This window comes from Ovis canadensis, chromosome 16 (assembly GCF_042477335.2).
Source record: "Ovis canadensis isolate MfBH-ARS-UI-01 breed Bighorn chromosome 16, ARS-UI_OviCan_v2, whole genome shotgun sequence".
In the NCBI taxonomy this organism is placed as follows: Eukaryota; Metazoa; Chordata; class Mammalia; order Artiodactyla; family Bovidae; genus Ovis; species Ovis canadensis.
In genome coordinates, this window is record NC_091260.1 from 81,076,841 (window position 1) to 81,365,198 (window position 288,358).

At 46.7% G+C, this 288,358-nt stretch overlaps 1 protein-coding gene across 1 annotated transcript; it reads right to left on the reverse strand.

The window, feature by feature from the left end:
• Positions 1-41,720: 41,720 nt before the first annotated feature.
• ADAMTS16 (ADAM metallopeptidase with thrombospondin type 1 motif 16) lies at positions 41,721-223,798 on the reverse strand. The gene is made up of 23 exons (XM_069556383.1): positions 223,336-223,798; positions 223,134-223,236; positions 212,351-212,676; positions 167,876-168,155; positions 162,595-162,794; positions 160,594-160,677; positions 157,972-158,131; positions 156,205-156,310; positions 146,731-146,868; positions 141,195-141,348; positions 130,570-130,665; positions 123,508-123,656; positions 121,998-122,170; positions 120,054-120,184; positions 117,794-117,917; positions 117,150-117,394; positions 114,598-114,736; positions 87,983-88,109; positions 51,313-51,514; positions 50,943-51,137; positions 48,212-48,436; positions 43,841-43,988; positions 41,721-42,795 (listed from the first exon to the last, which is right to left on the reverse strand). The coding sequence occupies exons 1-23, from the start codon at positions 223,453-223,455 to the stop codon at positions 42,680-42,682; spliced, it is 3,741 nt and encodes a 1,246-aa protein (XP_069412484.1). The 5' UTR covers positions 223,456-223,798; the 3' UTR covers positions 41,721-42,679.
• Positions 223,799-288,358: the final 64,560 nt, after the last annotated feature.

Below are 288,358 nucleotides of genomic sequence, written 5' to 3' on the forward strand. Positions count from 1 at the left end.
AATATAGCCATTATTTTGTAATAACTTCACTTTTTACATTTTTTACTGGAATATAATTGATTAACAATGTTATGTGAGTTTCAGGTGTACAGCAAAGTGGTTCAGTCATACATGTACATGTATCTGATATCACTTTGCCAACAAAGGTCCGTGTAGTCAAAACTATGGCTTTTTCCAGTAGTCATGTATGGATGTGAGAGTTGGACCATATAGAAAGCTGAGTGCTGAAGAATTGATGCTTTGAACTGTGGTGTTGGAGAAGGCGCTTGAGAGTCCCTTGGACTGCAAGGAGATCCAACCAGTCCATCCTAAAGGAGATCAGTCCTGAATATTCACTGGAAGGACTGATGCTGAAGCTGACACTCCAATTCTTTGGCCCTCTGATGTGAAGAATTGACTCACTGGAAAAGACCCTGATGCTGGGAAAGATTGAGGGCAGGAGAAGAAGGGGATGACAAAGAACCAGATGGATGGACGGCATCACTGACTTGATGGACATGAGTCTGAGCAAGCTTCTGGATGTGGTCAAGGACAGGGAACCCTGGCGTGCTGCAGTCCATAGGGTCGCAAGGAGTCAGACACGACTGAGTGACTGAACAACAACAACAATTCTTTTAAAAATTCTTTTCCCATTTAAGTTATTACAGAGTACCAAGCAGAGTTTCCTGTGTTATACAGTAGGCCCTTGTTGGTTATCCATTTTAAATATAGCAGTTTTTTCCTATCAATTCCAAACTCCTAATGTATCCCTTCCCAAAACCCTTCCCCCTCTGGTAACCATAAATTCATTCTCTACGTCTGTGAGTCTGTTTCTGTTTCATAAATAAGTTAATTTGTGTAATTTTAAAAATATTGTGCATAGAAGCACTATCATATATATTTCTCTCTGCATTACGTCTCTTAGTACAATAAGCTTTAGGTCCAGCCGTGTTGCTGCAGATGGCATTATGTCATTCTTTTTAGTGGCTGAGTAATATTCTGTCACACATATGTACATCTTCTTCATCAATAACCTTAAATAGAGTGTAGTCTATAAAAATATTGAATTACCATGTTGCACACCTAAAACTAACATACCATTGTAAATTAACTATACTTCAATAATAAAATACTAACAGAAAGCAAGTAGAAGCTGTGAAAGTCTTTGCTCCATTGGCAGGAGGTGAAGAAGCAGTCCCTCCTTATAACTTGTGTTCCTGCCCCTCATTTTCACCATCAAGTTTCTTCCATCCTAAATGTAAGTGGTGTCTCTTTGCGCGGCCTCTGAGCTGGGGTCATGTAAGATTCTCCGCAGGGAGGGACCAGCCCAGTACTGTCCAGAGAGGAGAGCACGTGGGTGGGGAAAGAGAATCCTGCTCTCCTGCAAAAAGCATGGCCAGTTGTTCGATAATCTGCAAAAGACGCTACAAAGAGGTGGAAGAACATGTGGAATTTTTTCTCCAACTGGAGTTAATCTCCAGATATAACCCATGTTTCAGTGCTTAAGTGCTTACTGATGGAAAATTCTTAAAAGAGGAAGCAGCAGGGAAATGAGTTACAGGGCTAAGAAAAGAGGATGCTAGGACCTAAAGAGTTCTGAAACAAGTGGGGTTGGAAGGCCATTGTGTGTATGTGTGAGTGTGCATAAATGTGTATATGTATGTGCATGATATATGTATATGCTTGTGTGTATTCAGTGTGTACAAGCATGTATGTGTGAGTGCATATGTGTATATATATGTACTTGTGTGTGTGCATTTGTTTACATGCTCATGTTTGTTGTGTGTACAAGTGTGTGTGTGTATATGGTGGGTATGTGCGTGTGACTGTGAGAGCGTCCATTTGCAGTGTGTGAGTGTGTGTGTGCACTCTCCTTGTAGCCTTCAGTCAACAACAGTCCTGGTGGTTACGAGAGAGTGGCAAGAAGGAGAAGGAGAGAGACAGGGAGGGGAGGGAAGAAAGAGATGGTGGGACGTGGGTCTCGGGCATGGTGGGGATGGCTGGGGAGGCTCAGCCGCTGAAGCAACTGAAGCGCAGCCTGGAATGCTGCCCAGGCAGGTGGCAAATATTTTACTTTATTTACGGTATTTCATTCTGCTTTTGTAAAGAACCAGCACCTTAGTCTGACAGATATGGTCATGGAAGAAAGAAACATTTATGATTGTTAGGAGGGCACTGGAGGCTTGGAGGCAGCTGTGATCCTGAATTCTAAACCCATTGTCTTGCCAGCAGTACACCTGGGATTACGCCTTCACCTCCCTGACCCAATTCCTTTATCAGTCACTGAGGATTTTAATAAGATTATGGCTTCCCTGGTGGCTCAAGTGGTAAAGAATCTGCCTGCAATGTAGGAGAGCTAGCTGGGTTGGGAAGATCCCCTGGAGGAGGGAAAGGCTACCCACTCCAGGATTCTGGCCTGGAGAATTCTGGCAAAGAGTCAGACACAACTGAGTGACTTTCACTTTCACATAATATATATACATTATACATATACTAATATTATAACACATATGCCTAGACAGTGTATTAAAAAGCAGAGACATCACTTTGCTGACAAAGATCTGTATAGTCAAAGCTATCGTTTTTCCAATAGTCATCAACAGATGTGAGCTGGACCATAAAGAAGGCTGAATGTCAAAGATTTGATGCTTTTGAAATGCGATCCCGGGAAAGACTCTTGAGAGGTCTCTGGACAGCAAGGAGATCAAACCAGTCAATACTAAAGGAAATCAATCCTGAATATTCATTGGAAGGACTGATGCCAAGGCTGAAGCTCCAATACTTTGGCCACCTATGTGAAGAACCGACTTGTTGGAAAAGACCCTGAAGATTGAAGGGTGCCTGAAAGATTGAAGGCAGGAGGAGAAGAGGGTGACAGATGAGATGGCTGGATGACATCACTGACCCAATGGACTTGAGTTTGAGTAGTCTCCGGGAGTTGGTGAAGGACAGGGAGTCCTGGCGTGCTGTAGTCCATGGGATCACAAAGGGTCAGACATGACTGAGCAACTGAACTGAACTGAACTGAGAGATAACGTGGCAAGTGCCAATCTGTATCTGACAGGATGGAAGCTTGTGACCATAGATGTATTCATAGCTGGAGACACCATTTATGTTACAAATATGGATCATTCTTTTCCAGCCCCTTGGTGGCTCAGATGGCAAAGTGTCTGCCTGCAATGCAGGAGACCCAGGTTCTATCCCTGGGTTGGGATGATCCCCTGGAGAAGGAAATGGCAACCCACTCCAGTACTCTTGCCCGGAAAATTTCCATGGACTGAGGAGCCTGGTAGGGTACAGTCCATGGGGTCGCAAAGAGTAGGACATGACTGAGCGACTTCACTTTCCAGCCCCAGGGTCTATGCCCGGGAGTCTTCCACATGGTGTTTCAGAAGAGCATGCAGGCACTGGGGTCCGTTTCCTGGAGCCCTAGTTCAGCAGTCCGGAGCAGGCCTGGCCTGAAGCCCATCACAGGCTTCTTCTCACAGGCTCCCTGCAGCTGCCTGGGTTTCCTTGAAGGCTCTTCTTTGAGCTCATGTAGAGAAACTGTAACCTCAGCTTTGCTATATTTAAAATGGATAACCATCAGGGCCAACGCAGGAGATGCAAAGAGACATAGGTTCAATCCCTGGGTCAGGAAGATCCCCTGAAGTAGCAAATGGCAACCCACTCCAGTATTCTTGCCTGGAGAGTCCCATGGACAGAGGAGCCTGGTGGGCTACAGTCCATGGGGTCGCAAAGAGCCAGACACAACAGAGCACAGAGCAGAGAGAGAAGAGAAACTGTAAACACAGCTTCACTACATTTAAAACGGATAGCCAGCAGGCACGGGCTGCCGTACAGCACGGGGGACTCTGCTCAATGTCATGTGGCAGCCTGGGAGGGAGGGGAGTCTGGGGGAGAATGGACACGTGTGTGCCCATGGCTGAGTCCCTTTGCTGTCCACCTGAAACTATCACAGCATTGCTGATCGGCTACACTCCAATACAAAATAAAACGTTGAAAAAATAATAACATGGCACATCCCTGAAAAAAAAAAACTGCTGCTTTTACAGCAAAATTGTGTCCCTGGAGATGAGCCGCCAAGCCCTTCCATGTGACACAGCACGTGGGTGCGGGTCAGCTCAAGATAAAGGGGAGGCCTCCTGACCCCCCCTCTGTGTGTGGCTCTTTGTCTGCGGCCCATCCGGGGGGGCATCTCCCGCTCCTGGCCGGAGGCGCCGGTCACTCCTGCCCAGAAGCCTCCCCTTTCCCGTCTTCCGGGCTGGGACACCGTCTGCCCTCCCGTCCATCCGGGCCACCGTTTCTTCCTACTTCCCGGAACCGGTTACTCATCTCTGCCGAGAGAACCCCCCTAACTCATGAGAAGCTGGCACAGCTGTCACTGCTCCCCACATGACAATGACCCCTCTTCCTCCTGCAGGAATCCCCTTGATAAAGCCCCTCTTCAATCAGTCCGCACTAGGTATTAATTAGATGCTGGGCTGAAGCGGCCTCAGTGGACCATGAAGGAGCTCAGGAAATGGCCACACTGTGCCTTCCTGAAGCCTGTCACTGCCCAGCAGTCGGCCCCTGGAAGGACAGGGGTGCCCTGCAGGTGGGCCCTGTGGCCCAGAGCTGCCCGACACCAGAGGAACCTCAAGGGCCGTCCCTCAAGGGACGTAGTCACTGGATGCAGTCACGCAGTCACTCTGTAGGACAGAGGTCCTGAGTCACCCTCTGGGGCGGGCAGGGCTGGCATCAAGCCCAGGCAGCCTGGCAGGGAGAGTGTGCCCAGGGTGCAAGCTGCCTTCAGGGGGTCATGGACCCCCAGGCTCACCTCTGTCTCTGGGGCCGAAGCCCAAGGTTGGGGATAACCCCAGTTAAGAGCTGACCCTCTGGGAGACCTTACAGTCTAGACGAGAAGCAGAAAAGATTAGAGGGGCACACTTAGGTCAGTGTGAGCTGAAAGAGATCTCAGAGAAGCAGGAAATCCCTGCATTTTCCCTGCGGAGCAAGGGAGGCCTCAGTTCCTGGTGTCCCAGAAGTTAAAGAATGAGATCAGCGTCCCAACCTCAGCTCTGAAACAGAGCCCTGTTGCCACCCAGCCACATCACCTTGGGAAAGAGAAGAGTCCTCAGGCAGGATTTCAAGAGAATATCCGGAAGACCTGAAAGAAAACGTGACTATTGAAGACACTATTCAGGAATGTTCTCCTCAAGCATAAAGTGTCAGGTAAAACAGTTTCTTTCGTTTGCAGTGGGCAAAACCCTGACTCAAATTCACGTCTGCCAAAAGTGGAGAATAATTTCAAGAGGGAAAAGAGTTGCAAAGCCTTTGTTTTCTCCAAGAACAAAGTCGTTACTGAATCTATGAACCCGTTATGCGAATGAAATGTCAATGAGCTTGTCATTACTGTCCGTCAGTTGTTCAGTTGTGTCTGATTCTTCTGACATCAGGGACTATAGCCGCCAGGCTCCTCTGTCCATGGGAGTCTCCAGATAAGAACACTGGAGTAGCTTGCCATTCCCTTCTCCAGGGGATCTTCTCGACCCAGGAACTGAACCCAAGTCTTCTGCATTAGCAGGTGGATACTTTACCACTGAGCCACCGGGGAAGTCTTCAGTGAGCTAAGGAACATTAATTTATTATAAATTATAATTATACACAACATAATTATTGTTATGAATTATTATAAAATTATTATTATAAGTCACTGAGAAGATTTAAAAGTTGGGAAAAATAAAGGCAGGAATAACAAGTCCCAAGTCTGTGTCTAGGTTCTGATCAGTACAGTTCAGTACAGTTCAGTTCATTTCAGTCACTCAGTCGTGTCTGACTCTTTGTGACTGCATGGACTGCAGTCCGCCAGAGCTCCCTGTCCATCATCAACGCCTGGAGTTTACTCAAACTCATGTCCATTGAGTCGGTGATGCCATCCAACCATCTCATCCTCTGTCATCCCCTTCTCCACCTGCCCTCAATCTTTCCCAGCATCAGGGTCTTTTCAAATGCGTAACTTCTTCACATCAGGTGGTCAAAGTATTGGAGTTTCAGCTTCAACATCAGTCCTTCCAATGAATATTCAGGACTGATTTCTTTTACGATGGACTGGTTGGTTCTCCTTGCAGTCCAAAGGACTCTCAAGAGTCTTCCTCAACACCACAGTTCAAAAGCATCAATTCTTGGGTGCTCAGCCTTCTTCACAGTCCAACTCTCACATCCATACATGACCACAGGAAAAACCATAGCCTTGATTAGATGGACCTTTGTTGGCAAAGTAATGTCTCTGCTCTTCAATAAGCTATCTAGGTTGGTCATAACTTTTCTTCCAAGGAGTAAGCGTCTTTTAATTTCATGGCTGCAGTCACCATCTGTAGTGATTTTGGAGCCCCCTAAAATAAAGTCTGACACTGTTTCCACTGTTTCCCCATCTATTTCCCATGAAGTGATGGGACCGGATGCCATGATCTTCGTTTTCTGAATGTTGAGCTTTAAGCCAACCTTTTCACTTTCCTCTTTCACTTTCATCAAGAGGCTTTTTAGCTCCTCTTCACTTTCTGTCATAAGGGTGGTGTCATCTGCATCTGAGGTTATTGATATTCCTCCCGGCAATCTTGATTCCAGCTTGTGCTTCATCCAGCCCAGCGTTTCTCATGATGTACTCTGCATATGAATTAAATAAGCAGGGTGCCAATATACAGCCTTGATGTACTCCTTTTCCAATTTGGAACCAGTCTGTTTCCATGTCCAGTTCTAACTGTTGCTTCTTGACCTGCATACAGATTTCTCAGGAGACAGGTAAGGTGGTCTGGTAGTCCCATCTCTTTAAGAATTTTCCAGTTTTTTTGTGATCCACACAGTTCTATTTATAAACATCTCTAAAAAAAAATCATTTGCTTTGTTTGTAGAGTGAATGTAAATTATACATCAGGTAAAACCTAACTAGCCTCAATATTACACTTATATATAGCAAACTACGATAAAATGGTCATTTTAATCTCTTTTTAATTTAAAGGAGATTTTAAGATTTTTTTTTTTACTAATGCAAAAGACTGTCATCTGAGACTATTACATAAAACAGTGGCTTCAGAGTCAACCCCAGAACATCAAAAAGAAGGCAGCTCCCCATTTAGCTGGGATGTGGCTATCCATCATTTTTTATGTGAAGTCATGTTACAGGGAAGAACAAAATCTGACTAGATGTTGGATCTGTTTCTTTTTCTTTAACCTTTGCTTCCAGTGACTTTTGTTTACTTAAAGGACACTATCTATACGTAAAGGCCTGCCTCTGGGGGCTCTGCCCCTCTGCCTGAATATTAAACCAAAGTGCTTTTGTTCAGAGAGATATCCTGATCCTGTCCACCTGTGTATGCCTGCAAGAAAAAGGAAATTAAGACACCCCCTCCGCAGGGCTGATCACTTCAGGAGATACCTGGAAGACTTCTGCTTGTTCTACTTTACTTCCTCACCGCCCCCTCTCCCGTTCTCTGAAAGAAGCTGTGAGCCTGCGGGCTCAGTCATGTCCGACTCTTTGTGATCCCGTGGGCTGTGGCCCACCAGGCCCCTCTGTCCATGGGATTTCCCAGGCAAGAATACTGGAGTGGGTTGCCATGCTCTCCTCCAGGGGTTCTTCTTGACCCAGGGATCCAACTCGAGCCTCTTAAGTCTCCTGCATTGACAGGCAGACTTTACCACTAGAGCCCCTTGGGAAGCCCAGAGTAGAATGTTACCCAGTCATAAAAAGGAGTGAAATAATGTTTTCAGCAACATGAATGGATCTGGAGATTATCATAAGTGAAGACGGAGAAAGACAAGTATCGTATGTTACCACTTATACGTGAAAGCTAAAAAAACATGGTGCAAATGAACTTATTTACAAAGCAGAAATAGACTTGAAATGGGGCAGGAACCTATGGTCCTTGCCCCACCTTGTCCTCTGACTGCCTTTCGTCTGTGGAAAACTTTAGTCAAAGAATAAATTTAACCAGAAAAATGAGAAATGTGGAAACAAGGGAAAACAGTCAAAGGAGACTAAATAACAATAATGTGTCATTAAGCACAGTCAAGGACTGTTCTTTCTTGAGGGCTGTAGATAATATTCTGAGCCACATCCTGTGAGCTGTCTTATAGATACTGAAATAGAGAGAAGTTAACTGCACGATGGCCAGACTGTGCCCAGGACTTGAGCTGCCGCGATTCTGAGAACTGACTGCAGAGAAGTGGAGAAAGATGGACCCTGGAACTGAAGATTAGCTGTACCTAAAACAGCCGAGATGATGCTGGCCAGGCCATCTGTGACAACTTGAACACGGCTGTTAGAGATGACTGCGCTGTTGCGGCATGTAGCCCCTCCGCTTCTGTCTATAAAAGCTCTTGCCCACTGGTTGCAGCCTTTGGGAAGATGGCCGTCACCCTCCCCCCTCATTTGCCGGCATCTAAAGTAAAGCATCACTGACTCGATGAACGTGAGTTTGAGTGAACTCCGGGAGATGGTGGTGGACAGGGAGGCCTGGCGTGCTACGATTCATGGGGTCGCAAAGAGTCGGACACGACTGAGTGACTGAACTGAACTGAAAGCAAAGCAAACTTTCCTTTCCACCAACCTGGCCTGTTTATTGGCTTTTAAGTGGCAAGCAGCCGGATCCCACCACATACTTTTGATAACAGACTCACAGACCCAGAGAACAAGCCTATGGTTATCAAACGTGAAAGGTGGGGAGGAATGAATTAGGAGTTTGGGATTAAAAGATACACACTACTATATATAGACTAGATAAGCAATAAGAACCAACTGTATTTCACAGGGAATTATAATCAATATCTTATAATGACCTATATGGAAAAGAATCTGAAACAGAGTATATATATATATATATACACACACACTTGTATATATCAGTTCAGTTCAGTTCAGTCGCTCAATTGTGTCCGACTCTTTGCGACCCCATGAATCGCAGCACGCCAGGCCTCCCTGTCCATCACTAACTCCTGGAGTTCACTCAGAGTTCGTTGATCGAGTCAGTGATGCCATCCAGCCATCTCATCCTCTGTCACCCCCTTCTCCTCCTTCCCCCAATCCCTCCCAGCATCAAAGTCTTCTCCAATGAGTCAACTCTTCACATGAGGTGGCCCAAGTACTGGAGTTTCAGCTTTAGCATCATTCCTTCCAAAGAAATCCCAGGACTGATCTCCTTTAGAATGGACTGGTTGGATCTCCTTGCAGTCCAAGGGACTCTCAAGAGTCTTCTCCAACACCACAGTTCAAAAGCATCAATTCTTCGGTGCTCATCCTTCTTCACAGTCCAACTCTCACATCCATACATGACCACAGGAAAAACCATAGCCTTGACTAGACGGACCTTAGTCGGCAATGTCTCTGGTTTTGAATATGCTATCTAGGTTGCTCATAACTTTTCTTCCAAGGAGTAAGCGTCTTTTGATTTCACATATATATGCCTAACAGAATCACTTTTCTGTACACCTGAAACACTATAATTCAACTATACTTAAAAAAAGAAAAGAACTTGAAAAATAAGTGACCCCATAGAGCTCCCTCAACCCTTCTGCCCTGTGAAGACACAATGAGAAGACAGCCATCCGTGAACCATGGAGGATTCCAGCTTCTAGAACTACAAAGAATGCATGTCTTTAGTTTATAACCTATGGTGGTCTGTTAGAGCAGCCTCAGTGGTCAAGACACATAGGTACCATACTTGTCTCATTTGCCTTCTGGAAATATAGCTACTCAAGAAGCACATTCATATCAGGAAAGAGAGCAGAGTGTATCCGACAGTCATGTGGCCAAGTTTTCTCGCATCTATTATTTTAATGCCTCTTTCTGGCACGACAGGAACCTGCCACCCATGATTATAAGGACATCAGCCCAGGTTGCCTCTGATCCTACAAAGGGACTTCGCTATTGTAACTGAACTGCAGAGTTAAGCCCAAGTTTTTAAGAGGCAGCCCAAAACATCAAAAATCTGAAATACTCATCTCATAGCATTTCCGTCCTTTATTTTCTCCTTGGAACATCAGAGAATGTGCATGGACGTTTCTTCTTGATGTAACTTGAAAAGCATTATCACTTTAGTCAGGATAATCAAAATGCTTTGTATTGATTAGACTTCTTGATTCATTTTTCCAAACCCTCTGTCTTTACATTGACCGGCTGCCTCCCAGGACCCTTCAGCCACACAGATTGCCCTAATTGCAGGTTCTGTGGGCTTTGTTCACTTGACTAATTCTTTCACGGCCTGCAGTGAGATAAGAAGTCGCTTAATGCCTCCTTGATTATACTGTGCTTTATGTTTGTGTGTTTGGGGTTGGTTTATTTTCCTTTTCGGTGTGGGACTATTCTCTGTCCCAAAGTGCGCGTTTGTGTCATTACCAGAGGCTGTTTACATTTGAAAGAATTTCATGGAGTGGAGTTCACTCCAGGTTTTCAGAAATGCCCTCCTTTTTGTAATATTTATGGCCTCATCTTCAGAAAAAATGATGTTTTCTTTGGTTGGCATTCCCAGGAGATGACAAAGTGAGAGAAATTTGCATCTTTCTGAAGATAAATGTCTCAGATCTGTGGTTTTGACATACAAGATGGATGATTATGTTTTGTATTCTATAAAGAACTAAATGTTAGATATTATGATCATAAGTTGTTTCTAAGAAGACACACACAAATATATACAAGTATATTCATAATTACGGTTTCCGACTTCATTGTTGAAGAATTGGGTTTTTACTTTAAAAATGCACATCTAATTCAGAGACTTTACAAACAATTGACAAAGCCTGAGTCCGGAATGGTGTATTGTCTGGGATTCAGTAACACTGGACTTTAATTCGTCATTGCAGGAATGATTGTGGAATTTGGTGAAATAATGTTCATAGAAAAGTAAAATATAATTTGGGGCCTCAAGTTTCTGATAATTGAGTAATTTTAGCCCCTGTGACCTTCACTCCCAGATATTTTGGCCATACTAAACAAAATAAAGTTGATTTGCCAGCAATATCAAGCAATATCAAGTTTATCCACCCATTCACTCATGTATCCATCACTCATGTGTGTATTTATTTTCAAAATGTTATGAGCTGGGTTCTCCTTCTGCTGTGGGAAATAATGCAGAGAATTAGGCAACATTAGACGCATCCCCTTTCTCACAGGTCAGCATTGATTTGTTTCTGAGAGTTAAGAGAATATGGCCGTGTCAGTTGCTCAGTCGTGTCCGGCTCTCTGGGACCCCACGCACTGTAGCCCGCCAGGCTCCTTGGGCACTGAATTCTCCAGGCAAGAACACTGGAGTGGGTTGCCATTCCCTCCTCCAGGGAGTCTTCCCCACCCAGGGATCAAACCCGGGTCTCCCGCATGGCAGGCAGACTCTTTACTGTCTGAGCCACCAGGGAAGCCCCAGAGAGAATACGGAATTAGAAGGATGGTGGGAAGCTTGGAGAGCATCTGAAGTTGGGATTAGGTTTGTGGTCAGAAATGGGGGTGCGATGGGCTGCATGGCTTGCACCCCATGATTTGCACGTTGAAGCCCCACTTGCCCTGTGACAGCATTTGGGGGTGGGGCCTTTGGGAAGTGATTGGCGTCAGATGAGATCACGAGGGCGGGGCCTTCATGAAGGGGTTGGTGCCCTGTAACCTGCCTGTGATGCAGGAGACCAGGGTTCGATCCCTGGGTTGGGAAGTTCCTCTGGAAAAGGGAATGGCAATCCACTCCAGTATTCTTGCCTGGAGAATCCCACAGACAGAGAAGCCTGGTGGGCCACAGTCTGTGGGGTGGCAAAGAGTCAGACACGACTGAGCGACTAACACACACCCACATACACACATAACACACACACATACACACACACACACACACACAGAAGAGGAAAGAAGCTACTGGCTCCCCCTGTGGGGCGTGAAGATACAGGAAGAGGACCGTGCTCTGTAATCCAGGAAGTGTGCTCTCGCCAGAACCCACCATGCTGGGACCCTAATCCCGCACTTCCAGCTTCCAGAACTGTGAGAAATTCCTGTTTGCTGTTGAAGCCACTAATCTCCAGTGGTTTCTTACAGCAGCTCCAGGGACTGAGGCAGGGGTACCCAAGTCGATTATCAGAACAGTGGGTTTTCTAAATTAATTTTTATTGGACAGTTGCTTTACATTGTGTGTTAGTTTCTGCTGCACAGTGCAATGAATCGGCCACATGTACATATCTGTATATCCATATATATACATATGTATATATATCAGCTCTTCCTTGGATTTCCTTCCCATTTAGGTCGCCACAGAGCACTGAGGATAGTTGTATTTGGTGCTGTACAGTAGGTTCTCATTGGTTGTCTGGTTCATACATAGGTCAGTACTGTATATATGCCTATCCTACTCTCCCAATTCATCCTACCCCCTTTTGCCCACTCAGTGTCCATACTTTGGTTCCCTGCATCCTATATCTCTATTTCTGCTCTGCAAAAAGTTTCATCTGTGCTATTTTTCCAGATCCCACCTGTATGTGTCAATCTATGGTTTTGCCTTTCTCCTTCTTACTTCACTCTGTATGACAGTCTGTAGGTCCATCTATGTCTGCGAATAAGACAGTTTCATCCCTGTTTACGGCTGATTGCTTTCCATCGCCTCTATGTGCCTGAACAGCGCTTCTTGACAGTTTGACTCTTGCATGATCTGGAAAGAAGGTGTGTGTCTGGCCCAAATCACTGCTGGTTTCTCATTCCATGTGGGGTGCGGAGGACCACCTCATAGTCGTGAGACCTGCAGTGGGTCAGCAGGAGTGGCTGGTGCCTCTGCTGTAGCCAGAGGAGCCACAGAGGGGCCAGTTCTTGGTGACGATGGTGGCCTTTGAGACAGTTACACAGACCTAGCCACCCCGGGTGATGGTCACAGTCAGAACAGAGATCTGCTGTATAGCAGATGGACTGCCCGGCCAAATCAGTGCCATCGACACTGTAACTAAACGACAGCAATCAGATGAAGCAATTTATTTTTTCAAGAAAAAAAGAACAACTCAGTCTATGGGCTAAGTCCAATGTTAAGTACACACCTTAATCCAACAAGGTGTAGTATTAGTGGTTTATGACAGGTTATATAGTTCCTTTCAATAAATCAAACATCTAAAATTAAAGGGCACAGATATTTCTGGGCTTCACTGGGCAAGCTTTTCTCTTGAGTAATCTAAGAGGAAACATAATTTTTAAAGAGCCGTGTCCATAATTTTCTTAATAATGAATAAAGCAATATCACAAACATGCCCAATTCCATGACCTTTTTAAAGTCAGTGGAGTTTCATTTGCCATCCTATGACTGATGAGACATGTTTGGGACACTAATGTGTCATTCCAGTGGGGGGAACCTTGCCAGACTGTGTTTATTTACTGAAAACTTAAAAGAAGTAAAGACCACTGGGATGGTCACGATTTTACAAAGGATAAGATCACATGGGAACGGGGCTTTAGCAAGCCGTCCAAAACCAATGTTTAGAAAAGGATAAAGGAAGCCCAACAATGCAACAAAGCACAGGCCCCTTGGCTTTTTCATTAAGAGGTTTACACCGGGTGGGATCCCGTTTCCTGTCTTTTGAAGGCAAAGCCTTGGCATTGGAGAAGGCCGCCCCCTTCGGTCTGAGGCAATCAGTGCCTTTTCTGTTGGTGGGCCTGGGGGAGGCGGCCCGTGGCTCCTGCCCAGCACACCTCCCGCTTGCCCAGACAGCGTGCTGTGTGGATGGAGGAAGAGAGCCCCGTGTCAGTCTTGGGGGCTACAGGTGGATGCATTAAACATGCGTCAGCAGGCCCAGCCTTCTTGGCGCCAGGGGCTAGTTCCATGGAAGACAGTTCCTCCACGGAGCAAGGTGGGAGGGGTAGGCAGGAACGGCTTTCGCTGATTCAAGCGCACTTTGTCTCCATCTCGCTGCTTGTGACCTAATGCAGGAACTGTGCGCCTCACCATAACGGGAATCAGCGGGAGGCCGGAGCCTGTTTACTTGCAACGACGTGGTCCCATCTGGGGGTGGTGGGAGGCATGACGCCGAAGGGTGTTGCTTACGTCCAGGCTACGCGATCATTTTGTTTTGGTGGCTGTCACTGCAGAAAACCCAGCATCACAAAGACAGGATGCTGGAAACAGAAGCAGCGCTTTTCAGGGCTTTTGTGGCTCTCTCAGGATATCCCACCCTGACTTTAATCCAGGACGTATGGAGGTTTGAAGTTGTCTCAGACATACTTTTAAGGCCACCGTCGTTTGCAATCCCATGCAGAAATGTGAGGAAAGAGGAGCGGCTGTGAACACAGCTGGAGATTCGTCACTGGCCAGCCACTCACCTCCTGCTGCGTGGTCTGATGGCTAGCAGGTTGGGGACCCCTGGCCTGTGTTGAGACTTTGAGTCACGGTCAGCCCCACAGCCAGCTGACCTCAAGATGTGTCCCCAGGCACCCCTCTCAAAGCCCAGGAAGCGCCTTAGACTGGCCCGCTCTCCCCCTCCCCGAGAGGAGGCCTGGACTGGGGGCCAGCGAGACCTCTTCCAGGTCCAACTCTGCCTTTTACTGTTTGAACCATCCTGGGCAAACATACACTCTCTGCCTTGGTTTCCCTGTTGGTCACAGATGGAGGTGATGGATGGCCCCACCCCCTTTGCTCACAGGATGGTTCTGAAGATTAAATAAAGAGGTTCAGGTAAACGCTCTGTCCAGGGCTGCGTAGCTATAACATGTAATAAGAAAAATAAAAGTTTTCAGTACGTGGTGCTGGAGCCATTGGATATTCTTATGCCAAAAATTGAACATCACACCTTACACAAAAAACATCTCAGAGTAGATCATAGACCCCAAAAGAAAACCTCACTTGGTAAGACTTCTAGAAGAAATAAAAAAGAAAATACCTGTGACCTTGGATTTGGTAAAGACCTCTCAGATGCACCACCAAAAGCACAATCCACAACATGAGAAATTGAACATTTGGACTTCATCAAAATGGCAAAGATGCTAAGACAATGAAAAGGCAGGTTACACGTAGGGAGAAAATATTTGCAAACCCACATCTGATAAAGGACTCCTATGCCAAATAATCAAAACTCAAAAAACAAACAATACAGCAAAAATGTGGAAAAGATATGAAAAGGAGATAAGCAGGTGGCAATGAAGTACACAGAAAAGAGCTCAGCATCATCAGACACCAGGGAGGAACCAAGTAAAACCTTGATGAGCGACAATACATTCCTACACGGAGGGCTCTGACCAGGTACCCTCAGGGCAGGGGACCCTTCAGGCAAGTGGGAAGCAGCAGGGACCTCCCAGGTGGAGAGGAGTCCTCGATGCTGGGTGATAACCTTTGAAAGAAGAGACCCTGGCATCCCCTTGTAGAAGAGAATGTTTCTGGCAGAGGCTCCGAACTGTAACATGACAAATACATTCATCAGAACGGCAGCAGTGAGAGGAGTCAATGGTTCACTACCCAAACAAGCTTTCTCTACATCAGCATATGACAGGCACTTGGAGGATTTCAGCTCAGCTATTGCCAGGAGAAACATCAATAACCTCAGATAGGCAGATGACACCACCCTTGTGGCAGAAAGAGAAGAGGAACTAAAGAGCCTCTTGATGAAGGTGAAAGAGGAGAGGGAAAAAGCTGGCTTAAAACTCAACAGTCAAAAAACGAAGATCATGGCATCCGGTCCCACCTCTTGATGGCAAATAGATGTGAAAACAATGGAAACAGTGATAGACTTTATTTTCTCGGGCTCCAAAATCACTGCAGATGGTGACTGCAGCCATAAAATTAAAAGACGCTTGCTCCTTGGAAGAAAAGCTATGACCAACCTAGAGAGCATTAGTAAAATCAGAGATATTACTTTGCTGACAAAGGTTTGTCTAGTCAAAGCTTTGGTTTTTCCAATAGTCATGTATGGATATGAGACCTGAACCATAAAGAAGGCTGAGCACCGAAGAACTGATGCTTTTGAACTGCGGTGTTGGAGAAGACTCTTGAGAATCCCTTGGACAGCAAGGAGATCAAACCAGTCCATCCTAAAGGAAATCAACCTTGACTATTCAGTGGAAGAACTGATGCTGAAGCTGAAGCTATAATACTTTGGCACTTAATGAGAAGAGCTGACTCATTAGAAAAGACCATGATGCTGGGAAAGATTAAAGGCAGGAGGAGAAGGGGATGACAGAGGAAGAGATGGTTGGATGACATCACTGACTTGATGGACATGAGTTTGAGCAAGCTCTGGGAGGTGGTGAAGGACAGGGAAGCCTGGCGGGCTGCAGTCCATGGGGTCGCAAGGAGTCAGACATGACTGAGTGACTGAGGGCAGCAGTAAGACCCTCCCCAGACAGATCCTGTGGAAGGAAACACCTTTCTGGAGCTGGTGGCCTCCAGCACTATCTTTTTTTTTTTTTTTAATTTGAAGTATCATTGATTTATTGGTTACAATGTTGTGTGAATTTCTGCTGTACAGAAAAGTGATTCACTTATACAATATACATATAATCTTTTTTACCCCTTCACTCTTTCATTGGGAGATTCTGTACACTCAACACCAACTGTGCAAGCTTACATTTGAGTGGAGCAGGAGTCTCAGCTGCACAGAGTTGCAGTCACAGAATTCTTCTCACAAGATTGGAAGGAAACATACAAAACATTTTAACTGTGATTATTTCCAGCTAGTGGGATCAATGAGGCTATTCCGTCCTTCCTTTTTTTCCCCTCAATTACCTTCTAATTGACACAGTGTGTGTGATAACTTCCTAATCAGGGAGAAAGTGGAGTGAGCTGCATTTTGGGCACACTGTCTCGGTGTTGGCGACCAGAGGGAGAGCTGCAGCCACCCCAGGCTGGCGCTGATGGGGAGAGTGAACTCTCAGTGGGATGTGGATTCTCAGTGGGATGCGACCGTTACCAATGGTTCAGCGTTGCTCCAAAGAGGTCAGAATTTTGTATTGAAGAGTCTCCAATGAGTCATTTTCCTAACTGGTAGCCAATGAAACTGCCTTCAAGGAAAGAAGACATTCTTTCTTGCTTTTCTCTTGCGTGAACTGTGAATTCTGCATCCATGTGTAACCACTTCACATCTCACTAACACAATTAAGATGCTCTGGTAACAATCGAAGGTCTGCTTGGACTGTGATGGAAGGAGGACCTTGGGTCTCTGGACTCAGGCACTGGTTGGCTGTCCTGAGGAAGACAGAGGGCCCCACACCACACGAAACATCAGCAGTTCCCGGGCCAGGTCTCCAGAGGGCTCTCCCAGGGCTGGAGCGAGGATTTCAAGACAGCATTGAGAGCGGAATGATTCTAAAGATGCCTCAAAACCGCCCCAAAGTGGACAGGCACTTCTCAGCCCTCTGGGGCGGCTACATTCTTGGAAGGCTCTTCCTTCTGATGAGGCTTCGGGGACATGGGTGTTCCTCCAGGAGGAAGGGATGTGAAGGGCCCTCGGAGGACTCTGATCCCACCCTGCGCTCTTCAGTTACTCAGTGCTGCCAGTGGTACTCTGTGATCTTGAGAGAAGGTTCCAGAGGGAGAGGAGGGAGCCAGTGTTGGCTTCACTGGACTGGAGACAACAGGGTGTATTCAGTGTCTCCAGAAGTGTTGCCTTCCGCTTAGATATGTAAAGGCAGCCTTCTCTACCGTGTCCAGTGGTCTGGTCTAATGTGCCATTTAAGGCCACTGTCTGGGTCGTCTGTCCACTGACATAAGTGGGATAGTGAAGTCCACGACCATTACTGGGCTTCTGTCAATTTTCCCCTTTATGCCTGCTGTGTGGTGCTCTGCTTAATCGCTCAGTTGTGTCCGAGTCTTTGTGACTGTAGTGCCCACCAGACATCACGGTCTATGCAGATTTGCCAGGCAAGAACACTGGAGTGGGTTGTCATGCCCTCCTCCAGAGGATCTTCCCGGCCCAGGGATCGAACACATGTCTCCCATGTTTCAGGCAGATTCTTCACTGTCTGAGCCTGTTAGTATTTCCTTTATATATTTGGGTGCTCCTGTACCAGGAGCTGACTGTGGTTCAGATCATGAACTCCTTATTACCAAATTCAGACTCAAATTGAATTGAAGAAAGTAGGGAAAACTGCTAGACCATTCAGGTATGACCTAAATCAAATCCCTTATGATTATACAGTGGAAGTGAGAAATAGATTTAAGGGCCTAGATCTGATAGATAGAGTGCCTGATGAACTATGGAATGAGGTTCGTGACATTGTACAGGAGACAGGGATCAAGACCATCCCCATGGAAAAGAAATGCAAAAAAGCAAAATGGCTGTCTGGGGAGGCCTTACAAATAGCTGTGAAAAGAAGAGAGGCGAAAACAAAGGAGAAAAGGAAAGATATAAGCATCTGAATGCAGAGTTCCAAAGAATAGCAAGAAGAGATAAGAAAGCCTTCTTCAGCAATCGATGCAAAGAAATAGAGGAAAAGAACAGAATGGGAAAGACTAGAGATATCTTCAAGAAAATTAGAGATACCAAGGAAACATTTCATGCAAAGATGGGCTCAATAAAGGACAGAAATTGTCTGGGCCTAACAGAAGCAGAAGATATTAAGAAGAGGTGGCAAGAATACACAGAAGAACTGTACAAAAAAGAGCTTCACGACCTGGATAATCATGATGGTGTGATCACTCATCTAGAGCCAGACATCCTGGAATGTGAAGTCAAGTGGGCCTTGGAAAGCATCGCTACGAACAAAGCTAGTGGAGGTGATGGAATTCCAGTTGAGCTGTTTCAAATCCTGAAAGATGATGCTGTGAATGTGCTGCCCTCAATATGCCAGCAAATTTGGAAAACTCAGCAGTGGCCACAGGACTGGAAAAGGTCAGTTTTCATTCCAGTCCCAAAGAAAGGCAATGCCAAAGAATGCTCAAACTACCGCACAATTGCACTCATCTCACATGCTAGTAAAGTAATGCTCAAAGTTCTCCAAGCCAGGCTTCAGCAACACGTGAACCGTGAACTTCCTGATGTTCAAGCTGGTTTTAGAAAAGGCAGAGGAACCAGAGATCAAATTGCCAACATCCACTGGATCAGCGAAAAAGCAAGAGAGTTCCAGAAAAACATCTATTTCTGCTTTATTGACTATGCCAAAGCCTTTGACTGTGTGGATCACAATCAACTGTGGAAAATTCTGAAAGAGATGGGAATACCAGACCACCTGACCTGCCTCTTGAGAAATCTGTATGCAGGTCAGGAAGCAACAGTCAGAACTGGACATGGAACAACAGACTGGTTCCAAATAGGAAAAGGAGTATGTCAAGGCTGTATATTGTCACCCTGCTTATTTAACTTATATGCAGAGTACATCATGAGAAATTCTGGACTTGAAGAAACACAAGCTGGAAACAAGATTGCCGGGAGAAATATTAATAACCTCAGATATGCAGATGACACCACCCTTATGGCAGAAAGTAAAGAGGAGCTAAAAAGCCTCTTGATGAAAGTGAAATTGGAGAGCAAAAAAGTTGGCCTAAAGCTCAACATTCAGAAAACGAAGATCATGGCATCTGGTCCCATCACTTCATGGGAAATAGATGGGGAACCAGTGGAAACTGTCAGACTTTATTTTTTGGGGCTCCAAAATCACTGCAGATGGTGACTGCAGCCATGAAATTAAAAGACGCTTACTCCTTGGAAGAAAAGTTATGACCAACCTAGATAGTATATTCAAAAGCAGAGACATTACTTTGCTGACTAAGGTCCGTCTAGTCAAAGCTATGGTTTTTCCAGTAGTCATGTATGGATGTGAGAGTTGGACTATGAAGAAAGCTGAGCGCCGAAGAATTGATGCTTTTGAACTGTGGTGTTGGAGAAGACTCTTGAGAGTCCCTTGGACTGCAAGGAGATCCAACCAGTCCATTCTGAAGGAGATCAGCCCTGGGATTTCTTTGGAAGGAATGATGCTAAAGCTGAAACTCCTATACTTTGGCCACCTCATGTGAAGAGTTGACTCATTGGAAAAGACTCTGATGCTGGGAAGGATTGCGGGCAGGAGGAGAAGGGGACGACCAAGGATGAGATGGCTGGATGGCATCACTGACTTGATGGATGCGAGTCTGAGTGAACTTTGGGAGTTGGTGATGGACAGGGAGGCCTGGTATGCTGCGATTCATGGGGTTGCAGAGAGTCGGACACGACTGAGCGACTGAACTGAACTGTACTGGGTGAATATACCTTAATGAGTATAATATCCTCTTCTGATATTGATCTCCCAGCATTATATAAAACCTTTCTTTATCCTTTATTGTAGACTTTGCTTCAAAATCTGCTTTGTCTGATAGGAGTACTGCTACCCCAGGCTTCTTTTCGAGGGCTCACCAGCTCACGTTGGGGAGCTGCAGTCACTGATGACTGTGGCAGCCTTTCTTTACTGATGTGGGCGGAAGTAGCCCATGTCTCCCTGCCTCCCTGGAGACAGCATGCGATGCTGCCGATTAAGGGCGCTGTCTAAGAAGACTGCCCCCGCCAGCCACATACTTCAGATGCCAAACACGAGCCCAAGTTTTCAACTGTGATTCTGACTGATGGCTGTAGATTGGAGGTTCCAATGACCCCTTCTTTGGGTTCAATTTATTTGAGTGGCTCACAGATCTCAGAGGAACAGTTAGATGACTGGTTTGCCAGATGACTATGGAAGGATAGGCCTCAGGAGGGGCTGGATAGAAGAGATACAGAGGGCGAGGAATAGGGAAGGGCTTGGAGCTCCCGCGCCCTCCCCAGGCACCACTCCCCCCAGTCTCTGTGTGACCCCCACCTGGACGCTGTCTGAGCCCTGGCCTTTTAGGTGTATACGGAGCCTTAATTATGTAGTCCAGGCTGACTTAATCGTTGGCTGTTGGTGACTGATTCAACCTTCAGCCTCTTCCCTTCCTCAGGGACCAGGAAGTGGGGTTGAAAGTTCCAACCTTCCAGTCACATTGTTGGGTCCCCTGACAACCAGCCCCCAACCTCAGGCTACTTAGGGGTTTTCCAAAAGTCATCTCACTGACAAAAGGCACATTTATTGCTCTCATCGCTTAGGAAATTCCAAGGGTTTTAGGAGCTCTGTGCCAGAGTCAGGATGAAGACCAAATACATATTTCTTCTTGTAAATCAAAGTATCACAGTTTTATTTAAAATAAGATTATCCAAGTATTTAAAATTTTAGTCTCAGACTAAAAAAAAAGAAGAATTTGAGGAAGTTTTGAAATGATGTTAATTTCTTAGTCCCACCAGTAAGAGACAATATTAGGTGCAGTGATTACCATTGGGGTTAATATCACATTGGGCCTCCCCAGCAGCTCAGCGGTAAAGAATCTGCCTGCAATGCAGGAGCTACAGGAGACGTGCATTTGGTCCCTGAGTTGAGAAGATCCCCTGGAGGAGGGCATGGCAACCCGCTCCAGGACTCTTGCCTGGAGAATCCCATGGACAGAGGAGCCTGGCGGGTTACATACAGTCCATGGGGTCACAAAGGGCTGGACACAAATGAAGCAACTGAGCGTAACACGCAAAATCAGATTGAGGTTCAAACCTAGGGTGAGTGCATAGAAAAGTCTAAGGGTGTGAGAGTCCCTTCATGAGCAAGGACATGAGATAAATGAAATTAAGTTTCAAAGAAAGCTTCATGAGAGTTTATGAGAGTCACTAAGGTGTGTGGGGAGAAAGCAGTGGCACCCTACTCCAGTACTCTTGCCTGGAAAATCCCATGGACGGAGGAGCCTGGTGGGCTGCAGTCCATGGGGTCGCTAAGAGTTGGACATGACTGAGCGACTTCACTTTCACTTTAATGCACTGGAGAAGGAAATGGCAACCCACTCCAGTGTTCTTGCCTGGAGAATCCCAGGGACAGGGGACCCTGGTGGGCTGCCGTCTATGTGGTTGCACAGAGTCAGACATGACTGAAGCGACTTAGCTGCGGCAGTAGCAAGATGTGTTGTTTGAGAAAAAAAATGCACAACTTAAAATTTGAGAATTATGTTTCGTCTGGTGGATGTACTGAAGACTTGGGGCTTCCCTGGTGGCTCACAGATAAAGAGTCCACCTGCCAAACAGGAGACGTGGGTTTGATCCCTGGGTGGAGAAGATCCCCTGGAGGAGGAAATGGCAATCCACTCCAGTACTCTTCCCTGAAAAATCCCATGGACAGAGGAGCCTGGTGGGCTACAGTCCATGGGGTCGCAAAGAGTCGGACACGACTGAGCGACTGAACAGCAACAACTGAGAACCTAAGACCAGGAGACAGCCTTCCAGGTACCCAGGGATCGAACCCAGGTCTCCCACATTGGAGGCAGATGCTTTAACCTCTGAGCCACCAGGGAAGCCCCTAAGGGACTGCTCCGAAGAGGCAAGGGGGTGGCCAGGGCGAACGGAAGTCGTCCAGTTGTGTGTGACTCTTTGTGACCCCTCCCCACCCCCATGGACTGTAGCCTGCCAGGCTCCTCCATCCATGGGATTCTCCAGGCAAGAATACTGGCATAGATTGCCGTTTCCTTCTTCAGGGGATCTCCCCAACCCAGGGATTGAACCTGGGTCTCTCACCTTGCAGGCAGACTCTTTACCGTCTGAGCCACCAGGGAATTCCAGGATACAGAGGAGCTTTTGCAAAAACAAACAATCAAAAAACAGGTAGTTGATCAAGAGATTACCGATAAAAGGAAATAAGCAAATATCTCAAGTTAACGAATTCAGAGCTTTCCTGCATATGGGTAGGTACAGACTCATTCCTCTGATGGGCACCTTGGCTCTCTAGGGCCAGCGTCCTGCTTTTCTCCATCCTGAATCCCCTCCGGGTGCACAGCTGGGGGCGGCTCAGTGGCTGCCAGCTTGAGTGTCCCACATCCTTTGTTTACTGACATGGCAGGTGGCCTTCGTCCACCCCAAGTGTTAAGGTAATACTGCGGATATGATGGGCTGCTGGCAGGCGGCCAAAGGAGATTTAAAGGCTGCTCACATTTCACATCGTGATTTCTTCCAGAGGAGAGATTTTTGAAGGTGGGACTAAGTTCTGTGTAGAACCCACGCTTCTGGTGTCTCCCCCGCCTTCAGCGTTCCCTTCCTGCTCCTTCTGTTGAATGAACCCTGGCTTCCTTTGGAGAACTCACCCGTTTCCTTGGTGTGCCATTGTGCTTGGGCAGATCTTCATGGACAAAGACCTCCCTATCATCAGGTCCCAGTGATGTGCCTGGATGAAACTCCTGGGTGCTTAACTTAACGTCTGCCCTTGAAAGGGGCCATTGGAGGCTTTGACCTTTCCTGGAACAGCCCTAGTGAGATGGGGACGCCACTGGTGGGGAAGGAGCACTGTCCCACAGCAGGCACAGCCAGCAGCCTCTCGACCTTGCTGGGTGGGCCGTCATGACCACAGGAAGAGAGGGAAACTGAGTCACACCTGGGAGCACAATCGAGGCTGATCTACAGTGACAGATAACTGGTCCGTCACTCCATTTTGGGAGAATGGGAAGAAATGCCATCACCACTCCAGTGTTCTTACCTGGAGAATCTCATGGACGGAGGAGCCTGGCGGGCTACACAGTCCAAGGGGGCTGCAAAGAGACGGACATGACCGAGTGACTAACACTTTTTCACTTTTTCGAAAGGAATGAATGCTTTGCAAATGTGTGGCCAGAACAGTGAAGTGAGCTAGACACAGAGCTGCAGTTTGACCCCCGAGGGGCTCTGGGGGCTGTCACGATGCCCCCGTGTGGCTGGGGTGGAGAGCACTGCTGCACTGGGGGGAGGTCTGCAAGGCTGAGCTGAGTCCTGAGGGAACCAGACTGGACTTCAAGTGAAAAGGGCTTGTTCCTGTGGTTCCTTGGACTTTTCTGTGGTCACAGGAGGTGTGGGCAATGGTGGCCCAGGGCACGGCTCTCACCAGACCCTCCACTACAGCATCCCTGCCCGCCCGGCGGGTGCAGCTCCGGTGTGCAGTGGCCTCGATGGAAGCGTGGGGGGCGCAGCTGTGGGGAGATGGTCTTTCCGCTGAGGTCTCGAGAACAGAGTGGGAATCACCCAGAAGTGTGCTGGCTGGGGTCTTGTTGGCCCAGGTGGGTGGCATCCTGCAGGTGTATGCTCTCCGATACCCTGGGTGTGAGTCCGTGGGGACCTTTATGTCACTTTCCAGATGTTTGAACTGTTTCACAGCCGTTCAGTTACCAAGTTGTGTCTGCCTCTTTGTGACCCCATGGACTGCAGCACGCCAGGCTTCCCTGTCCTTCACTATTTCCTGGAGTTTCCTCAAACTCATGTCCATCGAGTCAGTGATGCCATCCAACCATCTCATCCTCTGTCGCCCCCTTCTCCTCCTGCCTTCAATCCTTCCCAGCATCAGGGTCTTTTTCAACGAGCCAGCTGTTTGCATCAGGTAAACTTTTGAAAAATGAGCTGAGGAGAAAGAAGCAAAAGCAGGAGCAGAGGAAATGGGACTGAGCTCCTCAAACTTTGAGAACCGGCCATGTGTGGCGAGACAAAGACCCCTGGGCCGGGACGGCAGCAGCTGGAACACTGGGAGAGGTCAGCTGAGGACAGAGAGCAGCTGCCCAGGAAGCAGGAAGCCGCAGAGAGAAAGGGGACACTTTCAAAACACCTGATTCTCCTCTATTTGCAAGGCCTCGTACACAATGGCTCAAACTTACGCAAAAAGTCATCAATGAGCATTGAGATGATTTCCTTTCCACTTCACTCTATAAGGAGATTTCTGTAGGAGAGACTCTTATAAGAACAAAGTGAGCTAGCTCATCTTGGTGCCCACAGCGCGGGTTAGAACCAAAGGGTGCCCACCTGATGAATCTGCAGAGAGAGGCCCGGAGGTCTGTCCACCAGGGGCGGAATCCCCAGGACAGAGCAGCTCCCCAGTCAGGTGGTGGGGTCCTCTGTGTGGGATGAGTCACTGCACGTCCCTGGGGGCAGCAGGGAAGGGCAAGCAAAGCATCCGGTGGCCCTGGGGGCCCTGATCCCCGCCTAGGCTCAGCCCCGCCAGACTCAGCTCCCGCCCAGAATCAGCAACAGGGAGGAGGGTTGGACAAGTGCACCAGGACCCTTTCCCTTACCTGGCGTTGTGAACGAGCCCTAAGGCGCTTACAGCCTACACAGAAGCATTCAGTGCTGATCCACACATTTCTTTCAGCCTGGAAAGTCCACTTCTCACTCATTTGACGTGTGCCCTAGCTTGTCACTACCCCACTCCAGTACTCTCGCGTGGAAAATCTCATGGATGGAGGAGCCTGGTGGGCTGCAGTCCATGGGGTCGCTAAGAGTTGGACACGACTGAGTGACTTCACTTTGACTTTTCACTTTCATGCATTGGAGAAGGAAATGGCAACCCACTCCAGTGTTCTTGCCTGGAGAATCCCAGGGACTGGGGAGCCTGGTGGGCTGCCGTCTATGGGGTCGCACAGAGTCGGACATGACTGAAGCGACTTAGCAGCAGCAGCAGCAGCAGCTAGCTTGTCGCTAGGCTGTCAGAAGAAAGCGCCTGAGAAAGTGTACAAGGTTGGGAACTGTGGACACCAATAGGAAAAAAAATAACCCTGCTTTTAAACAACTGTGGGCAACTCTGACACTGTCACTTGGGGCAGTATGTCCCCCTGGAAACTCAAAAAGCCACGATTGAGCAAAGCTTGGGAAAAAATGAATCACTCCTCTGAATCCTCCTCCTCCAGTGCCCTGGAGCCTGCGGGCATTCCTTCCCAGTCGTCTCTCCCCCTCACCCCCAAACTCTAGAGTTAGCGCTGCTGGAGGTGCCCGGGAGTCCAGGAAACAGCCCATGCCGCAGTGAGGCACCAGCTCTCTCCTCCGCCTTCTGGTGAGGTTTTTCCTTGCATCCTTGGCATGTACCGCGGCTGCAGCCAGTTTGCCTGCAGCATCAGCACAGCGTGCGATGAAAGACCTTCTCAGCAGGGCACACGTGGGGCCGGAAAGTCTGAGAGCGAAAGTGTTGCCGCTTACAATGGAATCAAAGGGAAAGATTACTGAAAAAAAGCCCCAAACCGAAAAAAGAAAAAAAGAACAACCAAACAACTCAGAGTCAGGCCTCTGGTTGTGTTCAGATTCTCCTTCCAGGCTTCCCTTGTGGCTCAGCTGGTAAAGAGTCCGCCTACAATGCGGGAAACCCCAGTTCGATCCCTGGGTTGGGAAGACCCCCTGGAAAAGGAAAAGGCTACCCACTCCAGTATTCTGGTCTGGAGAACTCCACAGACTGTATAGTCCATGGGGTCACAAAGAGCTGGACATGACTGAGCGACTTTCACCTCACTTGAGGGCCAACAAAGAGAATCCATTTATGGTTTTCTAAGGTTATATTTTTGTTGTGGTGGTCTTGGGGCTTCCCTGGTGGCAGAGTGGTAGAGAATCTGCCTGCCACTGCAGGAGACACTGGTTCAATCTCTGGGTTGGGAAGATCCCTTGGAACAGGGCATGGCAACCCACCCCAGTGTTCTGGCCTGGAGAAGTCCATGGGGTCGTAAAGAGTCGGACATGACAGAGTGCCTTTCAGTCCAGTAGAGTTTTCTTCCAGCTCTCAGTTCTTTCAAAAGGAAAATCAGGGGCTCACATGCTCACCAAAGTCTCTCCCAACTACAGATAAATGTTTAAGGTCTTAATTGAATCTAGTTTTGTCCCTCATTTTGTCCTCCTCATGCTCATGCTCAGCCGCGTCCAGCTCTCTGCGGCCCCATGGACTGTAGCCCACCAGACTCCTCTGTCCATGGGATTCTCCAGGCAAGAACACCAGAGCGGGTTGCCATTTGCTTCTCCAAGGGATCTTCCCGACCCAGGGGTGGAAGCCCAGTCTCCTGAGTCTCCTGCATTGGCAGGCGAGTTCTTTCCCACTGAGCCACTGGGGCAGCCTCTCTTCATTGTAGATTATTCCATAAACAGAAATTGCCAGATAGAGAACTTTTCAGACAACCTGAAGTTTTTGTTTTCAAGTAAACACATCTAAACTTCAAAACCAAGCAAAAATAAACCTATGTAGTCCTGGGTGTTCTTTGGAAGGAGTGATGCTAAAGCTGAAACTCCAGTACTTTAGCAACCTCATGCAAAGAGTTGACTCATTGGAAAAGACTCCGATGCTGGGAGGGATTGGGGGCAGGAGGAGAAGGGGGTGACAGAGGATGAGATGGCTGGATGGCATCACTGACTCGATGGACATGAATGTGAGTGAACTCCAGGAGTTGGTGATGGACAGGGGGGCCTGGCGTGCTGCAACTCATGGGGTCGCAAAGAGTTGGACACGACTGAGGGACTGAACTGAACTGAACTGATATCTTTAAGAACAGCTGTGCTGTGCTTAGTCACTCAGTCGGGTCTGACTCTTTGTGACCCCGTGGACTGCCAGGCTCCTCTGTCCATGGGATTCTCCAGGCAAGAATACTGGAGGGTGTTGCCATGCCCTCCTCCAGGGCATCTTCCTAACCCAGGGATTGAATCCTGGTCTCCTGCATTGCAGGCGGATTCTTTACCATCTGAGCCACCAGGGAAGCCCTTAAACTTGGCTGGCTCAGATCAAGTTCAACCATTATGTAAAGGTCACCACGATCAGCAAATCATGGGTTGTTCCAACACGGAGGCTCCTGCAGAGGCAGTTCATAAACTCTGCTTGCGTTTATTCTTGCTCCCAGCCTGCTGTAGCAAAAATGGAATCATTCTGGTGTGAACAGACATTGGTGAAACAGGGGCTTCACACTCCAAGCACGTAGGATGCAGGAAGAGCGTCATCCCCAGAGTGGAACAGTCAGGAGCTGGAGGGCCTGGCTGATCAGAGTGCATGGCTTAGAGAAAGGCACTCACACACGTGTCCTGTCAAGAAGACGACTGCGGGCCCAACAGAGACTTGGCCCTGGAGCCAGCACTCTGTGATGTCTGAGATGCAGAAGCAAGCCAGCCACGTGATACGTGTGGACACCAACCAGTGAACAGACTTAAGTTTCAAGCATCAGCCACTGTCCCACTTTGAAAGGCATATGTGGGAATGGCACCCTTTCACGTTGTATGAGCTAATCAAGGAGAAGACATTCTTTTATTTGGTTTCCCTGGTAGCTCAGATGGTAAAGAATCTGCCTGCAGTGGGGGAGACCCAGGTTCCATCCCTGGGTTGGAAGATCTCCTGGAGAAGGAAATGGCACCCCACTCCAGTATTCTTACCTGGAGAATCCCATGGATGGAGGAGCCTGGTGGGTTACAGTCCGAGGGGTCGCAAAGAGTCAGACACGACTGAGCGACTTTACCTCTCACTTCTTCCTAAAATTGAGATGATGCTTTTCAGCGCTAGGATGCTGCCTTTGAGGGAAATGCTTACAGCGCGGTAGATACAGACCCCTGCTCGGTCCCAGCTGGCTCCTCTGTGAGGTGTGTGCTAACGTTCTGCTCTCAACTCCAGGGGCCTCCACGCAGGCTCTCTGAGCCCCCGCTAAGTATCCCAGTCTCTCTGGGAATGGGCACTCAAGGCAAGCAGCTTGGAGCTCCTCGGGGCGTGGGAGGGAGCAACCCAGCACCTCAACTTCATCACCCGTGGAGCCCAGAAACGCAGGAACTGACAGGGCTCCCTGCAGGAGACCACCGGGGAAGCGCCTGGAAAACACCTCTCTTCTGCACAGTGAGGGGGCGCAGGGAAGGGCCTGCTTCTTGGAAAGCAGCCCCTGGGAAAGAACACATTAAAGAACTGAAGGCCCCTCTGGCACTAAGCTTTCTACCAGGAAACGTTTAGGGTTTCTCCTGCTTCCACAAGTGTGTGTCCACCTTTTGCTTATGTTCCCTGTCTGTCACGACTCACACGGATGGATGCTTTAAAACAGGGCATGGCGCTTCCGGCCAGCGGTGCTCAGCCTGCAGTGCTGGGCTCCTGTGTTCTCACGCTGCGACTAGACAGGCCAGGCTGCCAAAGATTCTCAGGAAGTGCCGGCTCATTTGGTTACCTGTCTCTTAGCGGCTGGGAGAAATACCAACAGCCTCAGATATGCAGATGATACCATTCTAATGGCAGAAAGTGAAGGGGAACCAAAGAACTTCATAATGAGGGTGAAAGGGAAGAGTGAAAAAGCTGGCTTGAAAATCAACTTTCAAAAAACGAAGACTGTGGCATCTTGTTCCATCGGTTCATGGGAAATAGAAAAGGAAAAAAGGGGAAGTAGTGACAGATTTATTTTGTTGCACTTCAAAATCTCCTCGGACGGTGACTGCAGCCACGAAATTAAGAGACACTCGCTCCTTGGGAGGAAAGCTATGACAAAACTAGACAGTGTGTTAAAAAGCAGAGACATCACTTTGCCAACAAAGGTCCATATAGTCAAAGCTATGGGTTTTTCTGTAGTCCTGTCTGGATGTGAGCGTTGGACCATAAAGAAGGCTGAGTGTCAAAGAACTGACGCTTTCAAGTGGTGTTGCTAGAGAAGACTCTTCAGAGTCCCTGGGACAGCAAGGAGATCAAACCAGTCAATCCAAAAGGAAATCAACCCTGAATATCCACTGGAAGAACTGATGCTGAAGCTCCAATACTTTGGCCACCTGATGGGAAGAGCTGGCTCATTGGAAAAGACTCTGATGCTGGGAAAGACTGAAGGCAAAAGGAGAAGAAAGTAGCAGAGGATGAGATGGTTAGCATCACCGACTCAGTGGACGTGAGTTTGAGCAAGCTCTGGGAGATGGTGAGGGACAGGGAAGCCTGGCGTGCTGCAGTCCATGGGGTTGCGAAGAGTCGGAGATGACTTAGTGACCGAACACCACCAGAAGGTATGGAAGCAATGGATTCAAAGTGTTCCTCTACCCACTACTTGCAATCTTCTCAGGTCCCTTCCCCTCTTTCAGAAGCCCTGAAAAACGAATAATCTATTTTCTAAAATAAAGAACTGTCTATTTATCTAAGTCTATGTAGATCTGTAAAGACTTTGAAGATTCTTCAAATGGTAAATACAGGATAACAAAGAACAGCTAAGGGCATCTGGGGAAAAGAACATGGAGCACAGAAAGCAGTGAAACCAGGGCTCTGAAAAGAGTGGTCTGCTAGACATAGGTTCCCAATTTTATTCGGTAGAAAAATTAGCAGAACAAACCATGAATGTTTACCAGTTATAGTGCCCATAAAATTAAAAAAAAAAATAGGACTTCCCAGGTGGCTCAGTGGAAAAGAATTTGCCTGCCAATGCAAGAGACAGAAGAGATGGGTTCAGTCCCTGGGTCTGGAAGAGCCCTTGGAGGACGAAATGGCAACCCACTCCAGTGCTCTCGCCTGGGAAGTTCCAAGGACAGAGGAGGCTGGAGGGCTACAGTCCATGGCTGCACAAGCACGCATGTTGCGCCGGGAGCACGGCTGTTCTATTTTAATAAGTTTACTCTTTCTTCAAATATTTTGGAGACTTCTGCCTCTCTCTGTTCACATACTCTAAGTAGACCTCATGATACCATCCACCTTGTAGGATGCTCACCTGGCGCTTTTCACCTGGACTCTACCTGATTCATTGTTATCTTATTTCAGAATGTGGAGAAGGCAGAGGAATACAGGGAGCGGCGGATCATTTGTGTGGTCTCCAGTCTGCTGAGCAAAGCCAGAGAACGTTGGTCAGAAAGAAACAGCAGGGGCAGATGGAGGGCAGTGGCTAAGGAATGTCTAATTCTTAGATATGAAATGAGCAACTTGAAATATACATCGATTACAAATTCACATGCATTACAGTGATAATTTCCGATCCATTGGCTGATCTCGCTACCATCCACCTGAGATATGGCCACCGCTGTGGGGTACGTGTTTGTTTAAAACTAGTTTCTTCTCTTTCCCGTCAAAAGTCAGTTAGTAAAAGGGATGGGAGGAATGGGTGGGTGAACTGTAAAGGGTGATTAAATGCCAACGTTTGGTTTTTAGCTGCCAAGGCCCCCAGCTTGGCCTCAGAAAAGCAAATTAAACCCACTCCAGGAATCACTGCGTATTAAGGAGAAACGGCAGCCTCCGGCGGCCAACGTGATCCAGTCTGTGACAATGCAGGGCTTTAAGGCTCTTGCGTAGGAAAGAACAAGGCTTGGGGTTTTCCAGGGCAGGATGTGTGGGTTGAATGGCTTTTTATTTGATTTTTTCTTAATTTCCTGACTATGCAGGCAACAGTTGTGAGCCCTGAGGGCCGGGGATGGGAGGAGCAGAGCGCAGTTGGGTCCCGATGCACTCAGAGAATTACAGAAAGGGGGAGGGGGCGCGTTGAGGGAGGTCGTTTTGTCGAGCCGAGCTGGATCTGTGTCTAGGAGCGAGGCACGGAAGGGTCAGTTCCACGCTCAGGGCCGAGGCCACTTGACACGTTATGTCCAGGTGGCTGGAAAATGCTTTCCGTTTCCAGGCAGGGCTGGCTCTCCACTGGGAGGCCTTTGTTGTGCAGTTTGTATTAGTCCTGGGAAGGGAGGACCTTGAGGGGCTCAGGCATGGGTGTGGGATGATTTAAGACATTCTGCATGCTGTGTGATCCAGCAATCTCCCTTGTGGACGAGTATTCAGACAAAAGTCTAATTCAACAAGGTGCAGGGACCTTAGTGTGCTTGGCAGCGCTGTTTACAATAGTGAGGACATGGAAACAACGAAAGTGTCCCTCAGCAGATGACCGGACACAGAAGATGTGGTGCGGAAACATGATGGAGTGCTATTCAGCTATACAAAGGATGAGATCATGCCATTCGCAGCAACATGGATAGACCGAGAGGGTAGCATGCCCAGTGAAGCAAGTCAGACAGAGAAAGAGAAACGTATCGTTTCTGTATGGAGTCTGAAGTATGACAGAAATGAATGTGTCTATAAACAGGAGTAGACTCACAGGCACAGAGAACAGCTTCTGAGGGCCAAGGGGGAAGGGCAGAGGAGGAATGGGGTGAGAGGTTGGGATTGGCAGACGCAGACTAGTACACAGAGGGTGGATGAGCAACAAGACCCCAGTGAGCAGCACAGGGAGCTATATAAATATCCTCTGATGAGCCATGATGGAAAGGAACATGAAAAGGATGTACCGACAGGTCTAACGGATCCGCTTTGCTGTACTGCAGAAGTTAACACAATAGTGTCAATCAACCATATCGCAGGTGAGAAAAAAAGATAGACTCCGAGAGGAAGGATCAGTCCCTGTAGGAGGTTTCAACTCTAGAGTGACCCGTATGGCATAGGCCAGTGAGCACTGACCCTGAATCTCACACTCTGTGTCACAGCCCTGCCACAGTCTGGACAAGGCACAGTCATCAGGTCACCTTGCCGTGAGGCGCCAACAGGTGGTGGTGCTGGAAAAGGCGAGAAGGCGGAAGTTCTCTGCGGAAGAGTGACTGGCAGGAGATGGGCACCGAAAGGCTTGGAGCCGCCCCTGCCCTTGACCTACAGCCACACTCGACTACATCACGCACACACACACACCAGCGGACCCTGAGAGGGGAGGTGCTGCGTAGGGAAGAGACGGGAGGAAGGCGCAGGCCTCTCCTGAAATACACAGCGAGACAGTTTCCATTCTGCCTTCAGTACCCGGCTTCTCCATCGTGTCAGGCATCATGAAATGAACTGACTCTTGTTTTCTGTAATGTTTCCCCTCCTTGAGAAGTAGGGATCATCACTGAAGTCATCAGAAGCTAAACTCTCGGAAGAAAACAAAAGCATACATTTTTCATGACCTTGGATTAGGCATTAGTTCCTTAGATAGGACATCAAAAGCACAAACAACAAAATTTAAAAAAAAAACACAGATAAATTGAACTTCATCAAAATTAACTTTTTTCTCTTTCTTTTTATTTTTTAACTTATGAAAGTATGATAGCACATTTATGAGAGACTTGGGAAATATAGAATGAAGTCACATATAGTTCTACTAGATATTACAATTGTTTTTATGTGGATAAATTAAGATTTTTAGTTGGAGTTTAAATATCAAATTCTCAAAAATCAGTAGAATGAATATGCAGGGAAGTAGAAAGATACAGCTGGAGAAGGCAATGGCACCCCACTCCAGTACTCTTGCCTGGAAAATCCCATGGATGGAGGGGCCTGGTGGGCTGCAGTCCATGAGGTTGCGAAGAGTCGGACACGACTGAGAGACTTCACTTTCGCTTTTCACTTTCATGCATTGGAAAATGAAATGGCAACCCACTCCAGTGTTCGCGCCTGGAGAATCCCAGGGATGCGGGAGCCTGGTGGGCTGCCGTCTATGGGGTCGCACAGAGTCGGACACGACTGAAGCGACTTAGCAGCAGCAGCAGCAGCAGAAAGATACAGTAGACCGAAAAAGTGCCAGGAACCAATTCAACACAATTAAGATTTATACAATTTTCACAAGACAGTAGATACAAATTCAAGTTCCCATATACTACTAACTAGGAGACATTAGAACATATCCAGGGACATAAAACGAAGTGCAAACATTCATAGTCTAAAGGTATTTAGATCATAAGAGTCTGCTCTCATCAGGCATGATTTTCTATGTGGAATCTTGTTAGAAACCAATATCAAACAATATTTTAAGATTAAACCATATATTTTCAAGTGCAATGTGACATTTACCGAGAGATGTCTTTGACTTAGCCACTGAAAGCCTCAGTAAAGTTAGAAGGCTGAAAAATCACTGAGGGTGATTGCAGAGAAGAAAGTATTTAAACGGGAAATTAACATCAAAGATTAACTTTTGTTCTGTAAAGGACACCATTGAGAAGGTTAAAGACAAAACTCTCAAAATAGGAGAAGATATGTGTAAATTATGTATCTGATAAGAGGTTTATATCCTTGTACATAAAGAATTCTTATAATTCAAGAATAAAAAAATAAACAAATAGCCAAGTTAAAAATGGGCAAAGGAATTGTAGCCATTTATCCAAATCAAGTACACAAATGTTCCACTGCAGTATTCAAAGATGTAAATATCGTTAGTCATCAGAAAATGCAAGCCAGAAGCAGATCGAGATGGACTGCACATCCATTAGTATGGCTAATAAAAGAGAAAGAAAATAACCTTGGCTGGTGAGGATGTGGCGATGGATCCCTTAGACATTGCTGGTGGGCTTGTTAAAATGGTGCAAGCTCTTTGGACAACTGACTGGCAGTTCCTCAACAGATTAGACAACTGGCAGGTCCTCACCCTAGGAGCTAGCCCTTCTCTTCCTCGCTCCAAACCCGAGAGAAATGGAAACACACGTCCGCACAAAATCTTGTGCGAAGTTGTTCACAGTAGCATTATTCACAATAATAAAAATAAAACCAACCCAAACCTCCATCAATTGCTGAATGAATAACCACGAGGTGGCATTTCTATTCCCTGCAACAAAAGGATAACGCAGTGATGCACGCCGCGATGAGGACGAACCGCGAAAACGAGATGCTGAGGGCACGCAGTCAGACACCACGACCACAGCGCAGGATTCCTCTTATAGGAGGCGGAGTCAAAGTCATAAGGACGGGAAGTAAATGAGTGGCTGCCCGGGCTGAGGACCCGACTGTGACTAGCATGGGATTCCTTTGAGGATGACAAGGGTGTTCTGGAATGAAACATTGGTGGCGGTTGCACAGCTGTGTGACTCTACGAAAAACTGCTAAATTGTACGCTTCAAAAGGATATATTCTATCATATGTAAATTATGTCTTTTTTTTTTTAAGAGCAAAGAGGAAGAAGGCATATGGCACGCACGAGCCGTTTGTAAACAAGACAGTGGGCATATTTAAAAGCCAAAGCTTTGGATTAGCAAACATTTCAGCCCCCAAAGTAAACTTTTTGGGGTGTTATGGGTGATGGGTTGGTGAATAGGGCTCAGTCGCACCGGTGGGTGGATGGACGATCCATCCTGTGAGGCAGGGCGTGGAGTGGGGGATGGGCCTGGCCCGCCTCTTTGAGGGTCCAAGCCCAAGACCGTGAGAGCGTTACCCAGCTGTGAGCCCAGATCCAGCCCAGTCCTGGACCTACTGCTCAGTCCCAGCCTTTGACGCGTCAAGCAGCAAACAAGCGAGCCTCTCCCCACCCTCTTCTCCTCCCGGCTCTTTCCCAGTACGGATCCCACCCATTAGCAGGTCCCTGTGACTGCAGGGGCCTCCTCTTGTATTTTCTTTAATTTCAGTTCAGTTCAGTCGCTCAGTCGTGTCCGACTCTGCGACCCCATGGACCACAACACACAGGCTTCCCTGTCCAGCACCAACTCCCGGAGTTTACTCAAACTCATGTCCATTGAGTCGGTGATGCCATCCAACCATCTCATCCTCTGTCATCTCCTTCTCCTCCCACCTTCAATCTTTCCCAACATCAGGGTCTTTTCAAATGAGTCAGGTCTTCGAATCAGGTGGCCAAAGGACCAGAGTTTCAGCTTCAGCATCAGTCCTTCTGATGAACACCCAGGACTGATGTCCTTCAGGATGGACTGGTTGGATCTCCTTGCAGTCCAAGGGACTCTCAAGAGTCTTCTCCAACACCACAGTTCAAAAGCATCAATTCTTCAGTGCTCAGCTTTCTTTATAGTCCAACTCTCACATCCATACATGACCACTGGAAAACCCGTAGCCTCGACTTTAATTTGCTCACTGTTCTTGGCTGTGCTGGGTCTGCCTTGCTGTCCATGGGCTTTCTCTAGTTTTGGCGAGAGGGGCTCCTCTCTGTGGCATCATGGTGGCTTTCCTCCCTACAGTCCCACGGCTCTAGAGCATAGGCTCAGCAGTTGTGGTGTCCAGGCTTAGTTGCCCTGCGGCATGTGAAATCTTTTGGGATTAGGCAGGGATCGAACCCGTGTCCCCTGCATTGGCAAGCGATTTCTTAACCACTGGACCACCAGGGAGTCCTGGCTCCTCTTTGTATGCGCATGTTGTGGGTGGGTGTCCACACTCCTTTCATTGCAAAGATACTTAGAGTCGCAGGATGACTCTGTGCCCCACAGATTCGTAACGTTGGTCTGGGATATGAACTCCCGTTTCCAGTTCTGCAGAAAGGCTAGCATTCCTCGAAGTAAGTGCTCCAGTCATCGTCAAGGACAGACTGTGCCGATAGAGACGGACGACCTTGTTTCCAAGCACAGCGTGGGACCCCCTTGCCGGCATCTGGGCCTCATGAGCCCCCACCCAGGCTGTGGCGAAGATGGAGTTCCGTCTGCAATGGATTTTGCAGATGCTCGAAGATAAATCAGTTGGAGTCCATTAGGAGAAAAAGAAAGGCAAGGGTGATCCGCTGGTCGTGTGGGGCTGTGGGGGGAGCCCCAGGCCGTGTGGATGTTGAATCATAGTGAGATGAGTAATGCTAAGAGGAAACAAATGTATGGCGGGTTCCGTGAGCAGTGGGGAGGCCAGGCCTGCCCCTGGGACAGAAGGGGCTGGGAGGTCTGGGAAAAGCGCGCGTATGTTTAGCATCTGCTTTCCTGGGATTCCCTCAACACTAATTACAACTGCCTTGCTATGCTGCATCGCAATAAATTTTCGTAAGTGGACTGACTATTTGCCCTTGAGGTCCTGCCCACATCTCTCACCTCCCACGCCAAGAATTTGGTTCTCTGGAGACCGGTGCGTTTTTGTTCTGGCCTCAAGTCCTTCTAGGAGAGAGGAAAGTCCCAGGATGGAGCTGCCAAAGTTAATCCGCTTGACCACTAATGGTCTCAGCACAGAGGAAGAGGCACCGTGAAAGCTGTTTCATGAATTTGAACTGGTTAGACACCCCGCATGAACGTTTGGGGATTAATCATGAAACATAGCAATTAACACAAAAAGAGGCCCTGCCCTTGAAATGGTTTAGTATCTTTGAGAAGGAAAGAAACTGATGTGGTAGTACGTTTGCCCTTGAGTTCTCAACTCTGGGAAGCGGCTTAGAGAAATCTCCCAGGAAAAGTGAAGGGGGAATTTGGACCGCTTCCTTTCAGGTCCTGGGGCTTGCCAAATCAAGGAGGGAACATGGGTGCTCAGCCACCTGTGGGTGGGGAGAGAGCGTCTCTGGTTACTGAGCGCTCAGCCAGGGGGAGCCAAGGCGCTCGGGAACCCAGAGGTGGCGGGAGGGCAGCTACCGGGGTACCACTTGCTGACTGATGCTGCCCGGGATCCTGATGGAGAGGCTGCAGAAGACAGTTCCAGGCTGGCCCCGGTTCCCACAGTCGCTGGCTTTCTCTGCCTAATGAACCTGGTTCTTTCTTGACTTCTTATACAAGGCTGATGAGTATTAGGCTCCTAAATAGATTTCTCCAGGAGGAGAGAACTAAAACTTCCCCTCACGAAGTCTAGTGTGTTGGTGACCCTCCTGTCTGGGCTGGGCCATTATGAACAGGGGTGTACACGTTTCTGTGTGAGCACGTTTCCTCTTAGGCATACACTTTAGGTATACAACTTAGGTATACACCTTAGGTATACACTTTAGGCATACACCTTAGGTATACACCTTAGGCATACACTTTAGGTATACACCTTAGGTATACACTTTAGGTATACACTTTAGGTATACACTTTAGGAGCAGAGCTGCCGGTGTGCATGGTGGTTCTGTGTTCAACATTTTCTAGGAACCGCCAAAGGAGTTTATCTCATCAGCAAGACCCGAGGGTTCTAATTTATGGTTGGATGGCATCACTGGCTCCATGGACACGAGTGTGAGCAAACGCTGGGAAATAGTGGAGGACAGGGAAGCCTGGTGTGCTGCAGCCCATGGGGTCACAAAGAGTCAGACACGACTGAGCGACTGAACGATTCCTCCACTCTTCATCAACACTGGTTTTCTGGTGAGTCATTTGTTCTTCTCTTTTCTCCCGGAGCCATCCTAGTGAGTATGGTGACCTCTCTCGCGCGGTTTTGCTTCTCCTCTCCCTAAAGACTGCTGTCCCACTGGCAGAGCACACATATTCCCTCTCTCCTGGGTGAGTCCCCAGCCCCTGCCCCCACCAAACAAACTTGCAAGAAAACTGGAAATTATTTGGAAGATAGTCTTTGTTCTTCCACTCCGTACGTATTTATTTGTCCATCGACGGTGTTTCTGGTCCTTTCCTTTTTGGCAAAAAAGGGTCTCTTCTGAGGAAGTCTTCATGAAAAATGCCTTCCTCATGAGAAGCGCCTTCCTCGGTAGGAGGGTGCATGTCTGCATCAGCGCGCATCTTGCGTTCACGTTCAGTCATGTCTGACTCTTTGTGACTGTAACCTGAGAGGCTTCTCTGTCCATGGGATTTCCCAGGCAAGAATACTGCAGTGGGTTGCCATTTCCTTCTCCAAACAGAAGACTGGGACTAACATAAAAACAATGCCCGCTGCCACAGGAACGCCCTCCTGTTGTGGAGAGAAGGGCACAGAAGGAGTGATGCCGAGGTGATCCTTTGTGTTCATTGACTGTAGTTTTAACTCTTAAAATGGAAGAAAACCTCACTGGTTACAGGCTGCACCCTCAGAGAGGAGAATAATGGAACAATGTATTTGCTTTCACATTGTTCCTGCAGGCTGCTCCATCCTGATGCAACTTCCAGCAATGAACGTTGTACCAGAACCTTAATGCCTAACTGACCGTGAATCTCTAATAATATCACCCTTTTTTGCCTTCCTGTTGTCTTCTTCTCGTTTAAATTTGCCAAGAGTTGATTTGAGACTAGGTGAATCAATAGCACTCATTTTAAATTATTTTGTACCTGCTTTTTGAGATTAGGGGAAGAGAATAAAAAATAACCAGGTTTTTTTTTTTTTGCAAATCTTACAGTGTTCTCCCATCTTCCCACCCAGACACGCACAGGTAAGTGTGTATATGAGAGAGAAAGAGAGAAAGAAAGAGGGAGAGAGAATGGATGAATCTCTGGTGCCTGTTTGTTTTCTGATGAGGACCCCAGACCTGTGGGACCATGGACCCTTCTGTGACCTCATCTAACCTTAATTATCACCTCCCCCAGCCTGTCCCTCCATCTCCAAATACAGCCACACTGGGGATCAGCATATGAATTTGAGTGGGGACACGATTCAGTCCCTGGCCAGCAGGGAGCTGGAGGAGGGGGTTCCAGGGTGTCCTAGGGTCTAGGAGCAACCCTGAAGGGTATGGAGTGTGACAAAGTGCAGCACTCCCCAGGACTACTGCGCTCGTTCAGAAGCGAGGGGAGAGACTTAAAGCTGCACAGATTTGGCCCGTTTCCCCTGAGGCACTGGGTCCCCATGTCACGGTGGGGCGCGGAGCTGCTCCCGGCTGCAGAAGACAGACAGACCAGAGCAGCCTGTCTGCGGGTGCAGGAAGCGTCCCCTGGGGTGGACGGCTCTGGGACCTTCTGATCCCTGTCGGAAGGTGTGCTTTGCCGCTTGGAGGTGACCTGTGAGTGAGTGGCACGCCGTGGTACTGACTGATACTGTGACATGAACCGGAGGAGGATGTGCTGGGGGAGTCATGGACACGAGGGAGGCACACTCATCTCCTGGTGGACCCCCTGCCCCCGGGAAGCTTGGCACCCTTCCTCGGCTCCTGAGAAGGCGGTGATGGACAGGCGTGTGTGCAAAGCAGCAAAGCACACTCCCCCAACCTTTCATGCTCCTCCCGGCAGGCACATCGCCCCTCTCCGCCGCAGGGCACACGGGTGCCGCTGAGTCTCTCGCCAGACTACGGATTCAAGCTCTTTGGATCTGTATGCCCGAAGCAGACCCCCAGCTGGGACGTCAGCTGCCGGGGTCGGCTATCCAACTCGAAGTCAGAAGAAGAATCCTCAGCCATTGAGCCTCAGGGCTGGATGTGACCCAGGCGGGAGCCTTGGGCGACCGTGCTCAGGCCTGTGACCACAGAGTCAGCCAGCCAGGCGGCTGTCAGGGTGAGCCCGGCAGGCAGGTGGGCCCGGGGACACTCCTGCTGGAGACGCTGGCGGGAGCAGCCTCAGCGTGGCTGTGGGTGTCCTCCTTTGCCAGGTGGGCACGCGGCCCTGGACACTCTGATCTGTAGAGGTGGGTTCTGCTGGGCCCAGCTCTGGAGTCAGTGAGTGCAGAGTGTAGGTGTGAGGATTTCCACGCACGCGTGTCTGCTTGATTGCTTCAGCTGTGTCTGACTCTTTGTGATCCCATGGACTGTAGCCCACCAGGCTCCTCTGTCCGTGGGATTCTCTAGGCAAGAATACTGGAGTGGGTTGCCATTTCCTCCTCCAGGGGATCTTCCCGACCCAGGGATCGAACCCAGGTCTCTTATGTCTCCTGCATGGCAGGTGGGTTCTCTACCACTAGTGCCCCCTGGGAAGCCCCGTATATATGGAGATGTGTGTGTGTCTACATGTATGACTTCTTTTCCAGACTCTTTTACACTACAGTTTATTAACAAAATATTGCATCTAGTTTTCCATGCTATACAGTAGGACTGTGTTGCCTGTCTATTTTGTATATAGTAGTTTGTATCTGGTAATCTCACACTCATAATTTATCCCCCCCCCCCCGCCACCTTTTCCCTCTGGTAACCGTAAGCTGGTTTTCTATGGCTGTGACTGGTTTCTGTTTTCTAAATAAGCTCATTTGTAGCCTTTTTTTTAGATCCCACATATAAGTGATATCATATTTGTTTTTCTCTGTCGGACTCCCTTCATTTAGCAGGACAATCTTTCGGTTTATCCATGGTGCTGCAAATGGCATTATTTCCTTTCTTGTGGCTGAATAAAAGTCCCGTGTGTGTGTGTGTGTGTGTGTGTGTGTGTGTGTTGTTGTTCAGTAGGTAAATCATGTCCAGCTCTTTGCAACCCCATGGACTACAGAACACCAGGCTTCCCTGTCCTTCACCATCTCCAGGAGTTTGCTCAAACTCATGTCCACTGAGTCAGTGACGCCATCCAACCATCTCACACTCTGTTGCCCCCTTCTCCTCCTGCCCTCAGTCTTTCCCAGCATCAGGGTCTTGTCCAAATGAGACCACATCTTCTTTATCCATTCATATGTCAATGGACATTTAGGTTACTTCCATGCCTTGGCTATTATAAATAGTGCTGCTATCAACATTGGGCTGCATGTATAGATGTGATTAACATTTAAATTGGTGGACTTTGAGTAAAGCCAATCACCCTCCATAGTGGGGTGGGCCTCACCCAATCGGTTGAAGGGTCCCAGAGCAACAACCAACGTTTCCCTGAGAAGCAGGAATTTGGCCTCAAGGCTATACTGGAGAGACTGCCTGAGTTTCCAGCCTGCTGCCCTGCAGAACTGAGGCTCGAGGCTGCAGCCTCAACTCTTTCCTGAACTCCTGGGGTGCTCCCTGCCCTATAGATGTGTGAACTTCCACAGTTGTGTGAGTCAGTCCCTTAAAGCAACCGCCCCTCCATGACCTACGGTGCCTATGTCTCCAGAGAACACTGACTAATACAGCAGGCTGAAGTGAAAGTCGCTCAGCTGTGTCTAACTTGTTGCAATCCTGTGGACTGTAGCCCGCCAGTCTGTCCCTGGAAATCTTCAAGCAAGAATACTGGAGTGGGTTGCCATTCCCTTCTCTGGGGGTGTGGGGGTCTTCCCGGTCCAGGGATTGAACCCGGGTTTCCTGCATAGCGGGCAGATTCTTTATCGTCCGAGCCATCAGGGAAGCCCAATGAAGCAGCGAGCACCTTTTAATTGCTTGTGGCGTCTCTAGGGAGGCTGCACCTGCCCATTGCAGATTGCAGGTACAGCTGGAGAAAACCCGGTCCCTGGGCAGGGAGCCCCTGTGGCCCTGTCCCCTGGCACTGGCCACCACCATCCCCAGGTCACCAGCTGTCTTCCCTGCAGCCTCCTCACTCGGGGGCACTGTCCACTCAGACTGCTTCTAGCACTTTCTACCAGATTCTGAGCCCCATTTCTGCCTCTCTGAGGCGAGGTTCCCGGTTCTGTGCTTGTCTTCCGCATTGCCGAGTAAACCTCACAAAGAATCACAGCTGTTCAGAAGCATGCTGCACAATATAAAATTTATTACAGAACTTCAGCAAATATAAATATCCAGGTGCCATTTGGAATGGAGACCACACCGCAGAAAAAGACTGAAATCCAGGGTTGGGTGGGGGAAGGGAGGTTGGAGGCCCCCTGCTGCTTAGCTTTTCACCTGGAAATCTTTGGCCTCCCTTCTGAATGAATGTTAGGAAAACAACCAAAATTTATGGGGGAAAAAAAATCGAAAACCCTGCAGCACACAAAAGCAAACCCAAGTGGGCCAATCTCGGCCCGCAGTGCTTGGTGTAAACCCCACGGAGTCTCTAATTCGGGCCCAGCCTGTCACTCTGCCACTTGAAAGAAAAAAGCATTCAGAAATGCGTTTAAATAGGAACACTCACTTGTAAATAACAGAGAAAAAAGGCAACGTATGAGAATTTTTTCTTGGTTCCAACGGGTCTGAAAGGGACAGAAGCACCATGGCGGGGATTTCATTTCCCATTTCCAGAGGCCAGGCTCCCCACCAGGATGGAGACCAGCTCACCCGGCTGGGGTCCCCGGGGTCCCTGTACAGAGAAACTGCCGCTGGGGCGGGACACGGGCCTCGCTCGGGACGCTGGGGACGCAGCCTGGAGGGGCTGGCCCCGCCTCCGGAAGCGGTGGTCTCCAGGTGGCAGCTGGGCTGGTACTTAGAAGCAGACCTTCTGCAAGCCTTCCTTATTCCGGGCCAGCCTGCTTTGCCAGGGCTCCGCGGTTCAGGGCGAGCAGGTTGGGGAGCTCTGTCCTGACTCCACGCATCCTCCCTGCCAAGCCTGTGCCTGTGTGCCCGGGGATGAACACACACACACACGTGCCTGCACACACAGGCACACAAGTAGTCCGGCCCAAGAGCTCCGCACGGGTTTCTCTTCTTCCTGGGACGCCTGCTGGTGGAGAGACCACACGGCCAGCGGGGGCTGGAGGCGGCCCCCGCACCTGCCGGCTCACAGGCTGGACGTGGAGCAGGCCTTGCAGCACTGCTGGCCGTAGAAGCGGTGGCCGCACACCCCGCGCTGGGGCACCAGCGCGCACCAGTGGAAGCGGTCCCCGCAGGAGGCGCCTGAAAGCCAGCAGCCCCGCGTCAGCCTCCACGCGGCACCCCGCCGAGGGCCGGCCGCCACCCGCGGAAACCCCGGCCAATCAAGGCAAGCCTGCTCTGCAGGGAGGGCTGCTCCGCAGGTCACACAGACCACGTGGGTCGTGCTGTTTTCACAAGCTCTTTCTTGGCAGGTTCCTGCAAAGCTGGCATTTCCTGCTTTTCGTGCCAAACACCCCCCACGGAACCACTCAGCCACCCGAGACAATGGGTCTTCAGTGGACTGGACTCCGGTTCTCGGGTCCCTGATTGAAGCAGACCACTCACTCTCCTCCAGCCCCATTTTCTCCTCCAGGAACCTCGACAGACAGACAGACAGGGCACGGCGCTGCAAATCCCCAAGGCACTTTGGGTATGTGTGCATTTACTGAGCAGCCGAGGAGCAGCGGGAGGAGAAGGGGACGACAGAGGATGAGGTGGTTGGATGGCATCACCGACTCAGTGGACATGAGTTTGAGTAAACTCCGGGAGTTGGTGATGGAGGCCTGGCGTGCTGCAGTCTATGGGGTTGCAGAATCGGACACGACTGACCGACTGAACTGAACTGAAGGAAATCCCACGGACAGAGGAGCCTAGCACGCTGCAGTCCACGGGGTTGCAAAAGAGCGGGACACGACTTGGTGACTGAACGTCAACAATAAATGAATGTGCTGGGATCTCGTTTAGCTTGGGGTGCAGAAGGCTGCTTTACTCAGAATGGCCTTTCCTGAATACAGACAGCAGCACTGAAACAAAAGAGGCAATCGTGCTCGCTGGAAGCCAAATGGATCTCACAGCCGCCTGTGCCGTTTCCGGGGAGGAAGGTGTGAGCAGTGAGCGGTCTGCTCCGTGGGCCCTTTCGGGGGAAAAACTGGTGGAGGTGGAGAGAGAACAGGTGTAGTGGACACAAGACCCTCTAACCCGCGGGGACCCCTCGTGGGTCAGCTTTCTTAGCAACCACTCCAGAAACCCGACAGCCCCAGCTGAAAAGGTTAAACCTAGGCAGGGGAGAGGGGGCTCCGACACTCACCTTTCTTCTCTGCGATGGGGCAGAACCGGGTGTTGCAGGCCTGGGAGACTGCGGGCTTCTGCAGCAAGGAGCAGCCTGCGGCTGGCCGGCCCCCCGCCAGGCACTGCACGGACCGTGTCTGCACGCCGCCCCCGCAGCTGGCCGTGCACTGCGGGAGACACGAGCCACTGTCACGCTGGGCCACCCGGCCGTCCAGCCACCCCTTTCTCAGGGTCCCCTCCACCCAGGCTCCTCAAGGCGGTCTCTCTCTGTTTCTGGACTGGGGTGGGGGGCTGAACACAGCTGCATATTTCCCAGGTACGGACACTGTGAAGACGGGCCCAGAAGTCTGAATATTCTTGAATCATCAAGGGTTCGATGGACATACACACAAAGCAGCACACATCTGGGGATACAGGCTGCAGGTCCGTCACGAGACGCTCTCACAAGCCAGCCTTTCTGGTGCCCTTGACTCAGAAAAGCTTGACAAGCCAGCCCCCAACCGCAGAGGCGTGATGACACTCACCCCTCCTGACCCCAAGTTTTGCAGGGACTCCGGATGCCTGGGCGTGGCCGCCCCCTCTCAGGAACACTGTGTCCCTACGCTGGGGCCCCGCACTCTGAGGCTGAGAGCGCAGCAGAGCCAGGGCAGGGAGAGGCAGCTCAGTCAGACCGGTCCTCACCAGCGGGCTGGGCACATACCCCATAGACCACGGCGGTGGGTCCATCGGAGACCCACTGCCGGCAAGAAACCAGGAGAGACGGGAGCGATCAGAGACGGAGGGACCCAAACCTGCAGCAATGAATCTGCCCAGAAAGAAAGTGGCTCATAGTCTAGACCAAATTCTGACTAGCTCGCGGCACGGCTCACACAAGGCTGCGTGTTCAAGAATGCTAAGAATGTTAAGTGGTAGAGGGGCCCCTGCAGAAAGACGGGGCCAGAAAACGATCTGGAGATCCTGGTGCGCGGTGGGTTACATTAAATAGTCGCATTAACGCGTGAGGATAAAGCTCTGCTGATTTGGAGACACACACACGACTCAGGCTGCTGCCAAGATGTGTGGACAGGACCAATGCCGGGATCCCCCTGGAGCAGCGGCCTGGAGGTGGTCTTCCACGGCAGAAACCGTGGCCAGACGCTGAGGACCTGCTGCAGACAGAGCCCGCGGAGGTGGCTTGTAAACCCCTTGGGAGAGGGATGCAGTGATGGGCTAAGTAGAACATCTGCCCCTCGACGGAGGAGAGAAGCTGGAAACAGAGTCCCCAGAGCTCATAAGCTGAAGGAATCGTTGGTTCTTCTTTTTTCAGTCTTTCAGGACAGGATGTCTCGGCCGCTGGAGAGAAAACCCAGGGCTTTTTGTTGATGAGCCTGTGGGTTTGGAACCCACCCTGTGAGGCTGAGCCCTGCTCTTCAAAGCCAACATTGGCGAACGCTGTGGGCCGCTCCATTTCGGGGTAGGACACCGCTAGCCCGGGTCTTCCTGGGGCTGCGGCGTCTCGGACTCGTGATGCACCTGAGTCGTTCAGGCCCGGCTGGTCACGCCAGCTGTCTTCCTGGGGCTGCGGCGTCTCTGAGCTTCCTGGCAGAGCCACGCTCCTGGCCTGGCGGCCTCTGACTCGGGTCCCAGACGCTCCCTCAGCCCCCGTCCCGGGCTGGGAACTCACTTGGGGATGTGGTTCCTAGTTCTCATCCTCACTTTCTCATCCGTGGTGTTGAGCCTCTCTGCCTCTGAGCTGGATTTCTTTCATCACGAGCAGCAGGGGCAGACTGCCACTCCCTGCGTATATCACATCTGTTTATACTGAACTCAAGCTGTGGGCACAGAGATTGATGTAACTTTATCCACAGAAAACAGTTTTTGCAATTAAAATCCACGTTTTAACATGCTGATACTTTTGATCTACTTAAAACAGGAAATGCTTGAAAAGGATACAGTCCAAATGTCCTGTGGTCCAGTATTTTAAATGAAGCAATTTCTAATACCATTCGGAGAGGAGTTCATGTATTTCTAAATGAAAAAGCGACATCAGATTTGAAGATGTGGGTGCTAAGTCACTTCAGTTGTGTTCAATTCTTTGCCACTCCATGGACCTCAGTCTGCCAGGCTCCTCTGTCCGTGGGATTCTCCAGGCAAGAATACTAGGGTGGGCTGCCATGCTGTCTCTCCAGAGGATCTTCCCCACCCAGGGACTGAACCCGTGTCTCTTGTGTCTCCTGCATTGGCAGCTGGGTTCTTTACCACTAGCACCACCTGGGAAGCCCCAAGTCTGAAGAGAAGCAGAACCAAAGGCAAAAACACAACTAGAGGGCAGGGTGCAGAGTGGGCGGCAAGAAAGAGCAGCCTCCGGCGGGCTTTAAAGATGGTGCTGCCCTACACGGCCTGGCAACAGAGCGCACAGTACCGGTGACTGTGACAGCGACCCCAGACGAGGGTGGGGCTCTGCTGGGGGGGGGGAAAGTCCTCCAGACAAGGACCCGGCAGGGCTGCCCTCAGGCACTCATGGATTCGCTTTCCATCTGAAATTCCACATCCAGCAAACACTCCCTGAGTACTGAGTATGGAGCATGCGCCCTGGTAGACACTGGGGACTGTGTATATAAAATGTGCACGTGGGTACGTGTACACATATGCCAATACGGGGAACACACTGCAGAACAGCAGGACACTCGCCACGGAGTGACCGGTCCGGATGGCTGTCTTGTGACTGCATCCGCTTTCAAGCAGCTCACGTCAGCGGGGTTGGTCTTGACCTCTGACGAGGCCGCAGTACGGACCAGGCACGATTCTGGGACAGGAGGCGCGATTCTCCACTCCAGAGTGTGCTTTCTGTCCTTACTTCTTTTTTAGCACAGGGCGCCTGGGAAGCTCGAGGAGGCGGGACGCGCTTCCTGGGAGGGCAGTCACTACCTGGGCAGGGAAGACGGCCACCTGCAGCTGCTCGGGTCATTCCTGTGGCACCAGGCACGGAGCATGCCTTCTGGGAAGTGATTTGGAGAGAGACGAAGACTCCTGAAAGTTCCTTTGAAAGCGATGGGGAGCAGATGTCTGCCTGTGGTTCCCGAGATCAGCCTCTGGAATCAGCGAAGATCCCGCTTGCTGGCCCTGAGAGGTCTTCTGCGATGGGGGTGTCCTGGTGGCCTGGTGCCCCGTGGATCCCATAAACTTGGTAGGACTTCACCTCGGAGGTCCTGGGGCCAGTGTTGCCTGATATGGTTATGAGAGCTGGCCGAGGTGGGAGCACAGGCGTTCGTGGCCGTGCCCGCCATCGTGCTCATTTGCTTTCTCTGTGTTCTTGACGTGGACCATTTTTAAAGTCCCTACTGAATTTATTACAATACTGCTTCTGCTTTATGTTTTGTTTTTTTTGGCCTCGAGGCATGTGAGATCTTACCTCCAGGGACTGAACCTGCACCTCCTGCACCCGAAGGCCAAGTCCCAACCACCGGACAGCCAGGGATGTCCCTTCCTTTGCTTCTTAAAAACTGACCGTCCAGACCCAAGTGCCCAAGAAGACACTGGGCTCTGAGCTGCTCCGTGCTGCCCTCGCCCACAGACGGCAACAGGCAGAGAGGGCTGTTGGAGCCCAAAGCCAGAAGCAGGGCCAGGAAGGAGGCTGGGTCAACAGTAGTGAGTGCAGAATCTTCCCTTACAGCCGCAGGGAGCATGGGAGGAGGAGGGAGCCAGGGACAGGGGGACCCCAGGACAGATCCTGCAGCCCCTCTGGGCCTGGGCTGGCCGAGGCCGGGGACCAGGTGGGTCACAGCCATTCCGGGGGGTCAACCCCCATCCTCATTTGCTCAGCTTTGTGGTTGACCCAAACAGACTTACAATCACCTGCTTCTTCCAGATCTCGTATTTCTTCCTCATCCATACTCTGGGGAGCTCAGCCCAGCTCTTACCCAAACCATTGCATCCTCTTACCCTCCACAGAGTGAAGGTTTAGAACAACCACGCTGCGCCTGTGTGTTCAGTCGTGTCCGACTCTTTGCGACCCCATGGACGGGAGCCCACCAGGGCCCTCTGTCCGTGGGATTCTCCAGGCAAGAACACTGGAGTGGGCTGCCATTTCCTTCTCCAGAGGATCATCCCAATCCAGAGATGGAACCCACAAATCCTCCGTCTCCTGCGTCAGCAGGCTGGTTCTTCACCACTAGCACTCCCCGGGAAGCCCTAGAACAATCACAAGTGCCCTAAAAGATGGAGTAACCTTTGGAGATCACCCTGTGGAAGCGCCCCCGCAACCCCGACCCCCAGAAACCCAACACCTCACGGGCTCTGGAGGGAAGGGCCTGGAGCTGGCTCCGTGGGCCTACACTCGGCAGAAACCTTCCGGCCCAAGGCAGCTGGCAACACCGAGGAGGGGCTCCGCCCGCCACCCCTTCATCCCTACCTGAGACCAGGGTGAGGCAAACCAGCCGGCCCGCGGGGGTCCTGCAGCAGCGAACGCGGGGCGCTTGGGGCAGGGAAAGCGGGCGCAGGCACGCTGCAGCTCCAGCTGGGGCTGTGGCAGGTGCAGGCACTTCCTAGAGGCCAGCTCACGGTACTTCCCAGACACGTACTTCTCAGCACACTTTAGGAACCTTTTCTGGGTTCCTCTTTCACAGGTAACAGAGCACTGAAAAGAAGACAGCCAAGGACGTGTGTGAAAAGCACGTCTCCCCGCGTGGTGGCCGTCTCTCTCTCGCACATTGTTGAGTGGAGAAGCCTCCTGATTACATCAACCTGAACATTTACAGATGTGTGATCAGTCAATCCACCCTAAAGTTGATCAACCCTGAACACTCATGGGAAGGACTGAAGCTGAAGCTCCAATATTTTGGCCACCTGATTCATCGTTTTGAACTGTGGTGTTGGAGAAGACTCTTGAGAGTCCCTTGGACTGCAAGGAGATCAAATCAGTCCATCCTAAAGGAAATCAACCCTGAATGCTCATTGTAAGGACTGATGATGAAGCTAAAACTCCAATACTTTGGCTACCTGATGCGAAGAACTGACCCATTTGAAAAGACCCTGATGCTGGGAAAGATTGAAGGCAAGAGGAGAAGGGGATGACAGAGAAGGAGATGGCTGGATGGCATCACCAACTCAATGGACATGAGTTTGGGTGAACTCCGGGAGCTGATGATGGACAGGGAGGCCTGGTGTGCTGGGGGTTCCAAAGAGTCGGACACGACTTAGCGACTGAACAACAAACAGTCAGTGAAATTTATGGGACCTCAGCATTTTAAAATGGTGTTAACAGTATCTGCCAAAAAAAAAAAACCCACAAAAAACCAAAGATCTTGAGGTCACAGTGGTCTGGTACTAGAGACATAAGTTGGGGCAGGGCAATTAGAAACCATGAAGGAGTAATTCCGGAGCTATCACTTCTCTGGGGAATGAAGATGCTGGGCTGTAACCGATACCAGAATGCACTGGAATCTAACGAACAAGGATGTCAGGTAAACCCCAGAGCTCCTCAGATTCACACACCCAACAGCAGCGTGATGCTGGCCCCTCACACAGGGACAGGCGGGGGAGACCCAGGGCTTCCATCTTCCCCGGGAAGCTGAGTGCTGTCCTGGACAGAGCACAGGAGGCGCATTCGTTCTGACCAGAGGTACTCTGAGCCCGAGCTGCTGCTGCAGCCGCACCCTCTTGTGTGGACAGCAGGGCCCTGGGCCGACCTGTGGCCAGGTGGGGATGCAGCCACGTGATACACAGGGATGACGTAGAAGGCCAGGCACAGCCTGCACCCCAGGGCTGGCTCGGAGGTCAGAGGGCAGGTCCCGGGGGCTGGCATTGCTGCCCCGGGCTGGCATGTCTGCAAGTCCCATCCACGGAGGAGGCTGGGTACCCGAGGCTCTGGCCTCATGCTCAGGCTCAGGCTTGGTTTTGGGGCGTGCTTGGCATGTCCTGCTGCCAGAACAGAGCTGGAGGGCTCCTCTCGGGGGCTTGTTGGGGCCAAGCCTGAGAGAAGCTCTGGGGTGTGGTGTGTGTGTGTGTGCACGCCCAAATGTGTTACATATTCAGGACAAGGGATTTCCACCTGGACACCTTCCACACACCGTGTGTGTTAGTCGCTCAGTCATGTCTGACCCTTGGTGATCCCAAGGACTGTAACCCACCAGGCTCCTCTGTTCATGGGATTCTCCAGGCAAGAATACTGGAGTGGGCAGCCATTCCCTTCACCAGGGGATCTTCCCAACATAGCAATCAAACGCCCGCTGCAGGCGGGTTCTTTACCGCCGCGCCACTCGGGAAGCTCTTACTAGGCAGACCAAGCTGCTTCCTTCCTAAGGACTCAGCCTCTGGAGACACGCATAGAATGGACTCAGCCTCTGGAGATACGCATAGAATCAAATGTCTCCTAATGACTGATGATTCAGTAGTCTAGACACTGATGCCCCTGGTCCCAGGTGAGAGAGAATCAGGAGTTCTTCCTTAGCAGCAGCAGGCTTCATGCAGTAGTGATGCTGTTCAGGGGCAAACAAGTGCTGTCTCATTCGGGATAAATATCCTGCCTGGCATGCCATCACTTTATAGAGGCCTTCCTCCCTCCTGGACTAGACGCCATTGGTGGCCTAGGTGGGAATGAGGCCCCGAGTCTGTCCCTGAGGGCCAGGGATCAGGGGGCCTTCTTTCCCCAGTTGCTATGGAAACCAGCTATGTGGGCTGAGTACATGCGTGCATCTCAGGACATGCTCTCTCCTCCTGTGGTCACCCCCCTGCCCCACCACCTAGGCACATCCTGGGAAACGGCTGCAGCTGCTCGGGGTGAGGTGGGTCCCCCAGCCCACAGCAGGCGTGATGAACACTCTCCCCGGCCGGCACCTGTTCACCCACCCACCCACTCCACACTGAGGGAGGGATGATTGTGTGGGTGACCTGGGTGGGGTGCTCCACGGATGAGATACGAAAACCAGAGGACACGCCAAGGAGAGGAGGCCAGGTGTGGGGCTGAATACGAGGGGCAGTGGGACCTGAGACAGAGGAAAGGAGCGGAAGCAGAGGAACCCAGCAAGGAGGGGCGGCCCGAGGTGGAAGGTGGCCGACCCAGTTCCACCTGGACCTGGCACACCTACCTGGGACCAATGCGTCTACCTGGGACTTGGCACACCCACCTGGGAAGGTGCACCCACCTGGGACCAGGCGGACACGAGCCATTGCAGCTTCTTGTGCTTGTGGCAGCGCCTGAGCAGACAGGCCTCGTGAGTCCTGGGCTTCGGCTCCGTGGTGCAGACGGCGTCTGGCAGCAGCTGTGCCCTGGCCGAGGGGTTGGTGCTCTTACAGGCCACGGACCTCTTCCGCCAGCCCTTCCCGCAGGTTCGTGAGCACTGCGCGCAGGAAGAGCGAGTGTCGGCTCCCTCGAGGAGGGGATGGGACCGAGCTGGGGCTCCAGCCCTGAGCCCCGAGGCCGGGGAGACTCCAGTTGCCCCCACACCCCGCACTGCACAGGGGGGACCCCATTCACCACCTCACCCATGCCAACCAACCCCCTCCCCCACTTACCTCTGCCCAGGGCCCGGTGCTCCACGCCGGGGGGCAGCTCTGAGGCTGGCAGGCCTGTCGGCTGGAGGGGACGGGCTGTGGACACAGGCTGGCCGAGACCCGCTCCGATCTGTAGTGCGCGCGCCGCGTGCACTGGACCGCCCGGCTTTGCGTGCCCCCTCCGCACGTGCGGCTGCAGGCGCTCCAGTTCCCCACCGACCAGCTGCGGGGACAGGGGACGCGCGGTGAGGGGCGGGGCTGCGTCTCCAGCCGGAGGGGGCCGGTCCGGGGCCGGGGCATCCACAGGCATAACTTCCCACCCGCTGCCTCTGCCTCCGTGTGCGCAGTCCTTCTCAGGCCCCCGTGCGGTCTCCAGGCCCCGGCCCCTTCTAACTTCCTGATGAGTGTTCCTGACGCCAGGCCTCCCCTCCCCTGCCTGCCAGCTCCTCTCGAGCTTGGAAGTAACTCCCCTCAACGCAGTGCGTCTGTTCCCCGCGCCCCCCAACCTTTTCCTAAAAGGAACATTTCAAACGTATACAAAAATAAAGGCCTTCCGTATCCCTGTCCACCCAGCCTCAAAGATTATCAGTTTATGTGCCCAATCCCTATAGCATTTTGAAGCAAATTCTAGACATACTAGCATTTCAATACACATCTCTAAAAGACAAGGAGTCTTAGGTTTTTCAGCCTAATTATAATGCCATGTGACATTTGAAAATTTTAACAATCATACCTTAAAATCATTAAATATTCAACGTTCCATTCCCAATTTTGTTGTCCCTGTCAAAATTTAATGTGCTTGTTGGAGTCAGAATCCAAATAAAGCTCTTGCTTTGGACTGGCTGATGTGTCTTTTTTTTAGTCTATAGGTTCTCCGAAATTTTGTTTAGGTTTTTCTTTGTTACAGAACGACAGAAAGATGGCTCACCTAACTCATCGCTACAGCTTTCTTTCTTTCTTTTTTTTCTTTTTTTTTTTTTTGCTGATTACAGGACTTTACAAGCTACATCTCTGCGGTATCACTTAGAAGGCTCTCTGTCCTCTGCCCTTCTTGCAATTAAGTCATTGATCTGAAGACTGTCATGTTTGGGGTTTTGGTTTGTGTCCACAGACGCCGTGATTTAAATAGTACCAGTTCTAGGTAGGCTGCTGCTGCTGCTAAGTCGCTTCAGTCGTGTCCGACTCTGTGTGGCCCCAAATTGCTGAACAAAACCACCAACATGCATCCTCATACTTGGCAGCGCTGCAGGGGGACTGGGTGCGCTTGGGCTGTACTGTGAAACAGGATAGCGCCTGCTGCATCAATAAACAAGGATGCCATGCCTATCTGTGATTCCGGCCCTCCCATGTGAACTTCCCAGCTGGGCTGACTCCCTACATGAGGAACTTAAGGCTGCTGCAGTCAGCAGTTCCAGCCCTCCAGTGTGAGCCAGAAGGCCCTAAGGGAATTCAAGAGAGAGAAAAATGTCTCCTTAAATGTGCAGGGTGCTGGCCCCAGATAGCCGAGAGGCGTATGACAGGAATGACTTCAATGATCCCAGACTCTCGCATCTTCCCATGCATAGAAGAACACTAAATTCCTTAACTTGGTATCTGATTTTCCTTACTTAATAATCTTTGATGTTCAGACTGCCTGCCCTCCTTGTTGCAGACTGGTGTATAGCCTGACTCCCCCTCCTGCCCCCTTGGAGCAGTTTTCTCAGGGTCACTGAGATGCCTTTTCCCGAGCTTGGAATCCTTAACATTCCCGATAAATAACTCTCTACTTTCAGGTTGCGACTGGATTTTTGTAGTCGACAGAAACATGATATGTTTACTTAGCTTTGTTTGTAGAAGCTTTGAGCTAGATTATGCCAAAATATTTCTCATGAACAGACTCTATTATCTTTCTAAGAAAATTATTTTAAAACTGTAATGAAAAGTTTTGTTTTAAGAACTGTTCTGTACCAACTGCAGAAATGCTTCCACTTCTCAGTGTTAACAAGATTGTTGCTGTTGTTTAGTTGCTCAGTTGTGTCCAGCTCTTTGCGACTCCGAGGACTGGAGCCCACCAGACTCCTCTGTCCATGGGATATTTCAGGCAAGAAATCTGGAGTGGGTTGCCATTCCCTTCTCCAGGGGATCTTCCCAACCCAGGGATCAAACCCTCATGAGCTATTGGGAAGCCTGGTCTTTACCATCATGTTAAACCATGTAAATTATGCAAACTCCTTAGGAAACCCGGGCTTTGGGCTCCTGGCTGTGTTGATTCTTCATCTGGAGGCTCTCCATTGCTTTTCTATTTTTTATGTTTCCTCCCACTCCTTATGTTGCCTCTCAACCATGCAGCCTCATAAACTCTAACTGGTCAACCCCAGGGCTGCAGAGGTGTCTTGGCTGCTCCCAGTCTTTTCACATCCCTGTGTTAAGTCCTCAGTCTCCACCATCTAAAGCTGTTCCAATGGGGTTGGTTCATGCTCTGACCTCCTCTTAGCCGCACACCATTAAGAAAGGGTCCTGTGCAAAAATTGTTCACATGGCATCTGGAGATGCCAAGTATTTGCTTTGTTTCACAGGCAGAGCTCCGGGGAAATGTCTTGACTGCAGCTCAAGAAAGAGTCAAAATCCACGCAAACTTCTGTGCTGGTGTCTGAGGGTCCACTGAGCAGAACGAGGCGTGTTGGGTGGCTGACGAGTAGCCATACCTGTCCTGCTGCAGTCTGGTTTTTCAAGTCCACCAGGTGAAAGAGAGCCGGCGGCTGGTATGACTCATGTCAGTCAGGTGTCCCAGGCAGGGCCTGGAGCACTCAGCTACCCAAACACCACGGTGCTGCCCCAGCCAAGGGGTCACCTGGCAGGACTCACCCTGCAGCTCTCAGAGCTGCCTGGACAAGTGGTGGAAGTTCCAGCAGTTACTCGGCAGTTTGGGCAGGGTTCCCTGGGACCATCTGCTCCACAGTCAATGTCACTAATTGTCAACAGTCAGGAGCTGCTTCTCATAAAATGACTTTTGCCTTCCCACTAAAAAAATAGCAACATTTTGGTTTTGGTTATTTAATGTTTCCTCTGAAAATGCAAAAGGGTATTTGAAAATGCAAATTCTCAACAAGGGTATTTGGTTTAGTGCAGTACGTTGTCATGAAGCACTCCCCAGGCAGGCTCAGGGCTGTGACTGCCTTTCAGACTCAGAGGTCACCCTTGACGGGGACCAGGCCTGTGGCCCACGGCTGAGCCCCACCTATATGGTCAGTTCAGGCCTGTCACAGAGTCAGCATCAGAAACCACTAACTTCACTTTAGAACTGGGTTTCAGTGACTCTTCCGGTTGCCGTCAAAGTTTTCAGACGAAGCACCCTGCTGATCCCATTTTCAGGAGTAACTTCCGGGTCATCGGTGGAGTGGTCTCTCATAACTCAGCAAGCACGTGGGGTAATGGCCGGGCAGAACCCGGTTCACGGGGTGAACCTAGAGAAGGCCGTGCTCACCACTGGGTTTAGTTCCAGGGACAGGACAAAGGACAGCACGTGAACACAGCCCCAGTTACAAGGTGCCCCCACGTCAGTCGGGACCTTCACAGCTGGTGTCCGTCATGGCCTTCAGGAAGGATGCGCTCAGTCACACTGCCCGCTTTGACTTTGCGACATGATCTTTAAAATCCTCTGTGACTACAAACACGGACATTCACATGCCCCATGCTCAGTGGCCTGGACTGGGACAGTTGCCATTGCGGCCCAGAGGTCACTGTGTGGGTTTTGAAGACAGAAGAATCTTGTCTTCATAGGAAACTACAGCCACGTCACACGTGCAGGCGATTTGAGGTTTACCACGCTTTTCGTCTACATGAAATTGTCGACTTAAAAAACATTCACAACCTAAAAAGCTGAGAGTTATGTTTTATTTGGTGGGAATTTTTAGGGCTGAAGCCCAGGAGGCAGAATCTCAAGGAACTCTGCGAGAACTCTCCAAGGAGCTGAGGGGAGGAGTCAGGATACGTAGAAGTTTTGCAACAAAGGGCAGGTAGTCTGAACATCAAAAGAATATTGTTGAAGAAAACCAGTGAAGGAATTTAGCGCTTTTCTGTATATGGGAAGGCGCAAGAGTCTGGGCTCATTAAATTGCTCCTTTCATACGCTGTTGGGGCCAGTAACCTGTGTTTTCACATCCTGAGCTCCCCCGGGACTCACTGTGGGGAGTAGCCGCCGTCAGATCACAGGGATTCTTCTCCTTCCTGAGCGCCCGTAGGACTCACCAGCTCACACTGGAGGGCTGCCATCGCCGGTGACTACGACACCCTTGTTTACTGTTATCGTGGGAAATACTCCACTGCTTTCAAGATGACAATGCACACCCCACAATAAACAGATGCCAGTTTGAAAAACCTGCCTTAGCCACAGGAAGAGAGCGTCTGCGAACACGTTAAATAAAGAGAGCAGACAGTCTGGGAGCTGAAAGCTCGGTAGCTGAGATCACAGGACTCAGGGTGAGGAAGGGGGAGAGAAGCTGATTCCTGAGTCCATCCGGCATCTGGCCACGCATGGGCTGTTCACTGGCCGGGCCCATCTGCTGAGTCGGGAATTACTGGTCTCTGTCAGGGGATGTTTCAACTGTATCAGAGGGTGCCAGCTACGCTCCAGGCCAGTTCCGAGGCAGAAGTCCAGTGCTGAAAGGGCCAATGACCTCGGTAACCGACTGTGCGAGTGGGTGGTGTCAGAGGCCAGAGCTGTTGGACACACAGCTTGCACTCTGCGCTCGTGCCTCGAGGCCTGGAGCAAGTCCTCCTGAAGCGCGGCAGTAAGTACGTTAGAAGCGACAGCAACGGGCCAGACACACAGGCACGTCCTCTGTCGTGTGTTGGCAGGGATGTGCTAGACCCTCCGGCTGTCTACGGGATGCATTCTTCCAGAAGCAATGCCGGGGAAAGGCCTCCACGGTCACCCCAGAACTGAAAGTCCATTACTGACGACTGGATGGCAAGGATGGGAGCCAGACTTCAGGAAGCTGGGCACCTGGATCAAGAAGCCAGGCTCTGGGAAGCTGGCAGCTCAACAGTGACTTCATTTTGTTCAGTCTCAAAAGGCAAACTCCTTTGTTCGATGTGAAAGTGAAGCAGAGATTTATAATGAGTCACGCACAGGACTGAATTGTTTCATCGTTAAAGGCAGCATTTCTTTGCTGACTCACGTGGAGCCAAATTGCAGGACCTCAAAACCTCCCCATAAAGGAGGTTCGGTGGGTGTTAATTTTACGGACTGCGAGAAGCCAAAGATAAGGAGATTTTTTATTATTTGGGGCTGATGTGCTATTTTTACTAAACTTTCCTGTCTCACTCCCCTGTCATCAAATGTTATCTTAAGAAGAATCAGTAAGATCTACAGAGCTTCATTTACATGTGGGAGGCATGGGAAATGGAATTATGAGGGACGCACAGGCCAAGGAAACCTACCTCGCTGTTCCAGACAGCCTTGATAATTCCCTGTTTCAGCACAAACCCTTCATCTGGAGGTTTTTTCTCTGCAGACTGTGGAGGGTGTGTGTATCCCATTAACTCAAATGAAAAACCCCGGCTCATAAAAGGTGAGAGGGAAATGCTTAGATTCCGAGTGACAGTGAAGGGCTGTTCTTTGCAGGGCTGCCCCCCTTTAGCCAGTTTCCACGGGAAACTGGAAGAAAGAGGCTGGGTCTTAGCACTGGGAAGGGCTTCAGAGATGGTCTGCTTTTCCAGTTGCATCTTATGGAGGGGAAGTGGCACCTCAAGAAGCAAAGGGTCACGGAGGGAGTGGATAATGCAAACAGGATGGAGCTCAGGACTCCCCCAGCGCTGCCCTCTGACTCATCCTTGCTCTGCTGGGAAGAGTGAGCATCTTCCCATCATGAGATGTCTACATGGGGAAGGCAGCCACCTCCCGCTCCTTTTCACCCCATTCAGCACCCAACCATCGAGCCAACTCTGTGTCACAAACACCTCTGCTATGGAGTAAAAATGAAAAACTGGGGTGGTAACTACACACAGGTAGCCCAGTGAGCAACCTATACCCAATTGCAACTGAAACTGAGTAATGACTTGGTCGGCAGTAACTCCCTCCAATTTCACAGGGTTTGCACCCCAATTCTTGTGCCCCAGGATGACCCCAGGGGCTGAGAGCACCTGTGGCTCAGCCTGGCGCTAAGACAATGTTTCCCAAACCACGGCTGCCTGGCAGGGCTTTCACACACCCACACACACCTGGTCTCTCCTCCGCTCTGCAGGAATCACAAATCTGCGGTTGAGAGTCAGAAATCTGAATTTTTTCAAAGCCCTCCTTCCCTGGACTGGGAAGGAAGGCTCTGTAAAAGCCCTTGAGAGACCAAGAAGCAGGACGCCTGATCATCAGGGCAGGCCACGGCTCTGGCTCCTGCGGGTGGTAACTGTTCTCGCTCCCAGTTGCATTAACGTGGTCCTGATGCTATTTTTAATGATTATGAGAACTCAGAGGTGCCAATAAAACATCAGGGGCAAAGCTTGGTGAGTGGGTTCCTCTCCAGAAAGCTATCAACCCTCACTCCCCATCACAGGAAATCAGAAAAGCCCACCCAGGCAACCCCATTGCCTGGCAGCTCCCATGCCCCGGCCACTCCAGCTTCAAGCATCATCCCCGGCTGTAAACACTCTTCTCTGGAGCTGGCAGCTGGCCCCAGACTCAGCGACCAAGCCTCTGGGAGGCTTGCATGTCAGGCAGGCTTGGGCTCCTTCTGGAAGAAAGACTTCTCAGAACCAAAGTGGTGGAAGAGCTGGCTTGGAACAGAGCTGCTCCTCCTGTGCGGCCCTTCCAGCCTCAAAACGAAGTGCTCAGAGAAGTGAAGGCAGACACATCCAGTGCTGACGCCCTTCCGATCCCCTCAAACAACCCTGTCTGACAGCTGGGGAGACACGGTTCCGACCCGAGGAAGGTCCCATGGAGCAAGGCCTTTGGAAATGCACGTTTCTCTCGGGCACTGTCCACTTTAAAGTGCGCAACGCGCAACGTGAGGACTAAGGTCCGGGAGACAGCACCTCAGTGGCTCTGAGAAATCGCTCCAGAGAGGTGGGGGGTTGGTGGGGGACAGGAAGGTCAGGACACATACGATTTTGGTGAAGCAGGAGTTCATGCAATTCAGCACATATCTTTCCAGAACATTTCAGCTAATCTCATGAAGCTTTTGCTAATCACGAGAAGCAGTTGTCACCATGAAGGATTTTATTGCTTTTCTAGATACGGGGAGATACAAAAATTGGGCGCATAAAACCGGCTCCTGAAAATAGCTAACAGTCTGAAGACCTTCCTCCAGTGTTGTCCTGGCACAGAGGGCCTCATCTCTGCTCTCCACCCTGAACTCCTTGCGGCTTCCCTGGTGGCTCAGATGGTAAAGGATCTGCCTGCAATGAGGGAGACCTGGGTTCTATCCCTGGGTAGAGAAGATCCCCTGGAGCAGGGAATGGCAACCCACTCCAGTATTCTTGCCTGGAGAATTCCATGGACAGAGGAGCCTGGCAATTACAGCCCATGGGGTCGCCAAGAATGGGACAAGACCGAGTGAGTAACTCACCGAACTTCTTTCCAGGGGTGTTGAAGTTCAGTAGCTGTAGCAGTACATGATTTCATCCTTGTAGAGATACTCAACATTCAGAAAACTAAGATCATGGCATCCGGTCCCATCACTTCATGACAAATAGATGGGGAAACAGTGGAAACAGTGAAAGGCTTTATTTTCTTGGGCTCCAAAATCATTGCAGATGGTGACTGCAGCCATGAAATTAAAAGATGTTTACTCCTTGGAAGGAAAGTTATGACCAACCTAGATAGCATTTAAAAAGCAGAGACATTACTTTGCAAATAAAGGTCCATCTAGTCCAGGCTATGGTTTTCCAGTAGTCATGTATCGATGTGAGAGTTGGACTATAAAGAAAGCTGAGCGCTGAAGAATTGATGCTTTTGAACTGTGGTGTTGGACTGAAAGAATATCCAACCAGTCCATCCTAAAGGAAATCAGTCCTGAATATTCAGTTCTGAATATGATGTTGAAGCTGAAACTCCAATACTTTGGCCACCTGATTTGAAGAAGTGATTCATCTGAAAAGACCCTGATGCTGGGAAAGACTGAGGGCAGGAGGAGAAGGGGACGACAGAGGATGAGACGGTTGGATGGCATCACTGACTCAATGGACGTGAGTTTGAGTGAACTCCGGGAGTTGGTGCTGGACAGGGAGGCCTGGCGTGCTGTGGTCCATGGGGTCACAAAGGGTCAGACATGACTGAGCAACTGAACTGAACTGAACTGAGAGATACCGTGGCAAGTGCCAATCTGTATCTGATAGGATGGAAGCTTGTGACCATAGATGTATTCATAGCTGGAGACACCATTTATGTTACAAATATACTACCACTCCGCCCCCTCAGTAGACAGTTGGTTTTTTTACTGGGCAAGACCAATATAACTTCTGACATGAGACTCCAGCATCATCCCCCAAGAGAACGCAACAGCTGGCGCCTCCTCCATCAGCGTCTGTTCCTGGGGATGCTCGCTGTCGGTTCTGTTCGCCCTCTGGATGGGCGCCTCCCTCTCACTGTTGCATTTCCAGCCTCGGGAGCAGCTCCCCGCTCTGCTCTGAACTGACCTGTCAGATTCTTGGACGTCTTTTCTGTCTTGGCAAAACAGCAGGGCTGCTGCCTAGCCGTGCTGAGCGCCGGGTGGGGTGAAGGGCCAGCCGTGCCCCAGGCTGTCAGCATCCTTCCCTGACACCCAGTGACGCCTGGCCGCACAGGAACCAGTGCAGCCCGCCCTCAGGGCTGCCTCTGCCAGCTGAGCTTGGAATCGGAATTATGTAATATAATGAGGCTTGGTGTCGCTGGATGAAACATGAGCTTGGAAAAGGAGAAGGCTGTTTCTATGAACACTGAGTTGAATCTTTGGAATGACTCAGTCATTAAACGGAACTGCTCTCAGCTTAGGTGTGGCTCAGAGAAAAATAAAGTCTGGAGAAAACATGAAAGATTTAAGATGATTTTGCACCCGGGTGAATGGGACAGGTTTCAAGTTTTTTCCTTCAAGAAACTTACACAGAACATCACAGGTGTGGGCATAGTTTATGCAAATAATCAACTTAGATCTTTAATAGGCAGATTCCTACCCAAATAAGCTTTGGTTATAACTGAAGCAGTTAGCAAATGGATGAACATTTCTGTATTTTAAGTGAAAAGACAGGTTCAAGGCATATGTGTATCTATGTATTTTTAAAGGAGTTTCCCTTAATTTATCATTGTCATCAGTGGACCAAATGAGGGTCACTCTCATCCTCTGTCTGATGAGAGCCCTGACTCCCTGCCCTGTAAGCATCTCACCTGTAGAGACCTCTGCGTCTCCATCACATGGCACTCCCACCTGGTGTGTGATGGGAACTCAGAGCCAGCATTCCCCACTGCCCCACTGTGCCCCCTCTGCCCTGCGTGCCCATTCCAGGGGGTGGAACCCCTCCTGGTTTCTGTCCTCTAGCTCTTCCCATGTCTCCCCCAGTCACAGATTCTATTTCCCGATTCCCCAGCAAAGCCGCCCCTTCCTGAGTGTGCGTGCGTGTGTGCTAAGTTGCTTCGGTCATGTCCAACTCTTTGTGACACCATGGACTGTAGCCAGCCAGGCTCCTCTGTCCATGGGATTCTCCAGGCAAGAATACTGGCATGGGTGGTCATGTCCTCCCTCCAGGGAATCTTCCCGACCCGGGGATCACACCCACATCTCTCACATCTCCTGAACTGGCAGGTGGGTTCTTCACCATTAACACCACATAGGAAGCCCCTCTGACCAAATCTAGGCGGATGGTGGTTCATTTCATGTGTCAACTTGACTGGGTCATGGTACCCAGATATTTGCTCAAATATTAGTCCAGGTGTTTCTGAGGAGGGTTTATTTTTTTTTTTCTTGAAGATGAGGTTAGCATTGAACTCAGGAGGTTCTAAGTGAAGTAGATCGTCCCCCATAACGTGGGTGGGCCTCACTCAATCAGCTGACGTCCTTAATAGAAAAATACTGAGGTTCCCCAGAAGAAAATATTCTACCAGCAGACAACCTTTGAACTTGAACCATGGCACTGACCCTTCCCTGGGTCTCCAGAGTTTGGACCTGCCAGCCTCCACAATTACATGGGTCGATTTCTTAAAATCTCTCCACACACACACACACACACACACACACACAGAGGCACACTGGGCTCCTTGCCTTCCTCCTCAGATACTTACGATTTGGTAAAGTACTAGGTGCAGAGTACCAGGTGCAGAGCACTAGGTGCAGAGTACTAAGCCTCATCCTAGTGCAGGGTAACGCTTCCACTTCGTCCTCCACCTTCCCTCTCCTCCTCCTCCTCAGCCCTCACCTGGCGGGTGAGGTCATTCACATGCAGTCCAGCTGGCTCTATAAATACAGCCTCTCTGTCTATCTACTCAACATACAAGCAAAGAAGGAGAGCCATGTTTCCTTACTGCATCAATTGTATTTCATATGTACTTTTTGACAGTCAATGAAGAGCTGATAAGGACATAACTAGTAAATATAAATCTTTAAAAAGTGAAAAAATCCCACAAACATGTGCCCATTTGTTGCATTACTTCTAAGTGACTTTCTAATTATGGGTGAAGATCATGTGCCCGAGAGAGCATGCTGCTGAAAGCATGTAATTCTCCACTCAGAAAAGAATTACTGAGAAACTTTAGAACTAAGCTCTAAAAATGGTGCTGGGGGAAGAATGTGGGAATATGGAAAACAATGGTGACTTAACATATTTATTTACATCTGCAGAAAGGAAACATGGAAACTATCTCAACTACACCCAGCTGAATTAGAGGCACAGGGAAGGCCCTGGGCAGATTTTCCCATCTGTCCAGGTGTTTCTCACCTGAGCACAGAGCAGACACAGATGGTCGTTGGTGAAGGAACATGGTCTACACTGTGAAGGGTTAGATCCACCTCGAAACCAGTGCAACATCGTAAAGCAATTACCCTCCAAAAAAGTTAAAAAGACCCTGGAAAGAAACCTGATGCTAGGAAAGAACTAAGGTAAACGGAGAAGAAAGAAGATCAGTCCAGAATATCCATTGGAAGGACTCATGCTGAAGCTGAAACTCCAATACTTTGGCCACCTGATGTGAAGAACTGACTCATTTCAAAATATTCTGATGCTGGGAAAGATTGAAGGTGGGAGGAGAAGGGGCTGACAGAGGATGAGATGGTTGGATGGCATCACCGGCTCAATGGACATGAATTTGAGTAAGCCCTGGGAGTTGGTGATGGACAAGGAGGCCTGGCGTGCTGCAGTCCATGGGGTCGCAGGGTCAGACATGACTTAGGGACCAAACAACAACAACAACAGAGAAAAAAGAAATAAAAAAGTCTGTCTTTCAAAAAGAAAAGGGAATGAGATGCTTGAGAACCCCTAAGAGACGCTGCTTTTTGAGTTGTGGGAATAAGAAGACTCTTGCAGTTTCTTGACCTGCTTTCAGGCAACAGCTTATTAAGGAACATTCCTGAAGGACAAAGGCTCCTTCTCCCATCATGTCCAGAGAAAATGGCATTACTATCCACAACACTTATACATTTTAATAGCAGGTGAGGAAATGATACGATTTATGGACAATCCAGTTGTATGAACAAGAGCTTACATGTTATGTAGATTTGTGTATTCCACATGGGATTTCCTTGTTGATTTAGAGAAACTTTCCTATTCTGAAGATAGGCCATTTCCCTAATTGAGAAAGGATGAGGGAATATTTACCCAAATTGCTGAGTGGCCTGTGTGTAAATACAGCCTTTAACTCACTCTAAGAGACACTCACAAGCTCACGACAGAAGGCTGAACCCGTAAGGGTTCAGATTCTCTCAACTACTTGGATTATGCTTGGAGAAGGAAACGGCAACCTACTCCAGCATTCTTGCCTGGAGAATCCCTTGGACAGAGGAGCCTTGTGGGCTACAGTCCACAGGGTGGCAAAGAGTCGACACAATTGAAGCGACTTAGCACACATGCATGGATTATGCTGTTGCAATAACATGAAGACTTATTTTTCCCCCAAAAAAGGCTGACAGATAGTAGAGATGACGTTTCCTATTCAGACACTCTTTTTCTGAAAAGATAAAAAAAAGCTTTCATCTAGCCCAGGAGTTGGCAAGCACCTCCCTAAAGGGCCAGAGAGTAGACAGTAGGTATTTTAGGCCGGTGGCTACACAATTGCAAGTCCTCCATCTCGCTGTGGCAGGGAGAAAGCAGCCAGAGGCAGGATGTGAGAGAACGGGCAGGGAGTGTCCCAATAAAACTTTATTTGCAGAATCAGGAGGTGGGCTGCACGTGGCCCTGGGGCCACAGTGCGCCAGCCCCAGAGTTATCCGTTCCACTTAGGAAGGCGAGGACCGAACACAGTTACAGACACCAGGAAGCGCTGGGTATTTGTACGACAACTGGGATGGCTCTATAAGGTCAGTGTGTCAGGGTTTAGACCCGGCCTGAGTGCAACAAAGCAGATTACTGGGAGGAGGGGGTGGGCACACTGCCTCATCGTGGGGGACAGACGTCAACAACACAGTAGCGACAATAAGAACAGCCAGCCGCATACAATATGTCTTGAAGTTCCAACAAAAGAGAGTCGCAAATAAGAGAATCAAACCCAAAGGATATGGCTTCAGTACACGGGGCCAGGGGGCAGATCGCGGGCTCCTTTTGAAGGGACAGCCAGGCTGGGCTCTGAGAACCCAGACAGCTGAGAGCTCCTGACTGTCCTGTGGTCCTGCGAGCTGGGGGCTGGTCCTCATTCTGGCTCCTGGAGGACATGGGTGAGCTCGGGAAGGCCCCACAGCGGTGTGGGCCAGGGTTTGAGCCCTATCCAGGGTCCAGCCTGCAGGCGAGGCACTCCCTGGCTCCCTTTCTATGCTCACATGTTGCCCACTTTGTGCCCTGTGCGCTTCCAAATGCCTGTGTGGATTAATCCACTCACACACCCATCCGTCTAACAACCCCAGGGAGGTGTCGTCAGAATTCTCATTTTACAGATGAGGAAACTGAGGCCTGGAGACAGTGGAGCCTGGACGCAGCCTCTCAGGCTCTGGACAGTCAAGGTCACACAGCCGGGAAGCAGCAGGGCCAGAGGGAACAGGGGGAGAGCTGCGCTCTCAGCCGCCTTGAGTTCTGCGGCTCAGTGAGTCCAGGCCCCTGCAAGGTGGGCCTTTTATCCCGCCTTTCCACCTTTGCGGAATCAAATGAGGGCATTATTCAGTGTGGCTTAGCTCTAAACCAGCCCAGGATAAATGCATATATCTGGGGGAGGGGCGTTAATCTTAAGCGGGTAGTGAAAATTTTTATGTGCATTTCTTTCACGTACGTGTAAGTGTGGAATTCACTATTCAAGGTAAGCGCTGTGTATTTCTACTTTATGGATCATCACCATACACAGCACCGTTTCCAAAAGTCCATAATGGTTCAGTGTTGAATCAGCGCTACAGCTTCTCCAGCAGTCATGTACAGATGTGAGAGCTGGACCCTGAAGAAGGCTGAGCGCCGAAGAATTGCTGCTTTCGAAATGTGTTGCCAGAGAAGACTCTTGAGAGTCCACTGGACAGTAAGGAGACCACACCAGTCATCCTAGTGGGAATCAACCCTGGATATTCACTGCAGGGACTGCTGCTGAAGCTGAAATCACGTGATGAGAAGAGTCGACTCACTGGAAAAGCCCCTGATGCTGGGAAACATTGAGGGCAGGAGGAGAAGGGGGCGACAGAGGATGAGATGGCTGGATGGCATTGCTGACTCGATGGACATGAGTGTGAGCAAGCTCTGGGAGTTGGTGATGGACAGGGAAGCCTGGCGTGCTGCAGTCCACGGGGTTGCAGAGTCAGACAAGACCGAGGGACTGAGCAACAATGATAACACAAAATACTCAGTTAGGTCCATGCTCTTTCCAAGCAGTTTTCTCCTCAGTCACTACTGCATCCAGATTTTCTGTAACATCTGAAATATCTCTTCCTGCCTCTCAGGAAAACCTGTTTAGTGATGTCCTAGGGGAAAGCCTATGCATCTAAAAGGAATTTAAACATTTCAAAGCTGGCTTAGGTTCAGTTTTCTTTCTTTTAAAATGGATGACCTTCCCAGAGGAGAAGGCTTAATTCATTTCTCAAGGTGCAAAATGTGATTTAAGCCATGGAAGATTCACTAGGAACTTCTTGGGGACTCACTTTCTTCGGATCCCTGTTTTCCTTGGAAGGAACGTCAGTTTCTTGTTCTAATACAGAAGTTGAACTGTCCGCACTGTGGCTTCTTCCGTTTATGAGGAGGATTTTAAAAATGATGGCATCACTCCTACAGTTTCAAGCTTCTCTGGTATTTTTGCTGTAGAGTTTGTTGGATCTTCACTCCCAGATAAATACTTTGCAATGATCTTCTGCAGACATACGAGTCGGTTTCCTGAGAATGCTTTCCAGGTGGCCTCGTCCAGCACATTTGGGTGGTTAGAGCCTGACCACAGCCATTCAGTTCCCAGGGATTCTGCCCTTGGCCAGGATGAGGGCCCGGGTGGGTCAGGGCCAAGGTGGATCGGTCACTTAGGGCCATCATCAGAGGGTTTTATGTACCAGGGCTGCCAGGAATGGATATAAATCTAATGGGTTTTAAGAGGGAAACCAAAGCAGCAGATCGAAGTCATATTGCTCACAGAGCAAATCTGCAATCAAAGTGATGCCGTAGATGAAATCAGCGTCAGTATCCTGCTCAGAGTTTCAGTCACACTCTTTGCTGGAAGGTAGTAAGAGACAGTAAGGACATCACGGTTGCAGGGTCACGCAACCTACGTCCACGATGGAGCCACAGAGCTTCCTGAGTGGCGGGGGTGCTTGCTGTTTAGTTTCTAAGTTGTGTCTGACTCTTTGTGGGTTGTAGGCCGCTGGGTTCCTCTGTCCTGGAATCTCCAGGCAGGAATGCTGGAGTGGGTTGCCGTTTCCTTCTCCAGGGGGTCTTCCCGAAAGAGGGATTGAACCTGCGTCTCCTGCTTGGCAGGCAGATTCTTTATCACTGAGCCACACTGCTACACAAAACTGGTAATCTCAACTCCTTCCTTAAAAAAAATTATGGGAGCAGTAATGACAGCTGACTGACACCTGGGAATACGAAGCATAAACCTACATAGAGGTTTGGGGTGAAGAATTTAACAGTAAAGGACAGAAATGGCAGCAGACACACGAATATTTACTGTGGTTTCCACAAAATGATGGCAGGGTCTGACTTTTTACAGTGATTTCAAAGAATCTCCGAGTTTGATGTGTTAAGCTGTCAAACAGCTTCCAGACTGAGGTCCAGGTGTGAAGGCACCCCATGCCAAGATGAGTCTTCTGACCACGGGAGGCTTTTAGGCTGAGTGCCTGCCAAGAACATGTGGGTAACATTTGATACGGGGGTCTTCTTTCTCCATAGGGCGGGAGCCGTCCCATTCTCCGCAGGAAACAGACTTCTCACTGAAGTAGTTTGAGGAGATTAATCAGATCCAGGAAATGAACACGTAAGAGTATGTAGAACAATATTTATGTAACCTCCTGGCTCCTGTCCCCAGGAAACTACCTTCTTAAGTTGCATTAATCCTTCTTCAAGACACTGAAGATCACTTATTTCTTATTTTCTTACCAAGTCTTAGGTACTCATTGGTTGAACTGTGTCCCATCAGCTGGGTTTCATGTATTTGTAAACACTGAAAGGTTGTAACACTTTAAGGAATATTTAGGTAAGTAACAGTGCTGGTTATTTAGTTACTAAGTAATTATTTTGTTAAATGCTGTTTTATTTCTCGGAATCACTTTCCTAATCTAAAGCTTCACATGAAACATTACAAAACTTATCAGAGGATCCATGTAGTAAATGTTATATTCATCCGTTGTTGTTTAGTCAATGAGTTGTGTCCGACTCCTTCGTGACCCCATGAACTGTAGCCCACCAGGCTCCTCTGTCCACATGATTTCCCAGGCAAGAATGCTGGAGTGGGTTGCCACTTCCTTCTCCAGGGGATCTTCCCCACCCAGGGACTAAATCCATGTCTTCTGCATCGGCAGGAGTATTCTTTACCACTGAGCCACCAGGGAAGCCCCTGTATTCACCTGCTGCTCCTAAAAACGTTGATGCTCAAAGACCACAGCAGTGTGAAAAGGCGTGTGTCCATACTATCCTGGTATCACGTTCAGTGGTATTTGCTGTATTACAGTTGCCATGCTTGATCAGCCTTGCTGCAAAAGAGCCTAATGATTCAGTGGTACTTACACTATCTATATAGACAAAAGAAGGCCCTCTATTTCATATTTAAAGGCTTTCTCATATGCTCAATATTCTTACAACAGGTTGAGGCAGAGAGAAGCCCCACATGTAAAGGCTTCCTCCTCTAACTCGGCTGGTTTAAATGACTCAAATTGGGATAGCAGCCAAGCAGTGTAGCATTTATGATAATTTATTCCAAAATATCACATGCAGAACATGGAAACGACGTCTGGGCAATTTAGACAGTATGATGATGTCTTTGTTTAACTGCCCGTATGATGTAAGGTCTACATTTGCGCAAGTAGCCATGAGAGAATTGCCTTAGTGTCCACAGACATCGGATGGAAATCAGGGGAAAATCTGCTTCTTTGAACTAAATAAAGGGCCTCCAGAGGAACAGCAAATAAAGGCATCAAAAAGTGCTGAGGTCAGTACGGCTCACTGCACATCACCATCTAACAGGCGTGGAGTGACATCTGACAGGCTGTGCAAGTTTTCATTGTCCTAGAGAAACCAATAAATTTTCCAAGTCCTGAGCAATCTATAGCCAGATGATCTGGGCTAATGAATCCAATGCCCAAATCCCTCTAGTCCACTGGGTTCCGACAATACTAGTGATGATGGGGCAGTGGTTTCGTTGCTAAGTCGTGTCCGACTCTTTGCGATCCTATGGACTGCAGCCCATCAGGCTCCTCTGACTGTGGGATTCTCCTGGCAAGAATACTGGAGTGGGTTGCCATTTCCTCCTCCAGGGGATCTTCCCCACCCAGGGGTTGAACCCGAGTCTATGATAGCTAGTATTCAATGCGGAGCTTTAGCTATATTAACTGTTTAATTCTCACAACAAATTTATATTGCAGGTGTGTTTATCATGCCCATTTCAGAGAGGAGAAATTGAGGTGCAGAAATACTAGCTTATGTGTTGAGAATATGTGGGGGCACATGGTGGAGCCAGGATCCCAGAGTTGTGATTGACACCCCCAATTCTGAGGCCATCCGGAAGGATGTCACAAACACAGGTGACAGTGTGGTTAGCTACTCATTCTGGAGAAGAAGTGAAGTGAAAGTTGCTCAGTCATGTCTGACTCTTTGAGACCCCATGGACTATACAGTCCATGGAATTCTCTGGGCCAGAATACTGGAGTAGGTAGCCTTTCCCTTTTACGGGGGATCTTCCCAACCCAGGGATCGAACCCGGTCTCCCGCATTGCAGGCAGATTCTTTACTATCTGAGCCACCAGGAAGGCCCACCCATTCTGGAGAAACCCTTCACAAACATCTTTGCTGCAGTCAGGATAGTAACATTGCGTTACGCTGTGTGCCTGCTCAGTCACTCAGTTGTGTCTGACTCTTCGCAAACCCGTGGACTGTAGCCTGCCAGGTTCCCTGTCCACGGGAGTCTCCAGGCAAGAACACCGGAACGGGCTGCCATGCCCTTCACCAGGGGAGGGACTAATGTCTTCTGCCTCCTGCCCCGGCAGGCAGGTTCTGTTATCGATCAATAGACTGGATTTTGAGTTAATGACTTTGATAACCACAGGGAGGCCACCCAACCATTTGATGAGTATGAAAACTCTTTGAAAACTTGATAAAAAGGCACATTTCCCTGAAACCTTTCTTGGTTAATTAAAACAAAATCGTAGTGGAGATTTTGGGAAAGGCGGTGCAAGTGAGGTAGCATAGAGTTTCCTTTTCTCCAAAGCAAATAAATGGCTAAGAAGTTGTGAACATATGAAAAGAATCAAAATAGAGGGATTACTCACGTTACACACCATCCGTATTTGCTCCATAAAGCGCTTGGGAAAAGCACACCACAGGAGCAAGGCCAGGCAGAAGATCAGCTCCACTTGGGGATGTAAAGGACTGTGATGCAAATTCCTTGGTCAGAAATGAGCTGAGAAAAAGGAACTTTGTATGGAACCTAGGTGAAGATTGCAGACAACCTTCTTTCCATCAGATGCACGTGTAGAGGAGACACACAGCATTCAGGAAAAAAAAAAAGAAAATAAAGCATTCTGAAAGAAGACGTGCTCATCAGAAACAGTTTTACAAAATAGAGGCGCACTGTCAGGGAACTCAGAGCAAGGAAGAGGCAAGAGGACAGAAGGATGTGAAAGGCAGCTGGAGAGAAGCGACAGAAGGAAGCTCCCAGACGGGTAAGGAATTTGGCTTCCCAGGCGGCTCGGTCGGTAAAGATACACCTGCCAATGCAGGAGATACAATAGATGCGGGTTCAGCCCCTGGCTCAGGGAGATCCCACGGGGCAGGAGATGCAACCCACTCCAGTGCGCTGGCCTGGTAAATTCCATGAACAGAGGAACCCGGTGGGTTACAGGCAATGGGGTTGTAAAGAGTCGGACATGACTGAGCACGCACTTTTTAAAAAGGAAATTCATGATTTAATTATCCTAATTGAAAACCATCTTAAGACATACTCCTGCTGATCAGGAAAACATTTAAACTGTTAAACTCAAGAATGAGAAAGCTACTGTATAAAGAAAAGACTGGTGAGGCCATTTAGTTCAGTCGCTAAGTCGTGTCCGAGTCTTTGTGTCCCCATGGACTGTGGCACGCCAGGCTCCCCTGCCCTGCATTATCTCTGAGTTTGCTCCAACTCATGTCCATTGAGTCGGTGATGCCATCCAACCATTTCATCCATCATCGTCCCCTTCTCCTCCTGCCTTCAATCTTTCCTAGCATCAGGGTCTCTTCCAATGAGTTGCCATTGGATCCATTTAAACAGACAGTTTCACTTAAACAACTGTGGTCATAATTGTAACACAGAATTAACATTCTATAGTTATTGAAGTGATAGAGGTGCATGATATAAAAAGATAATAATAACACTAAAGCCAAATGGAAATGAGAAAACTGCAAGCAATTATAACAAAGGGTAAAGCCTGAACTGAAGTATGGACAGCAGAGAATGAAAGAAGTAGAAATACACTAATCACCTGATTTTTGCCAAATAGGGTTTAATTATATAGGTTTATATAATTACATAGATTTATATATAGAGAGAATTATATAAATATATATATAAAAATAGCTTTGTGAAGTTGATAAATCAAAAAAGAATCGCCTAAGTATATGATTTTAAACAGTACAGGCATCTAAAGTAGACTGAGAAATATACTGTATGTTTCCTAAATAAAAAGAGGGGTGAAAAGGCCATAAGTCAAAAATTAGAAAAGTAACTTCCCTTGTGGCTCAGCCGGTAAAGAATCCGCCCACAATGTGGGAGACTTGGGTTCGATCCCTGGGTTGGGAAGATCCCCTGGAGAAGGGAAAGGCCACCCACTCCAGTATTCTGGTCTGGAGCATTCCATGGATGGTACAGTCCAAGGACGCACAAAGAGTCGGACACGGCTGAGCGACTTTCACTTTTAACAGCAGAGAAACATTAAATAAAAATAGGAAGCAAACAGGTGAAGTAAATACAAGATTTTTTCTATTAGAAGCAGCACACAAATGAAATCACAGACAAATGTTATGAGATGTATGAAAATCACAAAGAAATCTGTGCAATTAAAGCATACACAGCGATGGCTGGAGTGAATGATGGGAGTGCAGGGATCACGAGAGGAGAGCAGGGATCCCAGGCCTCATTAATCTCAGGCTGGAGAATGAGACGTGTTTTTCTTTCCTTCACAAATTTAACATCACAAGTGTTCACTTGTTTGAGTGATGAAAATGCATCCCAGTTCAAGCGTCCTCCAGTGCCTTGGGGGCTGACACGACGTCACTTCCATAAACCCTCAGAACTTCAGTCGACACTCATAGAGTGTGGTCCCTTGGTCCCTGCGAGTCTCCATCTTTTGCCTGTAAAGCCCACAGACCTGTGTGTGTAGAGAGGGCCAATATTCTTGATCCAAGGGATAGTCACCGAGACACTACGGCTATAAATCCTAAGGTGACCATGTCCCCTGGGCTTCCTTGGAGGTGGGGTGGGGATGGGAAGTCAGCTCTGCCATGTGCTGTGTGCAGAAGCTCACACACTTCATAAAACAGATTCGTCAGCCTCTTTTCTTAAACCCCTCCATGTCTGCCATGAAACCGCTATGACAGGAAGAAAAGGCACTGGCCAAAGGTCCGAATCTCCTGAGGCAACGGAAACAAGTGGCGTTTCCAAAAGACAAACAAATAGAAATGCAACGGACAGCTTTCCTCAAGTGAAGAACCAGCGCTTACTTGTAAAAATGTGGATACAGACCAACAGGGATCAGGAAAAAAGAAAGAACATATTTTAGTATTATTCAGAAAGCATATACCATTGAAATTAAAGTGGGGGTGGAGGTGAACAATAGGTATAAACAGTAGAAAAGAAAGTCAGCATTATCACCATTAGTTTATTCATGTAATATTAAAATATACGTTTACTACTGAAAAAGTTTAAAAATATAAAATTTTAGTGTCAGGTTATAAAGTCACTATTTCATTGTAGGAAAGAATAACTAATTAAATATAATGGCATAAAATTATGAAATATTCAGGAAAAATAAAATATATTTACTTATGGAAATAAATCTATGAACTATTCTTGAAGAACCCAATGACTAAATGGAATGATGAAAGAAAAAAACCTTGCTTTCCGGTAGGTAGCTTCTATATTTTCAAGATTTCAATTATCAACTAATTAGGTCTAAAGTAACCTAGTAATGGAAAATAACCCCAGTTGAAATGTCAAAAGAATTCTTTTATATTCTTTAGCTTGACAACATGAATTCACCTGGAACTCACCTGGAAAAAAGGATTCAAGAAGAAACAGGAAAGTTTTAAGAAAGACAGCTGGTTTGTGAAATGCTGCAGGCATCACACAGCGAGATTCTGGCACAGAAGGATAAGCCAGTGAAATAGGGACCAGCACTAGAGCCGGTCAAGCAATCACAGCTGTGGATATACATCGTTCCATGTCACTGGTGTGAGACACGGGTGTGAGAGTTGGACTATAAAGAAAGCTGAGCACCAAGAACTGATGCTTTCACTTTCATCCTGTTCAGAGGGAGTAGGATCTGTGCGTGATTCCAGTGCTGAATATTCATCAGGACTGATGCTGAAGCTCTAATACTTGGGCCACCTGATGCAAAGAACTGACTCGTGGGAAAAGACCCTGATGCTGAGAAAGACTGAGGGCAGGAGGACCAGATGTTTGGATGGCATCACTGACTCGATGGACATGAGTTTGAGCCAGCTCCGGGAGTTGGTGATGGACAGGGAAGCCTGGCATGCTGTAGTCCATGGGGTCACAAAAAAGAGCTGGACATGACGGAGCGACTGGACTGAACTGAAAGTACGAAAAACTTTCTCTGCTGGATGAATAAGATTTTACTGAAAACACAAACTTCATTGCATATTAATTGAAAATATCATGTGACCGTTATAAGAAATGTATCTGACAAGGTCCTACAACAAATTTCCCCAAATGATTATCTAGAGAGCAAGGGTTATATGCTGATCAAGCAAATAGTTCATCATCCAAATCAGGACACTCTGGAGGGTGAAAGAGCACCGTTACTTATAGTAGGACGGCAGGAACTGGATAACTGGATGAACTGGAGCTGCTCTGGGCAAACTGGAACCTGCTGCTGAGTCGCTTCAGTCGTGTCCGACTCTGTGCGACCCCATAGATGGCAGCCCACCAGGCTCCGCAGTCCCTGGGATTCTCCAGGCAAGAACACAGGAGTGGGTTGCCATTTCCTTCTCCAATGCATGAAAGTGAAAAGTGAAAGTGAAGTCGCTCAGTCGTGCCCGACTCTTAGCGACACCATGGTCTGCAGCCTACCGGGCTCCTTCGTCCATGGGATTTTCCAGGCAAGAGTACTGGAGTGGGTTGCCACTGCCTTCTCCGATTGGAACCTACAGGACTTATAATTTCTATGTCACAGACACACAGAAAACCAGTGAAGACAGGAGGTGTGCATACGGTTTCACACTGACTCACTTACGTACAACAGCTGTCTGGTTGGCTGAAGTGCTTCCTTGATCATTTTCTTGTGTATACTCTCCAAAGCCCATCCGCCTCAGTTCTGCACATCTAAACCCCGGGGTTGGTAACAGTATCCAGATAATAACTGAGGCTATGCTGAGGATTGATGACTTAATCCCTCATTTCAGCGAGCTCTAGACTCTTGCCAGGTAGTATGATTTTATCATTATCATCATCACCATCATCGGGGAGATCTAGGTTTGGTGGGGCCTGAAGCTTCTATAATTGAGGTCAGCTCCTGTCAGGACAGTAACATCAACACTGGGGAAGCAGATGGGGTCGAGAGGAGCCTTCCAGCCTCAGCTCTGGGGGCCCCACACAACCCCCCAACCACTAACATCCCCTCAGTGACACTGCGCCTGGGTTCCTTGGGCATTTCTACTCCCCTTTGGAAAGTAATCTAGTGGTGAACACCACTGGTTATAAGCATTTAGAAGAGGCATGTTCAACCATGACTCAACTCTTGCAAGTCACACAGTGCGGGGAGAGGGCAGAGTGACCAGCTGCTCTGGTTGACAAGCGACTTTTGAAGTCAGGACCGTCTGGGTCATTTGGGCTGTGCTGATCACTGTAGGAGTAACTTACTTTCTTTTATTTTCAGTACAGAACTGATCTAACCATGTGAAGTGAAGTCGCTCAGTCGTGTCCCACCCTTTGCGACCCCATGGACTGTAGCCTACCAGGCTCCTCCATCCATGGGATTTTCCAGGCAAGAGTACTGGAGTGGGTTGCCATTTCCTTCTCCAGGGGATCTTCCTGACCCAGGGACTGAACCCAGGTCTCCCGCACTGCAGGCAGATGCTTTACCATCTGAGCCACAAGGTAACCATCAGTTCAGTTCAGTTCAGTTCAGTCACTCAGTCATGTCCGACTCTTTGCCACCCCATGAATCGCAGCACGCCAGGCCTCCCTGTCCATCACCAACTCCCGGAGTTCACTCAGATTCACGTCCATCGAGTCAGTGATGCCATCCATCCATCTCATCCTCTGTCGTCCCTTTTTCCTCCTGCCCCCAATCCCTCCCAGCATCAGATCACACTAGGACCACAGCCTTGTCTAACTCAATGAAATTAAGCCATGCCCTGTGGGGCCACCCAAGACGGGTGGGTCATGGTGGAGAGGTCTGACAGAATGTGGTCCACTGGAGAAGGGAATGGCAAACCACTTCAGTATTCTTGCCTTGAGAACCCCATGAACAGTATGAAAAGGCAAAATGATAGGATACTGAAAGAGGAACTCCCCAGGTCAGTAGGTGCCCAATATGCTACTGGAGATCAGTGGAGAAATAACTCCAGAAAGAATGAGGGGATGGAGCCAAAGCAAAAACAATACCCAGGTAACCACAGGCATGTATAAACATTTCCAATAATTTTCCTCCATATTCCCATTGCCTTGCTTCAACTCACCACTGCTAATAGCACAGCACTGTGTCCATTTCGTTATCTTACAGCTGTTTAGCTGTCAGTCTAAGGACAGCAAACAGATGCCTGAAGTGAGACGTGGTGGATCAGGTCTGCCTGTTCACCCCTGTTGCCTCCCCCGCTGCTAGTGAAGGCCAGGAAGGAGGTTTCCCCCGCAGAGGCTGACGTGGGAGAACCCGGGGGCTGTTGGAATGGGAGGCTCTGAGACCCCCTGGCCCGGGGGCCCTTCTCTGCTGTGCTGGGCACACGGGCTGGCTTGCCCCTGATACATATGCATCTGATAGTGGGACCCACTCGAGAAATAGATGATTCCCAGGGAAACTCTGGCAAGTGACAGAGCTGCTGAAGAATCCTGTCTTCAGCCTGGAGATTGTCTAATGAGCCTTGATGCCAGAACAGGATTGCGAGGTATTGGAGGGGGACGTCAGCACAAAAGGGAAAGAGAAACCCCCACCACACGACTGTTAGAGGAGAGAAATACAGAGGGCATAGGACCTGCGGGTAAGGAACGTGGGGCGGGGGGGTGGGGGGAGGGGGGCTCGGGGGCAGAGGGAGGGAGAGGGAGGCGGGACATGAAGAGAGAGAGAGAGAGAAAAAAAGGAACAATAACGGAAGGGCAGCAATATATATAATTTTTTCTTTTTTAAGAATTTCCAAAAAGAAAAGAAAGAAGCAGAATGTTTTGAGGGAAGGATCAAAACAGAAAAAGAAAAAGAAAGTGTGTGCCAGATATTTAACAACAAGCAAAACGGTCTACAGCAGAAAGCTTCAAAGGTAAAATCTTAAATATCTCCTAGAACAAAAAGAGAAAGAGACAGGCATTTGAAAAGAAAGCGAGCGCATCAAAATCCAAGTCTAATGCATCAAGAGTTCAGAAGGCAAGAATGTGCAGACTGAAGGGGGAGGTGATTAAACCCCTTTTTTCCCCTAGACCGACAGGGCCTGTATGGGCTCAGCAAACAAATGAAGATAGGACAGCATGAAAGCAGATGAGAATGTTGGGAATAAACAAAAGAACCTACGATTTCACAAAAGGAGAGGCAGAAAAACCACAACCCGTTTCCAAGCGAAAGGCTGAGAGCCCAAAGGGCAGCAGCCTCTCAGCAGGTGCAGGGGACGCAGGAGGGTGATGTCACGCCCATGAAGCTCCAGGTGAGCGTGACTCCACCCCTGAATCCTCCTCTCAGACTCTCATCCCTGAAGCCGCAGAAAGCTCAGCCCCGCCGAACGCTTTCTCGGACAGGAGAAAGAGGCTGTTTCCCAACTACGGTGTCAGCCAACGGGGACAGACAGTGGCCTGGTGATCAAGAAGCAGTGGGACCCACATGGCAGAGAAAGAAGGGTGTCCAGGGTGACGGGCTGGGCCAGAGGCGGTGGCACTGGTTCCCCCGGTGCCCAGGCTCCAGGATGAGGTCCCCAGGGAGAAGAGACTCTCTGGCATGTTTAACCAAGCGAGAAGCACGGGACAGACCTGGGACACCCTCAGCCCTATAAGCCCTGTCCATGCTTGCTCAGTGAGGTCTGCCCGACACCCTGACCCGTCTGCTCCCAGGGCTCCAAGCTCCTCTGCCTTGCTCTATTTTTTCCTTTATATCCACGGTTCTTATCACCTTCTAAACATGCTGCTGTTTCAAAAATACACTATGTTTATTATTGACTGTCTCTTCCCCACTGACCGTCCCAAGACTTGGACCTTTATCCCACTGATACATGCCGAGTGCCCGGCACAGAACAGACACTCAACAAGTATTGGTTAAATGAGTTTACAAACATGATTTTTTTAAAGGGTTTATGTAAAAAAAAGAAATCATGCAATCATTAACTTTTAGAAAATACAATTTCATATACAAAAGGATACAGAATCAGGATGTTCTGCTTAACAGAGAATAATGAATAACAATGTCAACAATGAATACCAATGGGATATAGCCTTACTGGAAGGATGGAGGTAAAGGAATTTGGTGTGAGGACAGAGCTTAGTGATATGAAATTCACACAAAATGATGGTGAAGAGCTGCAGCCTCCCTGCGGTGGATCAAAGGGTGGTCTCCAAACCAATACAAAAGAAAATGATGACTACACACAGTATTGAGAAATACTTCTCTCCCAGAAGAGAGAACCAAGGGGTTGTTCCTCCTGGTCAGTGGGGCTGCGTGCGTGGGGCAGGGAGTGTGGCCTCTCAGAGTGAGCCTTTAAAAAATCAATTAAAATAATGCATGTAAGAAACACAAACCAAGGTTTGGTGCAAATGTTGAATTTTGAGAATTTAAGTGAATTCTTCTCTTCAGTCCTCTTTTTTTATTGTCAGATGTCATAAATGCATGAAAACAATTAAGAATCCCAACAGCTGGAATTCTGTTTGACATAGAGATAAAAGAAGGCTGCTATCACATGGCGGCTGGAGGCAGGAGAGGGGACGTTTGTGTGTTTTCCTGTGTTGTGTGGGATCCAGACAAATCCAAACATTCCAGGAGACTGCAGTCTTTATGACAGTCACATTCCTGGTGACCACAGTCAGAAGCATGTTAAGAATCTGCCCTCTGTTAGGTCTTCGGCCCTGAACTAACATGGAACCTGCTAGTTCTAACATGGAAATCAAGCCGAACACAGAACTTTTATTCTGCCATGTGGTGCTATTTCATCCTGTAACACCATTTCTTTGTTGAAATGAGGACCTGTCTGGAAAGGGATATTTTAATTGAAAATGTAGTTTACCTAGACAAATATATATGAGGATCTCTTTGGCTCTTGGAATACTGTTTAAAAATTATGCATGTCTTTAAAAGGCAATGAATCATAAGTAATATTTATTAGAAACTATAAATAAAATAGGGACTGCTGAAGCAGGAACACTGTCAAAATAAGATGAAAAATAATCTAAGATTCAATGATGATATTCATGTTATCACAATATCTTATAGCCATATGCTAAAATTAATCAATATATCTCCTTTTTTTTTTTTCTGAGACTTTAATGTTATAAAGTCACCACAGTTGGTGAATATGCTTGGCAAAACCATATGGCTTGTAGATGACTTTGGAATGATAAGACATCAAAAGTCCATCAAAACTAACCTGAATTCTTAAGAAAATTCTAATGTGAACTGCAAAATAAGTGATTAAACTCCTGTATCAAATTCTAGTCAATTAGTTTGGCTGCCCTCTAAAGCTCTTTCAAGGTTACATGAGTTCACTATACTCATTTGCCCAATTTTCCTAGTCCTAGAAGGTCGGTGATTTCTTTTTTTTCTTTTTAATTTAGTGAAAGTATTTTTAAGGTGATGGGGATGAGGTGGGGTGGGGTGAGGAAGGCAGGCAAAAAGGAGGATTGTAATGGAGGAAAAAAAAAGAATTTTTCTTCCAAAATAACACAGGTAGCTTTTCAGGGAGCAGAAAAGTGCCATGTCTCACTTTACCATGTGGTATCACCTTGTAAGTTTGGTCTGAAACCTTAAAAAACCGTACAGGGCCTCTATGAGTCAGAAGCCCACCCTCTGCAGAGGTTGCTATGGAGACAGATGTGAAGCTGAGATCCGCCAGCCCAGAGTGCAGACTGTCTAAAGGGGTGGAGGGGCGCAGCCCTCAGAAGGGCTACAGGGGGATGCCGCCTTTGCCTTCCTCCACTCCTTCCCCCTTGACCTGCTCATTTCAGACTTGTGGGCTCATCTTTAGGAAAGAAATAAAGGCCACATCCCCTCCTGCCTGTCCCAGGTTCATGCTGACTTCTGAATCTGGGATAGCAGGGTAGGTTGCACGGTACCTCTGAAGAGAAGGTTTAGGGATTTGTCTGATGCTATGGCCTTGGACTTCTCATACATTAAAACAAAACAAGGAGACAGGCTTCCTAAAGGCTTCCCAGGTGGTGCTAGAGGTAAAGAACCTGTCTGCCAATGCAGGAGACTCAAGAGCAGCAGATTTGATCCCTGGTTGGGGAAGATCCCCTGGAAGAGGGCATGGCAATCCACTCCAGTATTCTTGCCTGGAGAATTCCATAGACAGAGGAGCTCGGCGGGCTGTAGTCCATGGGGTTGCAAAGAGTTTGGACATGACTGAGCAACTAATGCTTTCATCTTTTTGGATTTTTTTTTTTCTTTTTATCCTAATTCTTGTTGAGCTAACTCTGACCACCACACTTGTACCCATGACCTGTGTGATTAGGCTCACTGTAGGACCTGCAGGCCCAAGTGTGCACTCAGGGAAGTGCCCACCTGACTCACATGGCTGGCCAGGGCCCTGCCCATCTCGCCTTCTCCTTCCCTTCAAGGCAGCAGGCTGCTTTCCCGACTCCCTGGTGGTGTAATGGAGCAGGACCCTGCGGGGCCTTCCCAGGACAGATGCCCCCCTCCTCTACCCGACTCTTGCTCGCAGAAAAACCTTAGCCCAAGAGTAAATCTCATCAGAGAAGTGACAAAAATCCTGAAGCAAAGAAAGACCAAAAAAAGACAAAATCGTATTGCTCATAGTTTAACCATTATACGAAGTCACGGACCTTTAGTTCCTCCTCAGGGCTGGATACTGTTTTAGATTGTGTACTTTGAGCTGCTGTGTAGATTCCAAAATCCCCACCGAGTGGAAGGAGTTGCCTACGTGATGATCAGACGGTAGCCATGACCGGAGCCACCAGCTGCTCTGTCTTGCATGATCCCAAGAGCTGGGAACGAACCACCCCAGGAACTGAAGACCAACTGTACTTAAAACAACTAAGATGATACTGATCAGATCACAGGTGACTAACTTCCAAGATGACTGTCAAGAGCCGACTGTACTGTGTGGCATGTAGCCCCCTTCCTCCTGTGCATCCCCGAAACACCCACCCTTTAAAGCTCTTCCCTGTGACCGGCAGCAGGGCTTTGGCCTTTGGACCTGAGTCCACCTTCTTCCCAGGTTGCCGGCCTCCTGAATAAAGCAAACTTTCCTTTGTACCGACACTTGCCTCTGGAGTATTGGCTTTCAAGCGGCGAGCAGCCAGACCTGAGGTCAGTAACAGAAACGCTTAGCTATTTTTTCCCCACTGGAAAGACAAAAGCAAAGTGGCAGGCGCTTTCTCAGCGTCCGCCCAGCCGCCACTGGCCTGGGCGTGTCCCTGTTCCTGCCAGGGCCTCACCCTCACAGCTGCTCTCTGTCCCCTCCCTGGTCATTCCCAAAGCTGCACGGCTCAGCGCGCCAGCTCTCCCACGGGAAGGCACGAAGCAGCCACCCCTTGGCTTCGTGACCATTTCCAGGTGCAGTTCCTTCTGTCTTTTATGGCGAGATTCACCGGGGATGGGCCCGTTCTCACCTGCTCTGCTCTCTCGCCTCTCTGGAAATCCCACATCTTTGCTCACCCCCTGCCTCCACTGGACATGCTCACGTGGTGCTGATGATCCAAACCTTCCTAAATTTTACCAACACTCGAGGTGCAGGAGGCGAGGGGCCCTGCCTCCCAGGCGGTGCACACTTGGACCCTGCCACTCCCCACAGGTGTCTTTTGTCTGCCTTCTCGCCCTCCTCAGAGAATGCACCCAGAGAACTCTAGCAACACTGCGCGGCCCATCGGTAAGGGGCTTCACTCCAATGTGAGCTCTGTCACAGAGCACTTAGCTCTTTCTATAAATCCCTTATTGCGGAGAGCTTCATAATAATCATGTGTGGGCAACCTGAAGATATTTTTAAAGATACACTAATTTACGTGGCTGTCTGTGTTATTTATCTATATCAAAAAGCAGGGGTGAAGTGAAAGAAGGAGAGAAGGGAGGATTTCCTACAGTGGGGGCCATAAAAGAGTAGAAAGAGAATTGTACAGATTCATTAGAGAACAGGCAGGAAGTGGCCGGACGCAAAGACGATGGAAGACTCAAATCCTAAAGCCTGACCTAGATTTATTAATAATACACGAGCAGCTACATCTCATGTAGACAAGCTAAGCTTGCAGGTAAAAGATATGCTTGATTTGATAAATTCAAAATCCAACAGAAAAGTATTCAAGGTGAAGAGAAACCTAACAACAGAGCTATTTAAAAATAAAGAGAATGAAGAAATGTAAGGCAGGCCAAAAACAAGCAGAGGTAGCCTCGTGCCACAAGGTCAGTGAAAAAAAATAGATCATCCATTAAAGTGATATCAGGAATATCGGGAAAAAGCAGTATTAGGAGTAAGCATGGCTATTGTTCAATATAAAGAACAATTCTTGCAGAAACTAGATCCCTACCTAACAACATAAAGTAGAATTTTAATGTTAACTATAAAGCAAAATTAATAGCAGAAACAGAAAAATAAACAATCCTAATGTGAGATTTTAAAGTGTTTCTCTCAGAAACAGACATACGAGATGGAACATATTTGGATAAAGAAGAAGCCTGATCTGTCATATAAATAACCCTAATACTACACAAAACACGCATTCCTTCATTCCCACAGAAAATATCTGTAAAAACTCCCATGCCTAAGGCAGAACGGAAATCTTGGAAATGCTAAAAATGACATACTTTTTAACTCTTTCTTTGATCTCGATGTAGTAACATCTGAAATAACAAAAAATTCACCCTGAAGCCTCAATAAATTTAGAAATGCAAAACCACAATCATTGTAAGTAATTCACGGATCAGACAGTGAAACAATGGTGTCTAACCTTACTTAAAAAACAACATACTGAGCTCTCCTCTCAGAAAGATGTGACTCTGAGTGAAGCCTCAGTTTTCAACAAATATTTCCAGAAGACCTTATTGGACACTTGCAGTGAATATACACAGGCTCCTATAGATTTTTAGTAAAGTCTATTCTATTTGTATCAATAACCTCAGATATGCAGATGACACCACCCTTATGGCAGAAAGTGAAGAGGAACTAAAAAGCCTCTTGATGAAGGTGAAAGAGGAGAGTGAAAAAGTTGGCTTAAAGCTCAACATTCAGAAAACAAAGATCATGGCATCTGGTTCCATCACTTCACGGCAAATAGATGGGGAAACAGTGAAAACAGGGTCAGACTTTATTTTGGGGGGCTCCAAAATCACTGCAGATGGTGACTGCAGCCATGAAATTAAAAGACACTTACTCCTTGGAAGGAAAGGTATGACCAACCTAGACAGCATATTCAAAAGCAGAGACATTACTTTGTCAACAAAGGTCCATCTGGTCAAGACTGTGGTTTTTCCAGTAGTCATGTATGGATGTGAGAGTTGGACTGTGATGAAAGCTGAGTGCCAAAAAATTGATGTTTTTGAACTGCAGTGTTGGAGAAGACTCTTCAGAGTCCCTTGGACTGCAAGGAGATCCAACCAGTCCATCCTAAAGGAGATCAATCCTGGGTGTTCATTGGAAGGACTGATGTTGAAGCTGAAACTCCAATACTTTGGCCACCTGATGCGAAGAGTTGACTCATTGGAAAAGACCCTGATTCTGGGAAGGACTGGGGGCAGGAGGAGAAGGGGACGACAGAGGATGAGATGGCTGGATGGCATCACCGACTTGATGGACATGAGTTTGGGTGGACTCTGGGATTTGGTGATGGACAGGGAGGCCTGGCATGCTGCAGTCCATGGGGTCACAAAGAGTTGGACATGACTGAGCGACTGAACTGAACCGAACTGATTCTATGTATCTATAGACCTACCTACCTATGTTGAGAAAGATTGAGGGCAGGAGGAGAAGAGAGTGACACAGAATGAGATGGTTGGATGGCATCACTGAACCAATGGACATGAGTTTGAGCAAGCTCTGGGAGAGTGAAGGACAGGGGAGCTTGGCGTACTTCAGTCCACGGGGTCACAAAGAGTCAGACATGACTTACCAACTATCTTTCTAATTGCCACCTATCTGTCTACCTTTCCATCTATCATCTGTGCATTCTATTTATCTATTCGTAGGTTTCATTTTCATTTTTATTCCAACATATTTGAAGCGTATGCTATCATGTGTATTATCAGGACACTTGGTGAATTTTAGTTCATCATATTGAGGTCTCAAGACCAGAATAATAAAAGTATTATGACCATTACAGGTATTATTTAACCTTTGTAAGTAAGTTCCCAGAAATAGAAAAGTATTCCCAAAGTGCCCTTCTGCCTTTGCTCACATGGATAAATATGCAAAACAACAAAACACACACACACATATCCTGACACACAAACATGCACCAAAGCAAAACAAGCAAAAGGCAGGACAAATAAGGAGAGCCCCCTCCCCCGAAAAAAACCACCCAAAATATTTTATGGAACTACATAAGGCAGGTTTCTGGTGTGAAATGATGCTGTTAGCTCACTTCTATAGCTCCACTTCTGCAATGATTTTTCCATTTTAATATTTCAGTGACCGAGGAAACAAGTCATGTCAGCCTTGATTAGGACTAGTCTGTCCTTATTTGTAACTTGGTGTTCATTACGGATGCATTGCAACAAACATCACTATGATGGTTTTCATTACAGATGCATTGTAACAAACACCTTTATGAGCCTGAATGCATTCTGACCTCCTTGTTTTGGTTCAGCCACATCTCTCTTGGGGGAGACACAGTAAGACATCCCCTTTTGCACTGAGATCCTGTCACATCTAGGCGATGACGCCGGCACCTAGTCAAGTCACGATGCTCAGCCCTCGCACTGGCAACTTTGCACTTTACACGGAATGGTTCTCCAAAGACTGTCAAGGACAGAGATGGCCAAACATTTTTGGTTTCTCTGGTTAAAAGGAGACAGCTAGATGCCTTTTCAGTGGGGGCGCAGCAGAGGGAGGACAGGTTTCTAAAGAAGAGGAAGGGCCCCTCAGGGAGGCGGCGTCTGTGGGCATGAACCGTATGTAGCGCCAGGTTCCCTGCCAGAGTCAGCTCCGTCCAGAAGAACAGCAGAGGCAACTGCGGCACCTGGAGGCCGCGGGCTCTGTAAAGCTCCCCTCGCTGTGGCTTCATGCATCCACAAGTGTTCTGAAGTTCGGCAAAGCTCAGGCTCATCCAGGAGAATATAACTGTACCAAGTCTCCTGTATCCTTCCTTGCCACTGGCATGTCACCAGAGAAATCCATGATTTGAAAAGAGACAGCTAGAAAGGACAGGCTTGTGGATACAGCAAGGGAAGGTCAGGGTGGGACGACTTGAGAGCACCATGGAAACACAGACATCACCAAACGTAAAGTGGGTAGCCATGGGAATTTGCTGTGTGATGCAGGGAGCTCGAACTCGGCGCTCCGTGACAACCTAGAGGGGAGGGATGGAATGGGAGACAGGAAGGCGGTTCAAGAGGGAGGGGACATACCTCTGCCTGTGACTGATTCGTGTTGCTGTATGGCAGGAACCAACACAATATTGTAAAACAATCATCGCCCAATTAAAGATAAATAAATGTATATAACAAACAATAAGTAACATTAAATTGAAAATAAATGAAGTTGTGCTCCAAACTCAAAGGTGACGTGTAATTGATTTACTAAAGGAAGAAACAGTCTAGTACGATTCCCAAAGATTCCAGAAAAAGGTGTTGAAACAGAAGTTGGGCTGCTAGGTGGGAGGACCGGCTCTGTCATTTGTTGAATCCGGTGCAAGGTGCGAGACCACGAGGGATTTCAAGCATCGGAGAATTAAACCAAGTGGGGAACGTTTCCAGCACAGGGCCCTGAGCTACGGGGCAGGGAACACGCCCAGCAAGCCGGTCCTGGAGCTAGTTTATTCCCAGTCACTCTGATAATCAAATGAACTGAAATACTTCCTTACCACCCTGGGAGTTAAACCCTTTCACATATGCGGACCACCTCAGGGACCAGGGTCCCTTCCACCCCTGGGTAACCTGCACACTGCTACTGCTAAGTCGCTTCAGTAGTGTTCTATTCTTAGCAACTCCATGGACTGCAGCCCACCAGGCTCCTCAGTCCATGGGATTTTCCAGGCAAGAGTACTGGAGTGGGGTGCCACTGCCTTCTCCGAACCTGCACACTGCTGGGTGTGAGCATTTTCAAGGCTTAAACCTAAACTGCCATTGCTCAGTTTTTCAGTCGTGTCTGATTCTTCTCGACTCCACAGACTGCAGCATGCCAGGTGCCTTCATTATCTCCCAGAGTGTGTTCAGACTCATGCCCATTGTGTCAGTGATGCCATCCAACCATCTTTCTCTGTCGGCCCCCTTCTCCTGCCGTCAGTCTTTCTCAGCATCAGGGACTTTTCCAATGTGTTGGCTCTTCGCATCAGGTGGCCAAAACATTGGAGCTTCAGTATCAGTCCTTCCAATGAATATTCAGGATTGATTTCCTTTAGGATTGACTGGTTGGATCTCCTTGCTGTTCAAGGGACTCTCAAGAGTCTCCTCCAGCGCCACAGTTGGAAAGCATCAATTCTTCCGGTGCTCAGCTTCTTTATTGCACGCCAAGTGTTACTGCCCCCTCTCCTGTCCCTGGCAGTATTGCTGTAAGAAGATCGTTAGTTCTTCGTGATCACTAGAACATGACGTTCCCCTGCTCATCTCCTCCCTCATTTCTACCAAATGGACGCAGTCACCCTCGTCTGGATCTCGGTTGTAAGAGACACAGTTCTGCTGATGGGTTTGCGGGAGTCAGCAAAATGTAGACAGACAGAAACGACAGGACCATCCAAAGACCAAGCGGGAGGAAAGCAGAGAAGGGCTCCGTTTGTACGCGGAGGAGGCATCGATGGCAAGACGCTTTATCTACACCCTTCCTCTGCATCCCTAGAATACTGCAGAGAGAGGCGACGCATCCTTTACCATCTGGAAAGCATTTCCTCTGTTCTGCCTTCAGCCGGTTGACCAGGAAGGCGCGCAGCGAGCGCTTGTGCTTGGGAAACAGCGATAAGAGGAAGGACAGGAAGAGCCGCTCCGTTTAGATAAATTGAGAAATCGAACCGAAATAAATACGCGTGTGATTTATGGCTCATGTATCAAAAGCAAGCCATAAAAATGCCTGATCCTCGCTTAAATGAGCCGGGGGAGCGCCGCGCGCTGCCGTCCGCGCGGGGCCAGCAGAGCCTCCTTCCAGGCGCGCGGGGGCGGCGGCGCGGGGCCTCGCTCGGTCCCTGCGGCGCGGCACAAAGTGCTGATGCTCCAAGACCAGGCCGGGGTGCCCCCACTGGCCCCCTCCTCGCAGACATTTGAGATCACCTTCCTCCAGGCTGGGAGGCTCCCGGACTCCGGGCTTTCTGCCCGCGGAGATTTACGACCTGGGTTCGCACCCGGGGCCTTTGTGCGCCCCAGACGCGGCGGTGCGCACGTGTGGATGGAGACCAATGGGGGCGCCGGGGGCGGGGGGCGGACGGGGGAGTGGGGAGTCGCAGGGCTGTTTTTTTTGGATCACGTCGGTTAAAAAGAAGATGACCTGTGATTAAGATGTTTTAAACCGCCCCCGCCCCCGTCCCGGGGTCCTTCGGGGAGCCTCCCTCATGAGCAGGAAACAGCAGATTGCTCCCGGCTCCATCCTCTGCGCCCCCTCCCCTGTCAACCAAAGGCGGTGGGAGGCTGAGCATGCAGCCCGTGCCCTGAGGCGGCGGGGGCTTTGTGGGGTCCGGAGAAGCGGGTGGACGCTCTGCTTGAGAGGGCCGTGGATGGACGCCTCGCAGGAGGCAGTCTAGTAGGGAAGACATAGGCTCTCCCCGGTGTCAATAGAAAGCTTGGGTGTGCGGCTCACTTAACCAGGAAGGAAAAACTGGCAGTATTCTGGGCAAGAAAGAAAGGTATCTTACGTATCTTTCTACCTGTCTTACATAGGACAACAGGACAACTTTAAAATCAAGACCTATTTTCCCAGTTCAGTAGGGTAATATGACAGTGCCCAGGGACGGATGCCTGGAACATAGTTCCTCCTTCTCTGTTTGTCATTGATCCTTCTGACTCACAGACTACCTAAATAGCTAATGCGAACTTGTTTCTTCTTTCCGGGCAAAAAAGGAAAGAACCAAGATTTAGTGAGTGTTTAGCGCATGTCCTGGACTGAGTGAGAGTTTTCACATGGATTCCCTCCACACTTCCTTGACCTACACGGCCCTGATTAGTACAAGGTGAGGGTACTAATATAATATAATTAATATATATAACATGAAGAATATAATATGTCCTTGTGCTCAGTCATGTTCGCCTCTTTGCCACCCCATGGGCTGTAGCCCTCCCAGGCTCCTCTGGGCATGGGATTCTCCAGGCAAGAAGACTGGAAGGAAGTGTTCATCTCCTCCTCCAGGGGGTCTTCCTGACCCAGGGTTCGAGCCTGTGTCTCTTCTGTCTCTGCCCTGGCAGGCGGATTCTTTCCCACTGTGCCACCTGGGAAGCCCACAAAGACCCCGCTTTCTGCTTTTGAGGCCAAGGTCAGCAAAGTCAGCTGCCGCGGGTCTCTAAAATCCAGACGCGTGAGGCCACACGTGACATGGGGAGTGCCTCGGCTGTCAGAAGGGCCTAGTGAGCTTCCCTTCTGTAAACACGTTTCTCGGATGCATTTGACCACCCCTCTGTGATGATGAAGCCAGGGAGACGCAGACAGACCGTGGACGAGCCTGGGGGGTGACGGCTGGGGGAGGCAGGGCAGGACCTCGGCTGCCCCCTGGGCTCCTGCCCCCGCCTGAATCAGGGGACCGGGGCTTTCTCGAGGAGCGTGTTGGGGTGGCGGTGCTCGGGAAGGGTGACCGAGATGGCCGAGACCTGCTGCCGCACTTGCACAGGGTCCACCCTCGCGGGACAGCTGGGACAGGCCTCACCACGGGCTCTCCTAACACATTTCACTTGGCAAGGAAAGGAGACACCGGGGCAGGGCACGGAGGCTCAGTGGGAAAAAGTTCCCCTGCCCACGGCCGCTGCCCCTCCCGCAGCCTGGGCTGAAAAAAGCCAGAACAAGCGCCGTCCACTCCGAGACCTTCCGCGCCCCTGCCCAGACGGGCCAGGCCCGCCCCCACCAGAGCACACTTTCTGTGGCTCATCCGTTCAGGCCGCTCTTGCTCCTCTCGCTTCTGCCGCCACGGATCACGTGGCCGCGGTTGGCACTTCTCGTCCCCAGGCTCAGGAGCCCCGAGGACTGGGCGTTATACCTGCAAACCCCTGACGCTCGTTCAGAGGGACGCGGCAGTTCTTACCTGGGGGGACAGGCAGACACCTTGCAGGGCACGACCCCTGTGGCTGGCCGGGCGTCGGGGCTGCAGAAGGAGGCGTTCACCGGGACCCGCAGGTCTCTGTAGCAGCGTGCTCTCGTGGTTGTCTGCCCTGCGGGAGAGAGGGATGCGCGGTGAAGACTTACCAACACGACCCGTGGTAAAAGCAGGCCAGGAGCTAATGACGTCTCTGGAAACCTTTTTCCTGCATGTCAGCCTGCTTTTGCATGAATGACATTTGGCTGACTATGATATTCCACTTCTCTGGTCTGTCCTGATGATTTTTGTTAGTGGATTTCATCAGTTCTGAGACGCCTTGTTTCTCCCCCTACATTAAAAACGTAGATATCTGCTTTTATATTTGGCCGCACGCAGGCCCTTCACTGTGGTGTGTGGCCTCCAGAGTGTGTGGCTCAGAGGTTGCCTTGTACAGGCTTAGTTGCCCTGAGACATGTAGGATCTTAGTTCCTGGACCAGGAATTGAAACCCTGTCCCCTGCATTGGAAGGCAGATTCTTAACCGCTGGACCACAAGAGAAGTACCCCACCCTGCCTACATTTTAACATCTTTAAATGTGTGCCTCGCTATTGATGCCAATTTATACTTGGTGAAACTATCTGCCCTCAATCTGGTTTTAGCCCCGACGTCCCCAGGCTGGCCTCCTGGGCTCACGGAGCTGGCCGTCTAAGAGATACACAATCCATCAACATGCATTCAGAGTAGGCTTTCCTGAAGCCCCTTCTCCAGGGGTCTATGGTTTCTGTGTAGTCAAGGGATCAGTCTTGTAAGCCTCTGATTCCCACTCCCATGCCTTGCTCTGAGTCCACTGTTTAACTGATACCACCTGTATTTCCTTTACACACACACACTCATGCCACTCCCAGAGTAAAAGCCCACTCTTCTCTCGTTAAACTGGAGACCTCCCGGCCTTGTCCTCCAGGCTTACACACACACACACACACACACACACACACACACACACTCACACACACACACTCACACATGCTCACGCTGCTCCCAGATTAAAAGCCTGCTCTTCTCTCGTTAAACTGGAGACCTCCCGGCCTTGTCCTCCAGCCCCGCTGCTTCCCTCTTGTACCGACATCTCCCCTGGTCCTCTGACCCCCAGACTCCACCCACAACTGTGTCTGTGCGTGGAACGTGGTCCTCACCCGCTGTCCCTGACACACCTGGAGGCAGTCCTCTTGTCCCCCTACGCAGGCCCATACCCTGCGCTCTGACCCAGCACCTTCCCGTGCTTAGGGGTTCTCAGACTCGAGTGTACATCTGAACCTCTCGTTAGCTTAAACATCCTCCCGGCCACTTCCAAAGTGTTGGATCCGGCAGGCCTGGGATGTGTCCTGAGAGTGTAAGTTTCTAACATGTGCTCAGTGTCCAGGAACTGCTGCCCTGCGGACCACACTTTGAGAACTGCTGCTCTAGGAAATATCAGAAGCTGCCACTTGACTGTCTCCTGTTACACAGGTGTGACAGAGTAAAAGATGGATACCTGGTCTCTGTCCCTGGTTCTTGGAACAGCTCCTAGAACCTTTGGAGTCTCCTTTGTGAGCTGCTGAGCAGACTGGTTGGTGGGGGGAGCCCCGCACAGCGTATGGGTGGAGCTGGTCCCCAGAAAGACCGAGGCGTGATGAGAGGGTTTGCAGCCCAAACCCGGACCTCTGGGAAGAGGAGCCGGCATGGAGATTTAGTTCAATTACCAATGGCCAACGATTTAATAATCCTGCCCATGTAATAAAATCTCTATAGAAACCTGTAAATAATGGGGTTCAGAAACCTTCCATGATGGTCTCTCTCTCAACTGCTTCAGTCATGTCCAACTCTTTGCAACCCCATGGGCTGTAGCCCACCAGGCTCCTCTGTCCATGGGATTCTCCGGGTAAGAACACTGGAGTGGGTTGCTGTGAACTCCAACATCTCATCCTCTGTGGCCCCCTTCTCCTCCTGTCCTCAGTCTTTCCCAGCATCAGGGTCTTTTCAGTGAGTCATCTCCTCACATCAGGTGACCAAAGTATTGGAGCCTCAGTTTCAGCATCAGTCATTTCAGTGAATATTCAGGGTTGACTTCCTTTAGAATTGACTGGTTTGATCTCCTTGCAGTCCAAGGGACTCTCAAGAGTCTTCCCCAGCACCACAGTTCAAAAACATCAATTCTTCAGTGCTCAACCTTCTTTATGGTCCAACTCTCACATCTGTACATGGCTACTGGAGAAACCATAGCTTTGACTATATGGACCTTTGTTGGCAAAGTGATGTCTCTGCTTTTAAAGACGCTATCTAGGTTTGACATAGCTTTCCTTCCAAGAAGCAAGCATCTTTTAATTTCATGGCTACAGTCACCATCCACAGTGGTTTTGGAGCTGAAGGAAATAAAGTTTGTCACTGTTTCCACTTTTTCTCCATCTATTTGCCATGAGTTGACAGGAATGGAGGCTATGATCTTCGTTTTCTGAATGTTAAGTTTTAGGCCAGTTTTTTTGCTCCTTTTTTCACCTTATCAAGAGGCTCTTTAGTTCCTCTTCACTTTCTGCCATTAAAGTGGTACCATCTGCATATCTGAGGTTATTGATTTTTCTCCCAGCATCCTTGATTCTAGCTTGTGATTCAGCCAGTCTGCCATTTCGCATGATGTACTCTGCGTGTAAGTTAAATCAGCGGGGTGACAATATACAGCATAGACATACTCCTTTCCCAATTTTGAACCAGTCCTTTGTTCCACGTCCTTTGCTCCATGTTGCTTCTTGATCTGCAGACAGGTTTCTCAGGAGACAGGTAAGATGGTCTGATACTTTTATCTCTTTCAGAATTTTCCACAGTTTGTTATGATCCACACAGTCAAAGGCTTTAGCATAGCTGATGAAGCAGATGTTTCTCTGGAATTCCCTTGCTTTTTCTCTGAGCCAACGGATGTTGGCAGTTTCTGGTTCTTCTGCCTTTTCTAAATCCATCTTGTACATCTGGAAGTTCTCAGTTCTGCTGCTGCTGCTGCTGCTGCTGCTGCTAAGTCGCTTCAGTCATGTCCAACTCTGTGCGACCCCATAGATGGCAGCCCACCAGGCTCCCCCCTCCCTGGGATTCTCCAGGCAAGAACACTGGAGTGGGTTGCCATTTCCTTCTCCAATGCATGAAAGTGAAAAGTGAAAGGGAAGTCGCTCAGTCGTGTCTGACTCTTAGTGACCCCATGGACTGCAGCCTACTGGGCTCCTCCATCCATGGGATTTTCCAGGCAAGAGTACTGGAGTGGGGTGCCATTGCTTCACATACTGCTAAAGTCTAACCTGAAGGATTTTGAGCATAACCTTACTAACATGTGAAATGAGCATGATTTTATGGCAGTTTGAACGCTCTTCGGCACTGCCCTTCTCTGGGATCGGAATGAAAACTGATCTTTTCCAGTCCTGTGGCCACTGCTGAGTTTTCCAAACTTGCACATTGAGTGCAGCACTTCAGCTGCATCATCTTTAAAGATTTTAAATAGCTCAGCTGGAATTCCATCACCTCCACTAGCTTTGTTCGTAGTGATGCTTCCTAAGGCCCACTTGACTTCACACTCCAGGGTGTCTGGGTCTAGGTAAGTGACCATACCGTTATGGTTATCTGGGTCATTAAGACATTTTTGTATAGTTTTTCTGTGTATTCTTGCCACCTCTTCTTAATCTCTTCTGCTTCTGCTATTTTTAAGGCCTCCTCAGACAACCACTTTGCCTTCTTGCATTTCTTTTTATGGTGAAGCTAGTTACAAGTTTGGTTGAGATATATAAATGCTCTGTGTGTTTGCTTAGTTGTTCAGTTGTGTCCGACTCTTTGCGACTGAATGGACTGCAGCCCGTCAAACTCCTCTGTCCATGGGGATTCTCCAGGCAAGAATACTGGAGTGGGTTGCCACACCTTCCTCCAGGGGAACTTCCCAACCCAGGGATCGAACCCAGGTCTCCTGCATTGCAGGCGGATTTTTTACCAGCTGAGCCACCAGAGAAGGCTAAGAATAGTGGAGTGGGGAGCTTATCCCTTCTCCCCAGGGGATCTTCCCAACCCAGGAATTGAACCAAGGTCTCCTGCACTGCAGGTGGATTCTTTACCAGCTGAGCTACCAGGGAAGCCCATATGTATATAATTTGATCACTTAGATCAAATTTCCAGAGGGCAGAGAGTGCAGCCTGCATAGATTAATTTGTTCCCACACTTGTTAGGTGGTTTATCAGCCATTGGCCAATTTCATTAGATTCAGTAAGTTCCAAGATCAAGTCACCTCTCCCTGTCCAAGTGTTCCAAATCTGCTTATTCAACCAACTACAGATGGAGAAAACTGGGGAAAATATTCTAGAAAGTTCCAAAAACCAAACTTGCATTGCTACATGCCAGTAACTTTTTATACAACATTTCCCTTGTATTTACAACTATTTGTGTATCATTTTGGGTTTCCCTGGTGACTCAGATGATAAAGAGTCCACCTGCAATGCATGAGGCTTAGGTTCGAGCTCTGGGTCAGGAAAATCCCCTTGGCAAGGGCATGGCAACCCACTCCAGTACTCCTGCCTGGAGAATCCCATGGACAGAGGAGCCTGGTGGGCTACCGTCCATGGGGTCGCAGAGAATCAACCGCTGAGTGACTAAAACTTTCATTTTCACACTTGTAGCATTTACATTATTTTAGGTATTATAAGTAATCTAGAGATGATTTTAGAAGTATTTGGGGGTGCACTGTTTATTGCAAATACTACACCACTTTATTTATATATTCGGTATCTGTGGGGTATCCTGGAACCAGTAAGAGTGATGACTGTAGTGATTTAATGTGCTGTGTGCTCAGGCGCGTCTGGCTCTTTGCAACCCCATGGACTGTAGCCCGCCAGGCTCCTCTGTCCATGGGATTCTCCAGGCAAGAATACTGGAGTGGGTTGCCATGCCCTGCCCCAGGGGGTCTTCCCAACCCAGGGATCAAACCTGGGTCTTCTGCATTCAGGCAGATTCTTTACCACTGAGCCACCAGGGAAGCCTAGTGATTTAATAATGCTTGACAAGAAACCGTCAAAATATAGGCATATAGGCATATTCTATATTCTACAGTACTTGGGAAGAACTGAACACAATTTTGATGACTCACCCTATGTATCAGTGCAGAGATGAAATCTGAATTGGTATTTTATGAACTTATTTTTCCACTTGCTAACAGGGAATAAGAGACTATTAAATTCAAAAAAAAAGAAACAGATGTTACTTTAAAGCTGTTCTCTAGTGAATGTTGTAAACTCCCTTAAAGCTATCCTTTCTAATCTTAGTGACCCAATTTATAGGGGGGACATACTGAACAAGAGTACCAGTTTTTAAACCTGTTGGAGGTCAGTTCTAACGAGTAGAGAAGGAAAATTAAACTTTTCTCTCCACGTACATGTCCACTTAAAAGTCCATTTTAGAAGTTTCTAACCAAAGTCTTCTGGCACTTTTGGTGTGACTCTACGAATAATGGCTTTGGTTTGGTTTCCAGTTTTGAGACTGAAGACGTGACATTCATGAGACATTCTTATGCTCAAGTCTTAACAAAGAGTTAGGCCAAATGATCCTGATGAGCAGGGTACAGGCTCTCGGTCAAGCAAGCAGGAAATTGCTTTGCTTTGCAACAGAAACAGAAGTGTCCTGTATTAACATATTCACTTTTCCTTCTTGGTGGAGATGTTTTTCTGACTTTGGTGCCAGTCAAGTCCGAAGCTTTTACCTATTAATTGGATAAAAGGGAAATCTAGATCTAGTCACTCCTGGAATAATTTTAGTAACAACGTGATAGAGGAAATATAACCTAAAGGGAATTTGCCCAACACACTTCTAACTTCTGACTCGGCCAGTTACTTTTTTAAGCTGGTGACATTGGAGACCTCTCACTTCCTAGTGGGGCACTATTGGCATTTTAGGTAAAAACATTATTTGCTGTGCAGCACGGTTGCCATGTTGTAAAATGTTTAGCATCCCTGGATCCTGCCCACTAGATGCCAGTAGCAACCCATGGCAACTAACATGCCTGCACACATATCCAAATGCTCCTTCTAAGGAACAGCGCAGCCTCTGGTTGAGAGCATTGACAGACCACAAGCAGATAAGGAAGAAAGTATATGCTTAGGAAAAAAGAAAGGGAAAATGTAAAGTGTTGCTTGGAAATCTTTAGTAATTCCTAGAAACAAGATCAAAACAGGACAGTGGTCATCAGATTCATAGCAAAATTCATTTAAGAAAATGACAATGACAAAAATGCTATAAAACAGAATTTATGGTGTGTAGCTCAAAGTAAGATCCAGAGGGTATTTCACAGCCTTAAATGCCTACAGTGATAAAGATGGGTATGAATGGAAATAAATGAATCTAATACTTAATTGTGGTGTTAGAAAAAAGGATAGCTCAAGGACTTCCCTGGTGGCTCAATGGCAAAGAATCTTCCTGCAATGCAGGAGACCTGGGTTCGATCTCTGGGTTGGGAAGATCCCCTGGAGAAGGGAACAGCTACCCACTCCAGTAATACAGCCTGGAGAATTCCATGGACTGTATAATCCATAGGGTTGCAAAGAATCAGACACAACTGAGCGACTTTCACTTTTACTTTCAAGGAAGCAGAAAGAAGGAATTATATAGATTGGAAGAGAAGTCAACATACTAGAAAATGAACAGACATCAATATATTTGGATGCATACAAACACGTGAAGCAGAAGTCAGTATGTCAGGAAAGAGAAAACAGTGAATCCAGAAGCTGATATTTGGGTGAGGAGCTTATCCTCAAGCATAACAAGCTGCAACTCTGCTCACCCTCCTCTGTCTAGTTCTTCCCTGGATTACAGGGGCTCCAGGCAGGCCCTGCAATCTCTGCATCTCTTGTCTGTGGGGCTGTCGGATAGATCCTGTCACTGAGATGCTTGAGCACATGGTGTGGTCAGAGCTGCAGCATCGTGTCCCTGGCAGCAGGGATTTAAAATGCGGGCTCTGGCGGATGTGAAGTCTGCTGTAGTCTCCAGACATTTTTCTGGGAATCACCTAGCTCTAATCCTCGCCAGGAACTTCTGGAATGTTTGACACATTCCACCTCTTTAGTAGCCGGAGCAACTCTGAGACCTAAATGGGTCTCTCTTTGACTTTTACTTCCCCAACTTTTCCAACTATTTTGTAAACATATGATCCTTTATAGTAAATACCTTCCTAGGATACCTAGGATGGATTCTGTTTTCCTGGCTAAACTGTCACTGACATACTAACTTAATGAAAAAACAAACAATAAGCACAAATATACAAAACAAGAAATCAGGGTAAGGAAACAGCCACAAGTAGAATAAACAACTGGAAAAGACCCTGATGCTGGGAAAGATCGAGGACAGGAGGAAAAGGGGGCGACAGAGGATGAGATGGTTGGATGGCATCATTGACTCAATGGACATGAGTTTGGGCAAGCTCTGAGAGATAGTGAAGGACAAGGAAGCCTGGAGTGCTAAATCCATGGGGTCACAAAGAGTTGGACACAACTGAGTGAGCAAAAGAAGAAACAAAGATGATTTAATCAGAGTACTTTGTTCAAATGTATTAAAATATTTAAAATCCTAAAGGAAAAAAAAATGGTTTTAATTAGCAAGACTACTCTCAAAAGAGATAAATAATCTAATTAGTCTAATTACCATACATATTATAAAAAAAAGTCAAAGATCTAATGCCTGAAAAGGTATCAGATTCAAGTGCTTCAAAGAAATTCTACCAAATGTAGTAGATACTGCTGCTGCTGCTAAGTCACTTCAGTCTCTGTGTGACCCCACAGACGGCAGCCTACTAGGGTCCTCTGTCCCTGGGATTCTCCAGGCAAGAACGCTGGAGTGGGTTGCCATTTCCTTCTCCAATGCATGAAAGTGAAAAGTGAAAGTGAAGTTGCTCAGTCATTTCTGACTCTTCAGTGACCCCATGGACTGCAGCCTACCAGGCTCCTCCATCCATGGGAGTTTCCAGGCAAGAGTACTGGAGTGGGGTGCCATTGCCTTCTCTGGTAGTAGATGGTGCTGCTGCTGCTGCTGCTAAGTCACTTCAGTCGTGGCCAACTCTGTGCGACCCCACAGACAGCAGCCCACCAGGCTCCCCCGTCCCTGGGATTCTCCAGGCAAGAACACTGGAGTGGGTTGCCATTTCCTTCTCCAATGCATGAAAGTGAAAAGTGAAAGGGAAGTCGCTCAGTCGTGTCTGACTCTTCGAGACTCCATGGACTGCAGCCCACCAGCTCCTCCATCCATGGGAGTTTCCAGGCAAGAGTACTGGAGTGGGGTGCCATTGCCTTCTCTGGTAGTAGATGGTGCTGCTGCTGCTGCTGCTAAGTCACTTCAGTCGTGGCCAACTCTGTGCGACCCCACAGACAGCAGCCCACCAGGCTCCCCCATCCCTGGGATTCTCCAGGCAAGAACACTGGAGTGGGTTGCCATTTCCTTCTCCAATGCATGAAAGTGAAAAGTGAAAGGGAAGTCGCTCAGTCGTGTCTGACTCTTCGAGACTCCATGGACTGCAGCCCACCAGCTCCTCTGTCCATGGGAGTTTCCAGGCAAGAACACTGGAGTGGGGTGCCATTGCCTTCTCTGAGAGTAGATGCTAGTGCTATTTAAATCATTCCAGAGCAGACAAAATAGGAAAGATTTCCAACATTTAAAAAATGTAGCATATTTTAGGATGCAAAGGAAAATTATATTAAAAACTCAATATTGATATATTTTCACCCTGTTCATTTAACTTATAGCAGAGTACAATTACGCTAAGTGCAGGGCTGGATGAATCACAAGCTGGAATCAAGATTTCTGGGAAAAATATCAACTTAAGATATGCAGGTGATACCACTCTAATGGCAGAAAGTGAAGAGTAACTAAAGAGCCTCTTGATGAGCGTGAAAGAGGAGAGTGAAAAAGCTGGCTTAAAACTCAACATTCCAAAACCTAAGATCATAGCATCCAGTCCCATTACTTCATGGCAAATAGGAGAAAAAGTGTAAGCAGTAACAGATTTTATTTTCTTGGGCTCCAAAATCACTGCAGCCATGAAATTAAAAGATGCTTGCTCCTTGGAAGTAAAGCTGTGACAAACCTTAACAGTATATTAAAAAGCAAAGACATCATTTTGCTGATAAAGGTCTATATAGTCAAAGTTATGGGTTTTCCAGCAGTCACGTACAGATGTGAAAGTTGGACCATAAAAGAAGGCGGACGACTGAAGAATTGATGCTTTCAAATCGTGGTGCTGGAGATGACTCTTGAGAGTCCTTTGGACAGCAAGGAGATCAAACCAGTCAATCCTAAAGGGATCGACTCTTGACTATTCATTGAAAGGACTAACGCTGAAGCTGAAGCTCTCGTACTGTGGCCACGTGATTCAAAGAGTCAACTCACTGGAAAAGACCCTGATTCTGGGAAAGACTGAGGGCAGGAGGAGAAGAGGGTGGCAGAGGATGAGATGGTTAGATGGCCTCATCGACACAATGGACATGAATTTGAGAAAACTCTGGGAGATCCCTGAAGACGGAGAAGAGCCCATCTTGCTGCAGCCCATGGGGTTGCCAAGATTCAGACACGATTTAGCGCTGGAACAACAACAACCCTTAGAAATACTAATGTAAAAAACACAAAATAAAACAGGACAGAATCAAGTAGTGCCTTGGGGGAAAAAGACATCAGATAATAATTCCCAGTAGGAATATAAGGATGATTTACTGTTAGGAAAGTCATTCCGAATAGTTTAGTGTTAGGAAAATTGGCTAATATATTTCACCATTTGGACTATCAAGTAAACATAAAGTTTATCACAAATGTAATACATTCCAGCATGTGATAGATTCTGCCTCAATTTTGACAAAAATGTTTACAAAAGTGACAACTGATGAATACTTAATCAATATGTCTGTATGCTTGCATGGGTATACATGTGTGCATATCTGTATTTATGTATCTAGACAGATAGATGTAGGTATTTACATGTTTATTTAAACCTGGAAACCAGCATTATCATAAACACTATAAACATTCCCATTAAGGTTGACGTGAAGTGAAGTCACTCAGTTGTGTCTGACTCTTTCCGACCCCATGGGCGGTAGCCCACCAGGCTCCTCTGTCCATGGGATTTTCCAGGCAAGAACACTGGAGTGGGTTGCCATTTCCTTCCCCAGGAGATCGTCCCAACCCAGGGATTGAACCTGGGTCTCCCGCATTGTAGGCAGGCGCTTTACTGTCTGAGCCACCAGGGAAGTCCAGACTATAGGTTAAGACCATTAAGGTTAGGAAAAGAAAAACATATATCATCCTGCAGAAGACCTGGGTTGGATCTCCAGGGAAGATCCCCTGGTGAAGGGAAAGGCTACCCACTCCAGTATTCTGGCCTAGAGAATTCCATGGACTGTATAGTCCATAGGGTCACAAAGAGTCGGACACGACTAAACGACTTTGATCATTATCATTGATCTTATCATCATTTCAGTTAAGGCCATAAGGAGATACTGGCTCACACAATTAGATAAGATAAAACAAGGGCTATGAACATTGTAGTGGGGAGAAACTTCAGGTGGTGTCACTATATATCTAGAAAACTCAAGGGGGGTAGGTGTGAAGATGTTGGAGGTGCGAGAGAAAGAGTGGACTCTTGGGTACCGAGAGAAGACAAAGCGTGGACACAGACTGAGCTCAGAAGCAAAGAGAAAACAATGCCCGTCGCTGAGACGGTAAGAAGTTGCTCCGATGTGAGAGCCGGTGTCACCAGAGTGAGACCGAAGAGCACAGAGATTTGTATCAAAAGACCCTCATGGGTAAGTGATGATGGGGAAGGACCTGAGGGCAAACCAGCCCCCCGGGAGGAGATGGAGACACCGGCGCTGGGCTTGTGGTGAGGTCAGAGTGAAGGTGGAGACACGGTGGGGCTTCCTTACCTGCAGGGACAGGACCAGGGACAAGAACGTGCTGATAAAGGAAGGAGGGAAATGGGCAAGACAGATGTCGGCAATCAAGAGCAGAGAAAGCTGGAAGGAATCGGGTGAACTGTGCTAAGGGCTTCGGGGAGGCCAGCAGGAGGGGGCTGAGAAAGGGCTTCTGATGTCGTGACAGGGTGGTGGTCACGGCTAGAAGCGTCTCAGATATGAAACCAAGAAGCCCTCAGGATGAGCAGCAGGGGCTCCTGGTTGGCGGTGGGGCAGGAAGTGGAGGTTATTCTCAAGGCAAGAGAGAGAAAAAGGGAAGAATGGGAGACTGATGGGAAGGCTGAGGAAATCTGAGAGGAGGAAGGCGGTGGGGCAGGGAGGAGTGACTGGAAAGGGAGAAATGGTGCGTTTTGGTGGTGAGAACTTTGTGTGATGAGGTCACGGGTGAAAGTGGAGTACTGAGGTTGGGGAAGGGGGAATGTCTCCCTGGGGCAGAAAATGCAGAGGGAATGAGCCACAGAAAATTCTGCTGTTGGTGGGAACCAGCTGATGTTTACACTGGGCTTAACCCTCCCCACACGGGGGATGGAAATCGCCCACGTGCATGTGCAGAAGCAAGCTGGCGTAGAGACGTATGGAACCTATTAAAGCAGGACTCCACATCGGGTCTGGCTTCCAATCTACTCGGGCAGTTAAAGTGCTACCTTTAATCTATAATCTATAAAGCTCAGCAGGGCTTGAGGTCTGTTAGCAGGCACTGCTTCCCTCCTCTTACAAAATTACCGTGATTAAAAGCATATGGAGAGGGGGCCGCTAATGGTCCCCAGACTCACTTCCTGGGCGCGTTCCAGGAAATTTCTTGTCTCCAGTTCTCCCACCCATGTTATTGTTGTTGTTGTTGTTCAGTCGCTAAGTCGCATCTGACTCTCTGCGACCCCATGGACTGCAGCATGCCAGGCTCCTCTGTCCTCCACTTCTCCCAGAGTTTGCTCAAATTACTGTTCCTTGAGTCAGTGATGCTATCTAACTGTTTCATCTTCTGTTGTCCCCTTCTCCTTTCACCTTCCATCTTTCCCAGCATCAGGGTCTTTTCCAATGAATCGGCTCTTCCCATCAAGTGGCCAAAGTATTGGAGTTTCAGCTTCAGCATCAGCCCTTCCAATGAATATTCAGGGTTCATTTCCTTTAAGATTGATTTGATTTCCTTGCTGTCCAAAGGACTCTCAAGAGTCTTCTCCAGGACTACAATTCAAAAGCATTAATTCTTTGGTGCTTAGCCTTCTTTATGGTCCAACTCTCACATCCATACGTGACTACTGCATAAACCATAGCTTTGACTAGACCGACCTTTGTTGGCAAAGTGATGGTTTTGCTTTTTAATACACTGTCTAGTTTGTCACAGCTTTCCTTCCAAAGCACAAGCATCTTTTACTTTTGCGGCTGCGGTCACAGTCCTCAATGATTTTGGAGCCCAAGAAAATAAAATCTGTCACTGCTTCCACTTTTTCTCCCTCTATTTCCCAGAAAGCGATGAGACCAGATGCCATGATCTTAGTTTTTAGAGTGTTGAGCTTCAAATCGGCTTTTTCATCCCACTAAACCTGTCTTAACTCACTTCTCAAGGAGCATTAAAGCATGGACCTTTGACCACCACAGTTGAAATCTTCTGACTGACATTTAAAAATTAACTGTAGTGTTCAGTGAAGTTGTTGCTGTTCTTTTGGAACCAGTTCCGCTTGGGGAAGTGGTCACCCCTTGGTATTCCTGAATGCCGGGGACTCCGCAGATGCCTCCGAGGGCTGCTGGGGCACTGAGCGGGGGAGAAGCCCTAGCCAGCGGGTTCCACCTACAGTATGTTTGTAGAAAAGTCCTCTCAGCGGAAGCACAATTGAAAGTGACTCCCTGACCCAGGGGTTCTCAATGTGCTTCGCCACCAGGAGCTCTTAGTACAGCGCAGCCTGCTGGCCCATCCTTATTGCCACAACTTCTGACTCAGCAGGTCTGGGATGGGCCCAGCAGTTTGTGTTTCTAACAGATTCTCAAGTGATGCTGATGATGCTGGCCTGGGGCGTACAATTCCCACAGCAGCTCAGTGACTTTTGCATATGATTCTGCAGAAAGGGACCTTAAACTGGGAGGCAGCCCAGTTTTGTGAATGCAAAATCGGAATCTTTTATAATTTTCTTTTATGTCAGATTCCATGTTACCGTTCAAACTCTGCATCCACAAGTGAACAAATCTGTGTGTGGGTGTCCACACGTATCTGAGGCAAGGTCATCCCAAGAGGAGCCATCTTAGTCTTCTAGGAGTGAACCCTTCCGATTGTGTGTGTAAGTTGTGCGGTCATGTCTGACTGTTTGTGACCCCATGGACTGTAGCCCACCAGGCTCCTCTGTCCATGGGATTCTCCAGGCAAGAATACTGGAGTGGGCAGCCGTTCCTTTCTCCAGGAGATCTTCCCCACCCAGGGTTCAGACCTGTGTCTCTCAAATTGCAGACAGCTTCGTTACCATCTGAGTCACTGGGGAACTGGGTTGCCAGGTGGCACTAGTAAAGAACCTGCCTGACAGCGCAGGGGATACAAAAGACCTGAGTATGGTCTCTGAGTTGGGAAGATCCTCAGAGGGGGAAATGGCAACCCGCTCCAGTATTCTTGCCTGGAGAATTTCATGGGCAGAGGAGCCTGGTGGGCTACCGTCCATGGGGTGGCAAAGAGTCAGACATGACTGAGCGACTAAGCACACAAGCACAACTTTCAAATACTCTCCCTAAAAGTGGAGCCAAAATTTGTCATTTCTGAGGCAATTTTTTGGGCTTAGGAAGGATTCACTATTTACAGTTCATTTTAAGTGTGAAAATTCATAAACAGAAGCCTCATTTAAAATAGAGTTGATTTTGGTGCTGACAACTTTTCAGTGCTTTATGTGAAAATAAAAATTAATCTATATTCTTCAAAAAAATAATATGAAAATATGACTAAATATTCTGATACTACTAAGGTTTTAAAGGACATAATGTGAAATTCATGAATCTTTATTGTAAGCACTTCAACAAGTAAAGTACTTGACGCACAAAGTGAAGTTGAATTAGTTTACATAAACTACTGGTTACCGAAAGAATTTAAATGCTGACATCTTACTTAAAACTAGTACAGCACTGCACACAGAGACCGTTTTAAAAAATTTATAGAGGAATAATGCTGTTTCTGTCCAAAGAAATAAGAGTCATTCAGGTCTCTTATATCCCAAAATAAAAGGACTCAGGAGGCCAGAAGGGCCCCAACACTGGATGTCAACTGCATTGCCAACAAGAACAGTGCCTTGCAGAGCGTCCAGTAGGAAGAAGGTGATTACTTTACTACCAGCAGGAGGAGCTAAGAATCTCTCTTTGCCTAGCAACAGCCCAGCCAATGAGAAACCTCACAACTCGGCCAATGAAAAAATCACTATATTTCAAACTCCCAGTTTCCTCCAGTGGACTTATCGTTATGATTTTTAATAACAGCCGCTGTCAACTCCCCCTTCTCCTCTATAAAAGAAGACTCTTCTTTGTTCACAGGGCTTGCCTGCAATTGTGTCTAGAATTACAGTTCTTGGCTGTTCCCTGATGAACCCATTTTCCTGGTAAAATAACTAGCTGTTTTATTGTTTTAGGTCAATAAAAGTATCAATAATGCTTCAACATACTTGCTCAAGAATGTGAACTCCCCTATTAAAAAGGAGCCACTGGCTTAATACATAAAGAGGAACTCTGCAAATGATGGATACAGATGAGGTGATAACACGGAACATTTATCAGTCAGGATCTTCTGAAAGAGGGCGCACACATGGAAACCTGAATGTGGGAGGAAGGGATGAGATGGGACAGGGTTCACTGAAGTGTCTGCCATGACCTTGGATCAGGGGGAGGTTTGATTTCTGCATGGTTAGGACACTTGTGGTTAAAAAATAATTCCAACATCTACAGATTGGAGCCTCCATGAAAATGCACCTCCTCTCCTGCTGACATCCTGGGCAGTCTTTTCTCAGGAGCATCGGGCAGTGAGGGATGGCCCGGTGGAGGGGGGTGCTGGACCTCCCAGGTGAGGCTCGCCTGACCGCCTACCAGCCTGCAGCCCGTCTGCCCGCCCACCTGCTTCGGCCTCTCCTCCTCCTTCCTGCTCTTTGACCCCCAGGAGACTCAGTTTGGGACATCCAAGAGACGCACCAGGGAGGGGGGAAGCCAGGGCAGCTGACATTTAGGCTTCCCTTTTAATCCACCTGGTAACTGTTCACTGACACAGAAAAGCAAACCAGAAGGCTTGTCAGGGCCCCTAAAGCACACCCCAGCACGGGCACTGAAGAAGCAGACAGGGCTCTGGGCCTGTTCAGAGTCCCTCCTCAGCAGAGTGTAGAGTGGGAGGCGGGCTCTGACTGTGTCCTGACGCTCACAGCTGACACCTGAACCCTTAGGGAGCATCCCAGGGATCACACTGCTTAAAAACAGCTTTGGGTTAAGGTTTGATAAGCCATTTTTCACAGTTAATCCAGGGCCCCCGAAAATCCCACGGGATCAGAAAGTCTGCGCTTCTTTTGAGAACCTGAAAATCTGAGTCCTCAGGCCCGGCCAAGAATATCTGCGTTTCTTTTTTCACAGTTCTGATTTTGTCCCTTAATTTCTGTATTGTCCCTGTCAGATCACTGCTCTGTTACTGGTTCGCTCCGAATGAATCCTCTCTCAAACTCCTGCTTTTCTGGTTTGCATTCGTTACATTGGGCTTACCTGTACTTCAACCATCCAGTAACCTTGCCTGAAGGGAAAATGGTGAGCTAAATGTTAAGTGAGAGGAGTGGCCCACATGTTCGTGTGCAGCGCCTACACCCTTTTTCCCAAGGGTTTTTCTCAGGCCCTTGGTCCAAGCCTTTTGATCACAGTGTGCACGTAGTCTGAACACTCAGGTTGTCGGGTTGAGCGTTTACCTGGACCTGAAGTCAGGCAAACAGTGGGGCAGGCGACAGGCTGCAAACTCTCAGGGTCAGACGCTAAGCCTGGGTAGAGAAAGGGAAACCAGAAGCCCCACACGACAAGTTTCAGGACCAGGGGAACAACTGGGGCACTCAGCGCGGGGCCACGTGCTCTGCAAGCTGAGGACCGCCGGTGTGGACAGGACCACGTGCTGCGTTATCACACCGTGAGCCGGGGCTGAGTCCACGTGGTGAGCCGAGCCCGCCCAGGAAAGGTACACTCCACCCAGGAGGCTGGGGAATCAGCCTGAGCAGCCCCCAAGTCCTGCCCCCAGGCCACTGCCCCTTCCAGGCAGGAAAAGGGCCAGGCCACACTTCGTCCACTCCCCGTGGTGGCTACCAGCCTATACACCCTCTACGCACAGAGACACATTGCAGGCACCTCTCCAAGTGTGTGTCCCACACATGCCTGTCCACACGAGTGTGCAGAAGATGGCAACACAGTTCAAAACAGGGAGGAGCGCGTTCATCACCCTTGCCTGGGGCCACGTGACTAGTGTCATTGTGGAATTTCCTCTGGCTCTAAGAGTTTAGTAACCCAAACAGTGCGGTTTCTTAAGCAAAGCTGTAACACTAATGGAAGAGAATAGAAGCTGACATTTACTTGGCTAGACGGAGTGTGAGAGCTTTACAGGTTTTTCTCTCCTCTAATCCTTAAAGGAACCCTATACGGTTGATTACATGATTACTCTACTTTATAGATGGGCTCACTAGTGTGTAAAAGGCTTAAGGAGCTCACAAGGTCATGTGTTTTAAAAGGCCAGGACTCAATCTCTGGCAGTCTGGCCAACCCCCGCCCCGCTGCACCTTCCAGCCTTGGCATGATGGGTCACCAGCTGGCCTGGTCCTTCTATCCAATGTGATGGGCACGTGTGGCAATTGTAACCTCTTGTTTGATTTTTGCTTGAGAAGGAAGGAGATTCATAACATTTTCTACTTCAGAACCTGTCACACACTGGAGGGCAATTTCTTACACTCTGTTTCACGGGGAGTAGAGTTTAAGGCAGGAAGTAACGAAATCTGAATTCTAAGCCATTCACATTCAGGCACGCTCCCTTTTTTCACGCACAGCAGCAGGATGAGAAGCATAAGGAGGCCCTGGGGACGCCGCCGTGGAGGGGAGGCAGCCGGCTGACCCTGCGCCATCATTTCCACCTGCGCCTTCGCATGTTCACAAATCAGAAAGTGATCGAGGCCTTGCATTCATCCTTCAACAAAGCAATGCCTAGCGCCTAGGCTGTGTAGACTCTGAGCACACGGCAGCTGATAACACACAGGAAACACCAGCAACCAACCACCACCGCATCACCGCAGGCCCTGCCAGTTGCCCATGGATATGTGTGCTCAGCAGCTTCAGTCCTGTCTAGCTCTCTGTGGCCCCATGGAGCCCAGCCCACCAGGCTCCTCTGTCCATGGGACTGCTCCAGCAAGAATCCTGGAGTGCGTTGCCATTTCCTCCTCCAGGGGATCTTCCCGACCCAGGGATCAAACCCTCATCTCCTGTGTCTCCTGCACTGCCAGGCAGATTCTTTGCCACTGAGCCGCCTGGGAAGCCCTGGATATGAGGATAGGAAAACACTCCTGACTCGGGATCTCTGATCAAGTCAGAGCATTTGAGCTGATCTGAGATTTTCATAGGGATTCAGTCTGGGAACACTCTGCTTTATTCCACATGGAAATGCTCAGGAATCTAAAAGTCCAGCAATGTCCTGAGGGATGATGAATTCTGGAGGTCAAATCTGCTTGTGTGTGGTAGGGATGCTCGAAGTTTTAATGTAAAATTAATTTTCCATATAAACAAAATAGATGTAAAGGTGAATTTAAATGTTTCTCTTGTTTTCAAATATCTAAATATCCTGGGAAAATAAAAATACAGACAGCCATATGCCCAATGGTATTTAGGGTTTCTGGGTTCTGTTTCTATACTAGGTTTTAGATAATTACGTTTTCAGATGAGTTTCACATGGGATGAGGTCTCATCAGCCACCTGGCTGAATGTTTAACAGACACTCAGGTATCATTTTTCTGACTGAGGGCACAGCTGTAAAGCAATTTCTCAACTGTACTTATAATCTCAACTATTTGTCAGAAAGAAAAATCTGCGAGTCCACAGGAATGTTAGAATCAAGCTGGCCAGCCTTCTAAAATGATCCATATTAATAGATGAGAGAGAAGCAGAGTCAAAATTCAAAGAATCAATAAAAAAAGACAGAATAATCCTTTAACTGGGAAAAACCCAAAGCTGAACCCTGGCCATGGAAGGTGGTGAGTTTAATGAGCAAAGCGATGAAGCTCTATCTTAATCTTTTTACAGAAACCAGCTCTGGCCAGCTCTTTGGAAATCATTTTAGAATCTTCATACTTTGCCAAAGTATCTGGAAGAAGAGTATTTGGTCTTAAAGATGGTAATTATATCAAAGAATCTCTAAGTTTTCAGTTAATCTAATGGCAGAATGATTTCCAGCTGTTGCCAAAAGCCTCAGCCTTCTTTTATAAAGGCAAGGAAGCCAAGCTCATAAGCAAAACTGCCCAGGAAACTGGAAGATATTCCACAAACAAAGCATGTGCTTCCACAAGGGGCCTGCACCAAGTCCAGGGCAAGCGCCAGATGCCGTGTGGACTCTCGGTGTCTGTGTCCTGAAGGCCTTGAAGGTGGAGAGGGTTGGTAGCTCCAGGAAAGCTGGGTGGGTGAACTCCTGATGCTCAGAGTCTAAGTTGTTTCCACGTGTGCCTGAGTGGCAGCTTTGCTGGCATGATCACTCCAGGCTTACGGCACCCGAATGGGCACCCGAGCTTGGAGGGTGGCGATGACTACCCTTTATGGATGGCCTGTGGCATCCTGTGTTTGTTCCGACTGATGAGAAGCTGGCCCGATATCTGAGCTCCCCGACAGCACTGCCCAGTCCAAAGTGAGAGCAGGACACGCTGCTCGTCTTGTTTTAGGTGGGCATTCCCCGTCTTTAAGGTCCCAAGTTTGGCTAACAGATGTGGGCAGGACTTGAAACACACCCACCCACCCATGGCAGGAGGAGGGAGGGAGCCAGTCATGACCACATGATCACCATGGGCGTGTGTGAGGGACTAGACCTCGGACAGGTCCCAGTGCCCCAGAGGAGGGGGGCTTTGCAGGACTGGGAGACTCTGAGAAAGGGAAGAGTTCCTGCTCCTTGGGATGAGCTGGGCTTCTGCATCTTACCCTGCACCTTTGAGGGTGCTCCAGGAGATGCATGGGGTGAACATCACACATGGCCCCTGAGGGCAGAGGGCCCTGACCAGGGATGAACTTTGTGTTCCTCTTCTCTGCTTTTCTGGTGGGTAAGAGGGCTAAAGAGAGGATGTGCTTTGCAACTTCTCAGGGTCTTGGATACAGACACAGAAGTAGTTTCATGAATTTGGCTCAAAGGTGACCCAGCACAGGGAGGAAAAAGCCAGAATCATTTCAGTTGATCTCTGGGACCTAGAAGGACAAGCTCAAGCCTTTAAAGTTTAAAAAAGTAAAATGCACATTTACTTTAAGACTCGAAGCATGTAAGGATGTTCTAAATGTATGTATGGGGGAGATCTAATTTGAAGTAGTTCCTGTGAAAAAGATGATTTTTACCAACTAGAGGAAGAATATGAACGGCTGATGTTCAAAAGCGGTCCCAGGTCTCCACTGCTGACTACTCCAGATGCTCAAAATGCAGCCACCCAGCACTCTGTGCCAGGTTCCTGGGACTCTGAGCACTCATGGACCCCTGCACACGACAGCTTGTAGTCTTGCACGTTACATGTGTGGATATGCAGACTGCATGTTTTTGGGGACAGTGCCAGTCTACATGACTTCTCTTTACAGACTCAGAATTCGGCATGGTGCCTTACACATTTAAGGAAGAATGAAAATGCCCCATGCCTTAGAGGTTCAGTTCAGTTCGGTCACTCAGTCACGTCTGACTCTTTGTGACCCCATGGAGTGCAGCACGCCAGGCTTCTCTGTCCATCACCAACTCCTGGAGCTTGCTCAAACTCATGTCCATAGTGCCTAACTCCTGGAGCTTGCTCAAACTCATGTCCATAGTGCCATCCAAGCATCTCCTCCTCCTGCCTTCAGTCTTTCCCAGGATCATGGTCTTTCCCAAGGAGTCAGTTCTCTGCATCAGGTACCTTATAGAGGTCCCATGTTTCATTTAGCCATATTGCTAGTAAGTCACTCAATACTTTTTAAGTAAAGTAACAATTACATTATGGGGCTTCCCTGGTGACTCAGATGTAAAGAATCTGTTTGCCAATGCAGGAGACATCGGTTTGATCCCTGGTCTGGGAAGATCCCCTGGGGAAAGAAATGGCAACCCACTCCAAGATTTTTGCCTGGGAAATCCCCATGGACAAAGGAGCCCAGAAGGCTACATACAGTCCATGGGGTCACAAAAGAGTCAGACACTATTTAGCGACTGAACAAGAAAAATTACACTGGTGTTTCATCATCCAGTTCAGAGACAGGATTAAGCAAAGGTCTCTACATTTTCCCCACTTGATTTAAAAAAGTTTGAGGTTCAGAATTTTTGAACTGTGTTGTTAGAGAAGACTCTTGAGAGTCCTGGGTGTTCACTGGAGGGACCGATGTTGAAGCTGAAACTCCAATACTTTGGCCACCTGATGCGGAGAGCTGACTCATTTGAAAAGACCCTGATGCTGGGAATGATTGAGGGCAGGAGGAGAAGAGGACGACAGAGGATGAGATGGTTGGATGGCATCACTGACACAATGGACATGGGTTTGGGTGGACTACGGGAGTTGGTGACAGACAGGGAGGCCTGGTGTGCTGCAGTTCATGGGGTCGCAAAGAGTCGGACACGACTGAGTGACTGAACTGAACTGAGGTTCAGACTGATACAAACATTTGCTGACTGGACAATAAATGAATAAATGAATGAATGGTTTCCTATAAACAAAACAAAGGCAAGGTTTCCAATATGTAATTTTATTCTATTTTCTGAACATCATCACTAAAATTAAAGTTTAAGCCCTAGAAATATCTGCAGATGATGATGAGAACATTGCTGGAAAAGCGTTAAGAGAGCTCGATTTACAAGTCAGTCTTAAGGTTTGTCTGAGGAACGCTAACGGTAAATCAGAGGATCATCCCCAGATACTGCATGATATGTACCAGAGAGATTAAATGTAACTATAAGCCGTGCTGCAGTCCATGGGGTCACAGATTCGGACACGACTCGGCAGCTGAACTGATAAGCCAAATCTGAATAAGCCTTTTCATGCAAAAGTAAAGCAGTGGTTTGAGATTCATTACTATAGTTTGAAATACATTGAGCCAGCGGAGTCACCAAGGTTGATTTTTAAAAGCTGCAGCATACGTAACTTTGAGAAAGAGCTGATGCCCTTACACTGTAAATAAGAGTCGGCCGAAGCCATTCCTGTGTCTGGAAGTCCCTGTCTTAGAGTCGCATGTAATCGGCTAAGCTGGATCCTTCTCTCAAACACTCTTGGCTTAGCATCTCCCTATGTGAATCCTTCCTCCACCACTCCATCATCCCGGCAAAGGCACAACTAAGCAGGATTACTGAAATAAAATCCCATGGTTATGTCACAAGAGTGAGTGGAAAGGGAAAAAAAAATGAGCAGAGGACGCTGTCAGAAAAGACGAGGCACTGCCTGCCTTGCGCCTGTCAGGAAACCTCGCTGTCTAAAGAGAAATGGCCCATTAGAGCAGGTCAGGGATGGGACTGCCCTTTCTTTACAGAGGCCAGGTGACGTTTCCAGATGCGGCAGGGCTGGGGGCTTTCCCAGGGTCTCCTCCTGGCTTACTCATTCCCTGGCTATTTCTCCAGCTCGCAGACGTTAAAGTCACAAGAAGGGAACCGGGCAAAGCATGCTTCAGGAGTTCCAATCTAGGTTACGAAGAGGCCTACGCAAGCGGAAATCTTCAAAATGTAAAATATGATGCAGATGAAACAGAACCTAGCCCTGAGCCTGATCTGGCTGCCTCCAGGTGGGTCTTTCTGTTTTAAAGCCCTGTTGAGGAAGGAAAGCACTCCTGGATATTCACTGGAAAGACTGATGCTGATGCTGAAGCTCCAGTACTTTGGCCACCTGCTGCGAAGAACTGACTCATTGGAAAAGACCCTGATGCTGGGAAAGATTGAAGGCGGGAGGAGAAGGGGACGACAGAGGATGAGATGGCTGGATGGCATCACTGACTCAATGGATGTGGGTTTGAGTAAACTCTGGGAGTTGGTGATGGACAGGGAGGCATGGATTGCTGCAGTCCATGGGGTCACAAAGAGACACGACTGAGTGACTGAAGTGAACTGAACTGAGGGTTTCCACGAGACCAGGCAAGTGACAGGACACGGCAGGTGCCCAGTTAACCACAATGTTGTGTTTCTTATTTTTATCTTGTTTGTACAGAAAATAGGATAATCCTGGGGGATGCGAGAGGAAAGAGTGGGAGAAGGGAAGGTGTGGTCTTGCCCTTTTAGGAAAATATGGGAGGGTCCACTTCAAGCCAATAGGATTTAAACAGTGCCCTTTCCTTAAACCCACCTACTTATGGTTTATTAATATATGACAAAATAGGCAAGAGGATACATGGAGAAAAAAATGATTTGTCCAATAAGTGGTTCTGGGAAAACTGGACAGCTACAGTTTTCCCAGGTAAAAGAATGAAATTGGAACATTCTCTAACACATATACAAATATAAACTCAAAATGGACTAAAGACCTAAATGTAAGATCAGATAGCATAAAACTCCTAGAATAAAACATAGAATAGCCTTTGACATAAACTGCAGCAGTATTTTCTGGATCTGTCTCCTAGAGTAATGCAAATAAAAATAAATATTAACAAATTGGACATAATTAAACTTCAAAGCTTCTGCACAGCAAAGGAAACCCTAACTAAAATGAAAAGGCAGCCTACAGAATGGGAGAAAATATTTGGAAGCAAAGCGACCGACAAGGGACTAATTTTCAAAATACACAAACAGCTAATTTAGCACAATGTCAAAGAAACAAACAACCCATTAAAAAGCTGGGTAGGAGACCAAAACAGACACTTCTCCAAAGAAGATATACAGATGGCGCAAAGGGACATGAAAAGATGCTCAGCACTGCTAATTACTAGAGAGACGCAAATCGAAACTACAGTGAGGCATCACCTCACGCTGCTCAAAACGGCCATCAAAGAGTCTACAAAAAGTAATGCTGGAGAGGGTGTGGGAATATAAATTGGTGCAGCTACTATGGAGAACACTATGGAGGCTCCTTAAAAAAACTAAAAGTAGAGTTACGTAAGATCCCACTCCTGAGCATATCCAGATAAAACTGATTCAAGAAGACACACGCACCCGTTGTCCACAGCAGCACCGTTTACAACAGTCAAGACACTGAAGCAATCTAAGATGAATGGATAAAGATACGGTATCTTGACACACTGGAATATCACTCAGCCATGGAAAGAATGAAATTATGGCATTTGCAGCCACATGGATGAACCTAGAGGTGATACACTAAGTAAGTCAGAACGAGAAAGACCAGTATCATATGGTATCAGTTACATGTGGAATCTAAAAAAAATGTTACAGACGAACCTATTTACAAAACAGAAAGAGACTCACAGACATAGAAAACAAACTTACGGCTACCTAAGAGGGAAGGGGAGGAGAGAGAAGTTAGGAGTTTAGGATTAACAGATACACACTACTATACATAAGATAGATAATCAACAAATATATTCAAAACAGCACAGTATATTCAGTTATACATATATGCATATGTTATTCAGATGTATATATGTTATTCATATATATCTATATATAACATGGAATCAGTTTGCTGTACCCCTGAAACTAACGCAAAATGGTAAATTAACTATACTTCAATTAAAAAAACGTAAGATGCTCTTGGTTAGGCGCTGAGTCCTGGGAGGGGCATGGCCTTGGCATTTCCACCGGAAGACTGTATAAAGGAGCCACCTCCTACACAGATGATGATAAAGGATGGGGTTAGACATCCCTTCTAGCTGTTCAACTGAGAAACCTTGATTTTCCATGAATTTTTCCATTGAAGTTAAACACCCACTCACTGCCTCTATAACACAATTCTTCAGGCAAATGATTAGGGGATAGGTTTTGGGTTGATGTCCTCTAGAAACCTCAATGTGAGGATTATTCCTTATGTGTAGCTTGGCGATTTACAAGTGTGCTCAGCACCCGCTGGAGTGTTTCAGGCTACTGAGACGGGCCACGTGGTCGGAGCTGAGGACACCCAGCGTCCTCTGCATGCTGGCTCTCCCAGGGAGGACACGGAGGGAAGCCCTAATGAAACACACTCATGGACCAGCTGCCCTTACGCGTGCTTCCCTGTGACTCGCTGCGCTCTTTCAGCCACGTGAAAATCTACAAGGACGCATCTGAAAATTATCCTGACACAAATAGAAGGCTTTGTGGTTTATTATTTTAATCAGACACTGTTAGATAATCTCAAACAGGGACAGATAAAATCAAATGCATCCAATAGGTTGCAGAGAGTCGTAGGGGATGGCTGCAAGAGCAGAAGAGAAAGGGAAGGGGAAAAAATGGGGTTAGAGAGTGATAACCAGACCACACATGCGATGCCCATGAGTACGGCCTGTTTTGCTTTATTTCCCGAATGGAGCAAAATGATAGCTGGTGTGGGTCCCTCCCCTGAGTAGGACACCCCACATTTTCTCTGGCTGCCTTGAGGGTCATTTGCTGCTAGCCTGCATTGCAGAAAGGGATTCTATTTTACCTTAGAAAGCTCCTAATGTCAGAATTTAAACAGGATTTACACATTTTATTTTTAATGAGAAGAATAAATACATATCGAGTACATGGTGTTAACTTTTCAGACTGTTATTTTTTAATTGTTCAATTTTCCTGTGTTTCCTTCTGCTCATTGATTTAAAGCAATTATTAAGAAGACATGAGTTCACTTTTTTCCTTATCAACTCATTTTATTCTTACTTTATAAAATGTTAATTTGTGTCCTATTATACTTAAATACATGGACTTCCCTCGTAGCTCAGCTGATAGAGTCTGCCTGCAATGCAGGAGACTCTGGTTCGATTCCTGGGTGGGGAAGATCCGCTGGAGAAGGGATAGGCTACCCACTTCAGTATTCTTGGGCTTCCCTGGTGGCTCAGACAGTAAAGAATCTGCCTGCAATGCAGGAGACTCAGGTTTGATCCCTGGGTTGGGAAGATTCCCTGGAAGAGGGCATGGCAACCCACTCCAATATTCTTGCCTGGAAAAGTCCATGGACAGGGGAACCTAGAGGGCTACAGTCCATGGGGCTGCAAAGAGCTGGACATGACTGAGCAACTAAGCACAGCACACAGCACATACTTAAATTCAAACTACTGCTTAGATTACTTTCTTGATTATTAAAACCTGGAATGTACAAAGCTGAAAGCCCTTTGTCCATATGGAAACGTGTCTGATTTTCAATATCAGGTAGAACTTAATATTTTGTTTCTAAAATGTGTAAGTATTTATTCTCCATCCTTTCTCAGAGAGCACAAAGTGGCTCTAGCTAAAAATCTCTCTCCAGTGAACTAGCTTCTTCAACTCAGTCATGGGCTGAAAATTCTTAAGGTATTAAGAGGACAAACTCATCTACTGTCAAATGAAATTCTTCTTTTTGACATGTAGTTTCTTGTCATTTTTACTGAATCTTTCACGAAATTCTTATAATTTCTTAGTGAATTTAAGCATATGACTTTATAACAAATTTCTTTCCAATAAAATGTTTGAACAAGACCATTTGATAAAGGGCTTCCCTCGTAGCTCAGTCAGTAAAGAATCTGCCTGCAATGCAGGAGACCCAAGCTCGATCTCTGGGTTGGGAAGATTCCCTGGGGAAGGAAATGACAACCCACTCCAGTATTCTTGCCTAGAGAATCCCATGCTCGGGGCAGCCTGACAAGCTACCGTCCATGGGGATGCAAGAGTTGGACACGACTTAGCGATGAAACCACCACAATCTGATAAAAAATCATCGCTCTGTATCACTCATTTCCACAAAGGTTTCTATTTCTCATCATCAACAAGAAATATATAATAATTTGAGCGGCTTTCATCTGAATGTTCTCAAATAACAAAATTACCTTTTAAAAAAATCTTAGACAAAAAGCAGAATCCAATTTACTAAACTTTAAGGTCACACGTGGACACAGCTGAGTTAGAAAAGCGAGCCCAAGTTCTCGAGGGATACTCAGGACCACTGCTCAGACACTCTGCCTCTGGAAGAGTTAAGGAGCCCTGGGCTCCTCATCAGGACAAGATGAGGGTCAGTACACCGTGATGAGGACCAGGGTGTGTGATGGGGACCAGGGTGTGTGATGGAGACCAGGTACACCGTGATGAGGACCAGGGCGTGTGATGGGGACCAGGGTGCGTGATGGGGACCAGGGCGCGTGATGAGGACCAGGTACACTGTGATGAGGACCAGGGTGCGTGATGGGGACCAGGTACACTGTGATGAGGACCAGGGTGCGTGATGGGGACCAGGTACACTGTGATGAGGACCAGGGCGTGTGATGGGGACCAGGGCATGTGATAAGGACCAGGGCTAGGTGTTGAAGACCACGGCAGTGTGTCCCATGGCCCAAAGATGCCTGGCACCTCTGTGCCCATCACCAGGGCAACCATGGGATATGACTTACCTCCTCCACAGGATACGGAGCACTCAGAGCGGATGGTCGCCCATGTATAGCTGGGCTGGGCTCCAGGCTTCTTCTCAACCCCCAACCTCGGCATGGAGTATTCCCAGGCAATGCCTGGGTTCCTTCCCTGAAACAGAAGCTACAAAATAAAAAAGGGAAAGAGAAAATGAGTTAAATTAGAACCAATATACAGTAGGTAGCTTGGGATTCCCTGGTGACTCAGTTGGTAAAGAATCTGCCTGCAATGTGGGAGACCTGGGTTCGACCCCTGGGCTAGGAAGATCCCCTGGAGGAGGGCATGGCAACCCACGCCAGTATTCTTGCCTGGAGAATCCCATGGACAGAGGAGCCTGCTGGGCTACAGTCCATGGGGTCACAGAGAGTCGGACATGACTGAGCAACTAAGCACAGCACAGAACCAACATATAGAAGGAAACCTGTTTTAAGCTCTTGAAACATTAGTCATGTCAATAAGATGATGACTGTAATATTAAACTAGACTCAAACACATCTATAAAAATGTATAGACATTTGATTCTTTTGCTGTATGCAGTATTCCCTGCCTAGTCTTTGCAACCTAACAAAGGCATGTGGTTCTTTCCCTGGGTGTTTCCTGGCAAGCCCCAGCCATCCTCCCCAGCTGAGCAAATCAGAAAGTGATACTTAAAAAGCACCTTCACAATTCCTGCTGCTGCTGCTGCTAAGTCGCTTCAGTCGTGTCCAACTCTGTGTGACCCCACAGACGGCAGCCCATCAGGCTCCCCCATCCCTGGGATTCTCCAGGCAAGAACATTGGAGCGGGTTGCCATTTCCTTCTCCAATGCATGAGAGGAAAAGTGAGAGTGAAGTCGCTCAGTCGTGTCCGACTCCTAGCCTAGTGAGTTCCAAACAACCAACAGTTGAGTGCGTCTCATCTCTGCAGGATGGAAGCTAACTCTGAGTCCTTTCTCTGGGGATGGGATGCAGAGATCTTCCGCCTACTGACATGTTCCGTGTGGGCGCAGGAGGAAAGACGCCCTCTCTGGCTGGGCACACCTGTGAACCACGCTTAGCATATGGAATCACACTTGGACTCTTCACTTCCTAGCTGGAAACCCGACCAGATGAACCAACTACGTTTTCCTCCTAAAAGTATTTGAACACTTGATCTCGATGACAGGCTTTTTTTCGGGTGGGTTGGGGGGCGGGGAACTTTGCCATTAGCCTGTTACTAGAAATTCCATCTCTGAAGCCTTCACTGCTTCTTAATGGGAAGGCCCAGTGGATAAAGTCACTGGACTTTCCCCGACTCCCTGGCACCACAGTCCCGTCCCCGACAACACAGCTCAAGTCTAGCTGGGCAGATGCCGTAGGGCAGGGATAAGCCCTGGACAGATGGCCCCACTGCAGGCCATAGATCTGCTCTCGCCCCCGACATCCTGAAACGGGAAATGGGCTCCCAGGAAGCCTCGATCACTTTCAACCCTGATCGACCTCTGTTTCTCTGTGAGTAATAAAGCTAAAAGGGGCTCCCCAGGTAAAGAACCTGCCTGCCAGCGCAGGAGATGCGGTTCAGTCCCTGGGTCGGGAAGATCCCCTGGAGGAGGAAATGGCAACCCACTCCAGTATTCTTGCCTGGGAAATCCCATGGACAGAGAGCCTGGTGGGCTGCAGTCCACGGGGTCCCACTGAGTCAGACAGGACTGAGCGAGCATGCGCAATAAAGCTAAAAGCCTCAGATGGTGGGAGAGAGACAACCAAGGCAGGAGCTCAGGGTGAGCGTGTCTGTAAAGTGGAGGCGGGAGCAGTCCCAGGTCGAGAGGGCAGACGGAGGTGGGACATGTGGAGATGAGGCATCTCTCAGGACGACGCAAGGATGGCGGGATGGAGCTGCCAGGCCCACGTTGCAGGTGGAGGGCACCTGGGGGGGGGTGTTCACAACTGCACGTACAGGTGCAGGCCGAGGGGGCAGCTTTTAACCAAGTTTTTCCTTTAAATGTGCACAGAAACGTAAAAACATATGAAATTAGTGTGTCCACTGCATGTTACCACCATCTGCCTGGCCCCAAGGGGACACATTACGTTGTTAGAAGTTGCTCAAGTGTATCTCATGGGCCTGTGCCATCTTGGACAGAACACAGAGGGGCTTGTGTGTGGGCCCCTGCCTGGCACTGGGCCCAGGTGGTGGGTTCTCACCTCACTCCTGTCTCCACCGGACTCAGGAGAATCCTGATCCCACCCGAAACACAGGCGCAGACAGAGACCCCCACCGCGGCCGCTTCTCACGGCCGCAGAGCTTACAGGAGAGATGTGGGCTTAGGTCACGATCCACTAATAAAGATGGAAAACCCAGGACTGCATGGGTGTGTCCTTATAAATCTCATCACGCGCCTAGAGAGAAAGACGAGCGGTCCACTGGCCCACTCAGTCTGTGCATTGATTAGTCTTGTTTCAGAGACATTAACTGCAAACACTTTTCTGGGGATGTGATATTTCACCAATATAGCCTTGAACCTACAGAAATGCCCCAAGACCCCCCGTCCAAGCCCTGAGAGCAGGAGGCTGGGGTTCACCTCCACAATCAGCGTTTCGTTGGTTGGCCCAGGAGAGGCTAAGCGCTCAGGCTCCTTGTAGGAACGGCTGTAGTCAAAGATGGTTCCTGAAAACTTGTACCGGCCAGGCCAGTCCACCGTCCAGTGTCCGTTCAGGTAGTACTTTTTTAGTGCATTTCGCACGGAAATGTAGGAGGTAGATACGTTTGTTTCATAGATGTGGATGCTCCGGGCTCCAGAGGGGATGGTGACCATCTGGTAATACTCTGCACAGAGGAAACGGGAGGGGAGAAGGTGGTGTTTCAGCAGCGCAGGGCCAACCCCAGGGCCCGTGGCTCTCCGTGACCAGCCCTTGGGGATCAGAGTTTGGAACCTGGAGGTCTAGTTTGGCCATCCAGTTCCATGAATCCTACAGAGGAGTTTTTTTTTTTTTTAATTGGAACAGAGCTATTGTAATGTTCATGGTTTCTAAGAACTGCTTTAATTGAAATAACCTAGCAACCACTTCTAATCAAAACAGGTTTGAGAAGCAAAGCAGGCCAGGAGTCACATAGGGCTCTCAGGACCCTGCCTATTGGCTGTTTTCTCTACACCCCCCTCCTTCCCACCGAGGGTCCCCTTCCGTCTCTGCTCGGCTGGTGGGCGGATCCCACGGGTGGACTCACGGTTGGCCCGGTGCTGCTTGGCGTAGAGGCCCTTGTGCGTCGTGCAGCTGGAGTTGTTGCCTTGGCACACGCCGCAGGCATCCTCCGTAGCGTCGGACCCCAGGATGTTGTCACACCCCACTCTCTGTGGGACCCACGAGGCCACGGGTCATTCATGAAAGACAAGACAACAGGAGCGAAGTCACAAACCTTTCCCCGGAGAGCTGGAAAGTTTCACTGACACGGGAGAGTTAACAAATATTTATTGGATACCCAGTATGTGCGCTGTGAGACTGTCAAGCTATGCTTCCGTCCAAAGGAGGCCTTCTCGTGGCAAGCACAGCCTGTCCTCCCTGGCACTGCTACACGGCCGTCCTGTCTGGAGCCCTGGGTTACACCTGTCGCATTGTCTTGTGGGAGACGTGGGTAAATTTCAGCCCGACGTGAAGAGCCAAGCACAAATGACAAGCATGTGGCCTCATGGGGGTCCACTGGAATTCACCTTGTGCTTTTGGATTGTCTTGTGTAGAGACAAAGAAGGAACGTAGACCACGGGACGATTATTCCCAAATTATAGCACATTTGGCTATGGTCTTAGAATTTTAGCAGCTCTTTATAAATTCTATGATGCTTGCTAGTCTTACATTTCCTAACAAAAGATATAGGCTACCTAGGTAAAAAAGAAAATCCATTCAGAAATGAAGTAACCAGGGTCCACAACCCCTTGTTTGAAATACCAGGACCAGATACATTGCACAACTCAGGGTTTTTGGACTGCAGGAAGGTAACTAACATATTATACATAAGATGTGGGGACATGGATGATGTTTGTAAAACTCACACACTGAGTGGGATAAACATAACTGAAGACAGTCTCATCAATTTAAGGCAGCTTTGCAAACAAATAAATTCAAGTTGCCTTATATTTTACAGTCATATAAACTTCCCATTTTGCGGCTCTTTGGACTTTAGAATTATAAATAAGGAATTGTGACACTGCATCACTAAGAATACATGAAAACAATGAGATATTTAACAAACTGACTGATAATCAGACATGGTGGGTGGAGAGCTGAGCATTTTGAAGCTGAAAGATCTGAACAGCGTGTGTGTGCGTGTGTGTGTGTGTGTGTGTGTGTGTGTGTGTGTGTGAATTGCTCAGTTGTGTCTGACTCTTTGCAACCCCATGGACTGTAGCCTGCCAGGCTCCTCTGTCCATGGGGTTCTCCAGGCAACCCACTGTAGTGGGTTGCCATTCCTGTCTCCCAGGGATCTTCCCCACCCAGGGATGGAACCCGGGTCTCCTGCACTGCAGGCGGATTCTTTACCGTCTGAGCCCCCAGGGAAGCCCTGTGTGTGCTGCTTTAGTCTAACCTCATAGTGCTGGTCCGACTTTACCACAGTCACGGTTTACACTTTTAGAGGAAATCAGATCTGGGACCAAGGTCTTCGGACTCCACTGAATATAGACATTGAGTCACTTCCCTGAAAAGCCCAGTATTTGTCATTGCACATAGCCCCCCCCCCCCGCCCTTTGTTTACTAATGTAACGAAATGCTCCCCACATCTCACTTCTGCGCATGGTGATAAGCTCAGAGCTTTGGGTCCACGCAGCAGCCCCTGTTTCCCAGCCCACGCCCAGAGTCCCTCTCCAGCAGGAGTGAGGCTGTGATCTCCCCGAGACCCCGCCAGAGCCATGCAGGGGCCCCTGGCTCTAAGCTGTGCCTGGCTTCCTTCACTCTGGTGCCACCGCCGGGTGGCTGCCATCTGATGCTTCACCTGCCGGTTCCCAGTTGCAGTGTCTTCCACTGAAATGTGAGGGTAAAGCCACCCAAGTCTTCCGGCAGCAAACGGCCCTTTGCGAGCACCTCCTCCTCCACTCACCGCCAGCGTCCCCCAGCTCCTGCTGCCTCCTCGTTCTCTGACCACCGGACCGTTCCTGCAGCCCGTGATTCCTGTACCACCGGGTCCCTCTCCCCGCTTTCCCCACGCCCCTCTTCCATCTCATCCTTTCAGATCTAGCCCCCCCCCCCCAGCAGCCCTGTGAGTTTCCTGGGTCCATATCTAAGAGGGAAGCAGCTTGTCCCTCCCGCGGATCTCTGCACACACCTCCACTTGCCAAACTGCCTCCTGCACTCATGGCTTTCTCTCCCTCTGGGCTGTGACAGGGAGGGAAAGGGTGTGGTTTTAGGTGTCTGGTCTCCCTAGCCCCTTACAGGATGCCTGGCACAAAGCGGACTGTTGGGAGATGTTTGTTGAATGAATGAATGATCATTATTACCTCACATATCCCATCTATACAAACATTACGGCTATCCTCCGAGCATGGAGTCCCATCTGTGACTTTATTTGACAAAGAAAAGAAGAAATCAAATCCTTCTGCGATACAGTAGAGTTTGCAGAAGTCCTGATCTTAAAAAGAAATACACACACAAACACAAATAAGAAAGATACTTAAGCTCTGATCACTTTTTGCTCTAAATGTTATAGACTATTTTTTTTTCTTTTTTTGCCCACAAAAACTCCCACACAATAATACATAGCAAAGACATTTTTAAAATTGCCTCTTTCGACTTCTTTTTTCCTTTCATTTTTAAATTACTTTTTAAAGCTTCACTATTAATTTTTACTCTACTGTGTCCTTTATTGATCCTCATTCTATACACAGTGGTTGGCACATAGCAGGCATTCAATAAACATTTGTTGACTTGAACTACACTACTGTTCAACTATTTTACTAGTATAATTAACTGATCTGTGTAGAAATGCAAAAAATCACTACCATTTTGCAACAATATACAAAATTCTTATAAATAAAGCACAATAAAATAATTGAAACGATCACAAAATTTCTTCATTAGCTACTACATTTACTAAAACACATAATATTTTTAAACTGATAAAGAGAATAACTTTTGGATGCAATCTCCAAAGAATATTGGTTTTTCTTAAAAATATAATGAATTGCCAAAAATATTGTCACATGAAGAATATAAATCTCATTATGGACTTAAGACTGGAAGATCAAGTTCACACCTCACTCGGTAATCCATTTCAAGGATTTATAATTTATATGGCTAATACGAACTTTTGTATAAATTTTTTTTCCTTTGTTCTCTTCTCAGTAAAGAAGGCAAGAGTTGAGAATAAATATTAAAGAAGGGAACAGTTGATAATAAATATTTTTCTGCCTTAGGAGTTTCCATTGGCCCAATGTTCATATACAAATATGTTCTTTACTGTGCAGGATAAGAGAACCGACTGAATAATGCTAAGAATCAAATTTAATATGTGTTTCCATGATCAATGAACGTATTTACTGAAGACTAGGAAAACCAGAAACAGCACACAGATTTTTTGACCCTGATCTCAACGTTCTTTCTCCTTTATTCTCCTGCTTCCTTGTTTCTCACTGGCTTAATTTTTGCTGAGTTTGGAAGTAATAACCCAACAAAAAAGCCTTTGTGTAAAACTGCTTCAATTTTCCTTTCAGAATTTACTGATTTCATAAACCTCTCACCATGATAACATTATATACACTGAGATAGTTAAAGTAAGTGCCAGGTGAGATAAGGCCCGACTTATGTATTCCCCAAGTATTTCCTGATAATATTCTCAATTTCGAAGAACACGATGATTAGGTGTTCTTTGAATTTATTCTCAAATTATACTACTTGAGCTACTGAGTTCAAGTTGTTATAATGATAAGAATAACGCATATTTCTCTCCATCTGGAGAGTAAAATCTTACATACAGTACAAATAAGCTTCTTGGTTTCTAAGTTATAGATCAAATTTTTCCAAATACAGTGTAGTATCTGATTTTCCAAAAGATATGGATATTTTTCTTTCATTTTTCAGCAATGCTAATCATTCAATGGGCGATACACTCATCGCCATATCACCATCAGCTACTGTGATTTGTAATTTTAAAAGAATTGATTCATTATCAATAAATCATGGACTTTGAGTGTTTCATCACCTCTTTAAGGATTCCACAGCACTTTGCACAGACTCACTATCTAGCTTGCCGTTTTTCTGAGCACACAGCTGGTCAGCTTTCAGTAAGATGCCTCGGGGCAGGTGGAACAGCCCTAACAACCAGAACAGAAGCTGTGACTGGCCTCACAGTGTCTGGTCTACCTGGACCCACTCTACAGACTCTGCAGTTCTTTAAAGGGTGAGGAAGCCGAGGCTGCTGCCAGAAAGCAGGATTTGAGATTTACCTTCCACGTGGGTGTACGGCTTCCACTTGTAGAACCATCCTCGGAACCGTTTGCCGTTGAACTCGGCGCACTGCTGGGCGCGAAAGTTGACGCTGTTGTGGGCACATGTGTGACTGTTGCAAAGCTTCAGAGTTCGCGTGGAGCCCACGCAAAACTTGCCTCCATGCGATGGTCTGAAATGTATAGTTCATGGTTAGCAACTTGCCTTGGAACAGCTACTCACCCCTCCCTTGAATTGGGCTTGTCAGGGAGAGGGAGCAGGTAATGTTAAGGTAGTTACTGTCACCAGTCAAGGAAAGTGCCCTTCTAAGAAGCCCCTTGCACTTGTTACATTCTTACAATATGGGTAGTGTTTTCCTTTTTTATTGGGTGTATCATTTGCAATATTGATACAACAGGTTAGAACTTGGAAAACGAGTGGCATGTATTTGCTCATCTCCCTGTAGGAGGCGGGTGGGCACCTCTGTTTTCTGAATTCTAAAAAGCAGAGCATGACTAAGGAAGGGCAGTGGTGAAAAGCAGAAATGAGCCTGAAATTCAACTGCTTCACTCTCCAGATGGCAGCTTCCTTGTGACAAGGCCAGGACATCAGATGGGGACAGAAGGAGCAGTCATCCTCCACTGGCTGCAAGGGACAGTAAACACCCCCCTTCACCCCTAGAATTCATGCAGACACCCCAGAAGGGGAGCATCCTGCCGAAGCAGGAGACCAGCTGGGTCTCATGCATTACAGACAGGACTGACATAAATCATCTTACTTAGTGTCAATGTAAGTTAAACAAATAAAGGTGCACGATGACAACTGAACACCCTTTCATTCCACTGCACTGCGGTCTGCTTCTAACACCCTTGTCTCCTACACAAGACACAATGAAGCCGCACACCGTGGAGGTCAATATATTTGATGAAAAACCAAGGCGTTGTTTCTCTCACTTGAAAAAATTGTTCTTACTGATTCTCCCTCATTTGTGTTCTCTGCACTTTTCTTATGACTTATTTCCGTATTTTAGGCAGAACCTTGGTATTTCATGTAAACGTGATTACAATCAAGTTCCTGAATATTGTTGTCGGTCTGTTACTTCGGGGCCTTCCCTGGTGGCTCAGTGGTAAAGAATCTGCCTGCTAATGCAGGAGAGTTGGGTTCAACTCCTGGGTTGGGAAGAGCCCCTTAAGAAGGAAATGGCAACCCACTCTGGTACTTTTCCCCGGGAAGTTCCATGGAGAGAGGAGCCTGGTAGGTCCATGGGGCCGCAAGGGGTTATACAGGACTGAGAAGCGGAGCATCCGTGCACTGTTACTTTTGTTGCGGTCAAACAGTTACCTTGAATCACATCACAGAGACATCACTATACAGTACATGCCTGAGTGAAAGGGCTTTCTGCCTTGGAATTCTTTCGCGGCAATACGGGAAGTACAGAGTTATTTTCCCCGAGCTTCCTTCCACACTCTGTTTGGGAAGTTTGTCACAGAGAGGTGGCTTGCTGGGGAGGAGGGCGGTCTGAGCGCTCACCTGGGGTTTGTGCAGAGCCTGTCCCTGTGTGACACCCCTCCTCCGCAGGTCCTAGAGCAAGGCGACCACGGAGACCAGTCTGACCAGTGACCGTGAGTGGGCTTGGGGCCTTCGTCCCCGTATTTCACACACTGCCCTCCGCGGCACCACTGAAGATTTAAACGAAAACAAGAACAGTGATCTGACTGTGGGTGGAGACTGGCTTCATCACTACCGCAATGCTCAGCCCCGGAAGCTTGGTAGTATAAGCAGACATCAGTCTCCCTGCCCTCAGGAGCCCATATGGAAATACATTAAAAATGCTTTTTTAAATTGAAGTGTAACTGCTCTACAATGTTGTGTTACTTTCTGCTGTACCACAATGTGAAGCAGCCACATGTATACATATGTCTCCTCCTTCCTGAGCCTCCTTCCCAGACCCTGCCCCCATCCCACCCCTCTGCTCAGCACGGAGCACCGCGCTGAGCTCCCTGGGTTACACAGCAGCTCCCACTAGCTGTCTATTTCACACACGGTAGTGTATACATGTCAATGCTACTTTCCTTTTTTTCTTTCCAAAGTTAGCCTTGTTTTGCAAATCCGCATGAAGGGAAGATACAGAGAAGACTAGTTTTCAGGCATCTGTCTGAGCTGCTGGAATCTCACACGTGCAGTCAGGTTTTGTTGCAGGAACACATAGTCCGATTGTTCACCTCTCAGGTGTGCGAACTCTAACCTTCCCTAGCAACAACACGCTCTTCATCTCTTGCCGTCAGAACAGATTGACTGTCGGACGGAAAAGTCCAGCTGGAGGGTCTGTGTGTCTCAACACCTTGTCATTTCCGTCCGGTGCTTCATGCTTTTGCTCCGAAGCACCTGGGCTGGGAGCCTGGAGGCTTTAAGTGATGCCTGTCAGAGGTCACACAGCCTTCCCAGGACATGAAACCACCCACACAGGGCTCCACTTGTCCCAGGGAGGCCGGGGATGCTATCAGCCCCCCCTTCCTCCAGAGAAGAGCCCATTGATGTTATTCTGCTAAAGTCCCCGTGGCTTCTTCACTTGCACCACGTGCAAAAGCTACACAAGATAGAGGGTTGCGTTCAGTGGCCTTGGTTTCCTCACTGATGGGCTCGTGCACTGGGTACAGTCGGCATTCTGATGGCAAACACGGTGTAGGAGACTAGAAAATAATAGTTTTAGGAAGGCAAAAACAATCTACCAATACTGATATGGTCGCTGAAAACAGCCTATGATTCCTTCTAGTACCTGGTGTCTACTGGATACATTCGACCTGAGATGCAGAAAGCGCTGGGTTTTTAAAGTCACTTGGATAATTCCTCTGTCAAGTCATGGTTAAGCCAATACCTTGACTTAAAGCCTAAATGGGACTTGTTTAGGTTAAATTATTTCATTTTTCTTGGGATGCTTATAAATTACTTTAATAAAATTTGGTCTAGTTTTATTTTAAAATGACATAAAGGGTTTACATGACATAAGGATTTGTTTTTAAAATGACATAAAGAATCAGAGATCAAATTGCCAACATCCATTGGATCATAGATAAAGCAAGAGAATTCCAGAAAGACATCTACTTCTGCTTAATTGACTATGCTAAAGCCTTTGACTGTGTGGATCACAACAAACTGTGGACAGTTCTTCAAGAGATGGGAATACCAGACCACCTTACCTGCCTCCTGAGAATGCTGTATGCAGGTCAAGAAGCAACAGTTAGAAACAGACATGGAACTACAGACTGGTTCCAAATTGGGAAAGGAGTTCATCAAGGCTGTGAATTGTCACCCTGCTTATTTAACTTATATGCAGTGTACATCATGTGAAATGCCAGGCTGGATGAAGCACAAACTTGAATTAAGATGGCTGGGAGAAATATCAATAACTTCAGATATGCAGATAACACCACCCTTATGGCAGAAAATGAAGAACTAAAGAACCTCTTGATGAAGGTGAAAGAGGAGAGTGAAAAAGCTGGCTTAAAACTCAACATTCAAAAAATGAAGATCATGGCATCCAGTCCCATCACTTCATGCCAAATAGATGGGGAAACAATGGAGACAGTAACAGACTCTATTTTCTTGGGCTCCAAAATCACTGCAGATGGTGACTGCAGCTATGAAATTAAAAGACGCTTACTCCTTGGAAGAAAAGCTATGACAAACCTAGACAATGTATTAAAAAGCAGAGACGTTAGTTTTCCAACCAAGGTCCATAGAATCAAAACTATGATTTTTCCAGTAGTCAGATATGGATGTGAGTGTTGGACCATAAAGAAGGCTGAGCATTGAAGAATTGATGCTTTTGAACTGTGGTGTTAGAGAAGACTCTTGAGAGTTCCTTGGACTGCAAGGAGATCAAATCAGTCCTGAAGGAGATCAGTCCTGAATAGTCACTGGAAGACTGATGCTGAAGCTGAATCTCCAATCCTTTGGCCACATGATGCGATGAGCCAACTCATTAGAAAAGACCCTCATTAGAAAAGACTGAAGGCAGGAGGGGAAGGGACAACAGAGGATGAGATGGTTGGACAGCATCACTAACTGAATGAACATGAGTTTAAGCAAGCTCCAGGAGATGGTGAAGGGCAGGGAAGCCTGGTGTGCTGCAGTCCAGGGGTCACAAAGAGTCGGACATGACTGAGCAACTGAACAACAACAAAGGGTTTATGTAATGTTTTTCTGAGACTTGGAATTTATTCTTTTATTTTTTGACATAAGCAAACAATGTAGCTTAATCGCTCCTTTTTTTCATAAATGACCCCATGTTATCTTTTTCCATTCTCTTTTCTTCACTTAACTCTATATTCTGTAGTCCATTCCGCAGAAGAAGGTAGACACATCCCTCACTTCTTTGTTGCAGCAACAAAACATTCCAGTAAGTGTATTTCCAATCCGTGTCCTTCTGATGAACACTTGCATCATTTCCAGTCTTTTGCTTTGATAATCATTGCTTCAATAATTGCACTGCAAAAAACCAGCTTTTTTTTTTTTTTTTGCTGTTTTTGTCAGAGTGTCCTTTTGTAAAATTGAAGTGCCGTTGATTCACAATGCTCTGCTAGTTTCAGGTGTATGGCAAGGTGATTCAGTTAGACTTACACAAATATGCATTTTTTCCGATTCTTTTCCCTTGTAGGTTATGATACAACATGTAGTTTCCCGTGCTGTAAAGTAGGTCCTCGCTGCCTACTTGCTGTACAGTGATGCGCCTCTGTTGCGCCCACGCTCCTACTGTATTCCCCTTTGGTTACCGTACGTTCTTTCCTCTCTCTGTGAGTCTGTTTCTGTTTCGTGTATAAATTCATTTGCGTCCTTTTTTAGACTCCACAAATAGGTGGTATCATGTGATATTTGTCTTTCTCTGCCTGGCTGACTTCACTTAGTATGATAATGTCTAGGTCCATCCATGTTGCTGCAAATGCCACTGTTTCACTCCTTTTGCGGCTGAGTAATATCCCATTGCATACACGCACCACGTCTTCTTTATCCATTCATCTGTCGATGGACACTCGGTTGCTCTCATGTCTTGGCTACTGTAAATAGTGCTGTTATGAACACACGGGTGCATGTATCTTTTCCAATTATCATTCTCTCTGGATATACGACCAAGATTATCCTTAAGGGACTCTCCTTAAAAATTAATTTTAAAAAGCTATTTTTTGTGAATTTGAGGAGAAGCCACTACATCTTCTCCCAAGAAAGCTGCATGTAGACACACAAATATAAACACGCACACGTACAATTTTGAGCATAATTTCTCACAGGTTGCAGACCCGTGCAGCTGGTGAGTGAGGTGCTCAGCGTAAGATCCTTATGTTAAGCAGACACACAAAATGTCCAAAGAAGCACTGGTTATATTTCTAAGAACCATCCCATTTGGTCACAGTTTTATGTTTTGTCGATGACTTGAAAGGAGGCTTTCTCTTGGGCAGTGTGAGGTCACCGTGAAGCACACATCCTGTTGTGATGCTGACCACAGAATCCACAGTCACTCTGAAACCCAGTACAGACAGGGAAGCAGCATAATGAGCCATGAAAACTGATGCCATGGAGGGGAGAACGAGCCCCACATATCGGCTCAGCTAGGTGCGTGGCCTGGGCACTGACTCGGGGGCCCTGAGCCTGCCCGTCCTCCTCTGAGCATCAGGCATGATGGAAACCACCAGACTGAGTTGTTCCAGGACCCAAGGTAATGAGCCAGACCCTGTACCAAACGTAATCGCAAAGTGAGAGCTGGTTAACTTTTACATCAGGGATCACTGATGAACCAGAATCTGCTCTGGCGTGCACCCAGGCTGTGGACCTCACCCCCTTGCTACGGATTTCTCGTGGCGCAAGCACAGGGAACCCAGTGTCTTTTTCCTGGAAGAGTTCTTGGGTCTATAGTGGGGGCTACCGTAGGTTTACCCTCTGGATGCTTGTGGGGATTCAATGTATATAACGCTCTAAGGACAGCTCTTGTCACTAAAAGATGTACTGGCCACTGGTCAGGTGTGCCTGCTTGCATGTCCACCCAGAGCCTCACTGTTGTAGCGGGTGGAGGGGAACAGGCTCCCACTCAGGAGAGAGATGTACAGAAGCTGAAGAGCTACTGTCAGTTATCTCGAACATACCCACTGCTCTGGAATACCCCAGAGTACGGGGACTCTGACCTTCGGTAACGCTCACTGCTCAGTCAGTACACCTCACGGACACCTGTGGGCCAGTGATGCACAAGGACACACAACTAACATCAGAGAAGCTTTTACAGGTGCCTCTGATGCTTGTCCCATCCTGGCCACTGGGCACCCACGAGATTCTAGGCAGAACACTTAATGCCGCGCAATTTGTAAGGGTCTATACTGGCTTAATATGTGCTAATTCTTTTCAATTTGAAGGAAAGAGCTCTATTTGGAAACATAATGAAAAAAATACCAGTGAAAATCAGCAACAGAGGATGAGATGGTTGGATGCCATCACTGACTCAATGGACATCAGTTTAAGCAAACTCCAGGAGATAGTGAAGGATAGGGGAGGCTGGTGCGTACTGCAGTCCCTGGGGTCCCAAAGAGTCAGACACAACTTAGAAACTGAACAACAATTGTGCTTTCAAGGTAAACAGAATGTAATGATAATATACTGGTGGCACCAGAGTTATTACATCATCCCAGAAAAGTAGTAGATTTTAAAGAAAGCAGGCTGCCTGGAGAGCCGAGCCATACTGGTGTGCACCATCACCAGGGCAACAGTGGGAAGGCTACCAATCTTTCAAGAAATCAGCATAACTTTGAAAACTTTGCAAGCAACTATGTGCGGGGAGTCATGATCACCTGCAGCTTAAAGCTCAGGTAATCGCCTGGTTAGAGCGTCAGTCGCTCAGTGGTGTCCAACTCCTTGGGACCCCATGGACTGTACCCCACCAAGCTCCTCCTCATGGCATTCTCCAGGCAAGAACACTGGAGCGGGTAGCCATTTCCTTCTCCCGGGGATCTTCCCGACCCAGGGGTACAACCCGGGTCTCCCGCATCAGGGACAGATTCTTTACCATCTAAGCCGCCAGGGAAGCCCAAGTTCCCTGGTACCCTGTGACAACTGGTATTTCTACATTGCAGTACCTCAGCAAACGCATTTCCTCTTTTGAGATACTGTTGTTCAGTATAAGTTGTTGTCAAGTCATGTCTGACTCTTTGCAGCTCCGTGGACTGCGGCATTCCAGGCTTCCCTGTCTCTCACCCTCTCCCTGAGTTTGCTCAAGGTCATGTCCACCAGATGCCATCCAGCCATTTTATCCGCTGTCACTCTCTTCTCCTTCAGCCTCTTGAGAAACTAAAAGCGTTCTTATTAGACTCTTTTGCTATGGATTAGTTTACTGCTCTCTATATCGCTAGACAGATTTAAATATCAATCCCACCCTTGGAAAGTCTGAAAATAAAGCATATTAACACGTGTAGGATGAATGGTTCTTAGGTGCTAATCCTAGGCAAATTTACCTCATTTCTCTTCATTTTCTCAGTCAGCATTGCAATAATTTAACCCGAAAGCATGTTAGCATTGCTTCTTAATACTGTAAATCCTTTCTTTCTGTACTCAGTTCAGCTCAGTTCAGTCACTCAGTCGTGCCCGACTCTTTGCGACCCCATGAATCGCAGCACACCAGGCCTCCCTGTCCATCACCAGCTCCTGGAGTTCACTCAGACTCACGTCCATCGACTTGGTGATGCCATCCAGCCATCTCATCCTCGGTTGTCTCCTCCTCCTGCCCCAATCCCTCCCTGCATCAGAGTCTTTTCCAATGAGTCAACTACTCACATTTAAATATGTTTATAGTGTAACAAAGCTAACTTCAGACTTTAAATGTACTAGATCAATAATATGCAGACATACGTTTCCCTGTACTTGTTAGCATCACTAAAAAGTTCAGATACATGGAAGAACAAATGGTTACGGTGACAATTCGGTTCTGACATATTTCTATCTTTTTCGGTAGCCTTTTATAGTCTGAAAAATACAATCGCGCAGCTTAAATAAAAAGAATTAAAATATTACTCTTGAGCATAAAGAGAATTTAATTTTCAGTTTTAAAGACAGAATTGTCATTGTCTCCCAGTCACTAATGAACTTGCCGTCTTATGAACGTTCTCTTTTCCCCAGGACAGCATCTTATTTTCCCAGGAGCAGTAGTCAAAAGGCTCTGTTCCACAGTCTTCAATGGATGCTCTGAGGCTTTATCAGAACTACTGAACACTACTAGTTCTTTGTAGGATTATAAGGTAGCCGAGAGTTTAACATTTCCCCTCATTAAACAGAATCAGCCATCACTTGTTGCCTGACATCAGTGTCTAGTAACTGCAGGTATCTCATCAATGCATCACCAGAAAAGTGAGAAGGGGAGTCAGTCCTCTTCATAGAATTAATATAAATTAAGCAATCTTTCCACATAGTATCAGTTCAGTTCAGTCGCTCAGTTGTACCAGATAGGAACATAAAGATCAGGAAGACAGGCTCAGAAATACAAAGACAAAAGGAGGCAGGATGCATGGCTGACAGGCTGACATCTGAATATGACGTCTGTACCTAAGGTGAGCTTCTTACCATGTCATGCCCACATGTAGTGCCTTCTGCAGCTGGCATGAATTTAGTCTCACATTTCCTTCCTATCCGGTGGCACCACAGGGCTTTACAGATATCCTAAAATGTAAAGAAGGTCATTAGTATTAGAAATGGTCCACACAGCTGTCATAAAATGTTGTCATTGTTCAGTTGTTAAGTCATGTGTGACTCTTTTGCCACGCTATGGACTGTAGCCTGCCAGGCTCCTGAGTCCATGGAATCTTCCAGGCAAGAACACTAGAGTGAGTTGTCATTTCCTCTTTCAGGGGATCTTCCTAACCCACAGATCAAATCTGCATCTCTTGCTTTGGTAAGTGGGTTCTTTACCACTGAGATACCTGGAAAGCCCAGCATCATTGAAAAGTTTAAGGGCCAAAAACTGATATGAATTAAAAGCTAATGTCTACTCAGGAGTAGGTACACAGGGTAGACTAATGACCTAGAAGTCTCACGTTCTAGACATGGTCCAACGTCACTCTATCCCTGAAGCTCTATTTATTTATATTAGCAGTAGCAGCATTCATCATACATTTAACAAAATTATACTTCCTAAGTTAAAAATAAAATATGCTTAATCCAGACATTGAAGACAAGTACAAATAATTAAAAATTAAGAAATTAAAAACTAACAACATATAACATTTCATAATTCACTCTTGCTCCTACCTTTCACTAACCTCTGCAACTCTGAATCCTCATTTCCATGTCAAAGATGACTATGAAACTTGCTGACGTGTCCATTTCTCTAGGCAGTCATCCATCCATTCATTTACCCACCCGTCCACTGACCCCAAATCTTTGATGAAAGTCTAGAATGTGCCAGGTATCTAGCGAGGCATGGGGTTCCATAAGCAATATGACCAGACCTACTCTCTCAAAAATGATCTTAGAGGGAGTAGATCAGGTATAAATCACCATTGGTGCACATAGGAAGAGGTTCCCCTGCTACAAGGGAAAGAACATGGTGCAGGGTAGGCTTGCCATTAGAAAAGAGCTTCGCCTGAAGGACCCAGGAAAGGGGTGGGAGAAGATGGACAGATGAGTCAACTCTTCAGATCAAGGCTGGCTCTTCCCAAAGAGAAGGAATGAAGGGTTCATGCAAAGAAAGATGAGAAAGAACAATGGCACGTGCAGAGGCAGGAAGCCCCACACGGCTGATTCGTGAGCAAAATAAAACAAGATCTGAGGTTTAATCACAATAAAAAGCCTCTCCAACTATAAGAAATTATTTATGCCTTTAGACCCAAAGGAACATCTTACTGAAGGGTAGACCGTGGGGGTCATGAAATGATGACCTTCAGGAAAGCTGGTGGGGGCTGCAGTGCACATAACGAAAACATTTCTTAAATGATCTGTACAACTGTTTTGAATACTTGAACCAGTGCTGCACTATTTCCCAAGACATTTAATATCTACATCTATGGTGAAATGGTATGGACCTAACAGAAGCAGAAGATATTAAGAAGAGATGGCAAGAATACACAGAAGAACTGTACAAAAAAGAGCTTCATGACCTGGATAATCACGATGGTGTGATCACTCACCTAGAGCCAGACATCCTGGAATGTGAAGTCAAGTGGGCCTTAGAAAGCATCACTATGAACAAAGCTAGTGGAGGTGATGGAATTCCAGTTGAGCTGTTTCAAATCCTGAAAGATGATGCTGTGAAAGTGCTGCCCTCAATATGCCAGCAAATTTGGAAAACTCAGCAGTGGCCACAGGACTGGAAAAGGTCAGTTTTCATTCCAATCCTAGAGAAAGGCAATGCCAAAGAATGTTCAAACTACCGCAGAATTGCGCTCATCTCACATGCTAGTAAAGTAATGCTCAAAATTCTCCAAGCCAGGCTTCAACAATATGTGAACCATGAATTTCCTGATGTTCAAGCTGGTTTTAGAAAAGGCAGAGGAACCAGAGATCAAATTTCCAACATCTGCTGGATCATGGGAAAAGCAAGAGAGTTCCAGAAAAACATCTATTTCTGCTTTATTCACTATGCCAAAGCCTTTGACTGTGTGGATCACAATAAACTGTGGAAAATTCTGAGAAAGATGGGAATACCAGACCACCTGACCTGCCTCTTGAGAAATCTGTATGTAGGTCAGGAAGCAACAGTTAGAACTGGACATGGAACAACAGACTGGTTCCAAGTAGGAAAAGGAGTGCGTCAAGGCTGTAGATTGTCACCCTGCTTATTTAACTTCTATGCAGAGTACATCATGAGAAACGCTGGACTGGAAGAAACACAAGCTGGAATCAAGATTGCTGGGAGAAATAGCAATAACCTCAGATATGCAGATGACACCACCCTTATGGCAGAAAGTAAAGAGGAACTAAAAAGCCTCTTGATGAAAGTGAAAGAGGAGAATGAAAAAGTTGGCTTAAAGCTCAACATTCAGGAAACGAAGATCATGGCATCTGGTCCCATCACTTCATGGGAAACAAATGGGGAAACAGTGGAAACTGTCAGACTTTATTTTGGGGGGCTCCAAAATCACTGCAGATGGTGACTGCAGCCATGATATTAAAAGACGCTTACTCCTTGGAAGAAAAGTTATGACCAACCTAGATAGTATATTCAAAAGCAGAGACATTACTTTGCTGACTAAGGTCCGTCTAGTCAAGGCTATGGTTTTCCCAGTGGTCATGTGAGAATTGGACTGTGAAGAAAGCTGAGCACCGAAGAATTGATGCTTTTGAACTGTGGTGTTGGAGAAGACTCTTGAGAGTCCCTTGGACTGCAAGGAGATCCAACCAGTCCATTCTGAAGGAGATCAGCCCTGGGATTCCTTTGGAAGGAATGATGCTGAAGCTGAAACTCCAGTACTTTGGCCACCTCATGTAAAGAGTTGACTCATTGGAAAAGACTCTGATGCTGGGAGGGATTGGGGGCAGGAGGAGAAGGGGACGGCAGAGGATGAGATGGCTGGACGGCATCACTGACTCGATGGACGCAAGTCTGAGTGAATTCCGGGAGATGGTGATGGACAGGGAGGCCTGGCGTGCTGCGATTCATGGGGTCGCAAAGAGTCGGACACGACTGAGCGACTGAACTGAACTGAACTGACGGCGCTTCCTGTTATAAAGAAAATGCAACGCAGCAAAACTCCCACATGGTTCTGTCTGAAAGATGGCGCTTCCCGCCGTCTGTGCCTCTGCTTCCTGTTTCAGTTGCGGTCTCACGGCGCCTTTGCCTCTACTTCCTGCTTCAACGATGCTAGAGGTGAGCTCACAGGAGGCTTTCTGCACTGTGAGTGAGTGATTGAAAGATTTCCCTTTAAGCAATTCAGATGGATTTTACCTTCACAAAACCTAATTCTGAAATCTCCACAAATTTAGTCATTATATATTTAGCAGTTAAAGTAGTTGTTAAAGAACCCCCCCCCAACCCCCCACCCCCACCCCGCCTGTGTCTCAAGACAGATTTTCAGAACATGGAATTTTAAGAAGTTTTGGTGCTTTAATTTGGGTATCAATTCATTGCTTTTATTTTGAGTTGTTCATAGTAACCTCCTATGGTTACAATCACGGTACTGTTAAGTTGTATTTTCACTAGAGCCTGGCAGAATCATGAAGTGGTACTGGGGCAAACGTGTCATGCCTGGTGGGCAGTGTTGCGCCTGGTTCTCATGACATTAATTAGCATGCTGTGTTAATTAGCATGGGGTCTCTGTTCGTGACCTGAATGGGGTGTTTAGAGATCAGAGCCATAAGAAGACCCAAAGGCATCCGTCACATCATGGGCTGGGTGTCTGTAAGTCTCCAAAGAGACAACTAGGAAGAGCTCTGTTTGCACGGATGACATCGTGACAGAAAACCAGGATGCAAACGGAACTTCCTTAAGATCAGGACTCGTGGGCCCAGGCTCAAGGTCAAATATGACAAGGCACACACAGATTGCAGACAGTGGTGCAGGGGAGGGGTACCTGCCCTGGGGTGACCTACTGATTCCGGCGGCTGGGCAAGTACAAGCAAAGGGAAGGACATACAGACCGATTAAGTGCATGATAGCGGAATGGTTAGCTCCTATGGCTGGGTTAGCAGGAGACGGACATAGAGGCCCAGGGGAGGGTTTGGGCTTCTGAGAAGGTATCTGGTGTGAATTGGGCAGGACAGATTGGGCAGGCAGAACCCGGGTATCGTCCTTGTATGTAGCTGCCCATCAACTTGTCCCAGGGGCCACATGAAGTGTCTGAGGTCCTGTGCCCGCCTCAGGGCTTGGCACCCGACAGGCACCAAACTCATGCCAATGTCCTTTCTCGATTCCGATCCTGAGGAGATGTGAGCTCACTTCCAGTTCCCAGCCTGGTTCATGGCTGTGGCTGGAGGGAGCCAATGCTGCTAATTCCTGGGGAGGTTTCGGAGATGATGGAAGAGGGTAAAATAAATGGGGCTTTAAAATGTTAAATTATTTTTATGTTTTTGTTATCGATACCTGGAACAGTGCTTAGCACCTGGCTGGCTTTCAATAAATGCTTTCTGAGTGAGTCAAACATCTGTTAGTTTGTTTCTGTGGAAACGTTGGACAGAGTGAGCAGAAACTTCTTTAGTGTAAAATGATCATAATGGTGATCAGTGAATTGTGATCATGGAAACATCTAAGATGATTTAGGAGGGTAACCTTATGATATGAAAATGCTACACTGAGACTACTGCTAAAAGCATTTTCATAGTCTTCTTACATGACAGTTTTGGGAAACATTCTGCAGAATATAGACATATAGATGGAAGATACTAATGAAAGTGACCGTTTTTAAGTTTTTTAAGTGAGAAGCTCCCATGTAGAGGAGGCTGGTGGCCGTCAGCACACCACTAAATCACATGATGTGTCTCTTCTTCAGCCTGTGCCCAGTTTATGCCATCTGTGTATTTCAGCCCCATACTTCAAACTGCTCAGTCCCCAATTCTAGGCCCCCAGGTAGAAATACATCAAGAGTTACAAGAGCCTTGAAATATATAACTCACGTCATTGTGTTCTAACATGTCAGAAAGTATTCGAGGCTTCGGTGTCTTTATGTGAACGCTGGCCACTCAATAACAATGTGGCATTCTATCCTGGAGACAAGCAGAAGCCCTAGCATCTCAAATGATGTCTATTTTGTTATCTAAACAACTCAAATCCAGTTATTCCCTCTTGGTTTTATCATATTTTGACTTTACTGCTAACTTCTGCATTAAGTCCAAGGGTGGTATTAAACTAGCAATATGATCATTATATTCTTAACAAAACTTTAGGGTCCTCTTGGAACAAAGATACTATTAAATAATGGTTCCAGGGATAGGGATGTGGAATGCAGTAAATGCTGGAGGGGGTGGGGCAGGCCCGGTGGCGGGGGGCATCCCAGTTTGCCAACAGTACCCAGGACACAAAGGCGATCAGATTCCCAGTTCTCACATGCTGCACCTCGGATTGTCAGTTCAGGACACCAAGCAATGTTGATGAAGCAGAACAGGAACTTAACAAAGACACAGTGTTCAAAATAACTAAAAATGGTGTAGATGATCCTGTTGGCAAAGCAGAGATAGAAAGAACAAACGAATGGGCACCGAAGGGGGAAGGGGAGCTGGATGAACTGGGAGACTGGGACTGACATGTATACATTACTGATGCTGCGCGAGTACAGTTCCACTTTCATAAAACAGGCAACTAATGAGAGCCTGTAAGACTCTAATGCTGGGAGAGACTGGGGGCAGGAGGAGAAGGGGGCGACAGAGGAGGAGATGGCTGGATGGCATCACCGACTCGATGGACATGAGTTTGAGTGAACTCCGGGAGTTGGTGATGGACAGGGAGGCCTGGCGTGCTGCGATTCATGGGGTCGCAAAGAGTCGGACACAACTGAGCGACTGAACTGAACTGAACTGAACTGAATGAGAACCTACTGTATAGCACAGAGAACTCTACCTAATGCTCTGGGTTGACTTAACTGGGAGGGAAATTAAAAAAAGAGGAGACATGTGAACATAGAGCTGATTCACTTTGCTGTACACAAAAGTACACATCACTATAAAGCAACTGTTGTTGTTCAGTTGCCCAGTCACGTCTGACTCTTTGTGACCCCATGGACTGCAGCACGCCAGGCCTCTCTGTCCCTCAACATCTCCCCAGGTTTCATCCTTAAGTGGGTCTTAAGTGCCAAGGGTTAGTTTAGGCACTGGGTAGTTTTTCTGTTATTTATTATTTTATATTCTCCCATCAGAAAAGTTCAAGATCTTTACATTTCAACTTAATCAAATAGACTCATAAGATTTCAGCAGGCGGTCGTTTGAAAAATTAAATTTTATGATTGAGAATTTCCTGAGATGCTTCAATTCATGTGGAATATATAGAATCTAATTGTCACTCTGTATCTAAAGTTGAGATTCTTTATATTAGAAGCTTTGGGCACGTGAGTAGAATTTAACTTCTAAAAGGAAAACTATGTCAATTTTATTTGCATTAAAAAATAATTTCACATCATAGGGAAAGATATTCCAATACTGACTTTGATGGATTGTTTTTTCAAAAGGTATCTTCTCAATTGTTTATGGTGAAGTAACTGGTACTAGGCTTACTTTTCTACATTTAAAAGCTATAAAACTGGCTAATCATTTCAGACTCTTGCAACAAGCAACACAGTACATAGCTCTCAAGAGAAGAGAAATTCATCAGGTGAGTGCCACCTCTGCCCAGCTCCCTGCCTGGGTACATTTTGCCCACCATGGCACAGAAATGCGGATCCTATGCAGACAACAGTGGTCTCGCTGAACTGAGAGTGCAGAGACCCAAGTCCGGGCTGCAGAAGTAACCAGAATTTGTGGGATGATGGCCAGAAAGGAAAAAAACTAAACTGAATAGGGAGCCCTGAAGATTCCCTGCAGGTCCTTATCTAAGGGGTGAATGGCTGATACACAGGATGAGACTCCAAGTGGCCTGGCAGAGCACAGCATCTTTGAGCTGAAAGCTGATAAGGGCTGGAAGACTGCGGATACACAGTGCTGGGAAAAAGCAGTGTTCTGGCCCACTCAAAGTGTGAAGAAATACAGTGAGCATCTGGGCATCCTGTGGGAAGCCCAAAGCCCACATCTTATGAGTAAGAACCACAAGGTGTCTGATAGGTAGAGTACAGGCTGTGCCTTAGAGCTAAGGAAAACGCCAAATAGATGAGCCCTAAGGAAGAATAATGGTGGCTCAGATGGTAAAGAATCTGCCTGCAATATGGGAGACTCAGGTTCAATTCCTGGGTCTGGAAGATCCCCTGGAGAAGGAAATTGCTACCTACTCCAGCATTCTTGCCTGGAATCCCATGGACAGAGGAGCCTGGAGGGCTACAGTCTATGGGGTCACAGTCAGGTATGACTGAGTGACTAAACAAAAAAATGGAATAATAAAACAAAGGCTTGGGGGATCAAAAGAATTCACCTACTATAACAATGTAATATGAATATACTTAACATAAAATAACAATATATCACAATATATAATTGCAATGCAAGTGATATGTTATAATATATTCAAAAAATGGACCTAAGTGAACAAATGGGATATTCTCTAGAGAAATACAGACTATAAAAAAGAACCAAATGGTGATTCTAGTATGAAACTTAAACCAAATGCAAAGTTTGATGAATTGTCTAAATAAACGATCAGGAATGTTAGAAGAAAGATGCAAATGATGACAAACTCTTATTAGAAACAGCTGAGTCCAGACGAAAATGGAACTATATCTTTAAAGGGTCTAAAGGGAGAAAAAGGAACAAAGAATGAACTGTTTAGAATTTTATATTCACAAAAAACTGTTCTTCAGAACTGAGGGTAAATTAATGACGTTTTTCAGATAAAGAAAACCCGAGATTCTTTACGGCCACAGGTTTCTCCTACAGAAATGCTGAAGGAAGTTCTTCAGGCCGCAAGGGAATGACACAGTGTGAAACTGACCTGTAAGGAGAAGCATGAATAATAAATGGCCAATGTGTGGGTTAACATAAAAGGTGACTCTATGTTATTTAAAAATATATAATAAATTATTCTAAAACAAAAATTGTAACAGTGTGCCATGTGGCTCATAGCTTGCAAAAGAAATAAAATATATCATGATGATAGGACAAAGTGTGAAAGAAGCCCCCATGGACCCATTTGTTGTAAGGATCCCGCATTTTGTATAAAGTGACCTGATACTAATCCTACACAGGTTGCAAGTTACAGATGCAGCTTTAGAGCAACCACTAAAAGTACCAGAAAAAGACAGCTGAAAAGCAAACTGGTTCAAAAAATAGAATTTTTGCAAAGAGATTTAATTCAAAAGAAAACAGACACAAAAAAGAAATGAGAACAGGAAACAAACAGCAAAATGGGAGATTTAAATCCACTATGTCAATAATTGTTGTGCTTATCGCTTGGTCGTGCTTGACTCATTGCGACCCCGTGGACTATAACCTGCCAGGCTCCTCTGTCTGTGGGGATTCTTCAGGCAAGAATACTGGAGTAGGTTGCCATGCCCTCTTCCAGGGGATCTTCCCAACCGAGGGATCAAACTCAGGTCTCCTGCGTTGCAGGGGGATTCTTTACCATCTGAGCCACCAGGGAAGTCCCATGTCAATAATTACATTAAACATATATAGATTAAACATTCCAGTGAAAGGCTAGAAACTGTTCAACTGGATACAAAAGCAATGTCAAGCTAAAGGATGCTACAAGAGACACATGTTACATAAAAACACGGAGAAGCGGGCAGGTGAAGAATGGGGAGAGTGTTCTTAAATGAGCTGATGTGGCTGTATCAGCATGAGATAAAGCAGGATTCAAGCAAAGTGACAGTATCAAAAGTAAAATAAAGTTATCGTACATTAATGAAAGGATCAGGAAGACAAAAGTCCAAAACTTGTATACACCTAAAAACCTAGCTTCAAAATACACAAAGCAAAAACTAATAGAACCGATGGGAAAAACAGAAAAATATATCATCTTTGTTAAAGATTTTAACACTCATCTCTGAAATCATTACATACCAAGTAACAAATATTGCAGAGGCTACAGAAGCTGTAAATAATATTATTAAACAAACTAACAGAATCTCTTACCAAGCAAGGACCAAGAGAGGACCTCAGTTTGATAAAAGGTTACCAGGTAAAAATTGAATTGTAAATCTAAAACAAATGCATTTCCCTGAGTGTAAGTATTTCTTCAGTAATAGAAAGATGTCTGGAAAAGGAAATGGCAATACACTCCAGTATTCTTGCCTGGGAAATCCCATGGACAGAGGAGCCTGGCGGGCTACAGTCCATGGTGTCACAAAAGAGTTGGACATGACTTAGTGACTTAACAATAACAAGAATAGAAAGAAATGCTGCATTTAACTCACTCCCTGTATTTTCCAAGCAGCACTAGTTTACCATGGATGATAGCCCACAGTCTCAGCAAAACAGTGTGGAAACCAGGAGTATGCTGTAGAACACTCTACCTTTGAAAGAAAATGTCAGATGTGGACTCCTTTTCCTTCGCAAACAGAAGAGTAACAGAAAAAATTCTCAGGGATCTTACATATTCCTCCACCAGGGAATGCTGTGTTGACGCTAGCTGATTTACTATTCTGGTTCCAAGCTGAGATTACCCAGCTGAGGAGATAAACATCCAGTTCTGGCAGACAGTTGTAACTGACTCTGCGGGGAGACCTACTTGAGTTTAGAAGAAAGAAGATGATCATGTTGGATTTAAATTGGGCATATTCCCAGCATGTTCTGAAATGTTGGAGATTCCTGGAGGACTATATATTTTTGTCCACTTTCCTTTTGGTTTTATTATAAACTAGGATAAAAGAAAACTCTTGTGACCCCATGGACTGTAGCCCGTCAAGCCCCTCTGTCTGTGGGATTTCCCAGGCAAGAATAATGGACTGGGTTGCTATTTCCTTCTCCAGGGGATCTTCCTGACCCAGGGATCGACCCCAGGTCTCCTGCATTGGCAGGTGGATTCTTTATGGACTGAGCCACCAGGGAAGCCCCCAAAACAACTACTTTCATTCCATTTATGGGTGGCTTTGAGAGCAGTTTAGTAGAGCGAGTTATGAAATCTTCATGTTCCCTTGTCTAGCAAGACCACGTGTCTCTGTGTTATATGGGGAATCTATGTGAGAAAACCACTCTGCTGGTGTCCCTGGGGTCAGTGGACTACTATGAAGGGCTTCTCTAGAAATACTTCATTTTAGGAATTTAATGATAAGAAGTCCCAGATAGGCCTTATGGTAAATTCTGTCTCTGTCCGAGGAAGGTGGGGGCGCAGGGGCAGTGAGCACTGTTCCTTAAACACCATTTGAAAAGAATGCAATGTATTAATTTGCCAGCTTCCACCAACCAAGAGCTCTCACTGAACTCCCGCATGATAAATCCAAAGGAACTGACCCAAGAGGCCAAGTCAGTACTCAGGAGAAAGCTGATACCTACCGCAGCATCCACGGCGGTCTTCTTTGCCAGTAAAACATGGGTTTCCTGTTATACAGGGCCAGCCCTAACACACAGGATTTGACATTTGGTAGGTACCCAATAAACACAGCATACATCAACGTCAGCTTCACCGAATAAAACGGTTTTATGCAGCATTGCACACTGAACACTTGCCAACACTCGCTTGCCTTTTTGAAATCCAGCATGCAGAGCTTGGCTTTCTCTCCAAACTGCCACTTGCACTGCGTGTTTGCGTCGTATAACTCTCCGGGCAGCTTCTCGGGATACCTGTACTCCTTCACGGGCTTTGGCCGGTCGGCAAGGCAGGTAGCCTGGGCGGTGCTGGAACACAGAGGAGCTGCTGGTGAGGCCAGGAGTTACCAAAGGTGTACACGCAATCAGGCCTTTTGTTTCCCCTCATGGAAATCTACAACATGTCTTGTGCAAAGAAGAAGGGACACTTTTTTTTTTTTCCCCTGATGTCGAAATAAAACATTTATCTTAATCGTATTCAATATAGGGGCCACGCGTTCATCATCTATGTCACCTTTTCCGAGGAGGCCATTTGCCATTCACGGGATCTCTCACTTAGCATGGGGAAGGTGGGAAGAAATGGTACAACCAGATGCTCGAGGCAAGAAGCTCCTATAACAGACACCGTCTAAAGTACACTCCTTGCCAGGAACAATAAAAAGATGAAATGAGCGTTGTTAACAGCAGAAATGTGATCAACTCGTTTCAAAGGCTGTGATTTTTTCCTTCCTCCCTTTCCTGCACAATAGCCTCCAGCTTCCACATGGAACATGTATCATGATTTCCATCAGAAATGCTCTATACGGAGGCTGACTTCTGACTAGATTCCCAGGCCTAGAAGAAGCTCATTCTCTCCTTCAGTTCACTAGCAGATGGTTAACTACCAATTAGGGATGTCTTCCTCCACCAACAGGGCATTCTCTTCCCTACAGAGACATGCTTCGGGATAATTTTGCATTGGGAGGGAGGAGGACAAGCAAGTGTTTGCAAATAGCAACTAAATTTTGCTTATAAATTTCCATAAGCAAACGTTAGCAGCAAAGAAACAAAAATAAAACACTTCTGTAATCACAACAAATTCCACAGCAGTAGGTCACCTTAGGCATCTCCCAACTTTTCTTTGTGGGGTTGTTCACCTTGAGGGGAATCTTTACCTCACCCTACTCACCCCAAAATAACAATCTGTTCTCTCTTTCTGCTTTTCTTTTCAACATGCCACACATTCGTGAAATCATACCATGTCTGTCTTTCTCTGACTCTTTTCACACATTCCATAACGCCCTCAAAACTCATCTGCGTTGCCACACATGATGGAACTTCCCTCTTTCTCCGGGCTGAACGATATTCCACTGTGTGCGTGGGCAGATACAGACACAGTCATATGAGCTTCCCAGGCGGCGCCGGTGGCAAAGAATCCGCCTGCCAGTGCTGAGACTCGGGAGACTTGTGTTCTATCCCCGGGTTGGGAAGATCCCTTGGAGGAGGAAATGATGACCCAGCCCAGTATTCTTGCCTGGAGAATCCCATGGACAGAGGAGCCTGGCGGGCTAAAGTCCATGAGGTCGCAAAGAGTCAGACACCGCGTAGAGACTAAACACACGCGCACACACACACACACCAGTGCATACACACATATAAACATCACATATACCTCCTATGTACCAAATCCTCTTCACACTTCCCCCCCTGAAGGACGCTCAGGCTGCCTCCATGACTTGGCCATCGTGATGTGCTGCAGACCATGCCCTCCATGGGAGTTATGCTGAAGTGTGTGTGCGTGTGAGCCAGGTCGCTTCAGTCACGTCCCGCTCTGTGACCCTATGGACTGTGGCCCCCCAGGCTGTAAAATGTTATTGAGCTTATAATTTGGTACATATATATATTATATATGTGGTCAAGCACAGCAAAAAAATAACATTAATGAAGAATATTAGGCCAAGCCAGAAGTTCTATAAGAAAATTTCAAAGTCCTTTTCCCCGCTATGACTCATGAACCATAACAGGTTAAAGACTTCCAGAGATTTTTTTTTTTAACCTTCACCACCTCTTCTTCCAAGAGAGGACACGGGCCATCAGAAAAGGCTACCTACTTGCCATGGTCAAGGTCTCCCAGGCTTACACGGGAAAGTCCAGGTTGGCACATGAACTGATTCCCTGGCGGATCTACGGGAAAGTGCTTGTCCTCCCGTCTCACAAAAACTACACTTAGCCGTGACTCGAGGGCTTGTTTTTCTTAAGATCAACATTAAACAGAAGGGCAAGATATAAACTGAAGTGTCTTGTTTCTCTTATGCCCCCAAACAGACTCTTTCAGGCCAAATCAAATCTTCTCATCCACAGGGTGGTCTGGGGCACGCCAGGGCATCTGTGCCCCTTTAAACTCCTGCTTCCCTGCAATGACCTTTCTCATGTATGAATGTGGATTATGTTATGAGAGGGCTTCCCTCGTGGCTCAGACAGTAAAGAATCTGCCTGCAACGCAGGAGACCTGGGTTTGATCCCTGGGTCAGGAAGGTCCCCTGGAGAAGGCAGCGGCACTCCACTCCAGCATTCTTGCCTGGAGGATCCCATGGACAGAGGAGCCTGGCGGGCTACAGTCCCTGGGGTCGCAGAGTTGGACACGACTGAACAAATGTTTCAGTTCAGTTCAGTTTCGTGATGAGAGGGGAGGCGATGTTCTCTGATCAGCAGTTCATGATTCAAACTTTCAGGCAGCAAATTGAAGATGAGCCCATGTTGCCATTAAGTTTAAAATAATGAGCTAAAATTTCGCTAAGTCCTAGGCCTCCCAGATACAGACATGAGTAAATGTGATGAAGTCTGTCTGTCTGTCTGCAGGAAGTGACATATGTCTTTACTCATGAGTCTGAGGAATTTACTGTAAACACTTACCTACTAAGTATAGAGAAAAGTTGTGCTGACAACTTCAGACCAATTGAGTTCCCTTATTATATATAATTTTTCTGTATACCCAATGCTAAACTGCTAATAAAAGAAAGCAGATTCATCTTTGAAAAGTTGGTCACTTGTCCTTACTCACTGTCGGGATCACATCCAAACTGCTGACTAACTGGTGGTGAATATAACAGTGTTTTGATTACTTAAAAGTTAGGGAGTCAGAAAACATGTAAAAGAAGATGGATTCAGGGTCATTAAGCCAACGAAAAATCAGGGTTGAAACACTGTGGCCACATTCAGTTCACAACCAGACACCTCAAGTACTAAGAATCTGAAGAGTGAATTTGACAATGAGAGGCTTTCTTGGAAAACTTGATCTTCCAAGAAAACACATTTCTGAGCATGAAAAAAAATCTTGCATTTTTATTATTATGTGGTGCAAAGAAATTAGTAAACTCCCTGAAAGCAACTGTTTATTACTGCATGGCTAGAGAAGAGTTTTACTAATCGGCACAAAAATCAATAAGCGTACTGCAGCATGCATTTAACCTTCCAGTATCACTGAACAAAACAGCTTTGGGCTCCAGACTCTTATCAGTCATTCCCAGGGTCACATTTTGATTTGACGATTGCACCCATGATTAATGTCATGGAGAGAATTATTCTCTCAGACTAGGACTGCTCTCTTTCCATGAGTTCTATATTTCTTGGCAGTTAAAAACCCAAACTCTTTCATGAAGCTGATTTTCCCTGCAAGCCCACACTTTGCGTCCCTGATGCCTGCACTTTTCAGGTTTTCAGAGCACATTTCAAAAATTTTATAATGTTTACATATCTTCATCAAGACCAGTAAGATGAAAAAGAATTAAATTTTTAAGGATATAAAATTTATACAAAGGATTTGAGATATAAAAACATTAAAAAATTTCCTTGTCAATACACTTCTTTGTTAGAGAAAGCAGAATCCTTCACAAACACACACACACACACACACACACACACCCCTAAAAATTTGAGCAGCTACATGAAGCAGCTAAAAACAGTGCTGACAATCCCCAACCTGGCTCCAAGAGAACACTGTACAGGGAAAAGCAAATGTTGAAAGGACCCATTGTGTGGTGTCAGTTGAAGAAGAGTGTGAATGCTGCCCTTCTGGGAACAGAAATTTTAAAAAGCGATCAAGTGTATATCCCTAGAGTACAGGTTTATATTACAGGATATAGATTTGTTATTCTTGTTGTTTAGTCACTTAGTCCTGTACGACTCTTTTAGAACCCCATGGATTGAAGCCCACTAGACTCCTCTGTCCATGGGATTCTCCAGGCAAGAGTACTGGAGCAGGTTGCCGTGCCTGCTTCCAGGGGATCTTCCTAACCCAGGGATCGAACCCATGTCTCCTGAGTTGGCAGGCAGGTTCTTTACCACTGAGCCACCAGAGAGGCCCAGGATACAGATATCATCCACAAAATTCTCACCCTTCCAGGGTGGCACGGGATATGGAAAGCAGCCACCATTCCTTCAGGTGGTAAAATGTACCATCTTGGCTGAGGTCTCAGGGTAAGGCTGTGAGGGAGGACCACAGCTGCAGGCTGGCGGTCAGGATGCAACTCAGAAGGCATGCTATGAGGTCTGGAGAAGCGCTGGAAAAGGCAGAAGGAAAGGGAAATGGGCCACTGGCTTGCTATCACAGGTGGGCATGGGAAGCTGCCCATCGGATGATAAGCAACACACTGGGAGCACAGCCAAGAGGAAAACACCCGTGACCCTGCCCAAATGGTGGTCAGGGAACAAGACGAATTAATTTGTGCAACAGGAAAAAAGAAAATCAAACCAGATTTCCTGCATTGTGGGCAGATTCTTCACCAGCTGAGTTACCCCGGAGGCCCTTATAAATGTATGTAGCTATATAAATCTGCAATTGTGTTTATATACACATATATACAGTTTTTATATTTCTAAAGAATTCTGTGCTAGGAAAACTTTGCTTACCTTGAAATACTTGTGTTGGTTTCTAGAAACACCTTAGCCTAATTTTAAGCTTCAACATCACAGCCAAAGGCTGTCCTTTACAATCTATATGAGATAAGTTGCTTCAGTTGTGTCCCACTTTTTGTGACGCTATGGACTGTAGCCCACCAAGCTCCTTTGTCCATGGGAGTCTCCAGGCAGGAATACCAGAGTGGGCTGCCACGCCCTCCTCCAGGGGCTCTTCCCCACTCAGGGATGGAACCTGCATCTCTTATGTCCCCTCCACTGGCGGGCAGGTTCTTCACCACTGGTGCCATGTGGGAAGCCCCAGGATCTATATATTTGTATGTTTCCCCTGGTCTTCCTTCATTTCTTTTATCTCTCTGACTTTCAAGTCTACTAATTTTTTTCTTGCGATAATCTGCTACAAATTCTTAAGGTAAGGTGGTTTCATGGGTTAAGTTTTTTCCCCAAGAACATATAATTGAAACAAGAGCAATGATTCTCACGCTCTCCTTGACGAAGCTCAGACATGTGAGTGTGTTTAAAGAGACTTAAGTAGCCACTTCCCTCCCGTTTCCAGCCAGCATGCAAGTATTTTGAAAATAAGGAAGCATGCTCTTTGCTTCTCCTTTACAGTGGGGGACCCCAACCCCCGGGCCACAGATGGCTCGTGCGCCAAGGCCCCTTAGGAACCTGGCTACACAGTAAGGAGGGGAGCGGCCGGTACCCCTGAGTCTGGGGACTGCTCCGACGGGACTCGGCGGACCCAGCCGTGAGCGTCCAAGGCACCGGGAGACACGCAGCCAGCCGCGGGGCTCGTACCTTAAAAACCTGTGCAGGTACTGGCGGCTGCAGGGGGACCAGTAGAAGACCCCGTTGCGTCCTGCCAACGTGGGGGACATTATGTGGCCTTCCGACTTCTTGCACACGTTGCCCTCTCCGTCATGGACCATGCCGAAGCTGCGGGAGAGAGACGGGGCTGTCAGAGCCAAGAACAAGGTCGGCGATCGCACGCGCCCAAACCAACACAGGTCAGCCCTGCGAAGACCCCTCCTCCTGTGTGCCAGGCAGGCCGGCAAGGGGAAACCAAAGCGGGGAAAACATCCACGTGGTCATGGACCCTTCCGGGAGAAACTACCATTTGTGCAGCTATTGAAGGTGCCCACCATCTAAACAGAGCCCACGGCCAGGTATCTGGGAAGGGCAGACGTTTCAGTTATAAAAAAGCATTTCCAGTGCGGGGTGTGGGCATGCGTGCTCGGTCACTCAGCCATGTCTGACTCTTCAGACTCCATGGATGGTGATCCGCCAGGCTCCTCTGTCCATGGGATTTCCCGGGCAAGAGTACTGGAGTGGGATCCCCTTCTCTGGGGATCTTTCCAACCCAGGGATTGAACCCAGGTCCCCTGCATTGCAGGAAGGTGTTTTGCAGATGGTCAAAACCCAAAATGCCAACAGTGCATCCTTACGGTCACTTGAGAAAGCTGCAGCCTTGAGCTTATAAGAATCCCACTGACAGCTGCTGCCTATGCCCATTAAATCAGCTGCTGCTTCTTAACTTCCTAAAGCTAGTCCAGTAGGATTGCCTCAGGTTGCCATCTTCATCCACCTCAGAAGAGCACAACTTGCTGCATTAGGAAGGAAGCCTGGGGACTTGGGAGCTCCGTGACCTTGAAGACGTCCCATCAGGGCAGATACACTCTTGGAGAGTCAAGCCATTTTTGGCCTTTAGTGTCTGGTACCCACTCACTCAGGCTTCCCTGGCAGCGCAGCTGGTAAGGAATCTGCCTGCAGTAAGGAGACCCCAGTTTGATTCCTGGGTCGGGAAGATTCCCTGGAGGAGAGCATGGCAACCCATTCCAGTATTCTTGCCTGGAGAATCCCCACGGACAGAGGAGTGTGGCGGGCTACAGTCCATGGCGTCACAGAGTTGGACGCAACTGAGCGACTTAGCACAGAGCCCACCCAGTCACTGCATGGAGTCCCAGAGAGCAGTTCTGAATGAGTGGGATACAGAAAGAAGGGGAAGGGAAGAGAGGGAGGACGCAAAGAGGGGTGCATGGTTCCTGGATCCATGTGGGCTTTCCTCTGCCGAGAACCCCATGATGAATGGAGGGAGGGGCACAGGGCTGGGAGACAGCGACACACGGGAGGTGGGCTCCCAGGGGGCCGGAGACTCTGCACTTGTGGCAGAGGCTGAAGACTCAGCCGTTTTCCTTAGAGCTGTTTAACACCACCAGGAAGAAGAACAACTCCCATTTGTAAGCACAATTTTTCGGGTAGGATATTAAGCACATTAAGTACTGTTTTCTCACTACAGGTCTACGAGGTAGACATTATATTTGCAATGACACTGAGATGGGAGGCTGGAGACAGGCTAGTCCAGAGCCTCAGGGCTGGGCCTGGAACCCAGTACTCTTGATGTCAGAGCTCGGGCAGGACCCATGCAATAGAGTAACCTGAGCGTGGTTGAAGGGTGGGTCCAAGGAAGCCTGCTGCACAAACACCGCCCAACTTCTGCACCATCCCTGCTCATCACCCAGGGGGATGCAGATGTAGTTATTGCGGCCTCCACCTGAAATTCCTGTAAAGCACTCAGTCAAGGCAAAGGTAACCGCACAGCAGAGGGGATGTGCCTGAGAAATGGAGGATTCAGGCGTCATCCATGTGGAGGCTGCCTCGGGGAGAAAGTGATGAAGGGGAAATAGCAAAGTACCTTCCCCTGGATGGCCCTTGACTCGAAGATGAATAAGACACATCAGGGTCCAGCAAGTGCTCTAGATGAATCTGCTACCAATCCTGCCTTCATTTCTAAGGAATTCAAAGCCACAGTATCCCGTGTCTGGGGATTAAACATCTTCATCAAAGGCATTTTCAATGATTCTCAGACTTGTCTGAGCATCAGAATATCTGAGAAATGTACCATACACTGGCTCCCCAAAGCCCACCTGGTAGAGTTTTGATGTAGTAATGTTGGGGGTTGTTGTTGAGTCTCTTAGTCCTGTCTGACTCTCTGTGACCCCATGGACTGCAGTTAGCTGGGCTTCCCTGTCCATCACTATCTCCTGGAGTTTGCTCAAACTCTTGTGCATTGAGTTGACAATGCCATCCAACCATCTCATCCTCTGTTGCCCTCTTTTCCTCCTGCCCTCAATCTTTCCCAGCATCAGGGTCTTTTCCAATGAGTTGCCTCTTTGCATCAGGTGGCCAAAGTATTGGAACTTCAGCTTCAGCATCAGTCCTTCCAATGAATATTCAGGGTTGACTTCCTTGAGGATTGACTGGTTTGATCCCTTTGCAGTCTAAGGGACTCTCAAGAGTCTTCTCTTGAGAGCATCAGTTCTTCAGCGCTCAGCCTTCTTTATGGTCCAACCCTCAATATCCATCCATAACTACTGGAAAAACCATAGCTTTGATATATGGACCTTTGTCAGCAAAGTGATGTCTCTGCTTTTTTAATATGCTGTCTAGGTTTGTCATAGGTTTATTCTTTACCATCTGAGCCATCAGGGAAGCCCAAGTTGGGGGTTAGGTTCTGGTGTTCAGGTGAATCCTAACAAAATGATTCTGATATCCACCCAAACTTTAGCACTACTATGTTTCAAGTTGTTCTTCGAAGCAATACAAGCCCAAAACTGCACTGAGGGAGTGTGGGGGATCAGCCTAGCAGCATGAAAATGGCACACAAGAATCACAGTTGATATTAACATTAATAACGTCATGGAAGAATGAATAGGGCACATTCTGGAGATAAGGTTGGTATTTGGCAGCTAAGAAATAAAATTACTATTCAAGTTGTACATGCCAGACATTTTTTTTTAGCTTCCATGACTCACAGTACTTTATTCCAAGTGGTTACTATTCTATATTTTAAAACAATACATAGTCCCTCTTTTTTGTGTACTAGCTTTTAAGTTTCTAGAGAACAGAAGGTCTTCTTAACTGTGCTCAGAGACCCAGCACCAGTGGACTTTCTAGCTCATAACAGGTGCCCCAATGATGTTTGTTGAATGAATAAGAAAAACCCTTCCAGCTATAACACCAACTCAAATACCCAAATGTAGACATCATTTCAGATCAAACTGGACTTGAGAATTATATTCAGTGTCACATGCTTTTAATGTCTTTTACAGAATTTTCTTGAGTTATTCAACTACATCAGCCAGTATGTCCTTACTACCAAGGATATTCCCAGGCCTCTCAGGTGGTGCTAGTGGTAAAGAACCTGCCAATGCAGACTTCAGAGACATGGGTTTGATTCCTGGGTCAGGAAGATCCTCTGGAGGAGGGTGTGGTGACTCACTCCAGTATTCTGGAGCCTGGTGTGCTAGGGTCCATTGGGTTGCAGAGTCGGACATGACTGATGACTTTGGCACGCATGCACGCAATAATATACCCAGGATGAACAAGCATGTTTAGAGGTTGCATCACTATTTCAGGCTGATCAGACAGCAGTGGTTAAGACAAAGGGAAGACCCTTCGGAAGTAACGCTGGGTCAGAGTCTTCTGGAAGGTAGACCACACGCTGGCTGTGATGATGGCGTCACAGGCAGGACCTGTCCAGACTCCGGTGCAGGCTTTTCCAGAAGCAAACCCATCCTCCCTGACAGACAGGAAGCCGACCCGGGGACCGCAGCCAGGAGGGACTCTTGAAGCCAGGGCAGCTCAGATAACCTGGGAGAACATGAGTTGCGGCAGTGGGGGAACCTCCAGCCAGGGTCTTGGCCCTGTCATTCACAAGTGGTTTGATGTGGAGCAAATTTTTCAAGTTCCTGAGTCTCAGTTTTCTCACCTATAAAATGGGATAATAAAACTCTCCTCAAACTGTTCAGCATATCTGGCACCATGCATGTCAAAAAAGGAAAATTCAAAATATCTCTTTCCCTGATTCAAATGTGGTCTTGGCCAAATCTCAAGACACCCAGATGCCAGCTATCACTTGCATACATAACTTTGGTGTATGTGTGTGTGTGTGTGTGTTTAAGGGTGGTAATGAGGAGGCAGTTCAGCTGAAGATCAATGGGTTTCAGATACTTTTGGTCACACAAACAAAAATCTTAAGAAGAATGACAATAAACAAAATTGGTAAGAAATGATGCTCCAACCTGCTGGGGCTCCTGGGGGACAGTCTGACAATCACCACATCAGATGATCTTTAAGCAACTATTGCTTTGATATTCTTTAAACCCTTAAAATCACCCATGTGCCTACCTGGTCCAGCTAGGGGCTCAGGCTGATGGCAGAGAACAGCCACAAATCAGTGAGGTGCACACGTCACCATCTAGCGTTTGGAAGGGCATCTGATAGCACCAGCTAAGGATGGCTAAACAGAATGGTATCCGCACACCAATTCTGTCTCTTTCCAAAAGCCTTCCCTGATCTTCCTTGCACATCTTGCCAAGCTTGCAGCCCTCACTGCTTGACCTCTCGCATGCCATGTCTACCTCACCTTGCTTTAGGCTTTTGGAGGGCACGGATCACTAGTCGGCTTGTACAATCCTGCACAACGGTCTGCTGGCAGAAGGCAAATTGTGCCTGGCGAGCGGATCAGTGCGTGCATGTGTGTGTGCAGTCATGTCTGCCTCTCTGTGGCCCCATGGACCGTAGCCCACCAGGCTTCTCTGTCCGTGGGATTCTCCAGGCAAGAATACTGGAGTGAGTTGCCATGCCCTCCTCCCAGGGATCTTCCCAACCAAGGATCGAACCTACATGTCCTGTGTTGGCAGGTGAGTTCTTTACCAACTAGGAAGACCCCAAATGGATTGGTAAATAGTAGAAAAAAGGGGGGGGGCAGGATGATGGCTCATGCATACTCTTGAGCGCAGTATGTTTAATATCTTCTTGATGGTCTGTGATGACCATGAAAATTATGTATTTAAGCCAACTTCATATACAAGCAATGCTCAGCTCAAGTAACAGAACTCAAATTGCACCTGCTTTAGGCAGAGTACATCATGAGAAACGCTGGACTGGAAGAGACACAAGCTGGAATTAAGATTGCTGGGAGAAATATCAATAACCTCAGATATGCAGATGATACCACCCTTATGGCAGAAAGTGAAGAGGAACTAAAAAGCCTCTTGATGAAAGTGAAAGTGGAGAGTGAAAAAGTTGGCTTAAAGCTCAACATTCAGAAAACGAAGATCATGGCATCCAGTCCCATCACTTCATGGGAAATAGATGGGGAACCAGTGGAAACAGTGTCAGACTTAATTCTTTGGGCTCCAAAATCACAGCAAATGGTGACTGCAGCCATGAAATTAAAAGACGCTTACTCCTTGGAAGAAAAGTTATGACCAACCTAGATAGTATATTCAAAAGCAGAGACATTACTTTGCTGACTAAGGTCCGTCTAGTCAAGGCTATGGTTTTTCCTGTGGTCATGTATGGATGTGAGAGTTGGACTTTGAAGAAGGCTGAGCACCGAAGAATTGATGCTTTTGAACTGTGGTGTTGGAGAAGACTCTTGAGAGTCCCTTGGACTGCAGGGAGATCCAACCAGTCCATTCTGAAGGAGATCAGCCCTGGGATTTCTTTGGAAGGAATGATGCTAAAGCTGAAACTCCAGTACTTTGGCCACCTTATGCGAAGAGTTGACTCATTGGAAAAGACTCTGATGCTGGGAGAGATTGGGGGCAGGAGGAGAAGGGGACGACAGAGGATGAGATGGCTGGATAGCATCACTGACTCGATGGACGTGAGTCTGAGTGAACTCCGGGAGTTGGTGATGGACAGGGAGGCCTGGTATGCTGTGATTCATGGGGTCGCAAAGAGTTGGACACGACTGAGAGACTGAACTGAGCTGAACTGAGGTCTCAGAGACTCTGGGGGTTTTATGTACAGAAACCCACTGACGAGGAGACCAGGCTATGCACCCTGGCATGGTCAGGCTGCCAGAGAACCACAGGGTATCTGGGATCTGAGTTCCAGGGCCCTGCCTGCCGAATGGCATGACTTCCTTTGGCAAATGAGAATTTTTCAAATGGATTCATGCCCAGAGGACACATTCTCCAAAATGTGTAGTTGAGCCCTCGTGCCTCTGCACCAATTCTTCAACACCGCACACGCTGTGTGTGACAGGTGACTCAGTACAGCCAGGAAGCCCACCCTGCACCAGACCTGGCTCAACTGCACACTCGAAAGGAGCAGACACGTGCTCATTTGGCAATTCCTGTTTCTAGGTCAGATTCCCCAGTAGAAACCACAAGATGCCTTGAGATTAAAAAAGAACTGAACTTGGCAGAAGAAACGGGGTGGACATGAACTGAATCTTTTTTGAGCTGAAGGTTAAGAGTCTATGGCTGGAAGGCTCTGTGCTTTACATACATATTGCTGTACATAATATAAATGCATTACAATTACATTATCCACTGTAATGATAAACCTGAATGACCAAGTCCTCTGAAGATAAACCAAACATCACCTGTGAAACAGGATGCTTTATAACTTAATCAACGTAATCACTTCTCCACTGATCTCCAATGGTGCCCAATATGCTACTGGAGATCAGTGGAGAAGTGATTGCATTGATTAAGTTATAAAACATCCTGTTTCACAGGTGAAGTTTGGTATAACTAACTCAATGGACATGAGTTTGGGTAAACTCCGGGAGTTGGTGATGGACAGGGAGGCCTGGCGTGCTGCGGTCCATAAGATCGCAAAGAGTTGGACACGACTGAGTGACTGAACTGAACTGAAATATAATTACTGCATAAATGTAATAGCCACAGTGAATGATGTGTTAGTAATATGCCCCCTTACATATGGACAGTGAGCAGGAAAGAGAGGTGGGGTGAACTGGGAAATTGGGATCGACACATGTATACTATTGATCATTGCTGTTGTTCAGTCTCTAAGTTGTGTCTGAATCTTTGTGACCCCACGGACTGTGGTCCATCAGGCTTCTCTGTCCATGGGATTCTCCAGGCAAGAATCCTGGAGTGGGTTGCCATTTCCTATTCCAGGGGGTCATCCCAACCCAGAGATTAAACCCAGGTCTCCTTCATTGCAGGCAGATTCTTTACCATTTGAGCCATCAGGTTGCTGACACAGATGCAAATTTCTGTTCATGACATGCACGACACTATTAAGAATAACCACACAGGGCTACCGTTCCAGGCTGTTTGCTACGGCAGCTGGCACATGCCTTTTCTGGGCACACCTCCCACTGGACTTCCTATTTCCTTAATACGGTCAGAAGCTATTTCACCGGTGACATGAAACACTCAGGGCTCCCAGCCTCTCTGACTCTTGCACAGTGGTCTCAACGAGCAGGTGCTGGAGAAGGAGCTGCTCATTTCCTGGGGTCAGTTCTGTTCGGAGTGGGGCTTCCCTGCACCCACACCCCTAGAGTCCTTTTCCTTCCTCCCATCTATAGCCTCACTTGCAAACAAAAACACTTTGCTCTTATTTGGAAGAAATTCTTTTTCCACCTACACTGAGCCCTAGTGACAAAAGGAATAATAGCTGGCTTCTAAGAAAAAGGGGCTTCCCAGGTGGCACTCGTGGTAAAGAATCCGCCTACCAATGCAGGAGACCCGGGTTTGATCCCTGGGTCAGAAAGATCCCCTGGAGAAGGAATTGGCAACCCACTCCTGTATTCTTGCCTGGAGAATCCCATGGACAGAGGAGCCTAGTGGGTTACAGCTCATGGGGTCACAGAGAGTTGGACACGACTGAAGCGACTTAGCACAGATGCATCCACTCAAGGAAAAAAATAAAAGCAAACGCTGATGCTTGTTGACACAGAAGATGGGGAGTCTTGACTTGGATGCACAGAGTTGAATTTAGTTAAATTCACCAGCTGTGGCTGCCAGGACTGCCAGGGCCCAGATCACAACTGCTTGTCTAACACTGGCTTGTTCAGCCCTTGATGACTTAAATATTTCTTACCTTGATTGTTTAATTAAATTCTGGTATGGTTCAGAGGACAGCAAGAGCCCCATGTCATAAAAATAATGGGAGTTTTTGAAGTTTTAACTCCAGCAGCCCATGTACAATTATGATTTAATAGAAAGCTTTGTAAAGTGTAGGTGCAATTTTCTAGGCACTGAAAAAGTCAATCATTACCTGTAATGATGAAGGGATCAGTAATAAGATACGAAGCTTCACTTTCAGGGCATTAGTTCACACAGAGCCTAAGTCGCATGGCCTCTGTGAGATCCTATTAAAGGCAGGCACACATGTCCACACACACACAGATGCTTTGAACAGGTCAGGATGATACAAGTGGCCTCAGTCCAATTTCTAACCAGATGGAGAAGTCAGCTTTGCAAAAACCAAATGACGAACAAAGCCTTTTGCAAATTTTGTGATTAGCAAAATCACGAGGATGAAAGTAAAATTAGAAAAAAATTGTAACTCCTGCTTGTGCGCTTTCTAGAAGCTTCAAGTGCAATTTCAATCCAGGAGAAAAACATTTGTGTTATTACTGCTGATGCTCATATAAACAAGGCAATTGCAGAAAATCAGCAAGTGAGCCCCACTGAGTAAAAAAAAAAAAAAAATAACTTTTTAAGTAGATGGTGCCTCAAAGCGAGACTAAGAAAGCTTGTTTAAGAATAACAGCTGCTAGAAATAATTGACAAAAGTGTTTCATTTTTACAGGAATAAAGGTAAGCTTCTCACTTTAAAAGATATTGCTAATGACAAGCCACCCATCGCTGAGAATTGCTTGGTCCTGCACTGGTCCATCCATCCGCCAAGGCCCCAGGCTCCCCATTCGCCCTGTTGCTGCTTCAATTCACAACTGACAACAGTGGGCACGTGGGGATGTGGGACGCCAACCAGCTCCTACCAGACTGCATCTCTTGTCTTGTCTGCGTTCCCCAAACCCTGCACACCAACCACAACCCACCTCCGCAAATGATCAGAGTGACATCAGAACGCAAACTTTCGAACAGTAAGTTACCGCCGTTTACCATCCTCAGTTACGTGGGGTCCTTCTGCAGGAGCTAACCAGGGAATGCAGTCAGCCCACAGGACCAAGCTCAAGACACAGGACAGAGGAGCAGGGACAGACAGACGAGTCTGCCGTGTGTGGTTGTTTGCACATGTGTGAGCAGGAACAGATGAAGAGAGGAAGCAAAGAGCAAACGTGCGGGTCACCACCGCTTGAGACCGTGCACAGAGAGGCATTCAAATGAAATAGATGCACCTACGTGAGCATCTCCTACGGTCCATGGCATTCCTGCTGGAATGTCCCCTTATAGACGTCACCTACCCATCACCATCTCAAGGCAAACATCCAGTCCAGAGAGGACGCCAGCCTCCGCCCTGCCAGGGAGACGCACTCACTTGTGTCCAGACTCGTGGGCAATGGTGAAGGCCAGTCCGAGACCTGTGTCCTCGTTAATCGTGCAGCTGCGGTATTTACTGCACATGCCGCTGATGGGTGCGAATCCTACGAGACAAACGGATGGAAAGAACATACAGGCCCAGCATTGGAGGAAAACAGAGACAGGGGCATGGCACACGTGTGTGTTCACCTCCGTCCTTCAGAGACGCCTGGTCCTCGTCTTTGTCAGGTGAAACGTGAAACAGGAAACCCCCGTAAAGGGCCCTGAATAACGTGGGAGGGGGCGCTTGTTCTCTCTTCATGGAAACAGTCCACAGTTCTATGTCATGTTCAAGTTACAGCTTACAAGGGGGGCAACATCCAAGAGGGGGTTCCATGCTGAAGGAGGAGAATTTCAGCTTTTTTCCTACAAACGTCTGTGTCCTCAGAGGCCTGACACAAAGTGCTGTAGAGAGTGGGTGTCGGTGGCCCTCACGGCCACTCCAGGGTGGATGACCTGCCGGGGGGGGGGGGAGTCAGCATCTGTCCTGCTCATGGGTATAATTTAAGGTGGATAAAATGATACAATGTAGAATCAGCAGAGGGAGCAAGCACGTGGGGACATGCCTGGGGGAAACCAGGCCCGAAGATCTGGGGCCCTCTCCGCACTGTCCTTGCACAAAAGGACTTAATTCCCCTCACAGGAGGAATAATGCCAACCAGGAGTTCTCAGCAGAGACTCAGGTCCAGGCGTTGGCTGGGGGCTGGCCACAGGGCATCTCTGCCTGGTGTGGGCCCCGGTTCCAGGCACCAGAAGGAAAGCAGGCGTTCCTGGTCAGCCTCACTGCCTGTACAGTGTAGGCCCAGTGGGTCAGGCTCACCAGCTGGGGGCCGGGAACCCTGCTGGATCCCACGGCGACGCAGGTGGCTGAGGGCCCACTTTGTATGCAGGCTTTTCTGGGAACAAGGAGTCAGGACTGACCTCTATCAAACCCAGCCTTGTTTGAATGTTTTTGTAATAAAGAAGTCTCTTTGGAAAGAAATGGAGAAATACATAAAAGAAAAAAGTCCAGGAGCACCTCTGTCCGTAGCTGACTGTTTACACTGTTTTACACCATTTGCACAAAAACCGCCTCATGGACGTTGCCCGCATTGTAACCTGTAACTTGAACATCGCACAGAACTATGGACTGTTTTTCCACAAAGAGAGAACAGCCGCCCTTCTCCCACATTAGTCAGGGCCCTTTGTGAGATTGTCCAAGGGTTTCCTGTTTCACATTTCACTGTTTACACTGTTTGAAAAAGTATAAAAAAGTTTTGCATCATAAAGTACCACTAAGATAGTCAGCCCTTTAAACATGCTAAAGGTGGCTAAGATTGAGATATTTATAGAGAAACAGAAAGATGAGGAGCACAGTATTATTGCAGTATCTCTATAAATATTCATAAACATATTTCTTTCCTATCATGAGAGACCCACTTGGACCTCTTGATCCCACTCTCACAATTAGAGGGAGAAATGGAAGAAATTATTTCTTAAATTGGAAGAGACAGGAGTTCTTGAATCGGTGAGAACTTTCCATGGGAAAAAAGTGATTTTGGTGACGACAAGCACACTTTCATGTTTGGCCAACGTTTATGCAGGGAGGGCATCTGTTTCTTACAAAGTCACTCGGCAGCAGCTGCCGCTTACGGATCCGTGAGGGAGGTGAGAACCCTCCGTATCCCGGGCTGCTGACGGCGCCCGGCACACACGAGTCTGTCCCAGCCCCAGCGGAGGCTCTTACCCAGGGTGTCACAGGGCTCGTTCTTCCAGGAGCATATGTCCAGGCCGGTGAGTAAGATGGCGTGGTCATGGCGAGCGCCATCTCTCCCCGTCAGTCCAGACTGCCACTGGCAGAAGCTGCTCAAGCTGTGGTCCGCGTGGTGGCTTATCACCAGCCCTGGCTGCGTGGGGGGCGCCCGAGAGCCCGAGATAACAGGAAGAAAGCTGTCAAGCGACTGCACCGGCACTCTCATCACCGCAACTAGCGCTGACTTGGGTTTCAGTGGCGTGGGTAAACCTGAATGGCAGGCGGACTAATTCACCCCCTCATGTATTAAAATCCAAAGGAGGGTGTTGTATTTGAAACTTGTAGACTCAGTGTAGGTGCTCATGTCCCTTTCTCTCGTTTTGTACAAAAACAGTGGGGATGCATTCGATCACTGATCACATTTCGATGACCCAAGAAACATTACTTCTGTGTCTGTAACTCTTCTAAGAGTTATTATTACAGTGTTAAATTAGGCCAGTTTTCCACAGAGACACCATGTTGTAAGAAGGGGCTGCTCAACTGACAAAGCTTTATTTCTTTATGTCTAGAAAGAAGTTTCTTCATTTCTAGGAAACAGGCTGGACCTAGAAGGCTAGTTCCAGACGACGTTCAGCCTCCTCCATGTGTTGCTGTTGTTCAGTAGCTAAGTCATGTTTCACTCTTTTGTGACCTCAAGGACTACATCCCGCCAGGCTCCTCTGTCCATGGGAATTCCCAAGCAAGAATACTGGAGTGGGTTGCCATTTCCTCCTCCAGGGGATCTTCCCAACTCAGGGATCAAATCCACATCGCCTGCGTTGGCAGGCAGATTCTTTACCACTGAGCCTCCATGGTATATATTCTAAGTTCTAATAGATCAGCAATGAAAGATCAGAATGAAGGTCACCTGAACTCTTGGCAAAAGAAGAATTGGGCAGGGGCGGGGCGGGGGGGGGGGAGAGCTGGTAAGAATAGCTCTCAAGGCTGGCAGATGAGTTATTTAAACCTTATCTAAAGGTTTGATATATTTTCCTATGGATGGTCACAGGAAACCAGCTTAAACATCTCCATTTCAGGACAACAGCTTGTTTAAAGCTTTTCTGACCAGAGTGCTGGGCTGGAACTGTGTCTCTCAGTCACTAACATGTTTTCTCCTTCAGTGTTTATAGTCTCTTTCCAGAGAGCCAAATGCACCCAAGCTTAATGCTGTACATCAACCCTGGGACATGCCTTACATTCTTCAGCCGGTGATTTCCAGGAAAACTGCATTAATTAAAGTTAGCACAGGTGTATGATCAAACGATAACCTTGCTTATTCTTTGCCGCTTGGATGAATTCCAAGGTGAAACGTTTTAATGCAGAGAATAATTAACCTGTCACCTGGGAATCCCTGCTCGTTCAGCAGCCGCCTCTGCAGACACAGACGAGAGGCAACGGAGTTGTACCTAGCTGACTATTCAGTCCAGAAACACTCCTGCCCCTGCACACCCCACCTGCATGGCAAGAGGGCCACAGCCCAGAACCTGCAAATCTGAAGGCATCTGAGATCTTATCAAGGATCTCAGAGTTCATCTAAAAATTATTTGTTTCATAAACAAGACAGCTATGGCTAACAGCAGACTCTGTCAAAGCACGAGCAAGGGTGGAACTGGAGGCTGGGTGCCTGACTAGGACCCGGGCTTCACTCCCTGACGTCCAGTCAATGACCAGCTCAGGGCCAAATAGAACTGAGAGCCCTTTATGGCTAAGATACTCCCCCTTAGTTCTGCCACAAGATGCCCACCCGAGACCTTACTGTGTCCTATAGCACCTCTGGGTGTCCACACAGGGATTCTGGAATGAAGGCACCAGACAATCTTTTCCCCACTGCTCCCAAGATCCAGCATAATTTGGAGGTTTGCATGCAATGAGAGAAATGTGCCTGATATTCTAGGCTCTAAGAATGAAATGCTGAGACTGAAGGTGGTGAAGGTGAGTGTCAGCGGTTGGGAGGTAAGAGTGCAGGTTTGCAGGGTCGCACAGTACGGCGCAACCTCGGGGCTATGGGGCGCGATTAAACGCCTTCTAACAAAAGACCGCACCTCCATCCTCAGGGCTCACAGTGGAACACGCTTCGTATTCCTAGTGTATTTCCCACCCAGGTGTTTACAGTAGTTCTTTCTGGGACTTCCACGGTGGTCCAGTGGCTAAAACTTCACGCTCTCAATGCAAGGGACCTACGTTCAATCTCTGGTCAGGGATCTGAATCCCACAGGCCCCAACTAAAGCACCCTGCACGCTGCAATGAAGATCGGAGATCCTGAGCGTCTCAACTAAGGCAGTGCAGCCAAATAAATTAATATATTTTAAAGTTACTTTTCCTTTCCATTTTCTTATTAGCCAAGCAAATGTGTATGTCTTACTTCTCTGCACAAAAATCACAAACAAAAGTCACATAAGCATTACGGGAACTGACAAGAAACTGACCATATTAGACACATAATATCAGAACGTTTCTGTCCTCAAGGGAAAGAGAAGGAAAGAAGCCACAGAAAAATTACATTTAGGAAAATGAATAGTTATTTTGCACTTATTTTTCTGAGTGGGAGGAAGCTGCTTGTATCAAAGATAGGATACCTGTTCCTCTTCCAGAAGAATCAGGGCGACAATGGCAATGTTGATATTCCCTCCTATTGTTCCGTCTTTGAATAAAGCAGACACCTGGGAAAGATAGATAATTCACGTCAGTCCCTACGTATGACACCCTGTCCCCCAGCCCTTAGCTTGCAGTTCACAGCTGAAGGCCAGTTCCGTGGTCCCCACTGACAGAGCAATGTTCGGTTTCTTACACTGCTAGACACACAGGGATGTGACGCGAAAGTGTGAAAGTGAAAGTGTTAGTTGCTCTGTCGTGTCTGGCTCTTTGAGACCCCGTGGACTGTAGCCTGCCAGGCTCCTCTGTCCATGGGATTCTCCAGGCAAGAATACTAGAGTGGGTAGTCTTCCCCTTCTCCAGGGGATCTTCCCAACCCAGGGACGGAACCCAGGTCTCCTGCATGGCAGGCAGGTTCTTTATCATCTGAGCCACCAGGAAAGCCCAAGACACACAGGTATGGGAACATCTAATCACACCAACTATTGGGTCCTTATGGTTGGTGCCTGGAAATAAAACAATGAAGTCTGGGGAGGCAGGTCCCACGTGTTATCAAACACCAGCGAAGGGCTCACAAGGCCCCTTAGTTGGTAAGTGTCCTCATTAGACTACAAGGAAGTTTCTTTTTTAACTGACAGTGGTGATCCACAGGTGAGCACTCCCCAAGCTGTCCTAGTGAAAGATTCCCGAAGCATAAGAGAACTTCTTGGGAAAAGATCAAGAGGATACAAGAAAGAGAAGGAAATCAGTGTAGAAAGACGGTGATCAAGGGGAGATGCAGACATTAGAGGTGAAGATCACAGGAGTAGAAACGAGTGATCAGAGTGATCAAGCATTTGATAAAGGCATCACCGCAGGCATTTGAGGTGATGAGTGAGGATGAGTCAACGGTCACGGGAAGCCCCAGGGAACTGATCTGGCACCAAGATGTGGAAATGCCGGAAAAGCTCAACAGAACAGAGGCGATGTTTGCAAATGGCAGAGACCTGCAGTGGCGGGTGCCTCTGGTGCCCACCTCCCTCAGTCCCCTGGGAGACCGGAAACCACGAGGGTCTGGCCGAAAAATGGAGGACAGGGAGAGCAGCCATCCCGAATCACGGCAAACAGTCACATTTAGGAGCACTCTGTTTATCGGGAAGTGAAACGTATGTTTCAAATACAACTATTTTAAAAATGCACGTCGATGGCCCCAAATCTTGTCTTCCGTTATGCAGATTCCACTTAGGTGGAATGGGGCTTAGACACCTCTCGCCACACTTTAGTAAAGACTAGAGCTGCCAAGCAGACACGAAGCCAGACACATTTTTATCTGCAGTGACATTAAAAAAAAATACTGCTTCTTGTTCTGATAGATAAAATAATGCATCTTTTATATTCATATTCCTAAAAAGATGAGCATTTCTATGTGCTGTGATTTAAGTCGCTTCAGTCACGTCCAACCCTTTGTGACCCCATGGACTGTAGCTTGCCGGGCTCCTCTCTCCATAGAATTCTCCAGGCAAGAATACTGGAGTGGGTTGCCATTCCCTTCTCCAAGGGATCTTCCCAACTCAGGGATCAAACCCAGGTCTCCCTCATTGCAGGCCGATTCTTTACCACCTGAACCACCAGGGGAGATGGGCATTTCTATAGGGCCATCGAAAATCACACATATATAATGCCAATGGGTAGACTTCCTGCACTCAAATGCCTCAGCATCCTCTTGGAGATGTCTCATAAATGGAGACATTGTAAACCTGAAATATGTTATCGGCTTACAGAGAGGACCAAACTGTTCACCCTCCAGATTTTATTCTCTGAAGGAGTGAAAATGGCTCTTCTGACTGGAGCATAGTAAAGGTGAAGGCGCTGTCATGGATAAAATATTTCTTGAGTACATGAATCCACAAGCAAAAGTAGGAGGCACACACACACGCTCACACACACGCTCACACACACCAGGAGGCGGAATCACACGCATGACTCAGAGAGGAGGGTGTGCCCACCATGTTGAGGACTGTCAGCACGTAGGTGGTGATGTTCTCGTGGCCATGGTTTTGCATCATCTTTTTGTCAACCACAACCAGCGTCTCCACATTCAGCTCCTCATTCCTATGGGACTTCAGAAGGGACCGCTTCTGCCTTACACATGATTTATACTCATCCGGCAAGATGAAAAGGTCTTCTTCAGGAGGCTTGGGCATGTCTACAGGGGGGCGTTTGGAGAGGAAATAAAAGGAAAGTCATCACACAAAACCAGTGGCAGAGCTCGCGCTAAAGAAAATGGATTTTAAAAAAATGAATGTTCATGAAATGAACCATAAAACCCTTAAAACTATGATGTGAAACTTGTGTTAAGGTGGGACAGTACATTTAAATAAAGTTTGCATAGCCTAGATGTCATAGAATTCATCATTATATTGACTTTTGTATAAACTTCTCCTGATTTAAAAAATTGGTCTGTATAGTCAAAGCTGTGCTTTTTCCAGTAGTCATGTACAGATGTGAGAGTTGGACCATAAAGAAGGCTAAGCGCCGAAGAATTGATGCTTTCAAACTGTGGTGTTGGAGAAGACTCTAGAGAGTCCCTCGGACAGCAAGGAGATCAAACCAGTCAATCCTAAAGGAAATCAACCCTGAATATTCATTGGAAGGACTGATACTGAAGCTGAAGCTCCAGTCCTTTGGCCACCTGGTGTGAAGAGCTGACTCGCTGGAAAAAAACCTGATGCTGGGAAAGACGGGCAGCAGGAGGAGAAGGGGACAACAGAGGACGGGATGGCTGGATGGCATCACCGACTCTGTGGACATGAGTTTCAGTGAGCTTTGGGAGTTGGTGATGGACAGGGAGGCCTGGCGTGCTGCAGTCCATGGGGTCACAAACAGGAGAACATGACTGAGCGACTCAACAACAAAAACAAAAAGATCACTTTGGCTCTGAAGTGCTGGTGTCTAAAAGCAAGATGTTCCAAGATTGCGAACACGAGGATATGTGCAATAGGGCTCCGAAAAGGAGTCACTGACAGAGCAATAAAATGAATAACTACTCAAAGAAGCGCTGTCTCATGCGGTGTTCTCATTTGAAGACCTTTAATGACCTAAGAGGTTTTAAAGTTGATTCCCGGGTCTGGACACACAGCTGGATAGTCTGTAGTATTTCCAGTGGGTTATAAATGCTCCAGACAGATCCACTGTAGAGCTGAATTTCCTCGAAAGTATTATAAATATTTACCTAGTTTAACTGGAAGACAAAATAGACTTGGTCCTCTTAGAGCAAGCTGTTTCAAAATAGTTTTGGCTTTGATAATCAGGAAGTTGACACTGTGCTAAAAATGGTCAGGTTTGGTGGGTGCCTCAGAAAATGTGGTTAGAATTGCTCCGTGTGAAAGTATGCACGTATTAGCTGGCAATACTTTACTGAATTAGCTGAGTTACTGAATTCAGTCAGTCAGTTCAGTTCAGTCGTGTCTGACTCTTTGCAACCCCATGAACTGCAATATGCCAGGCCTCCCTGTCCATCACCAACTCCCAGAGTTCACTCAAACTCATGTCCATCGAGTCGGTGATGCCATCCAGCCATCTCATCCTCTGTTGTCCCCTTCTCCTCCTGCCCCCAATCCCTCCCAGCATCAGAGTCTTTTCCAATGAGTCAACTCTTCCCATGAGGTGGCCAAAGTATTGGAGTTTCAGCCTCAGCATCAGTCCTTCCAAAGAACACCCAGAACTGGTCTCCTTTAGGATGGACTGGTTGGATTTCCTTGCAGTCCAAGGGACTCACAAGAGTCTTCTCCAACACCACAGTTCAAAAGCATCAATTCTTTGGCACTCAGCTTTCTTCAAAGTCCAACTCTCACATCCATACGTGACCACTGGAAAAACTATAGCCTTGACTAGACGGACCTTTGTTGGCAAAGTAATATTTCTGCTTTTTAATATGCCATCTAGGTTGGTCATAACTTCCCTTCCAAGGAGTTTTAATTTCATGGCTGCAGTCACTATCTGCAGTGATTTTGGAGCCAAAAAAATTAAAGGTGGCACTAATTCAAAAGGTGTGCCAGCTCTGCTCATGGAATACTCAGCTAGAAGACACTGTTTTGATTGACTGATACTCACATCCACTGCATTTTATCTCTCTTTGCTAAAATACTTGCAAACTTAAAAGAACTCTTGGGAGGATAACAGTTACACTGGCTACAGTTTAATAAGCACTCATCACATGCCGTTTGCATCGATGCAGTTTGGATGTGGTCTCCCCCGTAAGAGATGTCTTTGTATAATCCACTCACTCTCTACACCAGCCTTGGGTAGGAGTGAGGCCACCGAGACACGGGAGATGAACATCACTTTCTCAAAATCCCTCCCTAGAAGGCATTGGGGATGGATTTCAGATCTGGCAGTGTGGTCCCAGGGCCCTTAGTCTTAATTTCCGTAAGTCCAGGGTACAAGCGGAGATGGCAGCACAGCAGCTCCCCAGGCCCTCAGTACTGGAAAGAGGCAGGAGCACAGAGGTAGTGCTCTCACTGGCCTGGGGTCTGAAAAGCCCCTCAAAACAAGTCACCCGCTCAATACGGTCCCACAGTGTCTCCCGCCACACGTGAGTCCCAGCTCAAAACCCACCCATGATGCCTCAGCTAGAAGCAGCAAGCTACTATTTGAGCCTGAGGTTCAGAGTCACAATTGATTTTAAGCAAACCGGCCTGCTTTTCTCTGCCGTTTTCAACAGAGAGAGATGCCTAAACCCACAGGAAAGTGAAAGGGTTAGCTGCTCAGTCATGTCCAACTCTTTGTGACCCCGTGGTCTGCCCATGGAATTCTCTAGGCAAGAATCCTGGAGTGGGTTGCCATTTCCTTCTCCAGGGATCTTCTCCACCTAGGGATGGAACCTGGGTCTCCTGCGTGGCAGGCAGATTCTTTACTGTCTGAGCCACTGCTGCTGCTGCTGCTGCTAAGTTGCTTCAGTCGTGTCTGACTCTGTGCGACCCCATAGACGGCAGCCCACTAGGGAAGCCTAAGCACACAGGAAAATCCCTCATCTCCTGAACAGAGACTCTAGGGAAGAATCTTTGTAGGTGTAAACCCTGCTGAGACAGATGGAGATTCCTCCAGGGAAGCCCAAAGCCTCATGGACGGTGTGAGAATATCCTGTCCCACGCTGTCAGATAAGTGAGCCCTGAGGATTAAGCCGGGAGGGATTGTGCCAATTCTGCTAGGCATGCCCCAGTGGCTCGGGGGGCCCCGGGCACAGAACTGCCACGTGCCCTGCAGGAGGGGGCAGAGATGGCAAGTCAACAGCACCAGATCAGCCACTGACGCCGCCCACCAGTGAGAGGCATTTTCCGCTACTTTTTCCCTCGTTTTATTATGAAAACATAGTGCTTTTCAGGGCTACTATAGCCTTCTACTTCTCTGTATATTCGTTCTATTAATTTTTGAGAGTTTGATATTGAAACTCCAACTAAAAATCTTCATCTACTTAAAAAAAAACTGTAATATATAGTGGAACTATCTGTAACCTTGTTCTGTATATTCCAAGACTCCTGTAAAAGAGTTATCATACTTTCATAATTTAAAAAATTAAGATTAAAAAAGAGAAAAAAATGGCTACATTTTCCCATTTGCTAACTGCAAGTCTTATTGTATAATTTAGTGTGTTATTCAGATATCTCCCTCTCATCAACCAGACTCCACTACTGAGATTCTGAAATGCCTCTGGAGACAAATGCACCCACACACATGCACACAAACGCGCGCACAGACAGCCACACCAAACGGAACAACCATCCTGCCCTGCACGCCCAGGTGCACTGCCTTTGAGCTGTGGGTCTGAACGACTCCGATCACCTCCAGATAAGAATGAAAGGGTCACATTCATTCCAGAAGGGTCAGCACTGCTGGATTGCTCAGGAACACTGAGATATCTGCGTTGGGCCCTGGAGCGGTCTGTCAAAGAGGTGTGGACAGCCCTGCCCGTCTTTCCTGCCTGGACCCAGGTGCTTGGCCATCTGTCTTTGACACAACGGAGTCTGTCCTGCTCTGACCACACCCTCACCGGGAGCCCCACCAGCACCTTCCTGGCTCTGACCTTGTCTGTGCCTGAGTCCCGCCTCTCTGTCTGTTCCAACTGGTCTCACCCCGCCCTGATCTGTCTGGCCCCGCCCCTGACCTGCCTGGCCCCGCCCCCGGCCTGCCTGGCCCCGCCTTTGGTCTGTCCGGCCATGCCCCCCACCTCCTCCCTGTCTGCACAGATTTAGGAAGCCATTGCTGGTCAGTGTACCCTGTTCTGATGCTCACTCAGCTGGACTTCCCTGACCCTCTCACCCTCCTGTTCACTCTCCTTGTGCTCAACACTGTTCTTCATGCTGCCTCCCCTAAGACCCGGCCCAGTTGGGTCAGTTTGGGATGAGATTTTTGAGACCCTCTGAATGTAGTTTGAGGCTGATTTACAGGACGTGTGTTCAGGTGACACATGGGTGCGAACAGGTCAGCCGCGCTTGTTCTTCTGTCGTAGGTGCCAAGTGATTCTGGGTCATTCTCTCTTCTCTGCAGTGTGTTTTGGAGCCCCTGCATGTGCCTTGTGAGGGTGCTGGCCCAGCGGCCAATGAAGCTAAGCAGCAGAGAAAGGTGGGCTTCCAGAAGTGCCTCGGGGAAGGTTTGCTATTAATAAATAAAGCCATGCTTGAGGGGAAAGCTGAAGCAGAGGAGGACAAGTTCAGAAAACACTGAACTCCTATTCTTGAGTCTGTGAGAGCTTCCTGCATAAAACATAAGTATCATTTCTCTTCCTAAATGTTCATGATACAAACAAAGAGGACTTCGATAAAGCCTTGGTAAAAAATTGTAGGTAAATTACACCATGCATCCTGTGTCTTCTGACATGATGAGTGAAGTATATAAACCTGCCTAGGGATAAATCACCTCAGTGGGAAAAGCGTGTCAGCTTTAACAAACCTAGACCTCAAAAATATAGTTACTGGGTAGAGATACCAGGAATCCTTTGAAGATGTCTGGTAGAGGAGTCTACATTTCTGTGAATCATGTCATTTAGTCTGCCCAAGGAACAGCTCTTAAAATTAAAAAAAAAAATACCTTTATCCATATGCCATGGAAAGATGTTTTATCCTGAACATCCAGACGATGGGTTCTCTTTGGAATCATCACTTAGGATTAGCAAAGGTGGTCAATAAATTTCACCTCGAGGGAAGACTACTTTGAAGAAAATTAAAAATACTCCAGTGTCTTACTTAACATCCTAATCATTAAATTACAAAAAGAATCATCCTTACATACATTTCTTGCGTCTTCCACAGAAATGCTGCTTTTGTGGGTGCCTGAAGCTGAAGCCGTGTGGAGATTGATCTTCGTGGTGGAAGAGATGGTGGTTTTCCAGCCCCCACTTTTTCTCCATCATCGCCATCCGGTGGGGCCCCACGGCCAGTGGCTCAGTGGATCTCTTGTACAGGATGTGGGAGGGAGGCCTGCCCCCCGTGGAGTCACTGGGGCTCCCTGCCAGGTGTGAAGGGAGGGGCTTCAGGAAGTAGTCCGCTTCCTGGGTTCTTATCATGCCTGACTGCAGAAGAGAGAGGGAGAAAGAAGGTGCATCGCTGCTTTATCATCTGCTCACAAACGTGCTGTTCCCTCCAGGGAGAAGCTTGGAATGGGAAACGACAACCCACTCCAGTATTCTTGACTGGAGAATTCCATGGACAGAGGAGCCTGGAGGGCTACAGTTCATGGGGTCACAAAGAGTCAGAGAAACACACACAGACACACACACACACAGACACACACACACACAGACACACACACACACACAGTTCCCTCCAGGGAGAACCCACGTGGAAAAGGGTCACATAGGGGGCTGAGGATTAGGGGAGGAGGGGTCCACTACTAAGCCCTTTCCACCCATCTTTTCAGAAACAGTGGTGTGGAGGTCAAAGGATTTGACTCTTGGAGCAGAGAGAGATCTCACAGCACACCACGGTCAGGTCCTTCACTGGAAAAAATGGAGGCGAAAGCACACACCCAGCCCTAGATAGTAATACGGATCTGGGTGGGTGGGGGAGCTCCCAAATAAAGACATAAATTTATAAACCCAATATAGTCAGCTATTTCCTTCTAGTTTTATGCGCTATTCATTGAAGAAGGCCTTCTTGTCTCTCCTTGCTATTCTTTGGAACTCTTCATTTACTTGAATGAAACTTTCCATTTCTCCCTTGCTTTTTGCATCTCTTCTCTAGAAGAAAACAACAGAAGAGGAAAGCTTAGCGATCTCTTCAGGAAATTTGGAAACATGAAGGGACTGTTTCACCCAAAGATGGTGACAATAAAGGACAAAAACAATAGAGACCTAATAGATGCTGAAGAGATCAAGAAGAGATGGAAAGAACACACAGAAGAGCTGTGCAAAAAAGATCTCAATGGACCAGATTATTATGGTGGTGTGGTCAGTCACCCAGAGGCAGACATTCTGGAGTGTGAAGTCAAGTGGACCTTAGGAAAAACTGCTGCTAATAAAGCTAGTGGATGTGATGGAATTCCAGTAGAACTATTCAAAACCCTAAAGGATGATGCCATCAAGGTGTTGCATTCAATATGTCAGCAAATCTGGAAAGCCCAGCAGTGGCCACAGGACTGGAAAAGGTCAATCCTCATCACAGTTCCCAGGAAGGGTAGTACTAAAGGATGTTCTAACCATCGGACAATTGCACCCATCTCCCTTGCTAGTAAGATCGTGCTTAAAATCTTGCATGCTAGGCTTCAGCATTATGCAAACCCAGAACTTCCAGATGTCCAACATGGGTTTAGAAAAGGCAGAGGAACCAGAGATCAAATTGCCAATATTCACTGAATCATAAAGAAAGCAAGGGAATTCCAGAAAAATATCTATCTCTGTTTCATTGACTACACTAAAGCCTTTGGCTGTGTGGATCATAACAAATTGTGGAAAGCTCTTAAAGAGTTGGGAATACCAGACCATCCTACCTGTCTCCTGAGAAACCTGTATGTGGGTCAAGAAGCAACAGTTAGAACCATGTATGGAGCAACTGATTGATTCAGGATTGAGAAAGGAGTATGACAGGGCTGTCTGCAGTCACCCTGTTTTTTTAACCTATACGCTGAGCACATAATGAGAAATGCCAGGCTGGGTGAGTTACAAGCTGGAGTCAAGATAGGTGGGAGAAACATCAACAACCTCAGATACACGGATGGTATCACTCTAAAGGCAGAAAGTGAAGAGGAACTAAAGAGCCTCTATATGAGAGAGGAGAGAGTCAGCTTAAAACTAAATATTAAAAAACTAAGATCACGCCACCCAGCCCCACTACTGGATGGCACACAGAAGGGGAAAATGTGAAAGTAGTGACAGATTCCCTCTTCCTGGGCTCCAAAATCACTGTGGATGGTGACCGGAGCCATGAAATCAGAAGACAACTGTTTCTGGAAGGAAAGCAATGACGAACCTAGACAGTGTGTTGAAAAGCAGAGACATTACTCTGCAGACAAAGGTCTATATAGTCAAGGCTATGGTCTACCCAATGGTCATGTATGGTTGTGAGAGCTGGACCATAAAGAAGGCAAAGTGCCAAAGAATTGATGCCTTTGAACTGTGGTGCTGGAGTAGACTCCTGAGAGTCCGTTGGACTGCAAAGAGATCAAACCAGTCAATCCTAAAGGAAATCAGTCCTGAACATTCATCAGAAGGACTGATGCTGAAGCTGAAGCTCCAGTATTTTGGTCATTTGATGAGAACAGGTGACTCACTGGAAAAGTTCGTGATGCTGGGAAAGGTTGAGGGCAGAAGGAGAAGAGGGTAACAGAAGATGAGATGGCTGGATGGCATCTCTAATGCAATGGACATGAACTTGGGCAAACTCTGGAAGCTGGTGAGGGACAGGGACGCCTGGTGTGCTGCAGTCAGTCCATGGGGTTGCAAAGAGTCAGATGTAACTCGGCAACGGAAGGAACGAACAGATATGGTCAGTAGCAAAACTCTATTCAAACCTGAACATGAGGCGACACTTTCTATAAAAGCATAACAATGAAATCAATCCAGCAGGAAGCAAAGAGGAACAGTTTAGGGAATCGGGGAGATCTTTCTAAACAGGGTATTTGGGAAATAGAAAAGAATTGATTATAAAAGTAGAAAAAAATGTACAGTATAACAGACAGTGAAGCAAAATGGCAAAAACAGCTTAAGTGAGAGAAAACAGAGACCACCTTTTACGTTTAGAGAGACAAGGACTTTCCGAGTTGATAACTGTTGGGAGAAATGAGAACAGACTGTCAGTTCTGTCACCCAGGAAAGGGTGAGCTGGGGCCCCGCCTGGCTCATCTGTCAACACTGAAAATATATCATTTGATTCCAGGATTTTAACCCTTTGGAATTCTTGCTTAATTCATTTTTAGTTGAAGGGTAATTATTTATAATATTGCAGTAGTTTCTGCCATGCATCACCATGAATCAGCCACAGGCATGCATATGTCCCCTCCCTCTAGAACTTCCTTCCCACCTCCCACTCCATCCGACCCCTCTTAGGTTATCGCAGAGCATGGGGTTTGAGCTTGTGTGATAGAAGCAAATTCCCACCAGCTATCTATTTTACATATGGATTGCATATGTTTCAATGCTATTCTCTCTATTCTTCCCTAGAGCTTATCATACAGAGTGAAGTAAGTCAGAAAAAGAAAAACAGCTACCCTATATTGCCAAATGCTTCTAGCAGGCACTTCCCCAGTATTGATACATATTTGTGAATGTATAATATAGTCACTGTATATAATCATTTAAAAGTACAGACAAAACAAATTAATAACAAAAATAAATAATGCTTATCAATTAGTTCAGAGTGATTTTTAAGGTACATTTTTTGTATTTGGAGAGTATATAACCACTTTAAAGGGCCAGTTAATTATGTCCTGATGATAATCTTAAGTAAACAGCTTTGTGTGAGCTCATAACACTATGGGCAACATTTCCTATATTACACCTTATTTATCACAGACATCCTGGAAGGTTAGTATCACTCTGCTCTTCCTCCAATGGACAAGGAAATACAGAGTCTGGCTGATCAAATAACATATTCAAGGTAACCTGGGAAAGTATAAGGATTTGAACAAAATCAGAGTAAGTTCAAAACCTGTAAGGTTTAGTCTTATAATGTAGGGTTCCCAGAAGCTGTTAATTTTTTTTTAAGTGTATGCTGCTACTGCTGCTGCTGCTCAGTCGTATCAGTCGTGTCCGACTCTGTGTGACCCCATAGACGGCAGCCCACCAGGCTCCTCCATCCTTGGGATTCTCCAGGCAAGAACACTGGAGTGGGTTGCCATTTCCTTCTCCAATGCATGAAAGTGAAAAGTGAAAGTGAAGTCGCCCAGTCGTGTCCGACTCTCTGAGTCCTCATGGACTGTAGCCCACCAGGCTCCTCCGTCCACGGGATGCTCCAAGCAAGAGTACTAGAGTGGGGTGCCACTGCCTTCTCCTTAAAAGTGTATAATAAAGTATATAGTGTGATTCCAAACGTGTTCATTTTTTTAAAGTGTGCATCTCCACTTTAAGTATTTTCCTAGAAGGTCTAATGACAAATTGCCGAAGCTGGTTATATTCAGGGAGAGGAAGTCAAGGAGGAGGGATGTAAGGAGAGAATTCCACGTCCATGTTTACATCTTTAGGCACTACTCAAGTTTGTAAACTCTGTGCGCACCTTACCTTAAAAATATCAACGGCATTGCTGGGTTGTAGGATGACAGATGAGCTTTCAAAATACTTGTGAGTGTTTTTAAAATACCTTTATAATTTTAGAATACAGTTAACTATTCCTACAGAACTATTAAGGTATTGCTTAGCATTCTCCAATATAGTGTTATAAGACTGCTGATATTTTCCTAATAATTTTCTTAATTCAGCACGTGATTAGCACTTTCTAGGTACTCAGAGACACGGGTGCTCTGGTGTCTGTTCTCAGTGAACCTCTGGTTTAGGACCTGGGGCTGACCCTCCTCTAGGGGGACCCAGTGCCCATCACCGCCCACCAAACTCAGTTCTGTGGGTGCTGAGCTGTCCTGCATGGGTCTGAGTGTTTGCACAGGGTGGGATGACAGGCACGGAGAAGCCCTTCTCAGGTCGCGGGAAAGTGTCAAATGCAGCTCTCAGGGACAGGAGGGTGGGGTGGACACAAAAGAGAGGGGAGACCAGGTTTATCGCGCATTCAGAGGTGAAGCCCTGGCCCCAGTGCTCCTGCAGGTGGGGAAGGCGGAGACCAGATCGTGCGCGTGTGCTTAGTTGCTCAGTCGTGTCCGACTTTGTGACCCCGTGGACTGTAGCCTGCCAGGCTCCTCTGTCCATGGAATTCTCCAGGCAAGAGTACTGGAGCAGGCTGCCATTTCCTCCCCAGGGGAAGAGAAGGTTAACAGCAGTAATTGATCAGTGAAGCCATCAGCACCTTGGGGGGTAGACCTCCCAGGGCAGAAATGCCAGCCTGCAAGGAAAGGTGAAGTCCTTGGAATGTATGCTGCGCATTCAGGTGGTGGAGGAGGAGGGCTGGGGAGGCTGTCACTGGTGCTCTCCGTGGATGCCCGGGAAACCTTTTTGGCTAAGCACTCTACCAACTAAACTAGAACAGACAGTCCTTTAACATCTGCAGTGCTATCAAGGAAAAGTCAAGTGCGGGATTAAATCAAAGCTGGAGCCAGGTGGGTTTCATCCTGTTGGCAATTAAACTAACTCAGGAGTGGCAGGAGCAGTTATGGGTGTGTTCAGCCTTGTGTGATGACATACCCAGGGGTTTCCACACTTGCAACTAGTCGAAGTGTTACATTAAAAAACAGTAATTTTTTTTTCCTTAAAAAAACCCTTTTCCAATATGCAAATAATATCTTACTCTTCAAATCACCCTGAAAATATGAACGGCTCCTGTGGGTTCTCTAGAGTCAATGACGTCCAGCATCTCTGATTCGAGCCCAGATGGACTTACAGAGAACAGAGAGATGAGTCTGATACCCATTATTCGATTCTAACATTATGATCTTTGTGCCTTTGGATGAGTTACTCATTCCCTCTGTGCTGTTTTGTCCTCTAGGGAGTGGCTACAAAGACAGCCATCTGCCATGAGTTTGTAAGACTTAACACTAATATGTACTTAAATACATAACTGAACGCTCAGTTGTGTCTGGCTCTTTGCGACCCCGTGGACTATACAGTACATGAAATTCTCCAGACCAGAATACTGGAGTGGGTAGCCTTTCCCTTCTCCATGGGATCTTCCCAACTCAGGGATCGAAACCCAGGTCTCCTGCATTGCAGGCAGATTCTAGCTGAGCCACAAGGGAAACCCATTTAAAATACATGACCTCCAGTAAATAAGCAAAAAAAAAAAGATTTGCTGCATAAATGAAACAAAGAATGCAGATACCATGCCTCAGCCTGAAGATCTATGATTCCCTTTGGATAACACAGGGGGTTTCCAGCAGATGGTTCACTCTACAGTACAAGATGCCTCTGAAGCCTGTGTGTGGGTGTATCCCAACAATATCATCACCCCAAACACACCTTGGCTCCTGGCTTGTTGCACCGGCCTTTCTGGCTTACTCCCCTAAAACACTTGGGTTTTGTGACCGCTGTTCCAGATTCAAACCCATCTCCTTTCTCCCCTGGGTTCATTCTGGGTGGCCCAGAGGACCGGACTGTCAGGCAAGAGTGACCTCCACCCCTGCACCCGAAGGACTTCTGAATGTTCACTAACGTGTTTATGCTGGTTTCATTTATAATTCAGTCTGAGACACAGTATTCTGTGTTTAAGTAACCCCCACGTTCATTAAATATGTAGAATAAAATAACTGATAACACTGATATTTTGATATTCCTCGACAATCAATACACAACGAAAAATACAAGAGGAGAAGTGACTCCACTGTCTTGCTGCATTATTAGTTTGCAAGCTTATTTAAATGATTACATAAATTGTGGAAGATTAATCTTTTCTTCTTATCAAAGCTTTTCTTCACTGAATCAAGAATATTTACTTGGAGGCTCATAAAATGTCTGGCATACACCTGCCCACAGGCACCACTGGGAGGTCAGCTGGGTGAATTATTAACCGGGCTGCAGAAAAGGCCAGCATCCCCCAGACATCACAGGGGAGCTCTCCAGATGCCTGCATCTCTCGTCGCCAGCTCTGTAAATCATTTGACACTGGGAAACTCAACACTAGCATTGCATTTATAAGAAGAGGAAGAGCAAGTGCCTTGTCAGTGATGAGAATGGGCAGCTCCTCAGACTCACAGACACAAACAAGAAAGTCGTGGGTTATCTACAACAAAGTAGACAACCAGTGACTGGGAGGGGCGATATAAGGGTAGAGGGTTAAGAGGTACAAGTGTTATAAAATAAGCTACGAGGATATACTGTACAACGTGGGGAATACATCCAATAATCTATAATAACTATAAACAGAGTATAACCTTTAAAAATTGTGAATCACTATACTGAACACTTATATTGCATAGCAACTATATTCAATGACAAGAAAATTAAAAAAAAAGAAAAATGCTGCTTCTGAGCAATGTGAGTAAAGAAACAACCATTGAAGCTTGAAAGTAGGATGTTTACTGTGTTATATTTGTTGCTATTCACCCTTAAAGGTTGATAGACTTTTATTTAAGTGTGTTTCCCAGGTAGCTCAAATGGTAAGAATCTGCCTGCAATGCAGAGACCTAGGTCCGATCCCTGGGTTGGGAAGATCCCCTGCAGGAGGGAATGGCAACCCACTCCAGTATTCCTGCCTGTGGAATTCCATGGACAGAGGAGCCTGGCGGGCTACAGTCCATGGGTTGCAGAGAGTCAGACACGATTGAGTGACACACACACACACACACACACACACACACACACACACAGACTTTTATTAGTGTATATCTATTTAGAAAAGCTCTCTGTAAAAGTTGTGTGAGTCAAAAAACAAAGTGTAAATTAGGAAGTGATGAGCCTGGCGGGGCATGCACGTGGTGTACGGGAATCCCCACTGGACTGGGGCCAGGCTGGTCTAGGGCGACAAGAGCTCGAGAGCTGGGTATCGGTCAACACAGGGGAAAAGTGATCCAGCTCATTAGAAGAAACACGCATTTCAGTTCCAAGTCATTTCACTTTTTACTCAGCTTCTTTGCCATTTCCCCCAAATGTGGTTTGTCTGGGGACTATTCTGCTCATTCTAGTCTTCTTGGTGACGTTTCTAAAGCACAAGACAAATGCCGCCTTTATGGGTCTTTCACACTTACTCTGTCTCGGGCACCATCTGTGTGGCTGCTACTGCCCTAGCTGTTTTGCTTGATTTATTATCTTATCCTAACAGCAAACATACGAAGTGAGAGTCACAATCCCCACTTAAAGGAATGGGACACTAAATGCAGACATTTGCCCAAGACTGAAAAGCTAGGAAGTGGGGTAGCTGAGGGTAAAATTGAGTCTGAGTAACTCAGACTTCAGAGAAGGCGATGGCAGCCCACTCCAGTACTCTTGCCTGGAGAATCCCATGGATGGAGGAGACTGGTAGGCTCCATGGGGTGGCTAAGAGTCGGACACAATTGAGCGACTTCACTTTCACTTTTCACTTTCATGCACTGGAGGAGGAAATGGCAACCCACTCCAGTGTTCTTGCCTGGAGAATCCCAGGAATGGCGGAGCCTGGTGGGCTGCTGTCTATGGGATCATGCAGAGTCAGACACGACTGAAGTGGCTTAGTAGCAGCAACAGCAACTCAGATTTACATGCCACTGTTAGCATACCATGTTACTTCTCTACCACCGTGTACCCTGGAGAGTAATACCAATGGTTGTGGTCACTAAGAGTGAACTTGACTTAGTTGTAAATGTATATTGCAAACACTAGACCTAAAAAAATTTTTTTTAAGTATAACTGATATGCTAAAGAAGGACATAAAATATGATTATAAAAATGCTAAATTAAAATCACAAATAGAAGAAAAACAGTTGAAGGCAAAACATGAATAATGAACAACGTCAACGGTAGAAAACTGTAACATATATAGTAGACATTAATTCAGTTACAGCCACTTTGACTGTCAATGGTTCAATGTACCAGTTCAAATACAGAGATTGTCACAGGTCAGAAAACATGATCCAACTATGTGCTGTCTACAAGAAACCCATTTAAAATATAAAGACACTTATAAATTAACAGTAAATAGATGCAAAAAGATACCTTGATAACACTAATCAAAAAAAGCAAGAGAACTATATTAATTTCAGAAAGAGCAGACTTCAATGGAAGAAAAGTTATTAGAAACTAAGAGGGAAATTAAATAGTGATAAAGGAGTCAGCACTCTAAGAAGATGCAACGGTTCTTAATACATATGTACTTAACAACTTAACTACATGGAGCCAAGCCTGATAGAACTGAAAGGAGGAACAGGTGAATGCACTATGGTGGTTGGAGACTTCTCTGCTCCTCTTTTAGAAATGGACAGGTTCAGCGGCAGAAAATCATTAAGGACACAGAGGACTCAACAGCTGGATATGAATGACATCTACAGGTAGGCAGCTGTCAGGCTTCCCTGGTGGCACAGCGACAAAGAATTCACCTGCAATGCAAGAGGTGAGGGTTTAATCGATCCCTGGGTTGGGAAGATCCCCTGGAGAAAGAAATGGCAACCCACCCAGGTATACTTGCCTGAGAAATCTCACGGATGGAGGAGCCTGGGGGACTACAGTCCATGGGGTTGCAAAGAGTCAGACATAACTTACCAACTAAACAACAACATAGATTATTTCATCCAACAACATCAGAATACACTTATTTCTCAAGCTCATTTAAGACATTCATCCACATAGACCACATTTTGGGCCTTAAAACACACTGCGACAAATTTAAAAGAATGGGAATTATACAATGTCTACTCTCAAACCACAAGAGAATTACATTAGAAATCAATACAAAAAAGGAACTGGAAGATTCCTAAATAAGTAGAAATTAGACTACACACTTCTGAATAACACATGGATCACAAAGAAATTCAAGAGAAATTTAAAAATATTTTGGACTAAATTGAAATGAAAACCCAATTTATCAAAATTTGTGGGTTGCAATGAAATGCTAAAAGGGTAATTTATGATACTGAATGCAGACATTAGAAAAGAAGGAAATTCTAAAGTCAATAATTTAGGTTTCTGGCACAGGAAACTGGAAAAAGAAGAGTGAATTAAATGCACTGTAAGAAGAAGAAGAAAAGAAATAATAAGAATTAGAGCATAAATCAATAAAGTAGAAAACAGGAAATCAATAGAGGTAGATCAAAGAAGCCACGAGCAGATTCTTTAAAAACGCAAGATGTTCTCAGGCCGCACTTAGAGAAATTTGAAGTTCTAAATGCTTTCCTTTAAAAAAAATAGAGAAAATAAACCAACCAAGTATTAACTCAAAAGGTTTTTAAAATTGCAATGAATGGCTACCTAGAAACCAGAAAACACGTATTAAAAATAAATTCAGAATAAATGAATCAGTAACTACTAAAAGAATGTGGTTATTAAATTGAAAAAGCTTAATAAAGTCAAGATCTGGTTTTTGGATCAAAACGGGTATACCTCATGAAAAACAATGAATATGAAAAAAGTTAAGAACATAGATAAACCTAATAGGCCATGGCAGTTATTTGTAAAGGCAGATCAAATCTCTCTTGGAGCTTAAATGTTATTTTTCATTAGCAAATTCTGGGGTTCAGCTTTCAATTTTATGACCTCTTTCAGGTCAATCTATTACAAGGATTTTAATCTCTGCTAGAGGAAAACTTCTAGATAGGTGCTCTTCCAAATGGTGGCCACTAATTTTAATTAACATTGAAGAAAATTAAAAATTCACTTCTCCAGCTGCTCAACAGTCAATTTTGAACAAATTAATATCAATTCAAGTTTAAAAGGTAGTCTTGCCATTGCTCAATAGTCACATGTGACTAGCTGCTCCCATACTGGACATCACAGATAATAATATTATGGCACAAAATTTTATGGAAGAACACTGTTCCAGAACAACTGGTAATTAACAAATCTTTGGGGGCTTACTTCTTAAGACTGGTCTCCGTAGTACATATCACATAATTAGGAACATTCTTATAAATCACATCCACTAGCATCTTTATAAGAGTTTGCCAGCTACAAATCAGAACATGTCCTAGACTGATGCTTAGTAAGACTGCCTTTGGTGACACGAAAGTATCTGAACTAAAAACAGCTCAAACTTAAACTCTCAGATCCTGTGTTTCTCTGTATATTCCCAAGACACAAAAAGAAATGTCTATGCAAATAGTCTTTTAGTCAAGGCAATGGATACATTGCTGCTACCTAATGTAATAAAAATACCATGGATTAAACACTCCAACAGATTCATTTACAGAGCTGTGCAACATTGAGACATGAATTTGATCCTGTAGTGGAGGAAATTCACAAGTCCTCTCATCCAAGAAATGTGCAATATTGTATATTCATTAATTCATTCATTTAATGCACTCATTTAATTAATTCATTCAATTAATTGTATATTATGAGCTGGGCACTCTCTTGTCTTAAAGAGACGGGAATACCAGACTAGTTTACCTGCCTCCTGAGAAACCTATATGCAGATCAAGAAGCAACAGTTAGACCCAGACATGGAAAAACAGACTGGTTCCAAATTGGGAAAGGAGTATGTCAAGGCTGTATATTGTCACTCTGCTTATTTAACTTATATGCAGAGTACATCACGTGACGTGCTGGACAGGATGAAGCACAAACTGGAATCAACATTGCAGGGAGAAATATCAATAACCTCAGATATGCAGATGACACCACCCTTATGGCAGGAAGCAAAGAGGAACTAAAGAGCCTCTTGATGAAAGTGAAAGAGGAGAGTGAAAAGGAAAAAGCTGGCTTAAAACTCAACATTCAAAAAATTAAGATCATGGCATCTGGTCTTATCACTTCATGGGAAATAGATGGGGAAACAGTGGAAACAGTGACAGATTTTATATTTTGGGGCTCCAAAATCACTGGAGATGGTGATTGCAGCCATGAAATTAAAAGACGCTTGCTCCTTGAAAGAAAAGTCATGACAAACCTAGACAGCATATTAAAAAGTAGAGACGTTACTTTGCCTACAAAGGTCTGTCTAGTCAAAGCTATGGTTTTTCCAGTGGTCATGTATGGATGTGAGAGTTGGACCATAAAGAAGGCTGAGTGCCAAAGAATTGATGCTTTTGAACTATGGTGTTGGAGAAGAAGACTCTTGAGAGTCCCTTGGACTGCAAGGAGATCCAACCCGTCCATCCTAAAGGAAATCAGTCTTGACTATTCATTGGAAGGACTGAAGCTCCAATCCTTTGGCCACCTGATGTGAAGAGCCTACTCACTGGAAAAGACTCTGATGCTGGGAAAGACTGAGGGTGGGAGGAGAGGGGATGACAGAGGATGAGATGGTTGGATGGCATCACTGACTCAATGGACATGAATTTGAGCAAACTCTGGGAGATAGTGAAGGACAGGGAAGCCTGGTGTGCTGCAGTTCATGGAGTCGCAGACAGTCGGGCGCAACTGAGCAACTGAACAGCAATGACGATGTATACACATCATTACATCTATCTGTGTATGGGTGTGTGCATACTCAGTGTCTGACTCTGTGCAACCCTATGGCCTGTAGCCTACCAGTCTTCTCTATCCACAGAATTCTCCAGGCAAGAATACTGGAGTGGGTTGCCATTTCCTTTTCCAGGGGACCTTCCTGACCCAGGGATCAAGCCTGTGTCTCCTGCATTGGCAGCTGGATTCTTTACCAGTGAGCCACTTGGGGAGCCCACACATGTCTTTATACATTTATCCAAATCCAGAGAACGTATATCACCAAGAGTGAACCGTAACATAAACCATGTACTTTGGTGATTATAAGATGTCGTTCTGACAAATGTACCACCTGGTGAGGGATGTTGACGATGGGGGTGGGCAGTGCGTGTGTATCAACAGGGTGTGTGTGGGAATTCTGTGGACTTCATTTTGCTGTGTCCTGCTAAAATTGCTCTGAAAATAAACACTGTTAGAACATAACTCAGAAGGAAGAACACCACCAGGAGTGTAGGAGAGGGGGTTTCAGTCTTAGGGTAGCCAGGAAGGCCTCATTGAGAGGGTGCATTTCAGCCAAGCCCTGATGGGCAAGGAGTCGTGAGGGTTCCAGGGGGAAGGCTGCAGGCCTGGCAAGGGAGATAGCCACTCCAGCGGGCCTGTGGCCCAATGCCGCATCAGCAGACGCTATGTTCGTTGCAAAACATCTACATGTGATAGACTCACCAACGAACAATGTTAACAATCATTCAGCAGGGCCTTGCTTGGATTGCACAGGCTTTTGAGGAGGCCTCTTGTGGCCCATCAGAAAGAGGGGACACATAAAGATCCTTCTGGCATGTCCACCTCCAGCTTCTCCTGTAGAGGGCTACGCTTACCGTCTGCCGCTTCCACTCTTGCCCTCCTTCTGAGGTTTCCTCTGCTCGTTTGGAGGAAAGAAGAAGCATCAACCAGATCACTGACTACATACAACCTTGCAGTCGCATCTTCTGATTAGAGAGCACAGTCCTGGAGCCTCCCCTGCTCCAGCCTGTGTTGATTTCCTTCCAGGCAATGCTCCTGCCACCTGCCCTGGGCTCAGGACCCTCTGCTGCGCCTGCTATCCTGCAGTCTCAGCAGCACCTGGGCACCCTCTGGCCTAAGAATCTGGGTGCCCACTTGTCCTGCTTCCTAGGTATACCTGCACAGACCTCCACCAGCCTGGCTCTTCCTCCCCTCTCAGTCTGGAGTGACAGGGGGAGGTGTGGGGCCTTGCTGGTCCTGGTGTCACTCTTAAGCGCAGAGCAGATGTTAAACCCAGCCTCGTGATATGTGCTGCACTGATTCAATGGCCAGCGGTCACCACTGAGGTCCAAGCTCAGGTTCAAGTCCTGACTCCACCTCTCTTCCCAGGGCAAGCATGTGTATGTGCGTGTGTTTACTTGTGTGTGTCCTGAGTGTTCTAGTGTGAGCTGCTCAATCATGTCTGACTGTTTGCAACCTCATGAACTGTAGTCCAGCAGGCTCCTCAGTCCATAGAATTCTCCAGGCAAGAATACTGGAGTGGGTATCCATTCCCCTCTCTTAAGGGATCTTTCCAACCCAGGAATCGAACCGAGGCTTCCTGCATTGGCAGGTGGATTCTTTACCAGCTGAGCCTCCTGAGACCTAGTTCCTATCTTTGCAAATACAGGACAATATCTACAGCTATTTCCCAAACTGACTGTGCAGATTCAATTTATACACTTCAGAGGTGGCCAGGCTTCCCTTGTGGCTCAGCTGGTAAAGAATCCAGCTGCAAAGGGGGAGACCTGGGTTTGATTCCTGGGTTGGGAAGATCCCCTGGAGAAGGAAAAGGCTACCCACTCCAGTATCCTGGCCTGGAGAATTCCGTGGGCTGTTTAGTCCATGGAGTCACAAAGAGCTGGACACGACTGAGTGACTTTCACTTCACTTCACTTCAAAGGTGGTCAAAAAACAGTACTTTAATGATGTCCATCAAGATCCTAGCAGATACCGTGGAAGAATGCGGGCAGCACCTCACTTGGAAAGCTGCAGAGAGAAGAAGCAGAGAGTGTGCAGGGCTGGGCAGGTTGGCAAAGAAAGACCAACAGGCCAAGAGCAGCTCGGGAGGGTCCCAGCAGAGCCGGTCAGCCGTGGCTACAGTCGGGCAGAGAAGTCACCAGAGTCGCGAGGCGGGGCAGGCACACATGTTTCTCATCAGAGGCCCCGGGGCCCCGGGGTGTTGTCACCTGGATCCCTGAGCCATTGCTGAAATCACCCTGGTTTTTCCGCACACACTCAATCCGTCCCAGTGGATGATCTGGGCACCACCCTCCCCCCACCACAACAACCTTAACAGCGGCAGGCTGCTAGCTCTGGGAGGCTTCTGTTATGAGCTCATCAAGCTGACACTTAGCTCATGAATCAGCTGGTTTTTCTATTTAATTGGCAGCTGGGGTATTTCCCTTCCCCGCTGGTCTTGGTGTTGATATCTAGTCTCTCGCAACAGTGCCCTTTAAGTTCTGGGTTGCCGGACAGTGACATCATGTTTCTCTGAGTGTGTTAAGTCCCTTCAGTGTGTCCTACTCTTTGCGACTTCATGGACTGTAGCCCACCAGGCTCTTCTGTCCATGGGATTCTCCAGGCAAGGATGCTGGAGTGAGTTGCCGTGCCCTCCTCCAGGGATCTTCCTGACCCAGGTATTGAGCCTGCGTCTCTTATGTCTCCTACATTGGCAGGTGGGTTCTTTATCCCTAGTGCCCCCTGTGAAGCCTTAATCATCTTAATATTGATGTCATTCTACCTATCACGCCACTGCCTCTGTCCCAGGGACTGGGATACCATCTTCTTATCAGTAATCCTCAGAACAGAATTGCAAGGGAGGGATTGGCAGCTACATTTCTGCAGACAAAGAAACAGGGACGCTCAGAACCCAAATATCCGTCAACCAGTGAATGGATAAACAAGACGTGGTGCGTCCTTACAATTGAACACTGTGGCAATGAAAAGGGATGCAGTATGAATAAGCACGGATGAATCCAACAGTGTGCGGAGTGAAGGGAGTCATACCGTGTCGTGCGATTCCGTGTCTCTGAGATGCCCAGATGAGGCTAAACCACGGAGGCAGGAAGCAGAGCTGTGGTTGCCGGGCTGGATGGGAGCAGGGAGTTACTGCTGGCACAAGGGCGCTCTCCTGGGTGAAGTGAATGGTTTAAAGCTGAACCACTGTGATGGTTGCACACCCCTGCCTGTTTATTGAAAGACCACTGAACCGTGCACTTGAAGCAGTGAGGTTTTCTTAAGTGAATTATATCTCCATAAGGCACTCAGAGGGGCTTCCCTGGGGGTTCAGTGGTAAAGAATCTGCCTGCCAGTGCAGGAGACGTGAGTTCGAGCCCTGGGTAGGGAAGATTCCCTGGAGGGAAAACTGGCAACCCCCTCCAGTATTCTTGCCTGGGAGATCCCATGGACAGAGAAGCCTGGTGGGCTATGGTCCATGGGGTCACAAAAGAAATCGGACAACTTAGCAACTAAACAACAACAGCAAAGCGTCTAGAAAATAAAACGAACCTGAGGCTCCAGGAGTGTGGGCTGAATGAGGGCAGCAGCCAGGACGGCTGGGCTCAACCGGCCTTTCCTTGCACACCTGGGCCTTTCCTGGGTGCATACTGAAGTCATTCAGAGACGTGCCCTTGGCCAACAACCCGCCTGACAACCAGCACAATGCAGACCTCACGGCCCTCCAAGGGGTCAGATTCTTCGCGAGCGATCACAGAGGCAGCCGATGAAGCCGAGAGACTCAGAAAGCCCAGGGGCCAGAAGCCTGGCCTGGGCGGGAGCTGTCTTCCCTGCGATCCACGTGGCACATCATCGCAAGGCTAAATGCGAAGCCTCTGTCCACTTCACTTCACCTCACCGTTTCCATGAACTCTGTCACTAAAGACGATGAACACTGGAGATCAGTTCTTCACCTGGCTCCTCCCCGCTGCCCCTGGACCGGGCAAAGCACAAGGCAGGGGAATGAGCTTTTCATCTGAGGGGTCCCTGCTGCAGACACACAATAGGAACTTCATGTGCCTCCCCCGAGGGCGCACTGGTGGGGGGAGGGTATCACTTACGCAGACTGTGTATCCAGTCGGGACCCCAAAACCTGTCCATGAGAATCCTCTGAGAAGCCCGTGGAAACCCATGCTCCCATTCCCTGCCCACCGTCTGAATCAGCAGATCTGGGTGGGGGTTGTGGCATGTTTAATGAGACACACCGGCGTGACACTGAGACACACCCAGTCTCTGTGTCTCCAAGGCCAGGGCGGGTACACCCCCGCTCTCACCTGGCACCTTTCACTCGCCAGCCCTGCGCTCGGGGGGCAGGACCAGCAAGACCCCTGTGGCTTTTCCAGATGCCTACTGCTTGCTGAACGGCTTCCCAGGGCACAATCCAACCTCACGAGCAGCTTGCTATAACTAAGCTTCCTTGTTTGCAAGCACGTTGGCATCAGACTTGCTTGCTCTCAGAATCAATACGGCCCCACACTGGCTTTTGTAATGTAGGGCCTGGGATTGGCCATCTGAACCAAAACTGTGTGTCTGACATGACTTCTGTGACACATGTAACCTTCCAGGCAGTTTCTTTAAACATCCGTCACTATGGATACCAAATCTGACCACTCACAAATTCCAGCCTCAGTCATATATATGACTGCATATACTCACACACATGTCAGAATCCCCAGGGGGTTATAAAAGCTAGACCCATCCTGTTTCCAGAATGTTAACTCAAAATGCATGATCATTACAATGTGGCAATGCATATTTGAAATGGTCTATTTTAGAATGCCTTCTTTTTAAAACACATTTCCTGATTCTTTCTTTAGTTTTAAAACAGTTAACAATTACAAACAGGAATGCATTTTAATTTTAAATATTCAAATTTAGTAAAAAAGTATTTCATCTATAAAGTAGAATTTGCATTTAACCAAACTAACAAGTTATACCTTGAGGTTTGTACTCTGTTCCACTATCTTGAATTTTAAACACAAATAAAAATTCTAAGTGGTCACATAAGAATAACAGACTAGAACTAAAATATGCTACATATTTCTAAATGATTGATTGGAATAAACAATAATAGCACCATGATGTGTAAAAACAAAATAGAATGCCTTCTTAATAAGCTGCTATGAAGAACCTATTAGGCAAATACCACCTCTTTTTTCTTTTGGTAGAAATTCCCTAATAGCTCAGTTGGTAAAGAATTCACCTACAAAGCAGGAGACCCTGGTCTGATTCCTGGTCAGAAAGATCCACTGGAGAACGGATAGGCTACCCACTCCACTATTCTTGCGCTTCCCTTGTGGCTCAGCTTAAAAATCCTCCTGCAATGTAGGAGACCTGGGTTAGATCCCTGGGTTGTGAAGATCCTGGAGAAGTGAAAGGCTACCCACTCCAGTATTCTAGCTTGGAGAATACATGGTTCTGTATACTCCATGGGGTCACAAAGAGTTGGAGTGACTTTCACAACTCACAACAAAAGCACTGAACACACTAAGGCAAAATCAGTCCATAGGAATCTAGGGGTATTTGACACAGCACCTTCTCAAGGAGAATGCTCGCTGCAGAAAACGTGGACAGACCCAGCACTTCCAGAGAGGAAAAGCAAGACCAACAACAAAGAAGCGAGACAAACAGCAACAAACAAGGAAAAAGAAACCAGGCCAAGGCTGGTTCCTTCCTGTGATTCGCAGCTCGCTTCGCTCGTGGCAGATTACCTTTGCCAATCAGTGAGGGAAGGATTCAGTTCCCACGATGGCTCAGAGAAAAACCTTCAGATTAACCTGGGATTGGCTCTGTCCTCCTCTCCTACAGCCACGAGAACAGCCCAGCAACGCAGACGGAGCCTGTGGTCCTGGGGTGGCAAACAGCTGTTCCAGACCATCCACCCTAGCTGGGCTTACTGCTGATTTAGCCTCCTCCGCAACTCACACTTCAATTCTGTCAACCACCAAAGAGCCCCCCACACAGATGAGCATCACCTACATTATTTCTCCCATAATCGTTTGTGCTCAATAAATGTATGTTAATCACGATTCAAATCCTTCTGTTATCAGCCCCTTCTCTGGGAACCCAGCAGGGGGTGTCATGGCTCAGCTGGACCTTCACATACTTGGGAGTATTTTGTATATATTTTAGAACAAGCATATCTAGAGAACTTGTCAAACAGATGACGGTGGATGGGGATCACCCAGCTGCCTTGAACGATGCATTAACCAGTAACTCTGCGGTGCCTTGACTCACTGACCTCTGGCATTTTCACATAAGTCATGCACATAAACAATGACTGTTAAAGACTGAGGCCCAGCCCCAAGTGACCAGTTCTTCTACAGGTCAGCACATTGAAACCCTTGGGGGTGATCCCCATGGGAACACTCAAAATCCATGGGTCAGGCTCTGCAGAAGGGTAAGATATTGCTCACATACTGGGATTACATATTATGATTGACATATAGAGAAGAGCTGGAAATACGGAAGACGACCGGCACATCAGAGCTCCATGTCTCTGATCAGATCAGGGACTTGGTATTAATAGGGCAACTCTTGGGCCAGTAAAGTAATTCACACTTAGGTTACCTCCCATCCCATCTAAAAGTATAAACCAGAAAGTTGAAAAGTTTCTGGAAGGACAGTTTTTTGAACTTACTATGAAAGAAAAGTGAAAAGTGAAAGTGGAAAGTCACTCAGTTGTGTCCGACTCTTTGCCAACCCCACAGACTACACAGTCCATGGGATTCTCCAGGCCAGAATACTGGAGTGGAGATCCCCCTTCTCCAGGGGATCTTCCCGACCCCGGAATTGAACCCAGGTCTTCCACATTGCAGGTGGATTCTTTACCAGCTGAGCCACCAGGGAAGCCCACCAGGGAAATTAGTATAAATTAGTATATATGAGTATGTATGTGTGTATTCAATGGACAAAGATGATTCCTGATGAGATAGGTATTCATTTTATTCACATAAGAAATTAAAAAAGAGAATGCCTGGGACCAGTCCTCAGTTATCTGCAGGTGAGACACTCATTTCTCTCGGTCAGCCTGTTACAGCTATGCTCACAGTGCTCCCTGAGGCTGCCTTTTTGCCAGTTCTCTACATGCATTTCAGCTCAACCATCTGGAAAGGAAATACTGCTATTACACACTGCTGTCATATCCATAAGAAATGCACAGTGAGTCAGGCTGGAACACAGGGACCAGCCACTATTTATGGCTAGAAATCTCTGTAGCCTTCCTTGATTAGTTCTGGATTAAAAATGCTTTAAACTATGTTCCCTGTCATCTGTCTTTACGGTCTTTCATCGCTAAATAAAACAATCGTGTGAGTTGTAACCACTAGAATGCTAAAAGACACAGAAGCCCCCTAAGTTCTCCGCAAGGATCACGCCATGTGAGCAAGGTTGTGCAAAACTGCACGGCTGTCCTCCATGCAAGCATCAAAGTGATTAAAGACACGGGTTTTGTACATCTAAGTTCTTTTTGTGGTGCCCAACCAGTCAGCTGACTTCAAGGAGAAAGAGGAAGAATGTCCTTGGAGGAGACAAGAGTGTGAGGGGTGGGGGATAGTTCACCATTTGTTCTCAGGTCCAATGAACATGGCTTGGATCCAGACTCTGTCCCTTATAGGATGGCAGCTTTGGGCAGGCTGAAAACTCTGTCTAATCTTTGATTCCTCTTATTCACAATGGGAACAGAGAGCCTTCTTGTAGTGTTAATATATATGCAAGAGTAATGCAGTGAATCTGATTGAAGAAATACCTGGCCTGGAATTAAAGCAAGTGCTCATTTTAATATCAATATCACTCCCTATATTAATGGGTGCATTTTCATGTTATTTGAAACTATTCAAAATGCCTCATTGATACACACTATATATAACACACATGCTCTTGTGGTGAAAAAGTTGAATGCACCTGGACTTCTCTGCAATGGAAATCTGCCTTCAATGCAAGAGACCTGGGTTCAGCTCCTTGGTTGGGAAGATCCCCTGGAGAAGGGCATGGCAACCCACTCCAGTATTCTTGCCTGGAGGAGGGAGCCTGGTGGGCTGCAGTTCATGGCATTGCAAAGAGTCGGACACAACTGAGCAACTAAGCACACATACCACATTTTTGCTCCATAACGACCAAAAATGGAGCACAGATTATAAGCAGGATTTTTCAAAATGATGGCTCATTGGTACCCAGGTACATTGAGCATTAGAAGATTTTTATGTTCAGATTTTTCCCCAAAACTGTGGTTCAGAAGTTGGAGGAGAGCAATTGGTAGATTAAAGGATGGTTACTTAGCATCACTAACTCAATGGGCATGAGTTGGAGCAAATTCCAAGAGACAGTGAAGGAAAACTAAGACCAACCTAGACAGCATATTAAAAAGCAGAGACATGACTTTGCCAACCAAGATCTATCTAGTCAAGGGTATGGTTTTTCCAGTAGTCATGTATGGATGTGAGAATTGGACTATAAAGAAAGTTTTGCAGCCAAGAATTGATGCTTTTGAACTGTGGTGTTGGAGAAGACTCTTGAGAGTCCCTTGGACTGCAAGGAGATCCAACCAATCCATCCTAAAGGAAATCAGTCCTGAATGTTCACTGGAAAGATTGATGCTGAAGCTGAAACTCCAATACTTTGGCCACCTGATATGAAGAGCTGACTCATTTGAAAACACCCTGATGCTGGGAAAGACTGAAGGCAGAAGGAGAAGGAAATGACAGAGGATGAGATGGTTGGATGGCATCACCAACTCAATGGACATGAATTTGGGTAAACTCCAGGAGTTGGTGATGGACAGGGAGGGCTGGCTTGCTGTAGTCCATGGGGTCACAAAGAGTCGGACACGACTGAGTGACTGAACTGAACTGAACTGCGTGAAGGACAGGGAGGCCTGGCGTGCTGCTGTTCACAGTACAGGACTTCACAAATGAGCAACAAGACTGAAAGAGGGAGAAAAATGAGTTAAACAGCTTTCGCATGAAATCACCACACTTCCCCCATTCGTCTGTTGACGAGGAACAGTGGAACCACCATTTCCCAAGAACCACAAAACTGAAACAGGTCAAAGCTTAAGAATGTGTCTGCTTTCGTATGATAGAAACAGTATTACCAGAGCCTACCCATCTGGGCAAGAGCTGGAAATGTGGGATGTGAGATTACTAATTTTAAAAAAAAAAAAGCAGTGGAAAGAACACGTGAATGAAAGATGATTAAAATGCCACAGGAATTTGAAAAGTTAGCTCAACATAAAAGGAATTCTCTAACCACTATCCAACTAAAGACGATGGCAACAGTGGCCAGAACCTCATGGTACATCTGTCCTCATACCTGACACATCCAAGAGCAAGTTACCTACTGTGTTTATGGGCCCCACAACCTTATCCACACACACATCATGTCTGTGATGCGTCATGGCCCCTCCATGCCCTGAAGAGCTGGAACTGGCCACACCTTTGACAAAGCAGAGATGAAAGGGCTTGAAACCAGAGAAAGGAGAAGCTGGTTGGGGTGGACTTTGAAACCAAGATCAAACAAAGAGAGCATGAGATACAGGAGACATCTGAACCATGAATAATTGCCAAATGAGAGGGTTAATCTGCAAACTACACAGTGGAACATGATACAAGGTCACAGTATAATTAATATTCTTGACCTTCATAGTTGGAAGTCAATGTTGGATAGAATGGATGTTAACCCCTGACTTTATTTTAGTATACAGTATATAGTATGAGATGGTTGGATGGCATCATTGACTCAATGGACATGAGTTTGGATAAACTCCGGGAGTTGGTGATGGACAGGGAGGCCTGGCGTGCTGCAGTCCATGGGGTCACAAAGAGCTGGACATGACTGCTGAGTGACTGAACTAAACTGAACTGATATAGTATATACAAAACAATAATATAAGTAACATACTTGGATCTATGTGACTGAGAAATGCCACTCAACAACTGATTTTTTAATTTATTTTTTAAATTGAAGGATAATTGCTTTACAGAATTTTGTTGTTTTTTGTCAAACCTCAACATGAATCAGCCATAGGTATACATATATCCCCTTCCTTTTGAACCTCCCTCCCATCTCTCTCCCCATCCTACCCCTCTAGGTTGATACAGAGCCCCTGTTTGAGTTTCCTGAGCCATACAGCAAATCCCCACTGGCTATCTATTTTACATATGGTAATGAATTGGTGATTGCAGCCATGAAGTTAAAAGATGCTTATTCCTTGGAAGGAAAGTTACGACCAACCTAGATAGCATATTCAAAAGCAGAGACATTACTTTGCCAACAAAGGTCCATCTAGTCAAGGCTATGGTTTTTCCAGTGGTCATGTATGGATGTGAAAGTTGGACTGTGAAGAAAGCTGAGTGCTGAAGAATTGATGCGTTTGAACTGTGGTGTTGGAGAAGACTCTTGCGAGTCCCTTGGACTGCAAGGAGATCCAACCAGTCCATTCTAAAGGAGATCAGTCCTGGGTGTTCATTGGAAGGACTGATGCTAAAGCTGAAACTCCAAAACTTTGGACACCTCATGTGAAGAGTTGACTCATTGGAAAAGACTCCGATGCTGGGAAAGATTGAGGGCAGGAGGAGAAAGGTACGACAAAGGATGAGATGGCTGGATGGCATCACCGACTTGATGCACATGAGTCTGAGTGAACTCCGGGAGATGGTGATGGACAGGGAGGCCTGGCGTGCTGCAATTCATGGGGTTGCAAAGAGTCGGACACGACTGAGCAACTGAACTGAACTGAACTGAATGAATTTTAAGTGATGGGCTTTTAAGAGATTTTTGCAGTTAAATTGCAATCTGTGAAATTATCAAACTATTCTTACTGATATATTCACACTGTAAGACAGAAGTGGCCAAACCATTTCAAACATGTATTCCTTCGTATGTATAGAGGCACAGGGGTTCCGGGGCACCTGGCCTTTCTGATGAGGCTGAAGCTGGGTTTGCCCATCCTCTGAGTACCGGTGCGCTCCTGTGATATAGGCCTGGGGTGAAGCTGGGTTTTAGGTTTGTTCAGTTTTTAAAGTTTTAAATCAATATGGAGAGTATTTTCATTACTTTGAAACAAAACTTGCTATCCCCATAAAGCCCCTGCACCAATCACAGCTTGGGGTCTATAGTCACTTTGAGCCTTTAGATTTGGTCGCTTTCAAATCTATGGGTGTAGGCCATTCCTTTACGGTTTTCATACACAAAGTGCCTCCAGTTCTTCCTCCAACAGAGGAAGCTGTGATGCACGTATCAATAAATCTTCACAGAGGGCTGTGTATGCATGCATGTGTGGGTGCCTGTATGTTTAGTCGCTCAGTCACGTCTGACTCTTTTTGCGACCCCATGGACTGTAGCCCCCAGGCTCCTCTGTCCCTGGAATTCTCCGGGCAAGAATAGTGGAGTGGGCTGCCATTTCCTTCCCCAGGGAATCTTTCCAACCCAGGGGGTGAACCCACAGCTCCTGCTGCATCTTTGGCAATGCAGGCAGATTCTTTACTGCTGAGCCACTGGGTTAAGAACAGCAAACTTGAAAGTGTTGGGAATTAATAAGCTTAATTTTATTAGCATATACAGCACATAAGCTACTCCCCATTGGACAACATATTGGATTTTTGGAGCTAGAGGTAGGAACTTATGATTGATATTAAATTCAGAAAAGTTTTTAATTAGGAAATATATGACTATGGTATGTTTCAACGTTAAAAATTCAGAATATGTTACTAAGTGGTTAAGAAAAGGCCAGCTTATATTATCGACCTTCTTTAGAACATATAATGACTTCTGTTTCCATATATACCATGCTTACGCAGTAGAGTACTTATTATACATTTAAACATTTACCCTTCATTCTCCAAAGTCTTCCATGCATACTCGTACATTTCAACTAGACATAGACAGTGCTATAAAATGTCCTAGCTTCTCTTTTGGCTTATTATTATGCAATCCATCACTTTTTATTTTATTACCTAATGATGACCTGCAAAGGGAATAGTCATAACTCCTCCAGCTTTAGTTAGAGATAATCTCTGCATATAAAACAAGGTTTATAGCTCCTTTGGCTGCTTCAGGAGGATACAAAGCCAAGACGTCAACTATTCTGGGCACTTTTCTCATTTATGATACCTTGTAAGCACAAAGGAATCTCCCAGGTGTTAGGAAAGGACTGCTTTCTTTCAAACGTGTGGAAATAAGCAATGCTTCTAAAAAGTGCATAAACAGCTCCCTTGGATTTTAAATTGCTTGTTTAAATGATGTCTTTTAATCATCCTAAGTGCTTTCAGTAAATCACCTAAGAAGTTTTAGTGCATTCTAATCCAATCCTAACCCTGTTTCCCTGCCATCTGTAGGCCTTCCCTGAAGGTCTGTGGAGCTTCACTCTGTGTTCTTTAATACCACTTGGATTTGCTTGCCTGACAGTGCGTGTTCAGTTCAGTTCAGTTCAGTTGGTCAGTCATGTCCGACTCTTTGCGACCTCATGAATTGCAGCACGCCAGGCCTCCCTGTCCATCACCATCTCCCGGAGTTCACTCAGATTCACGTCCATCGAGTCCGTGATGCCATCCAGCCATCTCATCCTCTGTCGTCCCCTTCTCTTCCTGCCCTCAATCTTTCCCAGCATCAGAGTCTTTTCCAATGAGTCAACTCTTCGCATGAGGTGGCCAAAGTACTGGAGTTTCAGCTTTAGCATCATTTCTTCCAAAGAAATCCCAGGGCTGATCTCCTTCAGAATGGACTGGTTGGATCTCCTTGCAGTCCAAGGGACTCTCAAGAGTCTTCTCCAACACCACAGTTCAAACGCATCAATTCTTGGCGCTCAGCCTTCTTCACAGTCCAACTCTCACATCCATACATGACTACTGGAAAAACCATAGCCTTGACTAGATGGACCTTAGTCGGCAAAGTAATGTCTCTGCTTTTGAATATGCTATCTAGGTTGGTCATAACTTTTCTTCCAAGGAGTAAGCATCTTTTAAAATCATGTCTGCAGTCACCATCTGCAGTGATTTTGGAGCCCCCAAAATAAAGTCTGACACTGTTTCCACTGTTTCCCCATCTATTTCCCATGAAGTGATGGGACCAGATGCCATGATCTTCGTTTTCTGAATGTTGAGCTTTAAGCCAACTTTTTTGCTTTCCTCTTTCACTTTCATCAAGAGGCTTTTTAGTTCCTCTTCACTTTCTGCCATAAGGGTGGTGTCATCTGCATATCTGAGGTTATTGATATTTCTCCTGGCAATCTTGATTCCAGCTTGTGCTTCTTCCAGTCCAGCGTTTCTCATGATGTACTCTGCATATAAGTTAAATAAGCAGGGTGACAATATACAGCCTTGACATAGTCCTTTTCCTATCTGGAACCAGTCTGTTGTTCCATGTCCAGTTCTAACTGTTGCTTCCTGACCTGCATACAGATTTCTCAAGAGTCATAGTCTAATAAGATTTTTTTTGCATCTTGTTCTTATACTTTAACAAACTATTTTGGAGATTTTCCATGTTCAGTTAAGTGGCTCAGTCATGTCCGACTCTTTGTGACTGCATAGACTGCAGCACATCAGACCTCCCTGTCCATCACCAACTCCCAGAGTTTACCCAAACTCAGCTCCATTGAGCTGGTGATGCCATTCAACCATTTCATCTTCTGTCATCCCCTTCTCCTCCCGCCTTCAATCCTTCCCAGCATCAGGGTCTTTTCCAATGAGTCAGCTCTTCGCATCAGGTGGCCAAAGTATTGGAGTTTCAGCTTCAGCATCAGTCCTTCCAATGAACACGTAGGTGTTCATAGGTCCATCCGTGTCTCTACAAATAACCCACTTTCACTACTTTTTCTGGCTGAGTAATATTCCATTTTATATATTGCCGGGCAGGAACAGAGACAAAGCCCATAGTGAACAGATGAGTGGACTTGGGGGAGGGGGATGAATTGGAAGATTGGGATTAACATATGTATATTGTCCTGTGTAAAACAGGGCAGCCAGTGGGAACCCAAAAGGCAGAGAGCTCAGCTCAGTGCTCTACAGTGACCTAGAAGGCTGGGATGGCAGGGTAAGTTCAAGAGGGAGGGGACATATTTATACATAGAGATGACCCACTTTGTTGTAGAGCAGAAACTAACACACCATTGTAAAGCAACTATATACCCTAATTTACAAAATCAGGTAGATATTTATGTCCTAACATGAAAATCACTGCAGATGGTGACTACAGCCGTGAAATTAAAAGACACTTCCCCCTTGGAAGGAAAGTTATGACCAACCTAGACAGTATATTAAAAAGCAGAGACGTTACTTTGCTGACAAAGGTCCATCTAGTCAAGGCTATGGTTTTTCCACTAGTCATGTATGGGTGTGAGAGTTGGACTGTAAAGAAAGCTGAGAGCTGAAGAATTGATGCTTTTGAAATGTGGTTTTGGAGAAGACTCTTGTGAGTCCCTTGGACTGAAAGGAGTTCCACCCAGTCCATCCTAAAGGAGATCAGTCCTGAGTGTTCATTGGAAGGACTGACGTTGAAGCTGAAACTCCAATACTTTGGCACCTGATGCAAAGAGCTGACTCATTGGAAAAGACCCTGATGCTCGGAAAGATTGAGGGCAGGAGGAGAAGGGGACGACAGAGGATGAGATGGTTGGATGGCATCACCGACTCAATGGACATGAGTTTGGGTAAACTCTGGGAGTTGGTGATGGACAGGGAGGCCTGGCTTGCTGTGGTCCATTGGGTCGTAAAGAGTCAGACACGACTGAGTGACTGAACTGAACTGGATGGACCTAGAGGCTGTCATACAGAGTGAAGTTAAGTCAGAAAGAGAAAAATAAATATTGTATGTTAATACATATATGTGTAATCTAAAAAATGGTGTAGATGAACCTATTTGTAGGGCAGGAATAGAGATGCAGATTTAATTATGTTTTTATTTGCATTCATAGTTTAGTAACGGAGGTTACTGAGAAGAACAGATACTTGCTCAGATCCTACTGGGAGTCCTCTGATAAGGCCTTTTCAATGTATGTTGCCTCACTAATTCTCACGTGACCCTACGAGGTCAGAGTTATCTATAAATTAAAGAAACTGAAGGGAAGTGGTGAACCATTTGGCTAGTAGCAAGGGAAGTCAGATTTCAACAAGACTTGTGTGATTTCAAAGGCTGTGTCTTTCATTAGATTTCCCTTTTGCTTACCTTAAGAAGTCATTTTACTCTGTTTCTTATTTGAATGTCTGTCTAAGTATCGTCCTTCATGTGTGAAGAGTTCATGATTTTCCCTCCACTTGCAACTCTGAAAAACTACCACAGCCCTAAAATTGCAGCTTCTCCAAAATGCTTGTTGACTAGCTTGGTTCTAAATAAAACAGGTGCCTAATATTTATCTTTCATCTTTTTTTTTACCTTTCAGCACTTTTTTGTATTTTATTTTCTTTTTTTAATATTAACTAAATGAAGTAAATATGGAAAACTTCTTATTTTATGAGAAGTGTCAGCTTCTCGTCCCTGAAAGTTAGTATAGAATAAATTTGCTGCGTCACATTTTGTGAAGGATTCATGCTGAGAAGAATGTAATTTCTCAGACATTTTCATGTGCAGTAGGCAATTCTCCTTGGTCATAAGCTTGGTGATCAAGGAAGACAGACATCCAAGAGACTGAAACACCCAAATCACACTGTAAAAATCACAGTATCTTTATGCTCATGTAGGAAGGTATGAAAGGCTGAGGTGGACATGTGCCACTGAGTTTCTTAAACCATTTTTTACATAAATCATATCATATCTTTTTGTTTAAGTATATTGCAATGCCTCTTATTTAGGATTGGCTTAGAGATACTCTGTCATTAGAAACATTATTCATATGGTTAGGCCTGTAAAGTGCTCACTTGCAGATTGCGTTTTCTGAAACTACGTGAATGTGAACAGCACTTGTGCTCTTTTCTGCTGTGGAGACGCGCTCCCAGTCCTCAGCAGACGGGCTTCAGTCTGAGTGGTGCCTGGGAAATGCATGTCGTCCAAATTTAACCTAAAGCCGTTTCTGGACAGAGCTTTTCACAGTCACCGCACATTCTCTCTGGAAACAGGAAGTTTCTCCAGTATAGCTGGAACTAGTATTTGAAACTGGGGTCCTCCATCCACCCACCCATCCATCCATCCATCCATCCACCCATCTGCTCAGCCCATCTCTCATCTACTAGCTCCTTCCAAGGTCCAGGAACGCTGCTGGGTGCTCTGATCCTTGAGGTATCCTGACAGTTAGTGCCACCCTTAGGATGCTGACTATCTACTGAGAGAGGTGGGTAAACACTAAACTGGTGACCAAAACAAGAATTAAATTGAGATCATTTTTTAAATGAGTCACGAGGTATTACAAGGGAACTTACCCTGGTCTGGAGCGTCAAAGAAATAGGACTTCTGTGAGTGCCTTTCCAACTGATGCCTAAAGAATAAAGAACACTTAACTGGAGGAAGAAGGATGGGAATTGTGTTCCAGGCAGAAGGAACAGCATTTGCAAAGACGCTGAACAGAAGAGAAGCTCAGCCTTACTGTGAAAGAAAGAAACTGGTGTCACTCGAGCCTGGAGAGGCTAAAATTGCAGGCAAGGGCAGACTCCAAGGGCCTCTTCAGTCACATTGAGGATGTGGGTTTCCCCAGAGTGCTATGGGAATATACTGTGTTAAGTAATGAAAAGATTGGAACTGTGCTTTTCAACCTCCACTTAGGCTGCTAAAAGTAGGAAAATGGTAAGGTTGCAAGTATTTGGCCTCAACTTTCACAGAACCATCTCTGACCCCTCCTTCTCCATGTCTGTTCATGGTTCCCAGAGCCCAATTTGAACTACCTTGCATGGAGGCCCTGACTACTTCTGAAGCCCAATCAAATCTAAGAATATTCTTTCAAAATGCTCTATTGTGGCTCAGACAGTAAAGCGTCTGTCTACAATGCAGGAGACCTGGGTTTGATCCCCGGGTTGGGAAGATTCCCTAGAGAAGGAAATAGCAACCCACTCCAGTACTCTTGCCTAGAAAATCCCATGGGTGGAGGAGCCTGGTGTCCATGGGGTCACAAAGAGTTGGACACGACTGAGCGACTTCACTTTCTTGGACTTCCCTGGTCACTCAGATGGTTAAGCATCTGTCTACAATGTGGGAGACCCGGGTTCAATTCCTGGGTTGGGAAGATCCCCTGGAGAAGGAAATGGCAATCTGCTCCAGTACTATTGCCTGGAAAATCCCATGGACAGAGGAGCCTGGTAGGCTACATGTAGTCCATGGGGTCACAAAGAGTCGGACACAACTGAGCGACTTCACTTCACTTACCTATATTTAAGCTTACATAAGGGACAGCCCTGCTTTTTCACCTAAGAGAAGAAGATACAATGGATTCACATGAAAAGTTAAACTATAATGAAACGAAATAACCCTAAGGTCATCAAGGCAAATATTCTTCTCAGACTTTACATACTGAAAGAAGTCACCAATTACTTAAACTACGTGTTACTTTACATGTCTTACTCCAAATTTCTAATGTTTTAAGGGATGGAGCTGTAACTATTCAGTGACAGGAAATTGGAAAACTGGATAATCTCTGTCATTTTTGAAGCTTTCTATTATTTTAGTGTGTGTGTGTGTGTGTGTGTGTGTGTGTGCGTGCACGTGTGCATGCACTCCCTCAGTCATATGTGACTCTGCGACCCCAGGGACTGTAGCCCACCAGGCTCCTCTGTCCATGGGATTCTCCAGGCAAGATTACTGGAGTGGGTTGCCATTTCCTACTCCAGATTATGTCAGTACTGCTTTTAAAACTAAAGGCAGCCAGTCATTTTAACATGACTGCAAATCTGGTAACAGCTTGTATTTTTTTTTTTTTTTTTAGTTTTTGTTTCAGTAACTTTTGTTTCAAAAATTTTTTGGTAATTTTTTGGTAATTTTTAATATTTTGACAGTTCACACCTCACTGGACATGCTCCTTCACTGTCAATTAACTATACAAAAAAGAATCCTGCCTACATTTCTTTAGATTGTCATTTTTTTTATGAGATATTATAGTTTGTTTTCCTATGATTTCACAGAAATAGAGAAAATGAAATTAGCACTGATTTTGCTACTAATTTAAAATATGGAATTACTTGATGTCTTTAAAATACATGTGATTCTTAGAATATTAAAAACAAACCCTTGAGGAGTGAAAAGTATGTGCAATAAAGGACAAAGAATGGATGCTGTTATTAAACAAACGAATAAAATCAGCAAAAATAACATGTACTTGGAATAACTGGGAACTGGAGTAGAAGCAGGAGAGCAAATACTAATGCAGTTGAGCTCTGAGGCTCAGGGAACCTGAGAGTTGGGGTGGGATTACTGAGAATGGCTGTTGTCCAGAATGAGCAAGGATGAGATCCACTGAATGTGTAAATTCACTTTGATACCGAGCCTGGCCTCAGGCCTGTAGATGATGATACTCCAATGTCTCCTTCAGAAGTGGTTTAGAATAACGAGACTCAGACACTACATCTCCCTCCCCCCCCCCCCCCACACACACACACAGGAGCCCTGAGTGCCAACTTATTCCTGTGTAGTAAGCAATTAAATACCACTTCCAGCCTACCGAGGAAACTCACAGTGTGATGCTTCTCTCTCCAGGCAAGCAGCACATGGGACTTCATTTTAATCAAGTCAGGAAGAAGGGCAAGAACAGCCCATCTCAGGGGAGGAGTGTCTGCATGCAGGGGTCTCACAGCTCCACCCTCTCACAGTAATATGCCTGCCACTAGGCCTCGGGAGGTCTATTTCTTGAGGTCCAGCCCTTTCCCTAAATAGCACTGGGATGTTCCTACTATGCTTTGTTTTTCCTCCCCTACACCTCTTCCGACCAGTACCTGTGCAAATGATCATTGCAAAGCACCAGAATTTCCATTTCTCCATTAAAATATAATTTGTTCATAGAATACCTTTCTATTGAGGGCTTGAATATGTGTTAGGCACTACTGAAAGTGCTGAGGATAAAGCAAGAAAAAGTCGGACCATAAACCCCTCCTCTACCCTCAATATTTAGCACAGAGGGCCTACTTTGTATAAAGAAACCATTCTCACTTCCTATCCCCTTTCAAACTGTTTTGTGATATTGAAGCTGGAACTCTACAAATTCCATTTCAATATTCCTCCTATTCTCTACTCACCTCTAATAACAGCCAACACAATGAGGGATTGGATAGAACTAGGAAGGTGGAAGAACGTGTTCCTTTCTGCCCATCTACTTCCTGTCTGCATCCTATGAACTTCCTGTTCGCTTCCAGCTGACTGCCTATCTGCAGCCTGTGGATTTGTGGACGCTCTATCTCCTCCTCATGAACTTCCTGTCTACTACTTACTGACTTCCTGCCTGGTTTCTGTGGACTTCCGGTCTACCCAGTAGACTTCCCATCTGTTCCATGTGGACTTCCTGTCCAGCCCCTGTAGACTTCTATCTGCCCAACATGGACTTCGTGTCTGCTTTCTGTTCCTGTCAGCTTGGCTTCATCCTGGCAGTGGCAGTTGATTCTAGTAATTGGCAATAATAGCAGCTTACAGCAATGTACAGGTGACTTACAAACCCAGCTGGAAGGTGACCCCTCCCAGTCCTGGCAGTAGTGGGCCAAGTTCTGCTCAGGGGTTTGAGCCCAGCTCCAAGCATCTAAATTTTAATGATCCTAACTTCTTCCTCAGATATGCAGATGACACCACCCTTATGGCAGAAAGTGAAGAGGAACTAAAAAGCCTTTTGATGAAAGTGAAAGAGGAGAGTGAAAAAGTTGGCCTAAAGCTCAACATTCAGAAAACGAAGATCATGGCATCTGGTCCCATCACTTTATGGGAAATAGATGGGGACACAGTGGAAACAGTGTCAGACTTTATTTTTCAGGGCTCCAAAATCACTGCAGATGGTGACTGCAGCCATGAAATTAAAAGACGCTTACTCCTTGGAAGAAAAGTTATGACCAACCTAGACAGTATATTCAAAAGCAGAGACATTACTTTGCCGACTAAGGTCCGTCTAATCAAGGCTATGGTTTTTCTAGTGGTCATGTATGGATGTGAGAGTTGGACTGTGAAGAAGGCTGAGCGCTGAAGAATTGATGCTTTTGACCTGTGGTGTTGGAGAAGACTCTTGAGAGTCCCTTGGACTGCAAGGAGATCCAACCAGTCCATTCTGAAGGAGATCAACCCTGGGATTTCTTAGGAAGGAATGATGCTAAAGCTGAAACTCCAGTACTTTGGCCACCTCATGCGAAGAGTTGACTCATTGGAAAAGACTCTGATGCGGGGGGGGGGGGGGGGGGGAGGGGCGGGGGGGGATTGGGGGCAGGAGGAAAAGGGGATGACAGAGGATGAGATGGTTGGATGGTGTCACTGACTTGTTGGACGTGAGTTTGAGTGAACTCCAGGAGTTGGTGATGGACAGGGAGGCCTGTTGTGCTGCGATTCATGGGGTCACAAAGAGTCGGACACGACTGAGCGACTGAACTGAACTTCCTCAGTCCCTCAACTTGAGATCCAGTGGCTGCTTCCTGCACTTGCTATGCTATGTGTCTGGGTATTTTCCTTTTCTGTTTTCAGTTTTTAATATCCAATTAATGCACTGTATTAATTCTCTCTTTTCAATTAGTTTATGTGGTTTGTGTCCCCTAACCAGGCTATAATTAATAATGATAATGATAAATCTGAGTAGAAAAATAAATCTGGGAAGGGGATAGGAAGTACATGTGAAAGGAGAATAGGCAATTTTAAATGGTGGTGGTGGTGGGGGGAGTGGATCAGGGAGGTCCTTTTGTTGAAAGTGATATTTAAGAAGAAAAATGTTACATGTGAATTATGCAAGTACAATCAGACTGCTCTGGTCAAACCTCAGGCAAGACAGGATCATACTTTAAAGATCTTGCCTTCATCTGACCTCCTTTTTATATTCTCTCTAGCCTGGACTTTCTCTGAAATAGTCACTCTCTAAAAAGTAAGTTTCAGGTCCTTTGGAAAATCCCAGACATGAATCATCCCTTAGAGGGATCACATCTTTGCTCCTCCAGGGGATCATAAGGCTGTTCTCAGGTTGAACTTTGCCTCGTAGAAAATCCTGGTCATGCTGGTTGTGGAAATGAGCACCATTCCAGTGATCCTCACAGTAAATATTGTATTGGCCACAGAGAGTGCCTATTTGGGAGCTGCCATACAGGGGAGGCACTTACTTCCAACAAAAGGACATCAGGAGTACCAAACACTAACCAGAACTGAGCATCCCACTCTGTCCTGTCCCCATGCTACTGGCCCCAGATCTCCAGAACAAGGATCACTCACTTCAACATCTCTGGCATACATTCCAACATAGAAAGTCTTCAATTGACTCTTCCTTGTAATGAAAACTAATAGCATCCAATTCTGTTACAGTGAAAACATCCCTGGATGGAGAGTCTAGAGACAGACATCCTAGACCTTCATAAACCTCACCTGCCTTTATAATATTGACCAAGCCATTTACTCTCTTTGAATCTCAGGTTCATCACTTGAAAAGTAAAGGAAATGGAATGCAATCAAAGTTTTATACTTAAATTTCTCTAATCATCTCTTTTTTTTTGGTTTGTTTACAATGTAAACCTAATAGAAAAATCTGGTCACATCAAGTATACGCGTGTTCAGTTGCTCAGCTGTGCCCAACTATTTCGTGATCACGTGGATTGTAGCCTGCCAGGCTCCTCTGTCCATGGAATTTTCTAGGCAAGAATATTGGAGTGGGTTGCCATTTCCTGCTCCAGGGGATATTCCTGACCCAGGGATCGAACCCACATTTCTTGTGTCTCCTGAATTGGCAGGTGAATTCTTTACCACTAGCACCACCTGGGAAGCCCCACATCAAGTATATTATAAATGTTACTTTATTGTTACTCAGTCATGTCCGACTGACTCTTTGCCACCCCATGGACTGTAGCCCACCAGGCTCCTCTGTCCATGGGATTCTCCAGGCAAGAATACTGGAGTGTGTTGCCATTTCCTTCTCCAGGGGATCTTCCCAACCCAGGGTTTGAACCTGGGTCTCCTGCATTACAAGCAGATTCTTTACCTTATGAGCCACAAGGGAAGCCCAAGAGTTACTCTGACCTTGTTCTAATAATAACATACATTCCATTCTGTCAACTTAAATATTTGCGTTATATTTAATCTTAAGTAATTAGCAGAATTTATGTAATGATTCAGTACATTAAGTTCCCCATACCCACTTTTAAAATCTCCTAATAATCAATGCTCAGGTCTACTTCACCGAAAAACTTTATTTTCTGTACAATTTTCCTACATGCCTCCTAAGGCTGACCTATTTTCAACTGGTATGCCATCACTGGTTTTCTCAGATAATGACATTTTTCTTTTGAAATTCATATTAGCTTTGCTAACCATCTGTTGTGTTGGTCCTCCCTTTCTGCTCCTGTTTTACTTTCCTGGCTCAAGAACATTTTTCAAAGTCAGTTACAAATTTGGCAACATTTCAGACAGTTCCTAGGATTTATTGGGTGCATTAGGAAAACCCTCAATAACTAGGTTTTCCAGAGAATCCCTGGAGTTTGTGTCTGGAAATGAAACATCATACAGTTCAAACAAGGGCCCCAAGTAAGTCTCCAACCAAGTGAGGGAATTTGAAAACTGAACTAAGAACTGTGGCATTTACAAGGTTTGCAATACTACTGAAAACAAGAAAATAATTAGATTTTAGGAGCAGTTGTATGTATCCTATGCATTAACACCTTAACAAACTACACAAGAGGAGCTAAAATCCTTCCAGATTCTGTGCCAAGGACCAATGACAGATTTAATACCTTTTTAAAAAGTATTAATCCAAGTATATGTTTCCCTGGTGGCTCAGCAGTAAAGAATCCACCTGCAGTGCATAAGACTCAGGTTCAATCCCTGGGTCGGGAAGATCCCCTGGAGGAGGGCATGGCAGTCCACTCCTGGAGAATCCCATGGACAGAGGAGCCTGGCAGGCGATGGTCCATGGGGTCACAGAGTCAGACATGACTTGGTGACTGAGCACAATCCAAGCACAGGACTGGCATAAGACCCTCTGAGAAAATCTAATTCTGTTATATGCAACAGAAGATAGTTCCAAAGAAAGCTCATTTAAAGTATTGACAATGGGAGTTTCTAAAAATAGCCTGTCAGAAATCTTATTGATTAGACCATTTCTAAAAATACAGTACTTCAAAAGAAAAAGAAAATTTAGATTATTTGACATTCGTCACTAAAGGAAATCATACAAAATGTATTATAATATGAATTTTATATTTATTCATATCTCAAAATAGAGGTTGAGAAGATGAAATATTTTTGTTTGTGAATGTGAAATACAATCATTCATTGCAATAAAAAAGGGAACTCAGTGTTAACAGGAACTTTGGAAAAACAAAGGTGAATAAAACAATATCTCTTCAAGGATCCACAGTCTGGTATTTAAAAAACCTACAAGTAAATAATTGTGGAATGAATCCATGTTTTTAAATACAAGGGCCTAATATATTACACATCACCCACTAAATTCTGAGAGGGCTTGATACCGAGGAAGGTGGCCTTGGGGTGGAAACCAAAGAAGAGCATGCTTACACTTCAGCGTATTCAAGGATGATGCAATGGAATCCACATAAACAGCCTTGTGGGTCCCTGTGGTGCAACAATGACCTCATGATCAGGGGAAGCAAGACGGTCCTGGGAGTTCAAGTGCTGTTCTGGAGTCACTCAGCTTAGGTCAAAATCCCACTCTTTCAAGAATTACCTTGGGAATCATCTGTAGTGATAACGGTGATAACAAAATAGCTTTGGGCAGTGCTTTGCAAAATATGTTCATAATAGCATCCAACAGAGGCTGACTTCGAGAATGGCTGTGTAAGGAATGCAGAAGATTCTCTCTCAAGTAAGACAACCATTTGCCTGGTGAAAATAACACACACACACACACACACACACACACACACACACACATCATTGAAAGTCTCTAGAAATTGTCCTAAGGGCATAAAAAGTGGAAAATCTTTTCTCATATAGATTATCACGGACGACAGAGTAGAATTCCCTGTACTATACAGTAGGTCCTTGTGGATTACCTATCTTATATGTGTATAGTAGCATGTGTGTGTTCACCCAAAGCTTATGATTCACCTCTCTCATACTTTAATAAAATTAAAAAAAAAAAAGTGAAGGGCTTCCCTGATGGTCTAGTGGCTAAGATTCCATGCTCCCAATGCGAGAGGCCTGGGTTCGACCCCTGGTCAGGGAACTAGGTCCCACATGCCACAGCTAAGAGTCTGAATGCCACAACAAAGATCAAAAGATCCCAAGTGCCACAACTAAGACCCAGTACAGCCAAATAAGCAAAATAAATAAATATATTTTTATAAAGAGTGGGAAATCATCTATTGAATTAAATGTAGTAAGTCTGTAAAAGAATGATAAAATTTGGTTGTATTTGAGCCCATGGTCTAGTCACATATTACCTTTTCCCCTGCTCAATGTGACCATGCTCCCTATGGCCCTAACACCCACTCTAGGGCTATATTTTAAAGTCAGGAGACACAAGGCACCAACACCTCTTATCCCCTTGGTTATATATATATATATATATGGTTTATATATATATGATATATATATATATATCATATATATATGATATCCCATGTCCAAGGGCAAGGAGAAGCCCCAAAAAGACATTAGGAGGGGTGAGGTTGCATTTAGAATCAAACCCTATACCCGCCAGAGATGCTCAGAAGGCTCAAACAAAACCTTGTGCCCACCAGGACCCAGGGACCCCACAGAGACTGAGCCAGACCTGCCTTTGAGGAATGTTTGAGTGTCTCCGTCAGAGGCACGTGTCAGCAGTGCCCTGCCCCCACGACAGGGGCTCTGGCTGCAGCAGACCTCGGAGGCGCGGCATATGAGCCCCACCATAGCCACCAGGCAGACAACCCACAAACTGGAGAGCAATTATACCAAAGAAGTTCTGCAGTGCTGCAAAAGCTCAAGGGCCCACAACACATTTCCCAACCTTGGGATCCATCAAAGGGAGTGAGAACCCCCAGGGAATGTGACTTTGAAGGCCAAGGGGATTTAATTACAGAGCTCCAACAGGACTGGGAAAACAGACTCTTGGTTCATTCAGTTCAGCTCAGTCACTCAGTCGTGTCTGACTCTTTGTGACCCCATGGACTACAGCACGCCAGGCCTCCCTGTCCATCACCAACTCCTTGATTTTAACCAAGCTCATGTCCATTGATTTGGTGATGCCATACAATCATCTCATCCTCTGTCTTCCCCTTCTATTCCCACCTTTAATCTTTCCCAGCATCAGTGACTTGGTGGGCACAAGCAAAACCTTGTTCCTTGGAAGAAAAGGTATGCCATACCTAGACAGCATATTAAAAAGCAGAGATATTACTTAGCCAACAAAGATCTGTATAGTCAAAGCTATGGTTTTTCCAGTAGTCAGGTATGGATGTGAGAGTTTGGCCATAAGGAAAACTGAACACCAAAGAATTGATGCTTTTGAATTGTGGTGTTTGAGAAGACTCTTGTGAGTACCTTAGACAGCAAGGAGATCAAACCAGCCAATTTCAAAGGAAATCAACTGTGAATACTCACTGGAAGGCCTGATGCTAAAGCTGAATCTCCAATCCTTTGGCCACCTGATGTGAAGACCTAACTCATTTGAAAAGGCCCTGATGCTGGGAAAGATTGAAGGCAGGAGAAGGGTACAAGAGAGGATGAGATGGTTGGATGATCTCACTGACTCACTGGACATGAGTTTGAGCAAGCCCTGGGAGATGGTAGGGACAGGGAGGCCTGGCATGCTGCAATCCACAGGAGCAAGGAGTTGGACACAGCTGAGTGGCTGAACAGCAACAACAATGTGAGTGTGTGTGTGTGTATTTACATGTATAAATATATTTTTGGCCATACCACATGGCATGTGTAATCTTAATTTCTCAACCAGGGATCAAATCTCTACCCTTTGTATTATAAGTGGGAAATCTTAACCTCTGGAATGCTAGGGAGACCCCCCACCCCCACCACAGTTCTATATTGCAGAAACTCTATTAAGGACAGGCATGGGTATGCAAGCTGATTTGCCTTCTGCTAAGGTAGCCCCACCACTCCTTGAGATTTGGTGATAGACAGGGAAGCCTGGTGTGCTGCACTCCATGGGGTCGCAAAGACTTGGACATGACTTAGCAACTGAACTGAAGAAACTCCTGATGACAGGATGGAAGCTCTACGCCAGGCTCTGCAGGCTGAGAATAACAGATCCTGGAACACCTCCAACCTGGAGCCTTTGTAAAGTAGGGGTTTCATGCTCAGAACCAAAGTTGAGACAACCAGGAGCTACTATTAGCACCCAGTGCTCCACTCAGAGACAGAGGTGTCACTTTGGAAGGAGAAGTGTGTATCAGTTCCAGCTCCTTTACAGGCACACAGATTTTTCCCAGGAGGAAAAACAAGTTCTATGAACAAGAAGCTCACTTTAAAGGAATGATTCTATTTGGAACAGACTGTGCAAGTTATGCCTAACAGCATTATACAAAATAATGGGTATTCTTGTTGCATGCAATTAAGAGAAAGCTGCTTGCTCCATGACACACATACCAAGAAACGAAACAGTGCCCCAGCTGGCAGTTTAGCAGAGAGAGTCAGGGAAAAAGACAAGAGGGTTCTTCCTGCTGTTGGAGTAATCTCAGTAACTGGCCACATCCTAGTCCTGCAAAGCTCTTCTATAAACAAATTAGACTGTGGAGCAATTCAAGACCAAGCGTGCTGTTAAACAGAATGCAAAAAGATCACCTAGCAGTTACTGTAGGCTAAGAGCTGGGTGTGATACCAACAGAGGCAGATGAGCACAGGCTTCAGAAAGATTGTGCACATGCCCTAACTCTGCACTCTCTGAGAGGCCACACTGCAGGCTGCATGTTGCAAAGAAAACAGACTTCACTGATCTAGTCACTAAACAAGTAAGAAAGAAAGCAACAGCAACAATTGCTTGAGTGGTGGCATATGGTCAGTCTCAGAGTATCGAGAGTTGCTAAGATATATTATCTATAATGCTCAGTATTCAGCAAAGAAATTATGAGACACAAAAAGAAACAGAAAAGTGTGACCCATACACAGAAAAAGAAAGAAGAAATGGAAACTGCTTCTAAGGGGATCTAGGGGTTTAACTTAGCAGACAAACAAACACTCCAAAGCCACTGTTACAAATATGTTTAAAGAACCAAAGGAAACCATGTCCAAAGTATTAAAGCAAGGCCTAATAGAAACATCTCATTAAATACAGAATAAGAGAAATTATAAAAAGAACCAAATTGAAGTTGAAAAGTGTACTCTCCAAATAAAAAATTTACTACAGAAGCTTAATAATAGATTTGAACTGCTAGCAGAGAATCAGTAAGCTTGGTGATTGATCAATCAAGATTACACATCTGAGGAGCACAGAGGAAAATGAATGAAGAAAAATGAGTGGAACCTCAGAGAAAAGTGCTACTTCATTAAACACACCAATATATGAAGAGGAGGAGTATGAAAGTACCAAAGAAAGGAGAAGAAAAACATAGTTGAGGAAACAGTGGTCAAATACTTTTCAAATTGAGGGAAAATATTAATATGAATATTCAGGGAGCACATATAATTCTGAGAAGGATAAACTCAACCATACACCCATCTATACACAGCACAGTAATAATGTTGAAAGACAAAGACCCATTGAGAACAGCAACAAGAGCAAAAACCCCAATGCTTTATGAATAACAAAACTACAATGAGATAAACAGAAGACTTCTTAACAGAAACAATGCCAGATGGCAGCAGGATGGAATATGCAAATGCCGACGGAGAAACAGACAGCAAACAACGAAAACCAAAAGAAACCGCCAACCGATCGTCTCCACCCAGCAAATCAAATCCAGAGCAAGACACCGCTTCACAGCCACTCGGATGCCTCTAAGCAGAAGAGATGGACAAGAACAAACGGTTTCCAGAATGTGGAGAAACTGGAACACTTATACATTGCTGGACAGATGCAAGATGGTGCAGCTACTGCGAAAAATGGTTCAGAATCTGATAAATAGTAAGCACAGAATTCCCATTTGATCTAGCAATTGCATTTCCAGGAGAAATTCATACTCAAGAGAAATGAAAACTTACGTCTACACAAAAGCTTGTATACAAATGTTTATAGAAACACCATTCACATAACCAAAGAAAATACACAATGCCTATCAACTGATAGACATCAAAATAAAAAGTGGCGTATGTACACAAAGGACTATTTACCAATAAAAATAATGAAGCCTTTAAACACGCTAAAACATGGATGAATCTTAAGTGTTGTATACTAAATGAAAGAAGCTAGTCACAAAAGACCACATATCTTAGCCTCCATTTATCAGAAATGTCCAGAGCAGGCCAATCTATAGACACAGAGTGTTATACTAATTGGTGCCTACGACTGACTGATGAAGGTTTCAGAGAAATGAGAGGGACTGGACTATACAGAGTTTCTTTTTGGGATGATGTAAATGTTTCAGATTGTAGTGATGTTTGCACAAGTCACGGAATATACTAAAAAAAAACACCAAACATCAAATTATACATTTTCAAGGGGTGAAACTCTGTTGACATATAAATTATATATTAATAAAGCTCTTAAAAATAGTACCTATCTCTTAGAGTTATCGTTAGGCCAAGTGAGATAGTAAATGGGAAGCTATTAGGCAAGTCTTTGGCAAACAACAGTCAGTAAGTTACTGCTGTTCCTTCTCTACTGTCACGATCATCACTGTTTCCTACAGTGTAATTAGCCCCGTAATTCTATCCACTGTTTAGCAAGTATTGAAGAGCACCTACTGTGCGGCACACATCTATGTGCTTGTGATTAGTAATCAGAACAGCTTTCTGATGTCATTTTGGTAGAGATGAAAGTAGAGCAGATACCATTTTTTTAATTAACCTTATTCAGCAAAATGAGTCAATATACTCTTGGCAACACCAGAATGACTCTAGAAGTCATTTTACGGCTTCCAGATCTTATTCAGTTTACTATACTTGGGCTTCATTTACAAATATTAACTCCAAATACTCATAGACAGTGTTACAAAGGACCCATGAGCTTGGCCGATGTTCACGATCTTCCCTGAGACTGCTTGTGACTCCTCCACTCACAAGCATCACACTCTAATTCTACAATAAGGATTCAGCTTTGCACAATATTTCCCCCAGAGGACTACTCTGGCACTGCTGCTCCTCACTGCTTAGAGCGAGGAGTCTTCATTTAATTTCTCCTAACACCCACATCTGTCTTTATTTTATCACTCTGCAGCAAATTAACTACCCCCTGCTTCTCTCTTCAGACAACGCACTCCTTGGACCCAACTCTGATAGGCTCTGGCAAGGCACGCTTCTGAAGCACATTCACTATTCACAGACAATTACAAACAAAATGTTCATTTTGATTTTGTCTTTCTTCTTTAAGAATATGTACTTACTATAAATCAGAACCATACTCCTGACTCCCATCAGATCACTGCATTATCTAGAAACCCAGTAAGAAAGGGCTTAACTGATATCCACCTGGACCTTTCATTAGAACCTGAAAGAACCAAGAATAACAATAACAAAAAAAGGCAGCATCATGTAATATAAAAGGTATGCTATTTTTCTTCATGTGTTAACAGGTTTGGAAGAGGAGGGATGGGGTAACCATCAATCAAGGAAGGAAGTCACAGACTTGGCAGCGATTCGTGGGGCATCTCCATTCAATAATTTTATTATCTGGCTAAAGATAGAGGACTTCATAACCCTCCCATTTTTCCTTATAATGCCTTTGATTTGTCCTATCATATGGTAAATGCCCCTGAAATGCACACTCATAAGTCGAATTGAAGTCATGTATGCAATGACCTTCTATGGACAAAATATCACTTTAGTTGGAATTAAGGTATTTGGAAGATTAATAGTGAAAGCACACAGCTTTCTATTCCAGTCACCAAAATATTAAATTCCAACGTTTATTATGCAGAGGAGTCTTCTTCTGTTCCTTTCACTATCTTGCATGTAGTTGTCATTTACAGCTTTTGGTGTTAACTCCCATTGAGTTCAAAGAGAGCCAGAAATCCCAAGCTGCTGCCAACCAACTCTCTTCATGGGACAGACTCCAGGGCATAGCTCAGCCATCATGGAAAAGCCTTGGCTCATGGGACCCAGGGCATCATGAGCCTGCACCCCTGCTGGGTTAGGAGGGAGCAAGTGCCTTACTCAGCCTCCACAAACAAACTCAAGGGTGCTGTGCAGGGCACGGCACACCTCCTCACCACAAAGATGGCTCCTGTGTCTGGTCTGAGCCTTTGTTGAAGAAAGCCAAGGAATCTTCCTTTGGAGCCTTATATGAAGAGTTATAACTCTTTCATTAAGGAAGATCTATGCTTCTGCCTGCGATGTGGGAGACCCAGGTTTGATCCCTGGGTTGGGAAGATCCCCTGGAGAAGGAAATGGCAACCCACTCCGCTATTCTTGCCTGGAGAATCCCATGGAAGGAGGAGCCTGGTAGGCTACCGTCCACAGGATAGCACAGAATCAGACAAGACTGAGCTAATTCACTTTCACTTATGCTTCTCAAGAGAACAATGGAAGAACCTGACCACACCATCTTCATGCTGAACAGTGTGCCAAGTCATCACCATCCTACCCTTGACAATTCCCCACTGTATCCGTTCCCAAACCAAAAGCCTTTCCAAAGATAGTAGACATGAGCCCAGACCATACCAAATTCTCCCTAAAAAGCAGAATGGTAATATATATTTTAAAAAATTCACAGGACATAGCATTTTCACGTATTTAGTATTTCAAGGAATTAGTTTTGAATGCCCCTTCAGCATCTAGTATTCATGTACACGCACACAAAATCCTTACGAGATGTAGAGTCTGAATTCTCTTTCCAAACAGGGAAAGGAATAAGACAGACTTAGATGATTTTCTGGAGATGTAACAAATGTTCAAAAATCTGGTCGCCAAACATGATCAAGACCTTATTGCTTTGACCCCACATTTTTTTCAGCTTGCTACTTAGGTCATGTTTCCCTCATCTGTGTCTGACTAATTAGCTTTTGTCCAAGAATTCAAGCATCTTCTAAGCTTTTGTCTTCTAAAATGGAAATATTTTAAGAAAAGTAAAAGACAAGCAGTTAAGATTTCAGCTTAGGTCACCCTGAGGGATTCAGGTACCTTTACAAGTTGACCTGATGCCCCAAACTCTGGGTTTTGCACAAAGAGGACCACCTGCGGTATCAAAGATGTTTAATGGCTAATTAAATAGTAGGCTTCCCTGGTGGCTCAGATGGTAAAGAATCTGCCTGCAAAGCAGGACACCCATGTTCAGCTCCTGGGTCGGAAAGAACTCCTGGAGAAGGGAATGGCTACCCACTCCAGTATTCTTGCCTGGAGAATTTCATGGACAGTGGAGGCTGGCAGACGGTCCATGGGGTTGCAGAGTCAGACATGACTGAGTGAATGTTTCATTTCAGTTCGGATATTAAGGACAAGAAGAAAACACCAATAACATCACTAGCCCAGTAAGACCAACACTGCCCTGCCATGGACTCATCACTATGTTTGAAATGAATGTTCAAATCTGTAAATATGTCACCAACATCAGAATGACAGAAATAAGGCATTTTCAAGCACTAGATCAAATAACCCACATGGCCAATCAGTTGATTACCATTGTTCTATTCAAAGTTAAGACAATCCTCCAGTGCTAGGAAGTGACAAACATGTTTAAGGAACCGATAAGTCAGGACCAATGACCCTGAAGAAGTCACAGCCTTCAGACTTGGCCATAAGTTCTTACGTACAGTTTTCAGGCTGCAGTGCTCTGCCTCACTCACTGTGGAATAACAACGACAGAAGTCAGGACCTTCACGCTGCTTCCAAGCAGGGAAAGGAAGCAACCAGCACATTTTAGAAAGCACCACTTGGCAGGTTTTCCTCCTGCTTTGACGAATCAAAGAAGTCTGCACTGCAATAGTGGAAGAACTACCCAAAGTACAAGGGAAATATTGTCACTTGTCCCCTTTCCATGTCCCCATCACTTCATGACCAGCGGCATGAGCTATACTCACCAATCCTTTGCAGGTTGAAAGAGCCACTGAGGAATTTTTGTGGGATCGCAAGGAGCCTTGATAAAAACAGAAATCCTCGGGTGGGAAAGCCTGCACTGACTTCGTGCCCTGCTTTCCCAAAGTCTGGATGAGAAATCCAGGTGCCACCAGCTTGCTGGAGGCTTTCAGATCCAGGTGGAAGTCATGCCTGAAGCCTTTCAGTCGAAGGTGCAGAGAGTCAACTCCGAGCTGGGCCAGAGCCCTTTTCCTCCTCTGGGGGTGAGCGATTTCGTGGGACACGTAGTTGCCCTTGTGGTCAACCTCATAGGGAGACACCAGCTCATAGTCTGAAATCAAGAGAGGATGTGAGGCTGAGTGATTTCAGAGTTCTGAAAAGGATCAGGACGTCTTCAAATATAATTTACACTGGATGATATCATCACCCAGCAAGAAAGATGGTGGAAATGTCAACCTCCACCCGTTCAAATCCAAACGGAATGCATAAAATCAGAGTTTAAAGGGGAAATCTGAAAAGGGGCCTTTGGGGAAGTCACTGCTGTGCCTATAATGTGATATCGCCAATCCAGAAATTGTCATGACACGTCTAAGGAGAAAGAGATCACAGACCAAATGAAGCTAAGTATGGGCTTTTTGGGTCACCAGAATAATTATAATAAGTAATCATTTTTATAGCTTTAAACATTCTTTTAGTCATATTGTCTTTTAGCAACATTTTCATTCCACTAATAAGAAATTTTAGCTTAAAAATACTGATAGTTTTTCAGAAACCAGTTAACAAGACTCATGTCCGACTCTTTGCAACCGCATGGACTGTAGCCCACCAGGCTTCTCTGTCCATGGGATTCTCCAGGCAAGAATACTGGAGTGAGCAGCCATTCCTTTCTCTGGAGGAGTCTTCTATCCTGGTATTCACTGCAGCACTATTTACAATAGCCAGGATATGGAAGCAACCAAGATGTCCATCAGCAGATGGATGGATAAAGAAGATATGGTGTATATACATAAAATGGAATACTGCTCAGCTATAAAAAGGAAGGTATTTGAGTCAGTTCTCATGAGGTGGATGAACCTAAAGCCTGTTATACAGAAAGAAGTAACTCAGAAAGATAAAAACAAGCATTGCTTATTTTTCATTGCTCAGATCAGAATTCTCCCTTTTATCCCCACCACTAACACATCATCTCTGCCATCGAGACATCAGGGAGTGTTTGTTTCTGGGCGGAGGGAAAGAATGTGAACCACGGACATGGGGTGGGCTTCACACCAGGGATCGTATCTTCCTGAACCGCCATGCTCTAAGCTTGAACCTGGGCTTTTAGACCATGTGAAGATCAATTTGCCAAAGTCGGACATGCTCAGTCCTGTCCAACTCTCGGTGACCTCCTGGACTATAGTCCACCGGGCTCCTCTGTCCATGGGATTCTTCAGGCAAGAATCCTGGAGAGGGTAGCTATTCCCTTCTCCAAGGGATCTTCCCAACCCAGGGACTGAGCCCGTATCTCTGGTGTCTCCTGCACTGGCGGGTGGATTCCTTTTCACTAGCACCACCCAGGAAGACCTGAAGGTAGATTTGTCAAAGCTTAGGTTATGAAATGTTTTAGCCAATGTATTGTTTTGATTTACATCTTGCAAACATTTAAACATATCTTGCGTGTGTCTCCATCTGCATACTAGCAATGGGCCTGCACAGCTTTGGAGAAGACTTGCTATCTAGCCTGCATTTTGTCTAAACACCAGGAAATAGCAGACAAGCAAGATATCGGGCCTCCTCCAAATTCCCTCTAAGATGCCTTTGAAAGGGGTATCAGGCCCAGCACCAGAGGACTAGACCTACACCATGGTGCTCACACCCTAAAAACTCAGGATGCAACTGCCTCTTACATGTAGGACAAGACTTGATCCTAATATTCTCATCCTGATCCTCCACCAATAAATGTTCTCAGGAGACAGTCTGATGCTTAATAACTGGTCCTTTTGCATGAGTAGGACACGCTTCCTGGAGTCATAAGGTAAAATAAAGCATGGTCCTACAGAAGCGGCATTTGGTCATTTGGTGAACAGTACTAGCTAGGTTCTTCTGTTTATTCTTGCCACCTCTTCTTAATATCTTCTGTTTCTGTTAGGTCCATACCATTTCTATCCTTTATTGTACCCATCATTGCATGAAATGTTCCTTTGGTATCTCTAATTTTCTTGAAGAGCTCTCTAGTCTTTTCCATTCTATTGTTTTCCCTTATTTCTTTTCATTAATCACTAGGAAGGCAGTGATCAGTGCCTTTTGTAAAGAAGAACTATACAAAAAGGATATTAATGACCCAGATAACCACGATAGTGTGATCACTCACCTAGAGCCAGACATCCTGGAGTACAAAATTAAGAGGGCCTTAGGAAGCATTGCTATGAACTAAGCTAGTGGAGGTGATGGAATTCCAGTTGAGCTGTTTCAAATCCTGAAAGATGATGCTGTGAAAGTGCCTTACTCAATGTGCCAGCAAATTTGGAAAACAGCAGTGACCACAGGACTGGAAAAGGCCAGTTTTCATTCCAATCCCAAAGAAAGGCAATGCCAAAGAATGCTCAAACTACCACACAATTGCACTCATCTCACACAGTAGTAAAGTGATGCTCAAAATTCTCCAAGCCAGGTCTCAACAGTATGTGAACTGAGAACTTCCGGATGTTTAAGCTGGATTTAGAAAAGGTGGAGGAACCAGAGATCAAATTGCCAGCATCTGTTGGATCACAGAAAAAGCATCTACTTCTGTTTCATTGACTACACTTAAGCCTTTGACTGTGTGGATCACAATAAACTGCAGCAAATTCATAAAGAGATGTGAATACCAGACCATCTTACCTACTTCCTGAGAAACCTGTATGCAGGTCAAGCAACAGCTAGAGCCAGACATGGAACAACAGACTGCTTCCAAATTGAGAAAGGAGCATGTCAAAGCTGTATACTGTCATCCTGTTTATTTAAATTCTATGCAAAGTACATCATGTAAAATGCCGGGCTGGATGAAGCACAAGCTGGAATCAAGATTGTCGGGATAAGTTATCAATAACCTCATATAAGCAGATGACACTACCCTTATGGCAGAAAGAGAAGAGGAACTAAAGAGCCTCGTGTTAAAGGTGAAAGAGGAGATTGAAAAAGCTGGCTTAAAACTCAACATTCAAAAAACTAAGATCATAGCATCTAGTCCAATCACTTCGTGGCAAAAAGATGGGGAAACAATGACAGAATTGACTTTCTTGGATTCCAAAATTACTGAGGATGGTGACTGCCGCTATGAAATTAAAAGCTGCTTGCTCTTTGGAAGAAAAGTTATGGCAAACCTATACAGCATATTAAAAAGCAGGGACATTACTTTGTCAACAAAGGTCTGTCTAGTCAAGGCTATGGTTTTTCCAGTAGTCATATATGAATGTGAAAGTTGGACCATAAAGAAAGCTGAGTGCTGAAGAACTGATGCTTTTGAACTGTGGTGTTGGAAAATACCCTTGAGAGTACCCTGGACTGTAAGGAGATCAAATCAGTCAATCCTAAAGGAAATCAACCCTGAATATTCATTGGAAGGACTGAAGCTGAAACTCCAATCCTTTGGCCACATGAGGCGAACTGCCTTATGACCTGGCAATCCCACTGCTGGGCATACACACCAAGGAAACCAGAATTGAGACACGTGTACCCCAATGTTCATCGCAGCACTGTTTATAATAGCCAGGACATGGAAGCAACCTAGATGTCCATCAGCAGATGAATGGATAAGAAAGCTGCGGTACATATACACAATGGAGTATTACTCAGCCATTAAAAAGAATACATTTGAATCTGTTCTAATGAGGTGGATGAAACTGGAGCCGATTATACAGAGTGAAGTAAGCCAGAAAGAAAAACACCAATACAGTATACTAACGCATCATATGGAATTTAGAAAGATGGTAACAATAACCCTGTATGCGAGACAGCAAAAAAGACACAGATGTACAGAACAGGCTTTTGGACTCTGTGGGAGAGGGAAAGGGTGTGATGATTTGGGAGAATGGCATTGAAACATGTATAATATCATATATGAAACAAATCGCCAGTCCAGGTTTGATGCATGATACTGGATGCTTGGGGCTGGTGCACTGGGATGACCCAGAGGATGGTATGGGGAGGGAGGAGGGAGGGGGGTTCAGGATGGGGAACACATGTATACCTGTGGTGGATTCATGCTGATGTATGGCAAAACCAATACAATATTGTAAAGTAATTAACCTCCAAAAAAAAAATAATTAAAAAAAAAGAAAAGACCCTGATGCTGGGAAAGATTGAAGGCAAGTGGAGAAGGGAACAGAGGGTGAGATGGCATCACCGACTCAATGTACATGAGTTTGAGCAAGCTCTGGGAGATGGTGAAGGACAGGGAAGCCTGGCATGCTGCTGTCCAGGGGCGTCCCAAAGAGTCAGACACAGCTAAGAGACAGAACAACCACTAGCTAACTGGCACTACTGGTAAAGAACTGGCTTGCAATGCAAGAGACATGGGTTCAATCCTGAGTCAAGAAGATTCCCCTGGAGGTGGAAAGGGCAACCCACTCCAGTATCCTTGCCTGGAAAATCCCATGGATGGAAGAGCCTGGAGTGCTACAGTCCCCGGGGTCATAAAACAGTCAGACGTGATGAGCACCTCTCACACACGTGGGAACAGTACTTGAGTAACTTTTTCTGAAAAAAAATTTTCCTTTACAACCAAAGCTCTTTTGATATAGGTACTTGCCCACAAGTCCCTGGGCCGTCCTGGCAGGCATCTGAAGGGTTCCACTGGACCAGAGAGAGTGGGTGGCAGCCACTGGATGGTCATAAAAGCAAGTGTCTGGTTTGGGTGAGGCAGAGAAGGTGGGGGTGGTAAGGCATTGCCCAGAGCCCCTGGGGATGAGTTCCTCAGCAAAGTGAGAGTCAGGGGCCCGGTACCCAGCCCATAACCGAAGGATTGGCCACGGCCTGTTTGAGCCCACGCTTCCTGCTTGCTCGGGTCAAGGGCTTTGACGTCATCCCCTGGAGGGCTACTCCCAGGCTCACAGACCTGGCCCGTCGTCCAGGTAACTGGTGACCTGGGGCCCATACAGATTAGACAGTCAGCAGGCGCCGACTGGCCACTGGCCAACCAAACTTGGCAATATGCATCAAGGCAGGGCCCTGGTGCCTGATATGGGAGAATACACTGTGGTTATTTCATATTTTACTTAGGAAAACAAGAAAGCAAAGCAAACCTGCTTGAATTCTATGCAATAATTTCAAAAGGGGAGGAAACAAATCGGGTGTTAATACCCTGGTGTAAGTGTGGACCACAGCCACCGCTTGTGCTCGTTCAGTCACTCAGTCGTGTCCGGCCGTGACCCCATGGGCTGCAGCACGCCACACCCCTCTGTCCCTCTCCATCTCCCGAGTTTGCCAGAGCTCACGTCCACTGAAGCATGATGTCCTCCAACCATCTCATCCCGTCACCCCCTTCTCCTTCCGCCTCCAATCTTTCCCAGAATCTGGGTCTTTTCCAGTGAGTCAGCTCTTTGCATCAGGTGGCCAAAGTATTGGAATTTCAGCTTCAGCATCAGTCCTTCCATGAGTATTCAGGGTTGGTTTCCTTTAGGATGGACTGGTTGGATCTCCTTGCAGTCCAAGGGGCTCTCAAGCATCTTCTCCAAAACTACAGTTGGAAAGCATCAATTTTTCAACGTTCAGCCTTGTTTATGGTCCAACTCTCACCTCTGAACATGACTACTGGAAAGACCATAGCCTTGACTATATGGACCTTTGTCTGCAAAGTGATGGTTTTGCTTTTTAATACACTGTCCACTGGAGGAGGGAATGGCAAACCAATTCAGCAAATTTTCCATGAGAACCCCATGAACTGTATAAAAAAGAAGTCTGTCCCTGGGCACTCCTAAAACAGGGGAAAGCTCTTGCTCATGCAGTTGCGTTTCCCCACCTGCCTTCCTCATCCCGCTTTCTGGACTCAGGGGAAAAGCTAGTGTGACGTGGCTGTGTTAACACCTTTCTTCTGCCCTGCGAACCCTCTGGGAGTCTCCACCTCACACCCGTCTGTTTCCATCCCAACAGAGGCTCTGGAATGAGGACAAAGCCTGGGGACTGTTCCAAACCCTGGTAACGAGCAGATTTATTGCACATAAAAAGATGATTACCATTCAAAAAATCAGATTGTTCCCAGATGACATAAAGTCATATTCTTCTGACCTTTACTTTGGAAGACATACAATCTTTATCCTTTATGGGGAAGGGGGACCTATCACAACTCTTTTTCAAAGTAACTTTTAAGACTCTACAGAAATGCACACAGCATTCTGCTGATACATCTTTCACAGCCAGCTATGGTGGGGGTGGGGTGGGGGGCCGGCCTGGTGGGAAGCATTTGCCAATTTCTGTGGTATAAATACTCCCACTGAGGCTGATGTCAATTACCCACGTGACATCACTGAACGCGGAGTTTAGAGGTTTGCATGGTAGCACACCGTTACAAAGCATCTCCACCATACAGAGGTGACGTTGCTGTCGTTCAGCCACTAAATCATATCTGACTCTTTGCGATCCTATGGACTGCAGCACACCTGGCCTCCCAGTCCCTCACCATCTCCCAGAGCTCACCCAAGTTCACTGAATCAGTGATGCCATCCAGAGAGATACCATCCCCATCCAGAGAAGGTGGGGATGGCACGGCACTGCTCAGAGGCACAGGGAGATATTGTCAAAAGGATAAACAACAGCAAAACTTTTAAAGAACTGGGAAGTGATGAGTTTTCAGTGTTTTAGTTTTAGTCTTTTTTTTATGTTACTTTGTTTTTTTCTTGACCTTGGTACCCGGACCAGGGATCGAACCCAAGCCCCCTGTATGGAAGCTAACCACTGGTGCCCCAGAGAAGTCCTAATCTTCTTTTGAATGTGATGGTTTCCCTGCAAGTTTCTTTTGATTTTCAACAAAACAGCTCCCAAATTTCCTGAAGAGGTTAAGGGTCAGCTCTGGAGATCTGGCGCGTGCTCACACAGCACACCAGCTCCAACCACCGCGAAGCCACTCACTGTCACCAATCACAGTCCTTTCACAGGATAAAGGGGAACAGGAGAGAAAACTGAGCCCAGTGGCTCTCAGCAGGGGTGCTACCCCTCCCCCACTCCCAGGAGATGCTGGGGACTTTTGGGGACACTTTGGTTTTCACAAAGCAGAAGCAGACGGCAGTGTTGTGGGGATTTAGTGGGTGAGTCCAAGGTACATATTCTTCCAGGCACAGGACAGCCTGCCGCAACCAAAGGTCTAGAGCGTCTGCAAGGCGGAGAAGCCCGGGCTCTTGTGTCAAGCAGCAGCCTCCGCATCACATACGCACTGTCAGTTCTGTGCAGATGACCGTGAGGAGGCTCATAGCTACAGAATTCTATGAATGAACAAAGTAAGCAGAGCTTCTCCCCCGTGCGCTTACCACTCCTCCGAGAGAAGGTGATCTATCACCGGTGTAAAATGACAGTTTCAAACTAACTCTCGAGCTAAGGTTTACAATTATAATCCCCCAAACTACTGGCTTGTGAAATCAAGACAAAAAAAAAAAAAATTAGTGAGATTCCTGATCCTTTAGAATCCCTGAAATAAGATCTCAGCCCTACAGAGGCATTTTTAAGCAGAAGAAATTCACACATGGCTGCTGCAGTCAGCACCCTGATCAACTTGATTTCGAGAGCTGTTTTTGACTAAGCGCCGAGTCTAGAGAGACTCCAGCCTCAGACTGAGTGCTTGATGCGTGGCCCCTCTGTGCGTGTGCGCGGTCGCCCGGTACCAGCTCTGGAGAACGGATTTTGCGCGCTGCGTCCTGACTGCATGTTCAGAGCCTCACACGCATAGCTTGTCATCAGCCGCGTGGGAGCATTTGGCCCGTGGGAACCAGCACATGTGACAAACCAGAGCCTCCAAGAATCTGTTGTTAAACAGTTACCAGCACAGCACTGGGCCGGCCTGCCCTGTCTCAGGCTATGTGAATGTGTGAGTATAAACCAATATAAACTATGAATGCATGCCCACAGACACAGGTCTCTCTTGTCCAACAGAACAAAACTCTAAAAGCTTCCACCCTTGACCTGGAAGCTTAGCTTACCCTAGATTTTGAAAAGCTATTAGTAACAAGCTCATGCTATATCTTTGGGGAGTCCCTGGTGGGTCAGATGGTAAAGAATCTGCCCGCAGTGCAGGGGACCTGGGTTCAATCCCTCGGCCAGGAAGATCCCATGGAGAAAGGAATGGCTGTTGTCTTTGCTCTGAAAAAGACCTGCTATTATTATGACAAAGGTTAATTTGTAGAAAAAGCATTCAAGTCTCCTCTGAAGGAGAAGCAATGCTGAATCAGCCAAAATGAAAGGAGTGCACCGAATGCCTGAACATAGAATTGATCTCCATGAACTTATCTACTGTTGCTCACAGAATATATGGAGTTCTCTTTCTAACTGCATAATTACCCCAGACACCCAGCAACATTGTCTATAGAGGTTAAAATATGTGTTAAACAAGCCTTTTGGCCAAAAGAGTTACTTCAAAGCCAGCTGTGGGTTTTGAAAGAAAAAAGTGTTAATCACTCAGTCATGCCGGACTCTTTGCGAAGCCATGGACTGTAGCCTGTCAGGCTCCTCCATCCATGGGATTCTCCAGGCAGATACTGGAGTGGGTTGCCATTCCGTTCTCCAGGGCATCTTTCCGACCCAGGGATCAAACCCGGGTCTCCTGCATTGCAGGCGGATTCGTTACGATCTGAGCCTCCAGGTTTTGAAGGCATCCCCAGACATCTAGCAGTCAGCTAACCCCAGCATCACACAAAGTCAAAAGAGGTCACTGCTGAGCACAAGCAGTCTCTCTCTGGTCCTGTGGGGGCTCTCCACTGAAACTCACTCTCTCAAGTCAGCCATCTGTAACTGTGGGCCTGAAACACCTCCACAGCGGGAGTGAGGGGGCGGCGCGTCCCCTGGCTACAACCTCACTGACGGTGGCACCCACCTTCCCCGTGAAGTTCTAACCAAGCCAGCCAACTGGTTCTTTCCGGAACTCTGCGGTTTGTGACCCCAGCTGAGGAGTTAGGCGATCAGAGCCACGTGCCCGCCAGGCTGGAGTCCAGTTCACAGGACGCTCCTCCGGGGAGAAGGGCACACTTGGGCAAGATGTCTTGGGTTCTCCTCCTGGAGGTGATTCTCTGTCTCTAAAGCTCTTACCTCCCAGAAAACCCCATAAATGTTAGGAAACACTGAAAATTCTTCTGAGGCCTTCAGGAGTTCTCATGATTCTAGAAAGCTAGAATTTTCAAAAAATCTTACTTTTTAAGTGGGAAAAAGACAATTAACTACAGTATAAGTCATTACATACTAGAATGAAACGTAAGAGAAACACTGAAGACAAGGGCAAGCCCAAAAAGGTGAGCTTGAAATAACTCTTTGGCAAATACAGGGAAAACGTTTTCTATTCTTTACCTCTAGCGCCCTCTGGTGGATTCGGAAGAGGTCCTACGTTCCCGCATTTCATTTATCACTTCCCAGGCTCTTACAGGAGGAATCTCAATAATTGACGCATATAATTCAATGATTGCCTTTAGGAGTTTTGTTAAGAAGCTACATTCAGTTGTTCTGAATTATTAACTCATTTTTTGAGGTTTACTGAAAAAATATGATGGGGTAATCAAACCTGATTCTTCCTCTATAAGTCACTAACAACATTTGAGATGGCAATTTCTTCTTGGAATCGATGCAAAGTATTCGTATTTAGCAACTGCCAATGGACTGGGTTCAGATGAAAAGCCAGCTAGCAACTGAAATTAAACGCCTGCTTTCTCAGCGACGCTAAAGCAGGTCAGGACAGGGAGGTCTCTCCCCCTGACACATGGAATAATAAATGCCGCTTGTGAGGAGAGAAAATATAACCACACACTGCACAAAGTTCTGACCTGCTTTTCTGTCACAGCAAGGCACTGGACTTGGACATTGCTCTTATGAAGTCACAAGACACTGATTACCCATTCCGCCAGCTCTCCAGGAGCATCCCTTTCGATGCCAAGGTAGCTACAGAGCAAAACAGCTGTCTTTTTGTCTTCTGCTCTGGCTTCCCAGGGGGCTCAGTGGTAAAGAATCCACCTGCCCATGCCGGAGACCTGAGCTTCATCCCTGGGTCGGGAAGATCCCCTGGAGAAGGCAATGGCAACCCACTCCAGTATTCTTGCCTGGAGAATCCCATGGACAGAGGAGCCTGGCGGGCTACAGTCCACCAGGGGCAAAGAGTCGGACACGACTGAGCAGGCAGGCAGGCAGGGTATATGCCCAGTAGAGGGACTACTGGGTCCCATGGTGGTTCTAGTTCCTAGGTTCCTGGCAGTGAAGGGTGTTCGCCGTAAAAGGCCGGAAAGGGACAGGTGAAGGAGGGGACGAGGGGATGAAAGGCGCTATAAGCTTTGCAATCGCTTTGGTGTCTGCCTTAATATAACTCCTAGGTTATTCCTCTCTTCTATTTCATCCAAATACATTCCATTGCTTTCTTCCCTAATGCTTATGGTAATAACGCTGGTAAATCGCATCTGTTTTACTGGGAAATGATATGAATATTGCTGAAAGTTGACTCAGCGGTGCTCGCTGGCGAAGCGCCGCAGCGTCTTATAGGGAATTCCCTGAGTTAGGAACCTTCGCAGCGTTTTGTAAACCAGCTTTGGAGTTTACAAGCTGCTCCCCGGAAAAGGTTCGAACCACCCCTCCCGCCCCGCGCGGACTTACCGCCCTCTTCCCCCGAGCCCGGCCACTCCGCGGGGCCAGGAGGACGCCGGACGCTCGGGCTCCCCGGCGAGGCCGCTGCGGGTCCCACGGCGCAAGCAGGTGCCTGCGGGAAAACAGCGTCGAGACCTCGGTGAGACCCGGCTGCGCGAGGGGGGCTCCAGGGAACGCCGCCCCCGCCGTCGGGACCCACCTGCGCACCCACCTGCGCCAGCAGCAGCACCCAGAGCGCCGCGCGGCCGAGGACCCGCATGGCCCGGCCGCCTAGCGCGCCCCGCGCCCGTCGCCCGCGCTGCGCCGCCGCGGGGAGAACGCACGGCTCCATCCAGGGGAGCTCGGAGGGGCCCGGGGCCGCGGGAGGCTCCCCAGCCCGGCAGCCCTGCGAAGCGGGCACCGAGGACCAGCCCGGCCGGCGCGCAGCACGGTGTCCCGCGGCGGATGCGCCGCCCGCGCCGGGGTTATTACTGCGGCTCCGCGGCGCGCGGGGGGCGGAGTGGCGGCCGCGGGGGCGGCGGGGGCGGCGGCGGAGCGCCCGCCCGCACCGTGGGAGAGACGGGGAGGGCAGGCGAGGGGAGGGGACGGGGAGAGGCAGGAGAGAGGGCGGCGGGGTGGGGCGCGAGCAGAGGAGGACCCGGGAGAAGCCGCGCGCTCCCGGGCTCGCAGTCGGCGCGCCTGGCCGGCCGTCCCGTGGGCACGCGGGTGGCCGGGCCGGGGGGACCCGGGGCGGGGGCGGTGAGCCGCTTGGGGCCGCCCGCCCCGAGCGCTCCGGCCCGCAGTCCGCGACTGGACAAGGCTCGCACCGCGCGGCGCGGCGCCCCGGCGCTCCCGGGTCCCCACTCCCGAGAGCCAGGCTTGCGCATCCAGAGGCCGACACCTGCCGCCCGCCGGCATGCGGCGGGACTGCGCCCGCTGGCCCTGCCCTTTCGCCCGGGGGAGGCGGGGTGTGAAACAGGAGTGCCCAGACCTTCTGGCAGATGCGCGCGTCGGAGAGCTGAGGACGCAACGGGCGTCGCCCGCCAGCTCGGGAGGCGCTGCGGGTGGGGGAAGCTCCGGCCTCCGTCCCATCGGCCCTGGGACGTGTGGGCGCTCCGGGCTCCAGCGGTCCTGGCCGCCGCGGCCTGGCCTTGCTCTGAGCGCGCCTGTCCCAGCGCCGCTGGGGCCCTAGTGCAGCCGATAGGGGAGGCTTTGGCTTCGCGGGTGGGTGCGGACCCGGGCCAGTTCCTGCGCCGCTGTGCCAGTCGCGCTAGGAGGCTGAGGACGCGCGGCCACCCGCCCGCCTACCAGCCCAGCCCGGGTTCTGCACCTGTTGATGGCCCTGTGTGTGAGCGCTCGTGCGTGCGTTTGAACGTGAGCGCGCGGACCCGCGCTAGGTGTACGTGAGTGTGTATTAGTGGCGGTCTCTGTGTCCTCCCCCCGCGTCCACCGCCGTGCCTGTGTGCGCGCTGGCGCCTGAGCGCACCGGGTTCTCCAGCGTGTGTCCTGCCGGTGGCCACTCCGTTCCACTCACTGCTCCTTGGCCTGCTAGACCCCTTACCTCCTGGAGGTCTCCGGAGTCTGGGCTCCGGCTTCGTGGTCCCAGTGCCCCGCACATTCAGTTAAGCCCGTCTTGGCCGGTTTTTGCACATTTTGGAGAGGAAGTTGAGGAAGTTGGTGGCAGTGGTCTCTGGACCCCCTTCGCCTGGCTCGCCCTGAGCCCGTGGGTGCCTCTGATTTCTGGCAGCTCGGCCGTGCAGGCTTGCTGGGCAGACACGGAGCACCCTCAGGCTGTGAAGGGCAGACTCCGTCTTCATCTCTCGCTCTCTTTCTCATATTTATTTATTTGAAAACTCTGCAGAAGTGGGAGAAATTTTACAAAAAGTGCATTGGGAAGTGGGCTTAAGCCCCTCCCCACCCCTCCCCCACGAAGTTCCTAACTGGTGTCTGCCCCCCGGGTGTGCCCATAGCCGGTCTGCCAGGGGCTCACTGGAGGCTGGCCAAGGTTCTGCAGGAGGCAGAGCGTCCCTTTGTCCTGAGGACTGGGCATTGCATGCTTGGTAAACGGAGGATCTCTAGTTATCGCTAATTGCGTGGAAGGTAACTTGCAAGGGCATCAGGTTTTCCAAGGCTAGCGACCATCACAGCGGCACACCCACGGCTCTCTTTCTGCAAGTTCATCGGATGGAATGAAAGAAGAATGGTCGGTAAAAAGGGTCCACTTTTGGAATTCTTTTATTCCCCTTTTGGAATACAACCAAAATCAATCTTTCCATCGTTAAGAAGCTATATCCTCTACAATGATGAAGGTTTTCCAGGTGTTTTAGCCCCTCATTGAATCTGGTGCTCATCCTAGATGACATAGATAAAGGGTCCACTGCAGCCTGGGGGCGAGGTTGGGGGTTGAGATGAAGGAAGTGGATGGGCTAGGTACAGGAGGGACACAGGAGACGGTGGAGCCCGTTTGTGACTTATAATAAGATACGTGTGTTTGGTCTCCAATTCCTGGCACAGAGCGCTCCGAATTTGGAATTTCCTGAGTACTGAGAGAAAGAAAAGTAGCTTTTATTACGTTAATGTGCTGGCTTTGCACCCAATGGGAGACCAGTTGCCCAGGGACCTACTCCTGTAGGTGTGCTTTGCTCACTTGCTCAGTGGCTTCTGACTCTCTGCGACCCCTTGGACTATAACCTGCCAGAAGCTGCCATAATTCCAAGAACTGGCCTCAAAGCAATGGGAACCAACGCACCCTGGAACTGAAAATTAACTGGACTTAAAACAATGAAGATGATGCTGATGAGACCACTGATGACCAATTTCTTGATGACTGTCAGAGTTGACTGAGCTGTTTTTGTGTATAGTCCCCTTCTGTCCAGGAAATCTCTTGCCCCACTGGTTGCTAGGGATGGGGGGGGGGGGGAAGTGGTCAGCCTGCGGACAGACGTTCACCCCGCCCCACCCCCAGTTGCCCACATCAGAAATAAAGCAAACTTTCCTTTCCACCAACCTGGCCTGTTTATTGGCTTTGGGGCGACGAGGCGCCAGACCCCACCATATACCTCTCGGCATCATGACTGGTAAACGCTGGTTGTCTTGCCCGTCCAGGTGGGTGTCCTGTGTTTGGTCGTCCTGTATGTAACCCTGGGGCAGTGGTCCCCCTCAGGACGGGAGAGAAGGGGAGGTGAGGAAGCACACGTGTGCAGACTTCCTTTTCAGGTTTTGTTTTCTGGGCATTGGCAACTTTGTAAAATGAACTGCAAAGACTTCCAAGTGATTTCTTTGCTTTGGAATATTTCCAACAAGTGGCAGTTATCTGGGCCTCCCCAGTATGCCAGATCATGCTAGAACATTAGCCTTTTCATTCCCTGGGTTTTGCTCCTGCCAGTTTTTTTCCATCTCTGCCTCTGGAATTCATGTGCCCTATTTGGGCTTTCCAGGTGGCGCCAGAGGCAAAGAGCCTACCTGTCAGTGTAGGAGGCATAGGAGATGCAGGTTTGATCCCTGGGTGGGGAAGATCTGCCGGAGGAGGGCATGCAACCCTCTCCAGTATTCTTGCCTGGAGAATCCCAAGGACAGAGGAGCCTGGGGGGCTACAGTCCATGGGGTCACGGAGTCGGACATGACTGAGCAACTGAGCATAGCACAGTGTTTAGCGTTAAGATAGGTCAGTATAGAGTTTAGATAACTGCTGATGTTACAAGATAACAAAAACCATTACTGAAAAATAAAAGGTTTATTTGTATGTATGTCTAAGTAAGGTTGATAAAAATTCTGCTCTGCGGGTGAGATGACTATACTGTCACATACACTGCTTTCTTTGTAACTGAATTTCAGGGAATTAAGCTAAAATCCTGAAAAGGTGAAAGTAAATACTGGTGATAAAAATAATAAGATACATGGGAAATGAAAAGTAAAGACATTTTTAGTATTTAGAAAAGTAAAGAGGTTTTGAATATTTAGAGATCAGCAACAGAAAAATGAAAATCAGGCATAGGTCTGACAACCGAAGATATAAAAAAAATCAGTACACATGATAAATTAAATTTGCTTCTTATAAAACAAGATCTTAGATTTTGTTATGGAAGTAAAACTCAGTCATATACTCGTAAATGTACACATGTACTGCAAAAGAAAACTGAAGGACTGAATGAAGTGTTATTTTCATATTAAATTATTTATCAGGTAAAATGGAGAATGCCAAGATAAGATGCTAGATCTGTTTCCTATCCTATAGGAGGCTTCATTTTCCCATCTGTGTAATGGACATGATTAAAACAGAAACTACTCCAAAAGGTTAGTATGAGGACAGAATAAGTGAGTGTTTACAGAGAAGTTAGAACAATGCCTGGAATGTGAAAACTGATATGTAAACTTAAGAGCACTTTAACTTAAATGCATTTTAGTGCATGTGAATGAAAAGTAATCCATATTATTTTAAAAAATAGAACACATGAGGAAAAAATCAGTTGGCAGAATCAGACGAGTATAGAGCAGATTCAACATGAGCATCAACATTCCCCTTGCTCCAACCGTTGCGTCCAAGCCCAGTTGATTTACACGGGAAATAGTTGCAGTGATCCTTCCAGAATAAAAGATTGCATCTCTTGAACAGAGTTCAGCATTTCTGCAGCCCTAAGACCAAGAATTGCACGGCAAATCTGATGTGGCAAATTGGATTCCTTTTTCCCATATCACGTCTCATTTGTGAAGACTTGGATAACTGGAAAAAACTGCCCATCTGACTCACACAAACTATGGGGAAAGAGAACCCAGTCTTTCTCTTTGCTAAAGGATCTGGGGAAAGTCTGGATAGTTCTCAGAGATGAAGAATGCCATCTGTAATGTTGTGAACACCACAGTTTGTGTTTAACTTAATGCCCTGGGCAAGAGTCAAATGGGAAACCATGTCTTGGACAACTAATTAACATCATGACTCTGATTGAGCAATTTTAGTTCAGCTGTCTCATTCTATCTTCATGAGATGAAAAAAAAAACAAAACAACAAGTTCTCAAGCTATAACATTTCAAATCAGTAACCACATGACGCTATGTTACAGATCTCTGTCTGTATCAGAGTAAACAAATACTCTATCAGGGTATTTATTGGTACTTTATTAAGGTTGCTTTTATGAACAAAATCAACTGTGGGTCTGTAAAGTCACTAAGATACAAAACTTTCCATTAATTCCTGATAACTGAGCAATCCTATGTTTGGGGAAATTTGGATTTGCAATGATTACTTCTTAATAATGCAAATAAAATCTTCTCACTTGCTAGCTTTCTTTACCCATTCCCTTGAAAGAACCAATGAGTTTGGCTAATGTCTCTAAAATATCTTTGAGTCACACCTCCAATGTGATAGGAAAGATTTAGGGGAGGGGAAAAAAAGGGGGTGGCAGAGGATGAGGTGGTTAGATAGCATCACTGACTCAATGGATGTGAGTTTGAGCAAACCCCAATAGACAGTGAAGGACAGAGAAGCCTGGCGTGGTGGTTTGTAGGGTCACAAGGAGTCGGACATAGCTTAGTGACTCAGCAAAAACAAAAACCACCAGTGTGATAAGCGTACAAATCTGATAGCATCCTTCAACAAAATTTGGGATTCAAAAATAAACTTGAAATATAATAATGATTAATTAATCGATACAAATGCAGATTATACTTTTTCAAACTGCCCATGTTCAGCAGCCCCTCTTAGCAGGGACAGGCATGGGTTTAGACATTGAAAAGTCAGTTTGTAGGAAAAAAGCACTGTTGATCAATCTTGGGAAGTACTGTTCTCATATTTTCCTGTCCTTTCATGTCTTAAGGTGTGCTCACAAATGCCTTTCTCTTGCTTGAGGCCTCCCTGGTGGCTCAGCTGGTAAAGAATCTGCCTGCAATGCGGGAGACCTGGATTTGATCCCTGGGTTGGGAAGATCCCCTGGAGAAGGGGCAGGCTACCCACTCCAGTATTCGGACCTGGAGAATCCCGTGGACTGAATGGGTTCACAAAGAGTCAGGCATGACTGAGCAACTTTCACTTTCTCTGCTTGTCTGGTTTTCTTCTCTTCTCTCTCTTCCTCTGCCTGGTATCAAATCCCCTGTTTGCTGGGGGCCTTGTTTATTGATCACCTTTCCCCTGGAAGGCCTTGCTTGCTCCCACATCTCCCCCACCCAGAGGGACCCAGAATGCCATCGGGTTCGATACCTGTCAGTTACCTGAATGGTGGAACATATCTACCTTCGAGTTTCCTTTTACCTCTATAAATCTCAGGAAAATTTGTAATTCTCACTCTCCTGGACAGTCATGGAAGAGCTGGAATCTTCTACTCCATTCTGCAAACCTCCAAACTCTGCCTCAGTGATGGGTGGAAAGTACAAGCCCCCCAAGGGTATTTCAGCTTGCCAATTGTCGGAAGAAGGACATTATTTTTCTGCTCAGAGATGGAGTGGCTAGCATGAAGAAGTTATCTCCCCAGGTGGAACGCTGATTAACTGTGGACGCTTAAACTCTGTGTCCTCGCTCTCGTCCGTACACTCTGCAGTTGAGCACAGCAAGGAGAATCTGAACCTGTGTTTTAGAACACAAAGCAGAGTTAAGCCTTTCAGCTCAAAATCTGCCCTCATATTTTAAAAGATCTGGGCTTCTTCTTTGTCATGCTTCAAGTCTAGATGGGGGCGGGAGGGAAAGTTGATCAGATTCCAAGAAAGGATCTGAACCAGTGAGGTTCAGCCACTGGTAGACCCCAGGGTCACCTGGCAAGGGGACACCAGTGCTCAGAGCTGGACCACACGGACATCAGATCAAGTCAGAGCAACGTGGCACAGCCAGGACCGCAGTGGCTCTAGGAGTGGAGTGGAGACTCAAGAGACAGAAGCTGAGAGCAAAGGCCCATCAGAAGATTGGAGCGCAGTCGAGGTGGCTGGGTGGAGGAGACAGCCATGAGCGTTTCTGCCCTTTGAAATGGTGTGGCACTCAGCAGCTCCTCCTCCTCCTGGTGTCTGTTTCCCGTTCTGAGCAGGTTGTATGGTTTTTGATACAAGTGCCAATAAGCTGGGGGCTCATTCGCCTCAGTGAGATGGGTTTGCAGTTCCATAAGGAAACCTCCCTCCTTGGTTCAGTTCAGTTCAGTCATGTCCGACTCTTTGCGACCCCAGGACTGCAGCATGCCAGGCCTCCCTGTCCATCACCAACTCCCGGAGTTTACTCAAACTTATGCCCATTGAGTCGGTGATGCCATCCAGCCATCTCATCCTCTGTTGTCCCCTTCTCCTCCCACCCTCAATCTTTCCCAGCATCAGGGTCTTTTTCAATGAGTCACTTCTTCGCATCAGGTGGCCAAAGTATTGGAGCTTCAGCTTCAGCATCAGTCCTTCCAATGAATATTCAGGGCTGATCTCCTTTAGGATGGACTGGCTGGATCTCCTTGCAGTGCAAGGGACTCTCAAGAGTCTGCTCCAACAGCACAGTTCAAAAGCATCAATTCTTCGGTGCTCAGCCTTCTTTATGGTCCAACCCTCACATCCATACATGGCCACTGGAAAAACCATAGCCTTGACTAGATGGAGCTTTGAGGGCAAACTAATGTCTCTGCTTTTTAATACCTGTCCCTAGATTCATCCCCAAACACTGCCTCGAGTCTCAGAGCACAAGAGAGCATGGTGCAGTTCACAGGAACCCCTGCCCCGTTCCCTTACCCGTTGTGTTTATAAAGACCAGATGTGGACTTGATCATGCTCTCCAGCCAGTTCAGGCTTGCCTTCCCTTAGGAGCCCATGCAAAGCAGCAGCTGGTAGTTTCCTCTCCACGTCCTAGCATTTGCTCTCAAGTGGAAGAAATCTGCCAGTGATGAGCTCTGGGTCAAGAGGGAGGCAGTTAAAGGAGAGAGCCTGCCTCTACTGGGGAGACACCTTCCAGACCGAGCTCAGTTACGGCCGCTCATAGCCCGTAGCTGAAAGGAGTTGGAGGAACGGCATGTGAAGGGCATCTCGGGTCTCATCCAGACCCTTTAATTGGCCTCCAGCCCCTGCACACATGGGCACGATCCAAAACACCAGGCTCTGATCCGCGCGTGACTTGCAGGCTCAAGTCTAAGTCATCTGTCTTAACTCTCAGCCTGTTCCTGTGGCTCCTGACCCCAGTCGGGCTGGGCCCCCCGGAAGCAGCCCCCACGTGACCGCCTTCATCCCTCCCTTTGCTCCCTGTCCACGTCCTCTCTGACTCCCACCAGCAGTCACCACCCGACCATGAGGTCCAGAACGACTCACAAGCCTGCCCGAGCCCCAAACCGACCCCCCACCCCAGCTCCTGGCTTCATTCCACCACCTGTCACCTGCTGCCAGGCCACGCTCAGAACCTGGAGCTTTAGGAGAACCTCCATCAGGTCATCGTTTCTCTTTCCAGGCTCCAGGCTTGGGTCTCAGAGGAAGACCAATGGAGATTCAAAGTTAGGTTCTTTTCCAGCCTGGGTGGATGTGAATGAGGGGCTTGATTCATCCCTACCTGCAGAGTCTGACTCATAAACACACTCACACACACACCCATCCTCAGAGGATGTTCTGGGAAACCCCAGCGCCTCCTCCCCAGACAAGGACAGAGTCCCCCAGTACCCTCCACTAAAGGACAGAGTACATATGCTTCTGTGGAACATGTGACTCTGGAAAAAGGAACCCCCAGGGGGTCCAGAGAACCCCAGGATGCTCTCTGTAATCTGGCGGCACCAGCACCAGAGGAGGGGTCTGAGGGTGAGGGGTCTTGGAGGAGGCGACCAGGCAGGGAGGTGCCGACCACATCCCCCGATGTCTGGACTCCTGCCCCTGAGGGACCCCTTGGTGACACTGGCGGGGAGCTGGTGGCCTGGGGCAGCCTCTGCAAGAATTGGAGAGCCCTGATCAGGGAGGGAAGTCGGTGGTCAGCCCCCGCCACTCACCTCCGGGCCCAGGGAGCAGATGTAGAAATTCTGAGTTCAGCTGTTGAGACCATCCAGGGCTTGAGGCTGCAAAGTGCCGGCCGAGTGGACTGAGCAGCCGAGGACCTGAAAGGTGACACGCATGCTGAGTGGGGACTCACCATCCAGGTGAGCGCGGAGAGGGCATCCCGAGCACAGTGGCCACGCAGCCCCGGCTCTCCTGAGGGAACTCTGAACACTGGGCTCTGATCACTGAGAAGCAGAACACAGAGGCCTTGGTGTGGACTTGGTTCTATGGCACAAGCAGGAAGGATTCAGGGTTTGAACCAGAAGAGCTGCTATACCCCAGAAGGGGATAAGGATCTTTCCCGGGGTTGGTGGGGAAACCGGAGGGCAGGCCTGGTGGCCAGAGGGCAGGGGGAAGTCTGTCCTCAGGGGGCGGCTCGTGTTATGAGGTGCCAGGGCTTCTCTGCCTGTGAGGTCTGCAATGCAGCAGACCCCAGTTTGATCCCTGGGTCGGGAAGATCCCCTGGAGGAGGGCATGGCAACCCACTCCTATATTCTTGCCTGAGAAATCCAGTGGGCAGAGGAGCCTGGCGGGCTGCAGTCCACGGGGTCCCAGTCACACATGGCTTTGTCACTAAACCCCATGAAACCACGACTTGCAGTCAAAGCCGTGTGGGTCATCAGAGAAACAGGGGCGCCCGAGAAGCTCTGAATTCCAGAGCAGAGGGGACTGCTTGCTGGCTCCTTTGGGAACTGGGTAGGGGGGAGTGGGCTGTCTCAGAAATTGCCTCCAAGGCTCCTGAGCAGACACACCCGGGGAGGAGGTGCAGGGACCCCGGGAGGGTGAGTGACCCCAGCAGAGCTGGCTCCTTATGTTTACCTTCCATGCCTGACACACCTATGATGCAGGTCGAGAGTTCACTCTGGTTCTGTGTTTTCCTTTTGTTCCTGCTATTAGCTAGGCAAAATGAGGGCTTGTACCCAGAGGGAACTCAGGTTCAGAGGAAAAAGAAAGGCACATTTCTGCTGTGCATTTTGGTTATTTCCACTCATTTTAAACGTGGCATGCAGAAGTCCAGCTGACAAGAGGGTGCTGGAGATGCAGCCTCTGGACACCCTTGGGCACCGCCCCCGACACCCCAGGGACCTTCAGACATCCAGCCTGGGTGCTCCTGATCATGTGGATGGCCAGAGGGGAGAGCCCTGTTCTGGTACCAGCCTGTGCCTGGACAGGAGATGGCTGGTGGGGCTCAGACCCTCTATGGTTGTCTATGTGGCCTCTCTGGACTTCTTTTTCTGGAATGTTCCTTTGTATCCATGGAGTATTAAAAGACATGGTAGGGAGGTGTGCGACTTGGCTGTTCAGTGACATTTTTTCCTTTTCTTAGCTCCTTAGCTCCTGTTTCTGGTATCTGTTGATCTCCCAGAGCACAGAATTGAAAAAGAAAGGTTCCCAAGGACACCCATGGGGACGTTACATGATTTCGTACAGTAAAGAAGGGTTGTGAAAATGTGGTCTGTGGAAATGCCTTTCTTCTCGGGGACCCTGGTCCTTGGGTACGAGCTCTCCACTTGCAACAGCTTGCAGAGTTGGCACATAACTCAATAATTCCCTCCGCCCTGCTGAGAGGCTGAGCCGTGGTTTACTGGCGAGGATGAAGTGCTTGCTGGGACTTGGTGTCTTTCAACAGATCTTTTCTAGAATTTTGCAACAGGCTTCTGCTGCCATCTGCTCAGCTTGCCAACTGAGTTAAATATCGGATTGGCCAAAAAGTTCAAGTTTTCTGTAACATCTTACAGAAAACCCCAAACGAACTTTTTGGCCAGCTCAATATAGAGAGGGGCTGCCCTTTCCCCTCTGGGTCCTCTGTAATGGTATCCCTGTCTCTTGGCAACAAATGCGGTCCTCTTAGAGTGAATCTCTTCCCTGGGTTCATGACAGTCCCATATGGGAGCCTCTGTTGTATAAATTCTACCTCCTGAATTGCATTTATTTATTTATTTATTTTGGTATCCAGTTCATCAGCCGTCTTGAAATTTTACTTTAATTTCTAGAATAAAAGAAACTTCACATTACTCAGTGAATAGTTGCAATTAACTAGTTTCCAAAGTTGGAATATCACACATTTACCCTAGATTATTATTGGGCTATAGCCTTTAAGGTCTAATGTAGTTTTTATTTTAAAATTAATTTATTTATTTTTGACTGCACTAGGGCTTCACTGTGGTCTGGGGACTTCTCTAGTTGTGGCTAGCAGAGGCTTAGTTGCCTCATGGCTGGTGGAACCTTAGTTCCCTGATCAGGGATCAAACCCGAGTCCCCAGTATTGGAAGGTGGATTCTTAACCACTGGCACACCAGGTAAGTCCTTAACGTAGGTTTCAAAATCTAATGATTTTGAATATATTATATTTTGAATGTATTATATCAATGTATTTTAGATTTCTCTGGAAATACTTAAGAAAAAGTTTAACATCATTTCAAAGAGTTTAAATAAAATTTTTGTAAATTCGTTGTCTGTTTTTTTTTTTTAATTGTGAAGCACTGACAGATAAAAAAGTTAGCTTGTGAATGCGGCGCATCTGAAGGAACGACACTCAGTTTCCCAGCCAACCTGGAAATCTGAGGGTAGCAATGATGACAATTTCTTTAACCCAGATTGGTAAACCCACAAAGTAATCATCTGGAATCGACTGGTTGGCCCCTAAAGTGAAAGTGTTAGTCACTCAGTCATGTCCAATTCTTTGCAACCCTATGGACTGTAGCCCTCCAGGCACTTCTGTCCACAGGATTCTCCAGGCAAGAGTAGTGGAGTGGGTTGCCATGCCCTCCTCTAGGGGATCTTCCTGACTCAGGGATCGGACCTGCATCTCCTCTGTCTCCTGCATGGCAGGTGGGTTTTTTTTTTTACCACTAGTGCCGTGGGAAGCCCATGATTGTATATAGCTAGTCGTGAAAGGAAGCCCATGATTATATATAGTAAGTCGTGAAAGGAAGCCCGTGATTGTATGTAGTAAGTCGTGAAAGGAAGCCCGTGATTGTATGTAGTAAGTCGTGAAAGGAAGCCCGTGATTGTATGTAGTAAGTCGTGAAAGGAAGCCCACGATTGTATATAGTAAGTCATGAAGCTTGGCTTGTGGACAGATGGACCCTGCTCCTTCTTATGGGATAGGCTCTGCTTCTAGAACAGAGAATGGTCTAGATCTCTCTCCTCTTGCTTACAGTCTGTCTCCTCTGTGTGTTCATATGTTCTTTGGGTCCAATTCCCTCTTCCAGGAAAGTGAACTTGGGTGCTAACCTGGCTGAAAAACACTGGCTTCCAGGAATCTGGTGTTGGGTCTGGGGTGGTAGAGGAACTTTCTCTGTAGGCTTTATTGGGTCAGATGCAAGATTTGATCAGAGGGGGAAAAGTTAATCCTGGAGAAAAGCCTAGCTGGATCCAAGGCCCTGGGGCCCTGCAGGGCTCTGCCTGGTGCTCTCAGAAAGGAAGCCCAACCTTGACCATGAATTAGCAAAGCAGCAGCATGAAGGATCCCAAGCAAACTCAAAGGCCCAGGCCCAGGTTACCATTAACATCGGTTAACTGAGTGCATAGGCCAACACGTGTGTGCTTATTGATGTAGGGAGGCTTTACCTAACAGAGTGAGCTGCCCCAGGAAATTCACAGCATCCTGGGTAAAAGTTCAGAAAACAAAATTCTCTCTGTGTTCTGTTCTACCCACCTGATGGCTAGAGGGACAGCTGATATCCGTCTAGTAATCGCAAAGTGAAACACTGGACATGGTCCAAAGGCACATTTTTTAACAGTTCTTTTTGAATTTCATGAGAAGCTAAGCATTTGTTCCACCTGGTCAGCACATACTTTGTTTTGGTATCGTCTCAAAAGTCAAATGAACCTTTGACTGCAAAATCTGAGCTCTCTTCTCTGTGTTAGAAGACTAGCGGTCTGGAGCAAGATTTTTCAAAACTTGCTCTTAGTGAGCACAGCCTCAATGAAGGGGGCCTGGGGAACTGACAGCCGCAGGGTACCAGCTAAGTTGCTTCAGTCGTGTCTGACTCTTTGTGACCCCACGGCTGTGGCCCACCAGGCTCTCTGTCCATGGGATTTCCCAGGCAAGAAGACTGGAGTGGGTTGCCATTTCCTCCTCTAGGGGATCTTCCCGACCCAGGGACTGAACTCGTGTCTCCTGCGTCTTCTCGGTTGCCTGCTTTGGCAGGCAGCTTCTTTACCATTAGCGCTACCTGGGAAGCCCAAGTGTCTCCTAAAGGACTGAGCACAATAAATGCCCTTCGTAAGGGGAAGAGTCCATGTGTTGCAGAGAAGAAGCCGATTCCAACCCCTTGATGGAACTGTTTCTTTGACTTGCTTTTTGTGGCTTCTGTTATTATAATCATACAGAATGGCCTGCCTCAGAGGACCCTGGCCCCTCTGCCTGACTGTTAACTAAGCTGCCTCTGTTCAGAACCTTGCCCACCTGTGGATGGCAGGCATGGAGAAATTAACACATCCCCTGCTTGCCATTCTCGGAGATGTTTGCAGGATTAATGACTTTTTTACTTTGCTTCCTTACCTCCCCCATCTCCAACAAAAGAACCTGGCATCCAGACCCCGATAAGATGGTTATTTTGAGGCACTAGCCTGCCATCTTCTCGGTCAGCTGCTTTCCGAATAAAGTCGTTTTCCTTCCCTCAACACCTCTTCTCTTGGGTTCATCGCTCTGTTGTGCAGTGAGCAGAGCAGAGTGAGCTTGGACTTGGTAACCAAATGCCACCCCTTTATTCCACTGAAGCCAAATGTAGTAACACCCCAATGCCTTCAGTTTGAGCTCCCGTTCCCCCTCCAGCACGAAACAAGAACGAGCTAGTCCCCAGTGCCTGGGGAACATTTCCTGGGCAGAGGCAGTACCATTGAGGTGGACTGTGTCTTGCGTGTTCCACAGGCCTAGCATTTCATCTGTACAGGGTATGATTGGGGCACCGGCTCTGGGTGGGATGTTTTGTATATGAAGGGCCTACTTGTGGGGGCAAGTCCTGTAAGGGGCAATCTCTCTAGGGTTAGCAAGGCTTAAATGTCACAGCACTCAAAATACAGAAAATGAAAAGGCATGATGACACTCTTTTCTCTTGGTGCTTATTCTGCCACTGATTATTTTTTTAATGGCAGTGTGGCTGACTTACATTGCTGTGTTAGTTTCAGATATACAGCAGAGTAATTCAGTTATACATATATTTGATCTATGTTCTTTTAAAAAATTCTTTTCCGTTATAATTTCTTGCAAGACACTGAATGCAGTTCCCTGTGCTATACAGTAGGACCTTGGGTTTTTTTTTTTAATCTATTTTATATATAGGAGTGTATATCTGTTAACCCAATATTCCCAGTTTATCCCTCCCTTACCTCCCCTTCGGTAACCATAAGTTTGTGAGTCTATTTCTGTTTTGTAAATAAGTTCATTTGCATATTTTTAAAAAAATTCCACATATAAGTGATATCATGTGATATTTGTCTTTGTCTGAGTTGCTTCACTTGCTATGATAATCTTTATGTCCGTCCATGCTGATGCAAATGGAATTATTTCATTCTCTTTTATGGTTGAGTAATATTCCATTATATATACGTTCTGCTGCTGCTTTACCCATTTATTTGCCAATGGGCATTTAGGTTGTGTCCGTGTCCTGCGTATTGTAAATAGTGCTGTTATGAACACTGGGGTGCATGCATCTTTTCAAATCAGAGCTTCTGTGTTTTCTAGATATAAACCCAGGAGCAGGATTGCTGTGTCATATGGCAGCTCTATTTTAGTTCTGAGGAAGTTCCTTACTGTTTTCCATAGTGGATGCAACGATTTACATCCCTACCAACCGTGTAGAATGGTTCCTTTCCTCCACACCCTCTCTCGCATGTATTATTTGTAGATTTTTTGATGATGGCCGTTCTGATCAGTGTGAAATGATACTTCATTTTAGTTTTGATTTTCATTTTTCTAGTAATTAGCAATTTAGAGCATCTTCTCAGGTGCCAATCGGCCACCTGTGTACCTTCTTCAGAGAAATGCGATTTCGGTCTTCTGTCCTTTTTTACATAGGCTGTCTGTTTATTATTATTGAATGTCTGAGCTGTTTGTATATTTTGGAAATTTAGCCCTTATCAGTTGCGTCCTTTGCAAATATTTTCTCCCGGTCTATACGTTGTCTTTTTGCTTTGTTTCCGGCTTCCTTTGCTGTGCAAAGCTTATAAATTTGACTAGGTCCCATTTGTCTAAAGGAAATCGGCCCTGGGATTTCTTTGGAAGGAAAGATGCTAAAGCTGAAACTCCAGTACTTTGGCCACCTCATGCGAAGAGTTGACTCATTGGAAAAGACTCTGATGCTGGGAGGGATTGGGGGCAGGAGGAGAAGGGGACGACAGAGGATGAGATGGCTGGATGGCATCACCGACTTGATGGACGTGAGTTTGAGTGAATGCCAGGAGTTGGTGATGGACAGGGAGGCCTGGAGTGCTGGGAGTCATAGGGTTGCAAAGAGTCGGACACGACTGAGCAACTGAACTGAACTGAACATTTGTTTAATTTTGCTTTTCTTTCTATTGCTTCAGAGACCAGTTACAGATTATTAGTTGCTAACTTACCTAGCTAACTTACTGACTGCCTTAATAAATGGATGCTTTCTGTTCGATTTTGTATATTTTGCAGCATCCTCTAGTGTTGAATGATTATTGTAAATATTCAGTGGTGTCTGTTCACCAAAAGACAGCACAAGAGACATTTTCCTCGGGGTGTGGCAGATGGAGAGAGCAGCAGAGAAAAGCTGGGGGGTTATAAAGTGTTTCAGGCCAGGGGCACCGATAAATAAATTGAGCAGGCGTACTTTGTCTCCAAGACTCACCATTGCCCAGTAAATGGATCATCTATTAGGAATCATCCAGTGTGTTGACTCTAAAGAAAACCTCACAAAATGCAAAAGCATTAGTAAATCATATAAGAACCGAAGGGTGGACACGTCTACCTTTCTTGCGTGTGTGTGTCCTCAGTCATGTTCGACTCCTTGCCAACCCGTGGATGGCAGCTCACCAGGCTTTTCAGTCCATGGAATTTTCCAGGCAAGAATACTGGAGTGGGTTGCAATTTCCTACTCCTGGGAATCTTCCTGAGGGATAGAACCCATGTCTCCTGTGTCTCCCGCTTTGGCAGGTGCGTTCTTTAGCACTAGCACCTCCGGGGAAGCCCATCTTTCTTCACCTGATATTTATTTCCATGTCCTTGTTTTTAGCACCACTTAGAAAAAGCCAATAATAATTCGATTACAATGTGAGCGCTTGAAGTTTTTCTGATTAAGTAGTTTGCACGTGAAATGTACAACCTGTTTAATTTACAAGTGTGCGTGTGAGTGAGTATGGGCTTCCCTGGTGGCTCAGATGTTAAAGAATATGTCGGCAATGCAGGAGATCTGGGTTCTATCCTTGGGTTGGGAAGATCCCTTAGAGAAGGGAATATCTACCCACTCCAGTCTTCTTGCCTGGAGAATCTCATGGACAGGTGAGCCATGGGGTCACAAAGAGTCAGACACGACTGGTGAGCATGCATGCTTACTAAATTTGCTCCCTTTTGGGCGTTGGGAAAATGCCCTGAGCTCGATGGCAGGGCTCACATCCCTGAAATGATTTCAGGAGACAGATGCAGAGGCAGGGACCCAGAAAGCCACAAGCCTCTGGGAAGTTGGCCACAGCTTGGCTGCAAACCAATCTTTCAGATTAGATTTGCAGATGCCTCTGTTCCTTGGTGGGGGGATAATGGACAATTTGTCCAGTATGTGTTAATCTAATAATCCATCTCCATTTAACAACTTCAAAGCAAAACAAACACAAGACACTCATTAATACTTACAAGTGGGGCATAAACCTAGCCAGGCGATTTGAACACCGAGGCTTGACTACAAGCTGCGTTTGGAAGGTGGCTGTCTCTGCTCTGACTTGACCTAACCCTGAGATATCTTTCAGCTTTCCTCTCTGAGCACAGGATTTCAGGAATAAGTCCAGCAGCAGCGTTCAGGGGAATTGCCCAGGAAACAGGGCTAAGCAGGCCAGAGGGCTTGTTTTCAAATTAGCAGCATAGTTACTAGGGTGGTCCCCTTGCTTCACGGATGAACACAGTGGACTCTGTGTAAATGTTTCAATACAGACACATCAGTTCAGTTCAATGACTCTCAGTTCCCCTTTCACACAGAGGAAAACCTAAAAGTCTAAAGCCAGAGAGCATCAAGCTGTTTGTTTAGGGAGCAAATGTAGCCCTTGAACTCAGATCTTCTAATTTTGTTTTATCATGATTCAAACCAGTCCATCCTAAAGGAAATCAACCCTGAATATTCATTGGATGGACTGATGTTGAAGCTGAAGCTTCAATATTTTGGCCACCTGATGACAAAGAGCTGACTCACTGGAAAAGACCCGGATGGTGGGAAAGTTCAGTTCAGTTTAGTCGCTCAGTCATGTCTGACTTTTTGCGACCCCATGGACTGCAGTATGTCAGGCCTCCCTGTCCATCACCAACTCCCGGAGTTTACTCAAACTCATGTCCATTGAGTCGGTAATGACATTCAACCATCTCATCCTCTGTCGTCCCCTTCTCCTCCTGCCTTCAATGTTTCCCAACATCAGGGTCTTTTCAAATGAGTCAGTTCTTCGCATCAGGTGGCCAAAGTATTGGAGCTTTAGCTTCAGCATCAGTCCTTCCAATGAATGTTCAGGACTGATTTCCTTTAGGATGGACTGGTTAGATTGATCTCCTTGCAGTCCAAGGGACTCTCAAGAGTCTTCTCCAACTCCACAGTTCAAAAGCATCAATTCTTCGGTGCTCAGCTTTCTTTATAGTCCAACTCTCACATCCATACATGACTACTGGAAAAACCATAACTTTGACTAGACGGACATTTGTCGGCAAAGTAATGTCTCTGCTTTTGAATATGCTATCTAGGTTGGTCATAACTTTTCTTCCAAGGAGCAAGTGTCTCAATTTCTTGGCCGAAGTCACCATCTGCAGTGATTTTGGAGTCCCCAAAAATAAAGCCTGCCACTGTTTTCACTGTTTCCCCATCTATTTGCCATGAAGTGATACTGGGAAAGATGGAGGGTAAAAGGAGAGAGGGGGGAGGCAGAGAGTGAGTTGGTTAGATGGCATCACTGACTCAATGGACAAGGATTTTCCTAAACTCTGGGAGATCGTGGAGGTCACGGGAGCCTGGCGTGCTGCAGTTCAAGGGGCTGCAAAGAGTCACACAGGACTGAGGGACTGAACAACAGCAGCAGATTCACTTTCAGAAAGAGCTTGAATCTCAGTGACGCGAAAGAGGAAGAGCTGAAAAATAAAGAGAAACTCCCCGGGAGAAAGCTGCTTGGAAAGGCACACACCCTGGTTCTCAGCTGCCTGTCCTGTGTCCACGAGGAGATTCGGGGGACTCAGACCTCAGACTCTCTCCTCTCCCAACACCCTCTTTGGGATGAAAGCTCATAATATTCTCACATCCTCCCACTCGAGGGAGAAGACAAACAAACGAGCATGTGCTTCTCATCACCTTTGCTGACTTCCTTGTCTCTCTTCAAGGTCATCAGGGAGAAAAAAACTGTCAACAGCAGACATACTTAGGAGGAATTTTAATCTATCAAGTGACAGAACTTTTATAACCAACTTACAAGGCTGGCAACAAAACTTAATCAGAAAATAAAGGGTGTTAGGGATTAAAGCATTTAACAAACATTCACAGACATCAGTTTAAAACTCGACTTTATACCAGACCGTTTCTTTTTTCTCATGAGTCGACCACTTGGTCACATAAAGAATGGTTGCTCTTTATCACCACACAAGAAAGGCAAAAACTGCTTGTTTATGTTTTTGGTCTATTAAGCATAATCGACATAACATCCAGCGGCACCTTCAAGATTTCCAAGCAGATTCTGAGTTCTTTCCGGTATAACTTAGTTTACATCCACATTTTCCAGCTTCAATCAACCCCTTTCTCACAAATGAACTCTTGATTATTTTAGACAGTCCCTCATGCCTCTAAGACTGAGTGTCTGTTATATCTTCCCCCTTCAGCTCTGACTCATTATAAAATGTGAAATAGCGCCCCACCGCTGCCTCCCAAATTTCTATCAGACAGCAGATGTAAGAAGGATAACGGGAAGAGAACTGCATAGTCACCGACAAATGGGGACCAAAGACGGCATCCTGAGGAGCCTGGAGAATTCCACGGACTGAGGAGCCTGGTGGGCTACTGTCTATGGGGTCGCAAAGAGTCAGACACAACTAAGCAGCTACCACCTCCATTTTCACAGACAAGAAACTTGGAAGGGTTTCTGCAAGGAAGTCAAGGCAGGGCAGGTTTGAGATGACAGCCTACCAGCTGGCAAAGGATCTGCCGGGAGCACGAGGGACTGGGAGGGGCTGGGGTGGGCGTTGGGCTGAGGACTAGAAGGGTGGGACAGTGATGGAGGGGGATATGCCTGGAGCTCAGTCACTGCCTCCACCCTGGGGCTGGAGGAGGGGGGCTGGGTGCCAGGGGGGGTTGGGGACCCCTGCAACAGGTGACAGGGGAGCAAGGGAGTGAGGGGGGCCTGGCCCTGAACAGAGGTCATCTTGCCCTCTCCTGGAAGCCCTGCATAGGTGTGTTCGCTTCTGTCTGTCTGTCTTCGGGATCTAACCCTTTTTCAATTCTACGTTGAAATCACTTCACTCCCTGTTTAGCTTGTTCCTGTTTATTGCTTTTCAGTTTTGATTTTAACTTTTTGTTTTTGTTTGCACTGGGCTTAATCTGAAGAAAGTTCTTCAGCCCAGCTACTCAATAGATTAACTTCGTTTGTAGTCAGCTGAGGGTCCCTTCTGTTATTTAGTTCCTGAGTTGTGTCCGACTCTTTGTGACCCCATGGACTGCAGCACACCAGGCTTCCCCGTCCTTCACTGTCTCCCTGAGTTTGCTTAAACTCAAGTCCATTGAGTCGGTGATACCATCCAACCATCTCATCCTCCAAGCTATTGCTAATTTTTGTTTTAATGATTATAGTTTTTTTTTTTTTTTCAACTCCAAGCTTTGTTTGTATTTTCCACACAGGTTTGGCAGAAACCCCTGGTGAGGATTTTCTTTAGAGAATTATCCACTATTTAGATGGTTTATAACCTCAATTGGAACCTACTCCTTCAGTCATTAAAGCTTCAAAAACTTATTAGTTTCATTCATTTAAAAAGAAAACTTACCATGAGTAACATTTGGAAAAAATATTCCCACTTTCAGCTTGGGCCCCCTGAGTAACTGCCATGCTGATAAGGTAAAGTGAAGGTCAAGTTCCTGAGCTGAAGTGCTGTCTTAGGTACAGAGAAAGCAACAGGTAGAGAGAGAAGACTTTGGTGTGCGTTTGCAGTTCTTAATTGCTTGCTGAAGGAACTAGGGCGAATCACGTTTCTTTGAACCAATATCCTAATGTTTGCATGAGATTAATCCCTTTTTTGCTCATTTTTACTGTGAAAATTGACTCATTTGACTGCGAAAATCACACAATGATATAAGTCAAACTGAACCACTGAAAACTATTAAGTGATTATAATATAATGCTACTGATAGTCGCAGTGTTCTGTATTCTACTGTGGAGTTTTATGTCATGGGTTCCCTTGATTCAACTTTATCAGTAACAGGAAAAAGGGTGGCATGGATAACAAGGAATGAATTTGAGTCAGTCGAACTGAGGTCGATGAACCTAGAGCCTGTTATGCAGAGTGAAATAAGTCAGAAATAGAAAAGAAAATGTCACATATTAATGCATATATAGGAAATCCAGACAAATAGTACTGATGAACCTATCTGCAGGGCAGGAATACAGACGCAGATGCAGAGAGTGGTCATGTAGACCCAGCGCAGGAAAGAGAGAGGGCGGGATGAAGGGAGAAAGGAACACTGATGTGCACATTACCGTACGCGGGACTGACGTCGAGCCGAAAGCTGCCATTGAGCACAGGGAGCTCAGCCTGGTGCTCTGTGATGACCTAGATGGATGGGGTGGGGGGAAAGGAGGAGGGAGGTTCAAGAGGGAAGAGATATATGTGTATATATATCCCTGATGGCTCAGATGGTCAAGAATCTGCCTGCAGTGCAGGAGAAGTGTAGAGAAGTGAGAGTCGCTCAGTCGTGTCCGACTCTTCGCAGCCCCGTGGACTATACAGTCCCTGGGATTCTCCAGGCCGGAACACTGGAGTGGGCAGCCTTTCCCTTCTCCAGGGGGTCTGCCCAACCCAGGGAGCAAACCCAGGTCTCCTGCATTGCAGGCGGATTCTTTACCAGCTGAGCCACAAGGGAAACCCAAGAATACTGGAGTGGGTGGCCTATCCCTTCTCCAGGGGGTCTGCCCAACCCAGGGAGCAAACCCAGGTCTCCTGCATTGCGGGTGGATTCTTTTACCTGCGGAGCCATAAGGGAAGCCTATTACCAGGTTCAATCCCCGGGTCGGGAAGATCCCCTGGTGAAGGAAATGGCAACCCACTCCAGTGTTCTTGCCTAGAAAATTCTGCAGACAGAGGATCCTGGTGGGCTACAGTCCAAAGAGTCACACATGACTGAGCAGCTAACAGAACAGAACATATGTACGTGACTCGGCTTGTTCATGTTGTTGTATGGCAGAAAGCAACATAACATTGAAAGGCAATTATCCTCCAATTAAAATAATAATTTAAAAAAAGGTGTCAGGGGAGTTGGTCGAGAAACAGGCAGAAGAAGGAAAGGGAGGGGGCAGAAGCGGCTCAGCCACATGGCCGGTGTCTCACCCACCAGCTCGCTTCAGCCTGGAGTTCAGTCACTTTTGTTAGAAAGTGGATTCTGAAAGGTTTTACCCAAAAATGATGAATCACAGCAGCGAGGGCCAAGCTGGTCCTGCGGGGCAGCTCCCAGACCCGTCCCAGTGGCCACAAGCAGGAAATCAGCAGGTATCGGTTAATGGCACCAGCGATAAAATATTTTATGCTGAGATTCTCAACATAAAATCCCTCTCCTGGGAGACAGCTGATGAGAAGCTAGACCTATAAAAAGCACATTAGCAGATCTATCACTGGCTTTGAAACAGTAGTAATGAAAAGTGGCAACTAACTTTGGTTGGAAGGCACGATATCTCCAGGGACTCTGCCGCCAGCCAAGTCCGCCGCGTCTGTTGCCCGCTCATCTAAGCGTGCATTTTCCGTTAACTGCATTTCACAGGTAGAGAGTGAGCCCCTCCAGGCCCGCCAGGCCCTGCAGCGGAAAGCGTCTAGGACGGGGGTGGGACCATGGCTGGGAGGTCACTGTGCCCGAACTCTCTCGCTCGCAACCTGCACGGACCAGAGACTGTCTTGCAGCCTCAGTTTCCTGACCTTTAACATGAGGCTGCGGGAAGAACTGCGCTTTCCGAGCCTCAGGAAACAGCCGCCTAGAGATTGTCCTGCAGAGGGAAGTAAGGAGAAAAGTCGTATGAAACTGCCCATAAGCTGAATCTAAAAAGAAATGGTACAAATGAGCTTACTTACACAGCAGAAGTGGGCTCACAGGCTTCTGTTATGCTTGCCAAGCGGGGGAAGGGTTGGGGGAAGGGATAGTTAGGGGGCTGGGGATAAATATGTACACTCTGCTGTGTTTAAAATGGATGACCAACAAGGACCTACAGTGCGGCACAGGAACTCTGCTCGGTGTTACCCGCACAGCAGGCTGAAATGGAAAGGAATTTGGAAAAGGATATATATTATTCTTTATATATAAATAAATAGATATCTATATAAAATATACAAATATATATTTTATACATAATTATGTATGTATTATATTTATATGTCAATTAAATATACTAATCATATAATTATATATAATCAAATATATAGTTATATATTATATTTAATATATAATATAGTTATATATTATTTTCTATTCTAAAGTTATATATATTATATAAAAATATAGATTAAATATATACATAATATATAAATATACTATATAAAATTTATATATTAATTTATATGTATTTATATAAATATATATTCTTTATATAAAATATATAAATATATAAACATAATATGTTTATACATCTTTATAAATAAATATATAATATTATTAAATATATAAAATAATGTATAAATATATAGAATATATTGAAATAAATATATAAATATATATTAATTATATTAATGGAATATATTAATTATGTAATTAATATATTTAATCATATAGATTATATTTAATATAAATATATTTATATATTATTTTATGTTTATATGTTAATTATATATATTTATATAAAATGTATTATACATATATTTATATAAATATATAAATAAAATATATATTCTTTGTATAAAATCTTTATATATATATGTGCATATATATATATATATAAAGCTCAATCACTGTTGTACCCCTGAAACTAACACAACATTGTAAATCAACTACACTTCAATAAAAATTAAAACGTTAAGAAAATAAGGATAACCGGCTAACTAAATAAGAGGAATTGAAAATAATCCGCAAGCTGTGCAGTCCTTGACGAGGCCCCTGTCACAGTGCGCACTGTTGCAGCAGGGACTGCAGGTGGGGCACCAGCGTTGGCAGGAGGGCCCTCCCTGCCCCCCGAGCTGTCCGATCTCAGGAAGCGCAGCAAGCGGTGCGCAGTGCTCACCACCTCCCAGGGTTCTCCAGAGCTGAGGGAGCCCTGGGATGTGAGGCTGTGGGCTTTCCATTCGGGAATTCCTCATGAGCTGATCAGGGAACCTGTTTCCAAAGGAGGACTCCTAAGGGGTGTCCAGATCCAGCTGAGAATGGCAATGCTTCCGTGGACAGAAGTTTCAGTTGTATTTTCAGAATGCACTTGGATGAAGCCCTTGTGGGGGAATGGAGACTCCAGTGCACGCTGAGGCATGGCATTACTGGGGACGGTTCAGGAGTCAGAAAGATAGAAAGTAAGGACCCAGTAACGTGAGAGTCCCCTTGGCTCAGCGGTAAAGAATCTGCCTGCGGTGCAGGACCCACAGGATCTCTGGGTCGGGAAGGTCCCCTGGAGGAGGACATGGCACCCACTCCAGTACTCTTGCCTGAAGAATCCCATGGACAGAGGAGCCTGGTGGGCTACAACCATGGGGTCACAAAAGAGTCGGGCATCACTTAGCAACCAAACAACAGCAACAAACCCAGTAACTCAGAAACATAAAAGGAATTTGAACTGCGTGATAAATGTCACCTTGTGATGACTTATATATTCTATTCTTGTTGTAAGAAGAATGAATAGAGCCGAGCCAGCAAATTGTCACCCCTTCTCCCTGAGTAACAGTGCCCTGATTTTTATTCTCATTTGGGCGTGTGGCCACCCTGAACAGAGATTCGTTTCCTAGTCTCCTGCGAAGCTCGGAGAGGTCAGCAGAGCAGGCTGGTAGAATGTCAGCACCGTTGGCATGTTCTCCTTCCTGGGCATGGCCTCAGAGAAGGGTGGCTCCTCCCTGCCTCCATCCTGCTGGCTGGAACGTGGATGCCATGGCTGGACCTCCAGTGATGATCTTGGACACTGAGACAGCACCACGCTGCATCCAAGGATGGATGGCAGTCAGATGGCAGGAGCCTTTCAAAAGCCCCTGCAGGCCCCCAGCTCCCCACTGGCTGCCCAGACTCCTCTTCAAAGCGAGAGAAGCACATCTTAATCCTGTTTCACCCAAACCTACTTCTTGGAGCAAGTATTAGTCCCTCTGTTGTGCCCAACTCTTTGCAACCCCTTGGATTGTAGCCTGCCAGACTCCTCTGTCCATGGAATTCTTCAGGCAAGAATACTGGAGCGGGTTGCCAGGCCCTCCTCCAGCAGATCTTTCTGATCCAGGGATCGAACCCAGGTCTCTTGCATTGCAGGTAGATTTTTTACTGTCTGAGCTACCAGGGAGGCCTACTTCTTGGAGGTAATGAGAGACTGTTCTGTATGTCACTCCCAGGTTAGGAGACTGACTCAGGTCCAGAGTGACACCTACCTATCTACAGACAGACAAGAGAATGAGGAGGGTGTAGGCATTTCAGGAAACAGTAACATCCTGAAATGGGAAAGGAAGGACTTAGTATTCACCCTTTGAACCTGAGCTAGGTTAGGCTAGGCTAGGCCAAGTCACTTCAGTCATGTCCAACTCTTTGTGACCCTATGGGATTCTCCAGGCAAGAATACTGGGGTGGGTTGCCATTTCCTCCTCCAGGGGATCTTCCCCATCCAGGGATTGAACCCACATCTCTTACATGTCCTGCATTGGCTGGAGGGTTCTTTACCACTAGTGCCACCTGGGAAGCCCTGAGCTAATGATTAAATTAAAAGCAATGTATTTTTCTCCAATTTTGTTAGCATTTGTATGTAAATGGTATTTTATTAACCGATGAGTGTTTTTGCTGTTTGCTGCCATAATCAGAGAGCCGGTTTGAATGACTTCCTTTGCCGGGCATCAGGATATGACAGTTGTTTTTCCAGGGCACAAAATGCTGGGGTGTGGGTACTCAGCCTGCAGATCAAAGCACCTGCCTGCAGTGGACACAGTTATACTGAATACAGCGTCTCCATCCAGCATGTGGTCATGTGGGAGGGGCCCCAGGGGTGTAAGACAGATACTGGCAAAGCTACTCGCCACTCCCCTTCCTATGATGACCTGCACTAAAGCTGGGAAAGATTGAGGGCAGGGGGAGAAGGGGAAACAGAGGAAGAGATGGTTGGATGGCATCATCGACTCAGTGGACATGAGTGTGAGCAAACTCTGGGAGATCGTGAAGGACAGGGAAGCCTGGTGTGCTGCAGTCCTTGGGTCACAAAGAGTTGGACACGACTGAGCGACTGAATCGCTAGATCATGTGAAGTTTCTTCTTTCTGGTTTTGGTTGGAGAGCACCATGTCCCCCAAGCCCTGTGTTACCCACCCGCCTGCCTCTGCACCTGGGTTAATGCTTCACCTTTTACGTGACATACTCCTGACCCCCGTGGAATTTCCCAGTGTTCCAGTGACCGCCCTCATCACTCAGTAACTGAGGGTTAACACAGACCACATTGCTGTAGCCCCTCAGAATTCTTCTTATATCACATTGGGAATTCAATTTTCCTTTGACCGAAAGAATAATGGTTTATCTGAGCTGACTCTGTAACCCCAAGAGGGGCAGTGAAGCTCTGAGGAGTTTGGCTAAGGTTCTGGGACAGAATAGCTCCTCCAGGTTCTGAGAGTGGCAAGAGAGCCCAGATGGAGGGTGAGGACACCCCTGTCTGAGTTGGTGGGGGGCTCCCCACGTGGACACACTGGAGCACGAACCACATGGAGGGCAGAGGAGACCCTGCCCGTGCCTGCTGGGGTCTCTGCAGACTTCCTGTATTCTCAGGAACACCGTTTTCCAAAGCACAGAACTGTTGCAAGGGAGAAGAGCTGAAACATATTATGCAAGTCAACATTTAAACAGATATTGAAACACAAATGGAAGAGTAGCTTGCTTGGCCACCCCTGGCTGGCACTGCCCGCCTTTCTGCTCATCACGCGGGGCACAGATGCCTGTTGCTGGGCACAGGGCCTCAGACTGCACTCCTGCATGTCTGCCTGGTCCACAGACTCTCAAAGCCAGCTGCCTCCAGTCTCTTGGACACTGGAGGCTTTCCGGTCACATATTTGTTTTCAACCAGGCTCCTGGTTAAAGGTGCACCAGATTCGACTTCAGGCATTTGCCCGTACTGGGGGAAAACACTTTCCATTGAATGTGATGCTGTGAAGCAAAGCTGGCTGTTTTGGTGGGTGGGCAGCAAGCAGGAGTGTGGCTGGGGTTCAGAAACAGGGATGTCAAGTCTTCTTGGTCCTAGAAGACCCCCGAGTGTGGTCCTGGTTCTTTGCCCCCGTGTATGGTTGCCCAGAACAGGTAAGGAACAGGCTGGGGAACCAGAGATCCTCATAGCTGGCCACGTGGCTCATGAGAGCACCAGGAAGACTGCACCCCACCCCCTCCATTTATTATAAGTTTCCAGTGACCCCTGACAGTCCTGTGGCAACTACTTTGTGCCAGAGACTGTTGATCAGCCTATTTAATTGCTGTCACTCTTGGTGGTATCGGAGGTGGGGAGAATCCCTAGTTTGCAAAGGAGGACACCGGGACCTAGAGGCATGAAGGTAAAACCATGGCCCAGGTGGGGACTTGACCTGGTCATCTGGCTTCAGCATCCTGCTTTCAGCACCATCCTTCCCTCAGGGGCTCGTCACCCACTGCAGGCAGCAGAGCTGTGCATGACCGACTAGACTCAATGTGCGGGTCTGGATGACCCCCAGGCTGCTGGGCTCCAGGAGAGAACCATCTTGGCAAGAGTGACTCCATCAGGATTTATGGCAGTGACTTCCTACTCACTGCACACTTCTCTGGACACTTGGCTCTCTGAGAACATTTGTCCTGACTTCCCAAGGCCCGTGAGCACTGGTGGCCTTTTTGATATGAAGTAGGTCCTGAATAATTAATTGTTTTGCCAAACACAGGACTTGAGCTCCCCACCCGCACACTGCGTGCACGCCTGATGCTCAGTTGCACAGTCGTGTCCGACTCTTTGCGACCTTGTGCACTGCAGCCCCCAGGCTCTTCTGTCCGTGGGATTCTCCAGGCAAGAATACTGGAGTGGGCTGTCTCTTCTCCACTCAGGGGTTGAACCCAGGTCTCCTGCATTGGCAGGCGGATTCTTTACCACTGAGTCATCTCAGAAGTCTTTCCCCCACATGATGGAACGCAGGTTTCCGGCACTGCAGCTGGATTCTTTACCAGCTGAGTCACAAGGGAAGCCCGAGAAATGGGGAAATACAAGGAAATCACCACATTTATAGTCTGATTTCCTTTCCATGCATTAAAAATGAGACTAAGGCTGCCAATCTAAGCATCAGCATAACTGTTTCATGATTTTACATTTTCTTTTCTTTTTTTGGCTGCCCAGCAGGGCCTGCAGGATCTGGGTTCATTGACCAGGGATGGAACCCAAACCCTTTGTAGTGGAAGCACGAAGTCCTAGACACTGGACCCCCAGGGAGGCCTCTGTGTGTTTTCTTTTGACAGCATAGCCCACCTCTGCCACTCCTGGTCAAAGCGCCCTGTTTTGGGGCTAACGTGAGGAGTGAGTAGCTGCGAGCTAGTTTTGGTTCCGGTGGGTGATGCCATGGCTGATTTTGTTGCTGGGCTGCCCCCTGCATTTGATTTTCGAGCCCTCTGATCAAACTTCGTCGTATGCACTCATTTCATTTGTCTTTCACATGCCATTTTGAGATTGTCTCAGGTTAAAAAAAAAAAAAACCATATTGGGGTTTTTAATTTTTGTGACTAGAAGTCAAGTTTTACTCTACCTGAGACCATCTCCCAGGGCCCAGTCTCCGAGTGTTTGTTCCTGGGCGTCTTCACTATATTAGGGAAGCGGGACTCCGACTCCATATTCAATCTGCTTCTTTTAATCTTTGTACTCTACTGGTTTTGCTTCAAGTTAAGAATCTTGCCTATAGGCGGAAATATACAGGATAGCCCATTCTCCTCATTCCCAAGGCTTTGACCTTTAAGTGGAGGTCATTCACTTTTCCATTCATATAGAGATACAAAGTTGCAGAAAGAGAATATCTTTCATCTTGTTGGAGGTTAATGGGGAGGTGATGACTTGACCTACCTGGTTAGCTGCAAGAACACAGTATTCCAGTACCAAAATGTTTGCAACAACCAACCTCATCTCTCCCTCAACTGACCTTTACAAATGCTTTGCTGAAACCCTTTAGGGAGTTCAGGGCTTGGGGGCACAAGCATCTGTTCTCCTTGATCCTGCAATAAACCTTTCTCTGCTCCAAAATTCGACGCTTCAGTTTGTTTGGCCTCCTCTTCCTCATGTACGTGAACTTGCCTTCAGTAACATTTGATGATGAAGGGATCTGTGACCAAGTCCATCTCAGAAAAGCACCGTGGAACTTAGCTCGCAAGTTTCCTTTGTAGAGAACTTCCAGAGCCTCTAACCTGCTAAGGGTGTAGGGGATCAGACGGGATGAGTCAGGAGGGTGAGTTGACCATGTGGACTTAAGGGAAAGAGACACAAAGAAACGGGGGGAGGCAGCTGAGGAGGGGCCCTGGGCTGGGGTCCAGGCAGCCCCTTCTAGTGTACTGTCTGTTCTCGACTTGACCATTTTAGAAAATGGCCCTCCAGGCATGACATGGCCAGAACTGGGCAGAATATTCCTGTATGCACACATGTTATCACTCGGTTTATAGCAGAGAAGAACGAACCTGACTCCTTATTGAATCTATTCCTCTAGCCCTAACTCTCGGTCAGCTGCCTGTGCGTAGTTACCCTCCCTTCTGTAAGAGTGTTCTCTATGTTCTGGAAGACACAGGGCAGCCCATTCTCCAGTGTCCGACCTTTAAAAGTAAAACAATTTTCAGTTTAAAAAGTTGCATAACAGAAAATAACATTTGTCTTGGAGGCTTACAGGAACTTTGTGACCAGACCTACCTGAGCAGCTACAAGTACGAAAGGTTCAGGCAGCAAGAAGTTTGCCATAACCAACCACTCTCCTTCCCCGTATAGTGTAAAAGAAGCCTGAATTCTGAGGTAGGCAGAATGGTTCTTTAAGGATGCTAGTCCACCATCTTCTTGGTCTGCTGGCTTTCTAAATAAAGTCACTATGCTATTTCCTATCCCAACTACTTGATTTATTGGTCTATTGTTTGATGAGCCTGGACTTGGTAACAAGTTGTTTTGGATAAAAGATATGAGGTGATGAAAAATTCTTGAAGTTTGATGAGCTGCAGTTTGGAGGATGTAGTCTCCTTTTGAGCGGCACAGAAATAAAAAACAATGTAATCTCCACATGTTGGTGAAAGAGTGGTGAGATCAGGGTAGGAACTGAGGGCGAATAGGATTCAGGTAAGAAGACACATGAGGAAACAGGGTCATTTAAGATGATGCTGGCAACTCTGATGCGGAAAGCAATGCCTTCCCAGGACTGCGCCTGGAAGGCCCATGAAGGAATATGAGAGTGAAAGTGATGGATAACATTTGGATGCCTAAATATTTTCTAGCTATTTTCCTTTGGATTGCCCACTCTGCGAGAATGTCTTTTTTTATTGTTGTCTAACAATCCCTCCTCACTTCTTCCTTCTCTCTGGCACCACTGCCTCTTTCCCTGGGGTACCAGCTTTGAGGTGAAGGGTTCATGGTTTTATCCAACAGCAAGTCCCTAATACAGAAGACACCAGCATGAGGACAGTGTCCCAGGCTGGTAAATAGCCAGTCACCTCAACCTTCTCTAGGTTTCTCATAAATCCATCAGTTCAGGTCAGTCATTCAGTCGTATCTGATTCTTTGTGACGCCATGGACTGCAGCATACCAGGCCTCCCTGTCCATCACTAACTCCCGAAACTTGCTCAAACTCAGATCCATTGAGTCGGTGATGCCATCCAACCATCTCATTCTCTGTTGTCCCCTTCGCCTCCTGCCTTCAATCCTTCCCAGCATCAGGGTCTTTTTCTAATGAGTCAGTTCTTTACAAAATCCATACTTTATGCTAAAAATAAAATGTCAGCATGGACACCAGGCAGAGTGGTGATCTGAAAGTTAACTTGCTGCATCTCTGGAGAAGACAAAGAGAAGAATTGGAGCAGAAGATCCTTGTGGCCTAACAGGGGAGAGGGGGGCAGAATTCAGAGGAAACCAGGGGAAATCGTGCACTGCACACACACACACACACACACACACACATACACACACACTCTTAAACTCCTGGGTTTAGAAGGCCACACTGTCACAGTGACAAGAAGACTATTTAGTTCCAAGATACTGGGAGACAAATGCCTTCCAAGAAAAAGTAAAACTTCCTTGTGGATTTGTACCACTCCCAGTCCTCGAAACTTCTTACGCTTTCAGGAAATTGTGTCTGACACCAGCCACTGTGCAGCCTGACAAGGGCTTCCATGCTGGCCTCGGGACAGACCAGGAGCCACAGAGCCCTGGGCTGCACACGAAGGCCGTTTCCTGGCCTCTGGTGGAATCCTTTCCCTCTGCACAGCTGTTCTTCCCAAGGACAATTTTGTCTCTCCCAGGCCTATGGGGTGAGGAAGACTTCCGGTGGGCAAGGGGTCTCGGCCGCATGGGACAGTGCCAGTAACAGCTGCCAATCAACCAAGTCATAACAACCAGCAAGGAGTCATTGCTGGAATGCTCAGGGCGTTTGTGGAGTGGGCCGAGAGGCTTCACACTGTTCCTCCAGCCCTGAGATTCCTGCATGCTTCCCCTTGCATTCCAGAAATGTTCAGGGCTGCTCCTCAAATAGTTGAATGAATGGCTTTTCCCACCATCAGGTCCATTTCAACCAGGCTTTCTGACTTTGAACAACTGCCATCTTTCCCCAGTACTTTCCCTTTGTACTTTTATTTTTTATTGCTAATCCTTACTGTGGATCTTTTCTAGCTACTTTTACGCATATTTCTGTTTTATACCCATAATGCAGCCAAGTCAAAGAGTTTACTCTCTCAGACCCTGTCTTCATCCTTCTCTGCTGGAGAGCAAACTGTCCAGTTAGATTTCAGAACCCCAGGGCTGGGTTCTGCAGGTGGGTGCAGGACTCCTCGAGGGGTGAGTGTCTGGGTGGGTCCCCTGTGGGAGGGACACTGCAGAGATGTCACCTTCCCTGGGCACTGACTACAAGCACAGTGACGCGTGGAAGAGAAATTCCATTGAGGACAAAAGATCAGGGCCCGCGGAGACTTCCAAAGCAAAGAAGCGAGACGAAAGCGAAAGTGGCTCCGTCGTGTCTGACTCTTTGAGACCCCATGGACTATAGTCCGTGGAATTCTCCAGGCCGGAATACTGCAGTGGGTGGCCATTCCCTTCTCAGGGGATCTTCCCAACCCAGAGATCGAACCCAGGTCTCCCACATTGCAGGCAGACTCTTTACCAGCTGAGCCACCAGGGAAGCCCGAGACTTCAAAATAAAGTGTGAAATGTGGGATTTTCTAGGACTTCACATCCTATTTCCACTGTGCTAGCGTTTTTAAAAAGTACGCATGTTAACCGTGTTTGGAAATTCTTTCTCATGGCTCCAGTTAAACGGGATGAAGATACATTCAATGAGCACACCTTTCTACGTTCCGTATGGCTGTTTTACTCTGAATGATCATATACACCATTTCTAACATTATTTCTGATGTTTCACCTCCTAGAGCGCCACTGTGTCCCATATGTTGAAGAGCCCACAGGTTGCAGAGCAGGAAGCAAGCTTACAGGGTGGTCCACAATGAAAATGACCACGAGTAAACCAAGAGTTTAAAGTGATGAAAAGATTTTCAGGGAAGGTCAGCACTTTGAAAAAAATAGTCAGATGAATTTTATATAACATTTACTCAGAGTCGATGATTTATTTGGGGCTTTTGTTTGTTTTTTAAATTAATGGACAATTTTTCCCCCTTTTCTTCTTTTTTTAAAATTTTTAATTGGAGGATAATTACTTTACAACATCGTGTTGCTTTCTGCCATACAGCAACATGAACCATAGAAAAACATATGTCCCCTCCCTCCCACGACCCACCCCATCCCACCCCATCCCTAGGTTGTCACAGAGCCCTGGATCTGAGCTCCCTGTGTTCTACAGCAGACTCCTACTGGCTACTTAATTTTACATATAGTGATGTCTATGTCCAGTGTTACGCTCTGCAGCCGCCCCAGCCTCTCCTTCCCCACTGTATCCAAAGTCTACTCTTAGAGCACTTTGAGGTTTATAGAGCACTTGCATGGGAGGAACAGGGATTTCCCACGCACTCTCTTCCTCTCACGGGTTTCCCTTTCATTCTTAACAATGTGAACTCGGGTGGTACATGTCTTGCCACTGATGAACCCAAACTGGTGGTTTAATTTTAATAAAGCCCCTGACTTTTTAGCCTATGCTCATCACCAAGATCACTGCGGAGAATCTGACTTAGAAAATGCAGCCGAGTCCACCAGCCTCCTCTACATCTATGGAAATGAGGCCAGAGGGTGAGATGGTTGGATGGCATCACGGACACAATGGACATGAGTTTGAGCAAGCTCTGGGAGTTGGTGAAAGACAAGGAAGCCTGACCTGTTGCAGTCCATGGGGTCACAAAGAGGTGGATACAACTGAGCGGCTAAACAACGACCACCACCTTGTGTCTGGGACATCCCTTCAGCTAAATGCTTATTCCAGGTCAAAACTCACTGGGCTTGCCTGCAGGCCGTAGAGATAGCCCTCTAGTCTCTGCTGTGCCAGGTTTCAAGCTCCACTTCCAGGACAGGAGCTACGGGGAGGAACAGGAGGGCGCCCTTTTTTATTACTTCTACGTCCCCAGCACGGGGCATTTTGTGTGAAACTGCGGAGGCAGCTAAAAGTTAGTGGGAAAGAGTATAAATCATTTCATGAATGTATTTAGGGGCTTTTTTTTTTTTTTAACAAAAATGTGTATCTTGAAACGTGGCCAATTCAACCCAGCAGAACTGCTGACTGCTGAAAATGTGTGCCTGGTACTCACAGTCTATGGGCTCTGAACGCTGAAAATGCAGTTTTATTCATTTAAGTACCCTTACTCTTGAACGTGAATGGAGGGAAAATGTCAAAACGGGGGACGCTCGGCAGGTTTGCTAATACGCTGGTTTTCCTTTTCTCAGATTCAATAGCAGCATGTCAATCAGTTAAAGTGTCCTCAGTTGTCTCCGAGGATGGATGAAAGGAAGAGTCGGAAATCAGCTGATTGTGACCTGCAGGGCCGGGGTGTGTGGGAGACCATCCAGCCCCAGGTCTGCTTCTCAGCTGGGAACCTTGACTGAGCCTGGAGTCCACCTCTCCGTAGGGGCTTTCCCAGCTCTACAAACAGCAACTCTGCAACAGTGCAGTACCTCCCTGTGTGCAGGAAACACATGCTTTCTTATAGCTGAATTAAATTCAGCTCCAGGTCACCTCTGTTCATCTGATCAGAAAATCAGTGATTACCCTTAGTATTTACTCTATGGTGGATACCACAACAGGCACCCTTCTTGTACAATTTCCACGTTGCTTCTGTGGCTTCTTTCTGGGGTGGGATGGCTTAAGGGGGGCTGGACACTGATGCTTTTATTTTTAATTTTTTAAAATTTATTGGCATAGAGTTGATTTACTATATTGTGTTAGTTTCTGCTGTGCAGCAAAATGAATCTGTCATACATGTACAAATATCAAGTCTTTGTTTAGATTCTGTCCCCATATAGGCCCTATAGGAGTATTGAGTACGGTCCTCTGTGCTCCACAGGATGTTCTGATATATTTACTTTTTATATAGTAGTGTGTATATCGGAGAAGGCAATGGCACCCCACTCCAGTACTCTTGCCTGGAAAATCCCATGGACGGAGGAGCCTGGCAGGCTGCAGTCATGGGGTTGCTGAGTGACTTCACTTTCACTTTTCACTTTCATGCATTGGAGAAGGAAATGGCAACCCACTCCAGTGTTCTTGCCTGGAGAATCCCAGGGACGGCGGAGTCTTGTAGGCTGCTGTCTATGGGGTCGCACAGAGTCGGACACGACTGAAGCGACTTAGCAGTAGCAGTAGCAGCGGTGTCTATATATCGGTTCTAATTCCCAAATTTTCCCTGCACCCTCTCACGCCCTGGTAACCATATGTTTGTTTTCCACATCTGTGATTCTATTTCTGTTTGGTCGATAAGTTCATTTTGGCCGTGCCAAAATGCCAGGAGGGATCTTAGTTCCTAGATCAAGGATCAAACCTGTGTTCTCTGCATTGGGATCGTGGACTCCCAGCCACTGGACAAACAGGGGATTCCTGCTCACTGATGCTCTTGAAGCTTCATCTACTGTTCATATCTTAAATGTGCCACAAGAGCAAACCATTTCTCCTCTTAGTTGCCCATAGCTCAGTTGGGGCACCTGTAAACAAATTGCATTTCATGAGCTTTTCTTGAGGAAAGAAAAGAGAATTGGAGTTATGCCAAGAAACTTGGGTCCTTATCTGCCTCTTTAGAAAATAGATAAATAGTTCTCTCTCTTCTCATCTCCTTAATCAGCAGTTCTCAACCCTGGATGGATGTTAGAATGACCCTGAGAATTTAAAGAATTCCAGCGACACCATTTGGGACAAGGCCAACTCAACCAGGGCCTCAGGGCAGGGTGTGTGTGTGAGCTCTTTTCTTTTGGAAGGGCAGGGGCTGTGTCTGTTTTGGTATCTGTAAGCTCCTCGGGGGGTTCTAATGGGTGGTTCAGCCTGAGAACAACTCCCTGTAGGATGCCCACATCTTGGCGCTTTTCATTTATTCTCCCACAGCCCATCCTGTTGCAACTCTCTTCCTTATTCATTCGTTCAGGCCGCCTCTGTTGCCGCGTGCAAACTCTTAGTCGCAGCACAAGGGATCTAGCTCCCCGACCAGGGTCTGAACCTGGGCCCCCTGCATCGGGAGTGCAGAGTCTTAGCCACTGAACCATGGGGAGAAGTCCCTGTAATTGACTTTCTAAGGCAGCGATTCTCAAAGCATGGTGCTCTGATGAGCAGCAACAATGCCCGTTCCCGGCCCCGGCCCAGCTCTGCTGACTTATGTTCTCTTTGGGGGGGTGGTTTCCATGCACCCTCCAGGTGATGTCTGTGCATTGAGGTCTGGGAACCACCTGTCTGAGGCATCTGCTCTCCCCTCCCCTTTAAGTCCCCAGCACGACTTAAACTTCCCATCTTTAGCTTCATCCTGGTAGGTTTCAGGTGTCTGTCTGAATGTCCCTGCAACTGTGTCAAACAGGAAACCAAGGCTTCTCGCTCTCCATGTCTACTTAGCTCTCGATGTTATTCACCAGGATTCTGGACATTCCTGCTCAAGATCTGACAGTTGCTTTCAGTTCCACCTTTATCCTCTTCCCGGGAACCTGTGTGTCCCTGGGTCTGGGTGCTTCTCCTCCACTGTTGCCACCAGGCTTGGCGTTCTCTGCTCGCCACTTTTCCATGGACACGGCAGAAATCCTCCTGAGGAGGACCTGGGCTGTTTCCCTCACTCTTGTCCACTCTCTTCATCATGCTATGCCTCCAGAGTAACTTGTGGGTCCCACTCGACCCCTCTACCCTCACTGCATACCGCAAGCAAGCAAACCCATCAGTTCCTCAGAATTAGTACAAGAGGCAAGCCTTGCTCCCCCATCTGCCTGCTGATACTTGTCCACACTGAACTCCTCTCTGTGGCCCCCACCAGAGACCCCGGGTTTCTGGGGGTGTCGCCTCCGTGCCTCTGGCCCACTCCTCTGGACACACCAATTTCACTATTGTCCACCCTTCCAGAGTCAGCCGAACCGTGACTGTGTCCCACCTGGGGATAATCTCATCTGAATGCATTTAGACTTTTCCTTGCAACATTTTGTTAACACTGGGCATGTTAGTAAGAGTCTCATGTTTTACAGACATTGAGGTAACCTCAGAAAAGCTCCCTCTCTGTCTTCACCAGAGCTTCCTCCATGGATGAAGCACCGGGCCTTTTCCCTTTGTCCTTGGGTTGACTCTCCCTTCTTGAATCCCCGGGTTGCCATGTCTGCCTGGGATCAGCCGTGTCCGTCGAGTGCCTTACCGGGGTCTCTCCAAGTGGAGTTTCTCTTCATTTCTCTGATCTTCTCGACGATCTTAACCGTATCCTTCAAGTTTCATTTGACACTCCTCTCACCAGCTCCCATATTTATTGTTTGCTCAGATGTGTGATTTGACTTTCTCTCTTGTCTTCTTGCCACCAGAGGAGAGAGTTTCCTTACCGTTTCATGCCTGCTAAATGTGTAGCAAACACAGATTGGAACAAGTCCTCAGGTGAGCAGTGTCCTTTTCCTGGGCTCCCCAACTCTGAGTGCTGGATCTTAACACAAGTTCAGGTGAGTCCCAGATCCAGACAGTCAGGATGAGCGCCCATAGCTCTACATGGACAAGGCCATTACTATGGACAGCTTGACACAAACTTAGTTACTTCTTGAAGCATCCTCTTGGGCTTTAAGAAAGGTTAGCCTCATGCCTCTGTGTGGGCTTCCCAGGTGGTGCTAGTGATAAAGAAGCTGCCTGCCAAGGCAGGAGACATAAGAGACACTGGTTCAATCCCTGGGTGGGGATGATCCCCTAGAGAAGGAAATGGTGACCTCTTCCAGTATTCTTGCCTGGAGAATCCCATGGACAGAGGAGCCTGGCAGGCTACAGTCCGCGGGGTTGCAAAGAGTCAGACAGGACTGGAGCAAATTAATATATGTGCCTTTACATGAGGATAAGCCCCTCCCAGCAGCCTCCATCTTTACACTTGCCCAGGTGAGGGTGTGCCAGGAGACACAGGCTGAGTTCTGGCCCCAGGACAGCACCTTGCAGGAGCTCCTGCAGCTGAGAAAACCCCAGCAAGAGGAGACTGGGGGACGGACCTGAGTCTCCACTCCAGGGGCAAGGTTTGCCATCTGACCATTTCCCTCCAAGACCCTCGGAGGAATGGATGTAAGGCTCTCTAACAATATAACAATATGGCTCAATCCAGCTCCCATCTGCTTCTCCCGTTAGCTTTTAATGACCTCATATTCTCTGAAGGGGGTGAGTTCACAGTCCCATGCTTTGTCCCCACGTGCACTGCACACGTGGTTCAGCATCTCTCTTCCAGATGTGGCCTCGATGAGACATCCTCCTCTGCTCCCACACCTCCATGCCCAGTGGCCTCCGTGGCTCTCCAGTCTCTTCTACCCAAGTCTGCCGTGTGACGTGCTGATTCAGTGTGTGCCGCTGGGGGTGTGCATGTGCGCGTGTGCACGCAGGATGGGGTGGATGTTTTCTGAGATCTGGCATTTTCACTTGATCGATAGTAAAATATAGATTGACCTAGACATGCTAAGTGAGGTAAGTCAGAGAGAAAGACAGATAACATAGGATGCTATTTACATGGGGAATCTTTAAAAACAGGTAAAAATAAACTTATTTACAAAGCATAAACAGACTCAGAGGCATAGAGAGCAAACAGGGTTACCAAAGGGGACAGGTAGGGGGAGGGATAAATTGGGAGTTTGGCACCAAGAAGTACAAACTATACATAAAATAAGTATTCAGCAAAGGCCTACTGTATGGCACGGGAAACTCTGCTCAGTCTTATGTAATAACCTAAATGAGAAAAGAATTTTAAAAAAAGAATAGATGTATGTATACGTGGGGCTTCCCAGGTGGTGCTAGTGGTAAAGGACCCACCCGCCAATGCAGGAGTCGCAAGAGACATGGGTTCGATCCCTGGGTCGGGAAGACCCCCCTGGAGAAGGGAATGGCAACCCCCTCCAGTACTCTTGCCTGGAGAATCCCATGGACAAAGGAGCCTGGCGGGCTGCAGTCCCTGGGGCCGCAAAGGGCTGGACACGACTGAGCGATTTAGCAGGCGCACACTTATGTACATGTGTAGGTGAACCACTTTGTTGTACATCTGACACTAACACAAACTGTAAATGGATTAGACTCCAGTATCAAAGAAACAGTTTTAAAAATTAAAAGGAGATCCCGCCAGTTCTGTTCCCGGGCAGTTTTACGTCCTCTGTCAAGCTTTTCAAAAATTTGCTATCAAGGAAACACTGCTGCCTGCTTTGTAGTTCCCTGAGGCTTCTATTGTTTATTTATTTTAAATTTAACATCCCAGAGCACGCTTGTCTCTGCATTTTCTGCCTCACCAGACTTCCAGGGCCGAGGAGGATCCCAGGGGAGCCAAAGACCAGGATCTTCTTTCCCAAGGCCCCACTTGTGGGTCTTCAGATGTCCAGTAATTTCAGCCTGTCTCTAGAAGTTATCTGGGCAGAATGCCAGCTGCCGCGGATCTAAAGCTAAGGTCTTTGTCAAACCCTAGGACGTGTCTTAAGGGAGTCAACTAATATTTATTGCTGGTATGTTTCTAATTCTGTTTCTTTAAATATGACCCAATGTCGCTAATGTTGAATGAAACAAAATTCTATGTTAAATTGCATTTAAATGAAAATGTTCAGTTTATTCATAATTAACAATCATGTTTATTTATTAATGTCACCTTACTTTAAATCATTAGATCAGCCTTCCAAGTTTATCCCCATGCTGATTTTCACAAATGGTTAGGAGTAGTTCGGGGAAGTATACAGAAAACCCAACCAAGCTTCCCCTGTGGCACAGGTGATAAAGAATCTGCCTGCATTGTAGGAGACCTGGGTTTAACCCCTGGATGGGGAAGATCCCCTGGATAAGGGAATGGCTACCCACTCCAGTAATTCTTGCCTGGAGAATCCCATGGATAGATGCCTGGTAGGCTACAATCCATGGGATTGCAAAGGGTTGGACATGACTAAGAGCCTAATGCTTCTCCAAGATGAAGACATTCTTTGTAGCCAAAGAAACCCAACTTTTCTACTTCTGGTCATTCATTTATTCACACTAATACACAGTTAAAAAAAAAAAACAAACAACTCTTTACATGCACATTAGTAACCATATTAAAAAAAAACAAACTCAAAATGATCTTGTCAGTTTCCGCCTTTAGCTCTCAACTCTGCCATGTGTTCTTCAGAAGTCAAATGATTCCTTGTAGGTTTAGGCGCCTGAAATGGGGTACACCTTTCTTCAGTTGCAATGCTGATTAATACATGTTAATCGGATCAGAGCCAAAAAGAATTCCCTGCCTCTTGCTGTGTCAACAGAGATCTTCAGTGATTAGCCTGAAACCATGTGAAATTTTGTAAGTAAAAAAGTTGAATCTCAACAGTTTCAAATGTTTATTTTTTTAAGTTTATTTTTAATTGGAGGCTGACAGCTTTACAGTAGCTAGGACTCGGAAGCAACCCACGTCCAGCGGCGGTTCCATCTGGTTTAATGGCACATGTACGTCAGCACGCATGCGATTTTATGGGACATTTTTTGGGGCATGTTTTCTGAAGTCTTGCCAAGTGGGGGATCCTCATTTGTCCCTTTCCTTCATAGGCGGTGCTTAAAATTTGAGGTTCACAACTTGACTGTGGTTCATGAAAAGAATTGAAAATATCCTCCACAGCATGTTGACCAGAAATTACCTGTAGAGACTTTACAGAGAGACTGAGTCCCTGGGCAAGGCCCTACCCTCACGGGCCCCACATGGAACCTTTCTCTTTCTCAGCCTCAAGTCCACCCCACCCCCTCTCTTCCGGAGCTCTCAGGACTCAGCCTGAGCCCACTGGCCTGTGGCTTGCAGCTCAGTTTTTCCCCTCTTCTAAGACACAGCTTGGCAATGTTTTTTTTTTTTTTTTCAATTTTAAGTCCCTTTGGCCTCATCCCAGGAAACTGCTTGCTGCTTTGCCCCTGGCTCCATCTCAGGGTGACCCTTGCTCTTTTCTAGCCTTTTGGGAAACATCCTGGGCACAGGGAGCTTCAGCTGCCCCAGCTTCCTGTAGAGTCTCAGAGCTGTGCTTTGCAGCATACACACATATAATATATGATATATATATATATAGAGAGTATATAAAATAAAGAGTCTGCTTGAAATGCAGGAGGCCAAGTTTGGATCCCTGGGTCAGGAAGATCCTCTGGAAAAGTCAATGGCATCCCACTCCAGTATTCTTGCCTGGGAAATCCCATGGATGTAGGAGCCTGGTGGCTACAGTCCATGGGGTCACAGAGTCAGACACGACTTGGTGACTAACACACACACACGCACACACACACACCCCACATCTCTCACATCTTTATCCATACATCTTCTTGATATTTTAAAGTTACTTTTCACAGCTTTTCAAAAAATGTTAGTGGTTTAGAATTGACATTTATATAATGATGTTCAGATGATTAGATGTAGTCAAGTGAAACATCACTTCAGCTCTTCTCTCTCTCATTCCATATCAGAGCAATATAAAATATCCAGTCTATTGGTACTTGCTTGGGGTTTTGTAAAGCTCTGAGTGATCTATAATTAGCTTATATCTAAGAGTCCCCAATAGATATGTATCTTATGGAATTATTTTTTATTGAGCCAGCAGGAATAAACTTGGAGCAGTTATTGTTTAATTCTCCCTTAAAATGTGGGGTTGGCTTTGGAGTGGTGTTGGCTGCTTTGCAGCGGCCGCGTGCTCATGGATCTGAGTGTCCTGTGGAGTTTCTGTCCGCCCAGCTCTGCTCACCCAGTGTTTCCACCTCACCTCCCCTGCCCTGGGTGCACACGTAGCCTCTCGGGCTGTGTATACACAGACGTTGTCTCCACAGCATCAGTGAGTGTCTACTCCCAGGTAGCACAGTGGTAAAGAATCCACTTGCCAGTGCGGGAGACCCAGGAGACATGGGTTTGATCCTTGGGGCAGGAAGATCCCCTGGAGTAGGAAATGCCAGCTCACTCCAGTATTCTCGTCTGGGAAATCCCCTGGACAGAGGAGCCTGGTGGGCTACAGTCCATGGGGTTGCACAGAACTGGACACGACTAGGTGACTAAGCATGCACATGCTCACCCTTTGTATTTCACTCCATGTGGGAGGCCAGGGTTGATTTCAGATTCCTCAAGAATGGAGACCTGGTATTCTGAGAGATGATCATAGTAAGTCAAGGAAGCCAGACAGAGAAGGACAAACATCATATGCTATCACTTTATATGTGGAATCTTAAAAAGTGATACAAATGACCTTATTCATAAAACAGAAATAAACTCACAGGTTATTTAACAGACTCTAAGTTTACCCAAGGGTTAAAGGGAGGGATTAATTAGAAGTTTGGGATTAACACATATGTGTATTAATATACATACTACTCTATGTAAAATAGATAAGCAACAAGGATCTACTGTATAGCACAGGGAACTATATTCAGTATTTTGTAATTATATATATATATATATATAATGAATTACTTTGCTGTACACTTGAAACTAACACGACATTGTAAATCAACTACTCTTCAATAAAAAAAAAAAATGAAAGAGCCATCCTAAAACCCCACATATCTTTTTGGAAGAATGAGAAATCCTCCAAATACAACATGTGTGGGGCAAGAACTGCTTGTGTTTCAGGAGCAGATACCCTCTGTGATTGTCAAGAGCTTGGTCCACCACTGAGAAGGATAAGCTACTGACTCTCACTAACGGTGTGGCCAGAGCTGTTTCATCCGAGCCCGGAGGCTTCCTGCACTTGACCTGCACCTGAGAGGAAAGGAGGGGCCCGCACAGCCCGAGATCCCTGCACAGCCAAGCCGGCGGATCCCGCTCAGAGAGTCCACACTCACCCAGGGGAAGTGTCTGGCCGTGGACCCGTCACAATGAGCCAGCAGAAGGAGAATGAAGCTGAGTCTTTGTCCAGGAAAAAGGTATGTTTTTGAATCATAACAAAAGAGTTTGGCAAGATCAGTCTAAGTCCTATATAAATTATGTGTGTGTGCTTGCTAAGTTGATTCAGTTGTGTCTGACTCTTTGCGACTCTATGGACTGTAACCTGCCAGGCTCCTCTGTCCATGGGATTTCCCAGACAAGAATGCTGGAGTGGGCTGGCACTGTCTCTTCCAGGGAATCTTCCTGACCCAGGGATTGAACCCCGCTACTCCTGCTGCTTCCGCATTGGCAGGCAAACTCTTTACTGCTGAACTGCCGGGACAGCCCTGATACAAATGATCATAGTGTATACAATCAGGGCATTTCACTCCACTTAAATCATGTATAGGGGAAAAGCGTAAAACAGCCCTCAATTATTACTAAGGTAAATATTCATATAGTACAGACTGCTTTAAAAATAAGTAAACTTTGTCAGGGAGGGCCTGGAAAATCACTTCAAGACTAATAATATTCCAGGAAATTCATCTTTGCTCATTCTGAGCAGCAGACATAACCTGAGTTACTAAGCCCAGCTGCTATGATTGGCCAAGTATAACTAGCTGTGAGATCATAACAGATGCCTATGGGCATGTCTTAAGCAAAAATTTCTTGGTTTGAAGGTTTGAAACACTCCCTCTGGACTGTCCAGCCAAGCTCAGCCATCATGTCTAGAAAGACCTCCAGAAGGACACTCCCCACTACTCTTAGGAGACTATTTCCCCACAGTGAGAATGAAAATAAGAGACTCAATAGGAAACCTAGTTTAAATGATTATTGGAACTTAAATGACTTGGTCTATTAAGAATGTAACATGCTTGTCCCAACCAGCCCTTAGAAATCTGCAAAGTTAAAAGTGGGAGACACCATGGCCATCGGATTTCCCCAGTGGCTCAGCGGGTAAAGACTCCTCCTGTGATGCAGGGGACACAGGAGACTCAGGTCAAGAATATCCCTTGGTGGAGGAAATGGCCACCCACTCCAGTGTCCTTGCCTGGAGAATTCCATAAACAGAGGAGCGCCCTGTGGGCTACAGCCCATGGGGATGCAAAGAATAGGACATGAGTGAGCAACTGAGAGGGCAACTGTGGCCACGACTGTGAACCAAGTGTCAACATTTATTTCACACTATAATGTGAAAGTTTAGTGAACTCCCGTTTCTCCAAATCCAGGTACATTGTATCTTGATTCTCCGTTTGCTCACAGCTCACACACAGTTTACACCCTATATTTTGTTTTTACGAGAGATAGGTAAACTGACACCAAGCCTTGTAAAAGGAAGACCACAGCGACAGCAGCAATGATTGCAGTGGCCAAACGCAAAACACACTCATACTGTGTCATAACACTGACATCCGGGCCAGTAATCCTCCCTTCTAACAACGCCTTTATTTTGCAGTGAAAATTGATTTCTATAATTTTTGCACCTGAACTGTTGTGAAATTCCTAATTCGGTTTTCCTTCCTATCTTTCCCTTCCGCTCACACTTCTCCATCAATTGCTTCCTTGCACAAACTGGCTGTCCAGTAGGAGGCGGGAACACTGCTGGGACTTGGGAAGCTGAAGGAGCCACACTGTGGGCACACAGAGAATAGGAGGGGCCAGGGCGACTGAGTCAGATCCTGGGGGGCACAGACAGAGGAGAGGGGATTCCTTCTGCTTGGTTTTGGGGAATCCCTGGAAGGTTTCAAGAGTCTATGAGAGAGAGAGAGAGAGAGAGAGAGAGTGAAGTTGCTGAGTCGTGTCCAACTCTTTGCAACCCCATGGACTGTAGCCTACCAGACTCCTCCTGCCATGGGATTCTCCAGGCAAGAGTACTGGAGTGAGTTGCCATTTCCTTCTCCAGGGGATCTTCCCAACCCAGGGATCAAACCCAGGTCTCCCGCATTGCAGACAGACACTTTACCATCTGAGCCACCAGGGAAGCCCCTAGAGTCTATTCTGTTTGATTATCAGAATTAATATCTCACCAGTTGGAGAGGGCAGAGAAAGCTGGAAACGTGAGTGAGAGATACATAGAAAGACTCTGAAAAAACAGGTGCTTTCTGGTGTGACCTGTGCATGAGATGGCTGGGGCAGCGTTCATAGCTTGAGGTTAGGTATTGAAGGACTTTGAGGGTTATGCGTTCAATTTGCAATCAATTGAAATTTATTTTGAAGTGAATAGTTTCATATTTTCAAGAAACGGAATTGTATGAACTGATCTATGTTTTCTAGAGGCAACTCCAATAATAAGGATGGGAACCAATCACAGGAGACGTGCCTAGAAACTTTGTTGTTTTCTTTTGCATATTTTATTCTGTCCAGTTAGGCTGGTGTTTGTCTCTAATGTGAGGTAGTAGGTAAGAGTCATTTTTTTTTTTCTATATAGATGTTGGATTCACCAATACTACCCATGGAAATGATCACGCTTTTCACACTGAGCTTCAGTGCCCCCTTCACTGCTTATCAGTGGTAGATTACCTACGCTAAGATCCCAGGGAAAATCTCCTCTGTATCCACTCATTGGCTCTAGAACACCTGTTCCTTCTGGTTTGAGCTCAGCCCATGACTTACTTTGACCAGTTAGACATGAGTAAAGAACTTCAAAGAGCATGTGAATTTTCATGTGCCCTCCGACATGATCATGCCTGCTCTCTTTCGAATCCTCTGAGCTTACCATGATGGCATGCATGTTGGGATGGAGGATATGAGGGACCCGTGGCTGAGAGCCCAGGCATATTAGCCCTCATAGACCAACAAGAGCCAGCTGACCCCAGATGAGCAAGGCAGCGCAGACTCCATCAGCAAAGGCGCTGACAGGAGCTGCAGTTGACCAGGGGGTCCGGATGGGATCGGTAAAGCTATCCAGCTGACCCCTGACACAGCATAATACATGGACATGCTTTAAGGCACTGCCTGTCAGGGTGGTTGGTAAAACAGCTTTATCATGATAATACGGAGCTAATGTAGACACTGCTACTTCAAAGTAGGGTGGTGCTGTAGCAAAAATAGAAAATAATCCTCGTTGCACTGGGGCTCGGTAGTGGGTCAAGACTGGGAAAATGGATGGAGGCTTTTCAGGAGGCTGGAATTATGGTGGCCCATGCTATTGGTGGTGGCCCATGCTATTGGTGGTGGCCCATGCTATTGGTGGTGGCCCATGCTATTGGTGGTGGCCCATGCTATTGGTGGTGGCCCATGCTATTGGTGGTGGTGCAATTTGTAAAGCCATGGTGGGTGGTGCCTTAGAAACAGCAAATGCACTGAATAAACTTTTGGATTTGAACAATTATATTTTGAGGCAGAATGCTGAATGTTCAGCTGGCTATTATTAGCTGAGTGAAGAGCTAGATAAGAACACAGCATTTTACAGGTAGAATTTAGAGAAAATAGGAAAGAACCAAAAATTTCAGCCTTGGCATATAAAACTATTTCTTATCTCCAGTATTTCCACCTGGTGAAGTATTCTCTGGCTAAATTCTCAGCATCATACATCTTCTTAGGTATGTACAAATTTTACCTCCCATAGAACATTAATAAAATTGGGAACTATAACAAGGATATCCACTAATCCACAGTTCACTTCCACATTTTAGTAATTTTTCCAGTAACATTTGTTGCACTTACTTTATATTTATACTCCAGGGTCCAATTCAGACTCCCACATCCCATTTAATTGCCATGTCGATTTAGTCTCCTTTAACTCAGAAAATGTACTCAGTACTCTGTCTTCTACGATTTTGACTCAAGAACACAGCTGTTATTGTGTGCAACATCTCTCAATGTGGGTTTGCTGTATGCTTCCTCATAATTGATTTCAAGTTATGCTTTTATGCATAAATATTAAAAAATGATGTTTTCTTCACAGGGCATTATATCTGTAGGCAGAGGATATCAGTTTGTCTCATTATTAGGGATATTAACTCAGATTACTTGGTTAAGATTGTGTCTGGTGAACACATGAAAAGATGCTCAACATCACTCATTATCAGAGAAATGTAAATCAAGACCACAATGAGGTACCATTTCACACCAGTCAGAATGGCTGTGATCCAAAAGTCTACAAGCAATAAATGCTGGAGAGGGTGTGGAGAAAAGGAAACCCTCTTACACTGTTGGTGGGAATGCAAACTAGTACAGCCACTATGGAGAACAGTGTGGAGATTCCTTAAAAAATTGCAAATAGAACTGCCTTATGACCCAGCAATCCCACTGCTGGGCATACACACCGAGGAAACCAGAATTGAAAGAGACACATGTACCCCAATGTTCATCGCAGCACTGTTTATAATAGCCAGGACATGGAAGCAACCTAGATGTCCATCAGCAGACGAATGGGTAAGAAAGCTGTGGTACGTGTACATGACAGAGTATTACTCAGCCATTAAAAGAATACATTTGAATCAGTTCTAATGAGATGGATGAAACTGGAGCCAATTATACAGAGTGAAGTAAGCCAGAAAGAAAAACACCAATACAGTATACTAACACATATATATGGAATTTAGAAAGATGGTAAGAATAACCTTGTATGTGAGACAGCAAAAGACACACAGATGTATAAAATAGACTTTTGGACTCTGAGGGAGAGGGAGAGGGTGGGATGATCTGGGAGAATGGCATTGAAACATGTATACTATCATGTAAGAAACTAATCGCCAGCCTATGTTCAATACAGGATACAGGATGCTTGGGGGTGGTGCACGGGGATGACCCAGATAGATGATATGGGGTGGGAGGTGGGAGGGGGGTTCAGGATTGGGAACTCATGTACACCCGTGGCAGATTCATGTCAATGTATGGCAAAACCAATACGGTATTGTAAAGTGAAATATAGTAAAAATAAAAATTAAAAAAAAGATTGTGTTTGGTGAACACCTTGTAAAGTTAATGTTCCATTTGTACTTAACAAGTCAGTTTCATCTACACACACATCTATTGTTTACCAAATGTTCAGTGGTCAGTTTTTGTACCTAAAGAACTCAGCTTGAATCAGTTATTGCCATAATTACATTCTTCTATCTTCACCAGGCATAATGCCACTCAGTGTTGGTGGTTATACATAAATGAATGGTAGGTTGTTTAAAAAAATCATGAGAACAAATCATAAAATAGAGACACTCTGAGGGTGTCCCAGAGGCATCCTCTAAGGTGATGCAGTCAGGAGTGGTGCCTGCCTCACACCGTGGGATTTCTGTAGCAGGACTCCACACTGCTCTGCTCAGCCCCGCCTCTGCAGACAGCTCTGTGGTGCTTGGTGTAGTTGCCAGGGCCAGACCTGGTGGACAGGTCTCTACCCTTCCCCTCACCAGCCTGGAATCCACAAGGCACCTGCTTTTTACATGTTCTGGTTTCTGGATAAAGGCCACGTTTGAGTTTGTCCAAACAGACTGATTGGTGGAGCCAAGATCACAAGCCTGCAGCATAGCTGCAAGGGAATCTGGCACCCAAGTTCTAGTTTCTTCCTTGTGAGGCAAGAGCATCAAGCCACAAATGAGGGATTCACTCACCTCTTTACGGGAATATTTGGAAGATTTTTAAAATGATTAATTTTAATGACAATCATTTTTCCTTTCTTTCTTATTTTTCTAATATCACTTTCTGCCAGAATAAAGCACTTTCTTCATTCTTTTTTCTCTCTTTTATGTTATCCATGCTTTTAATAATTGTGGCTCACTCTAAATTGTGTAACAATGTTTGAAACTGTTTAGGCTCTCTAATTTTCAACAGTAGGATAAAGAGCATGCTGTGCTTTAGCAAGCCTCCTCATTCTGGTCCTGTTTTCTAGAATTTCAGTGCGAGCTCTTTAACCACAAAAATCAGATTTAGACTCAGAATTAATTATGGTGTCACATGTGTGTTACCAAGGTCCTAGATGAGCAAGGTTTCTGTATTCCCACTCCCGGCCTCTGCCTGCAGTTTTCTTCTTTTTATTATGTTTAATCTTCTCTTCAATTGTAGGATGTTTGTTAACTGGCTTAGAGTTTAAATTGAAAATGTCTTTACTATATTGTGTGGGCTTCCCTGGTGGCTCAGGGATAAAGAATCCATCTGCAATGCAGGAGAGGCAGCAGGAACCATAGGTTGGATCCCTGGGTCAGGAAGACCTCCTGGAGGAGAATCTCACTGGCCACCCACTCCAGTGTTCTTGCCTGGGAAATTGTACAGACAGAGGAGCCTGGCAGGCTACAGCCCATGGGGGTTGCAAAATTGTCAGACATGACAGAGTGACTAAACAGCATTGCTATATCATAAATTTGAAAGGCCATGGATCAACATATAACTCAATGCTGACCTTTCCCCCTAAACACTTTCAGGTTATTGTCCCAATTCTTTCTTTATCAATTTAACCAATGAGAAGTCTGCTATTAGTCTAAGAGATATTTCTTTTTATTTAAAATAATTCTGAAAAGTTTTATTTTTTTTTCTTTGCTTTGCTGTTCTAAATTTCCCTGCCTTATGATCCTATGTGAAATTTTTTCTCCCAGTTCACTTTGATATCAGATTGAGTTTCTTATAGAAGATACAAGGCTTTTATTAAACGGGAAAATGTTTCAGGTGTCAGCCCTTAGACTGTTGTTGCTACTGAGAGTTTGTTGGAGTCTTTCAGTATAGCTCTTTAAGTGTCTCTTAGTTTTCCTTGACTTTTCTCTTAATCCCTTCTTAATAAATTCCTCAGTGTTATCTTACTACCCAGTAATCCTCTGGGAAGCTCAACTTTCTCTTGCTTTTCACTCTAATTTTCACTCTGACTATCTTCACTTTTGTTATAGTATCTATGCCAATGGTTAGGAAAGATTCATTCACTCACTGATTCAGATACTCTTGTATTTCATGTATCGAGGCATGCTTTCAGTATGACTTCACTGAGTATCTGTTGGCATTGTAGTCTGTGTTAGGAAAGGCTATTTCATATTTTTGTTAGGTTAGGAAATGGACCAATTTTTCTATACTTAAATATTTTTATTATCTTAGTTCAAGATAAGAGAAACTTGGTCAATTAATAACTTAAGTATCAAGCTATCACTCTTAGCAAACACTGAATTAAATTTCAGTAACTGGCTCTTAGTAGAAATTAAAGACTTTCTTTCTAATTTTAACTCCCTGTTTGTGGGCGTATGATGCTTTCCTCCTGTGGGTCACATGGTCAAACCTGTCCCATTAATTACCCCACAATGGAAAAATTCAGGCTGCATTTAATCGTTCTTTTCTTTTTCAATTAATACACGAGAAAAATAATCACTCTTTTTTGATAGATAGCTGGGGTTAAGTCATCCTAAAAGTCTATTTTTCTTCCCTTTCTTCCTTCTTCCTTTCCCTGTTCTTCCCTTTCCTCCTTTTTCCCACCTTTGCCACATGTTTGCTATCTATCCCATGCTGGATGCTGGCAATCCTCACAACAAAATACCTGGCCCTTGACTTTCAGGTCTTCAGATTCTCTTGAGGAGCAGATTTAGCTAAGATTCTAACCATGGCATGGACATGAATTTGAGCAAACTCCAGGAGACAGTGAAACACAGAAGAGGCTGGCATGCTGCAGTCATTGGTGCTGTGAAGAGTCTGACATGACTTAGTGACTGGAAAACAGCAACAAAAAATAGCTCACATGGCAGAGCTCCTTGCTTTATCAGGACTGGGGTGGTAATGGAATTCGTCAGCTGTAAGACCTCTTGGTAAATGAGGGAAACTTTGCAGAGCAGCTGAGGTTTGAATTGAAGCGTTAAGGTGTATATTGTTGTTCAGCTGCTTAGTCGTGTCTAACTCTTTGCCACCCATGGACTGCAGCATGCCAGGCTTCCCTATCCTTCACCATCTCCTGGGGCTTGCTCAAACTCATGTCCATTGAGTCAGTGATGCCATCCAACCGTCTCACCCTCTGTTGTTCCCGCCTCCTCCTGCCTTCAATCTTTCCCAGCATTAAGGTCTTTTCTAATGAGTTAGCTCTTTGCATCAGGTGGGCAGAGCATTGAAGCTTCAGCTTCAGCATCAGTCCTTCCAATGAATATTCAGGACTGAATCCTTTAGGATGGACTGGTCTGCTCTCCTTGCAGTCCAAGGGACTCTCAGAGTATTCTCCAGCAACACAATTCAAAAGCATCGATTATTTAATGTTCAACCTTCTTTATAGTCCAGCTCTCACATCCATACGTGACTACTGGAAAAACCATAGCTTTGATTATATGGACCTTTGTTGGCAAAGTAATGTCTCTGCTTAAGATGCTTTCTAGGTTTGTCATAGAACCTAGAAGATACAAGGCTTCTATTAAATTCGTGGCTGCAGTCACCATCTGCAGTGATTTGGAGCCCAAGAAAATAAAGTCTCTCACTGTTTCTGTTGTTTCCCCATCTGTTTGCCATGAAGTGATGGGACCAGATGCCATGATCTTCATTTTTTGAATGTTGAGCTTTACGCCAACTTTTTCGCTCTCCTCTTTCACTTTCATCAAGAGGATCTATAGTTCCTCTTCACTTACTGCCATAAGGGTGGTGTCATCTGCACATCTGAGATTATTGATATTTCTCCCAGAAATCTTGATTCCAGCTTGTGCTTCACCCAGTCTGGCATTTCACACAATATACTCTGCATATAAGTTAAATAAGAGGGTGACAATATACAGTCTTGAATTTCTCCTTTCCCGATTTTAAACCAGTTTGTGTTCCATGTCCAGTTCTAACTGTTGCTTCTTGACCTGCATACAGGTTTCACAGAAGGCAAGTAAGGTGGACTGGTATTTCCATCTCTTGAAGAATTTTCCACAGTTTGTTGTGATCCATGCCAGCAAACGTTTTAGCGTAGACAATGAAGCAGAGGTAGATGTTTTTCTGGAATTCTCTTGCTTTTAAGATGATCCACCAGATGTTGGCAATTTGATCTCTGGTTCTTCTGCCTTTTCTAAATCCAGCTTGAATATCTGGAAGTTCTTTGTTCATATACTGTTGAAGCCTGGACTTGAAGAATTTTGAGCATTACTTTGCTAGCATGTGAGATGAGTTCAATTGTGTGGCTATTTGAACATTCTTTGGCATTGCCTTTCTTTGGGATTGGAATGAAAACTGATCTTTTCCAGTCCTGTGGTCACTGCTGAGTTTTCCAAATTTGCTGGCATGTTGAGTGCAGCACTTTCACAGCATCATCTTTGAGGATTTGACATAGCTAAACTGGAATTTCCGGAGAAGAGTACTCCAGTACTCTTGCCTGGAAAATCCCATGGACGGAGGAGCCTGGTGGGCTGCAGTCCAAGGGGTCGCTAAGGATCAGACACGACTGAGCGAATTCACTTTCATTTTTCACTTTCATACATTGGAGAAGGAAATGGCAACCCACTCCAGTGTTCTTGCCTGGAGAATCCCAGGGACAAGGGAGCCTGGTGGGCTGCTGTCTATGGGGTCACATAGAGTTGGACACAACTGAAGTGACTGCAGTAGCAGTAGCAAAGTGGAATTCCATTATCTTTACTAGCTTTGTTTGTAGTGACACTTCCTAAGACCCACTTGACTTTGCATTCCAGGGTTTCTGGCTGTAGGTGAGTGATCGCACCATCGTGGTTATCTGGGCCATGAAGATCTTTTTTTGTACAGTTCTGCTATGTATTCTTGGCACCTGTTCTTAATATCTTCTGCTTCTGTTAGGCAGTTTCTGTCCTTTATTGTGTCCATTTTTGCATGAAATATCCCCATGGTATCTCTAATTTTCTTGAAGAGATGTCTAGTCTTTTCCATTCTATTGTTTTCCTCCATTTCTATGCATTCATGCACGTAAGAAGGCTTTCTTATCTCTCCTTGCTATCTTTTGGAACTCTGCGTTCAGATGGGTATGTCTTTCCTTTTCTCTTCTCCCCTTTTGCTTCTCTTCTTTTCCCAGCTATTTGTAACACCTCCTCAGGCAGCCATTTTGCCTTTTTGCATTTCTTTTTCTTGGGGACAGTTTTGATCACCACCATGTGCACATTATGAACCTCCATCCGTAGTTCTTCAGACACTCTATCAGTCTAATCCTTTGAATGTATTTTTCACCTCCACCATATAATAGTAAGGGATATGATTTAGGTCATACCTTAATGGCCTAGTGATTTCCCCTCCTTTCTTCAATTTAAGTCTGAATTTTTCAATAAGGAGTTCATGATCTGCACCACAGTCAGCTCATGGTCTTGCTTTTGCTGAATGTATAGAGCTTTTCCGTCTTTGACTGCAAAGAATATAGTCAATCAGATTTCAGTATTGACCATCTGGTGATGTCCATGTATAGAGTTGTCTCTTGTGTTGTTGGAAGAGGGCCTTTCCTCTGACCAGTTCGTGGATGGGTATGTATAGTAGAGATAGTGTGTGGGGCTGAGTCCTAGCATTAGTAATTGTTAAGAGAGAAAGAGAAGCTTCGTTCAAACCCAGTTCTTCCTCTGATTGGCAAACGCTGAACACATCACTTAACCATTACAGCTTCAGTTCCCTCACTTGCACATGGTTGCTAACAGCTGACCCAAAAGAGTTCTGTGAGGCATAAACCAGGGGATACACTCAGACCCTGGCACAGTGCCTGGTAGGGGAGCCTTCTGAAGGTGGGGCAGCTATGACCTCTGTGTGTTGGGGAATGGCCAGGTCCTGAAGTGAAGTATTAGTAGCTCAGTCATGTCTGACTCTTTGCAACCCCATGGTCTAACCATGGTTTTTGTTCAGGCAAGAAGACTGCAGTAGGTAGCTATTCCCTTCTCCAGGGGATCTTCTCAACCCAGGGATCAAACCCAGGTCTCCTGCACTACAGGCAGATTCTTTACCATATGAGTAACCAGGTAAGCCTTTCTTTCTTTTTTTTTTTTAATCCATCAAACCATTAACACAGACCCGACTGTGTCTGCCTTGCTGAGGTCATGGGGTCACTGGAATAAGGGCATGCCCCCACTCCCAAGCATCACATGCTGTGTTATGGTCATTGGTTGCCTCTTCTCCAGGAAGCTGTAGACGTGCTTGCCAGCAGCCATCATCAGCTCCTAGAAAGCAGGTGCTTCTGCTCAGCTCCCTACTGGGACCAATGAAGCAATGGACCGAGGGTGCAGGATCAGTAGTCAGATGCCACCACCTGCAGGGAGGTGTGTGTGCCCTGGGGGCCAGGCCACGAGGCGTCCAAGGCTCCCACTCCATGTCAGGAGGGAGGGCAGAGAGCCCAAGGCCAGCCATCCAGTGGGCAGCTCTGCTCTGCCTTGTCAAGGACTTTGCACAGACCTGGATCTCAGTACCTGCTGAGTCTGACCCTGGGCCAGGGGCTTAACAGTGGCTTTGAAATGTCCAGATGTGTCCCCCACCTGCCACAGCTATCCTGATGGTAGGGAATGACTTTCCGATCACTGTGGTCATCAATGGACACACCAATCATCCATCAAATAGAACTTGGCTCTGGCACTGCATTCCAAAAGAAAATAGCACGGATTCTGTTGAATAACTTAGAATAAGCCTGAAATGAGTACTTTGATCCAATCTGTGAGTGCTCAGCTGCTCAGTCACATCTGACTCTTTGTGACCCCATGGACCGCAGCCCACCAGGCTCCTCTGTCTGTGGGATTTCCCAGACCAGAATACTGGGGTGGGTTCCCATTTCCTTCTCCAGGGGGTCTTCCCGACCCAGGGATCAAACCTGCTTTGGCAGGTGGATACTTCACCGCTGAGTCACTGGGAAAGCCCCCGTCTGAAGCCACTTTATTAAAATTCCACCCTTGAACTTGGAGAAAACCAATGTTATTTTCTTGGCTTTCTGGTTCAGTGTGGAGTCAGATGTGACAGTCTTTATTCCTCATTCTGAGGGTAGGTCAAGATGCCAGAGAAATTTGGCATCTAGGTCTGGAGAGAAAAGTCCTGGGAGTCTTAGTAGGTGACACAAACCACTTGCGTCAAATCCTTTAGGGACTGTTCCTATTTGGGCAGGAGGTACCCTCAGGAACCTCCCTCCCCCAAGCCCCAACCACACCCTTCACTACTGGCCTTGAGTGGAATCTGTGAAGTTTTAGGATGGACCTGTCAGCCATTTTCCTTCCTTCAGAAAGTATTAATTGGGGGATATATTAATATTTCTCAAAAGGCGAAACGACTCTTAATTTGTTGTTCAGTCACTCAGTCATATCTGACTCTTTGTGACCCCATGGACTGCAGCAGGCCAGGCTTCCCTGTCCTTCACTATCTCCCTGAGTTTGCTCAAATTCATGTCCATTGAGTCGGTGATACTATCTAGCCATCTCATCTTCTGTCACCCCCTTTTCCTCCTGCTGTTGATCTTTCCCAGCCTCAGGGTCTTTTCCAAGTATTCGGCTCTTCACATCTTGTGGCCAAAGTATTGGAGCTTCAGCTTCGACATCAGTCCTTCCAATGAATGCTCAGGGTTAATTTCCTTTAGAATTGCCTAGTTTGATCTTGCAGTCCAAGGGAGTCTCAGGAGTCTTCTCCAGCACCACAATTTGAAAGCATCATTTCTTCGGTACTCAGCCTTCTTTATAGTTCAACTCTCACATTGCTAATAATTATTGAATATTTTCCTTGTTGGACTACTTTTGACCCCAGGAATGGTGAAACTAGAAACTAGCTCACCAGTCTGTGGTTGTTGTTCAGAAGGGATATTGTGAATGGACTTGAAATCAGGTTTGTCATTAAACTTTGGGTGAATAAACAAAATATTAATGGCAAAAATATATTTCTAGCCCAAGATTGCTTTTCCCCCCTATGCTGTATGGTCTTAAAAATCCACATCTGTTAGAAGCACTGTTAGGTGTTGAAAAAATAGAGAATCTGGTCATTTGCACAGAGTAAAGCCCTTTGTGAAGTTAATATTAGCAAGAAGAAAAGAAAAAGAGCTGTCCCTCAGTGCCTGCCCTGATCCATGTCATAAGAGCTAAAAAATGAGTATCAGTGCTGAGTTATGCAGTCAGGGTCACCCCACAGTCAGGCAGGAGTCGCTGTATGGGGAAATTTCTGTTTCACCTTCCAAAAAGAGGAAAGGGCAGTCAGGGAGAACTAGACTGGAAGGCTGCTGGCAGCCCAAGGCAGGCAGTGGACCACGAGCATGTCCTCTTCCCAGAGGACCTTGGAGCCGAGCCCTGTAATAGGGCAACCAGAGGGAGGTGCCAGACACAGTCCGGTGTGTCTTGCCCAACACATTCTCTGGGCCACGTGCTTGCTTGGTATCTTCTCACCTAGGACTTTATCATCACAGAAGAAGCCACACACTTATCTTGCCCACAAACACAAATTATTAAATTTATTAATACTAACCTCAAGTGCTTGCATGCTCATTTGTGTCCAACTCTTTGCAGCCCCTTGAACTGTAGCCTGCCAGTCTCCTCTATCCGTGGGAGTTTCCAGGCAAGAATACTGGAGTGGGTTGCCATTTCCTACTCCAGGGAATCTTCCTGACCCGGGGATCAAACCTGCATCTCCTGAAGTTGCTGCATTGGCAGGCGGATTCTTTACCACTTGAGCCACCTAGGTATAACCTGTGAAAAGTGAAAGTGAAAGTCACTCAGTCATGTCTGAGTCTTTGCAACCCCATGGACGATACAGTCCATGGAACTCTCCAGGCCTGAATATTGGAGTGGGTAGCCTGTCCCTTCTCCAGGATATTTTCCTGACCTAGGGATTGAACCCAGGTCTCCTGAATTACAGGCGGGTTCTTTACCAGCTGAGCCACAAGAGAAGCCCAAGAATACTGGAGTGGGTAGCCTGTCCCTTCTCCAGCAGATCTTCCTGACCCAGTAGGACATATATTAAGTTAACCTTAAAAATGCCTTCCAATACACAGTAGGTACAAATACCATTTGGTTCCACTTTATAAGAGATGCCTAGAATATTCAGTTTTACAGAGTCAGAAAGTACATTGGTAGATGCCAGAGGCCTGGAGGTGAGGTGGTCGGGGTGGGGAGGGAGGGTTCGGGGGTTAGTGTTTAATGGAGACAGACTTTGAGTTAAGGAAGGCGATGAATGATGGAGAGAGCTGCACAACAAGATGAGTGTACTTAGTGCCACTGACCTGAATGGTTTAATATGGTTAAGGTAGTATATTTTACATTATGAAACTTTTACCACCACCACCACCACCACCACCACCACCACAAAAAACATTAAAAATCTTACAGGTGATTTCAGAACAAAGATGAGGTCAGTGATCAAATGAGAGGAGGCTTAGTTGCTTTGGGCAACCAGAGGCGGTCAAGGAGGTATTGTTGTAATGGAGCTCTGGCCTCCTGCCTTTAACTGGAGAAGACTGCATGCAGGTCTCTGTTGAGAGCATGGGGGCAGCACAGTGGTGTCCATGCAGCAGACAAGTCAAGATGCACGTCCAAAACAAGGCTTTCAGTTGAGTGTGTGGGCTCCGTGGTGATCTCAGCAAACTCAGGTACTAACGCAGGCCACTGAGCAATCATTGCTTGTCAGCAAAGTCTCCCTCTCTGCCCTGATTCAGTTCAAAGAGCTCTCATTAGGGGGTTGCGCAATAAAGGGCAAAGGACTTGGATGTATCCTATGTGGTACAAAAAAGAGAAGAAAGAAAGTGAAAGCGAAAGTCACTCAGTCGTGTCTGACTCTCTGCAACCCCACCGACTATACAGTCCATGAATTCTCCAGGCCAGAATACTGGAGTGGATAGCCTGTTGCTTCTCCAGGGGATCTTCCCGACCCAGGGATCGAGCCCGGGCCTCCCGCATTCAGGTGGGTTCTTTACCAGCTGAGCCACAAGAGGAGCCCAGAAAGAGAAGAGGGGAAGTGTTGCAACTCACTGTTCCCTTTTCTCAGCCCCTGTGTATGGCATGCTATCACAGTCTCACACACCTCACCCTGAGACGTGTTACGTACTTCACACGGATAACTGTGACCAGAGGCAATGCCCCTTCTTGCCAACCCTGATGGTTGGGTTCAAGAGTGCTATTCTTTTACTAAAGGGATGAGGAGAGGCCCAATGAGGGGGGAGCTTGGAAGACAACCTGAAGGGTCTTACAACAGGGGGATCCCGGCACAGATCTTTGTGGGGGACAAAACAATGGTGAGGAGATGGACAGACAGTGGGATGTTTTAAGGTGAGTCAGGGTAAAATTTCTTAGAGATTAAGAAACAAAAGAAGAGGAGATGATCATATGTCTGCTAATACTTTTGAGTCCAGAGATATATGCTGAACTGTGCCCCGCCCCCTAAAATTCACGTTGAATTCTAACTCTAACTCAGAACATGACTCTCTTTGAAGACAGGATCATTAAAGAAATGATTAAGGACAATTAATGCAGCCCTTGTAGGAGGCGCAGCGGTAAAAGACTCTGCCTGCCAATGCAGGAGGCGCAAGTCTAACCCCTGGGTCAGGAAGATCCTCTGGAGGAGGAAATGGCAACCCACTCCAGTATTCTTGCCTGGAAAATTTCCATGGACAGAGGAGGCTGGCGGGCTACAGTCCATTGAGTTGAAGAGTTGAACACGATTGAGCAACTGAAAGCAAGTAAGGGTAAATTGAGGCCATAGGGCTGGGCTCTCATACAGCCCTATGTGTCCTTGTGATCCAGCCTTATGACTGGTGTCCTTGTGATAAGAGGAGATTAGGACACAGACTGAGAGGCAGTCCCGTGAGGGCGCAGAGGTGTCTGCAAGCCCGAGAGAGGGGCTCGGAGGAAGCCAGCCCTGCCAACAGCATCATCTTAGACTGTCAGCCTCCAGGTGGGTGAGGAAGTCACTGTCTCTTCGTTAAGCCATCCAGTCTTGGGTATTTTATTATAGCAGACTAAAACTTCTAGGACATATTCATTTCACTAGTTCAGCAGTGGGTGCAGAGCATTGAAAAATTTTAAATGTTATTACATTTAGCCTCGGATCTGAACACAACACGGAACAGCGGAGTATTAAGTGCCCGCAGGCAAAGACAAGCACCGGCATGCCTCTAGGCCAGCACCTTACTGGCTACCTGCTGAGCACCTGAACTTGGGCCAGTCTGAATTAAGATTTGCTGTCGTTGAAAAACACAGTGGAGTTCAGCCACATGGTGCAAAAAGAGAATATGAGACAGCTCACTTAACTTTGTATTTATACTGAACAGTGTTGTTCCAGGCAACAAGAGGCCCTGGAGAAGGCGGATGGTGGGCACAGGTGTGCAGCAACAGATGCCTGGATGGAGCTTGGGGGTGAGGTGGTGGGACCCCAAGAGCTGACCTGTTTGGAACACGAGTGCTGGAAGTGAAGGGACCAATTCGTTTTGGAGTGGGAAGGATGACTGACGTGTCACACGTGGTTTTGATGTGCTGGAGAGTTCAAGTAACTGGTTGAATGTCACCCATTAATGTGGGTCAGAGTTGTGATTTATAAACCAGGACTGATAATGGTCATCCCCCAGGGTTCACTCATCTAGCAAGGGTGCAGGGACATGAAGTTTGATCTATTTGAGGAAACGAGAGGGATAAGATAGACTGGGAATAGTTCATGCTCTAATGATGTGAATACTGGATATAACAGTAAATACCTTACCTTTGAGATGAACAGTGCTGAGTGTGGGTGCGCTCAGTCTCTCAGTCATGTCCAGCTCTTTGCAACCCCATGGACTGTAGCCCACCAGGCTCCTTTGTGCTTGTAATGGACAAGAATACCGGAGTGGGTTGCCATTTCCTTCTCCAGGGGATCTTCCTGACCCAGGGATCAAACTCTATGTCTTACGTCTCTTGTACTGGTAGGGCCATTCTTTACCACTGGGTCACCTAGGAAGCCTAGTGAACGTAAGTGTTACCCACATTTGGGCTAACCGACTTGGGTGAGCTGATGAGCCTGAAAGAGCTGGGAAAAAGGACCTTTAGATATAAATGACAATACTTGGGTACCGATTAGCTGGCCAAGTGCAAGAATGATTAAGGCATGACTTAGCACTTGGAGTTGGGGTGACTTGGAGAAAATGGTGATGACTGCAACATACAGGGAAATTGGAGGGGTAGTTAATAGAATGGATTTTGTGTTTTTCAACAGGGGCAAGTAGCATCTGTGGTGGGATAATACTGTACAGGACTGTGACTCACAAGATAAAACATACTACACGTGTGCAGCCAGGATTCTGGAGGATGGCACACGATGCTTCTGTAGAGCAAAGATGGCCTCCTCTTGAAGAACTAGGCTGAGTATCAGTGAAATTCTCACCCACAGCACACAGGCTGGATCCCTGTCATTCTCCACACACTCTGACTCAGCGCCTCTGGAATGCCTGTCATGCCCCAAGTCACCAGTGATTTCCTTTAAGGGGCTACTTTGCATTTGGATAGGCACTTGTGTTCAAAAGAGTGTCCCTAGACATGCCTCCCAAATGGGAAACAGAGGTTGCTGCTCCAATGTGTAAAGAGCAGGTGCTTTCCTGGAGCTCTCAGCTCTACTCATTCAAAATCCTTTACCACCCTCCCAGCTCCTACAAAATGAAATCTCTATTTTTGAAGTGTATGTAACTGCATGGCTTCCATAGCCTGTTTGTTTTTTTTCCCTACCCCAGCCAACAAAAGGGTCTTCTCTTGTGGCTCATCTGCTAAAGAATACGCCTGCGATGTGGGAGACCTGGGTTCGATCCCTGGGTTGGGAAGATCCCCTGGAGAACGGAAAGGCTACCCACTCCAGTATTCTGGCCTGGAGAATTCCATGGACTGTATAGTCCATGGGGTCACAAAGAGTCGGAAACGACTGAGAGACTTTCACTTCACTTCAGGGCCAACAAAGAGAGAATTCAATCATGCCTTTTTAAGGTTATATTTTTATTGTTGTTGTTTTGGGGCTTCCCTGGTGGCGGAGTGGTATAGGCTCTGCCTGCCACTGCAGGAGACACTGGTTTGATCCCGGGGTTGGGAAGATCCCTGGAGAAGGAAATAACAACCCACTTCAGTATTCTTGTCTGGAGAATCCCATGGACAGAGGAGCCTGGCAGGTGACAGTCCATGAGGTCACAAACAATCAGACATGACTTAGTGCTTAACCAGTAACAACAAAGAGGACCAATAAAGAGAGAATGCAGTCATCCCTTCCTCAAGGTTGTATTTTATAAATACTATGTCCTAAATATACAATATAGGCTTTTTAAAATAGACTTTTAATATTTAGGTTAGTTTAAGGCCTGGAATTTATTAATCTGATTTACTACTAGCTTCAGCATCACAGTATATTAAACAAATTACATATCTAAATAAGATAAGAATGAGGAGCCTAAATGTTTTCCAACATTTTGAAATTGAAAGAGTTTTCTTTCAACTCGATGAACAGAAAATCATCCTGCTCCATAGGTACCTACAATTAAAGCTTGGAAACATTTCTGTGATGAATTCAATAGAACGAGATTGTTCTACTGAGACTGGATTAAGATTTAATAGTCTTTGGGGAAATCATTTAACCTCATGGAAATTGAACAGTTCCTTGGCTGGTGAGGCAAGTTTACATACAAAGAACTTATGAGAAACTTTAGGAAAAAGTACTCTGCAAAACAATGACGAATTTGAGAATGGTAGGGTTTGTTCTTTCAACATCACTCCCTGAAAACGTTGTGGGGCAGAGGCTCCCTCATGCTCCTTTCAGAGAGTGGGATCAGGTTCAGGCACCCGACAAAGGAATCCAGCGGAATGATAGCCTCTCTGCAAAGTTTTCTAAAACTTTTGAATCAATTCCCTTTATGTTCTCGGGTCACTGAGATTTGCAGACACAAACCAAAGGGGTTGAAAAGATAGTTTTCTTAGGGGAAAAAAGAGAGTAAATTTCAAAGAAATCAAGCAAAACACAATTATACCAAGACTATATACCCAGGTTAGCAATTCGTGGCTCTTCTCCACACCTGAAACTCAAACAGATTACCCTCCATCATTAGAGTTCTCATGCCAAAAACAGAAAATAAACTACTATCCCTTATTTAGGACTGAGAAAAACTTATTCAAATTTGGGCAAGATTTTTTCTTTTTTAAATTCATGGTAATTTTTTTTTTTTAACTTAAAAAGGTGGAGTTTTAAGTTAAATTACAGTTAGCGGAGTGATGTAGGATTTCTGAGCTCACAGCCTGAGCTCAGTTGTGCTGTGAAGCTGAATTGTTGTCCTAAAAATCAGAAGTAAATGGTGTATAGCAGTCTGCAACAGGGCCTCCAAAACTCACCTGAGAGCGACTTCTTAGAACAGTGGTTGCTGCTGTAAGCAGGAGAGGGGCGTGCTCCACTAAGAGTTACTTTCGGCCAAAGCCCTTAAAGAAATTGTCAGTGTTATCAAGGTCCTACCTGTCTTGATCCACCATCTACAATGAAGCATTTGACCAAGAAGTACCCATGAGAACTAGTCCTCCAGGATGTTCATGTCTGAGACACGCAGCTGGTGGTGGATAGACCACATAAAGATGGAGCAAATGGTTCTAATCGAGAGCATGTAGTAGCCTAAGAATAAACGACCTCTCAGAGAGAGATCTGAGTGCTGAGTAAGCTGGATTTTCTGCAGAATTGGATCCAAACCACTGTGTCCAGCATGTGGCCGCCGGCTTCAGGAAACTCGTCTCTCTACTCAGGAACAAAGAGCGGACAAGCAGAGCTTGCATTGGGTCCAGGCGGCCCCCAGACTTGTGAAGAGGTCACTCTTCAGGTATCAGGTCTGTCAGCTCTCACACTGAGGCCCTCTGATGACCAATTTCAAAGGCTTGAAATGTTCCAAAGTATGAAACGACCACCCACTCCAGTATTCTTGCCTGGGAAATCCCATGGGCAGAAAAGCCTGGCAGTCTACAGTCTATGGGTCACAAAGAGCTGGACACGATTGAGTGACTGAGCCCACGTACACACTAAGTATGAATGCAGATGGTAAAGATGGGAGCAGCGACTCCAAAGGGTAGCCTCAGAAAAAGTGCGCAGTGGAAGACTCACTAAAAAAATAGCTTCTTCCAAGAAAAACAAAAGAAAGGCAAAAAAGAAGCCATTTGCGCTAAATCAAAGCAAAGGGCGAATGAACGGGTGAGTGCATTGCCAGGCACTTCTGAGATTTTTTTGTCCTGAATGTCGTCTATCACAACACAAAGGGTAAGATGCAGCTGAGCATGGACTTAGAGACGTTAGTACATGGTTCTGGACACCCTGCAAGACAGGAAACAGAAGAAAAGTCCAGGTTTTCAGACAGGGTGTGAGATCTGAAGGGTAGGGTGAGTGTCCTGTGACAAGACAGCAGAACAATCACCAGCAGGTCAGCTCAAACCTGCAGTTCTCTTGACTAGAATTCTTACCCTGCCCTGGCTGCGTGAGAACAGATGCCTTATGTAGGAGGAACTGAGCCTGGAAGTGAGGATCAGTGCTACCAACTGTTGGGAGAAAACCTGCCCCTGACTTGGTTCCTTTGAGTCGGTCTGACGCGCCCCCTGGAGAAGATCCAGCCTGTCTCACGCTCTGTGAGCACCCAGCCTGTTGCATGCTTCCAAGCCCACTTAGTCCTTCCAGATTCCGCTTCACTTCCAAGCCTTGGCTCACTCCCCTGGTTGCAGTCACTTCTTGCCCACATGGTATCTGCAGGTCAGCCCAGGGGCTTATCTGAGACCCTTCCTAGAGATTCCTTCTGGTTCAAACCCAGAGGGAAAAGGATCCTGCTCTGGTCCTTCCCAGGATCTAAGGCATCACTGCACACAGCACCCAGGGGTTCAGGCAGGGCACACAGGCATCCTTAGATGTATTATGGTACTAAGAAGGCACTGTGCGTCCATTATCTCATCCTCCATCTTATCCAGGCAGGAAAATGATTGCTACTGCTGTTAAATAGACAAGGAAACCCAGGCTCAGAGCTCTATAAAGTGAAAGCGAAAATCAGTCAGTCTCCAGGCCAGAACACTGGAGTGGGTAGCCATTCCTTTCTCCAGGGGATCTTCCCAACTCAGGGATCAAACCCAGGTCTCTCGAATTGCAGGAGGACTCTATACCAACTGAGCCACCAGGGTAGCTCAAGAATACTGGAATGGGTAGCCTATCTCTTCTCCAGGGGATCTTCCCAACCCAGGAATCGAACCGAGGTTTCCTGCATTGCAAGAGTTCTAGAACTCAGCCTCAAACCAAACTTCTAAATGAGAGTTTTGTAAAGATTAGACAAGAAGAATTGATGGCAGTTGCTCAGGGATGTTTGTTTCCTTCCTATCCACTCCGGTTACACCCTGTGTCCACCGCAAGGATGCTCTGATGGCGTCCATGTAGAGAAGGCCACTGGTGCCGGATCCAGGTGTTTCCTGGCTGCATGTGTGGGTGAGAATAACTAGAGCTCTTTAGGAAGATTTTTGGCAATTTTATCACGTGATTCTTAAGCAAAAGAAATGTGTGGCTGGAAAGACGGAGCAAAAGACAGAAGGATGTGTCTGCTACACACGTGCAGACACAGACGTGCAAGTATACACACATAAACATGTGCGAATATTGGTGTGTATACACACTCGCCCCACACACTCCTCTGCTCATCCTTCCACCTCGATCCTTAGCTCGGCCCCATCAGGTGGACGGAGAAATGATTGGTTGTTAGATAAGTCTGTGTAATCGTCTGCTTATCGCTATGACTGTGCCATGGAACTGAGAGTCCATCTAGACTCTGGCAGTTCCATTGTCGTGTGAGCCCTGCTCCTTGCCGCACTCACTCGAGGTGTGGGGCTCCTGTAATGTTTACAGTGCGCATGTGTCTCCAAATTCTAAATCCAGGGATAGAAGGAAACCTTGAGCCCAGGACCAGTGCATTATACTCAGGAAAGGACAGTGAAGCAGTTAAAAGACGTCAGGGGCACTCTTATGAGGGACTCAAGTTGCTCGTATTTCGCATTGGTAAGTAACCAGCTGCGAGTGAACCTCAGAGGATACACTGATGTCGTGAAATGAAATGCGGCCATCTGAGCACAAATGTATTTTTAGCAGGTTCTAAACTAAACACCAACCATACTTCAAATTCCTAGTTAATCTTCACCAACTATTTAAACTATTTAAAATTCAATACATGTCTTGGGCTGTGCTAAGTCACTTCAGTCATGTCCGAATTTTTGTGATCCTTTGGACTGTAGCGCGCCAGGCTCCTCTGTCCATGGGATCCTCCAGGCAAGAATACTGGAGTGGGTTGTCATGTCCTTCTCTAGGGGATCTTCCCGACCCAGGGGTTGAACCTGTGTTGCTTACATCTCCTGCATTGGCAGGTGGGTTCCTCACCACTAGCGCCAGCTGAGAAGTTAAGAATATATGTCTTCAGTTCAGTTGAGTTTAGTTGCTCAGTCGTGTCCGACTCTTTGTGACTCCATGAACCACAGCACACCAGGCCTCCCTGTCCATCACCAACTCCTGGAGTTTACCCAAACCCCTGTCCATTGAGTCGCTGATGCCATCCAACCATCTCATCCTCTATTGTCCCCTTCTCCTCCTGCCTTCAATCTTTCCCAGCATCAGGGTCTTTTCAAATGAGTCAGCTCTTCGTATCAGGTGGCCAAAGTATTGGAGTTTCAGTTTCAGCATCAGTCCTTCCAATGAACACCCAGGACTAATCTCCTTTAGGATGGACTGGTTGGATCTCCTTGCAGTCCAAGTGACTCTCAAGCGTCTTCTCCAACACCATAGTTCGAAAGCATCAATTCTTTGGTGCTCAGCTTTCTTTATAGTCCAACTCTCACATCCATACATGACCACTGGAAAAACCATAGCCTTAACTAGACAGACCTTTGTTGACCAAGTAATGTCTCTGCTTTTTAATATATGTCTTAAAAGATTTTAAAACAAACACACACATAGATATCTTTTGCTGTATCTCTGCCTATGAAACACACATGTGTGAGTGTATATGAGGTGAGTGTGGTGATCACTTAAAATGTAGAGAAGCTGTACAAACCCAGCTAGGCTGGTAGTCTCAGAGCCATATTTGCTTTAGCATAAATGCTGCTTATGGAAGCCTGCTTGGCAGGAGCCCAAGTCAGGCAAAGGGACAGTGGTTGTCTCAGAATCAGAAGGCATCCTGCTGTTTCACCGTCTTGGGTTACAAGGATCCCTGGGTGATAGACAAATTTAGAATGCATTTGTAAACTGCAATTCATTGTAAGATGCTATTCGGTCCTTGCTGAACTTTCCCAGTGGGCATATTTCCACTGCAGTATGGGAATTGGCAGTTACATT

Excerpts from the sequence above, each read along its gene's own strand:
- ADAMTS16 (XM_069556383.1), bottom strand. The coding sequence starts at position 223,455 with ATGGAGCCGTGCGTTCTCCCCGCGGCGGCGCAGCGCGGGCGACGGGCG. Across the intron at positions 156,311-157,971 it reads CGAGCCCTGTGACACCCTGG|GATTCGCACCCATCAGCGGC; the intron begins GTAAGAGCCTCC and ends TTTGTCTCGTAG. Across the intron at positions 42,796-43,840 it reads CCCCATCGCAGAGAAGAAAG|GCGCCTCCTGCGGGGACCGC; the intron begins GTGAGTGTCGGA and ends GCTGGCTTTCAG.